Source organism: Pinus tabuliformis, chromosome 6, assembly GCF_031772625.1.
Source record: "Pinus tabuliformis cultivar Carrire ecotype Pingquan chromosome 6, CPIR1, whole genome shotgun sequence".
NCBI classification, from domain to species: domain Eukaryota; kingdom Viridiplantae; phylum Streptophyta; class Pinopsida; order Pinales; family Pinaceae; genus Pinus; species Pinus tabuliformis.
Genome location: NC_142292.1, coordinates 640,324,367 through 640,612,724, shown reverse-complemented (window position 1 = coordinate 640,612,724; position 288,358 = coordinate 640,324,367).

Sequence of the window (288,358 nt, the reverse complement as noted above, 5' to 3'; positions counted from 1 at the left end):
CATTGGGCGGAGAAACAAAGATGCCAACGGGTATGAAAGATGAAGAATGGAACCTTCTCGATAGAACAACACTCGAAACAATACGGTTGTGCCTTGCTGCGTCAGTCGCCTTCAACATTTCGAAGGAAACCATGACAGAGGGTTTGATGCAGACGTTGTCGAAACTATATGAAAAACCCTCGGCCTCAAACAAGGTATTTCTTATGAAAAGATTATTTAATATGAATATGTCAGAAGGTGGATCTGTTGCAAACCATTTAAATGATTTTAATACAGTTACAAGTCAGTTAAGTTCTGTAGGGGTAAACTTTGATGATGAAGTTAGAGCTCTGTTATTCTTGTGCTCATTACCAGAAAGTTGGAATGGTTTGGTAATGGCCATTAGTAACTCTGTTTCTGGATCTAGTAATTTAAAGTTTGATGATGTTGTCGGTGCTATCCTTAGCGAGGAAATGCGACGGAAAAGCTCCGGTGAGACATCGGGAAATGCTTTGAGTGCAGAGTCTAGAGGAAGAAAAATGGAAAGAGGAAAGAGCTCTGGATATCGCAGTAAATCAAGGAAAGGCAGATCCAAGTCCAGATCGGGGATAGTGTGCTGGAAATGTGGAAAGAAAGGACACCTAAAGAAAGACTGTAGATCTTGGAAGGGAAAAGAAGGAGATGCACAACAAGAAAACAATCATGAAGCAAATGTGACAGGTGAGGTGTTACAAGATGCTTTGATTCTTTCTTTCGAAAATATTACTGATTCCTGGGTGGTAGATTCAGGGGCTTCATTCCATGCCACACCTGATAAGAAATACTTTCATGACTATGTTCAAGGAGATTTTGGACAAGTTTGTCTGGGTGATGATAAACCCTGTAAAATCGTTGGAATGGGTAAGGTTCTTGTAAAACAACAGAATGGAAACCAATGGCTATTAAAGGAGGTAAGGCATGTTCCAGATCTAAAGAAAAATCTGATTTCAACAGGGCAGTTAGGTGGTGAAGGTTGTGTGACAACTTTCACAGATAAAGCTTGGAAGGTCACCAAAGGAGCCCTGGTAATAGCAAAAGGCGAAAAGGTTGGTACATTGTATTTATGCAATGGTATTTCTAACTCTGTTAATGCTTTAACTTCCAAAGGAGCAGATGCAACATTATGGCATCATAGGCTTAGACACATGAGTGAAAAGGGGATGAAGATTCTTCACTCAAGGAATTTGTTGACGGGTTTGAAGAATGTTGATTTGGACTTCTGTGAGAATTGCATTTATGGAAAACAGAAGAGAGTCAGATTTCTCAGAGTTGGGAAAGAAAAGAAGAATGAAAAATTAGAGCTTGTGCATACAGATGTATGGGGACCTGCTCAGGTATCATCTCTCGGTGGCTCTCATTATTATGTTACTTTTATTGATGATGCAACTAGAAAAACTTTGATTTATTGTATTAAGAATAAATCTGATGTATTTGATACTTTCAAGAAATGGAAAGCTTTGGTTGAGATTGAGACAGGAAATAAATTGAAGTGTCTTAGATCAGACAATGGAGGTGAATATTGCAGCAAAGAGTTTGATAGGTACTGTTTAGAGCATGGAATTCGCAGAGAGAAGACAGTTCCAAGAACACCACAAGAAAATGGTGTGTCAGAAAGGATGAACAGAAAAATCATGGAGCATGCAAGGTGCATGAGATTGCATGTAGGATTGCCTTTACAATTTTGGGCAGATGCTGTAGATACTACTGTTTATCTAATAAACAGAGGGCCTTCAAGTTCCTAGATGGTGGTGTTCAGAGGAAGCACAGACAGGTAAAAAGGTAAACTACTCTATTTTAAAGCCTTTTGGTTGTGAGGCCTTTGTCCATATTGATAAAGAAAATAGAACAAAGCTTGAGGCAAAGTCAAACAAATGTTCCTTTATTGGATATGGTGTTAATGATTTTTGTTATCGCTTATATGATTACGAAAACCACAAAATCATTAGGAGCAGAGATGTAATATTCAATGAAAAGGTCTTGTATAAGAATCAGTTGCAGGAAAAGAAACAGGAAAAGGAAAACAAGGAATACGCAGTTCTTGATGAAATCACTGAAAAAGGAAAGGTGCCTGAAAATAATAATAATCAACAACCACAACAACAACAACCACCACAACAACAACAGGCACCCCAAACACCTGAAAGTGGTGTTAGAAGATCTACCAGGATAAGTAGACCCACTGAACGATACTCTCCTTCATTATATTATTTATTGTTGACTGATTTCGGTGAACCCGAATGTTATGAAGAAGAAATACAGGTTGAAAGCAGGAAGAAGTGGGAGGTAGCCATGGAAGAAGAGATGGACTCCTTAATGCATAATCAGACTTGGGATTTAGTCAGATTGCCTGTAGGAAAAACTACATTGAAGAATAAATGGGTTTACAGGCTTAAGGAAGAAGATGGAGGAAAAGAGAGGTATAAAACTAGACTTGTGGTGAAGGGGTTTGCACAGAAGAAAGGTATTGAATTTTGATGAAATATTTTCTCCTGTTGTTAAAATGACTTCAATCAGAACCATTTTAAGTCTTGTAGCAGCTGAAGATTTGCATCTTGAGCAGTTAGATGTAAAGACAACCTTTCTCCATGGGGATTTGGAGGAAGAGATATATATGCAGCAGCCACAAGGATATGAGGTGAAAGGGAAGGAGAAACTAGCGTGCAGGTTGAAGAAGAGCTTGTATGGCTTAAAACAGGCTCCAAGGCAGTGGTATCTAAAATTTGACAAGTTTATGTCTGAACAAGGTTATACTAGATGTCACTCTGATCATTGTGTTTATTTGAAAAAGAAAAATGATGGCAGCTATATTATATTGTTATTTTATGTGAGATGACATGCTTGCAGGATCTAACATGCAAGAAATAAATGTCAAAAGAAAAAATTGGCAAATTCATTTGCAATGAAGGATTTGGAGCTGCAAAACAAATCCTTGGTATGAGAATAACTAGAGACAGGAAAAATCGTAAATTAACATTGTCTCAGAATGAGTACATACAAAAGGTGTTGAAAAGATTTAACATGCACAATGCAAAACCAGTTAGTACACCTTTTGCTAGCCATTTCAAACTTAGCAAGGAAATGTGCCCAAAGACACAAGAAGACATGGATTATATGTCTAAAGTTCCATATGCATCAGCAGTTGGAAGCTTAATGTATGCAATGGTCTGCACAAGGCCTGATATTGCAAATGCAGTGGGAGTTGTAAGCAGGTACATGAACAATCCAGGAAAGGAACATTGGATGGCAGTGAAATGGATTCTCAGATATTTGAAAGGTACCACAAATCAAGCATTATGCTTTGGTGGTTCAAACATCTCCCTACAAGGATATGTTGATGCAGATATGGCAGGTGACAGAGATAACACGAGGAGCACTACAGGATATGTATTTACTGTTGGAGGAACAACTGTCAGTTGGGTTTCAAAAATCCAAAGTGTTGTTGCACTTTCAACAATAGAAGCAGAGTATGTTGCTGCTACAGAGGCTAGTAAAGAAATGATTTGGTTACAAAGGTTTATGGGTGAATTGGGTAAGGAGCATGATATGGGCACGTTATACGGTGATAGCCAAAGTGCCATTCATCTTGCAAAGAATTCAACATTTCATTCCAGGACTAAACACATACAGCTTAAGTACCATTTCATACGATCAGTGTTGGAAGATGGAGAGTTGAAGCTGGAAAAGATACACACTAGCCAGAATCCTGCAGATATGCTAACAAAAGTTGTAACCAGGGAGAAACTGAGAATATGCTCAGTTTCAATTGGTCTTCAAGGATGACGATGAAGATGAGAAACAGCCAGGTCCAAAGAGGAGTCATTGTCCAGCAAATGGAGCAGCGGTGGAGTTGCTACAATCAGTCTCCAAGTGGGAGATTGTTGGGTGTGGAGCCTGATTATCTTCTATACAAATGTATCGCCACATTGGACCCCAGTTCGAAATGGGGGCGGCAACGCCGCCCGTAAAATATTCGCTACAGAGGGGGTCCCCTCGGCTGCGACCTTTGGGAGCCCCCCCTGGCGGGGGGTTTCGGGGGCAGCGCCCTCGAAGCTAAAAACAGTTGTAAAATTGCCTTGTAAAAGTATAGTAATTTCTAGTCAATCTGAGCCGTTCATTAGGCGGCTGATCTGATGGTAGAACTTATGTTTAGTTTAGGGTTTTTTGCCCTAGAAGGCAACCCCTCTCTATGTATGAGGGCATTGTATTTGAGGCTATGTGACAGATGTGTATTCCGTGAGAGAGAAACAGAGAGGTGAGACTGTGAGAGAAAACAAAGGATATTACAGCGGATTTGCTGTAGGTTGTGTCTCTTCATATTGCTGGATAACAGAAAGGAAGGACTGGCTGTTCGGGGTGGACATAGCCCAAACTGGGTGAACCACGTATATCTGTGTCTCTCTTGTTTTGTGCGTTTTCTGTGTTTATATTTCTGCAATATTTTATGTGTTCCATTGCTCAGTAATATATAATTTTCTAACAGTTACCTCTTCTCGTGCACAAAATTTCTCATACAACTCTCATTATGAAGAAGTTACACTTCCATCAATTTTATTACGGCATGCTAGATTTGGAAATTTGAACTATGATAGCCTCCACTTGTTGAAAAATAATGGTGTTACTGGTTTGCCTACAATTCCTAGAAACTTAAGCAATGTGATGCTTGCATTCTAAGAAAGAATAGAAAATAGTATTTTCATGATTCACATTCAAGATCACATAGAAAAATTGAACACATTCATTCAGATTTATGTGGTCCAATGCCTGTTCCTTCTGCAAATGGAAATAAATATATGATGACATTTATTGATGAGTACACTAGAATGTGTTTGGTTTATTTATTGAAGAAAAAATCTGATGCTTTTCAAACATTCAAGAACTTTCATACATGGATTGAAAATGATGCACAATCTCGTACTGGCTCTATTTGCACTGATAATGGAAAAGAATATACTTCAAATGAATTTGAAAGCTATCTTCGTCAACATGGGATCAAACATCAAACAATTGTGCCTTATAATCCCCAACAAAATGATGTAGCTGAAAAGAATGAATAGGACAATCTTAAATATGGTGCACTGCATGATGTTTTTCAAAAATGTAAAATTGATGTTTTGGGCTGATGCAGTTCTATGTGCTGTATATATAAAGAATATATGTCCATCTAATGCTAGAAGAAGCAAGACTCCCTATGAAATGTGGTATGGGCACATTCCTTTGGTAAAGCATCTCAGGGTCTTTGGTTCCACCTGTTATGCCTTGATACCATGTAGAAACAAACTTGGTGCAAGAAGTCGTAAGTGTATCTTTCTTGGGTATTCAAACACCTCCAAAGAATACCATCTCTATGATGAAGTTAATAAAAATTTTGTTGTATCTAGAGATGTAATATTTCTTGAAACATCTAAAGATGACAATGTTTTTGAGTATCAACTTGATTGCTTAGATAGATTCATAAATACAAAATCATTTCAAGAATTTGATAATCAGATTCCACATATTGAAGGGGGGATTCCTATACTAGATCAACTTGTGGAATCTTCTTCTGAAGCACTCTCTCCCCCGCATGAAACTCCAACAATGGATGATACTTTAAGTGATGTGAATGATAGAATTGGGAGACTCAATCTTGATTCAGTCCCAACTCAATCAATGGAGCCGCCTGGACCATTTGAGAAAGGTCCTCCAAAGTGGCTAACAAAGACACTCGAAAGTGTTCACCTTGATGAGGTTGGAAATATGGGTACTAGAAATTCAAACCGACAAAATAGGGGTGATGTAGATGACTCCGATTCACCTATTGATATGGATGTTTCTTATGATTGTGAATTGAATTTGTCTACATATTTTGTACCAACTTCCTTCAAAGAATATGCTTCTCATGATGAATGGAAAGAAGCAATGCAAAAGGAGTATGATGCCCTGATAAGGAATGGCACTTGGAAGCTGGTTGATCCTCCATTAGGAACCAAACCAATTCACTACAAGTGGGTCTATAAGAATAAGTATAAAGATGACGGATCACTTGACAAGCACAAATCCAGGCTTGTGGTAAAAGGTTTTAAGTAGAAGGGGTCAATTATGTGGAGACTTTCTCCCCCACAGCAAAATGGGCTACCATCTGGACACTCTTTTCCCTAGCAGCTCAGAACGGTTGGAAAGTCCATCAAATGGATGTAAAAATTTCTTTCTTGAATGGAGATCTAAAAGAGAATGTTTTATGTCCCAGCTTGAAGGATATACCATGAAAGGACATGAACATAATGTATGAGAACTTGTGAAATCCTTGTATGGCCTCAAACAAGCACCACAAGCCCGGTATGAAAAACTAACTGAGCATCTTCTGAAACTCAATTTCAAACATTATGATCTTGATGATGCAACTTTATTTGTCAAGAAAGTTCGAAAAACAATGGTATATCTTGTGGTATATGTAGATGATCTTCTCATGACAGGGAACAATGAAAGCTACATTGCATCTATAAAGAAGGAATTGAAGAAAGGTTCTGAAGTGACTAATTTGGGCTATGTTCATTACTATCTTGGTAATCGAGTAACTCAACATCCAAAATCTATATTCCTTTCTCAAAAGAAGTACATTGGAGATCTGTTGAACAGGTTTAGCATGATAGAATGCAATCCTCTTACTACTCCAATGGAACAAAACATAAATCTCACATCCATTCAAGGAAAATAATTTGAGTATGCAACAAAATATAGACAACTTGTAGGAAGTCTCAACTACCTAACTACTACCAAACCAAACATTTCATTTGCTATTGGAATCCTCTCTAGGTTTATGCAAAAGCCTTGTGAGGGACATTAGTCTACTGCAAAAGGAGTTCTAAGGTACTTGAAGGGAACTCAAGACTTTGGAATCAAGTATACACAGGTGGATGACACTAGCTTGATTGGATACTCTAATCCAGACTTCAATGGAGACAAAGAAACTAGGGTATCTACTTCAAGTTATGTTATGAGTCTTGGATCAAGAGCTATCTCCTGGAGATCAAAAAAATAATAAGTTCCAACATATTCCATAATAGAGGCAGAATATGTGGCAGCAGCTGAGGCAACAAAAGAAATTGTGTGGCTCATGAGAATTCTTGAAGATTTGCAGGTAAAACAAGTACAATCGACTCCACTCATGATTGAAAAGACCTCGGAAATAAAGTTGGCCAAGAACCCAAAGTTCCATGATCGAATGAAGCATATAAATACTAAATATCATCTGATTCAAATTCATGTTGAGGCCAAAACAATCCATCTCTACCATTGTTCCACTAATGAGCAAATTGCAGACACCTTCACCAAAGCACTTGGAAGATTCAGAATGATGCTTGGACTCACCAACATCCCTTAAGAATAAGGGGGGGGGAATGTTGACACCTAATCATTAGGATTGGGTGAATAACTGAAATTGATGTAAATAAATAATAGAAAATGGAATAGTCATCGGGAGATGAAATGAACAGTCTCTCCCTCATGTATATAATAAAGACCAACCTAACGAATATCAATGAATTGATTTGAGGATTTACCTCTTGGTCTGACAAAAACATAAGATAAATGCCTAATCCTAATGACCCTATCCATCACATTCAAACCAAATACAAATCTAAATTCCTAAGTTCAAACCTTGTTAACTCTCGGCCTTTGTAAACATTACAAACAAATCCAAAACATTACAAATATATAAATACATTCCCCTAACAATAGAGTTAACCACATCGGGAAACTACGTGCTATGTGAACAAGGTTCACCAGGTGGATATAAGCTTTAATCACAGCAGATAAGAAAACCACATCGGAACCTTAGCCTCATTCACATGTGAATGACTAAGGGGATAAGATGTCGGGGTTAACATGGCAAAGACTAACCGCAATGGAGAGTTATATCCAGCATGTGATCCCCTAGATTGTCACTACATTGCAAATGGTTGAAATCTCACCGTAACCATTAGAGGTAGCTGTCACATGCAGAGTTAGCAGTTGTTTTGAAACCGTTGGAACAAACCTTCAACCGTGTCCATTTCTGGTTTGACCACAGGCCTATTCACATGGAAACTGACTGTTTAGCACACCATTTAATAATCCCCAATGGTTCGAAGGATATACCATAGTATATTTTGGGTTTGTTGTTGTAGTTTTTCAAACAAACTAATTTGACAACCTTAGGAACCTGCCTATGTGTCCTCTTACAACTAGACCGAGGCTCTAAAACACATCCTGGAGAAACCATTTCATCTTGTAATCATCCCATGGAGGTTATCATGTACCTATAGGCCTTTTTAAGGCAGATTTGCTTCTCTGAAAGACATTAGAGTGGTTTTGATATTTTGTGTGCAGATTCTAGAGGTCATAGGCGGTTCTGTTTTCAGTGTTACGGGAGCATCCAGGGTTGGTTTGAGAAACCATAAGAAGTGTTCGAAATTTGGTCTAGAGGAATATCTAATGACAGTTATCAGAAGTGCCTTCGTGCACATTCCGACTTATAAAATTTCTATGTAATCAAGACCTTCTTCTCATTCCTAATAAAAACGGTCATGCATCTTGAAAGCGGACCCAGAGACGTAGTCCATCAGGGACGAACTCTGTCAGAAATTTTGTTGTCTGGTATAACTGTGTTTTTACCATTTTCACTTCTATTATGTATCATTTATATGTTTGATCAACTATCATAAATTGTTCTTCTCAAGAAGTTTACCTCGATTTCTATGCATTTAGTTATCATTCAAATCATTAATGGTTAATTAATTCTACGTCAATTTTAGTTTATGATCGTTTCAAACAATAGATAATAAAAAATGGTTTGTATATGTTTTTTCTGAATTGATTCTAAATTTAGTGGGGTTGAAGCTGAAGTATGTAACCCATGTTGTCTTGGAAGACATTGCAAGGTAGCAAAGACAAGAAAGTAAATGCTAGAGTAATAAAGTAAACAACAGAGGAAAAAGAAGAGATTAGACCTCATGGGAGGGGGGATCTCATTCATTTAAGTAGAAGAATTCATTAGAGAAGAATTTAGTAGATAACCATGTAGAACAACTAAAAAGAGAAGAGCAAGGACTTGTAAAGAGAATAGAAGACAATGGTAATCCCCCATACTTAAATAATTTAGTTGGTTTGACTTTCCCAAATATGTTCTCTCCTTAGTGAGGAAGACTTCTTCTCGAGTCCTTGTAAATCCAGAGGGTGGAGATCATTTACTTTGGATTCCCTTAATGGTGTGAGTGGATGATTGTGTCCTTGGATTCCTTAAGGAAGACTTCTATAGCCTTTCTTGCTCTGATTTTGTGGTGGGTAATAGATTCCTAAGAGTGGGTGGAACTATTGTGTTTACAGTAAAGACTTGCTTCTCGAGAATCACTTGACAGTATTAGGTGAAGGTGGTTGGAATCTAGATTCCTTGTGTGTGCTTGGGTGGACAATAAGCCTTCAGACTCCCTCTGTGTTTTGGGTGGAGGAAAAATCCCTTTGGATTCCCTAAATGTGTTTATTAGCCACCACTGGGTAGCTCGCGGGTGGAGCTAGTTGGCCTCTAGATTCCATGTATATTATTTGACTACTGAGTGGTTGTTTCATGGAGGAAGGAGGTCCCCTAGATTCCTCATTTTAACTAGCAATTGGTATTTTAATCCTTTGAGAAAGACCCTTAGTCTCTGGAATCTAACATGGTGGTGACAATTGTAAGTGAGTTTGGCTACAACTCTCTATCTTTGGTGGAGAGTCCTTGTCCCATACTTTGTTCCCATAAAAAATACAATATAAGTGCTCTCTTTGCATTTTCATAACTGATAATGCATGTATGTTTTTTCATGTTTGGGTCAAAATGGTGCTTATAACTGTAATGAGCATGTGTTCACATTTGTGGACTAAAATAGTTCTTATAAATGTGATGAACAAGACTATAATTCGTCTCTAGTTTGAAATGGTATACCTTATGCAACACATGATTTTGTTATTGATATGCATAACGTGTAATCAAATTTATAATGTTAAAGGTGTCTCTATGGTTCACAGTAAATATATTGAATGATGACATTATTGCAAATATCAATCCTTTCATTATATGTAAAATGGTTACATTGAAGAATTCTTGTTTGACAAGTTCTATGTATATATATACATACATATACATACATACATACATACATACATATATATATATATATATATATATATATATATATATATATATATATATATATATATATATATATATATATATATATATATATATATATATATATATATATATATATATATATATATATATACTAGTTAACAACCTATCAATTAGTTTATTTCGTATTCTGTTAGCATTGAGGAATTGATTCCTCTTTTAAAAATAATAATCTATGACCTTAGAGGACAACTTCTCAAGCATTGCATTTTTAGCAGTATACATGATTTCCCTAGGGATAGTAGTGTTTATGGCAGTGCATCCATACCAATAGACAACTGCCCTTCAAACTGTTGTGTGATGCCACAGAGCTTGTTTTAGGATTTCTTTGAGGGAGAAACACTCCTAGAATGTAGTAGGAGAGGTGGAAGCCCTTCAATATTTCACTACAAGTCCTTGGTGGAGGGTCACCAAAAGATGACTAGAGTGGGCATGCCTTGAATTCCCTATCCCTATATGGGGAATATCTAAAGGCAAAGAACTCATTGGAATTTCTGTAGGTTAATATTAGGAGGGGTAGCACCAGTAGGGTCTTAACAATCCATTGAGGCCCTCACATAACATCGACATAGATCTAGTCAGTTGTAAAACCTCCATAGTCAAACCATAAATGGAGCCATGAGTGAATGAGGATGTGCTACATAGATGGTCATTTTGGTGAGGATAAATGGGGACCTAACTATGGATTCCAAGGATTGACTACTGATATTACGCCTTATTATGATTTCGAAATGGAAGGGTGACATGAATTGGAGGCCACATCCTAGAAATTGTTTATCAGAAGCAATAAAAGCAAGTAGAATGACATCATCTTGGGAGAGTTGGAAGACACACAAGTCCAATGGTTCTACTATTGGTTGATAAACTAGGCCACTTAATGAGTTAGCCCACATAATCCACTCTGGGTGTTATTTTTGGCATTACAAGGTAACAAAAGGGAAGATTAGGTGTGAGAACATTTACGCTAGTAGATTAAATGAGTGGAGCATCCTCTTTGGAAATTAATGGAGCCAACCATACATCTCATCCCATAGGTCAAAACTCCCACAAGTTTTTAAAATAGGGAAGTGAAGTGGGATACATGATGACATGATGTTGAGACAAGTAAGGATCCATGTAGCTCTGACTGTAATAGGTCAGGAGGGAACCACCTGACATGTTTTCCCAGTGGATTGACCTTGAAGAATTGACAAAATTGCACAAGGAAGAGAGTGGGAAAAGTTGGCACATGATGTCATGGCAGTGCCATACTGTGCACCAATCAAGAGCAAGAGTTGTGTTGGGTTGTGGCCCACTGTTACAGGGAAAAGTGCCTACACAGAACTACTTATCCCACTAAGGTGTGGTAGCTACCTTAGAAACAAACAAAGTAAAGCTACTTTCATTTTTCCTTTATGAAATATAGATGAGAGAAGAACAAAGAAGACCAACCTCTGTCTTGCGCTTATCTCCTAGTTTGATTCTTCTCTCTCTTGATAGTCTTTCTCTACTTGCTCCCTTGTACGCCCAGCTTCATAGAGTACCTGTAGGATCACAGTAGCATAACACTATACAAGAACATGGATCTATAATCATAAACAATCTAGGATCAGATGTAAATTGACCATAGAAATGCATAAAACATAAATGACACAAGAGTATGGAGGAAAACTTAAATAGCTTTTATTGATAATCAAGAAAGAGCCAAGGGAGTTATAACCAGTTGTTCTGACCCAGCATCATCCTCTCAGCAAGTAAGCCCTTCTTCACCTCATACAAAGCTTAGATCACCCAACACTATGATGTTGTCTCAAGAAACCAACAACAATTCCTTACAAGATGCAAAATTCTAGCGTTCGGATCTTTGGGATGAGGGATCCATATATAGATATCTGTAAGAGAGATGAGTCAGCTTGTGATTTGATTAGTGTCTTCCCTCTGATAGTTCTTGCTTCCACTTGGATATTTATGATCTCTTACTCATCCTTGGTCGAATTCAGAGAGGCAAGTGTCACATCAGAAGTTTCTGGAAGATTCCATGCCTCTCCACCTCGCGGAATGACACTGCCATTTGTCACTTCTTGTCCATCGCACCCCATAGAAGGGCTTTTTGAAATGCAACACACCCAAATAGTATACTTAGGTGAGATGCAACGCACTTTCCCTATGGAGCAGCTGAAATGATCCTGTTTTGACCAGTTTTGAGCAGTTTTTCATGGAGAACTTTTGGGAGAAGTTGTAATCAGTTGACCTTGTTTCTTTAGGGGTTAGAACAACACTTTTAGGGAATTAGGAGCCCTTGGTTTATGGACATTTTATGCTTGGGGTTGCAGTGCCCAAAAATGTCTATAACAGTTGCCCCCTAAAGCATGAGGTTGTTAATCTTTTTTGATGTCGGGTGAAATGCTTTATCATGAGGATCCGAAGTTCTTTCAAGCTGGGAGGGGACCTGTAATAAGATATAATACAATACATTATCTTCATAATATTTTCATGATCTAGCTGAGGAAGGCATTCCCATGCTCAGCTTTATAAATTCATTTTCATGTAAATAGGACAGACAATCGTCTGAGTGTAGACTGATGATTCTGGTAAAGCCATCATCCCTTTGATTGGATGATTATCTGTGCAGCAACAATGTACATTTGATATCTTTATTTCCCTAAATATATATCACAACGCGGATGGATGGAACTAGATCCAGGGTCTTCATTCTCGTTTGATCTTCACTCGAAGTACAAGTCGATCCATGTGAGAGATGTTCTGGAGTCGAACATGGAAATACATCGCCTGATTACTAGCCAATAATGTAAGTTGTTAACATACGCGAGAGGAGTCACCGATAATGATAATGACCCTCAAGGTACTACAGTACAATTCACATGGTGTGAATAAAGGACTTGGCATCGAACACCACGCGAAATCTTTCGGTCGAAGGTCATTGATGTAAAGCTATCGCCGGAAGTGAGAAACTTGCCATTGAGGCATGCAAGCTTCAAAGTACTGAACGGGGTGTTCCTAGATCGACAGATTGGATAATGAGCTGATGTCAACAAGAAGCGATCCGGCATAGGAGGGCCTTAATGAATCCCACACCAATGACACAGAATGGAGCAAATGATTTTAATGGAGGTGAAAACGATCTAGTGATATAAGGTTCAGGGTGGCAGTCATGAAAGAATGGAGCGTAAATGTATTGTAGCGGGTGAGACACAGGTGAACTCTCTGAATGACTTCTCTTGAACATATCGGCAACACTGACACGATGGATTGGTAGCATTAACCCCAAATTTGGATGGTGTGATGGGACCATGGTGATGTGACCGGTGAATGAAACAACCCAACCCGACTTGGATGTGGAGTGAAAGTGTCATGTTCAAGAGCGACTTGCCACCAAAAAAGTTTCTTCAAGTTTTCAACCCAATTTTCCCCAGTCATTGCTGACCAGTACCTCTTTATTTTTGTCAAGCTTGAGGAGGATAACATATGTTTGATCTATAATTTTCCCTTCAGGCAAACCCATCGCTATGTTTTAATGAGCCTAGCGATAGTGAAACTCGTTCTTGTCTGCTATGAACAAGTTTGTCGCTATTAAGTTTTAACGAGTTTAACGACAAAGATAACTCGGTCCTTTTCAACTTTAGAGAGTCTAAAAAGGGACGTAAAGGAAACTCCACAATTCCTTTTTCGTCATCTAATCCCTTAAGTCTGAAAAAGTATAAAACAATACAGAAGGGATGAATTTTCGATACTTTTAACGAGCCGAAAAAAACAAGCGCTCGATCGTTTTGTGTAATAATCCCTTAGGTCCAAAAAAATTAAAATCAAAAGGAGGGATAGCACTTCCGGTCCCTTTAACAAGCTGGAGAGGCCAATGGCTCAGCAATCTTTTAATATTTTATGAGTCAGTTGAAAAGAGCTTGAAGGAGACTCGTCTTTTGAGGAATGAGTGATAAAATTGGGTAGCAGCTGATTCCAGCTAAGGTTTGGAATTTTCCAATCACGGTAGTGTTACAAGGATGGCTAGTGGGATCACTCTTCGCAGCTGTTCCTCAAAAGGGCCAAAAAATCAGATGGAGGTGAATGATCAGCCAATATAGAGTGGAGGTGATGATGAGAACACGACCAAGGCTTTAAAGGCTGAAGTACTACATTCACGATGGTTATTTACCAGGAAATAGTTCATTTTTTAATGAGCTTAAATGCGGGGAGAAAAATTTGCTAATGGCTTATGTTTATTTTTTAACGAGCTTGAACTGTGTGCTAAAACTGCTCGATACAACCGTCATTTCTTGACTTTACCATAAATAGCTTTTCTCTTTCAAAGATTGTGCTGCATTTTCAATTGCTTCATCAAACTAGTTAGAAATGAGAAATATATGTTTGAAAAATGAGTTAGAACACTAATATTTTACTCGAACCACGTAAAAAGTAATGTAAAAGTTCTTTTAACTCTCATTTTAGCATTTCATTTGAACTTTGGTTTGTTGGAGCTTTGGAGGTGCTTTTCCCCCCTTGATTTTCATCAACTGATTTCGGGAGATTCTGTGGACGATTCTCGGCGTTGTCTGGACCAGGTAGGAGCTGAACCTGAGCTCTTTCATTTCATGCTTTCCATTTTGCATTCTGAGCTTGATTCCTACTTTTTCTGAGCCCCTGGGGTTTGAAAAACTCGCCTTGGCTTCTGCGCACCCCTTGTGCATCGAAAGGTGTGTTGGATGTTAGCCTGTCTACTGGCTAACTGGGTGCGATGGGCGCAAGGAAGGAAGTTTGTGCACAATTTTTGATGGAAATTTTGCCTGTCTCTTACCAAAATCGGGATCTAACTCTTCTCTTGTTTGTTTTCAAATATTTTTGGAGCAAGATGACTATTACATGGCGAGAACGTGAGCATGAAGAAGAGGACATGCTATCTTTGCATGATCCGGTTACAGTAAATGCACTACGGAACTGTGGCTTGTTGAAATTTTTCCGCATTTCTAGCATGAGACAACAAATCAACTTGCTGCAGTATTTGCTCGATGCTTGGGATCCTACCAGCTAGGTGTTCCATATTAGGGGAAAATCTATCCCCTTGACTATAGTGGACATCTATTTCTTGACTGGCTTGTCGAGGCGGGGTGCCCCCATCTCTTTATCAGGTTCGGCCCGAGGAGGTGAATATGTGAGAGATTATGTTTGCCGGTATTGCAGAGAGGGATCTCAGCCGAGTAAATACGGCAAGATCATCATCCATGATGTCAATAATAGGTCCCTCAGGACTATTCTGTTCACTTTTGGTAGGATGGCTGGTGGTGTGGCTCTTCATGTAGCCAACTGATCTTATATGCAGTATGCCTTGGAATGTCTCCAACCGAAGTTGTTCAACTGGTACGACGTAGTACTTCTTGTGATGAAAGAACAGTTGACCAAGGTGAAGAGTGGGAGGTTGAAGAAATTTGGGTATGGTTCTATCTTGACCGCCTTTGCCTTGGAAAAGATACCACTGATGCATCCGCAGTATATTGCACTCGATTTACCTTCACCGACTGAACCACGTATGCAGAGATGGGTCGACCATATGTCTAGGCATGCTGGTCAGTCTCAGATTTCCTTTTATGATACCTTCTTCGGGTGGTTTGATCATCAGGAGATGGTTTATTCCGAGTATCCATATGCTGGTATGGACTTCCGGGGTTACCTAGATTTAGTACTGCCGGCTGGCGAACAGTGGGGTACAATTGGTAAATTCTTTGACCATATTCCTGTTTATCATTTTTCTTTTATAATGTCCTTGTGCTTTATTCTATCAATACTAATCAAACTCATGTGTTCATGCAGATGTCGGTCCCGTTCGGCCAGTAGTACGCCTGAGAGTGCCAGCTGACGCCCCAGCAGGAGAGGCTGTTGGAAGGGCTATCCTTTGCAACCTCGATGTGGCTGAGACTCTCACAGAATTACAGGACCAGTCGAGGGCCTCACTCTCGGTATTCCAGATGTGAGGACTGACGATCTGCCCTTGAGGTTGCAGCGGCATAATACTGGTGTGTCGAGACGATGGACTTAGCTTTTACGCATGATCGCACACGCTATGACTTGCTATCATGAGCACCATTAGACTAGGGTTCCCCCTAGCGTTTCGAGTTTTGGGTCATTTGACCAATTTTGTCTTGGTTACAGAACATTATGTGTAAACCATAAACAATTATATATATATATATATATATATATATATATATATATATATATATATATATATATATATATATATATATATATATATATATATATATATATATATATATATTATATATATATTTGATTTTCAAAGTTTTATTTTGGTTAAGTTACATGATCCAAATGCAAATATTGATGGTATGCTTCTTCTTATAAATGTTGCAAATGTCTATCTAACACATAATTTGCCAATGAGTCAGTTAATGTGTTTAAGCTTCTGGAAATATGTTGATATTGAATAAAATCAAATTGCCTTTCCAAAATTTCAACCCTTAGGAACATGCGATAAATAGTTGGATTTCGGACAGAGTAGATACGAGTGAATTGTAGTATGACAAGTTGTGAGTCTAGCCTGACAATCAGTCGGCGTATACCATGTGTGATGGCATCAGAGAGAAGTTCTATCAACGCGCTATATTCAGCGATGTTATTCGTTGATCGATGAATACATGCCCCTCTGAAACTTACTAACTCGCCGCTTGGATCAAAAATGGCCCAGGCCGCGGAAGATAGGTTCCGCGAACTATGACTCGCTCCGTCGGCATATCCAAAACATGACTCCAATAGGTTTGACATTTGCAATAAATGTAAAAAGTGGATTACTTGACCAAAAAAAATACTTTAGCGAAAACAAAAACATAACAAAATCATATAGGTTACTATAATGAATCACACATAGTAACGCTTGAGGTACAACCCGTTACGAGGTTGTGCCAGTGGAATCCCATCATAATCATTAACTCGTAGGATCCTTTTTCTAACACTCACTTAACAACATAGGGGCCCATCCATAAAGACTTGAATTTACCTGCCCCGAATTTCTCGGATTCTTGGTCATAAAGCAAGACCAGGTCACCTTCTGAGAAGACAAGGGGTTTGACATTCTTGTCGAACTGTGCCTTGACTCGTTTCTTATGGGCTTCGTTAGCCAAAGCGGCATCACAATGTGTTTGATCCAATTGGATTAGTTCTAAGAAACGAGCCTCCTCTTTTGAAGTCCCGGGGAGAAGGTCAATTGCGAGTTTGAGGGATGAGATTTCACATTGGATTGGTAAGACTACTTCTAGGCCATATACCAGTTGGAAAGGTGTAAACCCGGTTGCATTCCTTACCGATGTTCGGTAAGCCCACAAGGCTGAGTATAGGATTAGGTGCCAACTTCTTTTTTGAACTCCAATCATCCTTTGCAGCATGCGCTTCAGGACTTTGTTGATTGCTTCAACTTGTTCGTTGGACTGCGGATAATATGGAGTAGAGCTATTGTGAGACAACCCTAATTTGGCAGCTAATTCGACCATCATGTGATTTCAAAAATGCGATCCATGATCTGTGACTATAGCTTGTGGGACGCTGAATTTGGCGACTACATGATTGAAAAAAAAGAGGGCAGTTGTTTCACCAGTATTATCTAATGTAGGCATCGCCTCAGCCCATTTGCTAAAATAGTCAACTGCGACTATGATATACCCATGCCCCCCGGTCGATGTGGGGTTACATGTCATGAAATCAATGCCCCATTTGGCGAATGGCCCAACAACAACTATTGGCTGCAGAGGTGCAGGTGGTCTTCTGGTTTTTCTATCGAAAATTTGACAAGCATGGCAACTTCTGACTGCGGTTATGCAATCTTTAAACATTGTTGGCCAGAAGTATCATGCTCGTAAATTTTTTTGCGATGTGGCATAACTGGATTGATTCCCCCCACATGCGCCTGAATGGAAATCATTCAGGACTTTTTCGGCCTCCTCATGGGTGAGGCACCTTCTCAGAACTGTATCGATACCACGACGGTAAAGTGTATCACCGACGATCATGTAGTCTTTTGCTTGGTATCCGATACTTTTTTGTTCAGAGCGAGAGGTATTTGGCCTATATTTTTGGGTTTGGAGATAAATTATTATATCCCCGTACCACAAAATTCTTGAAGATATCAGAAACAAATTTTCGTCCATGATCGTTTCTTCAGATGTTTCATTGTTGGACGACGATGGGAGATCGCATAATAATTCTGCGAAAACCAGAGCTTTCTTTGACTTGGATTTTACAAATTCCAAATCAAACTCTTGTAGCATTGCTATCCATTTTGAATATTTTCCCCCCAACAACTGTCGCGACAATATATAAGTCATGGGGTTGCAATCCGACAGAATGGTAATTTTTCGAAAGAGGACATAGTGTCGAATCCCTGTATAGCTTGAACAGCTGCGAGCGCTAGCTTTTCAACATAAGAATATTTTCTTTCTGTATCATTTAAGTTCTTACTTAAATAATATATAGGATGTTCAATTCCGTCGTCTTCTTGAACTAAAACCATTGCGATGGTTGTATCCGCTGCAGCCAGATACAAGTTAAAGTCTTTTTGATAATCAAGAGCGTACATTAATGATGCTTTCATTAGGGATTCTTTTAAAGCATCAAAGGAAGCTTGCGCAACGTGATCCTAGATGAAGGGTACTTCCTTTATCAAAAGACACGTATAGCCTTTAGCAAGTTCAGCGTAATTCAGAATGAACCTCCTCAGAAAGTTTGCTTTCCTTTGGAGTTTCTAAATCTGAAGCAAATTCGAAGGTGGAGGCAAATTTATGATTGCCTGAACCTTACATGGGTCGAGACAAATCCTGTCTTTCGAGACTACAAAGCCAAGTAAACGACCAGAACTGACACAAAATACACATTTGTGTGGATTTATTCATATCTTGGAGTGTCGGCAATGTAGAAATATCGCTCTTAAATGCTACAGATGATCAGTCTGCTCTCGCGAATGAGCTGGAAGGTCATCGAGGTATGGTTGAACGATGTTTTTGATGTCATGGAAGGCATAATTCATTGCCCTCTGAAATGTTGCCCCTGCATTCTTTAAACCAAAGGGTAATTTTCGATATGCGAATGTGCCCCACAGACAAATAATGCAGTCTTTGACTGGTCCTGTGGGCGGATATTTATTTGATTATACCCAGAGAATCCATCCATAAATGAAAAGATTTCACATCTGGGGCATTCATCAATTATCTGGTCGATGAAGGGTGTAGGGTAGTTGTCTTTTGGACAAGTTTGATTTACATCCCTATAATCGATGCACACTCTAATTGTTCCTTGTTTTTTCATAACAGGGACAATATTCGATACCCAATCGGTTAGAGGAATCGGGTAAATGAAACCAACATAGAGAAGTTTTTCAACTTCTACCTTGATGGCAGCGGCTTTCTTGGGGTGCACCTGCCTATCCGTTGTCGTACTGGTTTGACATCTGGATACATCTTGATTTCGTGTTCAACGATACTCGAGTCAATGCCTGGCATTTCATTATATGACCAAGCAAAGACATCTCTGAATTCGCGAAAACGAGCGTTATATATTTCCAGTTCTGAAGGAGAAAAACATTTGCCAACATAAATATTCTCTACAACATCAGTTTTGGTTGAGATATTTATGGCGATAGTCTCTTCACTGTTGGACTAGTTTCACTCGGAATCCACCGTGTTTACAGTATTTGATAGAAAATCAAAAACTGAAGGATGAAAAAGGTCATCAGGAGTATTTTCTTCATAATCTGGAAGAAGGGAACGATGGTGGTAATCTTTCCATGGTGCCCCTTCAATTATCATTGATTGAACAATTCCCTCGTCGGTGACATGCAGTCGCGACCAAGGATCTAAAGGGGTGCCATATCCCTTAGACCTATCTATCCAAACGCTTGATGAGCGTTGATTTGGGTTTGCCTCCCATGCTAGGAACATTGATTGCTACAATATTTCTGTTGGGCTTGGAGGCAATACCTACGCATGATCCATGTTGATATCGTTTCTTGAGATCTTTTTAATTGAATATATCTTATTGCAGGTTCCTACCGACGCTACTTCCGCCAAATTGATTGGAGGTGGAAGGGCAAAAGTTCCCATTCATATAGGGTCTTTTAGTAGGCCTACTCTGATATTTTGAAGCGAATGGGAGATTCCATGGATCATTGGAATGCTTCCTGTAACTTGAGAACCATTGGGGAGGAAGTTTTTTTGATCGACGATTGTAATCCCTCCTTGAAAGGGAAATGCAATCTTTCTCAAATAGGTCGACACAATAGCAGCCATTGCATATATCCATGGTCTTCCCAGTAGGATGTTGTAATCGAGATTTTCGTCGATTACTTCAACATCTATTTCTACTGTTTTCCCTCCTAGTTCCACCTTCAAGTTACTTAGACTACCATATGGGGTATATGTTCATCCATCAAATACATTTAATGTCATCGAAGATCGTGACAAGGTTGGAGATCCTAAAGTTTTCCAGCAAGTCATCAACATAATACATGTAGATGCCCCCTCATCAATAATCGTTCGATGAACAGTTTTGTTGAGGGCTTTCACTTGAACGAGGAAAGCTAGATTGGCTGGTAACTGAGGATCGTATCCTTTATGATCAAAGGATACAAGATTGTAATCCTTTGGGTCTATCCCACCGATGGATGATAATAAAGCTTGCTTTTGGGATGGGCAATTTTGTAGTACCTCAAGAGTCAACATAGCAGATGGTGATTGGGCCAAATCTTCCACTATATTATAATGTTGTGCTGCTCTAGCACGAGGATTAAATAATGACTTGTGTACTACTCCCTTTGGCAATTTTATTGTCAACTCAGGAATGATGGATGGCGCAACTTCTGTCAAAGTTGTTGTCGTACTACTAGGTTGATCTTTATCCTTGTTGTTCGACAGCTGTGGATTCCCATAATATTTGTTCCTTGTCGATATCAAAGCATCATTTTGTTGTTTGGAAACCGACAACATCAGCACTTGAGACAGGGAAGCATTTCCACTGTCAACCATATTTGTTCCTGTATTTGGAAACAGATCAGTTAATACTACCGAGGTTTTTGAATTCTTGAAGAATTTTTTAAGCTCAGCTCTGTGTGGACAATCTGCGGTCCAAAGATCATCATCGCATATAAAGCATGGATTTCTTGGTTTCCTATTTCCAGGACGGTTTATAGAAGATTTTTCAGGTGATGATTCTTCCTGTTTCTTCTTCTTCCCTTTTCCTTTCTTCTTGCCCCCTGGTTGCTTGGTTTCTTTTCCTTTATCTGTTGATACGGCATTTACTTCCGAGGTAAGAAGTTCCTCTTTTTCATTTTGACCGGAAATCTTATGGGCCTTTTTAGATGTAGCCTTTTTCGATTTCGTGTCTGTTGCACCAATCATGCCAACGCCGACATGAGAGTCATTGTTTGATTTAGGAGGAGGAGGGACTGAGAATTCCGGTCTAGGAGTGTCAGGTATTTTATCGTAGAGTGTGCCAGACTGAGTGTAAATCAAGTCCAAATATTTCGCACGAGCGATAACTTGCTCTTCGGTGATGACTCCTCCTTTTGCCACATCTTCCGTGAAGGAAGGAAATAATGAATTAATAAACCATTTAGCTAAAAGCTGATCTGGAACATACGTTTTTACCATTCTACGATGACGTCGCCACTCATGTATATGATCAGATATTTGAGTGGCCATTGTTTGTTTGAAATTGGTAAGAAGTTCCATTCCCGTTTCGTACCTTATCGGTAACTGAAAATGGGTTAAAAATGTTGTGGCTAGGGTACTGAAGTTGTCAAATGAAGCTCTGGGCAATTCGATATACCATTTTGTTGTCGGACCAGTTAACGTCCTCTGAAAAAGGCGAAGCCTAATCGAATCATCATTTAGATTGTTTGATGAACACCACAGATGAAAGGTCATCACATGATTCGACGGATCTTCACCCGGATTTCCATTAAATTTAGGAATATCTGATGGAAGTTTATGCGGAATCGCTGGCCACCAAGGGGCATAAGTGATTGGATCATTTGTTAACCGATTTAAATCAGGTAACTCTAAAGTCGCCACAAAGGGTAACTGTTGATTCAGGTTAGGTGAAGCATACCCAGGGTAAGATGGGATTGCCTGAGTAGTTGGTCTTTGCATCCTAGCATAATGCATTTGATGCTGGTAACTTTGGTAAGGTTGGTGGGCATGACCATTGTAGAATGGTTGATCTTGACCGTTTTGAATATGCGGTTGCCAACTATTTGCAAATATTTGCTGCTCAGAACCTTGGTATACTTGTTGGAACTGTGGTTGTTGGTATTACACTAGCCACGGTTGTGACGCCATGTGCTGTTGCCCGATGCTAACTGTTTGACCAAGATGAGGGGTGATTTTACTCGTTTGAACCTGTGTCATTCCACCAGTTGGCGATTGTGGTTGAGTTGCAGGGTCAAGAGGCTGTTGCATTACAACCTGAGAAACCTGAGGTTGGCATACAACAGGTAGCGCTTGAACTTGCGACACCGTCACAATAGATGGCGTAGTTGGTATACTTGACATAGGTAAACATTGTTGCATCGAATATACAACTCTTGGTTGTTGAGATAGTATCGATACCCAACCACTTGACGTAATTCCAGCATAACCCGAATTTTGTTGTGAACTCCCGTATGGCTGTCCTCCTAGAGGGGACAATGAAAGGGTATACTACCCCCCATACGGCGGTAATCTGGTACTTAAGGGAATGGTTTTCCCTTGAGGGCCAGACTGCCCAAATTGACCTCCAAATGGATCAATTTTTTGAGACTCAACATAAGAGTTTCCGGATATTATTCCGGATGAACAAACAGGAATGGACCATACCGTCAAAATAGCCCCTGAGTGGGCTCCTTCTAGTGATTGAGAGCTAGTTGGGACAGATGGTATACCGGCGAACATTGTCGCAGTGATAGCAGGAAGTTCTACCATCGCTGTGTCACATGACACAGTCCTAGATGTTGACGGTTGTTCAGACATTTCTAGTCTATCCAAAAGATTACCTAGCGATTCTACAGGAGCTTCCGCTGGTGGTAGACTAATTTCTGATGAAGAAGGATACAGAGTCATGCCGACTCAAAATTGCGATGGAGTACTAGATGGAGGATCTTCCACAATCTCTTCTATAGCAATCAGACCAGGTGGAAGGGGTAGACCGTCAGGTCCATATAATATTTCTGGTGCCGAAGAAGGTATAGAATCTGCAGCGATAGATGTTTGGGGAACAACACTGTCTGAACTAGTTGTAGATGGAACTGGTTCAGTGATACAAGTATTTACCTTCAGACTAGGATTAGTACTACTGTCCTTCGGTGGCTGTTGAACTCCTTCTGTAAATGCAAGGATACCAGAAATGTTTGGAGTAACCGGAGTCTCTGATGTTGTTGGAACACTTTTTCTAACTTTACCAGGAGATTTGGAACCGGTTAAATGAGTTCGCTTTGTCCGTAATAGCTTCGATTCTGGAGACAAAGATGGTTGACTCGTAAGCCTCCGTGAACGATGGGGTTTCAATTGACTTTCTTCCACGATTGCGGATCACTCGATCAACTAAAAATAAAGATGATGTATGTTTCTGAATTAGATGAATTTTAGATGCTTTGACATAACTTGTTTTTTCAATTTCAAAGAGTCGAGAAAAAACAAATGATGACTCTAGTCGCCTTCGATTTTTAATGAGCCTGAAGTGACAAGTGCTCAGATGGACCTTTTCCGTTAAGGATTCTGAAAAGGAACGAAAGGGACTACTATGGAAATCTATGTAGAGGGATTACCAAACCAATTGCAAAACTGCAGAATACTTTTTACGGTACGGCAGTCAATCTTCCCGAATGTTGTGTTCAGTGCATTGCGATCGATAGGGCGGTAGACAGTGCCTCCTATGGATAAAGGATTAAGCCTATTGTGGTCTCCCAAAATATGCTCGATGGTACGTGGGAGCACAAGTCCGTACTGGCACTTATCGTCTCAAAGTGGAGGAATCACCCAACCATTACTGAGAACAACAGTTACCAGGCTTTACAACACCGGAATACGTCTCTAGCCTAGACTTCTATATGTCGTGTGTTAGGTTCCAAAGCGTTATTAGATTCATTAAATTTATTTTATAGTTGATCTTACTTAAGAAATTTTCCTTTCAGGTTCACCGCGAGATGTAGATGTACAATTCCTAAAATGCAATCTAAGTTGATAAACAGTCTTTTATCTTCTTTGTGCAATGAAAATCCTAGCTACTAAGGAAAGAGACAGTATTCTTTCACAAAGAGCAAAGAGCACACACTAAATGCATTGTCCTAAATCAAACCAATCAAACAGTCTAAATGCAAATGCACATGCATCTATTTGTTTTCGGCTTTCTTAGTATGTGAATGATAAAAAGAAAGCTAATGCGCAAATCTGAATTACTTTTCAAGTGACAATTAGTAACAAGTTTCCTTTCAAAATAAAAAATGGAGACAATCAGAACACTTTACGATTTGGAAATGAATACTTTCTTTCAACACTAGAAAAACTTCAAATTCAGACCAAATACAATAGCAACAGAATAATCGACTATCAAGAGAAACCAAACTCTCTCCTATGACTGAAAACGACACTTGCGACACTTTCAAATAAAGGAACGACAATATAATTACATTACTTTTTGCAAAGGAGAACTGAAAATGACTCAACAAATACACAAAAACATTTACAATTATTTTGCACAATGGAGGCAGAATATTAGCAAGGAAAGGGGTCTCAAATAGAGATATGTTGATTACAAACAACAAAAATCATGAATAGAACTGAAAAGAATGAACACAGAAACCAAAACTGAGGAACAATGCCTAGTCTGATCAGCGCACCTGTAACACAGGGAACTTGAAATGCAGCGCACCTACTACACTCGGGAAGTGCGTTGAATTTCATATTCAGAGAACAGAGCCTACGTTGGGCCAGAGACGCGACTTTGCTTGGGTTCTGGGTCACAGTTTGCAGTTCAGTTTAGGGGTTTTGGCCGAGCAAATGGTAATCAGTAAATCAATAATCACGGGTAGATCTAAGGAGGTTCGAAGAGCTACCACGAGGGCAATTAGAGATTTTGTGAATCAGTTGTTTAATTCATAAACAAATCCCAGAGATTGACTGAAGCAGAATTTATCTACTTTGCATTTGCATAGCAAATGCAGTTCGAAAGCTACCTAGCTCGACTTCAGGCTCTGTCTGTAAGTTTATAAAATAAACAACAAAGAAGATAAACAAACCACCTAGTCGCTCCCCAGTGGAGTCGCCATTTTAGGGAGAAGTGTCTACACAAAACTGTTTATCCCACTAAGGTGTGGTAGCTACCTTAGAAACAAACAAAGTAAAGCTGTTTTCCTTTTTCCTTTATGAAATATAGATGAGAGAAGAACAAAGAATACCAACCTCTGTCTTGCACTTATCTCCTAGTTCGATTCTTCTCTCTCTTGATAGTATTTCGCTACATGCTCCCTTGTATGCCCAGCTTCATAGAGTACCTGTAGGATCACAGTAGCATAACATTATACAAGAACATGGATCTATAATAATAAACAATCTAGGATCAGATGTAAATTGACCATACAAATGCATAAAACATAAATGACACAAGAGTATGGAGGAAAACTTAAATAGCTTTTATTGATAATAAAGAAAGAGCCAAGGGAGTTACAACTAGTTGTTCTGACCCAGCATCATCCTCTCAGCATGTAAGCCCTTCTTCACCTCATACAAAGCTTAGATCACCCAACACTATGATGTTGTCTCAAGAAATCAACAACAATTCCTTACAAGATGAAAAATTCCAGCCCCCGGATCTCTGGGATGAGGGATCCATATATAGATATCTGTAAGAGAGATGAGTCAGCTTATGATTTGATTAGTGTCTTCCCTCTTATAGTTCTTTCTTCCACTTGGAGATTGATTATCTCTTACTCATCGTTGGTCGAATTCAGAGAGGCAAGTGTCACAGGAGAAGTTTCTGGAAGATTCCATGCCTCTCCACCTCACAGAATGACACTTCCATTTGTCACTTCTCACCCATCGCACCCCATAGAAGGGCTTTTTGAAATCCAATGCACCAACATAGTGTACTTAGGTGAGATGCAACGCACTTTGCCTATGAAGCAGCTGAAAGGATCCTGTTTTGACTAGTTTTGAGAAGTTTTTCATGGAGAACTTCTGGGAGAAGCTGTAATCAGTTGTCCTTGTTCCTTTAGGGGTTAGAAAAACACTTTTAGGGACTTAGGAGCCCTTGGTTTATGTAAATTTTATGCTTGGGGCTGTAGCGCCCAAAAATGTCTATAACACCCACCGACCCGCATGTGATGGAGGCCCAATCCTTGAATTATAAGGGAGTGCATAAGAGGAGAGGGTCATGTAAAATTTGATTGAAATGCAACAAATGGAAATTAGTTTTATAATTGATAACACTATTAGTCAATTCCGTTTGTTATTGGAAATATAATAAACAATTCACATTGAAAAATATTCACAAATGAAATGTTCTAGAAAATAATTTGGAAACTAAAAAGATGTTAGCACACACAAAATAAAAATGACACATTTATTTTTGGACAAATGTCCCAAGAAAAAACCAATGCAAGAAAATCAATGCAAAAAATGAGGGTTTTATTATTAATATGTAGCAAAAAGTCTGAGTACCATTTGGATGCTTAATCAAGTAATCTAATTTGAGAGAAATTTTGGAAAAATATATGTGAGGCTAATACCTCAGCACCACAACTACTATTTCTCCAAAATTTGGCCAAACAACACTACATGACATGCCATTGTGTTATCCTTTGCGATGGCTAATTCACACTACCTATGGAACACGCTGGATCTTGCAGGTTTTCCTATCTCTTCCATGGGAAGTGACTCACTTAGACTCCTAGAATTTAGCCCAACCCTCAGTAACTGATTGACTGCTCATCTAACTGAATCAAACTCTCCTTTAAATCCCTCCTGCTCAATCCTTGCATAGCTTCGTAAGGAAAATTTGTCCTCCTCTCAATTAACTCTTCCGAACCTACAATAATCCTACAAAAACATGCTATTGATCTCCATCTAGATCATACTTCCTTCTGGCTCAATTTATTTTGGTTGAATGTTTCTCTCTAGAAAATTAATCTACTAATAAAACTCGTTCTTCTTTTGTATGTATTTCTCCAACATCGTCGACCTTTGTTTACAATATCTAGTTGGATCACCAAGGACCACGATTAAGTCATTATCGATGGTAGAGATTAATTCTGAGTTATCCATGTGGGTTTCTATAAAATTCCCACATTTCTAAAATAATTACCGTTAATTAATCCATTTCCCTAAGTTAGAATTAGCCATTTTTTAATTATCAATCAAGTAGTTTGATTAAGTTGTCTCTACGTTGAATTCACATAAATAATTTTAGGGTTCTAGAGATTTCATGTGTTCTAGTCTCTCCACAAAGTTTGAGACTAGAATAGCATCTGATGTGACAAAAACTAACACTCCCTCTTAGTAATGAAGATTTTATCTACTATAACATCTTCCATATATTCTAAGGATGATTGACATATGTGGCTACTACCACTTTCCACCAAACACTGTGCAACTCTGATTCGCCTACCATACTATAGTTGAATCAACTTTCTTACACGTTGCTTCTGAAGCTAAACTGTATACCCTAAATTGTTGCCAACATTTCCACTATGGTACAATTGATCTCATGTTATTGATGTTGCAATTACTACAACTGAAATCCAAAAATATGAAATCAATTTTATCTATGGATTGCAACTGTGCCCTAAGTTGCTAACTACTACCAGTCTCTGCACTACCTACTAAGTCTATCTACACTGTAAGTACATTATACTCCTCAGTGTATAACTAAAACTATTACTACAACTTTCCCTCAAGAATTGATTGTGCCATCTACTACTGAGATATTGTGGGCCCCTATAACAAGGGTAGTGATCCTAGAGAAAACACTTGTTCAATGCTTACCTTGATGGACCCTTCCCAGCTCTACAAAACTCTCAAATCTAGAGCTTCATGTCTCCCCACCTCTCTCCTTGAGGTATAACTACAGACAAAGAAAAATATTCATGTAACCTATAGGACAACTAATCTATACCATCGAAGTTTTTTCCTGCTCCCATTTCCCCTTATTTTCCTCTTCCTCTCAGGAGACTAAGTATTGTAGTGACTGAACTCAACACACCTAAATCACTTGACCTTCAATGGGTCCTGCTTCATATTTTCTCCTCCCTACGAGCCTTGTCCCTCACTAGGACCTTTCTTTTCCTCTCCCTTTGATGGAAGGGCTACATTCTCCTCCTCCTTCATAGTTTTTTTCCCTCTACCACTAACACTGAGACTACTCTTGACTAAAGGATGTCACATCTCCTCCTATGTGAAATTTGACCACAAACTATCACATTTAGGTAGCATATCTCATCCAATTATTCCTTTGACAAAATTAGTCCACTCCTAAAATAAACCATTGATAGCTACACGTACCAGTTCAACCTCTTGTGGTGTCTCACCTATGATAGATAACTCATTCTAGAGATCCTAAATTCCCATCAAATATGGATTAATCCCTTCTACCTTCTACATCTTTGTGGTTCTCAAATAATCCTTCATAAACAACTTATAATTGTTGGAAGGATTTTGATAGTGCTACAAGTCCATCCCATATTTATTTGGCTATATTATTAGACGCTAATTGTGAGACTATATGATCCCAAACTCCATCAAATATCAATTGCTTCTCCTTGTTAATTTCCTTTTTGTAATTCTCTACGTACTAGAGGTCTGTATGAACGACTATAAATCTCTCTAGATAATCCTCCATTCCATGCTCATCTATCAGAAAGGACATTTTGGCCTTCCAAACAACGTAGTTATAAGAACCATCCAATATGTCATGATCATGAAGTCCTATTGAGGGCATTTATGTACTCTCACAACTGGGTTATAAATAGGAATCTCCTTCTCTCATACTTGTCTCCTACCACTGCTAATAAAACTTCCCTATGGAATGAACATATCTTCTTACTACTTTCGCTACTAATAACATGGAAATTCATATGTACTCCAATGACTTGGATTTGGAAATGCTCTGAGAAAAGCCCTCTATGTGTGCGATTTCTCTTCCACCTAGCACTAATTTTCTATTTCAATCACTATGGAAATTTATCTATGCCTAAAACAAGAATTTTCTTTGAGAAAAAAATATGATCTACTTACATCTACCTATTTCAATCACTACCTAGACAAATTGACCCTTCCTACACTTGACAACTAAAAATTTGACTCGTGTCCAACAATTCACACTACCTAACTACAATTTGGGAAGACATGGAAATCAAAATACAATAATCCCTCTGAATTTGAATGAGTTCCTCCTTCTGCCTCTCATATTATTATCTAATCAAACTCGGTTTAATACCATGTGAAATTTTTCTTGCTATGCAACAACTTGAAATTATTTTTTCTAACTAATAAAATTATTATTTAGTTTATTTTGTTACTGAAAATATAACGAATAATTCACTCTAAAATTTCTTCACAAATAAAACACTATGGAAAATAAACTAGAGACTAAAAAAGTATAGCACACACAGAGTAAAAATAACATGGTTATTTTTCTACAATTATGCCTTGAAAAAACCAATGCAGCAAAATTGATGTGAATCCACTCTGAGAGAAATATTAGCAAAATATTTGTGAGGCTAATGCGTTAGCACCATAACTGATTCTGCTTTGAAATTAGACCAAACTAGGCTACACGAAATACCCCTACATCATCCTCTGCACTGTCTCTATGTAGGCTAATTCTCACTACCTCTAAAACATGTTCAATCTTGCAACTCTTCCTATCTCTTCCTTGAGAAGTGACTCAATTGGCCTCCTAGAATTTTTCTTAGACCATAGAAAATTGAATCGACTCCTCCTCTAGCTAAATCAAACTCTCTTATGAAACCTTCCATGTATGCCTTGTCCAACTTCTTGAGGAAAAATCGTCCTTCTCTCAACTAACTCCCCCAGACCTAGAATCCTCCTCCAAAAATATGCTATGATCTCCCTATAGATCCTTCTTCCTTCTGTCTCTATTTCTTTGATTTTATTGTTTCTCTCTGGAAAATTGGTTTGCTAAGGAAACTCAATCTTTTTGTGTATGTATCTCTCCAGCCCCACTTACGTCCTCTTATAATCTCTATTTGGATCACCAACAACCAAAATTATGTTCTTATTGATGGATAATATCACTTTTGAGTTGATTCATGTGATTTTATATAAAAAACTCACCATTATCAACTAATTCTGATTATAATTGATTTCCCTAAGTTAAACGTAAGATTTTTTTAATTTATGATCAATTAATTTAATTGAGTTGTCTCTAGGTGGAATTTTAATAAAATATTTCTCGGTCATAGATATCTCATGTGTTCTATCCTCTCCACAAAGTTTGAGACTAGAACACCATATTATGATACCAAAACTAACATGTGAGGGTCATAGTTTCATCATAAATTATCCTAATGGGACCCACTTTGCTTGATTAAAAAAAGGATAGCAACTGAAGGAGTGGTCAGGGTAGTGCACTAGGGTGAAATGTGAAGGCCGATGTGAAAATGTCAAACTTCAAATGGGGGATTATCAGTTAAAGACCCACATGTTTGCCATACACATGGGAGGGTGCGACATTGTCCTCGGTGCTGAATGGCTTCGCACCCTTGGGCCAATCACAATGGATTTCCAAGAGTTATATATGAGTTTTAAGTAGAACAACTCCACACATACCCTCCATGGACTCCAGGTGGGAGCTCCCTCTATCATCAGCTCGCATAGGATGGAAAAATTGCTAAAAAAGGGCCATCATGGAGTTATAGCTCAATTTAGTGCCATCCAGGCAATCGAAAGCAAGTCTCTACCGATTCATCCTGAGATGCAACAGATTTTAAATAACCATATGTCGCTCTTTGACAAGCCTCATGAGCTTCCACCCTCGAGAGGGGAACATGATCATAGCATCACCTTGGTTCCAGGGGTCCAACCCCAAAATGTGCACCCATACAAATATTCATTCACCCAAAAGAATGAAATGGAAAATATAATCAAGAAACTTTTGGAAGTAGGTGTCATTCGTCCCAGAATTAGTCCTTATTCATCACCGGTGGTCATGGTGCTCAAGAAAGATGGGGAGTGGCAGATGTGTCCAGACTTCAGGGCCCTCAATAAGTTGACAGTCAAAGATAAATTTCCCATCCCAGTGGTTGATGATTTGCTCGATGAACTCAATGGAGCTCAATTCTTCACTAAGCTGGATCTTCGCTCAGGCTACCACCAAATTTGCATGAAGGAAGTCGACATTCCAAAGACTGCTCTCTGAACTCATGAAGGCCATTATGAGTTCCTGGTCATGCCATTTGGTCTTTTTAATGCCCCATCTACCTTTCAGAGCCTTATGAACCACCTTCTCAAACCATATCTCAGGAAATTTGTCCTTGTCTTCTTCGATCACATCCTCATCTATAGTTTCACTTGGGTCACACATCTTCAGCATGTCGATCTACTCTTGCAACTACTTCGCAAGCATAAATTATTTGTTAAGATGTCCAAGTGTTCGTTTGGCATGGAAGAAGTTGAGTATCTGGGTCACATTGTGGGGCGTGAAGGTGTCAAGGTGGACCCCAAAAAGATCTAGGAAATGCAGGATTGGCCTCAACCTAAGACCTTGAAGAGCTTGAGAGGATTTTTGGGTCTCACAGGCTATTATCGTAAATTTGTCCGCAATTATGGTCGCATAGTGAAGCCCATCACTCAACTCCTGAAGAAAAGTTCATTCTTCTTGAATGAGGATGCACAATAGGCATTTACAGCTCCAAAAAATGCCATGTGTTCCACTCTAGTCTTAGCACTCCCTGACTTCACCAAATCTTTTGTCATTGAATGTGATGCTTCAGGTACGGGTATTGGGGTAGTCTTCATGCAGGAAGGGCGACCTTTGGCCTTCACAAGCCAACAACTAAGTGGGAAGAATCTGGGACAATCTACCTATGAGAAGGAAATGATGGCCATTTTACATGCAGTAGAGACTTGGAGACCTTACTTATTAGGGCGACGTTTCCAAATCCGCACAGACCATCATAGTATTAAATATTTTTTGGAGCAATGCCTATCCTCCCCACAACAAAATAAATGTCTCGCCCAAATGCTGGGATATGATTATGAGATCATTTACAAGAAAGGACTAGAAAATAGTGTAATAGATGCATTACCTCGCCAACTTGAGGAGGGAAGTACCATGTTAGCAATTTCCCTTCCCATTCCAGAATGGATTGAAGAGGCTCGCAGGGAATGGTTTTCACATTTTGGGCTCTCCCAACTCATTTCTCAATTGCAGGCGAATCCAGATTCCACCAAGGGATACTCGTGGCAAGATGAGATTCTTCGCTACGGGGACAAAGTCGTAATATCACCAACATCCACCCTCAAAAGTCGCATTTTGGTAGAATTTCACTCATCCCCCATTGCAGGACATTCAAGTTTTCAGAAGACGTATGCTCGCACCAGAAGATCATTTTTTTGGACAGGCATGAAAAATGACATCCTTAGTTTTGTAGTAGAATGCGATGTTTGTCAATGCCACAAAGGGGAGATCGTCAAAGCACCAACACATTACAACCGTTGCCTATCCCGACAGCAATATGGATGGAGGTTTCTATGGATTTCATTACAAGTCTTCCAAAGTCAGGAAACAAGCTAGTCATCATGGTGGTTGTGGACAGACTTTAGAAGTATGCTCATTTCTATGCCCTACCCCACCCATTTACACTGTCTTTAGTCGCTCAATCTTTCATGGATTAGATCTTCAAATTTCATGGCATGCCCACTTCTATTGTGTCCGATCGCGACCCGATCTTCACCAATAAATTTTGGTAGGAACTCTTCTGGCTACAAGGCACCCAACTAAAACTCAGTACTTCTTATCATCCACAAACAGATGGTCAAACTGAAGCCATCAACAAATGTCTGGAAACCTACCTTAGGTGTTTCACTTCAGAAAAGCAACATCTTTGGGTACAGTGGTGTTATCGGGAAAACTAGTGTCTATACAGAGCTGCTAGTCCCACTAAGGCTGGTAGCTACCTTAGAAACAAACACACTAAAAGCTACTTTCGTTTTCCTTTATGAGAAATAGATAAGAGAAGAATAAGGAGACCAACCACTGTCTTACGCTTGGTTCCTTGCTCGATTCCTGTCTCTTCTGGTAGGTCTTTGCCACTATCTCCCTTGTCTACCCAACTTCAAGGAGTACCTGTAGAATCAAAGCAGCATAAAACTATCTAAGAACATAGATCTATTATCATGAACAATATAGGATCAGATGTACATTGACCACACAGATGCATAAATCATCAATCATACAAGAATGTGGAAGAAAACTTGAATAGCTTTATTGATAATCAAGAAAGAGAAAAGAGGATTACAAACAATTGTTTTGACCCAACATCATCCTCTGAACAAGAAAGCCCTTCTTCACCTCATGAAAAGCTTAGGTCACCCAACACTATGATATTGCACCAAGAAACCAACAGCACTTCCTTACAAGATACAAAATTCCAGCCTCTGGATCTCTGGGATGAGGGATCCATATATAGATGTCGGCAAGGGAGGTGAGTTAGCTTTTGAGATTTGATTAGTGTCTTCTCTCTGATAGTTCTTGATTCCACTTGGAGATTGACGATCTCTTACTCATCCCTGGTCGAATTCAGAGAGGCAAGTGTCACAGGAGAGGTTTCTGGAAGATTCCATGCTCCTCCACCTTGCGGATTGACCCTGCCATTTGTCCCTTCTTGCCCATCGCACCACATAGAAGGGTTTTTTGATGTGCATCGCACCTACTGTGTGTATTCAGGTGGGATGCAATGCACTTTGCCTATGGAGCAGGTGAAATTGTCCAGTTTTGACCAGTTCTAAGTAGTTTTTCATGGAGAACTTCTAGGAGATGCTATAATCAGTTGACCTTGTTCTTTTATGGGTTGGAACAACACCTTTAGGGACTTAGGAGCCCTTGGTTTATTGAAATTTATGCTGGGGGTTGCAATGCCCAAAAATGTCTATAACAGTTGCCCCCTAAAGCATGAGGTCGTTAATCTTTTGATGTCGGGTGAAATGCTTTATCATGAGAATATGAAGTTTTTTCAAGATGGAAGACGACCTGTAATAAGATACAATACAATACATTATCTTCATATTATTCTCATGATCTAGCTGAGGCGGGCATTCCCATGCTCAACTTTATAAATTCATTTTCATGTACATAGGACAGACAATCGTCTGAGTGTAGACTGATGATTCTGGTAGAGCCATCATCCCTTAGATTGGATGATTATCTGTGCAAAAATGATGTACATTGGATGCCTTTATTTTCCTGAATATATATCGCAGCCCGAATGGATGAAACTAGATCCAGGGTCTTAAATCTCGTTCGATCTTCATTGAATGTACAAGTCGATCCATGTGAGAGATGTTCTAGAGTCGAACATGGAAAGACATCGCCTGATTACTAGCCAATGATGTCAGTTGTTAATAGGCACGAGAGGAATCACTGATAATGATGATGACCCTCAAGGAACTGCAGTATAATTCACGTGGTGTGAATAAGGGACTTGGCATCGAAAACCACGCAAAATCTTTTGGTTGAAGGCCATTGATGTAAACCTGTTGCCAGAAGTGAGAAACTTGCCATTGAGGCATGCAATCTTCAAAGTACTGAAAGGGTTGTTCCTAGATCGACTTCTTGGATAATGAGCTGATGTCGACAAGAAGTGATCTGTCATAGGAGGGCCTTAGTGAATCCCACATCAATGACACAGAAAAGAGCAAATCATTTTAATGGAGGTGAAAACGATATGGTGATATAAGGTTCAGGATGGTGGTCATGAAAGAATGGAGTTTAAATGTATTGCAGAGGATGAGACACAGGTGAATTCTTTGAGTGACTTCTCCTGAACATATCGGCAAAACTGACATGATGGATTGGTAGCATTAACCCCAAATGTGGATGGTGTGATGGAACCATGGTGATGTGACCAGTGAATAGAACAACCCAACCCGACTCGGATGCGGAGTGAAAGTGTCATGTTCAAGAGCGACTTGCTACCAACAAAGTTTCTTCAAGTTTTCTTCCCAATTTTTCCCCAGTCATTGTTGACCAGTACCTCTTTATTTTTGTCAAGCTTGAGGAGGATAACATATGCTTGTTCCATAATTTTCCCTTCGGGTAAACCCATCGCTATGTTTTAACGAGCCTAGCGATAGTGAAACTCGTTCTTGTATGTTATGGACAATTTTGTCGCTATTAGGTTTTAACGAGTTTAACGACAAAGATAACTCGGCCCTTTTCAATTTTAGAGAGTCTGGAAAGGGACGTAAAGGAAACTCCAAAAATCCTTTTTCGTCATCTAATCCCTTAAGTCCCAAAAAGTATAAAATAATACAAAAGGGATTAATTTTCGGTAATTTTAACTAGCTGAACAAAACAAGCGCTCGATCTTTTTGTGTAATAATCCCTCAGGTCCAAAAAGATTAAAATCTAAAGGAGGGATAGCACTTCTGATCACTTTAACGAGCTGGAGAGGCCAATGGCTCGACAATCTTTTCATATTTTACGAGTCAGTTGAAAAGAGCTTAAAGGAGACTCGTTTTTGAGGAACGAGTGATAGATTCAGGTAGCAGCTGATTCTAGGTACGGTTTGGAATTTTCCAATCACGACAGTGTCACAAGGATGGCTAACAAGATCACTCTTCGCAGCTGTTCCTCAAAAGGGGTAAACAATCAAGTGGAGGTTAATGATCGGCCAATACAGAGTGGAAGTGATGATGAGAACACGACAAAGGCTTCAAAGGCTGAAGTAATACATTCACGATGGTTATTTGCGGGAAATTGGTTCATTTTTTAATGAGCTTAAATGTTGGGGGAAACACTTGCTTATTGCTTATGTTTATTTTTTAACGAGCTTGAATTCCATGTTAAAACTGCTTGATATAACAGTCATTTCTTGACTTTACCATAAATGACTTTGTTCCTTCAAAGGTTGTGCTACATGCTCAATTGCTTCATCAAACTAGTTAGAAATGAAGAATACATGTTTGGAAAATGAGTTAAGACACTAATATTTTACTTTAATTATGTAAAAATTAATTTAAAAGTGCTTTTACCCCTCATTTTACCATTTCATTTGAACTTTGGTGTGTTGGAGCCTTGGTGGTGCTTTCCCCCTTGATTTTCACCAGTTGATTCTAGGAGATTCTGTGGACGATTTTTGGTGCCGTCTGCACCAAGTAAGAGCTAAACCTGACCTCTTTCATTTCATCCTTTCCATTTTGCATTCCGAGCTCGATTTCTGGTTTTTCTGAGCCTCTGGGGTTTGAAAAAATCGCTCTGGCTCCATTTTACCCTTTCTATATCGAAAGGTGCGTTTCATGTTGGCCTACCCACTGGACAGTTGGCATGCAACACACCCAGAACGCTGCTGGGGGTGCGATGGGCGCAAGGACGGAAATTTGCGCACAAGTTTCAATGGAAATTTTACCTATTTCTCACCAAATCAGGATCTAACTCTTCTCTTGTTTGTTTTCAGAGATTTATTGGAGCAAAATACCTATTACATGGCGAGAACGTGAGCATGAAGAAGAGGACATGCTTGCTTTACATGATCCAGTTACGGTAAATGCACTGCGGAACTGTGGCCTGTTCAAGTTTTTCCACATTTCTAGCATGAGGCAACAAATCAACTTGTTGTAGTATTTGCTTGATGCCTGGGACCCTACCAGCCAGGTGTTCTAGATTAGGGGAAAATCCATCCCATTGACTGTCGTGGACATCTATTTTTTGACTGGCTTATCAAGGCAAGGTGCCCTTATCTCCTTATCAGGTTCGGCCCGTGGGGGTGAATCTGTGAGATATTACATTCACAGGTATTGTAGAGAGGGATCTCAGCCAAGTAAAGATGGCAATATCATCATCTAAGATGTAACTGATAGGTCCCTAAGGACAATTCTGTTCATCTTTTGTAGGATGGCTGGTAGTGCGGCTCTTCACGTGGCCAACCAGTATTATATGCAGTATGCCTTAGAATGCCTCGAACCGAAGGTGTTCAACTAGTGTGATGCAGTACTCTTTGTGATGAAAGAACAATTGACCAAGGTGAAAAATAGAAGATTGAAAAACTTTGGATATGGTTCTATTTTGACCGCCTTTGCCTTGGAAAAGATCCCACTGATGTAGCTGCAGTATATTTCACTTGGTTTACCTCCACCGACTGAACCACGGATGCAGAGATGGGTTGACCATATGTCCAGACATGCTGGTTAGTCTCAGGTTTCCTTTTCTGATACCTTCTTTGAGTGGTTCCATCGTTAGGGGATGGTTTTTTCTGAGTATCGATATGCTGGTATGGACTTCCAGGGTGGCCCTGATTTGGTACTGCCGGCTGGCGAGCAATGGGGTGCCATTGGTAAATTCTTTGACCATATTTCTGTTTATCGTTTCTCTTTATAATGTCCTTGTGCTTTATTCTATCAAGACTAATCAGAACTCATGTGCTCATGCAGATATTGGTCCCGTTCATCCAGTAGTATGCCTAAGAGTGCCAGCTACCCCTCCAGTAGGAGAGGTTGTGGGCAGGGCTATCCTTCGCGACCTTGATGTGGCCGAGACTCTTTCAGCATTATCGGATTAGGTTGAGGACCTCACTCTCGGTATTCCAGATGTGAGGACTGACGAGATGCCTCTGAGGTTACAGCGACATACTACTAGTGTGCCAATTCGATGGACTAGGCTTTTACGCATGATTGCAAACGCGGTGACTTGTTATCACCAGCATCATTAGACTAGGGTGCCCCTTAGCGTTTTGAGTTTTGGGCCATTTGACCAATTTTGTTTTAGTTACAAAACATTATGTGTAAACCATAAATAGTTATATATATATATATATATATATATATATATATATTCAGTTTTTGGAGTTTTATTTTGGTTAAGTTACATGATCGGAATGGAAATGTTGATGAAATGCTTCTTTTTATAAATGTTATAAATGTCTATCTAACACATAATTTTCCATTGAGTCAGTTAATGTGTTTAAGCTTCTGGAAATATGCTGATAATGAATAAAATCAAATCGCCTTTCTAAAATCTTGACCCTTAGGAACATGCGATAGATAGTTGGATTTCGGACGAAGTAGATACCAGTGAGTTGTAGTATGACGAGCTGTGAGTCTAGCCTGACGACAATTTGGCGTATGCCACGTGTGATGGTATCAAAGAGAAGTTCTATCAACGCATTATATTCAGTGATGTTATTCATTGATCGACCAATACATACCCCTCTGAAACTTACTAACTCGTCGCTTGGATAAAAAATGGCCCAGGCCGCAGAAGACAGGTTCCGCGAACTACGACATGCTCCATCGGCATATCCAAAAAAAGATTCCAATAGGTTCGACATCTGCGACAAATGTAAAAGGTGGATTTACTTGACCAAAACGGTTACTCTTAGTGAAAACAAAAATGTAACAAAAGCATATAGGTTACCACACCGAATCATGCATAGTAACGCTTAAGGTACAACCCGTTACAGGGTTGCTCTAGTAGAATTTCGTCATAATCCATTAACTTGTAGGCTCCTTTTGCTAATACACATTTAACAATATAGGGGCCCATCCATAAAGACTTGAATTTACCTGCTCCCAATTTATCGGATTCTTGGTCGTAAAGTAAGACCAGGTCACCTTCTGAGAAGACACGGGGTTTGACATTCTTGTCGAACTCCACCTTGACTCATTTCTTATGGGCTTCGTTAGCCAAAGCGACATCAAGACGGGTTTCATCCAATTGGATTAGTTCCAAGAAACGAGCCTTCGCTTCTGAATTTTCGGGGAGAAGGTTGATTGCAAGTTTGAGGGACGAGATTTCACACTGAACTGGTAAGATTTCTTCTAGGCCATACACCAGTTGGAAGGGTGTAAACCCGGTTGCATTCCCTACCGATGTTCGGTATGCCCACAAAGCTGAGTATAGGATCAGGTGCCAACTTCTTTTGTGGACTCCAATCATCCTTTGCAACATGCACTTCAGGACTTTGTTAATTGCTTCAACTTGTCCGTTGGCTTGCGGGTAGTATGGAGTAGAGATGTCATGAGACAACCCTAATTTGGCAGCTAATTCGTCCATCATGTGATTGCGAAAATGCGATCCATGATCTGCAACTATAGCCTGTGGAACAGCGAATCTGGCGACTACATGATTGAAAAAGAAAAGGGAATTTGTTTCACCAGTGTTATCTAATGTAGGCATCGCCTCGGCCCATTTGGTAAAATAGTCCACTGCGACTATGATATACCCATGCCCCCCGGTTGAGGTGGGGTTACATGTCATGAAATTAATGCCCCATTTGGCGAATGGCCCAACAACAACTATTGGCTGCAGAGGTGTGGGTGGTCTTCTGGTTTTGCTATCGAAAATTTGACATGCATGGCAACTTTTGACTGCGGTTATGCAATATTTGAACATTGTTGGCCAGAAGTATCCTGCTCGTAACAATTTTTGTGCCGTAGCGTAACCATATTGATGTCCCCCGCACGCACCTGAATGGAAATCATTCAGGACTTTTTTAGCTTCCTCATGGGTGAGGCACCTCCTCAGAACTGTATTGACGCCACGATGGTAAAGTGTATCACCGACGATCATGTAGTCTTTTGATTGGTATCGAAAACATTTTTGTTCGGAGCGGGAGGTATTAGGCCTATATTTTTGGGTTTGGAGATAGATGATTATATCTCCATACCATGGATTGCTTGAAGATATTAGAAACAAAGATTCATCCATGATTGTTTCATCGTTGGACGAAAGTGGGAGATTGCATAGTAATTCTGCGAAAACCAGGGCTTTCTCTGATTTGGATTTTACAAATTCCAGATCAAACTCTTGTAGAATTGCTATCCATTTTGAATATTTGCCCCCGAGAAACTGTCATGACAATATATAAGTCATGGGGTTGCAATCTGATAGAATGGTAGTTTTTCGAAAGAGGACATAGTGTCGAAATCTCTGTATCGCTTGAACAGTTGCGAGCGCCAGCTTTTTAACATAGGAATATTTTCTTTCTGTATCATTTAAGTTCCTACTTAAATAATATATAGGATGTTCAATCCCGTTGTCTTCTTGAACTAAAACCATTGCGATGGTTGTATCTGCTGCAGCCAGATATAGGTTAAAGTCTTTTTGATAATCAGCAGCGTACATTAATGTTGCTTTCATTAGGGATTCTTCTAATACATCAAGGGAGGCTTGCACGACCTGATCCCAGACAAAGGGCACTTCCTTTTTCAATAGACATGTATAACCTTTAGCAAGTTCGGCATAATTTGGAATGAACCTCCTCAAAAAGTTTGCTTTCCCTTGGAGTTTCTGAATCTGAAGCAAATTTGAAGGTGGAGGCAAATTTATTATTGCCTTAACCTTACATGGGTTGAGACGAATCCCATCCTATGAGACTACAAAGCTAAGAAAATGACTAGAACTGACATAGAATACACATTTGTATGGATTGAGCCGTATTTTTAGTGTCGACAACGTAGAAATATCGCTCTCAAATGCTGCAGATGATCGGTCCGCTTACACGAATGAGCCAGAAGGTCATCGAGATATGGTTGAACGATGTTTTTGATGTCATGGAAGGCATAATTCATTGTGCTCTGAAATGTTGGCCCTGCCTTCTTTAAACCAAAGGGTAATTTGTGATATGCGAATGTGCCCCACGGACAAATAAATGCAGTCTTTGACTGGTCCTGTGGGTGAATATTTATTTGATTATACGCGGAGAATCCATCCATGAATGAAAATATTTCACATCCACCGCATTCATCAATTATCTAGTCAATAAAGGGTGTAGGCTAGTTGTCTTTTCGACAAGCTTGATTTACATCCCTATAATCGACGCACACTCTAATCATTCCTTGTTTTTCATTACAGGAACAATGTTCGATACCCAATCGGTTAGAGGAATCGAGTAAATGAAAACAACGTGGAGAAGCTTTTCAACTTCGACCTCGATGGTAGCGACTTTCTTGAGGTGCACCTGCCATAGCCATTATCGTACTGGTTTAACATCTCGATACATCTTGATTTCGTGTTCAACTATACTCGAGTCAATGCCTGGCATTTCATCATATGACCAAGCAAAGACATCTCTGAATTTGCGAAAAAGAGCGTTATATATTTCCAGTTCTGAAGGAGAACAACATTTGCAATCATAAATATTCTCTACAACATCTATTTTGGTCGAGATATTTATGGCATTAGTCTCTTCAATGTTGGACAAGTTTCGCTGGGAATCCACCGTGTTTACAGTATTTGATAGGAAATCAAAAACTGAAGGATGATGAGGGTCATTAAGAGTATCTTCTTTGCAATCCAGAAGATGGGAACGATGGTGGTAATCTTCCCATGTTGCCCCTTCAATTACCATTGATTGAACAATTCCTTCGTTGGTGTAATGCACTCGCGAGCAAGGATCTGAAGGGGTGCCATATTGCTTAGACCTATCTATCCAAATGCTTGATGAGCATTGGTTCGGGTCTACCTCCCATGCCAAAAACATTGATTGCTACAATATTTCTATTGGGCTTAGAGGAAATACCTGCATATGATCCATGTTTATATCATTTTCTGAGATCTTTTGACTCAAAGATATCATATTTCAAGTTCTTACCGACACTACTTCCGCCAGATTGATTGCAGGCACAAGGGAAAAATTCCTTGTTGTGGAGGTAAATCCCCTCTGTGGACAGAGGCGAGCCCTACTAGCCCAAATGGGGTCTAGCAACAATCAAACGATGCTAACACGCAGGTTCCTAATTGCAATCAAGGCCGATGATGAGGGCCTACCTGGATTCCAACACTAGTACCTGTAGAAGAGTCGTCACTACCGTTCCTTTGCTCCGGATGGTCACCATCCCCACGATCCTCATGAACGGACACCTGCGCATGCAAATAACGACACAAACACAAGCATAAAACCTAATAGATGCAACTATATATCAGACAGAAAAGATATAACTCAATCATCATTACGAAGACAATAAGAGTGGAACCATAATGATAGTCATCTATTATTGATAAACAACAAAGAACAATACAACCATAGTTCTGAGGTCAAATCCTCCTTTTGGTGGGTGATCAGCAGCACATGCCTTGCAAAGCTTGTTGGGAATGGGGAACAATCCTCTCTCCCCTTGCTTACTTGGACAAGAATCTCATCACTTTAGATTTAGCCTCATGCGAACGAAGAAGGCTTCTTGTAGCATGAGCATAGCAATTCTCAGAATTTGGGACTTAGAATTTGGAACTTGGAGACTAACTTGTCAAAGACAAAAGGACAAGCTTTTATAGATAGAGGAGAAGGAGTTAGGGTCATCCACAAAATTCATGGGATTGGCTTTATCACTAAGAAGCTTCCATGAGAGGTGGAGGACTACTTCCCTTCTATGGAGATTTGAAGCGCAACTGAACTAACTCAAGATGGAATCAGTTCATGAATAGGTTAGGAAGAGCCTTTGTAAGTTGGTTTGTTAAAAACTTTACCCAACTGGGCTGGCGCGAGTGCGACTCTGAGATAGAGCGCCAGCTGGAGTTCCCTCTTTGGAGGATTTCCCCTATTGGCGCGAGTGATACACAGTGGAACCGTGCCAATGGAAAAAGGGATATTTTTATGGGTATTTTGCAGAAGGTGTCTTCTGGGCATATGAAGTACATACTCAAGGGGATACAATGCAAGTGTTTTCAGGATATGTCACTTCTCACAGGTCCCGGAATCAGTCCTCCAATATGTAGGAGAAGGGGTAACAAGGACGATGACAAATTACTTTGTAACATGGAGGATTTTCATTGATTACTGAGGGTTAAACAAAGAAATAAATAAGGACCATTTCCCTCTACCTTTCATTGACCAAGTCTTAGATGGCCTCGAAAGAACAGTTGACCAAGGTGAAAAACAGAAGATTGAAAAAATTTGGATATGGTTCTATATTGACCGCCTTTGCCTTGGAAAAGATCCCACTGATGTAGCTGCAGTATATTTCACTTGGTTTACCTCCACCGACTGAACCACGGATGCAGAGATGGGTTGACCATATGTCCAGACATGCTGGTTAGTCTCAGTTTTCCTTTTCTGATACCTTCTTTGAGTGGTTCCATCGTTAGGGGATGGTTTTTTCTGAGTATCCATGTGCTGGTATGGACTTCCAGGGTGACTCGGATTTGGTACTGCCGGCTGGCGAGCAATGGGGTGCCATTGGTAAATTCTTTGACCATATTTCTGTTTATCGTTTCTCTTTATAATGTCCTTGTGCTTTATTCTATCATGACTAATCAGAACTCATGTGCTCATGCAGATGTTGGTCCTGTTCGGCCAGTAGTATGCCTAAGAGTGCCAGCTGCCGCTCCAGTAGGAGAGGTTGTGGGAAGGGCTATCTTTCGCGACCTTGATGTGGCCGAGACTCTTTCAGCATTATCGGATCAGGTTGAGGACCTCACTCTCGGTATTCCAGATGTGAGGACTGACGAGATGCCTCTGAGGTTACAGCGACATACTACTGGTGTGCCAATTCGATGGACTAGGCTTTTACGCATGATTGCACACGTGGTGACTTGTTATCACCAGCATCATTAGACTAGCGTGCCCCTTAGCGTTTTGAGTTTTGGGCCATTTGACCAATTTTGTCTTGGTTACAAAACATTATGTGTAAACCATAAATAGTTATATATCTATATATATATATATATATATATATATATATATATATATATATATATATATATATATATATATATATATATATAGATATATATTTTCGGTTTTCGGAGTTTTATTTTGGTTAAGTTACATGATCCGAATGGAAATGTTGATGAAATGCTTCTTTTTATAAATGTTATAAATGTTTATCTAACACATAATTTTCCAATGAGTCAGTTAATGTGTTTAAGCTTCTGGAAATATGTTGATAATGAATAAAATCAAATCGCCTTTCCAAAATCTTGACCCTTAGGAACATGCGATAGATAGTTGGATTTCGGACGAAGTAGATACCAGTGAGTTGTAGTATGATGAGCTGTGAGTCTAGCCTGACGACAATTTGGCGTATGCCATGTGTGATGGTATCAAAGAGAAGTTCTATCAACGCATTATATTCAGTGATGTTATTCATTGATCGACCAATACATACCCCTCTGAAACTTACTAACTCGTCGCTTGGATAAAAAATGGCCCAGGCCGCAGAAGACAGGTTTCACGGACTACGACTTGCTCCATCGACATATCCAACAAAAGATTCCAATAGGTTCAACATCTGCGACAAATGTACAACCCGTTACAGGGTTTCTCTAGTAGAATTCCGTCGTAATCCATTGACTTGTAGGCTCCTTTTGCTAATACACATTTAACAATATAGGGGCCCATCCATAAAGACTTGAATTTACCTGCTCCCAATTTATTGGATTCTTGGTCGTAAAGTAAGACCAGGTCACCTTCTGAGAAGACACGGGGTTTGACATTCTTGTCGAACTGCACCTTGACTCATTTCTTATGGGCTTCGTTAGCCAAAGCGACATCAAGACGGGTTTCATCCAATTGGATTAGTTCCAAGAAACGAGCCTTTGCTTCTGAAGTTTCGGGGAGAAGGTTGATTGCAAGTTTGAGGGACGAGACTTCACACTGAACTGGTAAGATTTCTTCTAGGCCATACACCAGTTGGAAGGGTGTAAACCCAGTTGCATTCCTTACCGATGTTCGGTATGCCCACAAGGCTGAGTATAGGATCAGGTGCCAACTTCTTTTGTGGACTCCAATCATCCTTTGCAACATGCGCTTCAGGACTTTGTTGATTGCTTCAACTTGTCCGTTGGCTTGCGGGTAGTATGGAGTAGAGATGTCATGAGACAACCCTAATTTGGCAGCTAATTCGGCCATCATGTGATTGCGAAAATGTGATCCATGATCTGCAACTATAGCTTGTGGAACGCCGAATCTGGCGACTACATGATTGAAAAAGAAAAGGGCAGTTGTTTCACCAGTGTTATCTAATGTAGGCATCGCCTCGGCCCATTTGGTAAAATAGTCTACTGCGACTATGATATACCCATGCCCCCTGGTTGAGGTGGGGTTACATGTCATGAAATTAATGCCCCATTTGGCGAATGGCCCAACAGCAACTATTGGCTGCAGAGGTGCGGGTGGTCTTCTGGTTTTGCTATCTAAAATTTGGCAGGCATGGCAACTTCTGACTGTGGTTATGCAATATTTGAACATTGTCGGCCAGAAGTATCCTGCTCGTAAAAATTTTTGTGCCGTAGCGTAACCATATTGATGTCCCCCGCACGCACCTGAATGGAAATCATTAAGGACTTTTTCGGCTTCCTCATGGGTGAGGCACCTCCTCAGAACTGTATTGACGCCATGACGGTAAAGTGTATCACCGACGATCATGTAGTCTTTTGATTGGTATCGAAAACATTTTTGTTCGGAGCAGGAGGTATTAGGCCTATATTTTTGGGTTTGGAGATAGATGATTATATCTCCATACCATGGATTGCTTGAAGATATTAGAAACAAAGATTCATCCATGATTGTTTCATCTGATGTTTCATCGTTGGACGAAAGTGGGAGATTGCATAGTAATTCTGCGAAAGCCAGGGCTTTCTCTGATTTCGATTTTAAAAATTCCAGATCAAACTCTTGTAGAATTGCTATCCATTTTGAATATTTTCCCCCGAGAAACTGTCACGACAATATATAAGTCATGGGGTTGCAATCTGATAGAATGGTAGTTTTTCGAAAGAGGACATAGTGTCAAAATCTCTGTATCGCTTGAACAGTTGCGAGTGCCAGCTTTTTAACATAGGAATATTTTCTTTCTGTATCATTTAAGTTCATACTTAAGTAATATATAGGATGTTCAATCCCGTTGTCTTCTTGAACTAAAACCATTGCGATGGTTGTATCTGCTGCAGCCAGATACAGGTTAAAGTATTTTTGATAATCAACAGCGTACATTAATGTTGCTTTCATTAGGGATTCTTTTAACACATCAAAGGAGGCTTGCACGACCTGATCCTGGACAAAGGGCACTTCCTTTTTCAATAGACGTGTATAACCTTTAGCAAGTTCGGCATAATTTGGAATGAACATCCTCAAAAAGTTTGCTTTCCCTTGGAGTTTCTGAATCTGAAGCAAATTTGAAGGTGGAGGCAAATTTATTATTGCCTGAACCTTACATGGGTCGAGACGAATCCCATCCTTTGAGACTACAAAGCCAAGAAAATGACTAGAACTGACACATAACACACATTTGTATGGATTGAGCCGTATTTTTAGTGTCGGCAACGTAGAAATATCGCTCTCAAATGCTGCAGATGATCGGTCCGCTTTCGCGAATGAGCCAGAAGGTCGTCGAGATATGGTTGAACAATGTTTTTGATGTCATGGAAGGCATAATTCATTGTGCTTTGAAATGTTGGACCTGCCTTCTTTAAACCAAAGGGTAATTTGTGATATGCGAATGTGCCCCACGGACAAATAAATGCAGTCTTTGTCTGGTCCTTTGGGTGAATATTTATTTGATTATACCCGGAGAATCCATCCATGAATGAAAATATTTCGCATCCAGCGCATTCATCAATTATCTAGTCAATAAATGGTGTAGGGTAGTTGTCTTTTGGACAAGCTTGATTTACATCCCTATAATCGACGCACACTCTAATTGTTCCTTGTTTTTCATTACAGGAACAATGTTCGATACCCAATCGGTTAGAGGAATCGGGTAAATGAAAACAACGTGGAGAAGCTTTTCAACTTCTACCTTGATGGTAGCGACTTTCTTGAGGTGCACCTGCCATAGCCATTATCGTACTGGTTTAACATCTGGATACATCTTGATTTCATGTTCAACTATACTCGAGTCAATGCCTGACATTTCATCATATGACCACGCAAAGACATCTCTGAATTCGCGAAAAAGAGCGTTATATATTTCTAGTTCTGAAGGAGAACAACATTTGCAATCATAAATATTCTCTACAACATCTATTTTGGTCGAGATATTTATGGCATTAGTCTCTTCAATGTTGGACAAGTTTCGCTGGGAATCCACCGTGTTTATAGTATTTGATAAGAAATCAAAAATTGAAGGATGATGAGGGTCATTAAGAGTATCTTCTTTTCATTCCAGAAGATGGGAACGATGGTGGAAATATTCCCATGGTGCCCCTTCAATTACCATTGATTGAACAATTCCTTCGTTGGTGTAATGGACTTGCGACCAAGGATCTGAAGGGGTGCCATATTCCTTATACCTATCTATCCAAACGCTTGATGAGCATTGATTCGGGTCTGCCTCCCATGCCAAAAACATTGATTGCTACAATATTTCTATTGGGCTTAGAGGAAATACCTGCATATGATCCATGTTTATATCGTTTTCTGAGATCTTTTGAATCAAAGATATCATATTTCAGGTTCTTACCGACGCTACTTCCGCCAGATTGATTGGAGGCAGAAGGGAAAAATTCCTTGTTGTGGAGGTAAATCCCCTCTATGGACAGAGGCGATCCCTACTAGCCCAAATGGGGTCTAGCTACAATCAAACGATGCTAACACGCAGGTTCCTAATTGCAATCAAGGACCGATGATGAGGGCCTACCTGGATTCCAACACTAGTACTTGTAGAAGAGTCGTCACTACCGTTCCTTTGCTCCGGCTGGTCACAATCCCCACGATCCTCATGAACGGACACCTGCACATGCAAATAACGACACAAACACAAGCATAAAATCTAATAGATGCAACTATATATCAGTCAGAAAGGATATAACTCAATCATCATTACGAAGACAATAAGAGTGGAACCATAATGATAGTCATCTATTATTGATAAACAACAAAGAACAATACAACCATAGTTCTGAGGTCAAATCCTCCTTTGGCTGGGTTATCATCAGCACATGCCTTGCAAAGCTTGTTGGGAATGGGGAACAATCCTCTCTCCCCTTGGTTACTTGGACAGGAATCTCATCACTTTAGATTTAGCCTCATGCGAACGAAGAAGGCTTCTTGTAGCATGAGCATAGCAATTCTTAGAATTTGGGACTTAGAATTTGGAACTTGGAGACTAACTTGTCAAAAACAAAAAGACAAGATTTTATAGATAGAGGAGAAGGAGTTAGGGTCATCCACAACATTCATGGGATTGCCTTTATCACTAAGAAGCTTCCATGAGAGGTGGAGAACTACTTCCCTTCTATGGAGATTTGAAGCCCAACTGAACTAACTCAAGATGGAATCAGTTCATGAATAGGTTAGGAAGAACCTTTGTAAGTTGGTTTGTTAAAAACTTTACCCAACTAATCTGGCACGAGTGCGACTCTGAGATAGAGCGCCAGCTGGCGTTCCCTCTTTGGAGGATTTCCCCTATTGGCGCGAGTGATACACAGTGGAACCGTGCCGATGGAAAAAGGGATATTTTTATGGGTATTTTGCAGAAGGTGTCTTCTGGGCATTTGAAGTACATACTCAAGGGGATACAATGCAAGTGTTTTCAGGATATGTCACTTCTCATAGGTCCCGGAATCAGTCCTCCAATGTGTAGGAGAAGGGGTAACAAGGACGATGACAAATTGCTTTGTAACATGGAGGATTTTGATTGATTACTGAGGGTTAAACAAAGAAATAAATAAGGACCATTTCCCTCTACCTTTCATTGACCAAGTCTTAGATGGCCTAGAAAGAACAGTTGACCAAGGTGTAAAACAAAAGATTGAAAAACTTTGGATATGGTTCTATTTTGACCACATTTGCCTTGGAAAAGGTCCCACTGATGTAGCTGCAGTATATTTCAATTGGTTTACCTCCACCGACTAAACCACGGATGCAGAGATGGGTTGACCATATGTCCAGACATGCTGGTTAGTCTCAGGTTTCCTTTTCTGATACCTTCTTTGAGTGGTTCCATCGTTAGGGGATGGTTTTTCCTGAGTATCCATATGCTGGTATGGACTTCCAGGGTGACCCGGATTTGGTACTGCCGGCTGGCGAGCAATGGGGTGCCATTGGTAAATTCTTTGACCATATTTCTGTTTATCGTTTCTCTTTATAATGTCCTTGTGCTTTATTCTATCAAGACTAATCAGAACTCATGTGCTCATGCAGATGTTGGTCCCGTTCGGCCAGTAGTATGCCTAAGAGTGCCAGCTGCCGCTCCAGTAGGAGAGGTTGTGGGAAGGGCTATCCTTTGCGACCTTGATGTGGCCGAGACTCTTTCAGCATTATCGGATCAGGTTGAGGACCTCACTCTTGGTATTCCAGATGTGACGACTGACGAGATGCCTCTGAGGTTACAGCGACATACTACTGGTGTGCCAATTCGATGGACTAGGCTTTTACGCATGATTGCACACGCGGTGACTTGTTATCACCAACATCATTAGACTAGGGTGCCCCTTAGCGTTTTGAGTTTTGGGCCATTTGACCAATTTTGTCTTGGTTACAAAACATTATGTGTAAATCATAAATAGTTATATATATATATATATATATATATATATTCGGTTTTCGTAGTTTTATTTTGGTTAAGTTACATGATCCGAATGGAAATGTTGATGAAATGCTTCTTTTTATAAATGTTATAAATGTCTATCTAACACATAATTTTCCAATGAGTCAGTTAATGTGTTTAAGCTTCTGGAAATATGCTGATAATGAATAAGATCAAATCGCCTTTCCAAAATCTTGACCCTTAGGAACATGCGATAGATAGTTGGATTTCGGACGAAGTAGATACCAGTGAGTTGTAGTATGACGAGCTGTCAGTCTAGCCTGACGACAATTTGGTGTATGCCATGTATGATGGTATCAAAGAGAAGTTCTATCAACGCATTATATTCAGTGATGTTATTCATTGATCGACCAATACATACCCCTCTGAAACTTACTAACTCGTCGCTTGGATAAAAAATGGCCCAGGCCGCAGAAGACAGGTTCCGCGAACTACGACTTGCTCCATCAGCATATCCAACAAAAGATTCCAATAGGTTCGACATCTGTGACAAATGTAAAAGGTGGATTTACTTGACCAAAATGGTTACTCTTAGTGAAAACAAAAATGTAACAAAAGCATATAGGTTACCACACCGAATCATGCATAGTAACACTTAAGGTACAACCCGTTACAGGGTTTCTCTAGTAGAATTCCGTCATAATCCATTAACTTGTAGGCTCCTTTTGCTAATACACATTTAACAATATAGGGGCCCATCCATAAAGACTTGAATTTACCTGCTCCCAATTTATCGGATTCTTGGTCGTAAAGTAAGACCAGGTCACCTTCTGAGAAGACACGGGGTTTGACATTCTTGTCGAACTGCACCTTGACTCATTTCTTATGGGCTTCGTTAGCCAAAGTGACATAAAGACGGGTTTCATCCAATTGGATTAGTTCCAAGAAACGGGCCTTCGCTTCTGAAGTTTCGGGGAGAAGGTTGATTGTAAGTTTGAAGGACGAGATTTCACACTAAACTGGTAAGATTTCTTCTAGGCCATACACCAGTTGGAAGGGTGTAAACCCGATTACATTCCTTACCGATGTTTGGTATGCCCACAAGGCTGAGTATAGGATCAGGTGCCAACTTCTTTTGTGGACTCCAATCATCCTTTGCAACATGCGCTTCAGGAATTTTTTTGATTGCTTCAACTTGTCCGTTGGCTTGCGGGTAGTATGGAGTAGAGATGTCATGAGACAACCCTAATTTGGAAGCTAATTCGGCCATCATGTGATTGCGAAAATGCGATCCATGATCTGCAACTATAGCCTATGGAACGCCGAATCCGGCGACTACATGATTGAAAAAGAAAAGGGCAGTTGTTTCACCAGTGTTATCTAATGTAGGCATCGCCTCGGCCCATTTGGTAAAATAGTCCACTGCGACTATGATATACCCATGCCCCCCAGTTGAGATGGGGTTACATGTCATGAAATTAATGCCCCATTTGGCGAATGGCCCAACAGCAACTATTGGCTGCAGAGGTGTGGGTGGTCTTCTGGTTTTGCTATCGAAAATTTGACAGGCATGGCAACTTCTGACTGCGGTTATGCAATATTTGAACATTGTTGGCCAGAAGTATCCTGCTCGTAAAATTTTTTGTGCCGTAGCGTAACCATATTGATGTCCCCCGCACGCACCTGAATGGAAATCATTCAGGACTTTTTCGGCTTCCCCATGGGTGAGGCACCTCCTCAGAACTATATTGACGCCACGATGGTAAAGTGTATCACCGACGATCATGTAGTCTTTTGATTGGTATCGAAAACATTTTTGTTCGGAGCGGGAGGTATTAGGTCTATATTTTTGGGTTTGGAGATAGATGATTATATCTCCATACCATGGATTGCTTGAAAATATTAGAAACAAAGATTCATCCATGATTGTTTCATCTAATGTTTCATCGTTGGACGAAAGTGGGAGATTGCATAGTAATTCTGCGAAAACCAGGGCTTTCTCTGATTTGGATTTTACAAATTCCAGATCAAACTCTTGTAGAATTGCTATCCATTTTGAATATTTTCCCCCGAGAATCTGTCACGACAATATATAAGTCATGGGGTTGCAATCTGATAGAATGGTAGTTTTTCGAAAGAGGACATAGTGTCGAAATCTCTGTATCGCTTGAACAGTTGCGAGCGCCAACTTTTTAACATAGGAATATTTTCTTTCTGTATCATTTAAGTTCCTACTTAAATAGTATATAGGATGTTCAATCCCGTTGTCTTCTTCAACTAAAACCATTGTGATGGTTGTATCTGCTTCTGCCAGATACAGGTTAAAGTATTTTTGATAATCATCAGCGTACATTAATGTTGCTTTCATTAGGGATTCTTTTAACGCATCAAAGGAGGCTTGCACGACCTGATCCCGGACAAAGGGCACTTCCTTTTTCAATAGACGTGTATAACCTTTAGCAAGTTCGGTATAATTTGGATTGAACCTCCTCAAAAAGTTTGATTTCCCTTGGAGTTTCTAAATCTGAAGCAAATTTGAAGGTGGAGGCAAATTTATTATTGCCTGAACCTTACATGGGTCGAGACGAATCCCATCCTTTGAGACTACAAAGCCAAGAAAATGACTAGAACTGACACAGAACACACATTTGTATGGATTGAGCCGTATTTTTAGTGTCGGCAACGTAGAAATATCGTTCTCAAATGCTGCAGATGATCGGTCCACTTTCGCGAATGAGCCAGAAGGTCGTCGAGATATGGTTGAACGATGTTTTTGATGTCATGGAAGGCATAATTCATTGTGCTCTGAAATGTTGGCCCTGCCTTCTTTAAACCAAAGGGTAATTCGTGATATGTGAATGTGCCCCACGGACAAATAAATGCAGTCTTTGACTGGTCCTGTGGGTGAATATTTATTTGATTATACCCGGAGAATCCATCCATGAATGAAAATATTTCGCAGCCAGCGCATTCATCAATTATCTAGTCAATAAATGGTGTAGGGTAGTTGTCTTTTGGACAAGCTTGATTTACATCCCTATAATCGACGCACACTCTAATCGTTCCTTGTTTTTCATTACAGGAACAATGTTCAATACCCAATCGGTTAGAGGAATCGGGTAAATGAAAACAACGTGGAGAAGCTTTTCAACTTCTACCTTGATGGTAGCAACTTTCTTGAGGTGCACCTGCCATAGCCATTATCGTACTGGTTTAACATCTCGATACATCTTGATTTCGTGTTCAACTATACTCGAGTCAATGCCTGGCATTTCATCATATGACCAAGCAAAGACATCTCTGAATTCGCGAAAAAGAGCGTTATATATTTCCAGTTCTGAAGGAGAACAACATTTGCAATCATAAATATTCTCTACAACATCTATTTTGGTCGAGATATTTATGGCATTAGTCTCTTCAATGTTGGACAAGTTTCGCTGGGAATCCACCGTGTTTACATTATTTGATAGGAAATCAAAAACTGAAGGATGATGAGGGTCATTAAGAGTATCTTCTTTGCAATCCAGAAGATGTGAACGATGGTGGTAATCTTCCCATGGTGCCCCTTCAATTACCATTGATTGAACAATTCCTTCGTTGGTGTAATGCACTTGCGACCAAGGATCTGAAGGGGTGCCATATTCCTTAGACCTATCTATCCAAACGCTTGATGAGCATTGATTCGGGTCTGCCTCCCATGCCAAAAACATTGATTGCTACAATATTTCTATTGGGCTTAGAGGAAATACCTGCGTATGATCCATGTTTATATCATTTTCTGAGATCTTTTGAATCAAAGATATCATATTTCAGGTTCTTACCGACGCTACTTCCGCCAGATTGATTGGAGGCAGAAGGGAAAAATTCCTTGTTGTGGAGGTAAATCCCCTCTGTGGATAGAGGCGATCCCTACTAGCCCAAATGGGGTCTAGCAACAATCAAACAATGCTAACACGCAGGTTCCAAATTGCAATCAAGGACCGATGATGAGGGCCTACCTGGATTCCAACACTAGTACTTGTAGAAGAGTCGTCACTACCATTCCTTTGCTCCGGCTAGTCACAATCCCCACGATCCTCATGAATGGACACCTGCACATGCAAATAATGACACAAACACAAGCATAAAATCTAATAGATGCAACTATATATCAGTTAGAAAGGATATAACTCAATCATCATTACGAAGACAATAAGAGTGGAACCATAATGATAGTCATCTATTATTGATAAACAACAAAGAACAATACAACCATAGTTCTGAGGTCAAAGCCTCCTTTGGCTGGGTGATCAGCAGCACATGCCTTGCAAAGCTTGTTGGGATGGGGAACGATCCTCTCTCCCCTTGGTTACTTGGACAAGAATCTCATCACTTTAGATTTAGCCTCATACGAACGAAGAAGGCTTCTTGTAGCATGAGCATAGCAATTCTCAGAATTTGGGACTTAGAATTTGGAACTTGGAGACTAAATTGTCAAAGACAAAAGGACAAGCTTTTATAGATAGAGGAGAAGGAGTTAGGGTCATCCACAAAATTCATGGGATTGGCTTTATCACTAAGAAGCTTCCATGAGAGGTGGAGAACTACTTCCCTTCTATGGAGATTTGAAGCCCAACTGAACTAACTCAAGATGGAATCAGTTCATGAATAGGTTAGGAAGAACCTTTGTAAGTTGGTTTGTTAAAAAATTTACCCAACTGGGCTGGTGTGAGTGTGACTCTGAGATAGAGCGCCAGCTGGCGTTCCCTCTTTGGAGGATTTCCCGTATTGGCTCGAGTGATACACAGTGGAACCGTGCCAATGGAAAAAGAGATATTTTTATGGGTATTTTGCAGAAGGTGTCTTCTGGGCATATGAAGTACATACTCAAGGGGATACAATGCAAGTGTTTTCAGGATATGTCACTTCTTACAGGTCCCGGAATCAATCCTCCAATGTGTAGGAGAAGGGGTAACAAGGACAATGACAAATTACTTTGTAACATGGAGGATTTTCATTGATTACTGAGGGTTAAACAAAGAAATAAATAAGTACCATTTCCCTCTACCTTTCATTGACCAAGTCTTAGATGACCTGGAAGGGAAAAAGTTTTTCTCTTTCTTAGATGGGTTTAGTGGGTACAATCAAATCCATATTATCCCAGAGGACTAGGATAAAACCACCTTCACCTGTCCTTGCGATACTTTATCCTATAGGGTCCTTCCTTTTTGCCTATGTAATTCCCTTGCCACTTTCTAGAGGGTAGTTCTGAGTATCTTTGTTGAGCTAATCCATGATGTAGTGGAAATTTATATGCATGATTTTACACCCTATGGGTGTGAATTCCAAGAGACTCTCTAATTTGGGTAAGGTCATGAACAAATTCATTGAATTGAAATTGTCCCTTATCCATAAAAAACGTGAGTTCTTGATGACTACAGGGACTATTCTAGGTCATTCAATATCCCATAAAGGATTGCAGGTGGACCCAAATAAGATAGCCATCATCTAGAGGGTTCCACCTTCATAAAAATAGAGGGATGCCAAAGGTTTTCTACACTTAGCTGGATACTATAGGAGATCTATAAAATACTTTAGCAAGTTAGCTTCTCCTTTATTTGGGTTATTGGCCAAAGACTCTGAATTTTTATTGTCATAAGGTTGTCAACAGGCCTTGGACACCATAAAGGACAAGTTGACTACTACACCTATTCTTTAAGGCCCAAATTGGGCTCTTCCTTTCCACATACACGTTGTTGCCTCTCACAATGCCATAGGAATAGCTCTAGGCTAGATAGATGAAAAGCTACCTTATGCCATTTACTTCATCAGTAAGAGCCTATCAAAAGCTGAATTGAAGTACACTGTGACTGAAAAAGAGCTCCTAGATGTTGTGCATTCATTGAACAAATTTAGGTATTACATTGTAGGTTACCAAACATTTCTACATACTGACCATGTTGCAATTAAATACTTGATGAATAAACCTGATGGAAATGCCCATATTATTGGATGGTTACTTTTATTGCAATAGTTTAATCTAACTATTATTGATAAGCCTGGAAAGGAGAATGTTGTTGCATATTTTTTGTCCAGATTGACTTTGCCTGTAGGGGAGGAAGGAATGGTTGATGATCAGTTACTAGATGAACACCTATTCGCCATTTCAGTTCTCTCTCCATGGTTTGCTGACATAGAAAATTACTTGGTGTCCACATAGTTTCCACCAAATTTGTCCTCCAAGGAAAAGAGAAAGATTGTGAGGAAGAGCACCCTATTCAATTGGATTGGGGGAAACCTCTTGAAACTAGGCCTGCACGAAATTCTAAGAAGATGTGTCGCGGAGGAGGAAGTCTTTGACATCCTTATGACCTTTCATGGTAGGCCTTGTAGAGGTTACTTTGTAGCCAAAAAGACATCATTCAAGGCACTACAAGCTGGTTGTTATTGGCCCACTCTTCACCAGGATGTGAGGAGGTATACTAGTCTGTGTGATTGGTATGAAAGGATGGGGAAACCTACCCCAAAGAATGAAATTCTTCTGTAACCTCAAGTGACTTTCGAGCCATTTGACAAGTGGGGCATGGATTTCAATGGACCCATTGACCCTCCATCCAAGAAAAAGTAGTAGATCATCGTGTGCACTAGCTATTTAACCAAGTGGGCTAAAGCCAAGGCCATGAAAGCAACAAAAAAAGAGAAAGTGGTTGAGTTCTTAAGGAAAAATGTATTTTTATAATTTTAGGTACCCTAAACAACTGGTCACTGATTAAGGCAGTAAATTTACATCTCACATGATATAAAATTTGTTAGGCCAACACAAAATCAAGCATAGAACATCCACTCCTTGCCAGCCACAAGCTAATGGGTAAGTGGGGGGAACCAATAGAGTGTTGGAAGGAATTCTCACCAAAGTGATTAGCAAGAACAAAAATGATTGGGTAGATAGATTAGTTGAGGCCACTTGGGTCTACAACACCACCTAGAATACCACCATAGGATTCACTCCTTATGAGATGGTCTATGTGAAGAAGGCCCTATTGTCAATTGAATTTGGATACAACGCCTTAAGAATGGAAAAACAACTAGATCTAGATCTCACCAGGGCACAATAAGAAAGATTTCTCCAACTGAATGGGTTATATGAATTTAGAATATAGGCCCTCCTACACACAGAGGTGAATCAAGTTTAGAGGAATATTTTTCATGACAAGAACTTAAAGGACGAGCAATTTCAATAAGGTGATCGGGCTTTGTTGTATGATACTAGATATAAGGATTTTAATGGAAAATTAAGGACTAGATGGTTAGGGCCTTATATCATATAAAAATGTCATGACAATGGTTTACTATAGATAAGAACCATTGATGCAGAGGCTATCCCTTTACCTTTTAATGGGTACAGATTGAAGGTCTACAAGAAGCCCTTGTCAAAGCAAGAATTCATGAATGGCATCAGCAAGATAGTGATGGTGGTGGAGTAAGTCTCAACTTCTACCCCATCAAGTCTCTGAAAAGAAAAAAAATTAGAAGTAATAATGAAAAAAGAGAAAAATAAAGAGACTGAGGTGAAAACCTCCATGAGGCACCTGAGTCCCGTTGTTGGGTTGAAAACCTCTCCAGCCAGCCTAATCATGTTGAAAAGAAAAGAAAAAAAATAAAATATCTCTAAGTGAAAACCTATTTTGAGGCACCAAGCACAAGCAGCTAGGATGAAAACCTCTTGGAGGTAGACTATTTGTTTTCGAAAAACAAAAAAAAAATATAAAAAGAAGGAAAATCAAGAGTTTGAAAATGTTGTTTTTGGGTCAGCAAGAGGATGATCAACACAACTTTAGAGGAACAGAAAGACCTACACAATCTAGATTTTCATTCCGCCATCCCATATTCTTCATTATCCCATCAATCCATCCATTTGTGAACTCTTCTAGCTTAGTTTACATAGGCTATATGTTTTCTACATGATTCGTTGTAATCCTACAGGATTACCTGAAAACCTACAAGATTTTCCTGTAAGAATTACAGTGGCTTTGGAATCCCAATAAAAGTGACCTTAGACCAAGGGGATGACAAACTTGTGTCAAAAGATAAATAATCACTCTGCCACATCATCACCATGCCTTTCATCACCTTGTTACCCCTGCATCCATCCAATAAGTCAAATTCAATTAAAAAAAAACTATATAGCTTTCAAAAAAGAAAAAAAGAAGAAGAAGAGGGTGAGAACAGAGGACAAATGGACAATACATGAGGGCTATACCTATCACCTACCATTCACAGCAACCCTAATCTACTCTTGTCAACAATCCTCATGCTCCAGAATTGAAAGAAGGTCTTAAAGTTTAGGGGAGAGGCAGCTACAGGACATAACATAGGTTTCTCGTAGGAAATCTTGTAGCAACCTATCCCACCAAGGAAATTTCATAGGGTTGCAACCATATTCAACATATACATTCCAAGGTTAAGGAATCTCCTCTAGAGCTCAGCAACAGCAGCAAGATCATCAACATCACTCTCCAATACCTTCACATCCAAGGAAACAAGCATCAAAAGAGGCCAATAATAAAAAATATGCAACAAATACACAACATAGGGACATCATTCTCCAAGGAGCATCATCATCAAGGCATCTTAGCCACATGTATGTCATCTTACTCATGCTCTCTCATTAGCACGATATGATAAAAAATGTAGGATTATGTAAGAGTTGGTTTTATAAGCAAACGTGGCTAGTTAACTTGGCCACCTTTGGCTAGTGGATGAGGAAAAAAAAATTAGACCACTCCACACATGGTAGTAGTCAAATTAGGAAAAAAATGAGATAATGCCAAAAATGGTTAAGTTACAAAGGAATGAAGAGGGAGATGAATACGAGATGAGTGAAATGATGGACTGATAGTGGGACAAATGATCCAAAAGGAGGTGCTCGTACTTAGACAGCCAGCACACCATCCCACACGATCATCCATAGAAGGAAATAAAACACTGATTCCCACACTAAAAGAGAATTAACAATCTTTATAATTCATCGAAGAGAGGATTTCCTCGGCCTTCTTGAAGGAGCATCTACAGGAGAGAGTGATCATTTTGCAGTGCAGAGGCACCTATATAATCCTACACGAAAACCTACAAGATCCTATGGGAAGACCTACAGGATACAAAGAAGTCATCTACAGGATTATCAATGGGAATTAAGGGAGGAGAGATAAAAGGTTGTCCTCATTAGATAGTAACTAGTGAGGTAGGAGCTATACCTTTCCATGTTTTCTAGTTTGAAAAAGAAGAAAACTCCTCCATTTAGTTGAGGAAGTTGTAGTATAGGAGAATTATATTGCAGAGTTATCATTTAAATATCTCACCCACTATAATTCTTGGATTATATCCATACAAGCCTCCACAATTACCAGGGAAAGATAACAGGGGTTTTTAACAAAAGGGAGCCTAGAAACATAGTAAAAATTCATCATCACCCTGTTGTAGTAGAAACTTTCACAAGGCATAATTAGATGAGTTTCTTTGAAATAATGAGAGGATACGATGACGAGGTGGCTAGAGACTTTTCTCTCTCACTCATTCCCCTCACTAGGACCCATCACACTATTGTGGTGAAACAACTATCAGTAGAAATCACCCCTAAAGTTATAAGAAGAATCACCACACTGCCTTTAGGGTTACCTTGGAGAAAACAAGATAAGGGAAACATCACCCTTGTAAAGAAATTCTTTTTGGAAGGGGGGCAGGCAATGGAGGACAAAAACAGGGTTAGAAGAGAAAGCCTTCCATACCCTTGGAATGAAGTTAGTGACCACCTTGTTAAATATATATCATTTGAAGGGAGATACAGTGTGGTGTATGGATACCATTTAAGACTCCTCAAAGAACTAATATTTGAAGTAGGCACGCCTCCTAAAAATAGGTTAAGTATACCCTAATTTCTTCTTCAATCACTAATAGATATTAGCATCAAAGTGCAGGAGGGAAAACATCAGCAACTAGCCCATCATGAGTTGATCAAACTAATCCTAGAAGATGCCCTATAAAACCTAAGACTCCTTATTACATGGAAAACTTTCAGAGACATGCAAGTAGAGGGAGAAATTCAAGCTCTTGAATATGACAAAATCCCCACTGCTAGTGAGAAGAATGAAGAAATAGAAGGAGAAAATGGAGAGGAAACAGAGGAGGAGAAAGATGAAGAAAAGGAAGAGGAAAATGAATAAGAGACACAAGAAAAAACAAAATAGGAGACAAGTGAGTAGATTGAGGAACAAGATGAAGAAGAGAAAGAGAGAGACAAGGATGAGAAGGAGAATGGGAAAGAGGATATAGAACAAAAGGAATAATAGAGGTCTATAGTACAAGGTAAAGAAGGGGAATAATCACCAAGGGTATCTCTAGGACCCACATTGAAGGAGGCAACAAGTGCTCTTACTGCCCCACGTACACCTACTGTTGGATACCTATAGTAATAGGTTTCATATTTCATGATTGGCAAGAGAAAAGCCAAATATGCTCTGCTTTGGTATCCCAAAGATCCCATATTTCTTAGAGAGCAAGAGCTGGGTAAAGTGTTTCTAGTATTGAGGACCTTGTTTCAATTTTTGTGGATGATTCAACAGTTTAATCTGGATCATGCCATGTTTCAATTTTGAGTTGTAGAATAGAGAAAAAAGGTCTGTCCAAACAGCTTAATCTTGGCAGACAAGTAGTTCAGGTAGAGAAACAAAGGTTTCCAAAAGTTTAATCTGGGACCTTGGAAGACATAAGGGTAGAAGCAGATAGAGAGAAAAGAGGAAAAAAGCCAAAGAAAAGAAAAGGCAATTGAGGGTTGCAAGTTCAAGTGCCCCTCCAAGAAGAAACAAAAAATGCTAGGCAAAATAGTTGGGTAGGCAGTTGTGGTTGCAGAAAAAATATGATCACCATTACACAAGTATCAATAGGTCTCTTGCCAAGGCAATTGATCTATCAGCAAACAAAGTGGTGAATTCCAGGAAATTACAGCAAAGAGCATCACTAACTTCTTCTCTTTCCCTCTCTAAACCATCACTAACACCCCTTTCTAAATCCCCCTTCTTCATTCATATTAACTCCTAATTCTACTATATAACATCCCTTATCTTACCCCACCCCTAATACTATTAACACTAAAGTGTATAAAACCCCAAATCTTATGTACATTCCCTCCCCTAGGCATAATAGCCGTGTATTTTTCAAAAAAGGGACCAAATGGCATCTGGCCACTTTGGTGAACCTATTCCACCCATTTCCCCTCTACTGCAAGTCGATTTACCTTCAAATCACCCCTACACTGCTAAAACCCACTCTCTGAAATCCATTTTGCCTGTAAAACCTTTGCAAAGGTCAAATTCCCGCCTCTGGCACATTCCCCGATCCTACCGCATTGTGGTTTAAACAAACATTTGAAAAAACCCACACAAACCCACAAATTTTGATTTTTCCGCCCGTAATATTGAAGGCGCATGTTATCCCTCCGCCAGCCGTCGGATCAAGCCCACCAGATCCGACGGCCTACAGCAATATCGGAGCGCCTCCCGTGACCGCACGTTAACTTCCGGGGAAGTGACGTTGCGCCTTGTCACGCCTCCTCCATGCGTCGGGCGTTAAACTATCTCGGAGCCCGCTCTGACATCCATCGCGCCGTACCTTAACCGCCCCGGGAGACTGCAACGGTTAAGCCCTTAACCGTGACCGCTGCACGTTAACCGCAACTTGCCCGTCGTTAATTCATCGCCACGTCGTTGCCTGCCCGTACCCGCTTATATTATTGGCCCACCTCACTGCTGACTGGGCCGCCACCTCGCCTAAACCGTTGACCAGTCGCCCACCGCCACGTCGCCTGATGACGTCAGCTGACGCCACCTCACCATGACCCACCAATGACGTCATGCTGACGTCAGCAGAAAAAAGCGCCAAATGGTAAAATGAGCCATATTTACCAAATTTTCCCGTATTTTTACCATTTACACTGTGTTTTTACTGTGCGCTTTGCTTGACCGTTTGAGCTCGAATTTTCGCCAGCCAGTTGATTTGCCCGGGCGACCTTCTCAAAAAGCACCTGTGTACCTGTGTTTCAACCTCTGCTCGTCGGATTACAGGTATTTAGACCATTTCGCCCTCCATACGACCTTCATTTAGCTCAAAATTGCTCACAGGGATAATGGGACCATAAAGACTAGATTTACACCGTTCATTCCCTTTCATTCATCCAGCATTGTCACTGTGAGGGCCAAGAAACGCTGGCAGAGCTCTAAAAACCTGCAATTCTCATTAAAAACCTCTGTAATTCTGCGTTTTCCCGGCAGAAATTGCTAATAGACATATTCCACCCTGTTAGAGAGTTCAGTCACACCACAGAGAGATTCTATCACTAGAATCCAGTAGTATTTCAATTGCTACTGAGAGAATTCCCCTTGAATACTCAAAACCTCAACCGTTTCCACAGAAGACTGTCTCCAGACTGTGTTTTCACCATTCCACCTGTCTATTTGCAATTCTAGTAACTTGAACAGCTATGGAGACCCCTATTGCACTGAACATCAAGCCCATCAATGCTCCTCACCAAGAACTGGCATGGAAAGCCCTGGGAGACATGGACTACCAAATGCTGGATTGGTTTCCTATGGGAACCAAGTATAATGTGTTAATGCTGAATGAACTAAGAGCCCAGCACCATAGTGGAGCAGATATCTTGGGGATTTGGGAGTCAAATTTGCCCATATACAACCTTCCCCAAGTCAATCCAATGCCAGAGCTCATTTACAGCTGCCAGGAATGCTATGACCCCAGCCAAAGGGCAGTCATAAGCCCCACAGGCCTAGTCCTGTTCCAGATCACCCCAGAGAGCATAAACCAGATGCTGCACTTCAATACAGCCAAGAAATTGACCCCTCTGTCCATGCAGAATCTAATTAACACAGGGATCAAGCTGTCCAGTGACCAGATTATCAAAATCAACCAACTGTTCGTCATATCAGGCTCTGAAACAGTCAGAACCCCTCCTATTGGGTACCATTGTCTGAATGAGTTGGGCAGAATGCTGGTGGACCTAATTAGCTATGTCCTAGGGTTCAGGGGGCTGGAAGATGTAGATGAAAGTATAATGGCAATGCTGTCCATGTTTGCCCCTGGTAAGCCTCCAGCTGTGCAATATGATTATGCAACTTACATAGCAGAGAAAATCCATGATCAGTTCATGAATTTGAAAAGGGAGAGGCTGTTTAGGTACTCCTCATATATCTATCATTTATTTCTTTTCTATCAGCCAGCTACCTTCTCAGTTCCTTTGAGGCCACTCAATGCCCAAGGAAGCCCAAGATCAGTTGTTTTCTGGACCTCTGTGTTTCATTTTACCTCAGTATCACCCTATACATACTGTGAGTTCATTGATCTATTTGTTCATCCGGCCCTAACAGTTCTGCAAGGTACTCCTCCTCCTAGATTAACCGATGAAATGAGGAGGATTCTACATCTGAACAAATCCTACAACATTGGCAACTGGTACTTCTACCAGAACCACACAGTCATTAGGATATATGGCTGTGAATTGAACCCATTTAGATTGCCAAGGTATGTCCCCATGAGGCTTTTTGCCCTGGAGTATTTCAGGCAGTTTGGGAACTCAGATTACCTTCACTTTCAGAGTAGAAACAAGAAGTCACAATTGAAGGTGAGAAGTCAGCTAGGTTCCTTCCTGTATAACAAGAAAGAGGAAGGATGGAAAGAGGCACACAGCATGCTGGAAGGCCTCAGATTGCAGACCAGTTTTGAGTGGATTCCTTATGACCCCAATCATAGTATCTCCCTCAGGAGAATTAGATACAGACTGGGCAACTATGCACATAAAAGACAACCGGAAATAGAAAAGTATGCCAATGCACTAGATTGGGAAGAGGGTACACTAATAGAACAACTCACTGAGGTAGAACTGCTTGAGAAAGAAGCCAGGAATGTACAAAAGGAAACTGACTTGGAAACTTGTGCACAGGTGCCCTACTCCTACAGAAAGCAAAGTGGAACAGCTGCTGGATCTTCAGCAGCACAGCAGCAAACCACTGAGAAGACATCCCAGGCAGCAAGCAAAGACAAAGGTAAACAGGTGGAACAGCCACCTGTATTGACAGAGGAACAAGTGGACACCTTGCTACAGCAGCAAGAGGAAATGGAACAGCAAGAGCTGGGACAGCAACAAGAAAAAGCACAGTCCAGTGAGCAGCCCTTACAGCAGGAAAAGGGGACAGATCAACCTGGCAGTACCGAGCAGCAGCCTCAAACAAATGTGCCTCCCAGGACAGACACCAATGTTGACACATCAGTCCTCCAAACACCACAAAAGGAGGATGTGACAAGGAAAAGGGAGAGAGAGACCCCCCACACCTCATCTTTCATCAGGGGAGAGAAGAGACAAAGACTGAATGACTCCCAAGAGGAGGACATTGCAGTAAGGCAAGCCATGGGTATGGGCCCACCCAGTGGAGAACTTTCGGCCAGCTCATCCCAGCGAGGACATGACATGACAATGGGAGGAGAGGTCAGCTCCTCCAGTGAAACAAGAAAAGGACAGTCAAGTATAAAACAGCAATTCATTGACATAAAAAGGAGGAGTGATCCAATAAAAGTGCAGCTATATGATCACTTGTTGAACCTAGCTCCTAGCAACCAGCAGAGACTCATGTCTGCTTTCGATGTGAGCGAAGGCAAAATGATAATGAGCCACTTCATGCCTACAGCTTTGCAGCCTCAGTCCACCTCGGACTATCTGAGAACCAACATGGAGGTTCTTGCCAAAGACATACACCCCATGGACAAGATTGAACTGCATAAGCAGACTGGTGAAATGGTGTATGCCTCCTTGGCAGATGAGACATTAGAAAATTATAAATTAAAGAGCAGTCTAGACAACACAGCTTCTCAGCTGGAGTTAGAAAGAGCTTCATCACAAGCCAAGGACAATAGGATCAAGTCCTTGGAAGAGGTAATCATAGAGATAGGGCATGACCCTAAAGATGTCAAAGGCATTCAAGAGCTCCTGAAGATAAGGGATGCAGACATGGCAGCCCTAAGAAAGAAGATCAAACTCCCGGCCACCCTCCATCCACAGACCGATGAAGTCGCCCAGCAAAGGCAAGAGAAGGATGCTACAGATCTGTTGGTGTCCTTATATAAAGAGCTGGTCAGGACTCAGGACCAGCTAGGACAGACTGAAGCTGCAAAGGCAGCACTACAGGAGACACTGAAGCAAAGAGAAGAGGGCCAACCCTCCCAGCCTCCTCCTATCATAATAAACCTTGAGGAAACCCCTCCCAAGATTACTCCTCCTCTTCAGCAAACAGAAACCACGGCACCATCCACAGCAGCAACAACTACAAAATCAGAACAGGCTGCTAGCTTAGACATGCAAAAGCTGCAAGCTGAGATCCAAGCCATGGAATCTCAAATGAAAGAGCTGGATGAGCTTAAGAAAACCTTGACTAAGGTAAATGAAAGGTTTGACAGGAGCAAACAGAATGAGGCAACCAAAGACAGAGAGGTGAAAGCTCTTAAAAAGAGGATTGCTGAACTAGAGAAGGAGCTTGCACTAGAAAGGGTGACAGCTGAAATGAAAGCAGTATTATGGAGCAACATTGGAAGGTCCATTGCCAAACAGTGGCAATATATTGAGACCATGGATGAGCAAATGGTGCTCATCACTAAAGCAAATAAAGAAATACAGAGAGCCAGGGCGAGCCTTGGACACATGCCAGAAGCTGCTACAAGGATAATCAACACTCTGAACTATAAGACTAGCTCTCAATTAGCTGTCATGGGAATCACTAACAGGACAGAAGCAATTGCTGTAGCAAAGAGAGTCGTTACATTAAGGAACTTAGTTGGAACATTGGAGAGGAGGACCCAGGATATGCAAACTGAGATCAATAGATTCCTGGAAAAATTCGTGACTCTGCAGAACAGAGGCCTCCCCAGCATCTTAAGCAGTGTAGGAAGACTGCTCACCCTGGACAATTATAACAAGAGGATTGATGCCCATGCAGTGGCAGAAATTGCACAACCACCCAGCACTTCAGCAGAGCCAGGGCCAGCCACAGGGCAAAGTATGTATGACAGAGTGGAAAACCTGTTTTTCCTAATGAATGAAGTGGACCATCTGTTTGACACACCACCTAACTTTTTCAAATTTACAGAAGCAGATGAAACTCTGGGTGCAATCCTAGCACACCAACTGCCCACTCAGGATGCCTGGAGAAATTTGACACAAACAGTTCTGTCAGGCCAGAATCAGTAGCGCTGTTCCTACAGGCAAATAAGCATCATGCGCAGGCACAGTTTTGAGGAAAAATATCTACAGGAAAGAGGCAGAGGCTGAGCCAACTCAGCAGGACCATTGAGCTCAACACAAGCAACAGTCACAATCACAGGTGACAAGTCCAAGACACAGCGTACAAAGCATTAAAGACAGATTTTCCAGCATTTACTCAGAAAATCTCGACCGACTTAGCTGTCTCCAAAGGCTAAAATATCTTCTGACAGAGCATTAAAATGCCTGTACTCTGTAATCAATGCTGCATTAAATTGTGCCCATAATATCTTAAATAGTTGGTAAGGAAGTAAAATCTGAGATAACTCAGGACTCAGATATTTTGTAAATGACCACAAGTATATATTCACCCTTCACAGCAGTGAAAGGGGTTGGTTGGTGGTTGTTATTTTCTTTTGAAGAGCTCTAGCTCGTTGTAACATTTTCAGAAAATTAATACAAAGGAAGAATGGAATTTCCAAGGCTCGGTGTTCTTTGATGTATTGTGGTGAAAGATGAATGTTACAGGATTCCAGGGTGTTGCATAAAACAGCAAGTATTCTCAAATCTCTTTGTCATGTGTTTTTGAGTCTTTTGTTCTCTTAGTTGTTCTAATGTTTTACACTTGATAGCAAGGTGAAAGGATAGTACCAGGATTTAACCATGTTTACCCTGGACTCAAACCGAGCTATTATATATGTTTTCCTCATATACAGTGACAGAATTGTAATTCTTAATTGCTACAATTCAAAACTGTGTTTTTATTGTAACAGTCATTCTCAGGGATTCAACTTTTGCCCCTAAGACCTCTGTTTTCTCCTCTTAAAGCTGTCTGTTAGGAACATATAGATAACAAGTGAAAATTCTTAAATGCTTTCACTGTTGTATTACCTGTTTCCAGTAATTTAATCAAAAAACCTGTTCTATTAAGCACTCTAATGGCCCTGTAAGTTCCATCTTTCATCTCAAAGTTTCAAACACTTATAGCCACAGACTCCATTGCCCAATGGTATTCAACCTCTCTGAAAACTACATCAATAGAATCTAAAAGGAGTTTCATCAACCAAACATAAACAAAAAATCAGTACATAAAAGCTAGCCTAAAACCCTATTACAAACAGTTGCAAATCATAAAGAGAGAGCCCTCTCTGATCACAGTTTGGCTAGGAACAGTGATCCAAAGATTGGTTAGTGGTTACCCCGGCCGTATTCCCTTGGGAGTCATAGGGAACAACCTGGGTGTTAACATAAATGGCGACTCCACTGGGGACTTAGAATTTTTCAATTACTATCTATTTCCAAAAGCTACCATCAAGCCTGAAACTAGCCAAGAGGCCTTAGGACTGTTTCTGTAAACACAGGGACAGCTTTAGGGAAGAGCTAACTAGGGAAACTTCATACTAGCTTTGAGAAATATATAGTCATTCCAGAATTCTTACCTAGTCCTTGAACATACAAAACTTTCTGTATAAAGTTCTAAAGAATACTTAGAAGCTGGCTCCCAAAAGAAACCCAAGGCACACTAGGGCAAACCCTGACCCTAATCAACCCATCATCGTCGATAACCCAAATATCATACCAAAGAACATAAGGAGACAGCAAAAGCAGGAGAAGCTTGCTGATTCAGATATAAGTTTACACCAACCTATCCTCATTCCAACTCCTTGTAAAGTCCTTTTCCGTTCCACACCTAATTCCCCTAGCTCATCATCAACACCTCACAGCCCTTCTCTCCCATCTTCACCATCTGCACACACTCCCTCAACCAGTTCCCCACTTATTACCCATCCTCTTAACCCGGTTACACCTGTAATCCCTGTTGTCCCATTTGTTCCTATTAACCCTATAAATCCCATAAACATGGCTAACAGATATGCACCGCTGCAGATACCAGCCAATGCTCCAGCTCTACCCCAAGACTACCAAACTAGACTCTCATTTTTTGACTCCCATGGCCCTTTGACAGCCATCCAGCATGCTAAAAAGATGCAAGACCACTTTGAGACCTATGAAATAGATGATGACAGTGTTAGGATGAGAATTTTTGTTCAAAGCTTAACTGGGGATGTTAGAACTTGGTTTAGATCCTTAAATGCAAATTCCATTGCAACCCCTGAAGTTCTATACCAGGAATTCACCAACAGATGGGAGAAAAAGAGAGATCCGCACCATATACTTGGTGAATATAACACTATTAAAAGAGGTCCCCAAGAAACGGTGTTGGAGTATTGTGCTAGGTTTAACAACATATACAATGCTATTCCCCAGAACTTAAGGCCCCCTCCTGATTTGGCCCTTTATAACTTCCCTGATGGTTTTGATTCTGATATGGCCTATCAGTTGAGAGAAAGAGACCCTCCAACCCTTGCAGAAGCCCAAAGAGTTGCAGTCACTGTAGAGGCCAACCTAATTGCCAAAAGAAACAGGGCAAAGCTGGAAAAGAAGGTTGGTTTCAAAGAAGAGCCCTCGGGCTTTGATCAGAAGTTGGATGCAATACTAAACAGCATGAAAAGACTAGGTGAGAGAGTGGAATCAGTAGAAAGAAAGTCATCATGGGAAGCACCACAAAACAATACTCCTAGAAACCCAAATTTTAGGAGAACACAGAACCCCAATATAGGGAAGACAGGCGCTGACCAAGATATCAGACCCCCTTTTCAAGAAAATTATGCAGAAACTTCTTCAGCTAATCAGCTCAATGAAGATCCTGACATCAACTTAATAGGTCTGGATGGTAAAAGCCATGTTTTCTTAACACAAGAAGACCATGAGGAGGATGAAAACAAAACATTCCAAACACAATCAGGAGAGTCTTTTGACTTTAAACAAGGGTATGATACTGCTGTCTATGAAGTCCATAAACAATACAAACTAAGAAGTCGGACTGTAAATGCAAATCAGCCTGAGAAGATAAAGGAGAAACAGCAATCTAAAGAAACCTTAGTCACTGAACCTAATGACAAAACAAACTTACCTACAAAAGAAGTAGTGGTTGAGGAGGTCACTGAAATACCGTCCACACCACAACAACCCTTGGCAACCTCATCATCCCACCCAAGTCCGAACATCACCCCTCAAGACATCAACATGAGGGGCAGGCTCCAAAATCAAGATGAAATCCAACAAGAAGATTCAATGAACAGAGAAAGGACTGCTATCCGTGACTCTAAAATTCAGGTGGATAAACCTTTTGACCTAGGAACAGAAATTGGAAAGTTAAAGATAGCAATTCCCCTTTCAGAGCTAGCCAAGCATGACATATATAAGCAACAGATCAAAAAATCCCTTCAGCTCACCAACAACAAAGATGATGTAAATGTGCTAGATGACACTCCAGAATTACTGTTTGGCCCAGAGGTAGATGGAAAAACAGTAGTCACAGGAGTTTTGCCTTTTTATGTCAGCTTGCATGTTCATGATAAAATACTGCATAATGCAATGTTTGACTCAGGTGCATCTCACAACCTTATGCCAAAAGCAGTCATGGAAAGATTAAACTTGGATATAACAAGACCATACAAAGACCTGTTTTCTTTTGATTCTAGTCAAGTCAAATGCTTGGGCCTAATTAAGGATTTATGTGTGTCCCTGGTTCAATTCCCCAACAAAACCATTCTAATGGATGTTGTTGTTGCTGATATCCCACCCAAATATGGAATGCTCCTATCAAGATCATGGGGAGCCAAGCTCCAAGGCTCCCTGCAATTAGACATGTCATATGCAACCATCTCTGTCTTTGGACAACCCAAGAGACTTTATAGGGAAACACTCATGAAATATATGGTCAGCAGTGAAGAAAAGCCTCAAAATTTTCCAATATATGCTGTCCACTCGGACATAGACTCCTTCATCCTTTTCAATGACAGCACAAATTCCTTAAGCAATGACATTAAGACCGAAACACCCATACAAGAAAAAAACATCCATCAAACAAGTGGCACCTGCCAAAATTTAATCAGCCCAACAATACCCATTCACCCTCCTTTAGTTGTCAAAAATTGTCAAACAAATGATGAAATTATCCTAGGAGACAAATGGGAAAAGAAACCTCAACTCATGCTCACATGGCCATCCCATGAAAAGAATTTAAAATCTCTTGACCAGCAAGATAGTCTGTGGGTCCTAGAGTTTGATGGCTCAGTTAACAAGTTAGGGGCAGGAGCTGGAGTATGGATACATAACAAAGAGAAAGCCTGTGCACAAGGCCGGGCTTATAGATTGAACTTTAAATGCACTAACAATATGGCAGAATATGAAGCTCTGCTACTAGGCCTCAAGATTGCAAAATCATTACAAGCACATAGCCTCTCAATCATGGGGGACTCTGATCTAGTAATTCAACAAGTAAAAGGGGATTTTGTCACCAATGACAAAAGATTAAGGTCCTATAGGTCTGCTGTAATTGAAATACTAGAAACTTTCTCCGAGTTTGTTCTCACAAAGATTCCTAGGGGCCACAATCTCCATGCTCACAGCTTGGCAACATTTGCCAGCACCTTCAAATTCCCACTACAACCCAACAATTGTTTCACAGCAGAAGTCAAATATAGGCCTTCTATTCCAAACAATGTCAAAGAATGGCAAGTATTTGAGAATGATAGGCAAATAAACAACTTTTTAACTTTGCAACAAGAGTTTACAGGATTAAATATTGACCTTGAGACAGCAAGTCAATCTCAAACAGTTGATGGGGCAAGTCAATCACAATTACAGTTTCAACAGTCTGCCCACCCAATGTCACCTAGGACAGCAAAACAACTACTTAGTCCAACCATTTTCGACAAAGAAAACATTCAGCAAATTCACCAAATTGACTGTGAAGAGCTGAGCAACGCTGAAGATGAAATCATACAACTCAAAGACAATCTTCTTCCAGCAGGCCTTACCCCACTAGAGGACATTTTTGACTCAAATGATGTCCCCAGGAAACCAAAGATGCAACCATTAGATGCAACAATTGAAGAATGTAACATTGGTACCACTGACAAGCCTAAAATAATAAAGCTGTCTGCTGCTTTGCCCCCTGATCAAAAACCCAAATATGTTGATCTCTTTAAAGAATTCCAAGATGTCTTTGCCTGGGGTTATGAAGACTTGAAGTCTTATGATACCTCTGTTATCCAGCACACCATTCCCCTCAAGCCTGATCAAAAACCATTCAAACAGAAATTGAGAAGAATTAATCCTGTGCTTCTTCCTTCCATTGAAAAGGAATTACAAAAAATGTTCAAAGCTGGGATCATAGCACCAATCAGGTTTTCTGAGTGGATTTCAAATTTGGTCCCTACAAGAAAGAAAACTGGTGAGATTAGACTTTGTGTAGACTTAAGAAATTTGAACCTAGTGTCACTCAAAGACAATTATCCCTTACCCAAAATGGACCACATCCTTCAAAGAGTAGTAGGAGCCTCAAGAATATCATTGTTGGATGGCTTCTCAGGTTTCAATCAAATCCTGGTACACCCTGATGATCAAGACAAGACTGCATTTACTACCCCATGGGGTACTTTCAAGTATGTGAAGATGCCCTTTGGATTGAAAAATGCAGGGGCAACATTTCAGAGAGCAATGGACATTGCTTTTGCAAAGGAAATTCATGATTTCTTGGTCATTTACTTAGATGATCTTACACCCTTTTCAAAATCTGACCAAGAACACTTGAAACATCTGAGACAAATCTTCATAACATGCAGGAAATATGGTATTTCCTTAAACCCCAAGAAGTCTTTATTTGGTTTAGAAGAAGGGAAACTTCTAGGACACATCATTTCGAAAGATGGCATAAGAATTGATCCAGATAGGATACAAGCTATCCTACAAATGCCTCACCCAAGGAATGTCAAAGAGCTGCAAGGATTCTTGGGAAAAATCAACTTTTTGAGAAGGTTTATCCCAAATTTAGCAGAGTTAATCAGATTATTAAACAATATGCTAAAGAAAGATTCAAAGGTCAAATGGACTGTTGAAGCAAAACAAGCTTTTGAAAGTATAAAATTGGCCTTGACTCAAACCCCAGTGTTAACTAACCCTCAGTTTGACAGAGACTTCGTCATTTTCTCCTTTGCCTCCCAACACACTATTGCTGCTGTTTTATTGCAGAAAGATGACCAAGGGAATGAAAAGCCCATTGCTTTTTTCAGCAGAGCTCTTAGGGATGCCCCCCTAAAGTACCAAATAATGGAGAAACAAGCCTATGCCTTGATCAAAGCCATCAAAGACTTTAGGATTTACATCCTTTACTCCCATGTTGTAGCTTATGTACCAAGTCCTATTGTCAAAGACATTCTCACACAAGAAAACTTAGAGGGAAGGAGAGGAAAATGGATTGCAAACATACTTGAATTTGACATTGAAATAAAGCCTACAAAGCTGATAAAAGGGCAAGGTTTGGCCAAGTTAATGACAGAAGCAAATTTCCGAGCTTTAGATATCAACCAAATGGACAGTGAAACAGAGCTGGCGACTCCAAAGATCAATGTAGCCTTTGAACAATCTCCCTGGTACTCTGATATCTGTTATGTGTTACAAAACCTGTGTGCTCCCCCAGGACTGTCCAGAACTAAGTCTAGGTTCCTAAAAATGAAAACATCTAAATTTTGTGTGATAGATGAGAATCTACTCTGGAAAAACCACGAAGGTATTTTGCTGCACTGTCTTCTTGAGAATGAAACTGACAATATTATGCAAGAATTCCATGCTGGAGACTGTGGTGGACATTTGTACTGGAAGTCCACTGTGGACAAGATATTAAGGGCTGGTTATTACTGGCCCACTATGTTCTCAGATATGAAGAAATTCACAACATCATGCCACAAGTGCCAACTGTTTGAAGGCAAAAGACAATTGCTGCCACTCCCTTTGAGGCCCATTGCAACAGAGAGACCTTTTCAACAATGGGGCTTGGATTTCATCGGAGAAATTCACCCCTCATCTTCAGGACAACACAGATGGATTCTAACAGCAACAGACTACTTCACCAAGTGGATTGAAGCTGCCCCATGCAGACAAGCAAATGATTCAGTAATCATTCAATTTTTGGAGAACAATATACTGGCTAGATTTGGCTGCCCAGACAAGATAATAACAGACAATGCTGCTGCCTTCAGATCCAAGAAGATGGTAAACTTTTGCCATAAATTTCACATTACTTTGGGCCATTCTACAGCTTACTATCCTCAAGGAAATGGTCTCGCTGAATCATCAAACAAAAGCCTGATAAACATCATAAAGAAAGTGCTGGAAGAGAACAAAAAGAACTGGCATAAGAAACTAGTAAATGCTTTATGGGCAGACAGATTAACCACCAAAAGATCAATTGGGACCAGCCCATATGAGTTAGTCTATGGATTAGAGGCCAGATTTCCTTCATCACTAGGAGTGCCAGTTATGAAACTTCTACAAGAAAGCCAAGCAGAGCCTAATGACATGCAAAGAAGGATTAACCAGATAATTTGTCTACAGCAGACCAGAGAACAAGTTTTCAGCAGAGTGCAGATACTACAAGAGAAACTGAAAAAGGCCTTTGACAGAAGAACTAAAGCTGAAGATTTCAATGTGGGGGACAAAGTTTTAAAGTGGGATGCAAGAAGAGAAGAGAAAGGAAAACATGGGAAGTTTGATTCTTTATGGAAAGGACCATTTGCTGTCCAAGCAGTACAAGGTAATAACACCTACTTCCTAAAAAGCTTGACTATAACTGAGCTGGATGAAGGTCCTGTCAATGGCAGGATGCTGAAGCACTATTTTGACTGTTCACTATGATAGAAATTCAGAGGTTCATTGTATATATGCAATTGTACATATTCTCTTGTGATTTAAATTGTATAAAGAGGTTTTCCCAAATGCTGCACCTAGCAGCAACAGGCAGATAGAATCAGAGGCTCTCCAAGAAAGAAGCACACTAATTTTGACAGATTATATGCAGCAGATTTTAAAGACAAAGATGGGCAGTCATGCAACAAGGCAATCTGACCTGCTGTTCTTGGTCTTTCAAAAGAAAAACCATCCCCATGTGGAGCCACTGTTGGATACCTATAGTAATAGGTTTCATATTTCATGATTGGCAAGAGAAAAGCCAAATATGCTCTGCTTTGGTATCCCAAAGATCCCATATTTCTTAGAGAGCAAGAGCTGGGTAAAGTGTTTCTAGTATTGAGGACCTTGTTTCAATTTTTGTGGATGATTCAACAGTTTAATCTGGATCATGCCATGTTTCAATTTTGAGTTGTAGAATAGAGAAAAAAGGTCTGTCCAAACAGCTTAATCTTGGCAGACAAGTAGTTCAGGTAGAGAAACAAAGGTTTCCAAAAGTTTAATCTGGGACCTTGGAAGACATAAGGGTAGAAGCAGATAGAGAGAAAAGAGGAAAAAAGCCAAAGAAAAGAAAAGGCAATTGAGGGTTGCAAGTTCAAGTGCCCCTCCAAGAAGAAACAAAAAATGCTAGGCAAAATAGTTGGGTAGGCAGTTGTGGTTGCAGAAAAAATATGATCACCATTACACAAGTATCAATAGGTCTCTTGCCAAGGCAATTGATCTATCAGCAAACAAAGTGGTGAATTCCAGGAAATTACAGCAAAGAGCATCACTAACTTCTTCTCTTTCCCTCTCTAAACCATCACTAACACCCCTTTCTAAATCCCCCTTCTTCATTCATATTAACTCCTAATTCTACTATATAACATCCCTTATCTTACCCCACCCCTAATACTATTAACACTAAAGTGTATAAAACCCCAAATCTTATGTATATTCCCTCCCCTAGGCATAATAGCCGTGTATTTTTCAAAAAAGGGACCAAATGGCATCTGGCCACTTTGGTGAACCTATTCCACCCATTTCCCCTCTACTGCAAGTCGATTTACCTTCAAATCACCCTTGCACTGCTAAAACCCACTCTCTGAAATCCATTTTGCCTGTAAAACCTTTGCAAAGGTCAAATTCCCGCCTCTGGCACATTCCCCGATCCTACCGCATTGTGGTTTAAACAAACATTTGAAAAAACCCACACAAACCCACAAATTTTGATTTTTCCGCCCGTAATATTGAAGGCGCATGTTATCCCTCCGCCAGCCGTCGGATCAAGCCCACCAGATCCGACGGCCTACAGCAATATCGGAGCGCCTCCCGTGACCGCACGTTAACTTCCGGGGAAGTGACGTTGCGCCTTGTCACGCCTCCTCCACGCGTCGGGCGTTAAACTATCTCGGAGCCCGCTCTGACATCCATCGCGCCGTACCTTAACCGCCCCGGGAGACTGCAACGGTTAAGCCCTTAACCGTGACCGCTGCACGTTAACCGCAACTTGCCCGTCGTTAATTCATCGCCACGTCGTTGCCTGCCCGTACCCGCTTATATTATTGGCCCACCTCACTGCTGACTGGGCTGCCACCTCGACTAAACCGTTGACCAGTCGCCCACCGCCACGTCGCCTGATGACGTCAGCTGACGCCACCTCACCATGACCCACCAATGACGTCATGCTGACGTCAGCAGAAAAAAGCGCCAAATGGTAAAATGAGCCATATTTACCAAATTTTCCCGTATTTTTACCATTTACACTGTGTTTTTACTGTGCGCTTTGCTTGACCGTTTGAGCTCGAATTTTCGCCAGCCAGTTGATTTGCCCGGGCGACCTTCTCAAAAAGCACCTGTGTACCTGTGTTTCAACCTCTGCTCGTCGGATTACAGGTATTTAGACCATTTCGCCCTCCATACGACCTTCATTTAGCTCAAAATTGCTCACAGGGATAATGGGACCATAAAGACTAGATTTACACCGTTCATTCCCTTTCATTCATCCAGCATTGTCACTGTGAGGGCCAAGAAACGCTGGCAGAGCTCTAAAAACCTGCAATTCTCATTAAAAACCTCTGTAATTCTGCGTTTTCCCGGCAGAAATTGCTAATAGACATATTCCACCCTGTTAGAGAGTTCAGTCACACCACAGAGAGATTCTATCACTAGAATCCAGTAGTATTTCAATTGCTACTGAGAGAATTCCCCTTGAATACTCAAAACCTCAACCGTTTCCACAGAAGACTGTCTCCAGACTGTGTTTTCACCATTCCACCTGTCTATTTGCAATTCTAGTAACTTGAACAGCTATGGAGACCCCTATTGCACTGAACATCAAGCCCATCAATGCTCCTCACCAAGAACTGGCATGGAAAGCCCTGGGAGACATGGACTACCAAATGCTGGATTGGTTTCCTATGGGAACCAAGTATAATGTGTTAATGCTGAATGAACTAAGAGCCCAGCACCATAGTGGAGCAGATATCTTGGGGATTTGGGAGTCAAATTTGCCCATATACAACCTTCCCCAAGTCAATCCAATGCCAGAGCTCATTTACAGCTGCCAGGAATGCTATGACCCCAGCCAAAGGGCAGTCATAAGCCCCACAGGCCTAGTCCTGTTCCAGATCACCCCAGAGAGCATAAACCAGATGCTGCACTTCAATACAGCCAAGAAATTGACCCCTCTGTCCATGCAGAATCTAATTAACACAGGGATCAAGCTGTCCAGTGACCAGATTATCAAAATCAACCAACTGTTCGTCATATCAGGCTCTGAAACAGTCAGAACCCCTCCTATTGGGTACCATTGTCTGAATGAGTTGGGCAGAATGCTGGTGGACCTAATTAGCTATGTCCTAGGGTTCATTGGGCTGGAAGATGTAGATGAAAGTATAATGGCAATGCTGTCCATGTTTGCCCCTGGTAAGCCTCCAGCTGTGCAATATGATTATGCAACTTACATAGCAGAGAAAATCCATGATCAGTTCATGAATTTGAAAAGGGAGAGGTTGTTTAGGTACTCCTCATATATCTATCATTTATTTCTTTTCTATCAGCCAGCTACCCTCTCAGTTCCTTTGAGGCCACTCAATGCCCAAGGAAGCCCAAGATCAGTTGTTTTCTGGACCTCTGTGTTTCATTTTACCTCAGTATCACCCTATACATACTGTGAGTTCATTGATCTATTTGTTCATCCGGCCCTAACAGTTCTGCAAGGTACTCCTCCTCCTAGATTAACCGATGAAATGAGGAGGATTCTACATCTGAACAAATCCTACAACATTGGCAACTGGTACTTCTACCAGAACCACACAGTCATTAGGATATATGGCTGTGAATTGAACCCATTTAGATTGCCAAGGTATGTCCCCATGAGGCTTTTTGCCCTGGAGTATTTCAGGCAGTTTGGGAACTCAGATTACCTTCACTTTCAGAGTAGAAACAAGAAGTCACAATTGAAGGTGAGAAGTCAGCTAGGTTCCTTCCTGTATAACAAGAAAGAGGAAGGATGGAAAGAGGCACACAGCATGCTGGAAGGCCTCAGATTGCAGACCAGTTTTGAGTGGATTCCTTATGACCCCAATCATAGTATCTCCCTCAGGAGAATTAGATACAGACTGGGCAACTATGCACATAAAAGACAACCGGAAATAGAAAAGTATGCCAATGCACTAGATTGGGAAGAGGGTACACTAATAGAACAACTCACTGAGGTAGAACTGCTTGAGAAAGAAGCCAGGAATGTACAAAAGGAAACTGACTTGGAAACTTGTGCACAGGTGCCCTACTCCTACAGAAAGCAAAGTGGAACAGCTGCTGGATCTTCAGCAGCACAGCAGCAAACCACTGAGAAGACATCCCAGGCAGCAAGCAAAGACAAAGGTAAACAGGTGGAACAGCCACCTGTATTGACAGAGGAACAAGTGGACACCTTGCTACAGCAGCAAGAGGAAATGGAACAGCAAGAGCTGGGACAGCAACAAGAAAAAGCACAGTCCAGTGAGCAGCCCTTACAGCAGGAAAAGGGGACAGATCAACCTGGCAGTACCGAGCAGCAGCCTCAAACAAATGTGCCTCCCAGGACAGACACCAATGTTGACACATCAGTCCTCCAAACACCACAAAAGGAGGATGTGACAAGGAAAAGGGAGAGAAAGACCCCCCACACCTCATCTTTCATCAGGGGAGAGAAGAGACAAAGACTGAATGACTCCCAAGAGGAGGACATTGCAGTAAGGCAAGCCATGGGTATGGGCCCACCCAGTGGAGAACTTTCGGCCAGCTCATCCCAGCGAGGACATGACATGACAATGGGAGGAGAGGTCAGCTCCTCCAGTGAAACAAGAAAAGGACAGTCAAGTATAAAACAGCAATTCATTGACATAAAAAGGAGGAGTGATCCAATAAAAGTGCAGCTATATGATCACTTGTTGAACCTAGCTCCTAGCAACCAGCAGAGACTCAGGTCTGCTTTCGATGTGAGCGAAGGCAAAATGATAATGAGCCACTTCATGCCTACAGCTTTGCAGCCTCAGTCCACCTCGGACTATCTGAGAACCAACATGGAGGTTCTTGCCAAAGACATACACCCCATGGACAAGATTGAACTGCATAAGCAGACTGGTGAAATGGTGTATGCCTCCTTGGCAGATGAGACATTAGAAAATTATAAATTAAAGAGCAGTCTAGACAACACAGCTTCTCAGCTGGAGTTAGAAAGAGCTTCATCACAAGCCAAGGACAATAGGATCAAGTCCTTGGAAGAGGTAATCATAGAGATAGGGCATGACCCTAAAGATGTCAAAGGCATTCAAGAGCTCCTGAAGATAAGGGATGCAGACATGGCAGCCCTAAGAAAGAAGATCAAACTCCCGGCCACCCTCCATCCACAGACCGATGAAGTCGCCCAGCAAAGGCAAGAGAAGGATGCTACAGATCTGTTGGTGTCCTTATATAAAGAGCTGGTCAGGACTCAGGACCAGCTAGGACAGACTGAAGCTGCAAAGGCAGCACTACAGGAGACACTGAAGCAGAGAGAAGAGGGCCAACCCTCCCAGCCTCCTCCTATCATAATAAACCTTGAGGAAACCCCTCCCAAGATTACTCCTCCTCTTCAGCAAACAGAAACCACGGCACCATCCACAGCAGCAACAACTACAAAATCAGAACAGGCTGCTAGCTTAGACATGCAAAAGCTGCAAGCTGAGATCCAAGCCATGGAATCTCAAATGAAAGAGCTGGATGAGCTTAAGAAAACCTTGACTAAGGTAAATGAAAGGTTTGACAGGAGCAAACAGAATGAGGCAACCAAAGACAGAGAGGTGAAAGCTCTTAAAAAGAGGATTGCTGAACTAGAGAAGGAGCTTGCACTAGAAAGGGTGACAGCTGAAATGAAAGCAGTATTATGGAGCAACATTGGAAGGTCCATTGCCAAATAGTGGCAATATATTGAGACCATGGATGAGCAAATGGTGCTCATCACTAAAGCAAATAAAGAAATACAGAGAGCCAGGGCGAGCCTTGGACACATGCCAGAAGCTGCTACAAGGATAATCAACACTCTGAACTATAAGACTAGCTCTCAATTAGCTGTCATGGGAATCACTAACAGGACAGAAGCAATTGCTGTAGCAAAGAGAGTCGTTACATTAAGGAACTTAGTTGGAACATTGGAGAGGAGGACCCAGGATATGCAAACTGAGATCAATAGATTCCTGGAAAAATTCGTGACTCTGCAGAACAGAGGCCTCCCCAGCATCTTAAGCAGTGTAGGAAGACTGCTCACCCTGGACAATTATAACAAGAGGATTGATGCCCATGCAGTGGCAGAAATTGCACAACCACCCAGCACTTCAGCAGAGCCAGGGCCAGCCACAGGGCAAAGTATGTATGACAGAGTGGAAAACCTGTTTTTCCTAATGAATGAAGTGGACCATCTGTTTGACACACCACCTAACTTTTTCAAATTTACAGAAGCAGATGAAACTCTGGGTGCAATCCTAGCACACCAACTGCCCACTCAGGATGCCTGGAGAAATTTGACACAAACAGTTCTGTCAGGCCAGAATCAGTAGCGCTGTTCCTACAGGCAAATAAGCATCATGCGCAGTCACAGTTTTGAGGAAAAATATCTACAGGAAAGAGGCAGAGGCTGAGCCAACTCAGCAGGACCATTGAGCTCAACACAAGCAACAGTCACAATCACAGGTGACAAGTCCAAGACACAGCGTACAAAGCATTAAAGACAGATTTTCCAGCATTTACTCAGAAAATCTCGACCGACTTAGCTGTCTCCAAAGGCTAAAATATCTTCTGACAGAGCATTAAAATGCCTGTACTCTGTAATCAATGCTGCATTAAATTGTGCCCATAATATCTTAAATAGTTGGTAAGGAAGTAAAATCTGAGATAACTCAGGACTCAGATATTTTGTAAATGACCACAAGTATATATTCACCCTTCACAGCAGTGAAAGGGGTTGGTTGGTGGTTGTTATTTTCTTTTGAAGAGCTCTAGCTCGTTGTAACATTTTCAGAAAATTAATACAAAGGAAGAATGGAATTTCCAAGGCTCGGTGTTCTTTGATGTATTGTGGTGAAAGATGAATGTTACAGGATTCCAGGGTGTTGCATAAAACAGCAAGTATTCTCAAATCTCTTTGTCATGTGTTTTTGAGTCTTTTGTTCTCTTAGTTGTTCTAATGTTTTACACTTGATAGCAAGGTGAAAGGATAGTACCAGGATTTAACCATGTTTACCCTGGACTCAAACCGAGCTATTATATATGTTTTCCTCATATACAGTGACAGAATTGTAATTCTTAATTGCTACAATTCAAAACTGTGTTTTTATTGTAACAATCATTCTCAGGGATTCAACTTTTGCCCCTAAGACCTCTGTTTTCTCCTCTTAAAGCTGTCTGTTAGGAACATATAGATAACAAGTGAAAATTCTTAAATGCTTTCACTGTTGTATTACCTGTTTCCAGTAATTTAATCAAAAAACCTGTTCTATTAAGCACTCTAATGGCCCTGTAAGTTCCATCTTTCATCTCAAAGTTTCAAACACTTATAGCCACAGACTCCATTGCCCAATGGTATTCAACCTCTCTGAAAACTACATCAATAGAATCTAAAAGGAGTTTCATCAACCAAACATAAACAAAAAATCAGTACATAAAAGCTAGCCTAAAACCCTATTACAAACAGTTGCAAATCATAAAGAGAGAGCCCTCTCTGATCACAGTTTGGCTAGGAACAGTGATCCAAAGATTGGTTAGTGGTTACCCCGGCCGTATTCCCTTGGGAGTCATAGGGAACAACCTGGGTGTTAACACCTACCAAGTCAAAAGGAAAAAGACAAAGGCAAAGCCCACTATACTTTAGGACAAGAAAGAGTGCAAGGGTTAGTCAAGGAAGACCCCAAAGACCCTCAAAAACTCCTATTGTTATTGAAGACTCACCAAAGCAATAAGAAAATATATCTCCTCTTGAGAAAAATGAAGGAGAAGGATGATCAGTACAAGCCTCTTCCAAATATCTCATTACATATGTTAGGAGGCTTGTCACAAGGTCTTCCTCATCAAATGGAAAAGGTCTCATACAAGAGACATAAAAATACCTACATGAAGTAGAGGCCATCCTACTGGAAACTCTGTTAAACCTATAGGAAACTCAGAAAATGGACCAAGAAGGTATCACTCAGCAAGAAACAAAGAAGGAAGACCTAGATCTGGGTGAGCCTAAGCCACAACCCAACCTTAGCTCTTACTACAGGGTCATTGAAGTGGGTAGGGTCATCCCACAAAAGTTTTCCATCCCCTTATTATTTGAACTTGAGAAAGAAAGGGCAAGAACACATAGGTGGATGCAAATTGCCAAATCAAAAGGAGTGTAGGATGTAGGCCGCATGGAGGAAAAATTGAAGGAGATGGGTAGAGAACTGGGCAACGTAAGGGACAAAGAATAAATTATGAAAGCTCCATTAGAAGTAGAGAATGCATGGCTAAGGGAACAGTTACAAGAAAGGGAAAGCCAGTTGGTGGCCATGACCAATTTATGCTTAGGGGAAATCTAGTGTAGGATGCTAGCAAAGTCTTATTCCTTGTATCTCTAGGAACAATGCATACAATTCCAAATTAAGGCTTTAGCACAAAGAGGCACTATGCCCTTCCAAGACTATAGACAATTCATTGATCTCTGTGATCAAAGCACCTTGGAAGATAGAGCAAAGATATATGAGTTTTACCTACACAATTTGGGCTTGACAGATTTGAATGTGTGAGAACCAAATTCAAAGCTAGGAGACTTGTAATTTATGCCCTTAGCACCTTGGATGAATCATAAGGAGGCGAGAGCTACAAAGATGAAAAAGGTAATGGCAAGCGAAGAGACAAAACCACTTATGATTAGAGTTGAACAATCCAATCCAATGGTTGTCATCAACACCCACAACCTAATTTCAAATGATCATAAGCTTGCACCTAGGTACCTTGCTACAAAAGTGCAAGTAGTCACGCACTTTGAATACATGTTTAGGTTGCTAGGAGATGAAAACATGTAATATTTCCAAGGACGATGGAACACCTTGCCTTAAAACCTGAAAAACAGAGAATGGGAGAGGCACTAAACAAAAAACCCATGTACAAGAAATCTCTACAAAGACTTAAAGTCAATTGGATTGGCTTGAGACTCAGTCCACCACTTATTTTACGAATGTTGGAAGGAAGGAAAGAAGAATAATAAAGAAAGAAATGGGAAGAGATAGACAGCAAGGCAATATTTTATTCACAAGAAGAAGAAATTATAGCAGAAGCATGGGATGTCAAGGATGCCGCTAGAGAAATGGAGGACACGGATATATATTAAGTTTCTTAGAGGATGAACAACACTTTCAGTAGGGGGTTGATGATGAGCCACATCATTAGGTAACTAGATGGACCTTAATACACCACCAAGCTTATTAAAATCAACTCTTCTCATAATTCCTTACATGTTTTAATTATATTTTGCTTAATGAGATGAGTAAAAGTAAGATGTATGTCTAGTGGTCTAACGTGCATTGATTGCAGGTTTCTAAGAGAAAATAATGGAAATTTTGGCAAATTAAGGGCAGGAACTCGAATGAGATGAGGAGGAGAGTGTAGGTTTTAACCCCATATAGAAATTACCTTCATACGAATTATAAAACATAGAAAATAAACAATTGTGAGAGCATAACACATAAAACAAATATACACAGATATTTTCCCTCAGATCCCCAAATCGGGACTACCAGATTGATCTTTCATTATGTTCCTTTGAATGTTACAATACATATATATACATTCCAAAACATCGAATACCATGGACCAAAAACCATCACGCCCAAAAACATGTGTAAAAACCATCAACAAAACCATAGGCAGGTCTGCCAACCTAATATAGGGTCCAAACAAATTTTCCCTCGGGCACTACCCCGAACCCCGTAGAGGGGGCTAACCACCCATTATTGCACGGTCGGTATATTGAAGGGGGGGAATCACCCCCCCCTGTCCCCCCAGTCATGGAAAGAATATAACACAACCTAATGTTCTCCTACTTGTTGTTTACTTTCCACAGGGGGCCACAAGAGAGCTTAGTCATTTATCCAACCCTCCAACACCCATTGTTTCTCTACACCGAGAGAACTTCTAAGAGCTCATAGATTTTTGTCAATGCAACTGCAATATTCTTCAAAGTGTCCACCTTTACCAACAACACCTTTTTTTGTTCTATCATATATCCCTCACAAAGTGATACTAAACATCAATATGTTTTGTCTCTGAATGATAAGCAGGGTTCTGTGCGAAGAAAATTGCACTTTTTCTATCACAGCATATCCTTATAGCTCCCTATACTAACCCCATACTTTCACACAATCTCTGCAACCAAACTGCTTCTTTGCTTGCATGAGTGGCTTCCATGTATTTTTCCTCTCTAGTTGATAGTGCCACTATAGATTGTTTCTTACTCATCCAACTAACTCCACCTCCAAATACGTCAAACACATACCCTCTTGTAGATATTCTCTAATCCAAATCTCCAACATAGTCTGCATCAACAAATCCATGAATATCCAACACTGTATCCAATCCTAGTATTCTTTGGCAGCACAAACCATTATCACTAGTGCCACGCAAATACCTAAAAACTCGCTTCATTTTTGTCCAGTGCTCCTTCTCTGGTTTTGACATAAACCTGCTCAATACTCCCACTGCATGTGTAATGTCTGGTGTAGTACATACCATCGCATAGATCAGGCTACTGACTGCACTTTCATATGGAACATGGGACATGTCCTCTTCATCTTCTTGTGTCTTGGTACAGTATTTAGTAGATAACTTCACACCTACAGGAATAGGAACCTTCACCAATTTTCTATCTTCCATATTAAAACTCTGTAGTATTGTCTTGACATACTTCCTCTAGTTTAAACAGATCTTCCTCTTTACCTGATCTCTTTTAATTTCCATGCCCAAAATATAGTTTACAGCACCAAGATATTTCATGTCATATTTGGAGGACAATTGGGTCTTCAAGTCATGGATAATTTATTTTTCATTTCCAACCAGCAACATATCATCCACATACAAGACCAAATAAATAACATGGTCACCAATTAATTTAAAATACACATAGTGATATGCTTTGCTTCCAGTGAAGCCAAGTCCCCATGTAAATGTATAAAATTTCTGATATCACATCTTTGGAGACTGTTTTAACCCATACAAAGACTTTTTTAACTTTCATAACAGTTCTTTCTTGCCCTTCACCGCAAAGCCTTCAAGTTGCTGCATGTAGATCTCCTCTTCTAGATCCCCGTGAAGAAATGTTGTCTTCACATCCATCTATTCTACCTCAAAATAAAAAGAAAAAACAATGTATAAAAGCAGTCTAATAGAAGATACCTTGGCAACATGAGAAAAAATATCACCAAAATCAATTCCCGGCTCATGGGGATAACCTCTTTATACCAACCGAGATTTTTATTTCTCCACCTTTCCTTATGCATTTGTCTTCTTCTTGAACACCCATTTGCTGCCAATGGGTTTCCTTCCATATGGAAACTCCACCAGATCCCAAGCCTCATTTGTGTGCAAAGATGCCATTTCATCAATCATGGCCTCTTTCCAAAGTTTTCCATCCTATGAATCTACTACTTCTTTCAAAGTTATGGGATCATCATCAGTAATAGATAAAGAAAAGTTTGAATAGAAAAAAGATGGATTATACCTTTTTGGTTGCCTTTTTTCTTGAACTGATCTTCTCACAACTAGAGTTTGTGGATGTTCATCTTCTGATTCCTCTTCTGTTGTAGAGTTCGATTCTTCCTTCTTTTAGCTCAAACTCTATCTTCTCATGTTCCTTTGGTTGGACTTCATGTTTAATAACATCTTTCACCTCTCTGGACACAACATCTCAGTTGTACACAACCTTCCTTGTTACTGGGTTCTAAATTTTATAAGCCTTTAAACCATCCTTATACCTAAGAAAGATGCGCTTTTCATATTTACTATCGAGCTTTGTTCTTTTCACCTTTGGAACATGTACACATGCATCACATCCAAATACCCTCAGATGTGAAAGAGAGTTTCTTAATAGTCCATACATCTTGTGGATTCTTATCCTCCAACACTGATGAAGGTGATTTGATGATCAGGTAACATGCAGTGTCCATTGCCTCTACCTAGAATTATTGTCCTAACCTGGCACCATTAAGTGTGCTTCTTTCCCTTTCGATCAACGTCTTTTTCATTCTCTCTGCTACTCCATTTTTCTCATGTATGTGTGCTATACCACAGTTCTTACAAAATTCTTCAAATTCCTTCTTGCAAAACTCTCCACAATTACCTATCCTCAACACGTTTATCTTCTTATCTACCTGGGTTTCCAATAGAGCCTTAGATTCTTTAAACCTGTCAAAGACTTCAGGTTTCTACTTAAGGAAATATATCCATGTATTCCTTGAGAAGTCATCTACAAATGATACATAGTACATAGACTTAGCCAGTGATGGAACCTTCACAGTTTCAAACACATCAATGTGCACAAGCTCTGGTATCTGTTTCGCCCTCTTACCACCAAAGGGGAGAATCACCTGATTCTGCTTCCCATATAAACAATTTTCATAGAAATCAAAATCAAGAGAGCTATTATTCATACCTTCTACCATACCTTTACCATGAAGTATTCGAAGGCCATTCTCTCCAATATAACTAGGCCTTTGATGCCATAGCATGGTATTTTCTCCAAAGACCACTAGATTTTATGCTCCACTTTTAAGAACCACATAGTTGTTGCACCCATAAAAAACAGTTCTACCTTGGAGATTGTATATAGCTCCAATGCAAACTCCCCGCATCAATATGAGTGCTCCCTAAACCATCCTGTAGGTATCCTTCTCGAACACTATGTTTACACCTGCATCATACATCTTGCTTATAGAAATTAGATTTCTGGCCAATGGAGGAATATGCAGAACACATAGAAGTGTTCTAATCCTTCCACCTTGCAAAGTAAACTTAAATTTTTCGTGACCAAAAATTTTAGCCTTCTTGTCATCCCCCAGGAAGACATCACCACCATCATATTTATCATACTCGTAGAACCACTCTCTATGGGAAGCGACGTGAAAGGATGTCCTTGAGTCAATCAACCATGCCTTGTGATCTACATGTGTACTTGAAGAAGCCAAGTACACATCCCCACCTTCATCTGAGGTGGTTTTCGCCTCCGTAGAAGGAGCATCACAAGATCCCTTTCCGTTTTCAGGAGATTTAGATTTATAATACCTTTTGTAGTGGCCTTCCTTTCCACATTTCCAACACACATTTACAGGTTTTCATGGAGATTTACATCTCACTATAGATTTAGATCTCCCACTCGATGACTTATTTTTGTTTCTATTCTGGGACCTTCTTCATACAGATAAGGCATCACCATTATGGCTCTCCATATTTTTTTGTCTCATCTACTCCATCAGTAAATATGAGACTATTTCATCAAACTTGAAGGCAGTTGCATTGCTAGCTATTGCAATAATGAGACTATCGCATGAATCTAATAGAGAACACAACAAATGGATGCACTTATCTTCATCTAAAATTTTAATATCAACAAATAATAACTGACTTACCATAGTATTAAATGCATTAAAATTCTCTGTCAATGAGTCTCCATATTTCATCCTAAGGTTATACAACTATTTCCATAGGAATAATATATTCACTAAAGACATGGATTGGTACAAAGTCCCTAACTTGTCCCACAAAGCCTTAGCCGTAGCTTCCTCTTATACATTCAACAATACTTAATCTGAGACACACAATTGTATTGTGCTCTTTGACTTCCAATCCAACTTCTTCCATTCTTCATTGGACACTCTCATTGGTTTAGTACCCAGATCTACTGTGATCCACTAATATTTGTCTACTAATAGATCCTCCATATTGAGTTTCCATAACTCAAAACTTAGACCATTAAATTTCTTGATCTCTATCTTTCCACTGCTCGCCATATTCTTTCATCACTAGAATTGATCCCACATATCTCCATGAACATGACCTACCACAAGCCTGAGCGAAAGACTTCAGCAACAAAGGCATCCCATTGAAGCTAAAACAGCTCAAATACCAAATGTAGGTTTTAACCCCATACAGAAATTACCTGTATATGAATTCTAAAACACAAAAAATAAACAATAGCGAGAGCATGACACATAAAACAAATTATTGGGAATGGGTTCCCCCAAGAGTAGTTTTTGGGCTAAAAGCCCATGTTTTGGGACAATTTTGTAATAAAGTTGTAAAGTCTTTGCATTTTGTAGTCGTGGAGTGCGAAGGCGTCAAGAGTCATAAGGGGTTGTCTACCCTTATTTTGTAAAGTGTAAAATCAGCTATAAAGATCCACCCATGGTCCACGGACCATGTGATTGTATAAAAAGGAGCTAAGTAAGTAACCTCTAAGGAGGGAAGAAATGAAGAAAGTAGTGAAGTAGATTAGAGAAGTCTAATTGTTCTCAGGTTTTAATATAAAGGCTCTACAGTTGAGTGCACAGAGGCCTAGGGTGGAAGTCTATAGCTGAGTGCACAAACCCCTGCAGCTATGTGCACAGGACGGATAGAGTCTGTAATAAACTAGAAGATATCAATAAATAGAAGTATTCTATAATTACTATGTATTTAGTTCCTTTTAATGCATCTGATTATATTGCATTTTGGGTTTAATTTCGAATTTTTATTTGATGTGCGAATATACGTGATTGTATCGGTTAATTTAATGCATGTAAGGATATCAGTTTACATAGTGCCAACTGTAATTGAGTAGTAAGATAAATAAAACAATTAGGATAACTTGGGAACCTATACAATACATTGTCCTAGCTATGAAAAATTACCTGGACCATGGGTTAGGGTTGCGCGAAGGTTACTCGTACACCTTCGTGTTGGTAATAAAGGGCAGAATAAAGGGTAGACTGTCAGAGCCCTAAAGCTTAGAGACCTACACTAGGTGGATAGGGTCTAAACCAACATCATGCCTGTCTCAGGGTGTGGAAACTTGGTTCCAACATCCCCCCCATACTGCTTCGGGTGAGACTTCGGTCGACGCTTCGCAGGCTGATGCCGAAAGGTCTAGTAGTGTAGGGATTTGTTTGGCAAACTAACGCTAAACCTGGGTCAGGGCCCACAAAGGCAGCAAATGGTTTTGTTTCCAGGACTAGAATCTGCATGAGAGATTTATGATGTTGTACCACTGGAATCCAACTAAGAAAGACGTCGAAGACTGGTTGGATAAGAAGATCCATGAATTCTTGGTGTAGAAGAATAGAAATCCATGGATGACAAAGGAACAATGGCTAAACAAGTACCTGTATATAGAAATCCATGAGATCTTTTTATGTTCCTTTCCAATTGAGTTATACGAGTGGATCACAAAGTTAGCGATAACCAAGGAAGGTGGAGGGATGATAGTCCTATTGTTTGGACCCTGGAGTTAGTACAAAGACTGGAAACTTATAAGGATAAGATCACCTATGTTGTCGATCATTGGCTCGATCGTATCATAGGGGGTTTGTGACAAAATTCGTGGTCGATACCTTAGTCAGTTACAGCGAGGTGGAGCGGTGCTATTCGAAAGGTCCACGAGGTAAGTACTTGAAGTCATTAAATACTTGGATTAAGATGTTATTGTGTGAAAAATGGCTTATGCAACTACCTTGATGTTCGGAGCTACATGAAGTGGAAAGATTTACAAGAACAAAGAAAGAAAGGGTCTCGAATATAGCCCACAAATTTCACCTCCTTTGAGTGATGGAGAGGGAGTAGTGCAAGATTCTACGTGAAGTGCAGATCAGTTGATAAAATGAGGGTTCTATTATGAAACCAGCTCAAGAAAAGATAGAAAAGATAGATCAACGCCTTAGAATTCAGCCTCTTTGAGGGGGCAACCTCCCTTACATTACATAAATGAACAATTCTTGGATGATTCAAATGACAAAACCTCCTTTCTATATATAGGAGTCTAAGGAGTCACAATATAATCCAGCCGACCTAACAGTAATAATATAAAGCCACAAAAATAACAATAGAGGGACTCTATGGGGCACATTAATAACAATATGGGGGCAATAGGGGCACAACAATATTAATAAGGGGTATAACTACAATAGTAATGGGTAATCACTAGTATTATAGGGACCCAACAGGCCCCTCTCCTTCAAAAAAGTGTTGTCCTCAATGCTTGAGTAGTTTTGGATACTTCTGCATAAAATTCTCATCCTCCCATGTGGAATCTTCAGCAGATAAGTTCTTCCACTTGATAAGATACTCTGAAATTGAACGATTTCGTAGCTGTCGAGTTCTTGTTTCTGTGACTGCTTCCGGTTCCAATATAATTTTTCCTTCCTCGTCAAGTTCTGGAAATATTGTTTGAACTGGGAGCTTTTCGCCTATAACCTTCTTTAAACATGAAACATGAAAAATTGGGTGCAATCGAGAAGCTGCAGGAAGCTCCAATTTGTATGCCATAGTACCAATCTTTTGCAACACCTTGTACGGACCATAATACTTTGGTGATAATTTATTATCCTTCTTAGCTTGCTTGAGGGACATTTGCTTATATGGTTGTAGCCATAGGAATACCCAATCACCTACATCAAAACTTCTTTCACTACGATGTTGATCTGCCTGTTGTTTCATTCTATTCTGTGCCAACACGAGGTTATCCTTTAAGAGTTGGAGGACTTGTTGTTGATGTTCGATGTGATGTTCCACTGCCTGAACCTTAGAATTTTCTCTTAAATATGATGCGATGGATGGTGGTTGATACCCATAAAGTGCCATAAATGGGGTCATTTTTGTTGCTGTATGGAAGGAAGTGTTATACCACCATTTAGCCAAAGGTAACCATTTGACTCATTGTGTCTGTTTATCAGATACAAAGCAATGAAGATATCCTTCCAAACATTTGTTTACTATCTCATTTTTCCCATCAGATTGAGGATGATAATATGAGATATGAGCTAACTGAGTACCAAGACAAGAAAATAATTTTGTCCAAAAATTTCCAGTGAAAATGGGATCTCTGTCACTTACAATAATCTTTGGTTTCCATGTAGCTTTTGAATTGTTTCCATAAATGCAGTAGAAATTGTACTGGCTTTAAATGGATGTGATAATGCACAAAATTGTGCATACTTGGTAAGTTTGTCAACTACCACCATGATGACACTCTTTCCCTTAGACTTGGGTAAACCTGTGATAAAATCCATTGAAACCTGCTCCCAACATTTGCTTGGAATGGATAAAGGTTGTAATAGACCCGGTGTCTTAATTGTTTCAACTTTATTTTGTTGGTAAACCAAACATTCAGCCACAAACTTTTGAATATCTGATTTAAGGCCATCCCAAAAAAATTCCTTCTTAACCGTGTGGTAAGTTTTTAAAGATCCTGAGTGCCCTCCTAAGGGAGAAGTGTTCAATTCCATAAGAATATTTTGTTTTAGCTGGGAATTCTTACAGGGGTATAAGCGATCTTTGTACCATAACGAATCATTTTGCCAACTAAATGTACCAGACATACTGGAATCTTTTTGTAACTTCCGAATAAGTGCCCACACTTCTTCATCATTCTTCCATTCCTCCCTTGCTTTGTTTATCCAATCTGGTTGGATAATAGAAATGGCGCACAAAAATGCTTCCACATCCTCATCCTTTCTTGAGAGTGCATCTGCCACCACATTTTGCTTCCCTTTTTTGTAGATGATTTCAAAGTCATAACCCAACATCCTTGTGACCCACTTTTGTTTCTCTTCAGAGGATAATCTTTGTCCTAAAAAGTATTTAAGGCTATCATGATCCTTTTTTACCTTGAAGTGTCTACCCATTAGGTAGGGTCGCCATTTCTTAAGTGCATGGAGTATTGCAAACATTTCCTTCTCATAAATAGCTTTGCTTAAAAACTTTCCCTTGATTGGACGCATTTCAAAAGCAATGGGTCTTTCATCTTGCATTAGAACAACACCAATTCCATTTCCTGAAGCATCACATTCCACAATAAAGGTTTTTATGAAGTCTGGTGTAGCTAAGACCGGTGCTTGGCACATTGCCTCTTTGAGATGTTCAAAGGCCTTTGTTTCTTCCAGAGTCCATGAAAATGCATCTTTCTTCAATAATGTTGTTAGTGGTGCTGCTATTCTCCCATAATTCTTAACAAACTTACGATAATACCCTGTCAACCTGAGAAATCCTCGCAAATGCTTTATGGATGTGGGGATTTTCCATTCCTTAATGGCTTTAATTTTGCTAGGGTCTACCTTAGCTCCTTCATGAGATACAATATGACCCAAATATTCCACATCCTAGACTCCAAAGAAACATTTGGACCTTTTTGCATATAATTGTTTCTCCTTCAATAGTTGTAGCACCTTGTCAACATGTTCAACATGATCCTTCCAAGACTTGATGTAGATTAGTATATCAAAAAATAATAACAAAATTTTCTAAGGAATGGTTTGAAAATTGAATTCATCAAACCTTGAAATGTTGAAGGTGCATTGGTAAGGCCAAAAGGCATGACCAAAAATTGATAATGACCCTCATGAGTTCTAAATGTTGTTTCTAGAATGTCTTCAGTCTTCATTCTGATTTGATGATATCTTGAACAAAGATCCAACTTGGTGAAGTAAATTCATCCATGCAATTCATCCAGTAATTCATTAATGACAGGAATGGGGAACTTATCTCTAATAGTGAGCTTGTTGAGCTCCCTATAATCCGGACACATGTGCCATGATCCATCCTTCTTGTGCACCAATACTACTGGAGCAGAGAAAGAACTTTGACTCGGTTGAATTATACCAGCCTCTAGCATTTCTGCAACCATACGTTCAATTTCACTCTTTTGGACATAGGGATATCTGTACGGCCTGATGTTTGGAGGAACACTTCCTGGAATCAGATGAATAGCATGATCATGATAACGCATATGTGGCAGACCTTTGGGAGTCTCAAATACCTTGGAATGATTCTCCAGGACTTTTTGGAGATCTGGAGAAATAGATGATTCCGATGTCGAAACATCTAGCGAGCATAATTGTGCAATTACACCTCTTTGCTCCTTTTTTAGAAGCTTTGTCATACTATTAGAGCTGATTACCTTTCCTAGTTTCCCTGCAATACCCCTTAATTCAACTTCCTTTCCTTCCGTAGAAAATTTGATGAAAAGTTCTCGAAAATTAAAAGCTATTGTACACAAGGATTGTAGCCATTGGACTCCTAGTACAACATCAACACCTCCCATTGGAATGGAAAGCATTGGGCTAGTCAATACATATTCTCCCATGGATAGCTTGATATTATGGCACTTTCTAGAGAAATTTATTATTCCTCCATTTGCAATCATCACTTGACACTCTGGTGCTGGATATAGGAAGCAATTCAATTCTTTTGCTACCTTACAATGAATAAAATTGTGGGTGCTTCCTCAATCAATCAACCCTATTACCTTTTTCTTCTTGATTTGTCCTTCTATCTTGATGGTTTGAGGAGTGGTAATTCCCACCAATGCATTACAAGATATGGTCGGATTTATTTGTTCTTCATCTAGGCTTTGTTCCTGGAGTATATCCTCTTCTTTTGACCTTTCTTGCTCCTTTTCTTCTTCCTCTTCACAATCTATGTAGAATAATTTCTTCTCAGCACACTTATGACCTTTAGTGTATTTTCTATCACAACTGTAACAAAGCCCTTTTTCTCTTTTTTCTTCCAACTGTTGTGGTGTCAACCTTATAGGTTGTGGAAGACTAGGGGAAAAAACACTTCCGTCTTTATAGTTGTAAGTGGTATGCTTCTTGGTTGCCATAACTTTTCTTTCCATTTTTCTTGCTAACCTGAATGCCTTCTCTAACGAATCAGGTTCCCAAAGGCGAACATCATGTTGGATATTATCCTTTAAAGACCCTATGAAAACATCAATCCTATGCTCCTCTGGAATATCTTTTACCCTCATGTTCAATTTTTGGAACTCCTCAATGTGCTCCATTATTGAACCCTTTTGTTTGAGACTTATCAATTGGCTAAAAAAAGTGTTGCTTTTTGTATCCTCATAATGTGCTACCAATTCTTCCATAAAAATTTCCCAAGTGATAAATGGTTTATGAGAGCAAAGCCATTGATACCATACAAACTGATTTGGTTCCAAATATAAAGTTTCCATACATACCTTTTGTGTGTTTTGCACATTATTGAGATTGAAGAATTGCTCCATCTGTAATATCCATGTGTTAGGATCCTTGCCATCAAACTTGCTCATATCGATTTTTGGAAAATGGTGAGTCTTCGATCCAACATTAGCATCTATGGAATCATGATTAACATTTCTTTTTTTGTCATCATGAGTTTCCTTTAGTACCCTTTCACCCCGCGGGACCATTTCTTGTAGCAACTTATTCATATTTATCTTCAATTCGTCCATGTCTGTCTTCAAATCTATATTCAAATCATCCATCTTAGCTTCCACGTCAATCATCTTAGCTTCTACGCCTTTCTTTAAATAGTCCATCTTAGCTTCTACACCTTTCTTTAAACCATCCATCTTAGCTTCTACATCTTTCTTTAAACCATCCATCTTAGATTTTGTTCCTTTTTGTCCAAGGGATAGTTGTTGCACTTGGTCTTGTAATTTTGATATATCATGTTGCATTTCTTCCCCTTCTTCATGAGTCATTCTAGAGCTTTCAGGTTCCTTACTAGGTGTTTGCATTTTCGTTCCTCGGGGCATAAGTTACCGATAATAATGCTCTACTATGTCCTTTGAATTCCTTCAAAATAAATTTTCAAACCAAGCTTAAGCAAAAATTTAAGAAAATGTATACACCTTTTTTCACTTTGTAGGAGCTCGATATTGCCTCTGATGTATCTTTGTACTTTCCAATCATCTAGTTCGAATTTGTGAGCTATAGTATCCCTCTATGTCTTCCTTCCAATGCCACAATTCTGACCCAAATTAGATTCGCCAAGGAAGCGTTATGTGAAATCTCCCACAGTGACTTTCTTATAGACTAGTTCAGTAGAGCGAACTTGTACGACGTGCCATGAGTCACTGTTTCGACCTCTGGATCCAAAACATGCATACAAGAAACTACAGTCCATCCTCTTTCTGTACTTCTTATGAAATTTCAATCCGATCCCCAGAGAGAAAGTTATGACGATTTTCCCCAGGTCACCTGTTTTGAATGTAATTCAGGAGTCTGCAAAATGACAAACTTCCTCGATCATATCTCTGCAAATATCGCGTGAAAAGATATGAAATTTGGACCCAAGGTTCAGCATGATTTCCTCTCAAATGGGTTTTTTTGTGACTTCTGAAACGTCATAGAAAAAAAGTTATAGCGAAAATGCCACAATGACCTGTTTGGAGTAGCGAAACCCTAGAATCCGAAGCTCTGATTTCAAATATGAAACCAGCTCAAGAAAAGATAGAAAAGATAGAACAACGCCTTAGAATTCAGCCTCTTTGAGGGGGAAACCTCCTTTACATTACGTAAATGAACAATTCTTGGATGATTCAAATGACAAAACCTTCTTTCTATATATAAGAGTCTAAGGAGTCACAATATAATCCAGCCGACCTAACAATAATAATATAAAGCCACAAAGATAACAATAGAGGGATTCTATGGGGCACAGTAATAACAATGTGGGGGAAATAGGGTCACAAAAATATTAATAAGGGGCATAAATACAATAGTAATGGGGTAATCACTAGTGTTATAGGGACCCAATAGGTTCTCGCGACTACCACCTCCACCTTCACCATCATCACCCCCTGCAACTTTGCTGACACCAACGCCACCTCCACCACAGTTCAACATGGCGAGTTCAGTGAAGCTTCCTTTTTTTAAGGGATTGGGAAATGAGGACCCTCACCAATTCTGGTTCATTGCAAAAGTTGTATTGGAAGCCTAGGGCGTCATATATGATCACATGAATAAGGTAACATTGGTTAGTGCTTTACGGGATTATGCACTAACTTGGTACATCAAGTACTCTAATGATAACCCAAACGCTGGCTTGGCAGAGATCCATACCATGTTGAATAAAGAGTTCAGTAGGCCTAAATCGGAGGCACAATCAATTGTGGGGTTCAAGGAAATTGCGATGAAACTAGGTGAGACACCTTGGGAATTGGATCAGAGATTGAAGTGTAAACTCCGTGAAGCTAATATGAACTTAACATATGAACAGCACCACAAGTGGTTCGTCGGTTTGCTCCTGCCTCACCTAAGGGTTCCACTATCACAACAGAAGATTACGACTCAGGCAGAGGCCTTGGAGATTTCAATACGACTACATGAAGCACCGAAGCAAGATCTGAATCTGGGGGTTCTGCAGATCCATGCGCATTTTCAAAATCTTTGCCTCAAAATGAAAAGTTTGAAGTAGGACATAATAGTTCAACTAGGGGCACACTAAGAGATATGGTGCTTGAAATGTAAACGTTAGGGGCATGAAAAATACCACTACTCGGTCTTTCTGAACTATATTAGAAGAGGAGGACCAATGCCTTTAAGGCTAGAAGCCCAAGAAGGACCGAGCGCGGGGCCTTCTTATGCTGTGCTATATGTCAGGTTGTAGGGAAGCATATGACTAACAACTATCATTTGCTACAAAGGTTTGTAAAAACACCGTAGCAACTGTTATGCAACTTCTGCAGGTCGGTAGGGCATGACGAGCGCAACTGCTGAAGTTATGAATTGATGATGGAAAGAACACCCACCTATAGGGCTCATAAAGAAATGTGCCCCCTGACTAGAACACTGGGATGGCGTGAACAGGCTTTCAGGGGTGTGGATGACACTGAGGTAGAGGAGGACTTGGCAGAGGTCGGGGACAACTGATTTGTTACAATCGTGGAGTACCAGGACACTATACCCCTGAATTCACTAACCCAATGCATCTGTCGAGCAAATATTTTACTCAGTTTGATCATGAGATGGAGGACTGTCCTACACTAATAGCGAGAATATGTGACAAAGGTGTGCTATCATCATAGCCAACTTTGAACCTGTAGATGATGAGGGCTGAGCCTCACAAAGAGGATCCAAATGTGAATATAGTGTTCTGAAGTGAAATTGCAATGGGAAATGATAAGGGGAAACAGCTTGAAGGAAACAGATGGGTTCAGAAAGATCTGGCTAAGGAGGCATAATTTGATTTAGAGTGCACACGTGAAATGTTCATGGAAGAAGAAAAGAGCTTCACTAAGGCCTCTACCTTAGGGAGCCAGGATAAGCTTGTTCAAGAAATGGACCCTTCTATGCTTACGACCTTTCTAGATACCTACATGAAGCTATTGCGCAATAGCAAGGCTACGAAGGGGTTACATGAACTTGTAAACAGATGTGCCAGAAAGGCTCTAGGTGAACTACGCTTGATACAGAAGATTGGTAAGCATAAAGCAAGGAAAGGGCATGAGATGAGACTCATCATGAAGATAAGAGAATATGAAATGGATCTAGGGTCAGATGTGAACATTGTGCGAAGTACACTTGGGAACGGATGGGGAGACCTGGACTATAGTGGTCCCCAATTCAGTTAAGGATGGCATATCAACGGAAGATAATCCCCATGGGACTGTTGTAAGGAATAACTATAGATATTGAAGGTGTGAGTGCAATGGCTGATTTTGAAGTAATAGAAATTGTGGATGACAACAAGCCTTACCCTCTGCTTCTTGGCATTGATTGGGATACTCACATGAATGGGGTAATCAACCTAAAGAAGTAAAATATTATATTTGAAAAGAAATCACTTCGTGTAATAGTACCCCTAGATCCTGCTGAAGGATTGGGCTATACAGAACCAGTTCGCGATTATGAAATAGATGAAAATTTGGATTGCATATATAAGATAATAGTGTGAGACTAATATTGGATGAATCCCAAAAGAGATGGATGAATTACAGGGGATTGCGAGATTTCCTACAACTCAGACTCACATGAAGAATTAGAGCGCTGGCAAAGTCGGCTACATGAAGTAACCACGCTGAGCTGTAACATGATGACCCGGTTGCTGCACTATGTCATCAAAGGTAAGAAATCTACCCACTTATGATGGCTTGAATGATGTGGATGTGTTTTTGAATCCATTTGAGAGAGAAGTACTAGAGAAGCAATACTTCCAGGCTTTGGATTTGGCACTACATGCTATACCTGCGAGATGGTGGGGCATGCACTGGGGTAGTTTTGATGATTGGCACGAGTGTAAGAGGATGATGAGAACATGCTTTGGGAATCCAAAGGTATGAGTGACAGAAAAGAATGATGGGAAGGATGATTTGTGTTCACACTTGGACAAATGGCGTAAGGGCTATGAAGCAAAGCCCCAACCTGAATGGGTGCACTTGTTCTATCACACCTTGGATGTCATCTCGATGAACTGGTACTTGGAGATAAAGCTCTGCCATGGCACAGGAAAATGGGATATTTTGCGCAAAGGGTGCAAATTACATTCAACTTCAAATATGGGTTTGATTGGATTGACGAAGCTCTACAAGAAGTTAAAGCAACAATATCTAGGATACTGCAGGATCTTTTGGTTCTCGTTCAACATGATTGGACTACTCAGCCAAGCCACGTGCTAGAATGCTATAGTGTGACTATTGAAGAAGAATACAAGGACCCATAAAAGATTAATATCCCTAAAAACAAGGGTCTCTGTGAGGCCAAGGGACCACAGATCGAGAATCCCGATATAACCACGCCACTGAAAATGAAAGAGGTAAATATTGGTACGGAGGCACAACCCAAATTCATGAAGATTCAATATCACTCGGGTGATGCAATGGTAGATAGGTTTCCGAATCGCCCCACAAATGCTAGGATTTGTTCCCTACCAATTTTATGGAATTAAAGGGGGTAATAGGAGACTTCTGCATTATGAAGATCATGTTAAAACCCAACGTGAAGCTAGTTAAGCAAAGACCTTACCATCTCAATCGAAAGTATAAGGAGAAGGTTCACTTAGTGTTATATAAGATGCTTGTGGTAGGCATCATTAAGCACATAGAAGAATCTAATTGAGTAAGCTCAATGGTTGTACAAGAAAAGAAGCAGAAGGATGAAATAAGGGTATGTGTAGATCTCAGGGTGTTGAATGATGCTTGCGTGCATGATTCTTTCCCAACTCCATACACTGATGAGCTATTGGATAATGTAGGTGGCCAAGAATCGTACTCCTTCACTGATGGGTTTTTTGGGTACCATCAGATCAAAATTGCACCTGAAGATAGAAGGAAGATGACCTTCGCGACTAATTAGGAATTTTTTCAGTACACTGTAATGCCTTTCATATTATATAATGCAACTTCAATTTTTCACACGTTGTCATTGTTACATTCAAATAATCCATTCATAAGTTTCTAGAGGCATACTTTGATGACTGGACAGTGTTTGGGCTGGTAAAACACCATGTGGGAAGTTTGAATTTAATGCTAGATACTTGTCGAAGGTACCAGACTGCACTCAATCTAAAGAAATGTTTGTTTTGTGTTCCTTTTGAGACTCTGCTGGGTCATGTGGTTTGTAGACAAGGACTGATGGTATATCCCATGAAGATCATAGTGATACTTAACTTGGAGGCATCGAGGAGTGTGAAACAGCTACACACAACCTTAGGACATACTAGGTACTATAGGAAGTTTATCAAGGGCTACGCCCAGATCACAATGCCTATGGAGAAGTTGTTGAAAAAGGATGTCACGTTCTATTGGAACGAGGACTCTCAGAAAATATTGGATGTATTGGAAGGAAAAATGGTCATCGCACGAGTTTTAGTCTTCCTGGATTGGAAGAAGGAGTTTCATGTACATGTAGACACGTCATGTATAGCACTAGGAGTAGTACTGACATAGGCCAAAGGAGGATAATTGGACCATCCTATAGAATTTGCAAGAAGGAGGTTATCCAAGGCCGACAAGAAGTATTCCACCACCGAGCATGAAGGATTAGCCATGGTATACACACTCCAGAAGTTTAGACACTATTTTCTAGGTGAAAATTTTAATATGTATATGGAGCATTCTGCATTGAAATACCTAGTCAATAAGCTTATGTTGTGCAGGAGAATCTTTAGGTGGTTTTATTTGTTCCACGAGTGAGATTTTGAAGTTATTGTGAAGCCTAGACAACTGAACATGGGATGAGACCATCTATCGGGCATCGAAATGGGGGAAGGGCCCACTAAATTGGAGGAGGGATTTTATGACGTGCAACTATTTGCAGTGTGTGTCAGAGATGGTCAATTCAAAGACATCATACACTTCCTAACAATCGGAACTGCCATAGAAGGATACACCACCCAACAGAAAAAGGCGTTAGTGGTACACGTGGTAGAGTTTTCTGTCATTTCCAGACATCTATAAAAAATGGGGTCTGATGAAGTATTACGACAATATGTACTGGAGTTTGAAAGCAGCAATATCCTTGAGAACACTCATGGGGGTGCCGCGAGAGGAAATTACATAGAAAGGGAGACCGCACAGAATATTCTACGCGCAGGGTTTAGGTGGCCGGCCCTCCATCAAGATTCAAAAGCTTACTGCAATGTGTGTGATGTCTGTCAAAGGACTGGCAGGCCATCACAAAGAGATGAGCTACCTCTGAACCCACAAATGGCATTACAAACTTTAAAGAAATGGGTGATAGATTTTGTGGGACTGATTTAGCCCCAAGGGAAGAGGACAAGAGCATGATACGTTATCACCGTGATTGAGTATTTGACTTGATGGGTGGAAACACAACTTGTGAAGGAATGCAAAGGCACAACCACTATGAAGTTTCTATTTTAGTATGTACTGACATGGTTTGGGTGTCCAAAGATTTTGATGAGTGATCCTCGTATGCACTTTCTGAATGAAACGATCAGTGTGCTGACAAAGGAATTTCAGATATATCACTACAAAACAATGCCTTATCACCCACAGGCTAATGGGATGGTGGAAGCATTTAATAAGGTACTAGAGAATGTGTTGACCACAGTTTGCAACACTGAATGAAGTGATTGGGACCTACGAGTACCCCCATACTATGGGCCTATTGAACGACATGCAAAAAATTGACTGGAAAGACACCCTTTAGGCTCGTATATCATGTTGAAGTAGTGATGCCCATGGAATACATTGTGCCTAGTCTTCGGATAGCGACATTCATGGGTATGACTGATTGTGAAGCACTCGAATAGAGCCTCGTGCAACTTGTTGAGCTTAAGGAAGAAAGATTTCTGGCTAGATTTTACCAACAGGTCCAAAAGTAGTGTGAAAAAGCATGGAATGATTGGCACATTATGTTGCGACCTTTAAAGTAAATTATCTAGTTTTATTATATGACAACAAGTTTGATAAATTTCCAGGGAAATTCAGAATGCGCTAGCTAGTTCCCTATATCATTAAGGATATTTTCGATGGTGGAGTAGTTCAGTTGGTTAAATTGAACGAAGATCCCTTCCCAAGAAAGGTGAGTCGCAGCCAATTGAAGCCATACACTGATGATCTACTAGGTAATGATATGAGGGTAGTGTAGTCTTACCGCTAGAGGAAACTGGAAGGAGGTGCGAGACTATAAACTACACTGCCTGGATGGGGGAACTGTGTGATTGGAGGATTGTGTGGAAGAATGAAATGTCACAGGGTTTAAAACAATGCGAAGAGGGCTATGCCACAGAGGGAAAAATCGCACAGGTCAGCTAGAAAGTGATCATGAAATTCACTTTTCATTGTCTGATGATAAGAATGCGGAGGCAGATGAACAAGTCTACAAGCTTGCTACAGGGGTGCATGATGCTTGCACAAAGTTTGATAAGGTTTAGCTAGAGATGAACCTACATATTTCAAATTTACCACTGAAGGCCCAGCCTTCAACTCCACTGGAAATAAAGGAGCAATGTGCAACCACTGTCATATAGGCGATCGTGACGATAGGTAGTGCAGTAGCAGACTACACATGGATTTTTGAACAATCGTTTGAGGTCCCGTCGAGTCTGCAGGAGGATCCTAATGTACAGCTACTGGAGAGAGAGGCGTGAAAACTGTAGCAGTGCTATGACAGAGTAAAAGGTACAACACACACTGTCTCTCTCACACACAAACTGGCGAAGCTACAGGAGGCCAAAACATTGAAGGAATAGGTCAATGCAGTGCAACACAAAGAGGTAGTCCTAAAGGCATGCTTCAAGCCCCAGTTGGACGAAGCTTATTTGGTCACAACCTCCATTGAAGCCAAGATTTCTAATCTGCAAGCAACTTAGTAGAAGATTCAAACTAATAGTTCAGACCAACGACAGAGAAGTTGGTGGAAGAAGTGAAGCAGGCAGCCGCACAGTGCACTGCCAAGGATGCCATCATATATGTTGAGATGGGAGGTCTTCATGCCAAGATCTCAATGCGTATAGAGTGACTCAAAGGTGAGTAATTATGTTTGTGTTAGGGGCCTATTGGGAATGGGTTTCCCCAAAGGTAGTTTTGGGGCTAAAAGCCCATGTTTTGGGACAATTTTATAATAAATTCGTAAAGTCTTTACATTTTGTGGTTGCGGAGTGCGAAGGTGTCAAGAGTCATAAAGGGTTATCCACCGTTATTTCATAATGTGTAAATTTGGTTATAAAGATCCACCCATGGTCCGCGGACCATGGGATTATATAAAAAGGAGCTAAGTAATCTCGAAGGAGGGAAGAAAGGAAGAAAGTAGTGAAGTAGAGCAGAGAAGTCTAAGTGTTATAGGGTCTTAGCTCAAGTAGAGGCTCTCTAGCTAAGTGCGCAGAGGCCTAGGTTTGAAGTCTGCAGCTGAGTGTGCGAACCACTGCAACTGTCTGCGCAAGGAGGATAGAGTCTATAATAAACTTGAAGATATCAATAAAGAGAAGTATTCTACAATTCCTGTGTATTTAGTTCCTATTAATGCATCTGATTATATTGTGTTTTGGGTTCAATTTACAATGTTTATTTTATGTGAGAATATATGTGATTTTATCAGTTAACTAAATGCAATTAAGGATATCAGTTTACATGGCACCAACTTTGATTGAGTAGTAAGATAAGTAAAACACTTGGAATAACTTGGTAACCTATGCAATACATTATCATAGATGCGTGAAAGTACCTGGACCATGGGTTAGGGCTACATGAAGGTTAATCATACACCTTTGCGGAGGTACTAAAGGGAAAAATAAAGGGTATACTAACATATCCCTAAGGCTCAGTGACCTGCTTGAAAGTAGGGGCAGACGGTATAAACCGACATCATGACCATCTCAGGGTGTAGAAACTTGCTTCCAACATCCCCCCATACTGCTTCATATGAGACTTCGATCCACGCTCCGCGGGCTAATGCCGAAAGGGCCAGTGGTGTAGGGATTTGTTTGGATAACTAACTTTGAACTTGGGTCAGGGCTCTCAAATCCAATACAAATATACATAGATATTTTCCCTTGGATACCAAAACTGGATCTACTAGATTGATTGTTCATTATGTTCCTTTCAATGTTACAATACATATATATACATGTCGAAGTATTCAATAGCATTGATCAAAAAACATCTCGCCCAAAACCATGTGTGAAAACCATGCACAAAACCATAGGTAGATCCACCCATGTAATAGAGGGTCCAAAAAAAATTTCCCCTAGGCGCTACCCTAGACCCTGTAGAGGGGGGCTAACCACCCCCCTCAAACCCCCCGCTGCGTAGTCGGTGAAATGAAGGGGGGCCTTCGCCCCCCCTCTAACCTCCCAGTCATGGAAAGAACATAACACAACCCGACAAAGATATTATAGGAGATAGATACTCCTCATGAAAGTCCTCACTGATTCGAATATTCCTCAATCAAATCACACTAGCTCGAAGTTGCAAGCAATCGAGTTATGGAGATCATGGATAGCGAGCCAGTGACAGTTAAGAGAAAGTTCATCTTGCGTTTCAGAGACAATCCTCCCTAGATTTATGGAAGTTGTTGGAGACTTCAATTGTATCAATAAGGAGGCCTAGATCCGCATTAGGATTCAGATTTTTTATGTAAGAGCACTAAGAAATTTTGAGTTGAAGCTTTGTGGCAAAACATTGTTATGTAATTTTTCTGATATGATAATGAGAATGAGAATTTCTTTAATCTAGCACTGAGTTGACTCAGAGGGCTGAAGCTCTTGGGTTAGGGCCCAACCCTAGCAACAAAGGCTCCTCTTCTTGTACTTATATGTTTAGGTTATTTTGTAGATTAAGTGTTGAATTGGTTTTGGCATTGTTTCATCGCAAGTAGTGGTATATTTCATTAGTTTGCTTCTGTTTGTGCATATATTCATAAGTATTTTAGAGAGGTAAAGGAATACTGAAAAGGCTTATACCAAGTGGATTCACCGTCACTCCTCCCTTCAAGGACCATGGTTTGAGGAAAAAATCCTATCCAGCCCCAAAAAGACAGAATTTTGATTTCTTATGGAATTTAGGGTTTCATGCTACTTAGACTACCATCTTTTCAGTTTTCAAAGATAGGTTTCAATTGTGATTTATGATATATTCAACTTTGTGTTGTATTTCATGGTGTTTCATAATATTTTTCAAGTATTTCCATGTATGAACTAGGCAAATAAATAATTAAATTATGTTTTCATAAGTTGATTTGAAATCTTCCTTGTTTGATATGTTTCATGGATAAATGTTAGTAATGTATGTATTTCCAGGAGTCTCAATAGTGCAGGAAGATCTCATGCTAGAAACCCCAGCCTAACCTCATCCATCCATGGTCACCAAAACCCACCAAGTCCCTCAACCAATTCATCATTCCATAAGAACCACTTTCCAGGTTTGTTGAGCAAATCCGACCATCTTAAAAACTCTGTTTTGAGCTTTGAAGAAGTCCTAGCCACTCCCTTGCCATATTTCTTCAATCATTGACCTTCCCTAATATTTATACCACCTTCCTAATCATTCCTATTGTTCTCAATTAGATCCTGTAGGAATATAGGGGATCCTATAGGAGCATTAGGACATCCTGTAGGAAGCATTAGGATGTCCTGTAGGATGACCTGTAGTGGCCTGTTTTGAGACCGATTTGTGAAAAAACAATCTAGGAAGATAACAGAAGACCCATACTTGCCTCCCAAACCATCTGAACTTCCATCACCATCTCTAATCCACCTGCCACATCACCAAGAATATTTAGCATTCACATTTTGGCAAAAAAATGACAAAAAGGAAAAATGATTTATTATGTTCATTCATGTGCACGATAGTAGAATGTTTGGTTAATTTAGATTGCATGCCTAGGACAATTAGGATTACATACATGTTAGCTTAGAATTCTTCTGAAGAAAGATCTATTTTATAAATTATTTTGATGAGTTGTGTCTTTAAAGTATTGATTTCAGTCTTTCCTTAATGCGGTAGACAATATTTCAACTCCCCCAATTAGTGCGAAATTCCCATTCCTTCATTGGTAATAAAAATTATTCTGAATCAATAGAAGGTTGGTTTGAGAAACCATAGTGGTATATTGTCAAGTCAGCAGTGACAAAGAGTGGACCCATCACATCTACTTGTGTATACAACACTGTCACCTCCAAGTTTGTATGAACCTCAGGTTGATAAAGTAAAATTGGTAGCCCCAAGAGTTGTAGCATTCTTATTGCAATACTAGTGCTCATCAGTTATCCATCATCCCATCCCTTTTTCACTCGAAGGCTTCCTCATTCTACATTTTGAAAGGATCTCATACCCCCTCATATTTATTTTACTTCACCATAGGAGGTCATCAGGTTTTGCAAGGTTGATCCTGAAATGGTTCAAGCACATTGAGCCTTAACTCCTTATACGCTAACCTCGTTGGGGACATGCAACAAAAAATAGGGAAAGAGTGGACCACTCTAATACCATTGATCCAGATTTAAACAGGAATGAAACAACTTACATATATAATCATAAACATAGAGATTTAGCAGAAAAACACTTCATTTCATTAATAGAAAAATATTGAACTATGCTTACAAAGAGAATGGAAATAAGATAGCTCAGGTGATGGTAGTTATGTATCCAAAGATGTGTGGTTGATACATGCCTCCGAACTAAGTTACAATGAGGATCAAGGGCTTTTTTATTGTTGAAAAATAAGATAAAACCCTAAGCAACCAAAACCCTAACATGAGGAGATGTAACACTAAGGGTTTATGGGCCCGATTGGGGTTAGTTTGGAAGCCAACTTCTCGGGGTCATAACCTGGGGATACTATCTCTGTTTGACCTGTATAATACCTCATTAGAAATATCTCTTTGAGAAGTACATCCACTGATGTTATTTCGTTTACAATTGTTGAAGAAATTTTGCCAAAAAACATCTTTAGGGCCTCAAAATGTCTTCAGAAGTTTAGGACTTGAAAAATTGTCAAAAATAGTAAATTGTGCTACATTTAAGGAAACCGATGAAGCTGACTGGGTGCTCTAGGTCAAATAGGTGGGTGGCCACCAATGTCCACCTAGATCACTGTGTATGGATGTAAATACCATAATGAGTTGTATTATAAAGATCCACTATGCGGTATGGGTGTCATGTCATTATGGTTATGTTATCATGTTATTATGTTATCATGCGGTTATGTCATCATGATGTTATGAGGTCATGTGGATTGGTATCCATCAGGATGATCATTGTAAATACCATAATGAGTTATTTTATAAAGCTCCACTATGTGGTATGTTGTCATGTTGTCATGATGTTCTTCTCTTGAACAAATCATTCATTCTAAATACTACATGGAGCTGTGTTATAAAGCTCCATAAGTAGTATTCCTTCTTTCTGTAGGTTACTAAAGTATATGAGTGACTGAAGACTGAGGGCATTTTCCACCAAGGGGGAGGGTTTTGTCATAGCCTTGGTGAAAATTTCATGTAATAAAAGTAAAAAAAATAATGATGGATGAATGGAACAGTTATTCGAAGTTGAATGTTGGGAAAGACATCCTAGGGGGTGTTCATTTGGTTGTTCATGGCTAAGGAAATTAGCAAAGGAAATGTTTAAGGATTTGGAAAGGAAAAATTACATTTTTGGCATAATTATTTATAAAAATGATGGAAATTAGGAGAAAAAGGAGGTGAAATTTCACAACTTGCACGTGAGGGGGGAAATGAGGAAAATAACGGAAAATGAAGAAAATGGTGGCCTCATTCATAAAAAGGCTTCTGAGGATCAGTTGGTAACCCCTTTCTCAGTTTATCTTTGGAGCTCTTCCATTATTTTCTCTCTCTCTCTTATACTCTTGGACACTTATAGTTTTATTGGAGCACTTTGGCATTGGAGCAAGAGAGGCAAAGAAGGCAAGAGGAAGCAAATATCAAGCAGGGAAAGGAAGGATCCAACATCTACAACATGCTTCATTGTAGGTATCGACTTGCATGTGTATTTTCCTTGCTATATTTGGGATGCACAGGATTGCATGTGCTTATTTTCTATAATGGCATGGGTTTTTCTAGGTGCTAAAGTATTTTCAGCCTAGCCTTGTCATTTCATAATATCTTTGATCAAATGGGTTCTCTCATTTAGTTTATGTGGGATGGCTAGATTGGATTGAAAGATAAGTGGGGCGGATCTTTGAATTGACACGTACATGGTGTAGTGGTCCCTAAACCAGGCTGAGGATGCATGAAGCTGTTGGCCTAGTAACCCCTGAACTAGACTATGAGTTGTGGTAAAGAGAAATTGTATGCCTCAGTGGGCCTATTTTAAATGACTACATGTTCTCAATGTTCTCTCAAATGTAATTTAAAATAATTTTTTTGAATAAATAAATGGATTATTTTGAATGTGTAAATCTTAGAGATCAAACTAGAGATTCCAAGAAATTGTTGGACAAACTTAATTGGAAAAAATGCTTGAAAGCATTTAAAACATAAAAAAAATAGACTACATCTATGTAATGATCCTCTAACAACCTTGGTTTAAAATTCATGTAAAAATATATAACACCATCGTCATGGGACATATATACCAATGTGAATGGTGGGAAAGACATCCTAGTGGTTGTTTATTTATGATATTATGGCTACGGAAATTTGCAAAGGCAATGGAAAAGGCTTTGGAAAGGAAAAATGGAATTTTGGAACATTTTTTTATCAAAATAATGAAAATTAATAGAAAAGGGAGGTGAAAGGTCACAAGTTGCATGTGAGGAGGAAATTGAAAGAAAATAATGGAAAATGAAGAAAAGGGAGGCATCATAGATAAAAACACTTATGTGGATCAATGGGAAAACTTGGTCAGTGTAAGCTTTTGATAGGTTTTGTTGGAGATCTCTTATATTCTCTCTCTCTCTCTCTCATACTCTTGGACACTTGGATTTTCTTGGAGAACTCTTGGAGGAGTGTGGCATGCTTGGATTCTTGGAGAAAGAATTCAAGGCAAGATGGGGAAAGCATAAGAATATATCTAGATCAACAACCACAATGGGTTTTTCTTACAGACACCAACGTGATACCGAGTTGGATATATGTTCCCTCACTAGTTCTTGCATGCATGACATATGCATGTGGTTTATTGGTCATAATATCTCACTGGCATGGATGATTGTCTGGATTGAGAGTGGATTTGCATGGCCTTTCCATTTCCTAGATAGCCATGATGCTGTGGTTTTTTATTTTGGTTCTCATGTTTCCTTTAGCTTAGGTTGAGTTACTAGTTCCTAGAAGCCCTCGTTGGAAAAATGCTCTTGAAGCCCTATAACAACTTGGGTTGAGTTACTAGTGTTGTAACCCTTGGTTGGAAAAATGCTATAGAAACACTTGGTCTTTTGATTTATTAGTCTTGGAAACCCTGGTTGGACAAGCACTCTGAAAGCCTAGAGTAAGCTGTGGGTTGAGTTACTAGTCTTGAAATTCATGGTTGGAACAAACACTCTCAAGCCCTGGAAGGTTTGAGTAGAGACCAATCTAGTGATGGTTTGTCATGTCCAACCATGAGGTGGAATCATTGTTTGAATGGTTGAGGTAGTTTGGCCTCTAGAAAGTTTTGGGTGATGTGTTCTATGAATTCCCACATTGATGTTTGGAATATAGCATGGAGGTGATTGACTGAAGAGAGATTTGGTTAAGCTATTTCTACGGTTGGGTGCTACGCGGAAGTCCCATACTTGGTTGCATTTTTCATATGTTTATAAGAGCTCTTTCCTCTTGTAAATTATGGGTAAGTGTAATTGTAATTATGTGATGTTGATGGTTGTAATATCATTTTTATGTTATTTGTTATATGCTGGCTATAAGCATGTTTTATGACAGTGATGATGTATGGCTCTCATCATATTTTTATTTGTAAATGAATGAACAATGTACGTAGGGCCTAATAGATTAAGTCAAAGCTAATGATGTAAGGGAATGATACTTCTTAGTGATTCTCATATAAGTATGAGACCCTTATGCTTAGATCTGTTGTTTACACCTGTAGCTTGCATATTTGTGATATGTTTGATGAAATGCCTGTCATGGCTACTAGGGGTCGAGTCAAGGGATTTTTTAAGTAATTGAATTGGTATCATCATTCCATTGTTATATTTATATTCTAAAGGTATCATAGAATTTTGGGTAGTGACATGGGATCTCGGCCTAGGACATGGCTCAAATCGCAGGGATTTGATCACATCATTGAGCAGAAAAATCCCTAGACTACTAGCATACCATGATGTGGGAACATCCAGAGTCCTCTGAATGCATGCATTCCCATATCATGGCCACGTCTTGAGGTTAACTGGTCTAAGGACTCAGTGGGACTGATGGGTTACTTACTTGATAGGTTGGGATCATTCCTAATAGTCATGTTACTAATGTGGAAGGTTCATATGGTTTGTTTTCATTGATTTTGCTTCCTTAATGTGAATTAGGAGGTTGAATCATATCATAGTAACTTCTCATGATCTGAAAATGGAATGTACTTGAAAAATGGTCCAAGGTATCCATTTTTGTTTACGTAAATGAGTGCACAAATACTCCAAGTTTAAATATGAAAATATGTGAACTTCTTATTTCTAATATAGAGATAGACTGTAGGGGCATTTACCGGATATGTCACCTCTAAAGAGAGGATGAGATTCAAAAGCTACCTAGCCCTTTACAGACTCTACCTAAAGAAATAAAAGAAGTAAACAGTAAGATTCAATTAAAAAAAGACCTTGCTTGAACAAGATTATCACTTGATTTGTGTATTGTTGGCTGCTTGATCATATGATGGCTATAAAGACATTTGGGTGAAAAAGCTTTGTCATTTGTTTTGAAAAGCTTTAATAACATTGTTCATTGATATCATAATCACAACTTCTTCAAGTGAATTTTCCTCCTTCACAAGGTTCTTCGATGAGGTATGGTTGTACATTAGCAAGGAAAGGATGCAAGGAGAAGGTAAAAAGCTAAAGCCTCTCCATTATGGTCCATTCAAAATCCTCAAGAAGGTTGGAAATAATGCTTTTCAATTAGATTTTCCTTCCTACATGAAAATGTATAATGTTGTCAATGTGGAGAATTTACGTTTGTATGAACCTCATTTAGTTGTTGATCATGAAAGTGTTGTTCAACTGCCATCTATAGAATATTTCTCACCAGAATTCTTAGGTGAGCTGAAACAAGATACAATCCTTGACAGAAGGACATGCATTTCAAGGAGGGGCAATGTAGATTATGTTCGGGTTGGTCTCAAAGGAAACAAACGGAACAAGGAAAGGTGGACGGAAGTGGACAGAGTGAGGGAGCTTAACCCTCACCTCTTTAACAGATAATTAAAGGCTTTTGGAGTCCAAAAGCTTCACAATGGGGAGCCATGATCAAGTGCTCATCTCCCAAAGTGTTGTAAAATGCTCAAAAATGAAAGTGCTCAGAACTGGTTTGAACCTGAAGGACCGGATATAGCTCATCCTCATGATTTCGGTGCCGTGAATGGTTCGAAAAATGGTCTCCGTATGTAGAAGTTATTCCAAAAAGAAAAATTGCCCAATAACACTGAAATTTCGAACTTTTTTCAAAAAAAAATCCAAATAGAATATTCTAGGGAATATTCTATTTTCAGTGGCCAATAGGAGGTTGTGCAACTAAGGTCAATAGAGGGCAATGAACATATGTTAAAATTTTGGCAAGGCTGTAGATTGAATCGGCGACCTGCAACCCACAAGCGGAGGGCTTTACCGTTAGGACAACTGACAGAACTTGTTATGATGGCAGTGAAAACTATATTTAATGTGTACCAAGGGTTAGGGTGGGGCCCAAAGGGGGCCAGCCCCCACACAACGTGACCATTATGATATAACCCTAGGGCTTCAACCTACACTGTAGGTGGAAAACCGTTTAATGGTTAACACATATGTGGTCACATATGCCAATAATGTAGGTCCAACAACAGTTCAAATGGAGGGTTAACTACAGTTCCGTGTGCAATCCGAGGTAACTGCCAGTTTAAACAAACCGCTCAAAATTCATTCTTATGCGCACTTATAACATTTATTTAACTAATAATCGAACTAGTGGTGAATTTGATTGAGATGCCAAATTTGGGTGGTCCTGCCATATTTGGCGGGCCTAACTTGCACTCCAACTTTAGTTAGCTGGAGTCATTTTAGGGCAGACTGGCAGAAACTTTAATGAGCCATAACTTTGGCTAGGGAAGTCCTCTTTGGACGATTTTTTTTTGTATTTTCACTATTCAGATGATTTTGGAGCCATTGGCACATGTTAGAGAGAAATTAGAGGTTTTTAGTAGGTGTTTTTGCTCCATGGAAGTTCTACGAGCCACCAGGGCCCAGTATTGTGGGAGATGTATAGGGTTGCAGGTATCCATTGGATGAGAACTAGTAGTCATTCCTAAAGGATTTGAGTGTTCTGAATCCTTTTTTATGGTCCATTTAACTTATTAAGGCTTGTATTCAGCTTTATATTCATTTTGAGATTTTAATCAAAATGAGGACATGCCCATTTGGGAGCCTTGGACCTAGTAGATGTAGCCCAGGAGGGGTGAACTGCTTCATCAACTTCTTTTGCATCTATGGTTGAGTTATTGTTTAGAACAAATCTATTTTAGTATGTTAAACAGAGAAAGGAAATAATTCTACTATACTTAAATGGGTCATAAACAACGAAAATTTTCATTTGTTTTTAACTGAAAGACAACTACATCATGTTAACATGTATATTTACTAAATGAAATACCTTGCTAAGAATTTATAAGTACTTTCACATTCAGATCATCTCATCATGCGTTTACCCTAGTTGGTTGGTTTCTTGGGTATATGTGGGAGGTGGGTGTTATAGAGTGGTATGAGAGCGTGGTTCACCCCTTGGACTAGATGGGTGGTGTGTTGGTCAGGCATTGATGGAAGTTGCATATATGTTTCTTATTATTGTATTCCATGTGCTTATTGCAGTTGGATGGTGTTGATCATGGTTGTTGTGATGTCGACATGCGAACGTTTATGGTTTAGTTGTGGGATGTGTCATCTTGAATGTATAGTTGTATATGCATTTGTTATGCATGTTCGTGTCTATATGTTGTTATGCATTCATTTTTGAGGTTATGGTTATGCATGTATGGTAGGTTGGACATGCATTGTGAGGTTTTTGTATGCAATTAGGTCATCATGATGATATGGGTATGCTATGATGCTAATTTGTTGGGTGAGATAGACAAGGAGATGTAGATCATCAAAGTGAAGTTGCAGCATTAGACCTCGAGGAAAGAGCATGTCGTGCTACAGGTTGTATGTTGGGCATGAAGGTATGTGGGTTAAGGATTGTTATATTCATTATGGTTATGTGTACGCCTTTCATTCTATTGATGATATGGTTACATACATGATAAATGCTAGTTGATTAGTGTAGTCATATGCAAATGTGTTAGGTAGTAATGAATGATAGTAACATGCGGTTGTATGCATTGCTATTGTTGTTTTATGTTAGATAACTTGATGATTATATTATATGTTGTTGATGAGTGTTATATATAACTTGTTGTTGTTATATGCTAGTAAGTTGATGATTAGGGTTATTACATTAATATATTTATGTTATATGTATCATAATAATTTGGATTAGTCTATGCAAATGGTTAAGGTTATGAAATTCAGGTATGAGTTAATATGTTGTGATATTATATCATAGTAATCTATAGTAATCTATACTTATCATACATATGTGATTGTTATGCATGAACGACAAATGTTTATGAGCTTATGATGTTAACATGTTAGTTAGTTATTGTTATGGATATCATGATTTTATCTGTGCTTGAGCTGACATGTTGTAAAGTTATATCGTGCTAACTAAATTGATTGTCGAGACAAGATAGCTTCCTCTGATATACATTAAGGTATGTATTTTCTTATGTCATATATTTGGCACTTGATTATTTGATTATGTCATATAGTTGATTAATTTAACTTGGTATGTTTGCAAGTCAGTTGGATGTTTGATGAATTGCATAATATGAGTATTTGTTCAAATGATCTTGTTTTAAGATGATTGTACTAACACCTATGTGTTGAGATAGTTGATATGTAGTTGAGTGTAGTAGGCAACAATTGTAGCATTATGTCTAATGACTATGAGCTAACAATGGATTATCACATGATTTTTAGTCTTGGTAAAGATTGATTTAAAATCGATAGATATGTTTGTCTTGATATTTGGAACATGTAGTTGACATGTGTAAACAATTGTAGGAAACAATTTTGGAATTAGCGTGACGAGGTAACTATTGATGTGTTTATATGAGTAACAATTTGGGTGATGTGACAATACATAGTAAGCCTCAATTACAACAAGGTAAAAAGATAAACAAATGTTATTGGGCAAGAATTCCATTTGCTATGTTTGGAAACACTATTTCCAAATGAATGAGTGCTTTGAATATGGGAAGACTTCTTAACCTTGATTTCATCTAACATTATGTGGGTATGTGTTATATTCACGGAAATGTATTTGATAGGTATAACAACTAGTGTCTAGTTATAGTTAGATATGTCAAAAGGCTCAAAGTCCCTTGAGATATGGTGTGGATGTGTTTAGTTGCAAGATAGTATTCTTCACAAAGCAAGGTAAGTTAATGATTGCATTGTTATTTATATTTATGCACTCACAATTATGTGTTGATGATATATGATGTAATGGATTTCATGGAAAAGAGACTGCCATAAATCTCACAAAAGGCCCACGTTGAGCTTTTCCTTGGAAGCACTAGGAACCATGGGGATTGAGTAATGGCATCCCTTGTCAGTCTTGTGATTTTCATATTTTGGTAATTTGTTGTGCTTAATTGTGGTTTTGTTTGCATGTTGTGCATGGCCATGCCACTTTTTTTGGGGTATATTATTGTTTTTTGTTTTCCATGGTTTTATTCTAGTTTTCTTTGCGGTCTTACCTTTATCATTTTGATACTATTGGGAATTGTTTAGGGAAGGAGGAAGTTAGTGGAGCTCGGGGAGAGATGTGTGGTACCTGACATGTAAGGTAAGACCTAGATGAAGCTCGGTGCATGTATAAGGGTAGTTGAAGGCAAGAATATGACAATCAATTATACTGGTTAGGACCATTGGTTGAAATGGACGATGGCAGGATATCCATGGGAAATATAATCAAGAGAGGTAAGGTGAATGGATTTGAAGGATCATATGCCTTGGCTATGTTGGGGACTATTGTTCTCAATGTTGCGCATGCGTTGCATGCATAAAGGGAGTCCTCTTAACATGTACCTTATGATATTTAGTAATTATTTTGTGATCATGATTATGTTGATGTCTATATGTGTATACATGTATGTATACGTATGTATGTCATGTCTAAAAAGGTCATCATGGGTCATTATTATTAATGCTAATATTTATATATCAATATATGTGTGTATGTATGTCGTTGTCTCACACGATCATGATTGTTTTATGCTAGTTTTTATGTATATGTATGTATGTATCCATATATCTATGTCACTATCCAACAGGGTTGTCAGGGATCATTCTTGTGGAGGAATGATTGCTTATGCATTTGAATGGCATGAAGAGGTTCCCGGTCTTATGTGGAATCATGTTGGGAGAGTAATCATGGAAAATATACGAGGTCGTTATCATGTGGTTATGAATTGATATTGTATTCTTGTATTATGCCTATGTTTATGTTATGATGGGTAAATATCAGGGATACATCAGCTAAATGAAACGAGTGTGGTCTGCGGCATGTTGGGACATGCATGGATAAGACACTAGAAGAAAGGATTATTGGTAGAGAGTGTGGTTTTGGATGTGTGGTACTATTGTTGTGCACATGTTGTATATGTTGTACATGTTGCATCTATGATGTCGTGTGCATGCAATGTTGTTTATATATAGTGTTTATACATTTTTTTTATGAAATGTTATGTACATGGTGGTGCTGATAGTATCGTGTGAATGTTTCACATGTCCTTCTCGGTATCAATGGTGCTATGTACATGATTTATATGTGGTGTTGCGTACATATTGTACTATGTGCATGATGTATATGCGGTGTTGTCTACATATAGTGTTGTGCGCATGTTGGATATGAAATGTTATGTACATAGGGTGTTATATACATGTTGTATATGTAGTGCTATGTACATTTGGTGTTATGTGCATGTTGTACATGTGGTTATATGTACATATGGTGTGGTGTCCATGACTATACAAGTGGTGTTGTGGCATATGGTGCCATGTAAATGTTCTACATATGGTGTTGTGTGCACGTGGTGCTATGCACATGTAGTTTATATGGTGTTGTGTACATGTGGTTTCATGTACATGTCGTGCACATGGTGCTATGTACGTCTCGAGTTGTGTACAGATTGTACTGGTGGTACAATGTACATGTGGAATTGTGTACACATTGTGTAGGTGGTGCCATGTACATCTAACGATGTGCACACTTTGTGTAGGTGGTGTTGTGTACAAGTGTTATTTTGTACATGTTGTACATATGGTACTGATGTACATGTGGTATTGTGTGCATGTCATACATGATGTGTTGTGGGCATGCAATACTATGTATTTTCATTGTGTAGTGGTGGTATCATGACATGTGTACTCATTGTGGTGTACATTGTGTACATATATGTATTGTGTTGTACATCGAATGTGATTGTATGTACTGTGTGGTGGTGTACACCAGATGTAGGCGTATGTACTGTGTTGTGTTGTAAAATGGGCATAGGTGCATGTGTCGTATGTCAGGTGTATGTGCATGTATTGCATGGAATTGTATGTGGTTGAAGAGAAGCAATGAGCTATTTGTGGGTGTGGAAATCAATTTGGCTGCATACAGAAAGGACCAACACAAGGGTAGAGGAAAATGACCAATTAAAGGATAAGTGTTAATATTTTATTTCAGTTTTATTATGCATATGACCGATGATTATGATTTATGATGGGTATATGTGATATGTGATTATTGTTTATGATGGTTACATGTGATTTGCAATTTTGATCTATGATGGTTGTGTTTTGAGCTAACATGGTGCGATATGTTTATACATGATGATTTGGTTGAAGATGCTATATTGACTTGTTGTGATAGGAAGAGAACATAATTGAAAGTATACCTTATTGACGGGCCACCAACGAGGTATGATTTGAACTGATTTCAATTTATTTTGAATCTAATGGAAATTATGTGCTTGGTACACGAAAGCATGTATTGCCTAGATGGGTGGTTGAAACTAACTAATAGAATTAACAAAAACAACAAAAGAAACTAGAATAGGCAACAATATGTTGGTAAAGCACCCAAGAGCATGACCATTGTGGGGCACTGGTACCCAATAGTGTCCATTTATTTCCATGAGAATTCTATGACTTGTATGATAGTTTTAAGGCATTGATATGTCTTGGTTTTTGTTTCTTCCGATGTGAGGAAGCCTTGCTAAGGGATCGACTGCCTCATATGGGTGTTCTAGTAGAACTTGGAAGGTGTGTTACTGCAAAAAAGGGGGTGACTAAATTTCCCAATAGATTATGTAATAGAGAAGGGAAGATCAAGGATGGATTGGTTTTTTTCATTAGCATTTCCAAATAGAATCAGATGCACATTTGGAGTGTGCCATGGAACATTGAAGTATTAATTGTTCACTGATAGGACAAGTGGCGTAGGATTATAGTGTTGGACGTTGGATGCAGATTTGACCTTGCAGTGGATTATGGACTTCTTCAAAAGGAGGTGAATCTTGGTATTACTTTGTGGGTTGAGGTGTGAGCCTCTAGACTCCCTTGTTGTTGATGTAGGTATCATATCCTTTTATTTTCTAGCTGAGAAAATGTGCATATGTGTATATGACTATATTGTACTAGATATTGTATCAATCTCGATTTATAAATCTCCATATGGCATACATGGTACGATTATTTGTTGGGCGAAGAAAATGTGTATGTGTGTATATTTGGTTATTATTTTAAATATTGTAATGAAATGTGTTATAAATCTCATGTAAACAATACAATTGTCATGTTTCAACAATGTTCATTGTAAATACTGCAACGAATTATGTTATAAATATCCATGGGAAGTATGTTTTGTTTTCAGTGATATTATGGTTTGTAGGTGTCATTGAACACCGAGGGTAGTGTTCCCCCAAGGGGGGTGGTTCTGTAACCACCCTGGTTAAAAATTAATGCAAAAATATATAATACCACGGTCATGGGACACATATTTTGAGTTGAATGGTGGGGAAAAAATCCTCGTGGGTGTTCATTTTGGTTATTATGGTTAAGGAGATTGGCAAAGGCAATGGAAAAGGCTTTGGAAAGGCAAAATGGCATTTTGGCACATTTATTCATGAAAATAATGGAAATTAGGGGAAAAGGAAGGTGAAAGGTCACAGGTTGCATGTGAGGAGGAAATTGAAGGCAAATAATGGAAAATGAACAAAAGGGAGGCCTCATTTATAAAAAGGCTTATGAGGATGAGTGGGAAAGCTTGGTGAGCATAAGATTTTGATAGGTTTTGGTGGAGCACTCTTTTATTCTCTCTCTCTCTCTCTCTCTCATACTCTTGGACACTTAGAGTTTTCTTAGAGAACTCTTGGAGGAGTGTGGCATACTCAGATTTTTGGAGAAAGAAGGCAAAGAAACAGAAAGAAGGTGCAAGGGGATATCAGGATCAACAACTACAATGATTTTTTTTATAGATATCGAGTTTCATGCAATATGTTCCTTCGCTATTTTTGGCATGCATGGCATATGCGTGTCATGTATTTCTCCTAATCTATCACTAGCATGGAGGATTCCCTAGATTGATAGTGGATTTGCCTAGTCTTACCATTTCCTAGACAACCATGGTGGTGTGGGTTTAATTCACTATTTTCTTGGTTGGTTCTCATGTTTCCTTTGGCTTTGCTTAAGATACCAGTTCTTGGAAGCCCTTATTGGAAAAAATCTCTAAAATCCCAATAGCAACTAGCATTGACTTAGTAGTCCTCGAAGCCTTGGTTGGAAAAATGCTCTGTAGGCCCTTGGTGGGTTGCATTACCAATCATAAAAGCCCTGGTTGGATGAAAACTATGGAAGCTTAGAGTATGTTATGGCTTGAATTACTAGTCCTCTAAGCCTTAGTTCAAACAAATGTTCTTGAGCTCTGGAAGGCTTGGGTAGGGACCAATCTAGTGATGGTTTAGGATTTCCAACCGTGAGGTGGAATCATTATTTTATGGATTGGGGTGGTTTGGCCTTTTGAAGCCCCAGATGGTTTTGGTTGATGTGTTGTATGAAATACAAAATTCGTGCTTGAAATATGATAGAGGAGTGACTGGTTGAAGAGAGATTTGGCTCAACCATTTGTATGGTCAGGTGGTATGTGGAAGTCCAAGACCTTATTGCATTTTTCATATGTTAATAAGATTTTTTTTCCTCTTCTAAATGACGGGTAAGTGTACTTATTATTAAGTGATCTTGATGGTTGTATTATCATTGTTATGATGCTACTTATATGCTGGCTATGAGCATTTTTATGACAGTGATGGTGTATGGCTCTCATCATGTTTTGGTTTGTAAATGAATTAACAATGTACCTATGGACTAATGGATGAAATTCTAGCTAATTATATAAGGGAACAATTCTTCTTAGTGATTCTCAAATAAGTATGAGACCCCTATGTTTAGATCTGTTGTTTACACCTATAGATTGCATATTTTTGATATGTTTGATTAAATACCTATCATGGCTAGTAGGTTTCTAATCAAGGTATTATTTAAGTAATTATATTTGTATCATAATTTCATTGTTATATTTCTGTTCTGAAGGTATCAAAGAATTTTGGGCAGTGACCTCGGATTTGGGCATGAAAAGTGGCTCAAATCTCGGGGATGTTGGCACACCACTAACTAAAAAAGTCCCTCGACATTGGCATACCATGTTGTGGAAGTGTCAAGAGCCTTATTGGCACAACATGCCCATATCATGGGAGCATCCGAGGGTTAATTGGTCTAAAAACTTAGTGGGGCCCACGAAGTAGTTACTTGAGAGATTGGGATGGTTCCTGAGAGTCATGTTGTTGTTGTGGAATGTTTGTATGGTGTGTTCCTATTGATTTCACTTCATTAACTTGACTTAGGAGGTTGATTCATATCATAGTAACATCTCATCACATGTTTACCCTAGTTGGCCAATTACTTGGGTAGATGTGGGAGGAGGGTCATACAAATCCATACCCATACAATAATGGGATTCAATATTCCATGCCTTGAAGATATAGAAATATCTCTATTTATTATATAGTAGCCTAGATCCATCTTAACCCTGGATTTATTAAGTGCTGAGAGGGATCAAATCTCTCAAGGTTCAAACCTCTTTTTTGAGTGCAAAAATTGAGGAAAAGTTTACACCTCGAGAGACTTGATCATTCTCTATGCTTGATAGATATGGGGTTAAGATGGATCTAGGTTTGATCTATAATACTATATAATATCTATATTGTATGTATGTGTCTCTTTATTATTCCCTCTCTCTATCTCAACCCCCAAACATACACTCTCTCTCTGTATCTATATATCTCTCTCCCTCTCGCTTCCTCTACCTCTCTCTATCTCCCTTTCCCTACTCTCCCTAACCCTCTCCTCCCCATCTTCCCTCCTACTCTCCTCTCTCCCTCACTCTCTCCCTTATCACTCCCTCCCTCTTTCTACCTTTCTCCCTCTTTGTCTTTCTTCTACCCTCCCTCTCTCTCCCCCTCCAACTCCATCTATCTCTCCCTTTTTGTCTCTCTCTCCTCTCTATTGAGTACTCTTTATATTCCTTCCTCTCTGTCATTCTCTCCCACCTCCCTATGTCTCTCACCCCCATCACTCTCTCTCCCTCTATTCCCCTTCTCTCCCTATCTCTCCCCTCTCCTCTTCTCTCTCTTTCCTCCTCTCTCCCTCATTCTCTCCCCATCTCTCCCTTGTCACCCCCTCTCTTTATCCAACTCTATATCTATATGTCTTTTTTCTTTCCTCTTTCTCCCTCCCTCCAACTCCTTCTCTCTCTCTCTCTCTCCATCTCTACTTCTCTCCCACCACTCCTCTCTATATTCCTTCCTCTCTCTCCCTCTCTCTCCTTCCCTACCTTTCTCTCTCTCCCTCTTTTCCGTCCCCTTCTCTCACTATCTCCTTCCCACTCCCCCCTCTTCCTCCCATGTCTCTCTTGAATTTGATTCCATGATATTGTGTTTAAGAATGTACCTAAATTTAAAAAACTCAATTGGTTGTAAAATATTAAACTCGTGCTTTGGATCAACCATGTTAAAGAAAATACCATAATGAAAATATTAGAAGAATCATGCACTATCTTTCTTCTATTATTGTTAGTCAATTTGTTTATTCTTATTGCTTGGATCCTTAGTTAAGATGAAACTATGTTGGGTCTTAGTAATAAATATTTCACATATTTATATATAAAAATATTCTCATTTTTTATTTTATTAAAACCTTGATTTAATTTATAAGGGAGTATTTTTAGTAGTCTTGAGGATAGAGGGTTTAGATATATTCATAAGCCATCGTATTGTTGATGCTATGGTAAGAAAGCCTATTCACAAGTTAATAACAAAATGAAAATATAACAAATTGATGTTAACTTTAATTTTTTTTATTATTAATTGAGACAACATTTAAATGTTTATGTTCTTTATATTACTTTTAACATTTTATTTCATAGTTTTAACATTTTCTTTATTACTTCTAATTTTTTATTTAATAAATGTTAAACATTTACATATTAGACATTTACCCTTCACATCTACTCGATACTAGATTGAACATTTACTTTTCAAACATCATATATATATATATATATATATATATATATATATATATATATACACACACACACACACATATATTGTTAGGTAATGTGAGCATTGAGATTCCTAACGAGTAACTCATAGACATCTAAGTTGTCAAGATATTAGAGACAACACTAGACTTGGGTCACAAGAGCCATTAGCATGGCTTGATTTTTGGCAGTAAATGTGACCATTTCACTATGGAGCAACTTAACAATACACCTTGTCATAGTTTATTCTAAGCATTGTATGCTTATAATTAATTATATATTAAAAATAAAAATTTATAATTAATATATTAATAATAAAGTGTTATTGATGATAAAAAACTCGTGGATTACATTACAACTAATTATTCCTTACTTTATATATATATATATATATAAACTTTTAATTTTTATTTTCAATGCTTTCCTAAAATATATTTAATAATTTGTACTATGTTTCAACGAAATTTAGAAAATCTCTTTATTAGCTCTCATTAAGTTATAATTTTATTATACACATAGTAACAAAAAAATTAATATTAATTTGAATATACTCATTATAATAATAATATATTATATTTTATTAATAAAACTCTCTTAATTATTATTTAACTATAAAATCAAAACATTTAAATTAGTTTATAACCCACATAATTTCTCACCTACCTTGAATCACTCTTTCATAATTATAAATAATCCCACAAATTACATAAATAAAAATATTAACAAAATAATAATTATAAATTTCTATATTTTAATAATTAATTAATATTTAATTATAAATAATTAAAAATGAAAAGCAAATCCATTTTTTTATAACATATATTAATCAAACAAATTGAGTTACTTCAATAAATCACTGATACATTAATGAACTTCCAAAAATACGATGTATATAAATATAAATATCAATAATAATTATAATTTATTATATATTAAAAATAAAAATATTAATTATTCTTTGATTACCAAACCCATTGTAATCCTTTCTGCCCATCCAGGTAATACAAAGAAAGTTGAACTCGCCTTCAACTCATACTTTAACCTTTGGCTTTGAGAATTTAAACATACACATCAGGTCTCAAAATGCTTGTTACCGGTATTAAACTAAATTCAACCTGCCATATCTCTACTAAATAAAATTTAAGTCTCCGTACCTTCAGCATCGAGACTCGAACCCTTTATCCCGTTGTTTAAATCCTTGTTCTCATTGAGGTCACATCGGAAGGTGTCACAGGGAGAGAAAAAAGGTGGCTCCTCGCTCTGCCAAGAAGGCCGCCGCAGGCGGCAGCAAACCTTACTCGCAAGGAGAAAGCTGGTGGTGGTAAGTCGAAGCAGACAACGCCAAAGGCTGATTCAGTGCAGGCTGTTACTGTTGGAGCCGAAGAGCCGAAGCAGTCACCGGCCAAACCTAATGGAGCAGAAGCGACACCTGACGCTGACACAGAGGAGGGGTCGCGTTATTCGTGCACAGGAAAAGGAAGCAGGTTCCTTTTTCTCATTGCCCTCCATTTTATCCGGATGTTTGACTTTAAAAAAACCCAAAGTGACAACGTGTGAAACAAGTAACAGACAATTAGGCCGCTAACCCCATTATATATATATAATTACATGTAAGATAACCTCCGACCATAGATTCTACACACTTCTGTTTCACATAAAAGTTGAAATGTATTCTTGTGAATTGTGCATTGTCTGAATCTTCCACCTCGTCACCAGATAGCCTGTTGATTCTTGGTTATTCCGCATAATTTATACGCTGCACAACCGTGGGAGAACTAGCCCAGCAATTCGAACATGGAACTTGGAGCTATGCCGCACAATGCTTTCAGCTTTTCTGGTGGAGATATGCCGCACAGTGCGTTCAACTGTTCAGGTGGAGATATGTCGCAGGGTGCTTTCAATTTTTCTTGTGGAGAGTGATAACGGTGTGGATTAGTCTGATCTGAGGAGGTGTTTTTTTTCATTGAGATGATTGTCATCAGACATTCTTAAATCTCTAGTGGCTAAGGTGTCGATAACATCAAGTTTTTCAGTTAGTAAATGATGATGTGCTCCTCCCACCCTTCCTTACTGGCCAGAGTATGCCCTAGTCACTTGTCAGAGCATGGAATATGAGATAGCTCTAGTCTAATTAGGCTGAGGAGTTGCCTTACAAAATATTTAGAAATTCTTTTGACCAGATTCCAACTATTTTGAAAAATTCAGCAATTCTTCCAGGTAGAAAATGAACAAAAGGGAGGTCTCATAAATAAAAAGGCTTATAATGGAAAATGAACAAAAGGGAGGCCTCATTCATAAAAAGGCTTATGAGGATCAGTGAGAAAGCTTGGTGAGCATAATATTTTGATAGGTTTTGGTGGGGCATTATTTTTTTCTCTCTCTCATACTCTTGGACACTTAGAATTTTCTTAGAGAACTCTTGGAGAAATATGGCATACTCAATTTTTTGGAGAAAGAAAGCAAAGAAACAGAAAGAAGGTGCAAGGGGATATGAGGATCAACAACTAAAACGATTTTTTCTTAGAGATATCGAGTTTCATGCAATATGTTCCTTACGCTGACATAGAGGAGGGGTCGCGTTATTGGTGCACAGGAAAAGGAAGCAGGTTAACCTCCGACCATAGATTCTACACACTTCTATTTCACATAGAAGTTGAAATGTATTCTTGTGAATTGTGCATTGTCTGAATCTTCCACCTCGTCACCAGATAGCCTGTTGATTCTTGGTTATTCCGCATAATTTATGCGCTGCACAACCGTGGGTGAACTAGCCCAGCAATTCGAACATGGAACTTGGAGCTATGCCGCACAACGCTTTCAGCTTTTCTGGTGGAGATATGCCGCACAGTGCGTTCAACTGTTCAGGTGGAGATATGTCGCAGGGTGCTTTCAATTTTTCTTGTGGAGATAAGCAGGACAGTGATAACGGTGTGGATTAGTCTGATCTGAGGAGGTGTTTTTTTTCATTGAGATGATTGTCATCAGACATTCTTAAATCTCTAGTGGCTAAGGTGTCGATAACATCAAGTTTTTCAGTTAGTAAATGATGATGTCCTCCTCCCACCCTTCCTTACTGGCCAGAGTATGCCCTAGTCACTTGTCATAGCATGGAATATGAGAGTATGCCCTAGTCACTTGTCATAGCATGGAATATGAGATAGCTCTAGTCTAATTAGGCTGAGGAGTTGCTTTACAAAATATTTAGAAATTCTTTTGACCGGATTCCGACCATTTTTAAAAATCCAGCAATTCCTTTGCATAGATAGACTACTCCTATAAGATATTAATGAAATATCAACTGAAGCACTCCCCGGAGTGTGTCCTCACACCCGTCCCAGGAGCCAATACCCACCCAGACTATCTCTGGAAATAACAATGGTTGGGGCAACGGAACCCTTGCTGAAAAAAAAGTGAGGCAACTAATGTAGGACATCAACCAAACTGGAAAACTCTATGTAGTATATATAATGAGTTGCAAAAGGTTTTTGAGTTGATTTGATTCCCATATTAATTGGAAAGCCATGTCTAAAATAACAGTTGATTATGGGAGTGTTTTCTTGTTTGGAAAGAAAAACAAAAAGTATAGGTTAGTTCAATATCACTTTGCTGTAACTAATATATGTGTTTATTATTATTTATATATTTAAGATTATATCATATTTTACTATTTAGAATAGATATTTAAGTTCTCGGTTAATAATTAAATTAAGTTCTCGGTTAATAATTAAATTTATGTTTTTATTAGTGTTACGTATAATTTGTTTTTTATTTTTATGTTAAAAGAACAGTAAGAACATTGTCTACCTTCTGACTGGGGTGTATATTTTAAATTTTCTTTCCTTGAAAGGGTTGTTTACGTCCTCGTTATTATAGGCTAGTCTTGTCAAGGTTGTTGCTGTCCTCGTTCTTATAAGTTAGTCTTGTTTGAGAGAAGAGTTGGAGAAGATGCCGTTTTCCTTCTGAAAAGGAATAACATTGATAGGTTAGTCTTGTTTTATAGATAGGTTAGTGTTATTTTAGAGAAGAGTTAGAGCAGATACATTTTTCCTTCTTAAAAAAGGAAAGGAATAACATTGATGGTATATTATTTTGTCAAGATATATGCAAGTACTTTTTGAGTATATATATTATTATTACTATTATTATTTTAATGAGTAGGCTAATACTACCTACTAGTATTTGCAATTAATGTTGTAAAGTAAAAGGAGTAAGGCATAGTGTGTGAAGAATATCGAAATGACAATAGGTTTTTGTGGGCAAGGGTTTATGATTATGAGTTTTAATTTGAGGACGCCATGCGAAAACAGCTAAAATGGAATGCAAGTAGCCGTAAATATCCATTAAACTTGTTTAGAGACTTTTGTTTGTAGTTGGTTAAAATTGTGGAGTTAAAGGTGAACATAAATGAATGAATCCACATATAGATTTGGATAGACTTATTTAAGAAATCATTATTCAAAGCTGAAATTAAATTAATATGAATATATATTGAAAACATGTATTATATTCATTAAAATCAATTGATTTTCTTAACAAAATATGTTAAAACCCATTGACAATGAATTGGTTGTGAGGACATAAACTATCAAAATGGTATTTGATCTTGAAACATCCTTTTTTAATTTTGAAATGGAAAACACAAATAGTTGTGAGGACATAAATGGTATTTGATCTTGAAACATCATTTTTTAAGTTTGAAATGGAAAACACAAATAGTTGTGAGGACATAAACCATCAAAATCGTATTTGATCTTGAAACATCATTTTTTAAGTTTGAAATGGAAAATACAAATAGTGAATTGTAACATCTTCTTTAAGTTTGAAATGGAAAATACAAATAGTTGTTACGACATAAACCATCAAAATGGTATTTGACGTTGAAACATCCTTTTTTTAAGTTTGGAATGGAAAATACAAATAGTGAATTGTAATACAAGAGGTTCAAGGAGGAATATAACATTCTAAAGAACATTGTGCTTGTCATTCCATATTTGAAGCATATTTGAAGTTGTATCAAAACATGTTGAAGGCCTCTAAGACATGAAGAGGACCTGCAAAATGTACATTTTGTTAGAATTAGTAATATGTAAATTAATTGTGGAAATTTATTAGTAATACTTTGCAGGTGAGTTGTGTTGAAATGAATTTGGAATGAATGGAAATGAAGTTACCTTTGCTATGGGGATTTATATATTGTTACTTGAAGATGCATGGTGAATAACGTCATATTGAACACCATTGGAGGTCTATGAGTAGTTGGAGATGCATACTTTTTGCTTGCCATTCTACTTGTAGTTGCTTAGGTATGCTATTTCTGAGTCCATGTGTCATGTTGCAAAAGAAAGAAAATGTTACAATTAGATGTATAGATAATATAAAGACATTCTAATATTTGGTTAATTATTAGTATTGATTAAATTTGGTTGTTGTTGAAAGATATGAAAAGTATGTTATGAAATAGAATGAGTTAAATAAATAGAGGAAACCTTTTGGTGATGTTAAAGTATTGGTTGGAGCAGATTATCTAGAGGCGGCGTCATTGAACACATAATTTCTTCAGCGTGTTTTCTGCGAGCAATGTTTTTTTTGTCCTTCATTTTAATGTAATGATCAAAACTCAATGCATCCCGAGATCTAGTAGCGAAGGTACTCTTGAAATTTCTGTGAATGTGAGACCTTGACGTTCTGTTTTTCCAATGTCAATTGTTGCTTTTGGAAGTGTCATACCTTGAGATTTATCTATGGTTAAAGCCCAATCCATCTTCAGTGGAATTTGTGCACGTCCATTTCTTTTTACTACTCGAATAGGCAAGTGAGTGGGGTTTCTTTTATCCCAAGGAGGCTCGATGTATTTGGGAAAATCTATGACAACAAATGTTGGAATTTGTGGTGGTGCAGTTGATTCTTTGTAAAAGATGGTTACAATTTCTCTGAGGGAACCATTAACAAGTCCGGCTGAAACCCAAAGGCTGGAAGTCAACATAACTTTTTCACCATTGCATAGTAATACAATTCGCTCAAGTTGCTCTTCTTAGGAAATGTTGGAATATGTGCTGTCATCTTCACCAATGGATCTTGCGATAGGAGTGTTTAGAGATTTCATCATTTGCTTATTATGGACCATTATTTGAGCATTTGTTGGGAATAGATGCATGGAATCACAGAATGAACATATTACTTCTTCTAATAAAAAGGAATCTGTGTGCAACATGAGCACGTAGTCGTCGATTGTTGGATTTGCATCTCTAATGTTCTGGAGAATGTTGACGATATATTGTGTCTAATGTGATGATTGTGTTGAAGGTGTTCCATAGTGCGCTTCCGTGGCTCGTCCGTACATATAGAGGTATGTCTTTCACGGGTGGTAGGTGACTGATATCACCAACCAATATAATGGAATAGCCACCTAAACGAGTGTTTCTTTGATGTGGAAATGCCTCTCAAAGATGTTCATCAATATGGCCTAGAAGCTTTGGCCCAATGAAGCTCATTTCATGGATTAATATGTATCTTATATACCTGAGTTCTTCTTGGAATTTTGCAAGAGCATTACCTTCTAACGGCATAAGATCCTTTATAGGAAGGTGCACAGTAGAATGTATTGTCGATGCTTGTATATTAATTGGAAAGTCATGTCTAAAATAACAGTTTTCTTGTTTTGAAAGAAAAACAAAAAGTATAGGTTAGTTCAATATCACTTTGCTGTAACTGATATATGTGTTTATTATTATTTATATATTTAAGATTATATCATATTTTACTATTTAGAATAGATATTTAAGTTCTCGGTTAATAATTAAATTTATGTTTTTATTAGTGTTACGTATAATTTGTTTTTTATTTTTATTTTAAAAGAAGAGTAAGAACATTGTCTACCTTCTGACCAGGGTGTATATTTTAAATTTTCTTTCCTTGAAAGGGTTGTTTACGTCCTCGTTATTATAGGCTAGTCTTGTCAAGGTTGTTGATGTCCTCGTTCTTATAAGTTAGTCTTGTCTTGTTTGAGAGAAGAGTTGGAGAAGATGCCGTTTTCCTTCTAAAAAGGAATAAGATTGATAGGTTAGTCTTGTTTTATAGATAGGTTACTGTTATTTTAGAGAAGAGTTAGAGCAGATACCTCTTTCCTTCTTAAAAAAGGAATAACATTGATGGTATATTATTTTGTCAAGATATATGCAAGTACTTTTTGAGTATATATATTATTATTATTATTATTTTTTGATGAGTATGGTAATATTAGCTACTAGTATTTGCAAGTAATATTGTAAAGGAAACGTAGTAAGGCATAGTGTGTGAAGAATACTGAAATGAGAATAGGCTTTTGTAAGCTTTTTTAAAAGCAAGGGTTTATGATTATGAGTTTTAATTTGAGGAAGCCATGCCAAAACCGCTAAAATGGAATGCAAGTAGCCATAAATATCCATTAAACTTGTTTAGAGACCTTTGTTTGTGGTTGGCTAAAATTGTGGAGTTAAAGGTGAAGATAAATGAATGAATCCACATATTGATTTGGATAGAGTTATTTTAGAAATCATTATTCAAAGCTGAAATTAAATTAATATGAACATATATTGAAAACATGTATTATATTCATTAAAATCAATTGATTTTGTTAACAAAATATGTTAAAACCCATTGACAATGAATTGGTTGTGAGGACATAAACTATCGAAATGGTATTTGATCTTGAAACATCCTTTTTTAAGTTTTAAATGGAAAACAAAAATAGTTGTGAGGACATAAACCATCAAAATCGTATTTGATCTTGAAACATCATTTTTGAAGTTTGAAATGGAAAATATAAATAGTGAATTGTAACATCCTTTTTTAAGTTTGAAATGTAAAATACAAATAGTTGTGACGACATAAACCATCAAAATGGTATTTGATCTTGAAACATCCTTTTTTAAGTTTCAAATGGAAAATACAAATAGTGAATTGTAATACAAGAGGTTCAAGGAGGAATATAATATTCTAAAGAACATTGTGCTTGTCATTCCATATTTGAAGTTGTATCAAAACATGTTGAAGGCATCTAAGACCTGAAGAGGACCTGCAAAATGTATATTTTGTTAGAATTAGTAATATGTAAATCAATTGTGGAAATTTATTAGTAATACTTTGCAGGTGAGTTGTGTTAAAATGACTTTGGAATGAATGGAAATGAAGATACCTTTGCTATGGGGATTTATATATTGTTAGTGGAAGATGCATGGTGAATAACGACATATTGAACACCATTGGAGGTCTATGAGTAGTTGGAGATGCATACTTTTTGCTTGCCATTCTACTTGTAGTTGCTTAGGTATGCTATTTCTGAGTCCATGTGTCATGTTGCAAAAGAAAGAAAATGTTAGAATGAGATGTATAGATAATATAAAGACATTATAATATTTGGTTAATTTTTAGTATTGATTAAAGTTGGTTGTTGTTGAAAGATATGGAAAGTATGTTATGAAATAGAATGAGGTAAATAAATAGAGGAAACCTTTTGGTGATGTTAAAGTATGGGTTGGAGCAGATTATCTAGAGGCGGCGGCATTGAACAGCGTGCTTTCTGTGAGCAATGTTTTTGTTGTCCTTCATTTTACTGTAACGATCAAAACTGAATGCATCCGGAGATCTCGTAGCGAAGGTACTCTTGAAATTTCTGTGAATGTGAGACCTTGACGTTCTATTTTTCCAATGTCAATTGTTGTTTTTGGAAGTGTCATACCTTGAGATTTATCTATGGTTAAAGCCCAAGCCATCTTCAGTGGAATTTGTGCACGTCCATTTCTTTTTACTGCTCAAATAGGCAAGTGAGTGGGGTTTCTTTTATCCCAAAGAGGCTCGATGTATTTGGGAAAATCTATGACAACAAATGTTGGAATTTGTGGTGGTGCAGTTGATTCTTTGCAAAAGATGGTTACAATTTCTCTGAGGGAACCATTAACAAGTCCGGCTGAAACCCAAAGGTTGGAAGTCAACATAACATTTTCACCATTGCATAGTAATACAATTCGCTCAAGTTTCTCTTCTTCTGAGGAAATGTTGGAATATGTGTTGTCATCTTCACCAATGGATCTTGTGATAGGAGTGTTTAGAGATTTCATCATTTGCTTATTATGGAACATTGTTTGAGCATTTGTTGGGAATAGATGCATGGAATCACAGAATGAACATATTTCTTCTTCTAATAAAAAGGAATCTGTGTGCAACATGAGCACGCTGTAGTCGTCGATTGTTGGATTTGCATCTCTAATGTTCTGGAGAATGTTGACGAAATATTGTGTCTAATGTGATGTCTGTGTTGAAGGTGTTCCACAGTGTGCTTCTATGGCTCGTCTGTTGGGTCCCTATAATACTAGTGATTCCCCCATTACTATTGTAGTTATACCCCTTATTTATATTGATGTACCCATGTAGTGCCCATATTGTTACTATTGTGCCACATAGAAGCCCACTATTGTTATTATTGTGCCCTACAATATTATTGTTATGTAGGCTTTGATTGTATTGGGACCACTTAGACTCCTATATATAGAAAGGAGGTATTTTCATTTGTATCATCCAAGAATTGTTCATTTATGTAATGTAAAGGAGGTTGCCCCCTCGAAGAGGCTGAATTCTAAGGCGTGGATCTCTCTTTTCTATCTTTTTGTGAGCTGGTTTCATAACATTTGGTATCAGAGCTTTGGATTATAGGGTTTCGCTGTTCCCAACAGGTCATCGTGGCATTTTCGCTATAACTTTTTTTCTGTGACGTTTCAGAAGTCGCAAAAAAAAACCCATTTGAGAAGAATTGGCGCTGAACCTTGGGTCCGAATTTCAGAGCTTTTCTCGCGATATTTTCGGAGATATGATCTAAGGAAGTTGGTCTTTTTGCAGACTCCTGAATTACATTCAAAACAGGTGACCTGGGGAAAATCGTCATAACTCTCTCTCTGAGGATCGGATTGAAACTTCGTAAAAAGGTACAGAAATAGGACGGACTGTAGTTTCTTGTGTGTGTGTTTCAGATTCAAAGGTTGAAATAGTGACTCGTGGTACGTCGTACAAGTTCGCTCTACTGAACCACTCTAAAAGCAAGTCACTGTGGGAGATTTCACATAACTCTTCCTTGGAGAATCCAATTTGGCTCAGACTTGTGGAATTGGAAAGAGGATGCAGAAGGCTACTACAGGTAGAAATTTCAGAATTGGAGGATCCGAAATTACAGAGATACATCAGATTCAATATCAGGCTTCTATAAAGTGAAAAAAGAAAATGCAAACACCTAGTAAGGAACCTGAAAGCTCTAGCATGACTGATGAAGAAGAGGAAGAAATGCTACATGATATATCAAAATTACAAGAACAAGGGCAACAAATGTCACGCTCACAAAAGCTAACAGAAGCTAAGATAAGTGGCGTGGAATCTAAGGTAAATGGCGTGGAATCTAAGATAAAGGGAATGGAAGCTAAGATGGATGGCATGGAAGCTAAGATTGACGCTAAATTTGATGGCATGGATGATAAGATGGATGAATTGAAGAAGTTGCTACAAGAAAGTGTCACTAATGGGGAAAAGGTAGTAAAGGAAACTCATGATGAGAACAAAAGAAATGTTAATCATGATACCATAGACGCTAATGTTGGATCGAAGACTCATCATGTTCCAAAAATCGATATGAGGAAGTTTGATGGCAAGGATCCGCCACATGGATATTACAGATGGAGCAATTCTTCGATCTCAATAATGTGCAAAACACACAAAAGGTACGTATGGCAACTTTATATTTGGAACCAAATCAGTTTGTATGGTATCAATGGCTTTGTTCTCGTAAACAATTTATCACTTGGGCAATTTTTACGGAAGAATTGATAGCACATTATGAGGATACAAAAAGCAACACTTTTTTTAGCCAATTGATAATCTCAAACAAAAGGGTTCAATAATGGAGCACATTGAGGAGTTCCAAAAATTGAACATAAGGATAAAAGATATTCCAGAGGAGCATAGGATTGATGTGTTCATAGGGTCTTTAAAGGATAATATCCAACATGATGTGCGCCTTTGGGAACCTGATTCATTAGAGAAGGCATTCAGGTTAGCAAGAAAAATGGAAAGCAAAATTATGGCAACTAGGAAGCATACCATTCACAACTATAAAGATGGAAGTGTTGTTGCCCATAGTCTTCCACAACCTACAAGGTTGACACCACAACAATTGGAAGAAAAAAGAGCAAAAGGGCTTTGTTACAATTGTGATAGCAAATACACAAAAGGTCATAAGTGTGCTGAGAAGAAATTATTCTACATAGATTGTGAAGAGGAAGAAGAAAAGGAGCAAGAAAGGTCAAAAGAAGAGGATATATTCCAGGAACAAAGCCTAGATGAAGAACAAATAAATCCGACCATATCTTGTAATGCATTGGCGGGAATTACCACTCCTCAAACCATCAAGATAGAAGGACAAATCAAGAAGAAAAAGGTGATAGTGTTGATTGATTCAGGAAGCACCCACAATTTTATTCATTGTAGGGTAGCAAAAGAATTGAATTGCTTCCTATATCCAGCACCAGAGTGTCAAGTGATGATTGCAAATGGAGGAACAATAAATTGCTCTGGAAAGTGCCATAATATCAAGCTATCCATGGGAGAATATGTATTGACTAGCCCAATGCTTTCCATTCCAATGGGAGGTGCTGATGTTGTACTAGGAGTCCAATGGCTACAATCCTTGGGTACAATAGCTTTTAATTTTCAAGAACTTTTCATGAAATTTTCTGTGGAAGGAAAGGAAGTTGAATTAAGGGGTATTGCAAGGAAACCAGGAAAGATAATCAGCTCTAATGGTATGACAAAGCTTCTAAAAAAGGAGCAAAGGGTGTAATTGCACAATTATGTTCGCTAGATGTTTCCACATTAGAATCATCTATTTCTCCAGATCTCCAAAAAGTCCTGGACAATCATTCCAAGGTATTTGAGACTCCCAAAGGTCTCCCACCTATGCGTGATCATGATCATGCTATTCATCTGATTCCAGGAAGTGTTCCTCCAAACATCAGGCCGTACAGATATCCCTATGTCCAAAAAAGTGAAATTGAACGTATGGTTGCAGAAATGCTAGAGGCTGGTATAATTCAACCGAGTCAAAGTTCTTTCTCTGCTCCAGTAGTATTGGTGCACAAGAAGGATGGATCATGGCGCATGTGTCCGGATTATAGGGAGCTCAACAAGCTCACTATTAAAGATAAGTTCCCCATTCCTGTCATTGATGAATTACTGGATGAATTGCATGGATCAATTTACTTCACCAAGTTGGATCTTCGTTCAGGATATCATCAAATCAGAATGAAGATTGAAGACATTCCAAAAACGGCATTTAGAACTCATGAGGGTCATTATGAATTTTTGGTCATGCCTTTTGGCCTTACCAATGCACCTTCAACATTTCAAGGTTTGATGAATTCAATTTTCAAACCATTCCTTAGAAAATTTGTGTTAGTATTTTTTGATGATATACTTATCTACAGCAAGTCTTGGAAGGATCATGTTGAACATGTTGACAGGGTGCTACAACTATTGGAAGAGAAACAATTATATGCCAAAAGATCCAAATGTTTCTTTGGAGTCCAGGAGGTGGAATATTTGGGTCATATTGTATCTCATGAAGGAGTTAAGGTAGACCCTAGCAAAATTAAAGCCATTAAGGAATGGAAAATCCCCACATCCATAAAGCATTTGCGCGGATTTCTTGGGTTGACAGGGTATTATCGCAAGTTTGTTAAGAATTATGGGAGAATAGCAGCACCTCTAACAACATTATTGAAGAAAGATGCATTTTCATGGACTCCGGAAGCAACAAAGGCCTTTGAACATCTTAAAGAGGCAATGTGCCAAGCACCGGTCTTAGCTACACCGGACTTCACAAAAACCTTTATTGTGGAATGTGATGCTTCAGGAAATGGAATTGGTGCTGTTCTAATGCAAGATGAAAGACCCATTGCTTTTGAAAGTCGTCCAATCAAGGGAAAGTTTTTAAGAAAAGCTATTTATGAGAAGGAAATGTTGGCAATACTCCATGCACTTAAGAAATGGCGACCCTACCTAATGGGAAGACACTTCAAGGTAAAAACAGATCATGATAGCCTTAAATACTTTTTAGAACAAAGATTATCCTCTGAAGAGCAACAAAAGTGGGTCACAAAGATGTTGGGTTATGACTTTGAAATCATCTACAAAAAGGGAAGCAAAATGTGGTGGCAGATGCACTCTCAAGGAAGGATGAGGATGTGGAAGCATTGTTGTGCGCTATTTCTATCATCCAACCAGATTGGATAAATGAAGCAAGGGAGGAATGGAAGAATGACGAAGAAGTGTGGGCACTTATTCGAAAGCTACAACAAGATTCCAGTACGTCTGATACATTTAGCTGGAAAAATGATTCGTTATGGTACAAAGATCGCTTATACCTCTGTAAGAATTCCCAGCTAAAACAAAAGATTCTTATGGAATTGCACACTTCTCCCTTAGGAGGGCACTCAGGATTTTTAAAAACTTACCACAGGGTGAAGAAGGATTTTTTTTGGGATGGCCTTAAATCAGATATTCAAAAGTTTGTGGCAGAATGTTTGGTTTGCCAGGAAAATAAAGTTGAAACAATTAAGACACCGGGTCTATTACAACCTTTATCCATTCCAAGCCAACGTTGGGAGGAGGTATCAATGGATTTTATCACAGGTTTACCCAAGTTTGAGGGAAAGAGTGTCATCATGGTGGTAGTTGACAGACTTACCAAGTATGCACACTTTTGTGCATTATCACATCCATTTAAAGCCAGTACAGTTTCTACTGCATTTATGGAAACAATTCAAAAGCTACATGGAAACCCAAAGATTATTGTAAGTGACAGAGATCCCATTTTCACTGGAAATTTTTGGACAGAATTATTTTCTTGTCTTGGTACTCAGTTAGCTCATAGCTCATCTTATCATCCTCAATCTGATGGGCAAACTGAGATAGTAAACAAATGTTTGGAAGGATATCTTCGTTGCTTTGTATCTGATAAACAGACACAATGGGTCAAATGGTTGCCTCTGGCTGAATGGTGGTATAACACTTCCTTTCATACAGCAACAAAAATGACCCCATTTATGGCACTTTATGGGTATCAACCACCATCCATCACATCATATTTAAGAGAAAATTCTAAGTTTCAGGCAGTGGAACATCACATCGAACATCAACAACAAGTCCTCCAACTCTTAAAGGATAACCTTGTGTTGGCACAGAATAGAATGAAACAACAGGCAGATCAACATCGCAGTGAAAGAAGTTTTGATGTAGGTGATTGGGTATTCCTACGGCTACAACCATATAAGCAAATGTCCCTCAAGCAAGCTAAGAAGGATAATAAATTATCACCAAAGTATTATGGTCCGTACAAGGTGTTGCAAAAGATTGGTACTATGGCATACAAATTGGAGCTTCCTGCAGCTTCTCGATTGCACCCAGTTTTCCATGTTTCATGCTTAAAGAAGGTTATAGGCGACAAGCTCCCAGTTCAAACAATATTGCCAAAACTTGACGAAGAAGGAAAAATTATATTGGAACCGGAAGCAGTTATAGAAACAAGAACTCGACAGCTACGAAATCGATCAATTTCAGAGTACCTTATCAAGTGGAAGAACTTATCCGCTGAAGATTCCACATGGGAGGACAAGAATTTTATGCAGAAGTATCCTGAACTACTCAAGCGTTGAGGACAACACTTTTTTGAAGGAGAGGGGCATGTTGGGTCCCTATAATACTAGTGATTCCCCCATTACTATTGTAGTTATACCCCTTATTTATATTGATGTACCCATGTAGTGCCCATATTGTTACTATTGTGCCACATAGAAGCCCACTATTGTTATTATTGTGCCCTACAATATTATTGTTATGTAGGCTTTGATTGTATTGGGACCACTTAGACTCCTATATATAGAAAGGAGGTATTTTCATTTGTATCATCCAAGAATTGTTCATTTATGTAATGTAAAGGAGGTTGCCCCCTCGAAGAGGCTGAATTCTAAGGCGTGGATCTCTCTTTTCTATCTTTTTGTGAGCTAGTTTCATAACATCGTCCCTGCATATAGAGGTATGTCTTTCACGGGTGGTAGCTGACTGATATCACCAACCAATATAATGGAATAGCCACCGAAAGGAGTGTTTCTTTGATGTGGAAATGCCTCTCAAAGATGTTCATCAATATGGCCGAGAAGCTTTGGCCCAATGAAGCTCATTTCATCGATTAGTATGTATCTTATATGCCTGAGTTCTTCTTGGAATTTTGCAAGAGCATTACCTTCTAAGGGCATAAGATCCTTTATAGGAAGGTGCACAGTAGAATGGATTGCCGATGCTTGTATGTTAAAGGAAGCAACCCCTGTAGGGGCGAGGAGCATGATCAATGAAGGCTCTGGGCTTGCAAGGCTTATGAGCATATCTTTGATGCAATTGATAAGGAGGGATTTTCCTGTACGAGTAGTTCCTTGGAGATAATGTAGTAAGGGTCGCGAGGATATGTCGATGTGTTTGAAGAATGCGGTGGATGGAGCTGCTATTCTCAATGAATTGTATGGAATTATTTTGTAGATCTAATGGGATAGTGGTATGATTCGAGTTATGGGTGTCATCAAAGCCACGAAGACCAAGCATGTCAAGGTCATTTATGAGAAGCTCATTTGTAGGGTGTAATTGGGAAAGTAATTCCCATTCATTTATTTCCATGGTGTTTGGAGGATTGGTTTCATGAATAGTTGAGGTATCATGTGCGACAGATTCAATATGAGATAGTATGCGGTGTTGATGCCAAGGTTTGTAGAATGGACGAAATCTTTGCCAATTTGTGATGAATTCTACAGTAGAATCTCCTATATATTGTACGATATGGCAAAAATGCTTGTATAGCATAAGTTCAACTCTATAAAAGTCAACGCAGCAAGGTTTAGTTGTGGATGGTATGGAGGAGTAACGTGGTCTAACCCAAACAATTTTTTTTGTAGGTCTTTGTTTCCATTTGTTTGTTTTGTGACGAGGATCATATGACCAGGATCTTGCCAATTCTAATAGTGACCTGGATTCTAGGGTAGAAGGGCACTGGATATATGTATCTATGATGTGTGGGGATGTAGTGGAGGTGGTGTTCGTTTGTGGAAGGTGGATAAGAATTTTTTGGCTTACATTTAAAGAAATGAATGGTCGACTACATAATGTTCATGGTAATTTTTGCAGCATATGGCAGGTCTCTTGTGCTCCAATGTCACGATCAACAAGGGTTTCTGCAAGAAATTTTCGAAATGCAGATGTTGCTGGGTCAACAACGGGTGAAGCGAGGACAATTCTATGTAGCATGTGGTGGAAGGTTTCCGATTTTTTTCTGCTTTGGATGCATATTTAGCGATATATTTTTGTACAGCATGTATGGAGAGTACTCGTTGGCAATCAACATTTGCACGCCAAATAGATAGGATGGTAGGGTTATGGCTATTGAGTTGATCGTCGTTTCAAGCAGGGGTGTATGTTTTTTGGCCATTGGAATCAATGAATAAGGCTAATTTTGGATGTAATTCCCATGGTGCTTTATAACGACATTGGAGTGAGGATCCATTTTTTCTTAGGCATGTGCTTTCTGAGCATTTTGTGTGACGTTCAACACGATTGATGAGCTGTTCATAGTCATTGAAAGGATTGGTTCTGAATATTTGCGGTGTGGACAATAGACAAAGGGTCTGTAGGATTTGTCCAAGCAATTGGTTAGTTTGAAGTCGAAGGAGTATGAGGGTTCCAAGCGGAAATATATTTGTCGAAGAACTGCCTTGTACTATAAAATGCTTCTGTGTCTTCCCAGTTGATGTTTTCCATATCAGGTGCATTTTCTATCCAAAGGAAACCATGGATGTGTGCAGATCCCCTATGTTGCCATTCATACCTGTCAAGTATACGTTGTAAGATAATTTTGTAATAGGTGAGGAATGTTGTTTCGAGTTTTTGGAAAAAGAAATGCGCTAGAATGCATACCTTTACCAGTAATATTTTGTCTTCAAGTGTTTCTCTAAGATAATCTCACGAAATGTTGTGAATCTATGGTGCATATATAGTGATGTTAAATGTGGGTTAGAGATAATGTTATCATTTCTCCACTTTTGTTGTTTTGCAATATTAGAAGGAAGACATCCGGGCATGATTGCATGAAGATCAGGCCATTTTGTATCAGCCACACTTAATGTGAAGAAGAACGTCGGACAACCGAGTTGAGATATCATGTCCGTTAGTTCATTTTTAGCTTTGTGACAAAATGATCTTGTTCCACGTAAAGAGCTACTGAATCGCATGACTTTCTGTGCCAATTGCTCATCTGGAAATTGTTCTAATTGTATGTTCAGATCTTGAATAGATATTGGGAAGTTATCTGTGACGTTCGTTTTCACAAAAATCGATGCTGTTGCTTGACTGCGATGTCGCATCATGAGATTATATATGTAATAACGAAAGCGTGGGTGCCTTCCAAATCTATTATCATAGTAACGTATGAGATGAAGTGCATATTCATGTAACTGCACTCCTTTCATTCTTGGCTGATTTGGCATTGTAGCTCCTATCGGAAAAAGGGTGGGGAAAGCCATAGAGAGTAGACCTTCAGTGTTGTATTCATTGATTGGCGATAAACCAATTGTTGGCCACTCAATTGTAGTCTCAGATTGGTGGTTGTAAGCATGTAAATAATGGCGGATTTCTTGGATTTCTATATTTGTATTAGGTATGATGGGTATGAATGATGATGTTTGGTTTACGAATGGGTCTGCGGAATCTTCGGTGAGCTCATGTGGTGGTTCAAGTGAAAGGTGGACAGTGGTTTCTGTAGTATTGGAATGGTGGAGGGATGAGGAGACATCGGTGGGGATTGCTGGTAAGGATGCCAATGTGTTGTTATCAATACGAACATTCTTATAGTATGGGTCATGTGCCAATTTGTATTCTAATGCAGCGAGAATGCGATGTCTACTGACAATGAAATCATAAGCCTTATGTTCATTACTATGACAAGTGACAATTAGGATGTCCAAGTTTTCAACACGTCATGGCAACATGTTTGCAATTTTTGTAATGTCTTGAGGAAAACAAATTGTGTGGCCACTGTATTTATATTGGCCACCACGTGCATGTGTTACTTGCAACATAGGGTTAAGCCTAGCAATGAGCATTTCTTCTATTTGTGAAAGAGATGTAAGGATAGCTGGTTGAGGACCAGGGTCCATGTTATTCGATAATGAGAAGCAATGACCCTTTGTTTGAGAGATGCATCTGGAGCAACAATACATGTGGTTGGAATTGGGGATATGTATTTCAGGATATGGTTCAAGACAAATGGAGCATGGGCATTTAGGTGGAATTTTATCAATCTTTGCACGGAAATCTCGATGTGCTTGATTAGTATAAATGTTGCTAAAAGCATGTGCGAAGGAGGGGTTATGGCAATGAGGTATGGATGTATTTGTTGGAGAGGTTTGCTGAGAAGATAAAGAGTTTGATAACTGCAAGGGAGGATTGTTTTTGGGTTGGGCCATTTCAGACGAGGAATGTTGGTTTTCCTTCTGTTTTTTGTGTTTTTGACATTCTCTCATGTCTTTTTTGCTTGATAAAACTCATAGCGACGTGAATTTATTCGTTCTTTATTTCTTGCATAGTATCTTCAAGCACATTCATTATTAGAAGAAGAAGTTGTTTGCGAAATTTATGGTACCTATAAGCATGAGAGGGGAAAAGAAGAATGTTATTTGGAGACAACAACCATGTTATTGTATGAAAGAAAAAGAAGGGTAAAAAATTTAAGTGAAAGTGAAAGAAGGGAAAAAAATTGAAGTTTTGAATAGTTTTATGTGAATTTGTTTACTTGAATAATGTGTTTGAAAGAACATATTCGTATTTTTTCTTTATACATGCAGATAGTTTCATGTGCAATGTAGCAAGTTATTTCATTTTTTAAAAGGAAGAATATGATAAAAGAAAAAAAGAATGTGAATTTGTCTACTCACATAATGCTAGATACAATGGAGGATGAATACTTATTTCAATGGTATACAAGAAAATTTTGTAATAAGGAATGCAACAGTATATTGTGTAAAGTTGTATTTATAAAATTGGACAATAGGAATTGTCAAAAAGCAAGGAATACATTTTGTGATATTTATCTACAATATCAAGATGTTTTGAATTTCTCGAAGGATGTTGTTGCATTCTGTCGTGAAATGCAACTTTTCTTCTTTTATGATAACGCATTTCAATCGTGGCACTTCTTTAAAAGTTTATGTCTTCACTGATAGTGTGAAGATATGATCTGTCCATAGAGCTTTAGAGACAATTTCCTTGACCAGTTCTGGATTTGAAGGTAATAAATAGAAGTCTTTGCCATTATTTCCAAGAATTGTAGAGCCCGCGTCTTCTAAAGCAACAGTTGAAGCTAGTTCACCAGTGCGATCTTCTATGTCGATTTTCAATAAGTATATGTAGTCACAGTCACTTACTTCAACGTTGCATTTTGCGCAGAACCACATCCCTGTATTTTGTGGAATAAGTTTTTTCATGCATATTTTCCCACCAACGATCGATGAGCAAGAAATGTAGTAAAAACTATCCATCCCAATTTTTGTTATTGTGCCCTTTAATTGGAAAAATGTTGGTTTCTCTAAGGAATCCATACTGTAAATATCAGCAATTGTTATTTTTTTTTGTTGATGGCCAAAAGGAGATCTTGTTGTCAAAGATGTAGAAGCTGCAGTCAAACCTTCTTTTTTAAACCATGACTTTAGCGTATGGGCCTCTTCAATGTCAGGATCTACAAGAATAATGGATCTCATTATAGTGCCGATATTTTTTCCATTAAATTCTCCAACACACGCAGATTTGATTACAACAATGGGGTTATTTCTTATAGCACATAGCGAGGAGATTTCCTGTGACACAGCATTAAAATTATCTCCCCAAAAGATTGCATCTATGTTATACCCTGACATGTCTTGAAATTGTACTGTTTGTTTATTAACTTCACAGCCGTCTTTTCTACATATAGTGCATACACTGGAAATGTCTATGACAATACCAAGAATATCAACAATGGAGTTGACGTTTGTTGTTCTGATATCATTAATGGATTTTCTATTGAATTGCAGTGTCGAATTATGTTTTTTTTTGTTGGCAACATGTTCTATGGTAGATGTTGCATTCAACAAAATTTCCCAGTCATTGTTCAAGTGGTTGTATTGCTTATTACCCATTTTTACATTCCCTTTAGAGACAATGTAGATGTTTACATTTTGGATTTTGTCGAAAAAACAATATGCAACATTGTTGAAAAATGTAATATGTATTTCTCCACCCTCTGTATCGAACAGGTCAAAACCAAACACTTTATCGGGTCCGTATTGATTCTGAAACTATCGAAGAGCTTTTTCCTTTGGACATATCCTTTTATGCACCAATTTGAGTGATAAGGGTTTAACGATTTGATGGGAATTTGAACTCGCAGAATGGATGGAGTTGGAGTAGTTGGAACAGGGCATTGTCTTTTTGATAAAGGATTTGGGTTCGATGAGGATGAGTGTTTTCATCAGATGTGATCGGGATACTCACAGTTTTTGGATTGCAAATTAAGGGTGCAAATGAAGTAGATATTTCAAAGTCTATTAGCTTTATAGACCTACATGAAAAATGAGAGCCATAGGAATAACTATTAGAAGCAGATGTGTTATAAATAAAAATGTTAAATTTGAAATAAGAAATTTATAACAAACTTACGTTGATGGACCGATAGCTGAGGTAGTCCAACTTTTAACATTTATAACAGAACCCTTTTGTAGCAAGCCTGTTGTTATGAGATCATTGAAATCTTTTGGAAGCATGATGTGTTTCTTATGTGTTCCGTCTGAAATTGCAGTACGATATCATGGAGTTGAATTTCACATTGATTGTATTGGTTCAAGTTCAACAATTTGTAGGTATGGTTGAATATGAGTTGATCCAGATAACATTGAGGAAATTGCATTTTGAGTAAGGTTTGTTGTCATTTTCTGATACAAAGCAAAACACAAAAATGTTGTTTTCTTCGCGTAAGATTTGTAATATTCATTACATTCCTATAACATTACTTGAAAATATATGAATTAAATGGAAAAGGGCAAGAAGCATGTTCAATTTGTTTCTAAATGAGTGGGTATCTAAGCTTGTAAACATAATAAAGAAAGATATTTATTACAACAACTTTTATATGATCATTATTTTTGAAACATAGTTAAAATTGTAAATTAACAATTTCAGAAATGTACACATGTTAGAAGCAATCAGATAGGGCATGATGATTGAGTTTCCCGTGCCAAATAATATATACATTTTTTAGGGAATTTGGTAGTAGCAACATCAAAGCTACATTGGAGCTACATTGTGGGTTTTGCATTGGGCAAATTTGTATTGTGGAATTTGGGCTTTGCATGAGTATTTTTATTTCTAGAGAAAATGAATGTCGTACATAATGGTGGAGAGAAGTTGTACAATTGCACATAATGCAATGATAGGTGGCTAAGCTCAACATAGGTCCAATGACCAAGCACTGAAACTATTTAATGCAATGCCTATGATAGATGAGGTTACATAAAATTATGTAATTTCAAGATTTGTAATTTGATGATATGCACAGAATGGGTAATGCCATGAGGCCCTAAATGTTTTTGCTCAAATAAGCAGAGTGTTTCTAAGCCAGAAAACTTCAGCTTTGGCATCATTGTCAAGGCCTGCATTGGGTAATGCCATGAGGCCCGAAATGTTTTAGGTCAAATGAGGAGAGTGCTTTTAAGCCAAACAACTTCACCTTTGGCACCATTCTAGAACATCTAAAAGCTTTGAACATCTTACCTGCCTGGTACTTAGTATGTTGTATAGGCTTGGAATTAGATGTTTTTAATCCTTAGGATCAGTTGGCATTTTTTTAGTTGACATATTCAAAAACAAAGAAAGGACAGGTCTTGTGAAAGCTAGATGAGGGGATAAAATGATGTCATTCAAAAGAGTAAAGGAATATGTAATAGCCAAAAGTAGTGCTATAAAGGAACATCAAGCGCAGAGACCAGTCCCTTAAGATCTGTGGGATGTAAGGAAAATATCGATAATTGTGATCTCCTTTGAAAATGACACATGGAGATTTAGGTTTGGATGTTGCATTGTGTGGATTTTTGTCAGATGATGCATGGTTGCCCCCTTTCATCATTGGCTTCTTCTTCTTCTTCTCCTTCCTTTTCTTCTTCTTCTCAATTACTTGGTTTTTAGTTTGACTAGTTTCACCAAGCGAAGAGGAAGAAGGAGAGGGAGAAACAAATGAAGTAGAAGGTTTGGGCGTAACACTACTATCATCTGGTTGCTGATTTGACTGCTTAAGAATCTTGGTGTTTTGAATGACAGAGGTCGAGAAAAGCCATACCGGCGGGATAATTGCAAGCTCTCGAAGGGACAATGCAGCCATATGAGGTGTGCCAACATCTCCCCTAGAGGAAAAGGGAGTAGGATTCCCGCAAGGGGAAATCCTTGATTGGTGGACTCCATTTTCTCAACCAAAGACCATTAAGGGAGCAATGATGTTATTCTGATTTAAATAAATTTTATGACGCTTTGACACAACTTGCTTTTTCAATTTTTAAGAGTGGAGAAAAAGCTAAAGATGACTCTAGTCACCTTCGATTTGGGTAACTCTAGTATCATTTGGGTGCTAATTTGATTTCTCAAGAATCACAATTTTTTGAATGATAGAGGTCGAGAAAATCCATACTGGTGGTGTTATCAGGAAATCTAATGTCCACTCAGATCTGCTAGTCCCACTAAGACTGGTAGCTATCTTAAAAACAAACAAACTAAAACCACCTTCGTTTTCCTTAATGAAAAGTAGATAATAGTGGAATGAAGGACACCAACCTCAGCCTTGTGCTTGGTTCCTTACTCGATTCCTCTCCCTTCTGACATTTCCTTGCCGCTTCTCCTTCGTCTACCCAGCTTCAAAAAGCACCTGTGGAATCAAAGCAGCATAATACTATCGAAGAACAGGGATCTACAATCATAAACAATATAGGACCAGATGTATATTGACCACACAAATCCATATACCATCAAACATACAAGAATGTGGAGGAAAAATTGAATAGATTTATTAATAATCAAGAATAGCAAAGAGGATTACAACCAATTTTTCTGACCCAGCGTCATCATCTAGCATGAAAGCCCTTCTTTCACCTCATGAAAAAATTAGATCACCCAACACTATGATATTCCAACAAGAAACCAGCAGCACTTCCTTACAAGTTACAAAATTCCAGCGCCTTGATCTCTGGGATGAGGGATCCACATATAGATGATTGTAGCGGGTGAGTCAGCTTTTGGGATTTGATTAGTGTCCTCTTTCTGATAGTTCTTGATTCCACTTGGAAATTGATGATCTCTTACTCATCCCTGGGCGAATTCAGAGAGGCAAGTGTCACAAGAGAAGTTTCTGGAAGATTCCATGATCATCCACCTCGTAAACTGTCTCTGCCATTTGTCCACTCTCTCCCATCACACCCCATAGAGGGGCTTTTCAGTATGCATCACACCTCCCATGTGCATTTAGGTGGGATGCATTGCACTTTGACCATGGAGCAGGTGAGATGGTCCAGTTCTGACCAATTCTGAGTAGTTTTTCATTGAGAACTTCTGGGAGATGATGTAATCAGCTGACCTTGTTATTTTAGGGGATGGAACAACACTTTTAGGGACACAGGAGCCCTTGGTTTATGGGAATGTTTGATTGGGGTTGCAGTGCCCAAAAATGTCTATAATTGTTGACCCCTAAAGCATGAGGTCGTTAATCTTTTGATGTCGAGTGAAATGCTTTATTATGAGGATCCAAAGTTTTATCGAGCTGGAAGGAAACCTGTAATAAGATACAATACAATACATTATCTTCATAATATTTTTCATGATCTAGCTGAGGCGGGAATTCCCATGCTTAGCTTTATAATTCATTTTCATGTACATAAGACAGATAACCACTTGCACGGGAGACTGATGATTTTGATAGAGTCATCATCCTTTGATTTGGATGATCATCTATGTAGCAATAATGTACATTTGATGTCTTTATTTTCCTGAATATATCGCAACCCAGATGGATGAAACTAGATCTGGGGTCTTCAAACTCGTTCAATCTTCACTCGGAGTACAAGTCGATGCATGTGAAAGATGTTCTGGAGTCGAGCATGGAAAGACATTGCCTGATTACTAGCCAATGACGTAAGTTGTTAACAGGCACGAGAGGAATCACCGATAATGATGATGACCTTCAAGGTACTACAATACAGTTTGTGGGGTGTGAATAAGGGACTTGACGTCGAACACCATGCAAAATCTTTTGGTCGAAGGCCATTGATGTAAATTTGTCACCGGAAGTGAGAAACTTGCCATCGAGGCATGCAAGCTTCAAAGTACTGAAAGGGTTGTTCCTAAGTCGACTTCTTGGATAATGAGTTGATGTCGACGAGAAGTAACCCGCCATAGGAGGGCCTTAATGAATCGCACATCTACGACACGGAACAGAGTAAATGATTTTGGAGGTGAAAACGGTCTGATAATATAGGGTTGAGGATGGCGGTCATGAAAGAATGGAGCATGAATGTATTGCAGCGGATGAGACACAGGTGAATTCTCTGAGTGACTTCTCTTGAACATACTGGTGACACTAACATGATGGATTGGTAGTGCTAACCCAAAATGTGGATGGTGTGATGGACCAATGGTGATATGACCAGCAAACGGAACAACCCAAATTGACTCGGATGCGGAGTGAAAGTGCCATGTTCAAGAGTGACTTGCTACCAATAAAGTTTCTTCAAGTTTTTTTTCCAAATTTTCCCCAGTCATTACTGACCAGTACCTCTTTATTTTTTTCAGGCTTGAGGAGGATAACATATGCTTGTTCTATAATTTGACCTTCGGGAAAACCCGTCGCTATATTTTAACGAGCCTAGTGACAGTGAAACTCGTTCTTGTCTGTATGGACAAGTTTGTCGCTATTTGGTTTTAACGAGTTTAATGACAAAGATAACTCAGTCCTTTTCAATTTTAGAGAGTCTGAAAATGGATGTAAAGGAAACTCCAATGATCCTTTTTCGTCATATAATCCCTTAAGTCAGAAAAAGTATAAAATAATATGAAAGGGGTGAATTTTTGGTAATTTTAACGAGTCGAACAAGAAAAGCACTCGTTCTTTTTGTGTAATAATCCCTCAGGTCCAAAAAGATTAAAATCTAGAGGAGGGATAACACTTCCGGTCAGTTTAATGAGCTAGAGAGGCCAATCGCTCGACAATCTTTTCATATTTTATGACTCAGGTCAAAAGAGCTTAAAGGAGACTCGTTTTTGAGGAATGAGTGATAACTTCAGGTAGTAGCTGATTCCAGGTAAGGTTTGGAATTTTCCAGTCATGGCAGTGTCACGAGGATGGCTAACAGGATCACTCTTCGCAACTGTTCCTCAAAAGGGGTAAACAATCAAATGGAGGTGAATGATCAACTAAAATAGAATGGAGGTGATGATGAGAACATGACCAAGGATCAAAAGCTGATGATAATATGTTCACAATGGTTATTTACCAAAAATTGGTTCATTTTTTAATGAGCTTAAACTCTCGGGAATGTTTGCTCATTGATTATGTTTATTTTTTAACGAGCTTGAATTCCGCGTTAAAATTGCTTGTGCGAGTCGTATAATAAGGATGTCTCATCTAAGATGCCATTTTTTATGGAGCTTGCACTTTACAAAGCTTTTCCCCAGATCCTTTCTTTATGCAAGTTAGGAACGACCAATCGTGTGAGTTTAAAGGGTTGAGAAACTACAAACTATGAAAATCAATGGTCGTTCTTCACTTGCATGCCCCTAGGTATAGCGAAAAATTCCTAGGTTACCATATGAAAGCTCTCCATTGTAGACAAAATGATTCCTTGGCGATGTCTACCGAAATTGACAAAGGTGAGTGGCACAGTCGCCTCCACTCACATAAATTTGATGAGGGAATCTTATTCCAGCCTAATCCCATTTTCCTAAATGGACGGGTGTGTTAGACTAGTCATATATCCTCCGTTGAAACCTACTCTATACCTAAGGTTTTCCTGTCGAAACATACAAGGGTGCATGCCCCCTGGGTTTTAGTCATGTCCCCCCCCATCACTCGCGCTCATCGGGTGGATGGACTGGAGATTAATGAGACATTTCTTGCATGAAAAGACCATTTAGGGATGGTATTTGACTATTTTATATGTGTGAGCTGGGGAATGACAGCTGGTCTATGAGGTTGACCACTCTTCTTTCGTTCGGAAAACACATTACTCTAAAGAGTGAGGAGAAAATGGCTCCCATGCAATAAATATAGTCACGTCCAAGGAGTAGATTATAATCCAGAGGCCCTGGGACTACCATTATGTTCATATGAACGGTTTTCTTTCTCAATTTTATTAGCACATTGGGAAGGATCCCTAACGGTCGACTAGTTCCTTTGTCGAAGCCTATCAGATTTGTCATCTCAGGTAAAATTGATGGTGAACCAAGCGCTTTCCAAGCAGTTGAGGAAAGGATACTCATAGAAGCCCCTTCATCTATGACGGTATCGACCATGACCATTCTGTATATTTGTGCAATGATCCAGAATGGTACACTAGCCAGTAAACAGGGTCTTCCTAGTAGGTTCCAATTGAAGGAAACAATTAGGTTGCTTGGAGGTGGGACCGAATAGATGGCCGGATATGACTTTGACAAACTTCCTTCCTGCGGTAAAGGAACGGGTAGACTGCCCTCATGTTCATCGGAGTCTGTGTTTAGGAAAATAATTTGGACGGTGTCATTCTCATTCTCTTGGGTGATTATGTCATCTGAAGATGGACCTTCCGAAGACAAGACCGGGTCAATTGTAGCCTCAACCTTTTGAATTTCGTCTGGTATGGGTTAAGTGGGTTTATCTTCAATGAAAGATGCTTCGACTGAACACAATGGCGTGCCAGTCAGATTTTCAACCAGTGATGGACTTGGCAAGAGTTTCTTATATCCAGGAGGAAGCCATAACGATGAAACCAGACGGTCATCCAAAACGCATTTAGCTTCGTCCAGGAGGGGACAATGGTGGAGGGCATGATTTCCTTCACACAATCTACAAGGAAATTTACATTTTCCCTTTTGTCTAGGTGCTTCGCTTTCACTAGTTGATGGTGTACTTTCAACATGGTCCTAAGAGGTTGATGACATTGGTTTGTGCAAACAAGGAGACCAGTCCCTTAAGATCCGAGGGATGCAGGGACAATCTCAGTGGTAATGGTCTCCTTTACAAATGACACATGGCGATTTAGGCCCAGATGGTACAGTGTGTGGATTTTCGCTAGACGATGCATGGTTGCCCCCTTTTGCCTTTCGCTCCTTCCTCTTCTTCTCTTTCTTCTTCTTCTCCTTCTTCTTCTTAGTTACTTGGTTTTTGGCGTTACCGGCTTTATCAAGTGAAGATGAAGGAGGAGAGGGAGAATTAGATGAAGTAGAAGGTTTGGGGGTAACTTTAGTATCATCTAGTTGCTAAATCGATTGTTCAGGAATCATGATATTCTGAATGACGGAGGTCGAGAAGAGCCAGCCATACAGTCAAGCCAATTGTCAATCCTGGAAGTGACAATGTGGCCATATGAGGTGTACCAACATCTCCCCAATAGGAGAAGGGACTAGGATTTCCTCAAAGGGGAACTCCTTGGTTGGTGGACTACATTTTCCTCAACCTAAGAAGAATGTAGGAAAGGTGGTGTTATTCTGATTAAAGTAAATTTTAGATGCTTTGACACAACTTGTTTTTTCAATTTTTAAGAGTCGAGAAAAAACAAAAGATGACTCTAGTCGCCTTCGATTTTTAATGAGCCTGAAGTGACAATTGCTCAGATGGACCTTTTCCTTTAAGGAGTCTGAAAAGGAATGAAATAGTCTACTCTGTAAATCTAGACAAAGGGATTACCAAACCAATCGCAAAACTGCAGAATACTTTTTACGGTACGGCATTCATTCTTCCCGAATACTGTGTTCAGTGCATTACGATCGATAGGACAGTAGACACGACTTCCTATGGATAAAGGATACAACCTATTATGGTCTCCCAATATATACTCGGTGGTACGTGGGAGCACAAGTCCGTACTAGCACTTGTCGTCTCAAAGAGGAGGAATCACCCAACCAACAGTGAAAGCAATAGTTACCAGGCTTTATGACGCCGGAATACGTCTCTAGCCTAGACTTCTAGATGTTGTATGTTAGGATCCAAAGCGTTTTTAGGTTCATTAGATTTATTTTACATTTGATCTTTCTTAAGAAATTTACCTTTCAGGTTCACCGCGTGATGTAGATGTACAATTCCTAAAATGCAATCTAAGATGATAAACAATCATTTAATCTTCTTTTCACAATGAAAATCCTAGCTACTAAAGAAAGAGAGATGGTATTCTTTCAACATAGATCAGAGAGCACACACTAGATGCACTGTCCTAAATCAAACCAACAAGCAGTATAAATGAAAATGCATGTGCATGTATTTGTTTTCAACTTTCTTAATGTGTGAATGACAAGAAGAATGCTAAGTACAAATCTGAATTATCTTTTCTAAGTGACAGTACTAACAGATTTCTCTTCAAAAAACGAAAGGAAGATAATGACGACAGTTTACTATTTCTAATTGAAAATTGCTTTCGACAATTGAAAGACTACTAATTCAAATCAAATACAAGAGTAACTGTATAATTGACCATCAAGAACAATAGAATTCCTTTCTTTGACTGAAAACGACACTTGCGACACTTTCAAATCAAAAGACGACAGTTTGATTATGCTACTACTTTGTAAAAGAGAACTGAAAATGGTAGAAAAATACATAAAACATTCACAGTTCTTTGCATAATAGAGGCAGAATGATGGAAAGGAAGGGGGTTTCCACAGTGCTATACTTATCACAGACAACAAAATTCTAGAATAGAGCTAAAAAGAGTGAAGAAAAACCAAAACTTGGAGGCAAAATTATCCTTTTCTGATCATCGCACCTGTAACACAGGGAAACAGGTATGCATCCCACCTACTACACACGGGACGTGTGATGCATCCAAATTTCATTGAAGAGAGGGTGCGATGGTACCAGGACGAGACTTTACTTGACTCTTGGTCACAGTTTGCAACTCAGTTCAAGGATTTAGGGCGAGCAAATGATATACAGTAAATAGAAATCACCAGGGCTGATCTAATGAGGTTACTAGAGCCACCACTAGGGCAATTAGAAGGTCTACAAATCAATTTTTCTGTTTATAAACAAAACCCGGAGATAGACTGAAGTAGCATTGATCTACTTTGCACTTGCATAGCAAATGCAGTTTGAAGGCTAGTTGGCTTGACTTCAGGCTCTGTCTGTAAGTTTATAGAACAAACAAATATAGACAAACAAACAATCTATTCACTCCCCATTGGAGTCGACATTTTGTTATCGGGAAATCTAGTGTCCACTCGGATCTGCTAGTCCCACTAAGACTGGTAGCTATCTTAGAAACAAACAAACTAAAACCACTTTCATTTTCCTTTATGAATAGTAGATAAGAGTGGAATGAAGGACACCAACCTCAGTCTTGCGCTTGGTTCCTTACTTGATTCCTCTCCCTTCTGACAGATCCTTGTCGCTTCTCCTTCGTCTACCCAGCTTCAAAGATCACCTGTGGAATCAGAGTAGCACAATACTATCGAAGAACATATATATACAATCATAAACAATATAGGACCAAATGTATATTGACCACACAAATGCATATATCATCAACCATACAAGAATGTGGAGGAAAACTTGAATAGCTTTATTAATAATCAAGAATAGAAAAGAGGATTACAACCAATTTACTAACACAACATCATCCTCCAGCATGAAATCCCTTCTTTCACCTCATGAAAAGCTTATATCACCCAACACTATGATATTCCAACAAGAAACCAGCAACACTTCCTTACAAGATATAAAATTCCAGCCCCTCGATCTCTTGGATGAGCGATCCATATATAGATGATTGCAGGGGGGTGAGTCAGCTTCTGGGATTTGATTAGTCTCCTCTCTCTAATAGTTCTTGATTCCACTTGGAGTTTGATGATCTCTTACTCATCCCTGGGTGAATTCAAAGAGTCAAGTGTCACAGGAGAAGCTTCTGCAAGATTCCATGATCATCCACCTCGCAATTTGTCTTTTCCATTTGTCCACTCTTTCACATCAAACCCCATAGAAAGGATTTTTAGTATGCATCAGACCTCCCGTGTGCATTTAGGTTGTATGCATCGCACTTTGACCATGGAGCAGGTGAGATGGTCTAGTACTGACCAGTTCTGAGTAGTTTTTCATGGAGAACTTCTAGGAGATGATGTAATCAGGTGACATTATTCTTTTAGGGGATGGAATGACACTTTTAGGGACATAGGAGCCCTTGGTTTATGGACATATTTGATTGGGGTTGCAATGCCAGAAAATGTCTATAATAGGCGGGCCAATTGCAAGCCCTGGAAGGGACAATGTAGCCATATGAGGTGCACCAACATATACCCTAGAGGAAAAGGGAGCAGGATTCCCCCGAGGGGAACTCCTTGATTGGTGGACTCCATTTTCTCAACCTAAGACCAACGAGGGAACAATGATGTTATTCCGATTTAAATAAATTTTCTGACGCTTTGACACAACTTGCTTTTTCAATTTTTAAGAGTTGAGAAAAAGCTAAAGATGACTCTAGCCGCCTTCAATTTTTAATGAACTTGAGGTGACAAGTGCTTAGATGGACCTTTTCTTTTAAGGAGTCTGAAAAGGAATGAAACTGACTAATCTGGAAATCTAGACAAGGGGATTACCAAATGAATTGCAAAACTGAAAAATACTTTTTATGGTACGGCAGTCAATCTTCCAGAATGCTGTGTTCAGTGCATTTTGATCAATAGGGCGGTAGACACGGCTTCCTAAGGATAAAGGATAAAGCCTATTGTGGTCTCCCAATATATACTCGATGGTATGTGGGAGCACAAGTCCATACTGGAACTTGTCATCTCAAAGAGGAGGAATCACCCAACCTACAATGAAAGTGATAGTTACCAGGTTTTACGACGCCGGAATACATCTCTAGCCTAGACTTCTAAATGTTATGCGTTGGGTTCCAAAGCATTTTTATGTTTATTGAAATTTATTTTACAGTTGATCTTTCTTAAGAAGTTTTCCTTTAAGGTTGACCGCGTGATGTAGATTTACAATTCCTAAATATGCAATCTAAGATGATAAACAACCGTTTAATTTCTTTTTGCAATGAAAATCCTAGCTACTAAGGAAAGAGAAGTGAAATTGTTTCAACATAGAGCAAGGAGCACACACGAAGATGCACTGTCCTAAATCAATTTCTGCATGCATTCTAAATGCAAATGCACATGCATGTATTTGTTTTCCACTTTTTTAATGTGTGAATGACAAAAAGAATGTTAAGTACAGATCTCAACTATTTTTCTTTCAAAGCGACAGTAGTGATCACAAAATGTAAAATTGTAGATGAAATGGAAGAAAAATTAACAGCCTGACAGGGATACAAGAGAGAGGTTAATGTAAAATTGTAGATGAAATGGAAGAAAAATTAACAGCCTGACAGGGATACAAGAGAGAGGTTATGAACTGTACAAACCCTTCTTCTAGATGGGCATTTCCGATTATTCTATAAATAAATAACTGAAATTTTTATATGATGGTCAAATCCCTTTGTTTATGAATGATGTTGTTTCAGACTACGTAATTAGACAGATAACAGTGGGTTGTATCAAGTATTCTTACAGATTAGCATTTCCAGTTTTTCAATAACTTGTTAATTGAAATCTAAAACTCCAACATGGCCCCCGAATAGTCTTGAATTTTCAAGGAAAATAAGCATTTGAATGACTTGCAATAATTGTTTTTAAAGTGCCTCCAGAATTCTAAGTCTAATTTTGTTATGGTGTTAATCCTTGGCATTTACTGAGAGGTTGACCCTCCAGTTTAGAATGAATAAATGCAACACCATAATACCCACTTACTATTAAGCATACAATCTAAACAGTAATCAAAGAATAGATAGGAATCAATATACTATACAATAAAAAGAAAAAGAAGGGAGTATGGGATAATGGCAATAGAGCCTTAGGCAATCCTAATGTATATGTAGGGAAACAAACCCAAGTTCTACTCCAAAGTCCCTAACAAGACCCTAAATTCAACATATCCATGTGGATATGAGGTGTGATGACTATGTACAAGATTCCAGGAAAAAGATGTTTGGAAATTGACTATATTTTGTTTCTAATTTGTATGTTTCGTTAATTTATTTAACAGACTCTCTTTGCAAAAAAACTTAAAACAGAGTAGGTGTTATAGACATTTTTGTGCCTTACGACTCCAAGCATGAAATGTCCATAAACCAAGGGCTCCTAAGTCCCTAAAAGTGTTGTTCTAACCCCTAAAGGAACAAGGTCAATAGATTACAGCTTCTCCCAGAAGTTCTCCACCAGAAACTGCTCAGAATTGGTCAAAACAGGATCATTGCAGCTGCTCCACTGGCTAGGTGCGTTGCATCTCACCCAAATGCACTGTGAGGGAGCGTTGCATTTCAAAACTCCCTTCTGTAGGGTGCGATGGGTGAGAAATGACAAATGGAAGTGTAATTCCGCGAGGTGGAGAGGCAATGGAAGCTTCCAGAATCTTCTCCTGTGACACTTGCCTCACTGAATTCGACCAAGGATGAGTAAGAGGCCCTTAGTCTCCAAGTGGAAGCAAGAACTGACAGAGAGAAGACACTAATAAAATCACAAGCTGCCTCATCCTCCTTACAGATATCTATATATGGATCCCCCATCCCAGAGATCCAGAGGCGGGAATTTTGCATATTGTAAGGAATTGTTGTTGGTTTCTAGAGACAAACATCAGATTGTTGGGTGATTTATGCTTTATTTGAGGTGAAGAGGGGTTTCTTTGCTGGGAGGTTGATGCTGGGTCAGAATCACTGGTTGTAACTCCTCCTCGATCTTTTCTTGTTTATCAATAAAAACTATTTGAGTTCTCCTCCATGCTTTTGTATCATTGATGCTTGTTACATTCGTATGGTTAACTTAAATCTAATCCTAAGTTGTTTATGAATATAGATCCATGTCTTTGTATAGTGTTCTGCTTCTGTGATCTTACAGGTACTTTGTGAAGCTGGGCGTGCAAGGGAGCAGGTAGCTGGAGACTATCAAAGAAGAGAGGGATTGGATCAAAGGATTAGCGCAAGACACAGGTTGGTTCTTTCTATTCCTCTCTATCTATAATTCATAAAGGAAATACAAAAGTAGTTTTTCTCTGTTTGTTTCTAAGGTAACTGTCACATCATAGTGGGATAGAGCAGTTCTAAATAGACACTTTTCCCTGTAACAAAATGGTGACTCCACTGGGGAATGTCTAATTAGTTTGTTTGTGTATCATTCTTTGTTATTTGTTTCATAAACTTATAAGTAGCTTTCGAACTGCATTTGCCATAACAAATGCAAAATAGATAAATACTGATTCAATCCATTCACTGGATTTGTTTATGATTTAAACAGCTGATTCACAAAGTATCTGATTGCCCTTGTGATAGCTCTTAGATCCTCCTTAGATCTACCCCTGATTGTTGCATTACAGATTGCTTTTTACTTGGACAAAAGCCAAGGACTGAACTGCAAACTGTGACCCGGAACCCGGACAGAGTCTCATTTCTGGCCCAGTGCAGGTACTGTTTAGAGATCTTGAATTTCAGCGCACTTCCTGAAGGGGAAACCTGCGTTGCATTTCATATTCTCTGTGTTGTAGGTACGCTTATCAGACTAACTTTGTGCAGCTGTGGTTCCTGTGCTTCATTCTTTCCAGTTCTATCCCTGAATTTTGCTGCCTGTGATCAGTATATGTCTGTTTGAAACCTATTTTCCTTGCTGTTATTCAACCTCCTTTGTACAAAAGAACTGTAGATGTTTTTGTGTGTTTGTTGAGTCATTTACAGTTTTCCTTTGCAAAAGTAGCATAGTCGTACTGTCGTCCTTTGATTTGAATCTATCGCAAGTGTCGATTTCGATCATAGGAGAAAGTTTGATTGCTGTTGATGGTCGATTATCTTGTTACTATTACCTTTGGTCTAAATTCATAATTTTCTAGTGTCAATAATGAGTGTTAATTTCAAAATCGTAAGGTGTCGTAATCATCTTTGTTTTTTATTTCGAAAAAGATCTTGTTTATATTTGTCGCTTGAAAAGAAATTCAGATTTGTACATCAACTTTCTCTTTAGCATCAATACTAAGAAAGTCGAAAACAAATACATGCATGTGCATTTGCATATAGACAGTCTGTTTGGATTGATTTAGGAAAGTTCATTTACAGTATGCTCTTTGCTCTTTGTGAAAAGATTATGTCTTTCTTTTCCCCTAGTAGCTAGGATTTTCATTGCACAAAAGAGATAAAAGTTTTTTTATCATCTTTAGATTGCATTTTAGGAATTACATCTACATCTCATGGTGAACCCGAAAGGCAAACTTCATAAACAAGATCAAATTAAAATAAATTCAATTAATCTAACAATGCTTTGGAACTTAACGCATAACATTTAGAGGTCTAGGCTAGAGACGTATTCTGGCGTCGTAAAACCTGGTAACTGTTGTCCTCACTGATGGTTGGGTGATTCCTCCACTTTGAGATGATAAGTGCCAGTATGGACTTGTGATCCCACATACCGTCGAGTATATTTTGGGCGACCCCTATAGGCTTAAATCCTTTATCCTTACGAAGCTGTGTCTGCCACCCTATCGATCGCAATGCACTGAACATAGCATTCGGGAAGATTGGCTGCCGTGCCGTAAAAAGTATTCTGCAGTTTTGCGATTGGTTTGGTACTCCCTCTACCTAGATCTCCAGAGCAGTCCCTTTTGTTCCTTTTTAGACTCCTTAACAGGAAAGGTCCATCTGAGCACTTGTCACTACAGGCTCATTAAAAATCGAAGGAGACTAGAGTCATCTTTTGTTTTTTCTCGACTCTTAAAAACTGAAAAAACAAGTTGTGTCGAAGCGTCTAAAATTCATTTAATTCAGAAACATACTTCCCCTTTCTTTTAGTTGATCGAGTAATCCGCAATCGTGGAAGAAAGTCAATTGAAACCCTGTCGTTCGCGAAGGCTTACGAGTCAACCGTCTTTGTCTCCGGAATTGAAGCAAGTATGGACAAATCGAACTCGTTTAACCGGTTCCAAATCTCCTATTAAAGTTAGAACAAGTGTTCCAATGACATTAGAGACTCGGGTTACTCCAAACATTTCTGGAATCCCTGCCTATACAGAAGAAGTTCAGCAGCCATAGAAGGATAGTGATACTGATCCTAGTCTGAGAGTAAACACTTGTGTTACCGAACCAGTTCCATCTACAACCGGTTCAGAGAGTCTTGCTCTTCAAACATCTGTCGCTGCCGATTTCACCCCTTCTTCGGCACCAGAAATATTTTACGGACCTGATGGTCTTCCCCTTCCACCTGGTCTGATTGCCATAGAAGAAATTGTAGAAGATCCTCAAACAAGTACTCCAACGCAATTTGTAGTCGGGATCACTCTATATCCTTCTCCGTCAGAAGTTAGTCTACCACCAGCCGAAGCTCCTATAGAATTGCTAGGTAATATTTTGGATAGACTACAAATGTCTGAACAACTGTCAACATCTAGGACTGTGTCGTCTGACACAGCGACGATAGAACTCCCTGCTATCACTCCAACAATGTTCGCTGGTATACCATCTTTCCCGACTAGCTCTCAACTGCTAGAAGGAACCCACTCAAGGGCTATTTCGACAGTATGGTTCGTTCCTATTTGTTCATCCGGAATAATATCCGGAAACTCTTATGTTGAGTCTCAACAAATTTATCCATTTGGAAGTCAATTTGGGCAGTCCGGCCCCCAAGGGCAAACAATTCCCTTGAGTTCTGGATTACCACCGTATGGGGGGCAGTATACCCTTTCATTATCCCCTCCGGGAGGATATCCATACGGGAGTTCACAACAACATTTAGGTTATACTAGAATTACCTCAAGTGGTTGGGTACCTGTACTACCTCAACATCCAAGAGTTGTATACTCAATGCAACAATGCGTACCTATGTCGAATATCCTGACTACGCCAGCTATTGTGACGGTGTCGCAAGTTCAAGCGCTGCCTGTTGTATGCCATCCTCAGATTTCTCAAGTTGTAATGCAACAGTCCCTTGACCCTGCGACTCAACCACAATCACCGAATAGTGGAACGACACAGGTTCAAACGGGAAAAATTACCCCTCATCTTGGTCAAACTGTTAGTATCGGGCAACAACACATGGCTTCACAACCATGGCTGGTGCAATACCAACAACCGCAATTCCAACAAGTATACCAAGGTTCTGAGCAACAAATATTTACTAATAGTGGATAGCCGTACATTCAAAATGGTCAAAATCAACCATTTTAAAATGGTCATGTCTACCAACCTTACCAGACATACCAGCATTAAATGCATTATGCCGGTATGCAAAGACCAACTGCTCAGGCAATCCCATCTTACCCCGGGTATGCTTCACCTAACCTGAATCAACAGTTACCATTTGTGGCAACTTTGGAGTTACCTGATTTAAACCGGTTAACCAACGATCCAATTTCTTACGCCCCTTGGTGACCAGCGATTCCACATAAACTTCCATAAGATATTCCTAAATTTAATGGAAATCCGGGTGAAGATCCATCGAATCACGTGATGACCTTTCATCTATGGTGTTCGTCAAACACCTTGAATGATGATTCAATAAGACTTCGCCTCTTTTAGAGGACGTTAATGGGTCTGGCGGCAAAATAGTACATCGAATTGCCTAGAGCTTCGTTCGACAACTTCAGTACCTTAGCCACAACCTTTTTAACCCATTTTCAGTTACCAATAAGGTACGAATCGGGAACAGAACTTCTTACCAATTTCAAACAGACAATGGCCACTCACATATCTGATCATATACATGAGTGGCGACGTCCTCGCAGAATGGTAAAAACATATGTCCCCGACCAGCTATTAGCTGAATGGTTTATCATGTCATTACTGCCTTCCATCACGGAAGATGTGGCAATGGGGGGAGTCGTAACAGAAGAGCAAGTTATCGCTCGTGCGCAATATCTGGATTTGATTTACACTCAGTCCGGCATGCTCTACGATAAAATACCTAACGCCCCTAGACCGGAATTCTCAATTCCTCCTCCTCCTAAATCGGACAATGACTCTCATGTCGGTGATGGCATGATTGGCACAAGAGACACGAAATCAACAAAGGTTACATCCAAAAAGGCTCGTAAGGTTTCAGGTCAAAATGCAAAAGATGAACTTCTTGCCTCGGAAGTAAATGCCTTATCGACAGATAAAGGCAAAGAAACCAAATAACCAGGGAGCAAGAAAAAAAGGCAAAGGGAAGAAGAAGAAACAGGAGGAATCATCACTTGAAAAATCTTCTTCAAACCCTCCTGGAGATAGGAAACAAAAAAATACATGCTTTATATGTGATGAGGATCATTGGACCGCGAATTGTCCACACAGGGTTGAGCTTAAGAAATTCTTCAAGGATTCGAAAACCTCTGCAGTGTTAACTGATCCGTTTCCAAATCCAGGAACAAATCTGGTTGAATGTGGAAATGCTTCCCCATCTCAAGTGCTAATGTTGTCGGTTTCAAAATAGAAAAATGATGCTTTGATATCGACAAGGAACAAGGATTATGGGAATCCACAACTGTCGAATAACAAGGATAAAGATCAACCAAGTAGTTCGACAACAACTTCGACAGAAGTTGTGCCACCTACCATTCATGAATTGACGATAAAACTGCCAAAGGGAGTAGTACACAAGTCAAAATTTAATCCCCGCACTAGAGAGGCACAACATTATAATATAGTGGAAGATTTGGCCCAATCGCCATCCGCTATGTCGACTCTTGAAGTACTACAAAATTGCCCATCCCAAAGGAAGACTTTATTATCAGCCATTGGTGGGGTAGACCCAAAGGATTCCAATCTAGTATCCTTCGACCATAAAAGATATGATCCTCAATTGCCAGCTCAACTAGCTTTCCTTGTTCAAGTGAAAGCCCTCAACAAAACTGTTCATCAAACGATTATTGATGAGGGGGCATCTACATGCATTATGTCGATGAGTTGCTGGAAAACTTTAGGATCTCCAACCTTGTCGCGATCTTCGACGACATTAAAAGCATTCGATGGAAGGACATATACCCCATATGGTATGCTAAGTAACTTCAAAGTTGAACTAGGAGGGAAAATGGTAGAAATAGATGTTGAAGTCATCGATGGGATCTTGATTACAACGTCCTGATAGGAAGACCATGGATATATGCCATAGCAGCTGTTGTGTCGACCTATTTTAGAAAGATTGCATTTCCCTTTCAAGGAGGGATTACAATCGTCGATCAACAAAACTTCCTCCCCAATGGTTCTCAAGTTACTGGAAGCATTCCCATGATCCATGGAAGCCCCATTCGCTTCAGAATATCGGAGTAGGCCTACTAAAAGATCCTATACTAATGGGAACTTTCACTCTTCCTCCTCTAATCAATCTGGCGGAAGTAGCGTCGATAGGAACCTGAAACATGATATCTTCTAAAAAGATCTCAGAAAACGGTATCGACATGGATCATGCAGTGGTTTTGACCCCAAGCCCAACGGAAATATTGTAGCAATCAATGTTCCTAGGATGGGAGGCAAACCCAAATCAACGCTCATCAAGCGTTTGGATAGATAGGTCTAGAGAATATGGTACCCCTTCAGATCCTTGGTCGCGAGTGCATGTCACCGACGAAGGAATTGTCCAATCTATGGTAATTGAAGGGACACCATGGAATGATTCCCACCATTGTTCCCTTCTTCCGGATTGTGGAGAAGATAATCAAGATGACCTGTATCATCCTTCAGTTTTTGAATTCCTATCAAATACTATAAACACGGTGGATTCCGAGCGAAACTTGTCCAATATTGAAGAGACTATCACCATAAATATCTCGACCAAAACAGATGTTGTAGAGAATATTTATGTTGACAAATGTTGTTCTCCTTTAGAACTAGAGATATATAACGCTCTTTTTCGCGAATTCAGAGATGTCTTTGCTTGGTCATATGATGAAATGCCAGGCATTGACTCGAGTATCGTTGAACACGAAATTAAGATGTATCCAGATGTCAAACCAGTACGAAAACGGCTACGGCAGGTGCACCCCAAGAAAGCCGCTGCCATTAAGGCAGAAGTTGAAAAACTTCTCCATGCTGGTTTCATCTACCCGGTTCCTTTAACTGATTGGGTATCGAATATTGTCCCTGTTATGAAAAAACAAGGAACAATTAGAGTGTGTGTCGATTATAGGGATGTAAATCAAGCTTGTCCAAAGGACAACTACCGTACACCCTTCATTGACTAGATAATTGATGAATGCGCCAGATGCGAAATCTTTTCATTCATGGATGGATTCTTCGGGTATAATCAAATAAATATCCGCCCACAGGACCAGTCAAAGACTGCATTTATTTGTCCGTGGGGCACATTTGCATATCGAAAATTACCCTTTGGTTTAAAGAACGTAGGGGCGACGTTTCAGAGGGCAATGAATTATGCCTTCCATGACATCAAAAACATCGTTCAACCATACCTCGATGACCTTCCGGCTCATTCGCGAAAACGGACTGATCATCTGCAGCATTTAAGAGCGATATTTCTACGTTGCCGACACTACAAGATACGAATCAATCCACACAAATGTGTATTTTGCATCAGTTCTGGTCGTTTACTTGGCTTTGCAGTCTCGAAGGACAGGATTGCTCTCGACCCATGTAAGGTCCGGGAAATCATAAATTTGCCTCCACCTTCGTATTTGCTTCAGATTCAGAAACTCCAAGGGAAAGCAAACTTTCTGAGGAGGTTCATTCCAAATTACACCGAACTTGCTAAAGGTTATACACGTCTTTTGAAAAAGGAAGTACCCTTTGTCTGGGATCAGGTTGCGCAAGCTTCCTTTGATGCTTTAAAATATTCCCTAATGAAAGCATCATTAATGTACACCCCTGATTATCAAAAATATTTTAACCTGTATCTGGCTGCAGCAGATACGACCATCGCAATGGTTTTAGTTCAAGAAGTCGATGGAATTGAACATCCTATATATTATTTAAGTAAAAAATTAAATGATACAGAACGAAAATATTCTTACGTTGAAAACCTAGCACTCGCAGTTGTTCAAGCGATACAAAGATTTCGACACTATGTCCTCTTTCGGAAAGCTACCATTATGTCAGATTGCAACCCCATGACTTATATATTGTCGCGACAGTTGTTGGGGGGCAAATATTCAAAATGGATAGCAATCCTACAAGAGTTTGATATGGAATTTGTAAAATCCAAGTCAAAGAAAGCTCTTGTTTTCGCAGAATTATTGTGCGATCTCCCATCGTCGTCCAAAAATGACACATCCTAAGAAACAATCGTGGATGAAAGTTTGTTTCTGATATCTGCAAGCAATAAGTGGTATGGAGATATAATCATTTATCTCCAAACTCAAAAATACAGGCCAAACACCTCCCACTCCGAACAAAAACGTATTCGATACCAAGCAAAAGACTACACGATTGTCGGTGATACACATTACCGTCGTGGTATCGATATAGTTATGAGAAGGTGCCTCACCCATGAGGAGGCCGAAAAAGTCCTGAATTATTGTCATTCGGGCGCGTGTGGGGGGCATCAATCTGGATATGCTACGACACAAAAAATCTTACGAGCAGGATACTTCTGGCCAACAATTTCAAAGATTGCATAACCGCAGTCAGAAGTTGCCATGCCTGTCAAATTTTCGATAGCAAAACCAGAAGAACACCTGCACCTCTGCAACCAATAGTTGTTGTTGTGCCATTCGCCAAATGGGGCATCGATTTCATGAGATGTAACCCCACCTCGACTAGGGGGCATGGGTACATCATAGTCGCAGTTGACTATTTTACCAAATGGGCCGAGGCGATACCTACATTAGATAATACTGGTGAAACAACTGCCCCGAGGCGATACCTACATTAGATAATACTGGTGAAACAACTGCCCTCTTCTTTTTCAATCATGTAGTCGCCAGATTCGGCGTGCCGCAGGCTATAGTCACAGATCATGGATCGCATTTTCGAAATCACATGATGGTCGAATTAGCTGCCAAACTAGGTTTGTCTCACAACAGCTCTACTCCATATTATCCGCAAGCCAACAGACAAGTTGAAGCAATCAACAAGGTCCTCAAACGCATGCTGCAAAGGATGATTGGAGTTCACAAAAGAAGGTGGCACCTAATCATGTACTCAGCTTTGTGGGCTTACCGAACATCGGTAAGGAATGCAACCGGGTTCACACCTTTCCAACTGGTATATGGCCTGGAAGCAGTCTTACCAATCCAATGTGAAATCTTGTCTCTCAAACTTGCAATTGATCTCCTCCCCGGAACTTCAGAAGAAGAAGCTCGTTTCTTGGAATTAATCCAATTGGATGAAACCCGTCGTGATGCCGCTTTGGCTAATGAAGCCCATAAGAAATGAGTCAAGGCGTAGTTCGACAAAAATGTCAAACCCTATGTCTTCTCAGAAGGTGACTTAGTCCTGCTTTACGACCAAGAATCTGATAAATTGGGAGCAGGTAAATTAAGTCTCTATGGATGGGCCCCTATATTGTTAAACGAGTGTTAGCAAAAGGAGCCTACGAGTAAATGGATTATGACAGAATTCTGCTGGCGCAACCTCGTAATGGGTTGTACCTCAAGCATTACTATGCATAATGGTAACCTGCGTGCTTTTGTTATATTTTTGTTTTCGCTAAAGTGTTTATTTTGGTCAAGTAATCCACTTTTTACATTTGTTCCAGATGTCAAACCTATTGGAGTCATGTGTTGGATATGCCGACGGAGCAAGTCGTCGTTCACAGAACCTATCCTCCGCAGCCTGGGCCATTTTTGATCCAAGCGGCAAGTTAGTAAGTTTCAGAGGTGTATGTATTGGTCGATCAATGAATAACATCGTTGAATATATCGCGTTGATAGAACTTCTCTCTAAAGCCATCACACATGGTATACGCAGACTAATTGTCAGGCTAGACTCACAACCCGTAATACTACAACTCAATGGTATATATTCTGTCCGAAACCCAGCTATTTATTGCATGTTCCTAAGGGTTAAGATTTTGGAAAGACAATTCGATCTTATTCAATATCAACATACTTCCAGATAATTAAACACATTAACTGACTCATTAGAAAACTATGTGTTAGATAGACATTTACAACATTTGTAAAAAGAAGCACACCATCAAAGTTTTGCATGTGGATCATGTAGCTCAACCAAAATAAAACTCTGAAAATAAAAAATATATATAACTGTTTATGGTTTACACATAATGTTCTGTAATCAAGACAAAATCGGTCAAATGACCCAAAAACTCAAAATTCTAGGGGCACCCTAGTCTAATGATGCTCGTGATAGCAAGTCACAGCCTGTGCGATCATGCGTAAGAGACGAGTCCATCGTCTGGGCACACCAGTAGTATGCCACTGTAAGCGCAAAGGTAGCTCGTCAGTCCTCACATCTGGAATACCGAGAGTGAGGCCCTCAACCTACTCCTGTAATGCTGTGAGAGTCTCGGCCACATCGAGGTCACGAAGAATAGCCCTTCCGACGGCCTCTCCTGCTGGGGCAGCAACTGGTACTCTCAGGCGAACTACTGGATGAACGAGACCAACATATGCATGTACACATGAGTTTGATTAAATTCTTGATAGAATAAAGCACAAGGACATTATAAACAAAAAACGATAAATAGGAATATGGTCAAAGATTTTACCAATGGCACCCCATTGCTCACCATCCGGCAGTACTAAATCTGGATCACCCTGGAAGTCCATGCCAGCGTATGGATACTCAGAATAAACCATCTCCTGATGATCAAACCACCTGAAGAAGGTATCAGAAAATGAAATCTGAGACTGGCCAGCATGCCTAGACATATGGTCAACCCATCTCTGCATACGTGGTTTAGTAGGAGAAGGTAAATCGAGTGCAATGTACTGCGGCTGCATCAGTGGTATCTTCTCCAAGGAAAAGGCAGTCAAAATAGAACCATACCCAAAGTTCTTCAACCTCCCGCTCTTTATCTTGGTCAACTGCTCTTTCATCACAAGAAGTACTGCGTCGCACCAGTTGAACACCTTTGGTTGGAGGCATTCCAAGGCATGCTGCATGTAAGATCGGTTGGCTACATGAAGAGCCGCACCACCAGCCATCCTACCAAAAGTAAACAGAATAGTCCTGAGGGACCTGTCAGTGACATCACGGATGATGATCTTGCCATCTTTACTCGGCTGAGATCCTTCTCTGCAGTACCGGTGGACATAATCTCTCACAGAATCGCCTCCTCGAGCCGAAACTGACAAAGAGATTGGGGCACCCCACCTCAACAAGCCAGTCAAGAAATAGATGTCTACTACAGTCAAGGGGATAGATTTGCCCCTGATCTAGAAAACTTGATTTGTAGGATCCCAAGCATCGAGCAAATACTGCAGTAAGTTGATTTGCTGTCTCATGCTAGAAATGCGGAAGAACTTCAGCAAGGCACAGTTCCACAGCGCGTTCACTGTAACTGGATCATGTAAGGCAAGCATGTCCTCTTCTTCATGCTCACGTTCTCGCCATGTAATGGTCATCTTACTCCAAAGATCTCTGAAAAACAAACAAGAGAGGAGTTAGGTCCTGATTTTGGTAAGAAACAGGCAAAAATTCCATCAAAAATTGTGCATCAAATTCCTTTTTTGCGCCCAACCTACCTGCAGCAGTGTTCCAGGTGCGTTGAATGTGAGATAGCCTTTAGACAGGCCAACATTCAACGCAGTTTTTGATACACTGAGGGTGCACTAATGGCAGAACGAGTTCTTTAAATCCCAAGGACTTAGAAAATCTAGGAATCAAGCTCAAAATGCAAAATGGAAACTATGAAATGAAAGAGCTCAGGTTTAGCCCCTACTTGGTCCAGATGGCGCCAAGAATCATCCACAGAATCTCCCAAAATCAGCTGATGAAAATCGAGGGGGAAAATCACCTCCAAAGCTCCAACAAACCAAGTTCAAATGAAATGGTAAAATGAGAGGTAAAAACACTTTTTCATTACTTTTACATAGTTCAAGGTAAAATATTAGTGTTCCAACTCGTTTTCAAGCATATATTGTTCATTTCTTACTAGCTTGATGAAGCAGTTGAAAATACAGTACAATCTTTGAAAGGAAAAAGCTATTTATGGTAAAATCAAAACAAGGCCATCTAATTGAGCAGTTTTAGCACATAGTTCAAGCTCGTTAAAAAATAAACATAAGACATGAGCAAATGTTTCCACCCGCGTTTAAGCTCATTAAAAAATGAACTATTCCCCAGTAAATAACCATCGTGAGTGTAGTACTTCAGCTGTTAAAGTCGTGTTTGCACCGTCACCTCCACTTTTCATTGGCCGATCATTCACCTCCATTGGATTGTTTACCCATTTTGAGGAACAACTGCGAAGAGTGATTTCACTAGCCATCCTTGTGACACTGCCGTGATTGGAAAATTCCAAACCTTACCTGGAATCAGTTGCTACCCATTTTATCACTCGTTCCTCAAAAGACGAGTCTCCTTTAAGCTCTTTTCAACTGAATCATAAAATATGAAAAGATTGCCGAGCCATTGGCCTCTCCAGCTCATTAAAGGAATAGGAAGTGCTATCCCTCATCTAGATTTTAATATTTTTGGACCTGAGGGATTATTACACAAAAAGATCGAGCGCTTGTTTTGTTCGGCTCATTAAAACTATCGAAAATTTATCCCTTCTGTATTGTTTTATACTTTTTCGGACTTAAGGGATTAGATGAAGAAAAAGGAATTTTGGAGTTACCTTTACATTCCTTTTCAAACTCTCTAAAATTGAAAAGGACCGAGTTATCTTTGTCGTTAAACTCATTAAAAAGATTAATAGCGACAAACTTGTCTTTAGACGAGAACGAGTTTCACTATCGCTAGACTCGTTAAAACATAGCGATGGGTTTGCCCGAAGGGAAAATTATAGAACAAGCATATGTTATCCTCCTCAAGCTTGACAAAAATAAAGAGGTACTGGTCAACAATGACTGGGGAAAAATTGGGAAGAAAACTCAAAGAAACTTTGTTGGTAGCAAGTCGCTCTTGAACATGACACTTCCACTCCGTGTCTGAGTCGGGTTGGGTTGTTTCATTCACCGGTCAAATCACCATGGTCACGCCATACCATCCACATTTGGGGTTAATGCTACAAATCCATCACATTAGTGTCGCCGATATGTTCAAGAGAATTCATCCAGAGAAGTCACATGTGTCTCACCCACTACCATACATTATACTCCATTCTTTCATGACCGCCACCCTGAACCTTATATCACCAGATCGTTTTCACCTCCATCAAAATCCCTTGCTCCGTTCCATGTCATTAATGTGGGATTCATTAAGGCCCTCGTGTGATGGATCAATTCTTGTTGACATCAGCTCATTATCCAAGAAGTTGATCTAGGAACACCCCATTCAATACTTTGAAGCTTGCATGCCTCAATGGCAAGTTTGTCACTTCCGGCGACAGGTTTACATCAATGGCCTTCGACCGAAAGATTTTGCGTGGTGTTCGATGCCAAGTCCTTTATTCACACCACGTGAATTGTACTGCAATACCTTGAGGATCATTATCATTATCGGTGATTCCTCTCGCGCTTGTTAACAGTTTACATCATTGACTGGTAATCAAGCGAGGTCTTTCCATGTTCGACTTCAGAACATTTCTCACATGGATCGACTTGTACTTCTAGTGAAGATCGGACGAGATTGAAGACCCCGGATCTAGTTTCATCCATCCGGGCTGCGATATATATTCAGGGAAATAAAGACATAAAATGTACATCATTGCAGCACAGATAATCATCCTACCAAAAGGATGATGGCTCTATCAGAATCATCAGTCTACACTCAGACGATTGTCTGTCCTATGTACATGAAAATGAATTTATAAAGCTGAGCATGGGAATGCCCACCTCAGCTAGATCATGAAAACAACATGAACATAATTTATTGTACTGTATCTTATTACAGGTCTCCTCCTAGCATTGAAAGAACTTCGGATCCTCATAATAAAGCATTTCACCCGACACCAAAAGGTTAACGGCCTCATACTTTAGGGGGCAACTGTTATAGACATTTTTGTGCACTACGAATCCAAGCATGAAATGTCCATAAACCAAGGGCTCCTAAGTCCCTAAAAGTGTTGTTCTAACCCCTAAAGGAACAAGGTCAATAGATTACAGCTTCTCCCAAAAGTTCTCCACTAGAAACTGCTCAGAATTGGTCAAAACAGGATCATTGCAACTGCTCCACTTGCTAGGTGCGTTGCATCTCACCCAAATTCACTGTGAGAGTGTGTTGCATTTCAAAACTCCCTTCTGTAGGGTGTGATGGGCGAGAAATGACAAATGGCAGTGTCATTCCGCGTGGTGGAGAGGCAATGGAAGCTTCCAGAATCTTCTCCTGTGACACTTGCCTCACTGAATTCGACCAAGGATGAGTAAGAGACCCTCAGTCTCCAAGTGGAAGCAAGAACTGACAGAGAGAAGACACTAATCAAATCACAAGCTGACTCATCCTCCTTACAGATATCTATATATGGATCCCTCATCCCAGAGATCCAGAGGCGGGAATTTTGCATATTGTAAGGAATTGTTGTTGGTTTCTAGAGACAAACATCAGATTATTGGGTGATTTATGCTTTGTTTGAGGTGAAGAGTGGCTTCTTTGCTGGGAGGTTGATGCTGGGTCAGAATCACTGGTTGTAACTCCTCCTCGATCTTTTCTTGTTTATCAATAAAAACTATTTGAGTTCTCCTCCATGCTTTTGTATCATTGATGCTTGTTACATTCGTATGGTTAACTTAAATCTGATCCTAAGTTGTTTATGAATATAGATCCATGTCTTTGTATAGTGTTCTGCTTCTGTGATCTTACAGGTACTTTGTGAAGCTGGGCGTGCAAGGGAGCAGGTAGCTGGAGACTATCAAAGAAGAGAGGGATTGGATCAAAGGATTAGCGCAAGACACAGGTTGGTTCTTTCTATTCCTCTCTATCTATAATTCATAAAGGAAATACAAAAGTAGTTTTTCTCTGTTTGTTTCTAAGCTAACTGTCACACCTTAGTGGGATAGAGAAGTTCTAAATAGACACTTTTCCCTGCAACAGTAGGCCAACGCTTTTTTTAGAAAGTGATGCAAAGTATCTGTATTTAACATTTTTATGTGAGTAACCAACATAATCTGTACAATGCTATGGAAATTAATAGTCTCTGCGGGAAAAAGCCTAATATAATCCACACAATCTAATTTAAAGGTTTTCTTATGTTATAAAATCCTAAGCTAATGTGGGTGTCCTAGCAAATAAGCATATAACCTCTTCCCTAATAGTTAACAAACGCCATGAAGCAAAACATGTTGCAAGGTACAAACACTTGGAAACCTAGGTAGGGACCAACCAGTCTCAATTTGTCTAATTTGTCTATTATATTGAATAACGATATATTGCTACTTTAAGAATCATCCAAAATAAAGAAAAGATATACCAGAGTTTATATTTCTCTGAAAGACATTGATACACCTGTGATCTTTTAAGGCTACAAGAGGCCATGATCTAATGGAAGAAAAAATATGACAACAGTGTTTATATTCCTCTGAAAGACATTGATACACCTGTGATCTTTTAAGGCTATATGAGGCCATGATCTAATGGAAGACATTCTGATACACCTGTGATCTTTTAAAGCTATAACAGGCCATGCTCTAATGGATCTAGGCAACAAAACATTCTGATACACCTGTGATCTTTGATTTATTAATGTGCATTCAAGCATAATAAAACTCAGGTTTGAACACCACAAAACCCAAAGTAGTTGAATAGCTCAATTGAATATTTGGCTTTGATTTATTAATGCATTCAAGCATAATAAAACTTAGGTTTGAACACAAGAAAACCTTGCATATTAAACATTACTTCCTAGAACAAGATAAAGGAGGAAACACTTCATTACTCTTACCTCATCGTAATTGATTTCCTCTGCTTAGGGCCCCATGGGCAATTCAATTGTATGAGCATATGCATTCAGGTGAAGCCACATAAGCATTCAATGAATAAAAAAGGGAAAACAAGATCAAAATTGGTAAACTTCAGAGAAATTGTCTACCTTGTATGAACAAGAAGGGCTTTTAGAAGATGACAAAGATATCAATGATGTGGACTAAGAACCCCCTGAAGATAAGTTTGTACAGATAAAATTTTGTACCTAAGTCTCAACAACAGAAAAAGAAGGTTTGAAGACAGAGCTTCTAGTTTCCTCAAGTGACATCTATATTTCACTTTGAGTTCAAGGATGATGAATTCTAAGGGAGGAAAAAAGGAAGTCTCATGAACTAAGTAAAATATGAATTAAGCCTGATATAACAAAGATATCAATCTCAGCAAGGACCATTCTCTCAAAAGGACAAGGGCAGCTAAAAGACAAGAAAAATTAGATAATGCCAGCTCTGATGATACACCATTTTTAGGATTCATTAGAAAAAAATAATCTCATTTTCATAATAATATTACTACTCATTTGTTTTTAACTTTTTTGCATTTTTTTTCTACTCATTTTCACAGTTTCAAAGCAAGATATTAATAGTTTTGTAAAAAAATTAACAAGCAAATCACCTTGTGACTATTTTATTCCAATTCAGCAGATGCGCGTGTTGATGCCATTGTTGAGATGTCCAGCTAAATGTACAAATGCACCAGACGACAACAATGTTTGTTAAGGCCTCCAAAACAGAGAGGAAGCAAAAAGATACAATACAGACAGGGGGAGTAACTAATAGAACATCCTCTAGGTTGGAGGATCATTGAATTACATGTTCTAAACTGTTGCATTGTAAAGGAACTAAACCCTTCGTAGGACACCCAGTTGAATACTTCAATTGAATATTTGGATTTGATTTATTAATGCAGTCAAGCATAATGAAACTCAGGTTTGAATACCAAAAAACCTTGCATATTAGTGACAAACACTTATATTTGTGGAGTATCAAGCTCCCTAGAAATTAAACATTACTTCCCAGAACAAGACAAAGGAAGAAACACTTCATTACTCTTCCTCATCATAATTGATTTCCTCTACCTAGGGCTCCATTGGCAATTCAATTGTATGAGCATATGCATTCAGGTGAAGCCACTGAAGCATTCAATTAATAAAAAAAAGAAAACAAGATCAAAATTGGTAAACTACAGAGAAATTTTATGCCTTGTATGAACAAGAAGGGCTTTTAGAAGATGACGAAGATACCAAAGATGTGGACTAAGACCCTCTTGAAGATATGTTTGTACAAATAAAATTTTGTACCAAAGTCTCAACAACAGGAAAAGAAGGCTTGAAGACAGAGATTCTAGTTTCCTCAAGTGAAATCTATATTCCACTTTGACTTCAAGGATGATGAATTCTAAGGGAGGAAAAAAACCAATTAAAATATGAATTAAGCCTGATATAAAAAAGATATCAAGCTCAGCAAGAACCATTCTCTCAAAGGGACAAGGGCAACTGAAGGACAAGCAAAATAAGATAATGCCATCTCTGATGATAAACAATTTTTACGATTCATTAGAAAATTTAATCTCATTTTGAAAATAATATTACTACTCATTTGTTTTTTACTTTTTTGCATTTTTTTCTTCTCATTTTCACAGTTTCAAAGCAAGATATTAACAATTCTATAAAAAAAGTTAACAGGAAAATCAACCTGTGACTTTTTATTCCAATTCAGCAGATGCATGTGTTGATGCCATTGTTGATATGTCCACCCAAATATACAAATGCACCAGACGACAACAATGTTTGTTAAGGCCTCCAAAACAAAGAGGAATAAAAAAGAGATAATACAGATAGGGGGAGTGGGGGGAGTAACTAACAGAATATCCTCTAGGTTGGAGGATCATTGAATTACATGATCTAAACTGTTGCATTGTAAAGGAAGTAAACCCACCCAAAGTAGTTGAATATCTCAATTGAATATTTGGCTTTGATTTAATAATGCATTCAAGCTTAATAAAACTTATGTTTGAACACCACAAAACCTTGCATATTAGTGACATAAACACTTATATTTGTGGAGTATCCAGCTCCCTACAAATTTAACATTACTTCCCAGAACAAGATAAAGGAGAAAACACTTCATTACTCTTACCTCATCATAATTGATTTCCTCCTCTTAGGGCCACATGGGAAATTCAGTTGTATGAGCATATGCATTTGTTACATACTGGAACCCATTATTTTTGTTCCATACTTGAACCCATTATTGACATGCAAAAAAATGGACTGATAAATCTACGAACATTCCATTCTAAGATTTGTCCCCTGCTTGATATCAATCACAAAGTTGTAGTAAACAATAGATTTAACATAAGAAGTGAATAAATCTAACACTCTAGCATCTCCACCCATATATACTGTGAAGTCTATGGGAATAATCTTGGAGGAATTGGCATCAGAGAAGAAATCTGGATTCTGAGAAGCAGGAATGAAAGGAAATGGTTGAACTGTTAGGGTTGTAGAAAGATACTCTATTTCCTTTGCCACTATCAGTCCCCCCGAAACTAAATTGACTATTTTATTCCAATTCAGTAGATGCGTGTTAGGATATTCTGACACATAGGAAATAGTTAAGTACAACTTGGTCTAAAATAGAGTTAGGTATAGAGTTGGGTAAAGTTTGTTTCTTTACCTTGTACATTTTGTAACTTACAATCCGACGGTCACGATATGTAGTGATCCGACGGTTCATTCTCTCCTTGGTATTACCGACACTTGATCCGTGGCTTGACACCCGATTGGTCCATGATTTCTATTTAAAGCGCATGGAGGGTCATTTGTAGGGTAATCCATCTATGAGAGAAGCATATGTAAATTTTCAAATTCTTTTATTAATAAATTGCCTGAAGTGGCCGCGTTGGCTCAGGCCGTGGACTGTTTCCCTCTTTGAGGGTTTTAACCACGTCAAAAATATTGGTGTATTGATCTGCAATCTGGTTGTGAGTGGTGTCCTTTGGTGTTCTGTCTAAGGAACTTACCTTGCAAATTCCTACATGGTATCAGAGCTATTTGAGGGCCACGTCCGTTGGTGATCCAAATCCGAAGCCGGTAGAACTGCATCCGACTGCCGTTTCCTAGATCTATTGTTTCTGACTGATTTCAGGCCGAGAGGACTGCTCTGTTGTGTTGGGAGCATCTGTTCCAATGAGGAACCCCTTTCGTTTCACACGAAAAGGTTTCCGGTAGCCCTAGCTGCGTCATTTTTAAGATCTGGAGGTATACAGTGTTTATTTCCAGTTTACAGTTATTTTCTCTCGGTTTATTTCGGTTTCAGTTTATTTAGCTTTTTTTATTACCGGATCTATACCTTTCATTTCTGCGTATGCTCTTTGCCCTGCGACTCTGCGTGATCTGGGAAAATCAGAAACAGAAAGGAAGGATTTTTCTCATGCGTATGCTCTTTTCCCTGCGCCTTAGAGTGATCTCGGAAAATCAGAAACATTGAGGAAAATATTTAGTTTCTGGCTAAAGCTAACTTTGAGCCGCAAGGTTCATTTTTGAAAATATTTGGTTTTTCGGCTAAAGCTAACTTCGAGCCGTAAGGTTCGTTTTGTTTGCATGTCCGTGTTGGGTTTTGAGTTTTTTGTTTTGTAGGGAAAAAGAGGTTTCTCAAAGCAAGCACACAACCCAAAGCATCAACCCCCCCCGCTCTCTCTCTCTATCTCTCTCTCTCTCAAATTTTTTGTATAGCTCAATTGGTTCAAAGCTATTTTAAGAGAGTAGAGGTCTTGGGTTCAAATCTCCATTTTTTGGGGGCGGATTTTTCATTTCCACACATTCCCGCACTTCGTCAGCGACTTCATCAATTTGTTTTCAAAAAGCCATAACTTCTTCATCCGGAAGCCGTTTTCAGAACCATTTTTTTTAAACAGCCTAATTTTTCGAGATCTATCAATTGGAACACTCAATTTCAGCATATTTAGCTTCATTTTCCATTGAAATGGAAATTCAATACCAAGTTACCCTTGACAGCACCAACTACTTCCAATGGTTGTCCTACATTGAGGATTTACTTAGAAGTAAAGGTCTCTACAGAATAGCCTCAGGCCAAGAAAAGAAACCGAAGGATCAAGATAAGGCTACTAAATGGGAAAATAGGCAAGATCAAGCACGTGGATTGATAGGGATGTCTATTTCTCCAGATCTTAGATTCCATATTGCAGAACTTGATACTCTTGATGAAGCAATGAAACAAATCAAAAAAGTTTTTGGGATTAAAAATGAACTTAGAGCCCATCAACTTGAAAATGAGTTGCTTACATTGGACCCTAATAATTTTTCTTGCATTGAAGATTTCTTGTCCAAGTTCAAGACCCTTAGATATCTCTTGGAAGGTGTTAAGGTTAAGAAAGAAGATAGTAACCTTATCTATTCCATTCTTACTAAGTTGGGACCAGCGTACTCTGTGTTTGTTTCCACCTTCCATTCTATAAGAGAAGCCTTCATTTCTCAAGGAATAGGCTACAAGTCCCCTTCCTTTGACTCTTTTTGTGATTCTTTAATAAGAGAACAAGAAAAACTCTTACACCTTGGTCTTCTTAATCTTGGAAACTCTTCCAAGAAAGCGTTAGCCGCCCAGCAACAACCAAATTCAAAGAATCCTAAGAAGTCGTATCGTAAAAAGAATGGTCCTAAACCAAACCAGGGTCCTAAGCAATCTTAGCCTCAAAATGAAAAATCATTTCAACAAAATGATAAGACAAATAAAAACAAATTGAAGAAGACTGATAGACATTGCAACTTTTGTAATCGAGATGGCCACTTAGAATCGAAATGCTTTAAGAAGATAGAAGCCTTGGAAGCAGCGATGAAGAAACATAACATCCATTTGGAGCATTCTTCACCTTCAACTTCATCTTCAAGAATGGCACTTTCTACATGTGGTTGTCAATCATCTCGGTCTGGTTATGCATTAAATGTATCTTCTTCTTCTCATTCTCATGAGTGGCTCATTGATTCTGGAGCTTCTTATCACATGGCCAAAAACAAAGCCATGTTTTCTTCTTTAAATGATTGTAACACCAAAAACATATATTTTGGTGATGATAGATCTCTTAATGTTGTGGGGACTGGAACTGTTCATCTAGACAATCGTCAATTTAATGATGTATTATGTGTTCGAACCTTATCCTGCAACCTTATATCTGTATATCAGATAACTCATTCAGGTGAAGGTAAAATCATTGAATTTTGACCTCATGATGTTGTAATCAAGGACCTAAGAGATCCTAAACATATTTTAGCTACTGGCATTGCTGATGATTCTACAAGGTTGTATAAGTTTCACAACTTTGGGTCATCAAATCTTCCCTCAGTATTTGTTGCTCATAACGATGAAGTGAGCAAACTTTGGCATGAGCGATTTGGTCACTTAAACTATCGCTCCCTTCAACATCTATGTAAATAAAATATGGTGACAGGTCTTCCTATGGTATCTTGCAGAGATGGTGTTTGTTCCGAATGTGTACTCGGAAAACATCATCGGGACAGTTTTGAAAAATGTGCCTCTTGGCACGCCTCATCCCCTTTACAGCTTATGCATAGTGATTTATGTGGTCCACTTCTAGTTGTTTCATTCTCTGGCTGCAAGTATTTCTTAACTTTCATTGATGATTTCTCCAGACGCACTTGGGTATACTTCTTAAAACTAAAGAGTGAAGTATTTAACACATTTTTGGCCTTCAAGGCCTTTGTTGAAAAACAATCTGGACATCAAATTCTTAAGCTAAGATCTGATAATGGCGGAGAATATGTTAAAAACACATTCATCAACTTTTGCACTGAGAATGGAATTCAAATGCAACATATTGTTCCACATACTCCACAACAAAATGGTGTAGCTGAAAGGAAGAATAACACCTTAAGGGAAATGGCTAATTGTATGCTACAATCTAAAGGACTTGGTCTTAGTTTTTGGGCAGAAGCAATTAACTGTGCAAATTACATAATAAATCGCACTCCTACTAAGGCTTTAAAGAATATCACTCCAGAAGAAGCATGGAGCTCAATCAAACCAGATGTAAGTCACTTTCGTGTTTTTGGAAGTGAAACATGGGCCCATATTCCAGATGAAAAGCATAAAGCTTTAGAACCTAAGAGTGAAAAATGTACTTTTGTTGGATATTCTGAAGATGTTAAAGGCTATAGACTTATTCCATTTAAGTCCAAAAATGTTATCATTAGAAGAGATGTAAAATTTGATGAAAATATATCGGCCTACGAGCCTAGTCCGGCGGATGTGCCACTTCTCCCTATCTCTTCTACTTTTGAAAACATTTCTTCTTCAGATGATGAAAGTGAGGATGAAAATCCTCCCCCACCATCTCAGGATCCTCCTTCAGCTCCTCAGCTTCCAAAATGGGTTCGTGCTACTCGAGATGCAGTAGGTGATCTTGTCGATGATCCTACAGATCAGCGACGCACACGTTCTCAGTTTGACAGAGCCTCTTCTTTACTGGCTCAAGCTCCAGTAAATTATGATCCTGACACCTTTGCAGAAGCTTCAGGCCATCCAGATTGGGAAGCAGCTATGAATGAAGAATATCATTCAGTGTTGGCAAATGATACATGGGATCTTGTTCCTCCACCAAAGGGACGAAAACTTGTTAGATGCAAATGGGTTTACAGAACCAAGTATGGACCAGATGGGAAAGTTGATAAACATAAAGCTCGTCTTGTTGCTAAAGGTTTTTCACAGGTTGAAGGCATTGACTACACTGAAACCTTCTCCCCTATTGCCAAAATGAACTCTATCCGCCTTGTTCTTTCCCTTGCTGCCTCATTCAAATGGGAAGTCCATCAGATGGATGTTGAATCTGCATTCTTGCATGAAGAAATATATATGGAACAACCTATTGGCTTTATAAAAACAGACTCCAGCCTTGTATGTCGGCTTAAGAAATCCCTTTATGGTCTCAAGCAAGCTCCTCGAGCTTGGTATGCCAAAATGGATAACTTTCTTTTAGAATCTGGCTTTTCTAGGTGTCATTCTGACAATATTGTCTACACCAAGAAAGTGGGCAAGTCTCTTATCATTCTTGTTCTTTATGCTGATGATCTTATCCTCACTGGTAGTGATCCAAAACTTATAAACCATGTGAAGTCTAGCCTTAAAAGGAAGTTTGAAATGACAGACTTAGGACACTTACATTATTTTCTCGGTCTTCAAGTCTTGCAATCCCAAGAATGTATTTCCCTTTCTCAGTCGAAGTATGCCTGTGATATTCTACGCCACTTTCACATGGAAGACTGTAAGCCACCCCCTTCTCCCTTTCATTCTGGAGTCAAACTTTCAGTCACTTGTACTTCTCCTGAAGTTGATGCTACCTTATACCGTCAACTTGTAGGAAAACTTTTGTATCTAACCCATACTCGTCCTGACCTTTCCTTTGTTGTTGGCCTTGTTGCTCGGTTTATGCAAAACCCACGTGAAAGTCATTGGAAAGCAGCTAAAATAATACTTCGTTATGTTCGAGGTACAGTTCAGTTTGGGATTCATTACAGTGCCGAAGCAACTCCTCTATTGGTTGGTTTCACTGATTCTGATTGTGCTGGTGACCCTGATGATCGGAAGTCTACTGCCGGTTATGTGTTCACTCTTGGTTCAGGACCTATTACATGGGCTTGCAAGAAACAAGGTGCCATTTCTCTTTCATCAGCAGAAGTAGAGTATCGTGGTGCCGTAGAAGCTAGTAAGTAAGCCTTGTGGCTTCGTCAGATCCTGTCAGAGTGTGGCTTTCAGTAGCAACATCCGACTACACTTTGGTGTGATAATCAAAGTGCCATTCAACTATGCAAAGATCCAGTCCAACATCAGCGCAACAAACACATTGAACTGCACATGCACTTCATCAGAAAGCTCATTCATGAACATGTTCTTGAAGTGCAATATTTTTCAACGGATGATCAAGTTGCAGACATCTTCACAAAGGCTCTCACAGAGGCGAAGTTCACTAAACTTCGATTTATGGTTGGAGTTCAGGAAGTTGTCACTAAGGGGGGATAGGCTCTAGTGCCTCCTTCCTTCTCCTATTGTGTCATATTTCTAAATCCTTCAATCCTATTCCAAGTTGTTCTTAAGGGGGGATGTTAGGATATTCCGACACATAGGAAATAGTTAAGTACAACTTGGTCTAGTATAGAGTTAGGTAAAGTGTGTTTCTTTACCTTGTACATTTTGTAACTTACAATCCGATGGTCACGATATGTAGTGATCCGACAGTTCATTCTCTCCTCAGTATTACTGACACTTGATCCATGGCTTGACACCCGATTGGTCCATGATTTCTATTTAAAGTGCATGGAGGGTCATTTGTAGGGTAATCCGTCTATGAGAGAAGCATATGTAAATTTTCATTCTTTTATTAGTAAATTGCCTGAAGTGGCCATGTTGGCTCAGGCCGTGGACTATTTCCCTCTTTGAGGGTTTTAACCACGTCAAAAATATGGTTGTATTGATCTTCGATCTGGTTGTGAGAGATGTCCTTTGGTGTTCTATCTGAGGAACTTACCCTGTAAATTCCTACAATGCGCATGTTGATGCCATTGTTGAGATGTCCAGCTACATGTACAAATGCACCAGACGACAACAATGTTCTTCAAGGCCTCCAAAAAAGAAAGGAAGCAAAAATATACAATACAGATAGGGGGAGTAACTAAAAGAACATCCTCTAGGTTGGAGGATCATTGAATTACATGATCTAAACTGTTGCAATGTAAAGGAAGAAAACCCTTCATAGGACAACCAGTTGAATAGTTCAATCGAATATTTGGATTTGATTTATTAATGCAGTCAAGCATAGTAAAACTCACGTTTGAACACCACAAAACCTTGCATATTAGTGACAAACACTTATATTTGTGGAGTATCAAGCTCCCTAGAAATTAAACATTACTTCCCATAACGAGATAAAGGAAGAAACACTTCATTACTCTTCCTCATTGTAATTGATTTCCTCTACATAGGGCTCCATTGGCAATTCAATTGTATGAGCATATGCATTCAGGTGAAGCCATAGAAGCATTCAATGAATAAAAAAAAGTGAACAAGATTGAAATTAGTAAACTTCAGAGAAATTTGTTTCCTTGTATGAACAACAAGGGCTTTTAGAAGATGACGCATATACAAATGATGTGGACTGAGAACCTCTTGAAGATATGTTTGTACAGATAAAATTTTGTACCTAATTCTCAACAAAAGAAAAAGAAGGCTTGAAGATAGAGCTCTAGTTTCCTCAAGTGAAATCTATATTCCACTTTGACTTCAAGGATGATGAATTCTAAGGGAGGAAAAAAACCAAGTAAAATATGAATTAAGCCTGATATAACAAAGATATCAAGTTCAGCAAGGACCATTCTCTCAAAATGACAAGGGAAACTGAAAGACAAGAAAAATAATATAATGTCAGCTCTGATGATAAACCATTTTTATGATTCATTAGAAAATATAATTTCATTTTCAAAATAATATTACTACTGATTTGTTTTTTTACTTTTTTGCATTTTTTTCTACTCATTTTCACAGTTTCAAAGCAAGATATTAATAGTTCTGTAGACAACTTAACAAGCAAATCACCTTGTGACATTTTATTCCAATTTAGTAGATGCATGTGGTGATGCCATTGTTGAGATGTCCAGCTAAATATACAAATGCACCAGACGACAATAATGCTTGTTAAGGCCTCCAAAATAGAGAGGAAGCAAAAAGAGATAATATAGATAGTGGGAGTAGGGGGAGTAACTAACAAAACATCCTCTAGTTTGGAGGATCATTGAATTACATGATCTAAATTGTTGCATTGTAAAGGATGTAAACCCCTCATAGGACACCCAAAGTAGTTGAATAGCTCAATTGAATATTTGGATTTGATTTATTAATGCATTCAAGCATAATAAAACTTAGGTTTGAACACCACAAAACCTTTCATATTAGTGACATAAACACTTATATTTGTGGAGTATCAAGCTCCCTAGAAATTAAACATTACTTCCCAGAACAAGATAAAAGAGGAAACACTTCATTACTCTTACCTCATCGTAATTGATTTCCTCTGCTTAGGGCCCCATGGGCAATTCAATTGTATGAGCATATGCATTTGTTACATACTAGAACCCATTATTTTTGTTCCATACTCAAACCCATTATTGACATGAAAAAAATGGACTGATAAATCTACGAACATTCCACTCTAAGATTTGTCCCCTGCTTCATATCAATCACAAAGTTGCAGTAAACAATAAATTTAACATAACAAGTGAAGAAATATAACACTCTGGCATCTCCACCCATGTATACTGTGAATTCTATCGAAATAATCTTGGAGGAATTGGCATCAAACAAGAAATCTGGATTCTATGAAGTAGGAATGAAAGGAAAAAGTTGAACTGTTAGGGTTGCAGAAAGATACTCTGTTTCATCTTCCACTATCCGTCCTCCTAGAGCTGATTTAACCATTTTATTCTAATTCAGCAGATGTCCATGTTTATGGCTAAATGTACAAAATGCACTAGACGACAACAATGTTTGTCAAGGCCTCCAAAATAGAGAGGAAGCAATAAGATACAATATAGACAGGGGAGTAACTAATATAACATCCTCTAGGTTGGAGGATCATTGAATTACATGATCTAAAATGTTGCATTGTAAAGGAAGTAAACCCTTCGCAATACACCCAGTTGAATACTTGGATTTGATTTATTAATGCAGTCAAGCATAATAAAACTCAGTTTTGAACACCACAAGACCTTGCATATTAGTGACAAACACTTATATTTGTGGAGTATCAAGCTCCCTAGAAATTAAACATTACTTCCCAGAACAAGATAAAGGAAGAAACACTTCATTACTCTTCCTCATTGTAATTGATTTCCTCTGCATAGGGATCCATTTGAAATTCAATTGTATGAGCATATGAATTCAGGTGAAGCCACGAAAGCATTCAATGAATAAAAGAAAGTGAACAAGATTGAAATTAGTAAACTTCAGAGAAATTTTATGCCTTGTATGAACACGAAGGGATTTTAGAAGATGACGAAGATACAAATGATCTTGACTGAGAACCTCTTGAAGATATGTTTGTGCAGATAAAATTTTGTACCTAAGTCTCAAAAACAGAAAAAGAAGGCTTGAAGACAGAGCTTCTAGTTTCCTCAAGTGAAATCTATATTCCACTTTGACTTCAAGGATCATGAATTCTAAGGGAGGAAAAAAACCAAGTAAAATATGAATTAAGTTTGATATAACAAAGATATCAAGCTCAGCGAGGACCATTCTCTCAAAAGGACAAGGGCAACTGAAAGACAAGAAAAACAAGGTAATGCCAACTCTGATGATAAACCATTTTTACGATTCATTAGAAAATATAATCTCATTTTCAAAATAATATTACTATTCATTTGTTTTTTACTTTTTTGCACTTTTTTCTAATCATTTTCATAGTTTCAAAGCAAGATATTAACAGTTCTGTAAATAACTTAACAAGAAAATCACCCTGTGACTTTTTATTCCAATTTATCAGATGCATGTGTTGATGCCATTGTGGAGATGTCCAACTAAATATACAAATGCACCAGACGACAACAATGTTTGTTAAGGCCTCCAAAATAGAGAGGAAGCAAAAAGAGATAATACAGACAGGGGGAGTGGGGGGAGTAACTAATAGAACATCCTTTAGGTTGGAGGATCATTGAATTACATGATCTAAACCATTGCATTGTAAAGGACGTAAACCCTTCGTAGGACACCCAAAGTAGTTAAATAGCTCAATTGAATATTTGGCTTTGATTTATTAATGCATTCAAGCATAATAAAGCTTAGGTTTGAACACCACAAAACCTTGCATATTAGTGACATAAACACTTATATTTTTGGATTATCAAGCTCCCTAGAAATTAAACATTACTTCCAAGAACAAGATAAAAGAGGAAACACTTCATTACTCCTACCTCATCGTAATTGATTTCCTCTGCTTAGGGCCCCATGGGAAATTCAATTGTATGAGCATATGCATTTGTTACATATTGTAACCAATTATTTTTGTTCCATACTCGAACCCATTATTGACATGCAAAAAAATGGACTGATAAATCTACGAACATTCCATTCTAAGATTTGTCCCCTGCTTGATATCAATCACAAAGTTGCAGTAAACAATAGATTTAACATAAGAAGTGAAGAAATATAACACTCTGGCATCTCCACCCATGTATACTGTGAAGTCTATGGGAATAATCTTGGAGGAATTGGCATCAGAGAAGAAATCTGGATTCTGAGAAGCAGGAATGAAAGGAAACGGTTGAACTGTTAGGGTTGCAGAAAGATACTCTATTTCCTCTGCCACTATCCATCCTCCCAGAACTGAATTGACTATTTTATTCCAATTCAGCAGATGCGCGTGTTGATGCCATTGTTGAGATGTCCAGCTAAATGTACAAATGCACCAGACGAGAACAATGTTTGTCAAGGCCTCCAAAACAGAGAGGAAGCAAAAAGATACAACATGGAGTAGCTAATAGAACATCCTCTAGGTTGGAGGATCATTGAATTACATGATCTAAATTGTTGCATTGTAAAGGAAGTAAACCCTTCGCAGGACACCCAGTTGAATACTTCAATTGAATATTTGGATTTGATTTATTAATGCAGTCAAGCATAATAAAACTCAGGTTTGAACACCACAAAACCTTGCATATTAGTGACAAACACTTATATTTGTGGAGTATCAAGCTCCCTAGAAATTAAACATTACTTCCCAGAAAAAGATAAAGGAAGAAACACTTCATTACTCTTCCTCATCGTAATTGATTTCCTCTGCCTAGGGCTCCATTGGAAATTCAATTGTATGAGCATATGCATTCAGGTGAAGCCACGGAAGCATTCAATGAATAAAAAAAAGTGAACAAGATTGAAATTAGTAAACTTCAGAGAAATTGTCTGCCTTGTATGAACAAGAAGGGCTTTTAGAAGATGACGAAGATACCAATGATGTGGACTGAGAACTTCTTGAAGATATCTTTGTACAGATAAAATTTTGTACCTAAGTCTCAACAATGGAGAAATAAGGCTTGAAGACAGAGCTTCTAGTTTCCCCAATTGAAATCTATATTCCACTTTGACTTCAAGGATGATGAATTCTAAGGGAGGAAAAAAACCAAGTAAAATATGAATTAAGCCTGATATAACAAAGATATCAAGCTCAACAAGGACCATTCTCTCAAAAGGACAAGGGCAACTGAAAGACAAGCAAAATAAGATAATGCCAACTCTGATGATAAACCATTTTTACGATTCATTAGAAAATATAATCTCATTTTCAAAATAATATTACTACTCATTTGTTTTTTACTTTTTTGCATTTTTTTCTACTCATTTTCACAGTTTCAAAGCAAGATATTAACAGTTCTGTAAAAAAATTAACAAGCAAATCACCCTGTGACTTTTTATTCCAATTTAGCAGATGCATGTGTTGATGCCATTGTTGAGATGTCCAGCTAAATATACAAATGCACCAGACGACAACAATGTTTGTTAAGGCCTCCAAAATAGAGAGGAAGCAAAAAGAGATAATACAGACAGGGGGAGTGGGGGGAGTAACTAACAAAACATCCTCTAGGTTGGAGGATCATTGAATTACATGATCTAAATTGTTGCATTGTAAAGGAAGTAAACCCTTCGTAGGACACCCAAAGTAGTTGAATAGCTCAATTGAATATTTGGCTTTGATTTATGAATGCATTCAAGCATAATAAAACTCAGATTTGAACACCACAAAACCTTGCATATTAGTGACATAAACACTTATATTTTTGGAGTATCAAGCTCCCTAGAAATTAAACATTACTTCCTAGAACAAGATAAAAGACGAAACACTTCATTACTCTTACCTCATCGTAATTGATTTCCTATACTTAGAGCCCCATGGGCAATTTAATTGTATGAGCATATGCATTTGTTAGATATTCGAACCCATTATTTTTGATCCATACTCGAACCCATTATTGACATGAAAAAAATGGACTAATAAATCTACGAACATTCCATTCTAAGATTTGTCCCTTGCTTGATATCAATCACAAAGTTGCAGTAAACAATAGATTTAACATAAGAAGTGAAGAAATATAACACTATGGCATCTCCACCCATGTATACTGTGAAGTCTATGGGAATAATCTTGGAGGAATTGGCATCAGAGAAGAAATATGGATTCTGAGAAGCAGGAATGAAAGGAAACGGTTGAACTGTTAGGGTTGCAGAAATATACTCTGTTTCCTCTGCCACTATCCATCCTCTCGGAAGTGAGTTGACTATTTTATTCCAATTCAGCAGATGCGCGTGTTGATGGCATTGTTGAGATGTCCAGCTAAATGTAAAAATTCACCAAACGACAACAATGTTTGTCAAGGCCTTCAAAACAAAGAGGAAGAAAAAAGATACAATACAGACAGGGAGAGTAACTAATAGAACATCCTCTAGGTTGGAGGATCATTGAATTACATGATCTAAACTATTGCATTGTAAAGGAAGTAAACCCTTCGTAGGACATCCAGTTGAATACTTCAATTGAATATTTTGATTTGATTTATTAATGTAGTCAAGCATAATAAACCTCATGTTTGAACACCACAAAACCTTGAATATTAGTGACAAACACTTATATTTGTGGAGTATCAAGCTCCCTAGAAATTAAACATTACTTCCCAGAACAAGATAAAGGAAGAAACACTTCATTACTCTTCCTCATCGTAATTGATTTCCTCTCCCTAGGGCTCCATTGGCAATTCAATTGTATGAGAATATGCATTCAGGTGAAGCCACGGAAGCATCCAATGAATAAAAAAAGTGAACAAGATTGAAATTAGTAAACTTCAGAGAAATTGTCTGCCTTGTATGAACGACAACAATGTTTGTTAAGGCCTCCAAAAGAGAGACGAAGCAAAAAGATACAATACAGACAGGGGGAGTAATTAATAGAAAATCCTCTAGGTTGGAGGATCATTGAGTTACATGATCTAAATTGTTGCATTATAAAGGAAGTAAACCATTTGCAGGACACCCAGTTGAATACTTCAATTGAATATTTGGATTTGATTTATTAATGCAGTCAAGCATAATAAAGCTCAGGTTTGAATTGCTCTTACGTTAACAGAAAACAAAGAATTACCTATTCTTGTGTGGAGCTGGTTACCCAGCGAATTTCTATTCTGCTTATATCCCAAATCAAAGGTACCTCTGGATGAAAATATGTGCGTATTTACGCCAGATTGTATGCCTATATAAACTTCTAGTAGGAAGCACAAGGCTACGCAGGCTACGCGGCCCTCATGGAGGGAAGAAAGACACGAAACCAGGGAAGAAAGACATGTTTCGTGCGGCCCTCATTGTTTCAGTCATTGCCAAGAATCTCATCACCGGATCCTCCCTCTCTGTCTTCTATCCGGTGGGAAAAAAGACATTTTTTCATGAAAAAGGACATATTAAACCAATGGCAGAAAACACCCCAATCATCTAACACAGAATCAATGGCTCAGGATCGCACACATCACATTTTAGGGATGTCTTTCTCAGAGGGAACACCTTATGGCATAATTAAAATAATATTACTAGTCTTATTATATATATATTAGTTTTAATAATTAGTTTGTATAGTTTAAAATTAGAATTAAAGTTTTTTTATATTATTGTTAGTTATTGTTTTAGGAAAGGGTCATGTAATCATGGTCAATTATTTATCTTCTTAATATTTAGGAAATGTAGGGAAAGGCTCTCAAGTTTCAATGCTTTCATTCTAAGTATTATTTTTTTGTGTGAAAAAAAAAGTCTGTATATTATTAATTGATATATATTTTCTTTGTATATTGTGACAATCTTAATATGTATTTGAAGGTTGGTATTTTATTTTTATAGTTTTATATTTGTTAATTTCTATTTTTTCCATTGTTGATTATGGATGTTATGGTTTGTAATTATTTTTAAAATTGATATTTTACTTTTTCTTTTTTCTTTTTCTTCTCTTTTTTCATTAATTTATGCAAGCATCTTAAGCTATAAAATTTTTCAAAAACATGTACAAATACATAAAAATTCACATGTATTTCTATAATTTGTAAAAGTATGTCCATCTAGAGTATTTTTCTAATAGTTGTATTCACTTTATTACTTCTATATGGTTTCCAGTTATTTTTCTTTTACAGAAATTATATTTTTTTTGGTTAAAGATGAAAATGAAATGGATCCTTCACTTCAACATTAAAGTTGTATTAACATAAAGAAAGAAAAAAAACTAGGAGTCAATAGACAACTAATGCTCATCATGTTGGGAAAAAATCTCTTTACATATACAAAATTAAATACAAATTCTAAACTATTACACTTAACAACTCATTTTGAACATACAATCTATATTGTAATATGTCTATGTGAGATATTTCTAAAAAATATACAAATTTTTGGAAAAAATCCATTGGTTTCTTTGTTCCACTCTTAGTGTCTTGAAAGAATAAAATTAACTTTTTGAGATGTCATTGAGTGATATGATTGGTTGATAACATTTAACAAGTCATTCATGCAACTCATTGATAGCAATGGATCTCTAATAACCCATATTCAAGAAACATGAAACTTCAAAGAAAAATTCAATAAATAAAGTGCACTCACTCAAATTTTTTATAGGAGGACCACATTTTTCTTTGAATTCCTACACATGAGAATCTAACACATGAGATATAAAGAAAGAACCCAAGTCCTATCATCATGTTATGATATCAACATTTACCATAAAAACACCTATAATGGAATGATGTGGCTTTAATGGATTTTCCATTAAGAATCATTACAAAAATACCAAATTTGCATTGATGATAAAATGGAGGGTAGTGCTTTTCTTTTAATGTCAAGTGGATTCTTGTAATCTATATTTCAAAGTTAAAAGGGGAGAACCCCATGAGTATTCCTTGTCATCTTTGCTAATACCAAAAAATAATATTTCATTTAACATCACAACCCTACCATAAAGACTATTGACTTATAAATTTCTCTAGAACTAGGATAGTTGAAGTGAAAATTTCATTGCTTATTAAGACAAATAGTTGTTGAAAATTCATTGCTCATTATATTCCTCACTTGATCTAGACAAAAGGAGAACTCTCATCCCATAAATTTGTCTCTCAATATTTCATTACAAAGTAATGCCTTCCCATTTAGAATTACTGAAATCAATACTTAGTTTAGACTGGCCATCCTCCATATTTTCCTTCACCATCATTTGAAATCTAATTCTTACTACTAAAGTATGCCCACTCCATAGTTTCCTTCACCACCATTTTAAATCTAATTTTTACTAATCAAATATGACTTATCTTCACTTTTTCAAACAATTTTCAGCTTGCCTAGAAGTTTTTATTAGATAATCTAATATCTTGCTCGCCTAGAAAAATAACTATAGTATTGAGAAAAAAAATAACTGGATCACAGCTTTTGATTGCATACCTCCCAAATTTGTGTTAAAATAATAATTTGAAGCTATTCTATAAACTTCAATTTGCACTATTATCTTATGTAAATATACAATTCATATATATTATAATTAGGGATAGAACTAAATAAAGCTTTTTTTATTGGTAATATATTATATGAAGATGGCTTGGAGATGCTACAATATAAGTGCATGAGTGTAAAAATTTCTAGAAGGCACACACATTCTCATAAATGTCAATTTTTTTTAATAGTTTCAATTATATAATATATTGAATACAACCCCAATGCATATTTCAAATATTAATTTCCTTTATTAACTTATACTTAATAGATATTTAAACTCTAGAGCATTGAGCTGGATCAAAATCCTTAATTTATATCTTTTTAGCCATTTAATTACATGCACCTTATAGATTTCTTCATCTTAAACGAAATAACACATTAATGTAATTAATCCCTTTGGATGTCTAACCATCCCTTCCACATTTACAGAGCTTCACCTACCTTCACCAGCAAACATGAGAGGAAGAGCTACATAGACATGACCTCACCTCCAAGGTTCACTTATGGAAGTGGAGTTGACGCCTTAACCTAAAAAACACAATCTAAAATCCTATAGGACTTATATGACACTGAGAGGCTAGAAAATCATTCTGAGTGCCCAAATCCTAAGCTAGATAGTTATTTCACTAACCTAGACTCCAACTCATAGGCATAACACTCCATCCATGCAACTATAGGCCTCTAGTCACATGCATAACACAACATCCATGACATCAGTTCTATGCCCATGAACTCACAATGAGTGTCTCATTTTCATGTCTTGTCTTGAGACCACTCCCCGGAACTTAATGCGACTTTATAAGATAATAAATAACATTAAGAAAAGGGGATTCATACAAAACTTGATTGAATACCTGACATAACTTGGCCTAACCATGACAGTCATTTTTTCAAACATACAACCGACATGTAATATACAAGTCATGAATGCATATCTAAACATAGTGGTTTGATTCTTATGTGAAAGAAGGTCTAATTCTCTCTCATAATAGTTGCAATAAAATCTATTAGCTCATTCATTCATTAACCATTCATAAATAATCAAAACACATCATGAGGCATAACCAATATACATCTTATAAACAACATATAACCAACAAATTATTAATATATACACCATTATAGAGCAAAAATCAAAGCCACATAATATAAAGTATAATTACCCCTATAAATACAAGGGGAGAAGAGCTCTTATAACATATGAAAATCTAACCAAGTCACGGACTTCCATGTGCCACCCACTGTAGATCAGCGTGAACCAAATCTATCTTTCTTCCAATGAACCCCATGCCATATTCCAAGCATGAATTTGGGATCTCATAAAATAAACCAACCAAAAAAAAAACAAGGCTACCAAGGCCAAACCACATCAAACCTGAATGAGTGATTCCATGTCATGGTTGGAAATCACTAACACCAAAGAGATTATTCTCTAACTAAGTTGTTTAGTGTTTGAGAGCATTGTTTCAACAACTTCTACAAGAACTAATAACTCAACCCATAACCTTCCAAGGCTTTACAACATATTTCTAACAAAGGTTAGAGGACTAGTGTTGGCTTGATGGGGCATGAGAAAGGTTCAACATTGATTGTGCCAACCAAGAAGACCCTAACATATTGGCCCTTTCAGTAACAACTTTTGTAGCACAAGCTCCAGCCTCACCTGAAGCAGTATTGGGGGATGAGAAAACTAGGTTTTTGCATCCAAAGGTCTGTGTAGTGTTCCTTCATCTTCTAGGGGTTAGTTCGATCTTCGTGAATCATAACCCTTCCATATTAGTCAATAACAGTAGATATTATAACAACAATTATACCTTCGTGAGCTCGGGTTTGACCTAATCTATTTCTATGCACAATACTCCATCTGGAAACTGAATCACATAGTGGTCCAAGGTCTACTCTGTGTCCAACATTGTCATGCTTGCTTACTGCACACTCACCTAAATTTTGTTCGCTTATAGTGGGCATGTCTAGATCTGTAGATTGCACAGTTCCTTCTACACAGTTCAGAGCATTGTCTATTGGTATTGCTTCTCAAACTCAGTTCATAATTATGTTGTAGTGTTCTGAACCTTGTTGTTGATTCTATCTAAGTCCCCTTTAGTTAGGACTAAACAATCAACATGAGTGCATTTGTCTCACTTTTTCTTCTTTTGTGTGCTCGAGGTTGTATGCTTTATTCTTTTCATAACAAAAAGGGGGTTTCCTGCTCTGTGCCCCTACCTTCTTTGCCCTCATACCCTTCTTGGTCCGGTGTGTGATGAGAGTTAGACTCCTCAACATTGATTGTGGCTTCTTTGGCTACTTGCTCTTTGTCATCAGCTTCCTTCAAAACAACATCCTTAGTAGTAGCTTCCCTAGCTACAACCTCATTCCGCTGCTGAGATTTCTCCTAAGCTGCAACCTTCTGAGCTCAATTTTTTTCTCTGTTGCTGATCTCTTTACAGTGGTACCTTCTTCTTCCTTTCTTTTTCCTGTGCCTACATCTGATGAGCAAAGCCACTCCTTTGGCCATTTAGCTACAACTTTTGCAACATCCTCATCACCAACAAGATAAGGAAGCTTGTGCCATATCTTCTTAGGATCCCTTCACGCATGCACATATAGATTATGGAAGTTAGCCTTGAAGTCAATGTAAGGCTCCTATTGATCATGTAAGGTAGGTGACGACGTCGACCCCTCGCTCATCACCATTTGCAAATCAATTTCCAATAGTAGCCAAAAAATCTTGGTCTCTGTGACCTACATAGGGTCCTTCATCGCCTAGAGCGAAGCGATCTTTGCTCCCTCCGACATGTTTGATTTTGAGTAGGAAACTAGCTATCCTCAAGCATCCTCCATGCTACTAGTGTAATAAATAGTAACAACGAGGCATAATGAAATGCCTTTCCCTCATCCTGGGTCTCCTGAGAGCTTTCAAAGAACTCCTTGCACAACTACAGAGATCATGGGTGTGAGAACCTCATCATGTGACACTTTCACATGACCTTTCAGCCAATATTTGTGTGGTGAACTACATTGTGGAGTATGAAAGGGAGCGGATGGAATATCTACACACCTTCTTAATCAACCCAAACTTGCTCTTCACGTGATCAACAAGTTTCTTCTTTTATGTTTTCCCCCCAAATGCTTCTGTTGGATCCACACCTTGATAGGGTAGCACGGCAATCCAGTGGATCAACATATCAATAATTGCCATTGGTTCTCTTAACCAAAGACACCTATCATGCACCAAAGTCAATAATTTCTGGACACATACTATGTTAATGAAGGTGCGAATGAAGTGTAGAACCTAGAGCATGTTCAAGAGGCCGACGACCTCAACACAAATGATTCACTTCATAGGTTCCAATCGTGTAACCCTGGTCTTCTCATAATATATATTTCACATGTATTTGGTTGTCCCAAGTTTTGGGAACTTTTCATGATCTTCCAAATCCCAATCATTCAACTTGAGCATTAGAATGTGGCCCAACATCGTGCCTTCAAACACCACCTTCTCTAGAAAGAATGGTGTATAAACTATAAATTTAGCATTGTCCGGGTCCTTAGGCACATTTTTTGTGCCCTTTTGCGACACGATATACTTTGGGATCTCAGTCATAGTCTCATCCTCCTCAGCATCCATCTCCTCGATGCCTTCATGCAATTATTCTTCATCTAAATCAAGGGGTTCAATTAGTTGTTGTGTTGTGTCCACCTTCCCCTTCTAGTAAATTTTCGAGGGTATTTTTCGGGGTTAGTGCCTCACTGGAACCTACTATGGCTTATTTTGTTTCTTGCTAGTTACATATGCCTTAGGTCTACGAGACCTATGCTTCGTAGTCAGACATCCAGTAGGAATAGAAGATGTTGCTTCAACTGAGGGAGATTCTTGAGATGGCGCACATTCTGTTGTGGGAAAAGTTGCGGTCATTCTCTCAAACAATATCTCATGGTGCTAATGAGGCAAATTGTTGATCTATGGCTATGCTAAAATTTCCTCCCAAACCTTCTCAGACATACAATACTCATTCTCATAGAAAATGTTAAGGAAAACTTGTTGGAGGTAAAGGGTTCAAATGTGGGGAAGCATGCTATATTTATAAGCGAATTAGGATCTGAATCCAACCATTCCCTCCAAATTCCCATCATTAATCAATCATTTGCGATAGATTTCCAAAGATTTTCCCCATAGATGCATCATCCCCGCTCCTCGCAATGAAAATTTTGTCATACAATCATATACAATGCTTCCAATGACTACTTTTTGACCAGTGTGCATGGAACCAACCTTTGTGTTGTAGCTCCCCTCAGGGCCCTACTTTCTTCCATCACGCGGCCCTCTTACATTGTCTATCGCATTTTTGGGCAGTGTAGTTTATATTCCTGTACTTCCTTGCAGCTACAATGAGTACTAAGGCTAGCCTATCATCATATAGTCATTGTGACAAAGATGAATCACCCTTGTACAAATTCAATCAATTACCATTAACTCTACATGGAAACAATTCTCCATTCAGCTTCGCGAGATGAATTGTGGAACCATGTGTAATTTCTTTTACCTAATACGGTCCCAGCCAATGCAATTCAAACTTGCTAGGAAATTTTGTAAATGTGTTGTCATATAATAATGCCAAATCAATAGCATTGAAGGTACTCTACTTTATATGTCAATCATCCCATTCCTTTTCATGCTCCTTTTTCACCTATTGGGGAAATCCTGCTAAAAACGGATCTTGCTCCAATTCCATGAGTTATGTGAGATGCTCCTCCATAGTATCATGATGAGCCATATCGGTTAGTGCTGCAATCCACAAACTTGACACAATATATTCCATGGGCATCATGGTCTCCTAATCATCGACCAACCTGAAAGGGGTTTGACCTGTCATCCTTTTACAAGTGGTTCTATAGGCCCATGGGACTATTGGTTTGAACACATCATAGTCATTTCGCTTCGCATTGCAAACCTTTGTTAAGGTCCTCTCTAGGATTTTATTGAAAGCTTCTATGGTACCATTAGCTTAAGGGTGATAAGGCATACTTTTCTGATGACAGACCTAGAATTCTTCAAGCATCGTAACAATTGTCTTGTTTAAGAAGTGTGTGCCCCTATCAATCATTAATATCTTAGGGTAGCCAAATCAAGACAAGATAAACTAGAAAATAAACTTCGTAGCGATATTTGCGCTACAGTACTTTACCAGTTGCACTTTTACCCACCATGTCAAGTATTTGGTTGCAGTAATAATGTATGGCGCTTTAGTCTTTTTCCCTGGTGATTTGATCAAACCTAAAAAATCAATCCCCCACTTGCCAAACACCTACAAAGTTATTTGTGGATTTAAGGGAAATTCATTCCTCCGTGATAGTTTCCCCATCCTCTAAAAAGCATCATATGCCCTACAATAATCTTTTGAATCCTTATGCACCGTAGGCCACCAAAGTCCTCCACGCAAGATCTTCTGCGCAGTCGCTCTGCCTGCATAGTATCCTCCCGCCACTGCTCCATGTGCTTGTGCAAGGATGCTTGGTTGTTCAAACTCTGTGACATACTGGCGTAGTATTTCATAGGAGCCCATTTTATATAAGTGTCTAGCAATCATAGAAATATGAGTTGTGCAAACCACCAACTCCTTCTTCTACTATACAGAATACCCCTATGGGGCTATGTCAGTTGTTAAGAACTATATTATATCAGGAAACTGATCATCTGCGACATGAAAAACAAAGAGTTGTGCATTAGGAAAACCTTCTTGCAAACTAGTGGTCTCATCACCAATATTAATCTGGGATAGATGATCGGGACTAGCATTCAAGTGTGGGCTTCACAGTCACCTCAAAGTCATACTCCTGAAAGAGCAACAACCATCTGCAGATCTTCCCCGCCAACGTTCGTTTATTGACTAGGTATTTTAGAGCATAATGATATGTATACATATTAAAGTGGGTGCCTAAAATATAATGACTTAATATTTGTAGCGCATACACCATCTCCAGCCCTTCGCACTCTGTAGTTGAGTAGTTCTTCTCCACTTTTGACAATTTCGTACTCGTAAATGCTATAGGATGATCAATATCGCCTTCATCTAGTTGGGCAGCACCACACCTAGCGCAATATAAGAAGCATCCACATGAACATGAAACTCCATTTTCCAATCTAAGAACACCAGAACATGCACAACAACCATTTTCTCCTTCAAAATGTTTAAATTTTTGTAACAATCATCATCCTAGAAGAATGTCACATCCTTCTTCAATAACTTCTCCATTAACGGAGCGAATTGCGTATATGCCTTGATAAACTTCCTATAGTACCCCAAGTGGCCCAATGTTGCACGCAACTCTTTTACATTATTTGGGGCCTCCAAATTGACAATGACGGCTACCTTTGCAGGGTCTACCATGAATCCCTACTTACAAATCACATGATCGAGAAATATTCGATAAGGAACACATAAGATGTACTTCTTCAGATTCAGGGAAATCTAGTTTCTACAACAGGTATCCAACATAACATGTAGACTTGCAACATGGCACTTTACCAACCCAAATATAGTCCAATCATTAAAGTAGATTTCTAAGAGCTTATGAATTGATTCCTTAAAATGTACAATTACTACCCTTGAGAAGATCATAGGTGCATTCTTTAGTCCAAATGGCATCATTGTGTATTGAAAACACCCCCATTCTATCACAAAGGTGGTCTTGCTACTATCCTCTGGCAGGACCTTCATTTGATGGTAACCCAAGAACCCATAAGTGAGTGAGTAGGCTACCATGCCTCCATCATTCTCCAAGACTTCATGTCTAAACAACATTGGAAATGGGTCATGGATGCACACATCATTTAGCTTCCTTAGATCAAGATATATCCAGATTTCATCTCGTTTCTTCTTTCCCTGAACTAGCATAAGACTCACCTAGTTTAATCCCTCCACAGGCTCAATGATCCTAACCTCTAGCATTTTGTCCAACTCTTTGTGCACCCTTTCATTGTATTTGGGATTCAAACTGTAGGGTCATTATTTTATAGGCTTCGCATCTGGCTTTAGAGTAATATTCATCATGACCAGATCTTGTACTATCCCCTTCAGATCTAAGAACTTGATGGGAAACAAGTCCTGGTATTCACATAATAGTTGCACGACCTTATCAACTATGTACTCATCCCAATAATCACCTATTTTCATAAACTTCGGTTGCACATCGTGTTGTGGAGGTAAATCCTCTCTGTGGACAGAGACGATCCCTACTAGCCTAGACCGGGTCTAGCAACAATCACACAATGCTATCACGCAAGTTCCTAACTGCAAATACAAAGTAGATGTTGAGAACCTACTTGGATTCCAACGCTAGTGTTCGTCGAAGAGATGTCGCCTTCGTTCCTTTTCTTTGGCTGGTCACGATCCGCACGATCTCCGTGATAGGATACCTGCACATGCAAAGAACAACATGAAAACAAGCGTAAAATCTAGTAGATGCAATTATATATCGGTCAGAAAAGGTATAACTCAACATCGAACATAAAACAGTGAGAGTGGAACCATAATGATAGTCATCTATTATTAATGAATAACAAAGAAGAATACAACCATTGTTTTGACGTCAAATCCTCCTTTGGCTGGGTAGTCAGCTACACAAGTCTTGCAAAGCTTGTTGGGATGAGGGAGAAGCCTCTCTCTCTTTGGATGACAAGAATCTCCTTACTTAGATTTGGCCTTATGAGTGCAAAGAAGGCTCTTGCAGCTTCAAACTCTTAAACTCCTGGAATTATGAGTATTATGACTATAACTAGCTTGCTCAAGGCATAGAGGCAAGCTTTTATAGATAGAGAGGGAAAGAGATAGGATCAACCACATTATTCATGGGATTGGCTTTATCACTTGGAAACTTCCATGAAAGGTGGAAAACCACTTTCCCTTCTATGGAGATTCGAAGCCAAACCATCCTAGCTCAACATAGATTCAGTTGGTGACTGGGTTGAAGAGAACCTTCGGGAGTTTGGTCGTTGAAAACTTTACTCAATTCGGTTGGCACGAGTGTGACTCTGGGACAAAACGCCAATGGCGCGCCCTTTATAGAGGATTTCCCTCATTGGCGCGGGCAGTGAACTATGAACCCGCGCTACTGTAAAAAGAGTTGTTTTCATGAGGATTTTGCAGGAGATGTCTTCAGGGCAAATAAAGCTCATACTAAGAGGAATATGATGCAAGTGGTTTCAGGTCATGTCACTTCTCACAGGTCCCGGAATGAGTCCTCCAGTGTACAGGTGAGGGGTAACAGGGACGGTGACAAACGGTGACAAATTGATGTGTAACAGATGCCCCCTAAAGCATGGGGCCCGAGAGAGAGAGGGGTGAAATGCTTTACAAGAACCTATGTGACTAAAAACACGGCCGGCGGAGAACCTCCGTAAAGAAGTACAACTGATATCTCAAGTACATGATATATGTGGTATGGGCGCAGCGATCCATAACAGAGTACATAATAATCTAGATCCAAGGCATGGACGCAGCCATCCGGAGAGGATCAATGAATAGACTCAGGCATGGTCACAGCCATCCAGTAAATGAGTCATGTAATAATCATAATAATCCACAAATAGCAGCCTGGATCTCAATAGACAAAATCCAGGGTCTTGTGCTCCATCTCGACCCATACAGAGTACAAGTTCAAGCATGCGAATGTATGAGTTGAAGTCGAACATGCATGAACATCGTCTGATTACCAGTCAATAATGGAAACTGTTAACAGACGCGAGAGGTACCACCAATAATGACAATGGCCCTCAAGGTACTATAGGTACAATCTACGGCGTGTGAATCAATGAGCTGGCGTCGAACACCCGTAGAATCATTCGATCGGAGGCCAATGATAAAAACCTCTCGTCGAATACGAAGAACCTACCATTGAGGCATGCAGGCTCCAAGGCGCCCAAGGGAGTCTCTAGATCAGCTTCCTGGATAATGAGCTGAAGTCGACAGGAAGTGATCTTGATCAAGGGTGGGCCATAATGTTTCCCACATCATTGACACGAGACAGAGAAAATATGTTGTGGTGATGCAAAATTATGTGAGGTATCAGAGGAGGTTATATTGCTGCAGAGGTCAACTTATCTTGAACATATCGGCGGCAGGACAGTGGATTTGGCAGTATTTGACATCAAATGAGAAAAGGTCATGGTGACAAGGCAATGAGCAGATGAGTGGTCAAATAGGATAACCCAAACCCACGGCGGCTAGTGTAAAACAAGATGAGATGTTCCCACCCCAACATGAATGCAGAGTAGTGCCATGTTCAAGAGTGACATACTACCGACACGATGACAATCATGGATCCATTTTCCCCACCATTTATAACGAGTACCCGAGTTATTTTTAACAAGCTTGACGGGGATAGCATGTGCTTGTGAGCGTCATTACGACGGAATCCGATATCATTAAGTTTTAACGAGCCTGACAAAGGAAAAACTCGGCGTCTTTTCCTATTTAGAGAGTTTGAAAAGACAGCAAAAAGAAAACTCCAGGGGGGTCCTTTTTCGTAAAGTTGTGTCTCTCGAGCCCGAAAAAGTATAAAACAATGCTCGTAAGAACCGCCCGACCGTTATGATCGACGAGTACTTTTCAATTATAGTGACATTGATCCGAAAAAGTAGAAAAGTGATCAACATCACGTCGCTTCGTAACCATTTACGAACCGGAAAAGGGTTTAAAGACAACTACCTTTTATTTCCATTTAACGAGTCAAGAGGAAAAACTCGGCAATCTTTTCATCTTTAAACGGTCAGAAAAGAGCTGAAAGCAGACCTCCATTTTTATTCTATTTAACGAGTCAAAAATGGAAAATACTTGACAACCTTTTCGTTTTTTACGAGTCAGAAAAGAGCTTAAAGGTGACTCTTCCTGGAGGAACGAGTGGTATAAAGGGCAGCAACTGGTTCTGGAAATGGTGGAACTACTTAAAACATGTAATGGTCAAGAGGTTGGCTAATAAAACCACTCATCGCCGCGGTTCCTCAGGAAAGGAAAAAAAACCAAGTGAAATCATATGATCAGCCAAAGAGATGGTGGCAATGGAATGAAAGCAACCAAGGCTCATCTAGAAGAATTCAATGGATAAAAATGGCAATCACGAGATGTAAATCAGGTATGGGTTCATTTTTACACAAGCTTGAACCATGAAGAACTCTGCTTGGATTTGGTTTCATGTTTACACAAGCTTGAAACAAAAAACTATGCTTGTTATAAGTTCACATGCCCCCAGCATAATGACGCAAATTGAGGTACATGCCCCCCAAGCTTCATTGCATTCAAAAAAGTAGATGGAATGAAGGTTCACGCTCGAGATCTATGAAAGACTCGACTTGTATTTTATGAGATCTTAATCAAAGACTCGATTTGGAAAAGGAGGAGTTGTTTCATTTTGTAATGAGGTTGACACAGTAAAAGAACTATCCTCATAACCCTTGTTTCATTTTTTTTAACGAGCTTGACACAAGATCAGGAACTATGCTCGACCAAGCCTAGTTTCATTTTTTAAGGAGCTTGACATAGGAAAACGAACTATGCTCCGACCAAACCTGGTTTCATTTTTTAAGGAGCTTGACACCGGAAAGGAACTTAGTATGCTCTACCCGAACTTCATCATAATGAATAGAAAGTCGGGGCTTCCAAGATTGCCACTCCCGGTGGAAGGGAAACATCTTGGAAGTCAGGGCCCAATTCCCCAGGACACTATGCACGATGGCGGCATCATTGGATCCAGGCACGGGATAGGTGGCCACGTAGTTGATCTGTGGTGGGGGAGATGCAACTGGTGGATGAAAACTAGGAGGGGACGACAACGAAGCAGGATGCATCGGAGGACTAGCGAATGACACTTGATCGATAGTCACAATTCTTCCATCGTGCGGAAAGCAAACCACAGGGAAAAGCAAAGAAATGAGGGCCCCCATGGCGTAAACATAGTCGCGACCAAGGAGAAGACTAAAGTCTAAAACACCTTGGGTAACCAAGACGTCTATATAGACGGTTTTGCCTCCCAAAGTAATAGGGAACTTCGGGAGAACTCCTAGAGATGGACAGGTTCCTCCGTCGAAGGCCAACAGATTCTGAGTGATTGGCCCAAGCTGCGGGGAACCTAAAGCTTGCCAGGTAGTGTACGACATAAGACTGACAGACGCCCCTTCATCCAAAATAGTGCTAGGTACTGCCTTAGCACAGGCATGTACTGTGATCTGAAAAGGCATATGGGATGGAAGGCGACCAGCGATTAGGCGACTCCAATCAAAGGAAGCGACCAGACTTCTTGGTGGGGGAATCGTAGGATTGCCCCCATGTGCTAAAGGAACCGAAGGAGAACCTTTGGGAGCAGCTGGGTTAGGAGAGTCATTTCGGGACTCAGGAGAATCTGAAGAGACGACAAGAACATGGGTGTGATTCTCTTCCGAAACAGAGTGAGCGAGCGGCGGACTCGAGTCGACACTCTTTTTGACCAATGTTTGGTCTGGAACAGGCTGGGGGCAGCCAGGTTCAGGAAGAGGGGCCTGGATAAGAGAAGAATTTGAAGCAATCTCTTTGTCAGCAGGGGGACGATCTGCAGCTGCAGAAAGACATTGATAACCAATGGGAAGTTGGGGTGAAGGAGTTGTAAGACTTTCCAAGACAACGGAGGCTTTATCCATGAGTGGACAAAGGTGAAGGGGATGATTGCCTTCACAAAGTCTACAGGGGATTCGAATCTTCCCTTTTTCCTTACCATTTCCAACTGATAAGGTAGCATTGTCATGAGCTTCAGAGGAAGATGAGGGGCGGGCCGGATCATAAGGCCATACTTCTAAGACCCTAGGAATGCTAGGACAATCGCGAAGAAGATGGTCCTCCTTAGATAATCGACAAGGAAACTTGACCTTCTGCGGAGGAGCGGAAGGGGGCCCGACCTTAGGTGTACTCGAGGGAGTAGCTGCGCTTGTAACCTCTCCTTTGGGAACCTTCTTCTTCTTCGTCTTCTTCTTCTTCTTCTTAGCCACCCGGTTACTCGAATCAAGACTTTCGCCAAGTGAAGTAGAAGATGAGGACATAGGAGTAGGCGTAGAAGGGGGGAGGTCCACCTTAGAATCAACATGATGTTGTTCAGGTGGAGGGACTGATTGACCAGTAGTTGATACGGTAGGGACCAAAGAGGTTGAGAACAACCAAACAGGCAACCCAATAGTTAACCCTGGAAGGGATAATGTTTCCATATAAGGAGCACCAACATTCCCAAAAGGAGTGAAATGACCAGGGTTCCCGTGAGAGGGGATCCCTGGGTTGGTGAACCCCGGAAAAGTTGCCATCGAAAAAGAAACCTACTCAAGCTAACGCAAATGAGATCTAACCAGGTAATTTTTATCGTGGCCAAATGAATTTTAAGACGCAAGGACACAACTTGACCTTTTCATGCTTTAAGAGTCGAGAAAAGGACAAAAAGGTGACTCTAGTCGCCTTCGAATGTTTTGTGAGCCTGAAGTGACAAACTGCTCAAGTGAGCCTTGTATTTTAAGGAGTCTGAAAAGGATCAAAAGTGACTACTCTGGAGAGACTAGGCAAAGGGTTTACCAAACAAATCCATAAAATTGCATATACACCTTGGCAGTCATATGAAAACCAAGGACTTCCCGTACGGCAGTCAATCTTCCTGAATGTTGTGTTCGGTGCGTTACGGCTTGTAAGGCGGCAGACACAGCTTCCTGTGGATAAAGGATGATAACCTAGTGAGGTCTCCCCTATATACGCGATGGTACGCGGGAGCTCAAGTCCGTGCCAGAGCACTATCGAGTCACAAAAGGAGGAATCACCCAACCGTAGTGTGAAACAATAGTGACTAGGTTTAACGACGCCGGAGCACGTCTCTAGCCTAGACCTTTACTTAGTGAGCGTTATGTTCCAATGCGTTTTTAAGTTCATTCAGTTCATTTTATGGTTGATCTTTGATTAATTTTCAGTTTCAGGTCCTACCGTATGTAATCTCTCACAATTTCCTGAATCCAAACTACATGCCAAAGAATATCATTTCGTTCGATGAATGCTAACTACAAGAGAGTTAAGGATCTTTCAAACAAAATGACCACAAACAAGCACGAATCACCTTGATGCAGCTAATGACAAATAAAAGAAACTTTTCTTTTGTTTTAAATCACTAAATCAATGAAAAGCTTCTACTTTCAATTAACTAATGTAACGCAACAAAGATTATTCGTTTTCCTTTTCAATGGCAAATTGCACAAAATGAATTTTGAGAGACAGTAACACCGAGCAAAAGACCAATTCCACTCAATGAGAGCACAAACAGATCCCAAAAACACCAAAACAGTCCTTCAAACCAAAAAGAAAATACGAAGACCTCTTATGAACTATGTGATCCAAGCTCAAACGAAGCCAAGTGAAACTCAAGCGATAAAGAAACAAATCACTTGAATAACCAAAAAAAATTTGACAACTACTGAGAGAATGCAAAGGAATAACCACAATGTTGACCGGACGATCAGAGAACACAAAACACCTCTAGGAGGCTCAACGCACAAAGCCACTAGATGCCCTAGGGCTAAGATGTGAAATCGATAGAAAGAGGCAAACACCCGAATGATGAACGTCTAAAACCATTCAAATCAGGATAAAACACACTCCAGTAATTGAAAAAAAGATAGCTAGACACAAATCCAAGCTCAGAGGGCTTAAGGACAAGCGAACTTGAAAAGTTGACAGGCCTGGCGCGACTGTCAGGCTGCAACTCGCGCCTTTATAGGATTGGCGCGGGTTGTCTTTGAGCAACATGTGCCAATAGCGCGACTGTTTGGCTAAAAAGCGCGCTAATCAAGTTAACTTAAATCAAAACAAAAGAAGGTGACCCAGGGCTTGGGAACAGTATCTAGGCAAACCAGGAAGCAAGAAACAACAAGAAATTCGACCCAGAAAGCTATCTAAGAAATCAAAACAAGAAAAACCAAAGAGACAAGACAAACTCCAAGTTGTTCAATTCGTAAACCAAACCGGAGATTGACTGAAGTGGCGTTGATCTACTTCGCTAATGCAAAGCAATAGCATTTCGAAGGCTACCTGGCCGTGCTTCAGGCTCCGTCTAAAGTTTACAAATCAAACAACAAGATCTCCCTAGCGGAGTCACCAAATTGTTGTGGAGGTAAATCCTCTCCGCGGACAGAGACGATCCCTACTAGCCCAGACCGGGTCTAGCAACAATCACACAATGCTATCACGCAAGTTCCTAACTGCAAATACAAAGTAGATGGTGAGAACCTACTTGGATTCCAATGCTAGTGTTCATCGGAGAGATTTCGCCTTCATTCCTTTGCTTTGGACGGTCACGATCCGCACGATCTCCATGATAGGATACCTGCACATGCAAAGAACAACACGAAAACAAGCGTAAAATCTAGTAGATGCAATTATATATCGGTCAGAAAAGATATAACTCAAAATCGAACATAAAACAATGAGAGTGGAACCATAATGATAGTCATCTATTATTAATGAATAAGAAAGAAGAATACAACCATTGTTCTGACGTTAAATCTTCCTTTGGCTGGGTAGTCAGCTACACAAGTCTTGCAAAGCTTGTTGGGATGAGGGACAAGCCTCTCTCTCTTTGGATGACAAGAATCTCCTTACTTAGATTTGGCCTTATGAGTGCAAAGAAGGCTCTTGTAGCTTCAAACTCTTAAACTCCTGGAATTATGAGTATTATGACTGTAACTAGCTTGCTCAAGGCATAGAGGCAAGCTTTTATAGATAGAGAGGGAAAGAGATAGGATCAAACACATTATTCATGGGATTGGCTTTATCACTTGGAAACTTCCATGAAAGGTGGCAAATCACTTTCCCTTCTATGGAGATTCGAAGCCAAACCATCCTAGCTCAACATAGATTCAGTTGGTGAATGGGTTGAAGAGAACCTTCGGGAGTTTGGTCGTTGAAAAATTTACTCAATTCGGTTGGCACGAGTGCGACTCTGGGACAGAGCGCCAATGGCGCGCCCTTTATAGAGGATTTCCCTCATTGGCGTGGGCAGTGAATTGTGAACTCGCGCTAATGTAAAAAGAGTTGTTTTCATGAGGATTTTGTAGGAGATGTCTTCAGGGAAAATAAAGCTCATACTAAGAGGAATATGATGCAAGTGGTTTCAGGTCATGTCACTTCTCACAGGTCGTGGAATGAGTCCTCCAGTGTGCAGGTGAGGGGTAACAGGGATGGTGACAAGCGGTGACAAATTGCTGTGTAACACATCCAATCCAATGTTTACTTTTCTAGTCTTCAAAGGCTTTGATATGTCAGGGATTGCTCTTTTGAGTCCTTCAACTTCGCATTGTCTCTAGGACTCTGGAATGTTGATATTTCTAGGGTCATCTTCTTCTTCTTCTGTGGTCACATTAGAGCATTCCAATGCACAGCACAACTGCGTGTTCAAGTCTGGTTGAACCCATTCTACCGGTTCCTCACGCATTCTAAAGATTGCAACCTTAATTTCTTGGAGCACCTCATCAATACATTCAAATCCATCCTCAAAGCTAAAGGTCAACATGAAAATTTCTCTGAGGATATCCCACTCAACTCTCCCATGGCGTAGTTCAGTTTCTAGGTACCAGTTCATTGGAGTGGTATCCAAAGTGGGACAAAAAAAGTGCACCCATTCAGTTTGAGGTTCCTCTAACCATGCTTTAGTCCACCGTGCCAGATGCTCACATAGATCATCTTTTCTAGTGTATTTCTCTCTTATACGGGTATTGGCGTACCTGAAACTCAGCTTCATCATTCGCCTATATTCCTTCCAATCAATGAAACTCTCCTGATGTGTACCCCACCAACAAGAACACGTAGAGTGGAGCACTAGATCTAGTGCATGGAATTGATGCTCTTCTAACAAATCTCTTTCAAACTTATACAAAAAAAACTTAACAAAATCTAAACCATCATAATGAGGTAGATTTCATACCTTTATGGATATGCAACGAAGTGATTTTGTGAACATGTTGCAGTGCAGTGAGGATACTTTTTGTAATCTATTCTACCAATGCTCAAGTTCTTCATCAGAATATGAGGTGTAGGAGCTATCTCTATCCCACGTAACTCATCCATCTATTGTGGGATTGATCTAGTCCTCATCACATGTAGTGATCTTATATATCTGATCCAGATCTTCGTCTTCTTCATAATTGCAGATTGGTCCCATGTATTGCACACTTTCAGTTGGATGCAATTGAATAATAACTCAGAGCGCCTTCCTCTCAAATTACATCATGTGCTTCTTAAGATTAATGATTGTATCCATACCAAAAGCCCAATGAATGCCTAATAATGCAGGGTAAGGATTACTATCATCCACTATATTGATCACTTCAAAGTCTGCCACAGCACTCGGTCCTTCAATATCCACTATAACTACATACAGGCATTGCATAGGAATGACCTTCTGCTGATTTTCCATGCGTAGCTTAATAGGAGACCACTACAAGGCAGGCATCCCATTCTTTCCCAAGTCTTCTTTGGTAGCACATTCACATCAGACTATAGATCAAGAATTACATGATCCCTTTTATATTCTATGATATGCATAATTAGCCTCATTTCTCTAACTACTTGTTTCTTCCTTTTGCTAATTTATTTCACAACGTGTTGTTCTGGAGATGCTATAGGATAAAATACATGGTGTATGGAGAATGGAGATACCCTCAAAGGTCTTCCCAAGACCTTAGGCAGACTGTAAGATTATCTGCGGCTCTCACAAAGTTACATAAATGTCCATAAACATTAACTAACTCTCAAAGCAAAACAAGTGGATTACCTCAAGCCTCCATGTAGATTTGTTGGAGAGCACAATGCAGCTAGGTGGAAGTCCCCCGAGCTGGCTCTAGATCAAGTCTTGCACATAACGGAGATAAGCATAATCACAACATACAACCTTGATAACTAATACATGAATACATCAAAGACATCTAGTTACACATATCTAAGCTACTCATGCTAAAAGGTATTGGACAAACAAATAAATGAATGATAGTACCAACACCATGGAGTATACAGTACAACTATAGTACTATATTAATGTTAGAAGAGTGATTACAACCATCTGTTGCGTCAACCTTCCCTTACCCCTCTTGCTTCTCTCTCTCTCTCCCTTCTTACCAACTTCTTATTCTTAGATTTGAGGCTATACTGAACAATCAATTAAGCTATGCTTTCAAATGATCTTACCCCTATCACCATAGCCCTAGATTTGCTTATGTAGCAATTGAGTTAGGGTTACCAAGTTCCTCCAAGAGTTCCTTAGGGTAAAAGCAATGAAGTTTCCATTCTTTTCATGTCTTTCCCATTTCCCTCCTTCATTAGGATTAGAAATACCCCAAATAGGTCGAACATGAGATGTTTCCTTGCTTTTCTTGAGTATATTTAGGAGCAAATATCTAGATATTTATGAGTCAATTCACTGCATTGACCTTTAGAACTTCATTAGGATCCACTAACGTTGTTCCCAAACTACCAACTAGAGTTAGTAGGGTCACTAACGCACCATTAGGCTTATTGAGAAGATTTATAAAGTAGGTTGTCAGTGTATAGCCAATGTTAGTGTGGAGACAAGGCATGTGATCTTGGTATTTGCTTCAACTATCATGACTTTCCCCTCTAAGCTAATGATAGGGGTCATTTTGTTGTATAACAGATGCCCCCTAAAGTGTGATATCAGAGGCTATGACGATCGCTGAAATACTTTACTTAACTGTAATTTTCCTTCTTCGACAAAAGGAGGGAGAGGATCGGAGCTTCGGGTGGTACAGGAAAGTTGATACAACACACATATATAAAACTACTAAAATCATGTCCTGAGTCGAGCATTCCCATGCTCAGTAGTTATGTCAGAGTGATTTTCTCATAAAAGAGATATGATGATGTTGGTGATGGATAAGCACAATGTGGATTTGGTGTCATAATAGGATCATTATCATGAGCTATCTCCAAAAAAAAATATACACAACTTGGGAGAGGAAGCAAGGCGGATTGATGCGAGACTCTACCCAAGGCCTCGATTTCCACTTCACCGAAAGGCATAGATTGATACATGGGAATATATGCCTTGATGTCCAACATGCACAAAATCATCTAATTCCAGTCAATAATAGAGATCGTTAACAAATGCGAGGAAGGCTACCAATAATGGTGATGGTCTCCAAGATGCACAGTACAATCCAATGTGTGAAATATGTTTTTGTCATCGAACACCCATAGAATTTCTTAACTAGGAGCCAATAATGAGAAATCCTGATCAAACACAAGGGAACTTGCCACTAATGTCTGTAAGTACCAAGGCACTAAATATGTTTCTAGGTTGTCTTCCTAGATAGAGTGTTGAAGTCGTTAGGAAGATACCTGTTGAAAGGTAGGCAATAATGTGTCCTACATCAATTGACACAAAACATGACAAGAATGATTTGTTTTTAAGGAATCTTTGAGCATTGGGTCTAAACAACAGAGGGCATGACGAAAGGATGTGCTTGATGGGTTGATGGAGGAAAAAAAAGGTTAACCATTGAACAATAGAAGGCATGACAATGGTTTTAACCATCCAGCACTAGACTCATGAACACCAAAGAGTGTTAGGATACAAAGATGCAAGGACATCGGGGTATTTATGGTAAACTCATAGGATGGTAGGATTCATATTGAGAGGTCGTCACAAGGAAGGTTTATTTGAGGGAGTGCCATGTTCAAGGGAACAATCGCTGCCAAACCACACTTTCTAATACTCAATGCAGTTGTATTGTCTACTTCCCCTGTTTGATTAGTTTAGTGAGTCCATATGGGTAAACTCGTTGATCTTTTCATATTTTAAGAGTCGGAAAAGGACCAAAAGAAGAGTGACTCTATGCACTATTTGATCAGTTTAATGAGTCCAGACAGGCAAACTCATCTATCTTTTCATGTTTTGAGAGCCTGAAAGCGATCATAAAAGGAGTGACTCTATATCTTGTCTATGTAATTTAATGAGTCCAGACAAGACAACTTGGTGGTATTTTCATATTTATAGAGTCTGAAAAGATTGTAAAGAATGACTCTATGGTGGTCGCTTTGTCATAGTTGTTAACTGGGTGCGACAAAAGGTTAACAGTATACCCAGATTGGTTACTTTTCTGTGAGTTAATCTATTGAATCTGGATAAATAGAAACCTAAGTTCAATAGATGTTGACCTCATTTTGTTACGAGTATGAGGAGACAGACTAGACTCGTTTTTCATCATGAATTTTTAATGAGTCACGTGACGACAAACTCAATACCTTCATAAAATTTTAACAAGGTATCTTTTTCCATTTATTGAGCAAGGAAAATGAGGTAAAAGAATTCCTCATTCATTCTTTGTAGATTTAACGAGCCCGAAGAAGGGAAAAAACTAGTGGATTTTTTTATTTAAGAGTGAGAAATGGTCCCAAAAAAGCAAGTGCTCTTGTTGCTGTCGTAGATTTTTAATGAGCCCAGTGACAAAAAATCTGGATTTTTAGTTTAGAAAATGAGAAAAGTACCTAAAAGAATGCCTGGGTTATCTTCATAAATTTTTAATGAGCCTAAAGAAAAAACTCGGTATTTTTTCATTTTTATGAGCGAGAAAAAAGCGCCTAAAAAAAATGCTCTAATGAACTTTTTAAGTTCAATGAGGTAGAAATAGAGCAAAAAAGAGTTGCTCGAACCGTCGTCGTATGTGTTTAACAAGCCCAATGATAAAAAACTCGTGGATTTTTCAATTCGAGAGCAAGAAAAAGTCTAAAAAAAGAACATGCTCATATCTTCTTTGTAGTAGTTTAACGAGCCCAAAGAAGGAGACTCGAGGTTTTTCAGATTAATGAGCAAGAAAAATACCATAAAAAGAATGATTTGTCTTCTTCATGGTAGTTTAATGAGCCCAAAGAAGGAGACTCGAGGTTTTTTTGGATTAATGAAAAAGAAAAATACCATAAAAAGAATGCTCGATCTTCTTCATGGTAGTTTAATGAGCCCAAAGAAGGAGACTCAATATTTTTTAGGATTAACGAGCAAGAAAAATACTATAAAAAGATTTCTCGGCACTTCTTGATCTTATGAATGAAAATAGGAGGGTCTATGTCGTGCATTTCCTCATAAAACCAAGGAAAAACATTGCGTAAATCCTTAAATGGGAAGGAGAAGATCACAATTTCCTTAGAATTGCGATTGGCTCTAATCTGTATGTTTTCCACGATGCCTGTAGTGACAGAAATATCAATGAGCAATGTTTTTTAAATATTGCACATGTTTCCTTCCGATTCCAAAGTTTGGATAGTCATATATGGCGAGGAAATGATTTCTAGTATGTCAGGGGACAAGATTTGAAGAGGAATCATGTATGAATCAGATATTGAAACATGGTGGTGCGAGTCCTTCTAAGGTCGCTCTTCTAAACTCATGATTTCTCTAATAGCTTCATTCGTAGGTAGGAATTGATTGAGTGGATCAAAAGGAGGAGCAGTTATGGGAGGGGCAGTGGTACTGTTGGCTATAACCAAAGTGACTGGAGATGCAGATGCAGATTGAATGGCTTGGTAGGCCAATTTAGCTGGTGACAATGGAAATTGTTCTCAATAAGTGTCAATGTCTAAAGGAGCCGGTAGGATCCATGGATCGGTATGTTCATGAGGAATGGATGAAAGCATGCTGACCATCTATGAAACCTTGGGCAATTGAAGAGGAAAACAACCCATTAGGGAAGAAGCCTTCAGTAGAACGGTACCGATACTGATGTAAGATTCAGGTACACGACCCACTAAGGGTACAAAGTTGTTAGGTAATGGAGGGTAATCTAGGGTTGAGAAGGATAGTTGGTCCACTGTGACTATATTTCCATCCAAGGGAAAGATGATGATATAGAAGACCGCAGACACAACAACCTTCATGGAATAAGTCCCAGTACAACCCAAAAGTAGATTATAGTCAAGTTTATGATCCACAACTTCAATATCTACTATTACCATTTTCCCACTCAAGTTGATGGGATAGTTAGTTAGGAAACCTTTTGGGATGAAAGTGTGGCTATTGAAAGCTTTAAGGGAATTTGACGGTGGGGATAGGGTTGGAGAACCCATAGAAAGCCAACATGAAGCTGACATGATGCAGGTAGAAGCAACTTGGTTGATGAAAGTTTGTGTATACCTTTACCTTTTTGAAACAAATTGCACTTGAAATGCAAGCTGGTGGGAAAGGGGAGGTTTACACTTTTCCATTTCAAAAATTCCAAGCATGGAATCCTGTGGGTTAGTACCACCAATAGCTGAAAGCAAAGCTTTCCGTTATGCTGGACATGTTTGTAATACTTCGAGCGCCGACATAGTTGACAGTGCTTGTGCCAAGTCTTCTACAATGCTATATTTTTGGGCGAAACGTGAAAATTTATTGTGGGTTGTTATTGAAGTGCCCCTTTTTGGGGGTGAATTACAAGGTCAACATCCGGTCGTTCAGTATGAAAATTGTTGGGCGGCAGTGGACTTTGACTTGAAGAAGGTTCCTCTACGTGCAATAGAAGCTCCATAGCATTTGGCTCTTGTTTGTAGATCTACCATTTCAAATGTGTAAATGGCAGAAGATCCTTCACCAGCTCAAGGATGTTTTGAACCACCATTGCCCCCTTACGGGGGTTGGGGTTTGTTTGCAATAAGGTGTTGTTATTGCTGAGTGGGGAAATGATTATTTAGGATAGCGGGGGTCCTACCAATATCCTTTTTAGCTTTGGAATATGTGCATTCCTGAAGATGCGGACACAGATATGTCATGTGGTCTTGCACAAAGATTTTGCAAGGGAATCACGCTGGTGTATCCTTTTCATCATCAAGAGGTGGAGCAACCTTCTGCTTTGGGTTTTGCTGGTTTATTGACTTCTCCTCAAAAGGATCAGTCTTTTTCTTATTCTTCTTTTTCTTACCACCAGGTTTTTTCCGTAGACTGTAGAGAGTTTATCGCGGTGGTATGAAGAGCAGTTGATTTGGTAGAGGGGTCCACTGACATCTGGGCGATGTGTCGGCTAAGTTGTTTTATAGTAGCCCCAGAGGTTGTGCTGATAATCCCATCAGCATGCACTCCAGGATGGTGAGTAGTGGAAACATTGGATTTACGAGGGGCATTGGGGATTACATCCTAAAGAGTGCCAGACAATGAATATATTAGATCTAAGTCTTGGGCACAACATATGGATTGGTCTTTTGTGACTGCACCACCTAAAGTGACATCTTACATATTTGTAGGAGTAGGGACTTGCAGAACCAGTCCACTAAGAGATAGTCTTGGATGGGAGTTTTGACTAGCCTCCACCTACGTCTTCATTCATGTATATGATTAGATATGTGGGTGGAAGTATCATGACGTAATGAAGTGAAGAGCTTTGTCCCAGTCTCATAGCAGATGTGTAGCTAGAAGTGCTTTAAGAATTCCATCACTAGAGCATCAAAGGTATTTACTAATGCATGTGGTAACTCAATGTACCACTTAGCTGCGTTGCCAGTGAGGATATAGGGAAAAAGATGTCAATGGACACTATCGTCCGCTATGGAGTTGGAAACACAACAAATATGGTAGGTGGTGATATGGGTGACCAGATCCTCCCCTTGTTCCCCTTCAAACTTGGGGATGACTATTGTTATTTTATGTTGGATCAGTGGCCAAAGTAAGTTATGATAGATGGGGTCAATTGTAAGTTTGTACAAGTCAGTGATATCCAACATTGCTAAGAAAGGAAAGGTGTGTAGTGCCCCCGACTCAAACCAAGGCAATGACATAAGACTTGAGGAACATTGTAGCCCTCCCATCGTTTGAGTCCCAATATTATACATAGGATGCATGGTATAGTAGTTTCCTTGGGGTATGGAATTGTAGTGTTGATTTCCATGGGCCATGTGATGTTGTGGTATAGAATTTCCCCTAGGAAAAGCAGTGACCCCTTCAATCATTTGAATTTGTCAGTAAGTTTCTGTTTAGTCAATTTAGTGTTTCTAAATTGATGTCATTAATTGTCAACCCGGGGCTCGTAAGCTGATGAAGTGAAGGTGTACTATATGTACTTAAGCAACCTCTTAGATCTTTTTGTCGTTTGGGGGTGTTGTTTGTGGTCAATTTATCTTCCTAAGATGGAATGGAGATTTTATAAACAGATGAGTGAGTGTGTGTGTAAGGTGATTTCTAAATGAGTGAGTGTGTGTTACAAGTGATTTCTAACTACCTTCTAAACTTGCAAAGAAAAAGCTTGAAAGAAATAACTTGAAATGAACTGAAAGCAAAGAACCACTTTCTAATGGCACTAGACACTATTCATGCTGCTGCAAATAAAAAGGTAAGAAAACCACTTTAAAAACCAATGATAATGTTTATCTCTTCCTAACTCTCTGCTTCCAAAATATGGTACTATGTAAAAAACGATTAGGAAGTAGTTAGAGATGAGTTTAAAAAGTGATAAAGCTCTAAATGACGAATTATAACACCACTGTGCCTTTCTCCAGCATTCTGCTTCCAACATACATTGTTATGTGTAACAAGCAAAGAAAGAGTTAGTGATATAAGCCAAAAGCTACTCAAAGCAAGCTGTAATTTATTAGTAATCTGATCTCTTAAAGATGAACAATTTATGATAAGGAGATCATCAATGTGTTAGCATACAGCTTGAGGAACTAAGCTAGAAGTAAGCTAGAAAATCAAAGTAAAGGCAGCAACTACGAATATGTCAACTGAAAATACCATCAGATATAAAGCAAATACACAAAGACAAAAACAATCCCGGGTTAAAAACCTGCAAAAGAACAATACTGATCAGTTTAAAATAAATGCTGGAAATGAAATGACATGAGATCAAATGGTACACTATTATACATGATGAAAGAAATAGAAATTGCTTAAAGCAGGAAAATGAAATCAAACACTATGTACACGGGCTGTCATAGATGGGGGCCCTCCATCCACGCAACCAACTTAAAAGATCAGCTACGAAAAGGTGAACAGAACAGTCTTCTTTTTATAAAACCAGCATGTCAAAATACAGTGAAAAGTGCTGTAGGAACAGCCTTCTAAAACAGAGTTTTTATAACAGAATCAGCGCAGCAATTACAATATTCAAAAAGCTAATCTATAAGCGTTGGCACACGCTTTATTTATAAGCACAGAGGCAACTACTCTCTGCGTGAACTAAGCAACTACAGCCTAACTTATTAACTACGCAGCAACACGCAGTCTTAGCTAATTAACTTGTGCAGCAAACACGTAGGCAACTCTGTGCACTTTTGAGGGAAACGGTCATCATGGAAGAAAAATCTATGTTTGGATCCTGTCTTTAGCTGTCTTCGTGGCGTGGAGGAGGTGCCAGCTATAGTTCCGTGTCCCAACTGCTCACGGCTCCCGTGCCACCGTTTAGAACTTGACCGTTTGACCAAGGGAATACCTGCATTGACCAAAGGCATACGTGACTGGTTTGGCTCAACCAATAGCATACAATCCATGTGTACATCCAACCTAACATGCCCATGTCGACCATTCCTTGAGAAGACACGTGGAGTATATCAAACAACAAAAAGGCTACGGAATCTCTGAACAGCTGCGGAATTGCTGAACAACTGCGGAATTGCTGAACAGCTGCGGAAACTCTGTTTATATGTCAAAAATCTAAACCAACAGTACAACATAAGCAAAGTTAACTAATTATGCTTAAAGACATCAAATGTAATGATCTGGGCAAGTTTATGCGGAAAATAGAGCAAAAGAGAGGGATAAGTGAGGAAAAGTTGTAGGTAATGATGGATAATCAAGTGCAAGTTAGAGGCTCTACATACCCCCACTACGAGGGTGTTGCATGTCCTCATGCAACAAAAACATTGTTCAATTCACCTGCTGAGATGCCTCTACTAAGACATCTAGTCTTCTCCTCTTCCTCTGTGTGGCCACATTGACTCTTGGTCTTTTCATCAAACATCTGAATTTTAAATTGATCAAAGCTCTGCTTAATTTCCTGCATTTCTTCTTGAGCTTCTTGTTTTCATTTTGCCAAAGGCCCATATGAAGCATGGTATTATCTTGGACCATCTTGTCCACATTTCTCTGTTCCTTCAGTTTTTCATTTTCTTGTTTGATGTGGCGATTTAGTACCTCTATCTCAAATACTTCTTGCTTCAGTGATTGAACTTGCTGTTCAAGAGGTAGAATAGTGCTTGGACCAGGAACAGCTTGTTCTAATGTTTCCAAGTAGTTATATACTATCTGCTGGTCTGGGTCAATCTCTGGTGACCTCTTTGGACTAGGCTCATGCTCAAATTCAGGTTCATGTTCAAATTCAGGCTCATGCTCAAAAGGAATTTCCTCACGTGGAGGGCTAGTCTCAACCTGCTCAACATGTGGAGAGATTTTCTCAAAGTCAAGTCTTGTAGCAACCTTTTTAGGTGTGCTCAAGTCAATAAAGAATGACTCTTTGTTCTTTGTGGCCCCCATTTTGCTTTGTAACCTGCTGCTCCTTCTCACGGTGGTGATGCTCTGTTTTTCTTTTTGTTGCTTCTATTTTTGTTTTTGCATCTTCTTGGAAAGGGCAGCCTCATGAAGTTGGGCCAACCTATGTGCCAATAGCTGAGTGTCCTCTTCACTGGAATTCTCAGGAGTAAGGTAGGTTTCTTGGGCTATGGCTTTTCCTTTATCTTTCTTTTGTTTCTTCCTACTCTCCTTTTTCTTTTGAGCAGCTTCTTGTACAATTTCTTGCAGGGTTTCTGTAATGATTCCTTGGGCTGTTTGATCAATGTCTACAGCAGGTTCAGGGTCAATTTCATGTTCAGAATGATGGGCAACATTTTCTTCTTCAATAAGGTCTTGGACAGTTTCTTCTTGGACAACAGTTTCTGGGGTAACCTCTTCTCTTTTTCTTCTACTCTTTCTAGGCACAGAGGCTTCTCCTGCCTCTTCGAAGTGGTTTCTCACAAGAAATCTTTCCCAGGTATCCCTTTTGGCCTTTAATTTTTCTTCAACTAGTATTTTGACAAGCCCATGATGGTATAAATGTGGCTCAATGTTTCTTGGGTTTCTTTGGACTATTGAGCACATTTTTCTAAGGCTTGAGAGTAAAAAGTATGGAAGGTTAATGTCATGCTCTCCTAAGAAATGCATCATAATTTTGGCATGATAAACATATAGAACTCCAAACCTTCCCTCACATGTAAAGAATTTTTGTACTAGTAGAAGCAGAGCTGTCCATTCTTCTTTGACAAGATTAACAGGGATTCCTTTTGTAAAGATGCTAGTGTCCATACCTGGATTCTTCAGAATTTGCTTCCATTGCTGGTCTTGTACTGATCGGTTTTTGAACCATCTCTCCCCAATTTGTGGTAGTGAAGTGGCCTGTGCCAAACTGCTCTCGGTGACTGTGAATTTCAGATCTCCTATCTCCACTTGATTGTCTTTCTCTTTGAAAGAACGTGAAAAAGTCTTTGTGACCTCTCTATGATAACCCTTGAATTTTTGAATGCACTGGAGCCAATTTGCCTTTTGCAAAGGGTCTTTGACTTGGGGATATCCTTCCAGAAATTTGGAGCCCTCTGGCTCTGCCCTCAGAAGTTTACCCATCGATTCTCTGGCTCTGTTTTACGGCTCTGTTTTAATACTCTTGAGGAAGGGTTATACGGTTTCAACAGTGGTTTCCACACAGTAGACTTACGGCTTCAACACAACAGCCGTAATACATTCACAACAGTGGTCAAAGTTTAGCAGAGAAGAGAAACGAAACAGAGTATGGTTATGATGACAGAGTGGTGAATAAGGCAGAGCAGTGGAAAGCAAGGAAAATGCGGAAGTGAAACAACTGCGTGAATGAGATAATACATGCGTAGGAGGGTTATGAATGATGGGAAGAAATGGTTGAGTCCTTAGACTTCAGTCATGAGTGTACATTTGGCTGCGGAATCATAACGCAGAGAGTCGTAGTACAATTGTCTACGTCACTTAGGTACGAAAATTTAAATGGAAATGCAGCCGTGTGTGGGCTTTTAAATCGTGATGAATGGTGGCTGTTAAGGCTGAGAGATACGGGGATTTCGGTCGAGTAATGGAGAGGATGGCAATCATTACATTGAATGGCAAAAAACACAACCCGTAAACTATGCAAAATGTTATAACCATAGGTTTAGAAATTAGATCATACCTTAGGTGTCCGCGTTTTGATTCCTTTTGCTTATCTGACATCAACCTTTCATTGTTTGTTGCTGCTACGTGACCTTTCAATTTTTGCTGATGACCTTTGGACTGCAGATTCCTTCTTTAAACAGACTGTGTTTTTTTTATGCAGGTGCAGAAAGTGTATTGGCTGCGGAATTGGGATATTGGCTGCGGAATTGCTCCTTAGCTGCAGAAACTGCAAAAATACCCTTCTGACTGCACAAAACAACTTTAGCTGTGTAAAAATAAATCTGACAATGACTTTATTGGTGGAATGGAATGTAATGGATGGATGAATGGAAAGAAATGAGGTGGAGTGAGAGTGGTTGAATGAATAAGATGGTGAATGAAGTGGATGAAATGGCGAAATGAGATGGAAGAGAGAGAGATTTTTTTTTTTTGGAAAACATGAGGTGTCAGGTGACCCTGATTTTCACCTCAGCTTTTCTGCATAAGACTGCCAATCAGAGATTGGTTTTCAGGCTTATACATTTATTCTTTTTTTTTTTTCTTTTTTTCTTTTTTTTTCTTTTTTCAAAAACCAAAGATTAGGCTGATGGAGGAGAATAATCCTTCTCCAGCAACCTGATTGCAGAATCTTCTTTAAACAACTTGATAAATTTTTCTTTTGAGAGTGGCCTCTGGTAGATTTTCAGGTGATGGCCATTCACAATAAGACGAGTATGAAATTCATCAATAGTTTTCACTCAAACTGCTCCATTACTAAAGACTTCATCAACCTCATATGGCCCAAGCCAATGAGTTTGAAATTTTCCTTTGAAGTCCTTAAACTTTGAATCAAACAATAGAGCCCAATCTCCTTTCTGAAACTTTCTTTCTTTGATATGACGATCATGCCATTTAGATCTTTGGTGCTGAACTAGATCGGTCCTTAGAATTGCATCTTGTCTTATTTCATCTAGCTCATTTAGCTGGTCCATTCTGTGTTTTTGGGCTTCTGAGAGGCTCATTCCCAATTGGACTGCCATCTTGAAGGTCTTGATTTGGAACTCAATGGGAAGCAGGACTTCCTTCCCATAAACAAGTTCATAGGGAGAATGTCCTATTGTGTTCCTCCATGTGGTTTGATAGGCCCATAAGGCTTCAGGAAGCCTTTCCGCCCAATCTCTTCTATGAAGATGAATAGTCTTGGTGATGATGCCTTCAAGAACTTTATTGGTAGATTCCACTTGGCCATTGGATTGCGGATGGTAGGGAGTAGATGTTATGTGCTTGATCTTATATTCCTCCATCAGCTTCTCCATCAATTTAGATGTAAATTGGCTGCCCTGATCTGTTACAATTTCCCTTGGGACACCAAAACGAGTGAAAATATCCTCAAAAAGAAATTGAACAACTGAATTTTCAGTGACAGAAGGCAATGCGTTGGCTTCTACCCACTTAGTAACATAATCAGTATAAACCAGTATATACTTCTTTTGCTTTGATGGTGGATTAAATGGTCCAACGAAATCTAGAGCCCATTTCTCAAAGGGTTCGATGCATACCTGAGGCTGTAGTGGCATTTCATTTGAAGGAGTTGGTCTCCCAATTCTTTGGCATCTGTCACACCTTCTAACATACTGTTTTGCATCTTTAAAGAGAGAAGGCCAATAATATCCTAGAGAAAGGATTTTATAGGCTGTCCTCTTGTCAGCAAAGTGCCCGCCGCATGGTTCATCATGACATGCCTTAAGGATGTCAGGCATTTCGTCTTCCCGAACACACCTTCTGATTATACAATCTGGCCCTGTTTTGAACAATTCATTAGAAATCCAAGAATAATGTGAACTCTCCTGAATGATTTTCCTTTTCTCATTAGGAAATAAGTGTAGAGGTAGCTTCCCTGTAACTAGATAATTAGCCATATCTGCATACCAAGGAGTCTTGGTAGTTACTACAAACAAGTATTCATCTGGAAACTTATCTTCTACTGGAGAATCTTCATTAGTGTTTTGGATTCTAGACAAGAAATAAGCTACTATGTTTTGTTTTCCAGGTCTATCAAACACAGTAATGTTGAATTTTTGTAAGAGTAAAAGCCATCTTGTAACTCTACCATTAGTAACAGGTTTGTTCATTAGATATCTTATGGCAGAGTGATCAGTATGGACAAAGGTTTCATAGCCGGTTATGTAGTGTCTAAACTTATTGATCGCATGTACCACAGCTAAGAACTCTTTTTCTGTAACAGTATAATTTAACTCAGTGGGAGTCAAATTTTTACTGGTGTAATAAATGGCATAAGGGATCAAATCCTTTTGTCCCAAAACAACTCCTAGAGCTGTATCTGAAGCATCAGTAGAAATGTGGAAAGGGAGTTTCCAATTTGACCCCCTTAAGATGGGTGCTTCAGATATTCTAGTCTTTAAAGCTTCAAAGGCAGATTGACACTCAGGATCCCATTTGAACTCACAGTCTTTGGTAAGCAATTTGAAAAGAGGAGATGCTATCTTAGTGAAGTTTTCAATAAATCTTCTGTAATATCCAGTAAACCCAAGAAAACTTCTAACATCTTTCTGGCAATTTGGAACAGGTAACTTAGAGATGACCTCAACTTTGGATCTATCAACCTTAATCCCATCTCCTGAAATATGATGTCCTAAAACAATCCCTTCAGTAAACATCATAAAACACTTTTCATGACTTAAAGAAAGATTTGTTTCCTTACATCTTATCAGTACTTTTTCCAAATTTTCCAAAGCTTCTTCAAATGTATTACCATAAACTGTGAAATCGTCCATGTATACCTCTACACAATCATGAATCAGATCTGAAAAGATTCCTAGTACAGCCCTTTGAAATGTAGCGGGTGCATTGCACAATCCAAAAGGGAGTACTCGGTAGGCAAAAGTTCCCCAAGGACAAGTAAATGTGGTTTTGTCTTGATCTTCAGGTGCTACCTGAATTTGATTATACCCACTAAAACCATCCAGAAATGAGAAATACTTTTTACCTGCTAAAGTGTCTAGTACCTGATCAATAAAAGATAGAGGGAAATGATCCTTTAAGGTTGCCTTGTTCAATTCTCGATAATCAATGCAAACTCTCCATTTACCATTCTTTTTGGGCACTATAACCAAGGGAGAAACCCATTGGCTATCTGAAATGGGGTAAATGAAGTTTACCTTGAGCAATTTCTAGAGTTCTTCTTTCACGATTTCCCTAAGGTTTGGATTCATCCTTCTTTGTGGTTGCCTAATAGGTCTGTTGTTTTCTTCAATATAGATGTGATGAATACAAGTCTTAGGATTGATTCCTTTCATGTCAGTGTATTCCCATGCAAATGCAGTGGAATGTTTTTGCAAAATTTTAGTTAATTCTTCTTGTTGTGGTCTTTCCAAGTTTTTGTTAATGTTCAATGTTTTTCCTGGAAGGATTTCAACTGTAGAACTACCAAACTCTTCCATTGAGAAGAGAGACATCTGTCTAGAGGAGAGATATTCAATGTCTGCATCTAACTGAAACTGTGTAGAGTCATATTCTAAAGGTATTTCAAAATTTTCTAATGTATTTAGAATTTGACTATCCTCACTAATCTCAGAGATGGTTAGAATAGGTTGAATAGTATCCTCATCATCAACCCACTCACCTTCTCCTATTTCTGTTATTGCCTTTGCTGGAGGATACAAGTTGAATTTCTTGGTGGAATTACCATCTGATATATACATGTCCCCAGACCTACAACTGATAAAAGCATCAGCTGTTGCTAACCAAGGTCTTCCTAAGATAAGAGGATGTCCTCCTAGATTGTTCTTGGGAGTTAAAATCATAAAATCAACTGGATATTCCCAAGAGTCTAGGGAGACTGGAATGTCTTCCAATACACCATCAGGTTTAATGATTGATCTATCTGCAAGCTGCAGTAAAGTAGGTGTAAAGAGAAGGTTAGGAAGCTTTAACTGATCCATGGTCTGTCTACTCATGATGTTGATAGCGGCTCCTAAATCAATCAAAGTATTTGGGATTTCAACCCCATTAATATGAGTCTTGACAATAGGGCTACCGGGATCCACATACTTTTGCATTGTAATCTTACCCATCATAATGTCTGCAATTTTTCCAACTAGATGTATCCTTTTGGTATCTCTGGTTCTCTTTCCTATTTTCTTCAAACTCAACTCCTTTATTGTCTTTTCTGGAATGGGAATTTCCTTAATGGCTTCTAACAAGGGGATCTTGATACAGACATTCTTCAATTCATCTAGAAAACTATAGTCAGGCACCCATATTTGCTTTTCCACTCCTTTGTCAATTTGTAATCTTTCAGGAAAAGGAGGTGTAGCTAAAGGTGTAGGTTGCTCAACTATGGGAGTTGTAGAGGTTGATTATTTTTCTTTTTCTTTTTGGATATTTTGGTTTTGAAGTGATACTTCAGAACCCTTATTGACTTTGAGAGATTCTTCCTCAGAAATGCTTGGTTGTTGAACACTTGTAGAAGGTTGATCTAAGATTCTACCTGATCTGAGTTGTACTTCATTGAGAGGAACAAACATATAGGTAGGGAATGGTTGACCTTCCATCATGTAAGCATTTTGAGGGTTCCTATTATTTGGATTTGGTAATGGCTGAGAGGGAAGTTGATTTGATTTCTGCTGGGATTGAAGGAGGTTGAGAATTTTGATTTTGTGGAGGAGGTTGTTGTTGTTGAGGGTATGGCAATGATAGTTGTTGACCTTGATTTGGAAGTTGTGGAGCCTGCTGATTCTGAAATGATGGAGGATATTGATAGAATTGAGCAAATCTCCCATAAGGATTTTGCATGCTTTGCATCCATGCTTGAAAAGCATTTTGAAGTTGAGGCCAAGGTTGTTGCCAAGGATTCCAATTTGGTTGGGATTGAGAATTCATAGAGTTGTTAAAACCTTGATTCTGTTGCCCTTGCCAAGGTCTCCTTGCAATAAAACAGAGAGATTCAAGTGTATTTGGATCCTCTTGAAAGACTGCTTTGAGGCCAGGTATTGAAGGACAATCCTTAGTCTCATGAGTTTCTGAGCAAATTACACATGTTTCTACAACATGTGTGTCCAAGGGACATTCCCTTAAAGCATGTTTCTTTCTACATTTCGGGCAAAAAATGGCCAAAGCCTCAGCTTCTGCTTTTTGTTTATTGTGAATCTTAAGGGTATCTAGTTGTTCACTAAGACTCCCTAAGATGTCAGTTTTGAATTCATCAAGCATATTGCCGATTTCAGCCCTACTTACTGATCCTGTTGAAGATTGATTTGCTCTAAGGAGAGAAGGATCTCTAGGCCCTTTTTGAGTTTTTGATTTGCCTCTTGAGAGATGGATACAAAGTTCTGCTATATCATTGAGTGAAAGTTGAGAAATATCGCCTTTCCCCATCATGTTTAAGATATCTATCCATTCATCCCTAATGGCTTTTAATAAGAGGGCTTTTAAGGTCTCTTCATCCAAGCTACTCATTTTTGCTCTTTTCAAGTTATATTGAAATCTTTCAAGTAAATCTTTTAAGCTCTCATCTTCTCTTTGTATCATTTTAAAAACCTCGTCCTTGTGATTAGTAGGCATACAATAGTCCAAATACCTATCCAAAAATGTCTGTTTCATTTCATCCCAAGACCTAATGGATTGAGTGAGTAACCCCATGAACCATTTCAAGGCTTGATCCTTCAGTGTTGATGGGAACAATTTGAGTTTCTGAGAGTCATCCAGGTAGTCATAATTTCGACACACCACTTCAAACTCAAATAAAAATGTTTCAGGGTCCTCAGTTCTTAACCCATGGAAATTTGGGAGGACAGATGGTGATATGTTTTTCATAGTGGCTCGGGAATCCTCATTAACAATGGGAAACCCAAATGAATTATCCCCATCTCTATTTCCTCCTCCAAGCGGACCTCTACCTCCATTATTGTTGTTGTTTCCTCCTCCTCCTCTACCTCTACCTCTACCTGTACCACCTCCTTCTTCCTCTGCCATGATGGTTCTCCTAGGGATTTCAAAATCTTCTGGTTCCTCTACAAAAGGTGAATGAGAAGAGATTTCTCCTTCTTCTTCAGATGATTCCACTTCCTCAATTACAATTGGTCTTTCTGTAGGAGAAAGAGAAGAGTCTCTTCCTGGTTCAAATTCAATAGAAGGTGTAGGAGAGTCAACTCTTGGCTCTTGAATTCCAGGAATTCTAGGACTAGGAGTGTCGGTTGGAGATAAGGGAGGTGTCTCTTGTCTATCCCTTGAAGCAGATGGACTTGTAAAAATTGAACTTCGAGCTCTAGCTAAAAACCTTCCCCTAGAATCTCTAGCTCTATGCATGTCATTTTTTATTATTTTTCTTCAAGTCAAGTTAATAGTTCTTTTTCTGATCTTCCAGTTCACTCTAGGTGCAAGAAGAGAGCATACTCAAGAAACTACCAAATCAATAACTTTCTCTTTTCTGATCCTCTAGATCACCTTGAAGTGCAAGAGGAGAGCATACTTTGATAGGTTATCAACTTCTTTCCTTGAAATTTTTATGTTTTTTTTTCTAAGAATATGGCTACTTAATTTCACTTCCCCGGCAACGGCGCCAAAATGTTTAGTCAATTTAGTGTTTCTAAATTGATGTCATTAATTGTCAACCCGGGGCTCGTAAGCTGATGAAGTGAAGGTGTACTATATGTACTTAAGCAACCTCTTAGATCTTTTTGTTGTTTGGGGGTGTTGTTTGTGGTCAATTTATCTTCCTAAGATGGAATGGAGATTTTATAAACAGATGAGTGAGTGTGTGTGTAAGGTGATTTCTAAATGAGTGAGCGTGTGTTACAGGTGATTTCTAACTACCTTCTAAACTTGCAAAGAAAAAGCTTGAAAGAAATAACTTGAAATGAACTGAAAGCAAAGAACCACTTTCTAATGGCACTAGACACTATTCATGTTGCTGCAAATAAAAAGGTAAGAAAACCACTTTAAAAACCAATGATAATGTTTATCTCTTCCTAACTCTCTGCTTCCAACATATGGTACTATGTAAAACACGATTAGGAAGTAGTTAGAGATGAGTTTAAAAAGTGATAAAGCTCTAAATGACGAATTATAACACCACTGTGCCTTTCTCCAGCATTCTGCTTCCAACATACATTGTTATGTGTAACAAGCAAAGAAAGAGTTAGTGATATAAGCCAAAAGCTACTCAAAGAAAGCTGTAATTTATTAGTAATCTGATCTCTTAAAGATGAACAATTTATGATAAGGAGATCATCAATGTGTTAGCATACAGCTTGAGGAACTAAGCTAGAAGTAAGCTAGAAAATCAAAGTATAGGTAGCAACTACGAATATGTCAACTGAAAATACCATCAGATGTAAAGCAAATACACAAAGACAAAAACAATCCCGGGTTAAAAAAACCTGCAAAAGAACAATACTGATCAGTTTAAAATAAATGCTGGAAATGAAATGACATGAGATCAAATGGTACACTATTATACATGATGAAAGAAATAGAAATTGCTTAAAGCGGGAAAATGAAATCAAACACTATGTACACGGGCTGTCATAGATGGGGGCCCTCCATCCACGCAACCAACTTAAAAGATCAGCTACGAAAATTTGAACAGAACAGTCTTCTTTTTATAAAACCAGCATGTCAAAATACAGTGAAAAGTGTTGTAGGAACAGCCTTCTAAAACAGAGTTTTTATAACAGAATCAGCGCAGCAATTACAATATTCAAAAAGCTAATCTATAAGCGTTGGCACACGCTTTATTTATAAGCACAGAGGCAACTACTCTCTGCGTGAACTAAGCAACTACAGCCTAACTTATTAACTACGCAGCAACACGCAATTTTAGCTAATTAACTTGTGCAGCAAACACGTAGGCAACTCCGTGCACTTTTGAGGGAAACGGTCATCATGGAAGATAAATCTATGTTTGGATCCTGTCTTTAGCTGTCTTCGCGGCGTGGAGGAGGTGCCAGCTATAGTTCCGTGTCCCAACTGCTCACGGCTCCCATGCCACCGTTTAGAACTTGACCGTTTGACCGAGGGAATACCTGCGTTGACCAAAGGCATACGTGACTGGTTTGGCTCAACCAATAGCATACGATCCATGTGTACATCCAACCTAACATGCCCATGTGGACCATTCCTTGAGAAGACACGTGGAGTATATCAAACAACAAAAAGGCTGCGGAATCTCTGAACAGCTGCGGAATTGCTGAACAGCTGCGGAATTGCTGAACAGTTGCGAAAACTCTGTTTATATGTCAAAAATCTAAACCAACAGTACAACATAAGCAAAGTTAACTAATTATGCTTAAAGAAATCAAATATAATGATCTGGGCAAGTTTATGCGGAAAATAGAGCAAAAGAGAGGGATAAGTGAGGAAAAGCTGTAGGTAATGATGGATAATCAAGTGCAAGTTAGAGGCTCTACAGTTTCCCCCATGGATTGGTTGGGACCTCCCTAAGGATTCCCGCCCACCACAGAAGTAACCATATGTCATTGATTGACATAAGAAATGCTCATGTCAATCAATGACTGACCATGCATGCCTAAGAATGGAGGAGGAACTGTTACCTTCTCGACTGGTATCTGCATATTGGGAATGCCCCAAATACTTGAATATGGGGGTTTGAACTATACAATGGTTTTCGACCATATTGTTGGTGGATAGGAACCGTGCTAATAATGTTATATTGAGCGTTATAAGGAGCATTGTATGTTGCACTTGTCGAAGGTATACAGTTTGACACTAAAGGAGTTGAACTTCGCATCGGCTGGGTTCCACTCGTGGAGGGTGTCATGTGAGTGGTTGTACCTAGGACAAATGGGATAGTGGGGTTCGCCATCAATGGTGTGGTGGTGACTATTGACTAGGGAAGTGGTGGAGGACCAAAAGTGTCCACAAATTTCCACGACCCGTTATTCATCAACGAGATGGATGGAAATATTCCAACTAAAGAGATGGGGAGTACACATGCCATGGGAACCAAGAGTAGGTCCAACGGATTCATGAGCGGAGGGTTAAAGGAAGGAAGAAATCCTTCTGTAAAGAAATCCTCTAGTAAACTTGAATCGTCAGTCGTCCAAACGGATTTTGTGTGAGATCTAGGAGACCGAGTCCCCGAAGATGGGGAATCTGGTTCACTGGAGCTCGAAGGATCTTCCACAATGAGTGGAGGAAGTCCTAACAATCATCTAGATTGACGATGAGGGTTGGATGTAGCCACGGTGATTGTTAATTTTTATCAAAAAATTTCATTGTGATATTTGTTAAAGTATCAATGATAGCGCACGGGTACCTAAGAAAATATAATAATACACTAAGTTGATCAATCAACAAACAAAGGGACATCACCCTGTCTGATAAGCATCGATCACTAGAGATGAAACCCAGTATGACAATGAATAACAGAGAGGGTTGGCTAAATGTATAGTTATGGTTACTCTAGAGCTTCTCCCAAACCTCAGATTGAGGGGCCAAGTACTCTCGTGAAGATGAGAACCTTCCCAAAAACTGAAGACAGAGTAGGTCCATCTGTGTTAGGTACTAGGGTAGCCCACCCCAATCACCTTATGTAAGTCCCTAAAAGCTTGGCCACTAAGGATACCTCAGGGCATAGACACTAACTAGGGGACATAGTCATAGATAGTACGCTATGTGGGCAGGATACCTAAGTCCTCGACTTAGCTTTGAAATCCCTGAAGGGATCCCCAATACAAAAAATACACAGTGTTGCAAGAGAAGGCATGCTACCTTCACCTACAGTCCGATGTTGTCTTGTCTTTAGCTCTTCTTTGACTGGAGTGGTTATGGTAGTATGAGTGCAGAAGGAGTCTTCTCTCTTTTAATGACACTAGTTTTGATTTATGATCTTGGTAAATTTACTCACACTGCCTATCCCAAGATCCTAGCCTGAACTAATTTCTGTTTTCTCAATAAAGAGTTACTGATTGATTTTAGGTGAATTTTATGTGTACTTTTTTACTATCTTCGGTAGGGGAGTTGATGTATGAAATGTGATGGGACTCTGACTTGAAAATCGTGCACAATGCAATGCTTTAAAAAATATTCAATTCAATGAAAACAAGTTGTATTCTACTGGTGAGAGTCTTTCACATATTCATATTTGTTCCATGCATCCTAGTCATTATAAAACATGCATAACCAACATAAATCTTTCCAATGCTTTCGTAACAACTATTTGAAACCAAAATAAAGTATCTTTTAACTAGCTAAATAGAAGAATGAATAAAAAATGTGGATATTTGTTTCAGAAAAAATGTTTTAAGAAACAAAAAAAAACTTACTTCCTAAAAAATAAATAAATAAATAAATCTTTCAGGACACCGATCTTGCTAACAAAATGCAGTTGTAGACCCTCTTTCAGTCCATGAGCAGGCTTCCTATCCCCTTGAGTTTGCAGACACAACTGTATATCAAGATTTTAAGGGACTAAAACTCTGTAGCAGTGGCCACAGAGAGTTACTGGGTCTACTAACGCTCTGTTTGTGCATACACAGAGCTTTATAAAGCACTTTTTAGTCTGCTAACCTGTGTTAGTGTGGGAAAACAACTCAAAACAAAGCCTTTTGGATGAGATTCAAGGCTGAATGTGTGAAGGCAGAATGTAGCAAGGTTTTGGTGGGTCAGAAAGGGAATGAAAAAGTATAGGGAGGTCTTAGAAGGAGGAGGAAACTGAGTACTATTCAGGTAAACTGGGAACTAGATGTATAGTCCCCAATGGAGTCATCAATTCTGTTATAGGATAAAATGCACAGTATATGGAGAATGGAGATACCCTCAAAGGTCTTCCTGGGACCTTTGGCAGACTATAAGATTTTCTGTAGCCATCACAAAGTTATATGCATTTCCATAAACATTAACTAACTATCAAAGCAAAATAGGTGGATTACCTTAAGCGTCCATGTAGATTTGCTGGAGAGCATAATGCGGCTAGGTGGAAGTCTCTTGAGATTAAAAATCCATGTGAAATCATGCCAGCTGCGACTGAATCTAGTGTACTTCTATATTCTTATCCAACACTAGTGAAGCTTATAATCTCATGGCGATCTCGAAAGTTTCTACTTGTATTCCTATTTTCTGTTGCGACAATGGTAATCTTAGATGAGGTCAGAGCAAAGTAATGTACCAGCCTGTATGTTGAGTATCTATAATGGTCATATTAGCTTTTTGAATCATTTACTTTGATATTTGATCAAATTCCCACATGGAATTGCTTACCCTCTACTGAATCTCTTTAAGCTTTGTCACAAACTAGGCCTAATTTTTGGGCTCCTTAAACTCACTATTCAACACTTGTTGTGTTTCTAGCATACTCGCATTAGGTTTATCCATGTCAAATTTGATGTACCAACTCAACGCTTTGTCCTGCAGTGTTGTGACTAGTTATGATTTCCTTATATTTTCATTAGTGATATATTGTGCCTTCCATATGACATTTGTGACAAACCAAAATTTTTTGGGGTCTTGAGTTCCAAAACCCTTAAATACCAACATGTGCATTATGTTCACTTTGTTAAATGTTTTAAGTGGAGGTGGAGGTGGAGTGGATGGATGAAGTATCCCTATGATACCATGACTTACTATCTGTAGTGCACTTTGCAGTGTTCTTAGAATATTACCTTTTTCATCACTATCAGAAAATCCCAACAACAAACTATATTAAGAGCCTGATTCTTCATTTCTTCTGAATGATCTCCTGCTTCATGTAGTCCCAATCATAAATTTAAAATCATAACCCTATTTTCGCACAAAAGCATCTTAATCCATATCTTCAAGGATTTCAAGTATTAACCTCTTTGTCACTTGAAGAACCTTCTCTCTGCTTCACTATAGTTTGTGGACGTATGGATTACGAACTTAGTGATGAATCTTCCTAGAATACAATCCATCTAATTATCGATGACCTGTACGATGTTATTTTTTGAAGCCTCCAAGTGCTTCACCAGTTATGGGATCGAGATAATAGGTCCATCAAGATTCCACGTACCCTCACTATCTGTCAAATTTTGGATAGCCACTCGTGTAATTGACAAGGTAAATATCAGAAGAATATTTTGTGCTCATCTGTGAATAGATATATATTCAACTACTCTTCCTTTGACAAGCACAAATTTATGTTCTCCTCAACTACAAATGCATGCAGCTTTTTATCGATCCACTTTTCAATCTCTTTCTTAGTTGGGAACCGCTTATTACATATCCCTTAATAAGATCCCAGTCCAAGCAATGGAACCATTTGTTAGCTTGATGGGGCCTGACCCAGGTTCAATTTTAGCTATTCCAACCAAAAAAACCCTAAATTATTGGCCCTTTTGCAAACAACCCGTGTAGCACAGGCTACGGTCTCATCCGAAGAAGTATTGGCGGATGATAGAACTAGGTTTCTTCATCTAGAGGTATGTGTGAAGGGTTCCTATAGATTCCAGAGCTTAGTTATGTCTTCACGAACCCTAACCCTTTCGTAAAAATTAATAATAGTAAATACTATAGCAACAATTATATATTTGTGAAGGTTATTAATTATTCATAACGTGCATAATTTATATTGATCCACCAATTTCACACACCAAATAGACCTTTATTCATACCATTCTGATTACAGAGTGAAAATACATAAAATAAATAAATAAATAAAGGTAAGGAGATACGCAATGTATGGATCAAAATTGTGTTTATTAGATTTGATCTTCAAAGTACAAACTCTTCCACCCTGCGCACATAGCTACCAGGGCCCGTGCACTCAACTTCTAGACTTTCCAAGGTCTTTGTGCACTCACCTACAAGAGCCTTTCCCTTCGCCTATGTATAGGAAACATACTTTCCTATCTTATCTTACTCGCCCATACGATGATATTATTTATTAAGTTACTTACCTAGATTCACTATGAATCTTCTATTTATAGCCTTTCCTTTTACAATACCATGGTCTGCGGACCATGGGCGACTCTCAAAACCTTCCTAAAACCGAACCTAAGTGACTACAGCCCCTTTGAATTTTATTGTCTTTTCGCTTCGCTTCAAAAAATCATTGATACTTTACATTATACAAAAAGGAAATACAAAATCTAACCCCACAGACCCCATTCGAACAACTAGTAACTCAACCCACGAAAGGCTTCAGAGTGTTTTTCCAACCAAGGCTCAAGGACTAATAACTCAACCGAATTTGTTCCAAGTCTCTAGAGAATTTGTTCCAACCAATAAGTCCATGAACCAGTAACTCAACCCACATTGATAAGGAACCCAAGCACCAATACGAAACAAGAAGTGGAGAAAACCACAACACCATGGTTATCTAGAAAATGGTAAGGCTAGGCAAAACCAATGTCAATCTAGGCAATCATCCATGCCAACCATAGATTGTATCCAAATAACCAAATTCATGTACAATGCATGCCAAAACTAGCAAGGAAAGCATACATTCAACTCGATACCTTGAAGTAATGTTGGCATACTTACTCATCCCATTCTCCCCTTATGCTTTTGTTCTTTTCCTTTGCCTTATTTCTCCAAAACTGATGTAAACTATAGTTCTCCAAGCACGTTCCAACAATGCTTCAAGATTTCTCTAAGTGTACATGATCTGGAATTGATACAAGACAAACAATTTAAGGTATTACAGACTCATGTGCATGGATGTGCCTATGTTACTTTATGCAACGGATCGATAAGATTGTGAAATACACAGACACTGAAACATCTAGAGAAAACATAACAAGCAAACATATAAACACAACAAGTTTAATAATGTGTTCACCCAACACTCCTGGTCTACGTCTCCTAGTCCAGCCTTCAGTGGTGGCCTCTCTATTATGTTTTCAAAGTAGACTTTTTACAGCAGCGAGCTCAATTTTAGTCTCACTCAACAGATATAAATTAGCAAGAATTTACCTAGATTCACAAAGTCTCTAGAGTACACAGCCTCTCCTTGTTGAAACTTGACCTCTACTGGTCACAGTAGTGTGAGCCTAATCTGAGACTCATACACGACAAGCATGTACAAAGGAGTTCGCTTGAACCTCTCAAGCCTTCCCTGGAGTACACAGAATCTTTGACTCTCTCTGGCTCTGTCTCGATGCTGCCTTTGCTTTTGCATGTCAGCTCAACTTCTTCTCTCTATTCTCTGCTCTCAGTTGTCTTAACTCAATTTTCTCACTACTTTCTTTGTCTCTGTCAGTTCATGGCTTTAAAGCCAATCTGCTTTCTGACTGTTCATTTCTGCTTCCCGACTTTCTGGTTCCCCTACTTTTGTCTATTTGAATTTCTCTATTTTGCATCATCATCACTGTGTAACACCTCACACAGAGGTGGCCACATGTTTCATAATGAATAGAGTGTCATTTCTCTTAGAAATGTTTGGATGACTATTATTTTCGTTTGCTCCTAGATTACCCATGAAACACGAATTTTTTCCAACTCATCATCCATGTCGGACTTCAAATACCATGTGATCTTCCCTTATAACCTTCACAAATCTGGTCATTCATCAGAACACGTCTCTTCCATTGATCTAGGGATCCCAAATCCTATTTCTTTCATGCACGTCGGGTGGTTAAGTAGCTTGACGGTTACCCATCTGATGTACGTGGTTTTCTCTCACTGGATGCGTGTCACTTGCTATGTGGCATCGGGTGGGACTTGGTTGAAACCACTTACCACCTCAAAGCCCTTCCGATATCCTGCCAGTTTTGTGGAATCCTGCTCTGATGGAATCAATTTGATATCCATTACATTTTATAACTTTTCAGGTCTAGGTCTCTCAAGGCTTTTTCTTCTTTGAGAGGTTTGCCCAACGATATGCGATTAGTGACTTGTCGCTAATCGCATATCAGACACCTCCCCTGTTTCTTGAAAATACCTCCCATTTTTCCAATTTGTGACAACGCACATTACCATGGGCTAACGGTCTGCGCGCTTGACCGAGGGTCCTCATTGCTCTGTGATGTTCACAAATTACAACTGTTTCAAGGATATTTCTGATAAGGTCGATCTTTCTAAGACTTGAAAGTTTGGTATGATTTTTACAGAGTTCATGAAAACTTAGAGAGTGATTTAGGATCCAATTCGAATCACAACCTTCCAACTGAAAAAGCTTTTGGACCACCAAAATTGGTTTTTAAGAATCAATCAAGTGAGGATATAGATTCCTTGCTTGCCCAATTTCTATCCATTTTGCAGTGCTTGGTTTTGAAACTTTGAGCCCAATCTACTCGTAATCCTCACCTTCCTATCTAGGACTGTATCTTCCTGCAACTCATTGAGATATTCAAGCAAAAGAGCATCAATAGAAAGTAATTGACTTTGCTCTTTGGGATATTCAATTAATGAAGGTTCAAATAGTCTCAAGCTGTTTGCAATAACAACTGAGTAGATGTGCATATAAGCTGGTAAATTAAGGCGAAAAGCATTCTCACCAATCTTCTCAAGTATCTTGAAAGTTCCATACCTTATTGGCTTCAACTTCTTACCTTCACCTTGCATTTTGTCTTCACTGATATACAGCAAAACCTCATCACCAACTTGGAAACGATGCTCAATCTGATGCTTATCATGCCTTGCCTTATACTTGGCTTGGATCTTTTCCAACTATTCCTGTACTACCTGGTGAATCTCTTGGATTTGTTCAATTAACTTGGCTTCCTTGTCCACATCACCATGTCCATCAATTGCTATGTATTTACCAAAGACAAAATCCAAGGGAGAACTTGATGTGATACCAAAACAGGTCTCAAAAGGAGATCTCTGTGTAGAATAATGTTTAGCTTGGTTATAAGCATGTTTCACATAACACAACTGTTCATACCAAAGCTTGGGATGCTTGTTGTAATAGCCTCTGAGCAACTAAATCACTGTGTTGTTGACCACTTCTATTTGGCCATCTGTTTGCAGATGAAAAGTTGTGCTCTTCTTTAGTCTGATGTCCATCAATTCCCACAAACTCGACCAAAGTTTCCCAACAAATCAAGAATCTCAATCAGATACAATGGAAGTGGGTAATCCAAAATGAAGCCATACATGATGAAAGAACAACTTGGTAGTTTGTTTAGTTGTAATATGTTTGTTACAAGGTATTAAAATACACATTTTGTTGAACCTATCCACAATAACATATAAATAGTCATGACCTTTTCTAGATTTAGGCAGTACCCCAATGAAGTCCATGGAAACACTTTCCCAAGGATGAGAAGGAATTGGTAGTGGAGTGTACAATTCTAGCTTTCTATTGTTGGGCTTGCTTTTAGCACACATGGTACACCCTCTTACCTGTCTAGAAACGGTTTGATTCATTTTTGGCAAATAACAAAATCTTTGCAGCTGTGTAACTGTTTTAGTTACACCAAAGTGACATAATATTAGAGAACTATGTGCCTCTTGAATTATTTTTACTCTTTCAGTTTGTGGAATGCATAACTTTCCAAAATGATACAAGTGTTGGTCTTTAACATGATTATCCAATTCTTCTACTTGTTTTCCATGACTTAAAGTTGCATATACATCTTTTAAATCTATATCTTGAGCATATTGTTCAATGTAGCTTTCATGCAATATTGAATTATGCTTAAGTATAATAGATGGATTTATGATTGGTCTAGACAACATATCTGCAACTTTATTGTGTATGCCCTTTTTATATGTAATGACAAGATGAAACTGTTGTAGAAAACCCATCCACCTATAGTGTCTTGATTACTGCAACTTAGTTTTGTTGGGTTGTGTTATATTCTTTCCACGTAGTTAACAGGGGATTTGAAGGGCACCCGTAACCCCACTTTATGGGGTCCTCGGCAGTGCCATGGAAAATTTTGGTTTTCGACCCTATGTTAGGTTGGGCAGACCCACCTATGGTTTTGTGCATGATTTTCACACATGTTTTTTCGATGCGATGGTTTTTTGGTCCATGGTGTTGGACACAACGGTTTTTGGTCCATGGTATTGGACGCGATGGTTTTTCGGTCCATGGTATTGGATGCTTTAGCATGTATAAATATGTATTATAACAGTGAAAGGAATAAATATAAAAATAATCAGCAACAACCATAAACACATAAAAACACATGTTTATCCAAGAAAACCCAAAATCTGGGGAAAAAACCAACCTAATAAGATCTTATTAGCATTGGCCAAAACCCTAGCCAATCCGACAAAGTAAGTCTTCACCACTGACCTCCAGGTCTCTCTTACATTACAATGAAGTCCTTATAAGCTCCATTACATATAATACCATGGGCAGAACACTATGGGTGCACAATACCATGTGCCCTAAAATCATCACTGTTTAACCTGGTCAACTTTGAATCTATCCCGAGTCAAGTTTACCTAACAATTCCCCCCTTAAACTTGACTTGGTGTTCCTTGACTAACTCTAGCCAAACCTACTAAGTGAGACAATCCTGCTCACTCTATCCCTTACCCCCCTCAGAGTTTTTACCCAGGGTATTGTTAACCTGACATCCCCTTATCACCTAGGTCTAACTCGCCTCCGATGTGTTATCGACGCCTCATGCCAGACTCTCGGTAGTCAATATTGAGATCCACACTAGATCTTACCAACTCTAACTCCTTCACAACGAGAACTGTGTTTCCTCCGCCGCCTGTGACTTCGGATTTGTCAACACACTTTAATCCATAGTCTGTTGTAGAATCTCAGACCTTGTCACTTGATCCATGGCCTTAACCATTACTACTCATTGCCATCGACTAGCAGACCATTTAGGGGAAACCTCACTCTAAACATGAGATCTACACCATATTTGATTCAGTGGTTGCGTTCTTCCATGAAATCAAATATGGTGTAGATCTCAAGTTTAGAGTGAGGTTTCCCCTAAATGTCTTGCTAGTTAATGGCAACGAGTAGTAATGGTTAAGGCCTTGGACCAAGTGACAAGGTGTAAGATTCTACAGCAGACTATGGATTGAAGTGCATTGAGAAATCTAGAGTCACAGGCAGCAGAGGAAGCATTGGTTCTCGTTGTGAAGGAGCTAGAGCTGGTAAGATCTAGTGTGGATCTCAATATCGATTTTTGAGAGTCTGGCATGAGACGTCGATAACGCATTGGAGGCGGGTTAGACCTAGGTGATAGGGGGATGTTGAGTTAACAATACCTTGGGTAAAAACTCTGAGGGGGGTAAGGGCTAGAGTGAGTGGGATTGTTTCACTTAGCAGTTTTGGCTGGAGTTAGTTAAGGAACCCCAAGTCAAGTTTAAGGGGGGAATTGTTAGGTTAAATTGACTCGAGATAGAGTCAAAGTTGACCAGGTTAAAAAATGATGGTTTTGGGGCACATGGTATTGTGCACCCATAGTATTATGCCCGTGGTATTATATATAATGGAGCTTATAAAAGGCTGGAAGTACTTCATTGTAATGCAAGAGAGACCTGGAGGTGAGCGGTGAAGGCTCACTTGGTCGGATTGACTAGGGTTTTGTCCAATGCTAATAAGATCTTATTAGGTTGGGTTTTTCACTAGATTCGGGGTTTTCTCAGATAAACATGTGTGTTTATGTGTTTATGGTTGTTGCTAGTTATTTATATATTGAAGTGGTTGATGATCAATATGTATAACTGTCTCTTTTCCCATTAGATAACGTTTCCACATTTTCACACTCTATACTAATGCATACAATTCTTTTTCATATGTGGGATAATTTGCTACTGTAAAATTAGATGTCTCAGAATGATAACATATATGTTTAACATGCTGCATCAACACTATTCCCATGGCATAGTCACTCGCATCCGTTTCAATATCAAATGGTTTTTGAAGATCGGGCAATGCTACTACTAGTGTTGTAGTAAACTTTTCTTTCAAGGTGTCCAAGGATTTCTGCTATTTGCCTCCCCACTGAAACACCTTATTCAATCTTGTTAAAGCATGTAAGGGAGCTACCATTAAGGAAAATTTAGAAATAAACTTTCTCCAATACTATGCTCCTCCTAGGAAGCTTCTAAATTCTGTAGCATATTTGGGTTTAGGCCAATTTACAATGATTGCAACCTTAGGGGGATCTATCTTCAATTCACCACCCCCTACAATATGACCAAAATAATTCAAAGATGTTTTACCAAATTCACATTTTTAAAGCTTAACATAAAGGTTTTCTCTTTTCAAAACATCTAGAGTTTGTTTTGCATGCTTCAAATATTCTTCCCATGTCTTACTAAATATAAGAATGTCATCTAAATATACAATGAAAAAATCATTAATAAAAGGTTTGAGTACATTATTCATTACTCTCATGAAAGTAGCAAGAGCTTTAGCTAAGCCAAAAGGTATAACCAACCACTCATACAATCCCTGCATTGTTTTGAAAGAAGTCTTCCTTGCATCTTGCTCTACAACTCTGACCTGATGATAGCCACTATGCAAATCCAACTTGGAAAAATAAAGAGCTTCTTTCAATTGATCCAATAGATCATCTATGCTAGGAAGGGGATAACGATTTTTTATCGTTATCTTATTCAGTGCTCAATAATCAATGGACATTCTCCATGAGCCATCCTTCTTTCTCACGAAGACAATTGGAGACCCACATAGCGTTGTGCTATGTCTTATGAACCCTTTCTTGAGCAACTCTTGTACTTAGTTTTTGGTTTCTGCATTCTCTAAAGAGGACAACCTTTTATACCTGTGGCTACGATCGTTGTTTCATCCCCTATGTCTAACCCCAAATCTTTTGGATAGCTGCATAAATCTTCTTCTTTTTTCCATCGTACTTCTTGCGTTTCAGCTCTGGATGCAGAATCCGACAGTGTTCATCATCATGCCCATCTTTCTTGCAGTGAGTGCATGAAGACTTGGTCTTTTGTACAGTATTTGTCTTCCTCTCTTTCCATTTATGTTTTCTGTTTTCCTTATCCTTTCTTGCAGTGTGTTTTGATGATCCCCCAACTTTTGGGTTTATATTCTTGCCTCTAGCCTCTAGATGTGTAGCCTAAATAGATACCTCATCTATGCTAGTGGGATTAAACATGAGAATGGTGTGCTTTAAATCACTGTGTTGAACACCTATATACTTCAACAGAGTTTTAGGTGATTCTAAAGAAATTCATAGAATCAAAGCTCCTTTCCTAAATTCTTGAGTGTAGCCTTGTACACTTTTCCCTTTCAGTTGGCGAAGAGTTTGCCAGCTCATCATGGCTTGCTACATATAGGCTAGCAGATAGAATTTATTTTTAATTGCAGAAACAAATTCACTCTGGACAGGAAGAATTTTACCATGCTTCTCTATGTCAGCTTGTGTCGTGCCTTCCCACCATACAAAGGCAGTGCCTCCAAGGCATAGGCTGGCCAGATGAATCTTACTTTTGTCTAAATCAATGCTCTGCACCCTGCAATATACATCAATCTGTCTAATCTGATTATCCAGCTTCCTTGCATTTAACTCTCCATATATCGACAAATCAAATTTAACATCTAATTTAATCAAAGATGTCTTATTTTTATTTTTAGGGCTAATAGGAGGTGTGGGAAGTTTTTCTTCTTCCCCTTTGCCTTTAGAGTGGTCATGGAGGAGAGATCCTTCTACTCCTTTATCTTATTTGGAGTTTGATGAATCTTAATCTCTACCTTTCTGAAATTCTCTATACATTTCTTCTACCATGGCTTTCATGGTCATAAAACTATCCATGAACTGGGAGTTTGATTCCAAGGGACTTTCTTTAGCCATTTTCCTATTAGGATAGACTCTTCCAATTTCTGGGTTAGCTTCAACCAACTCTCCTTCCCCGAATTTAAGAGTTCATCTAGCTAGCATTCAACAACAAAAGCTAGCACGAGCTTGTCTAACCTCAGTAACCTAGAGCCCTGATACCACTTGATCTGGAATTGATCCAAGACAAACAATTTAAGGTATTACAGACTCATGTGCATGGATGTGCCTATGTTACTTTATGCAAGGGATCGATAAGATTGTGAAATACATGGACACTTAAGCAGCTAGAGAAAACATAACGGGATAATATATAAACACAACAATTTTAATAAGGTGTTCATCGAACACTCTTGGGCTACATCTCCGGGTCTAGCCTCCAATGGTGACCTCTCTATTATGTTTCCAAAACAGACTTTCTACAACAGTGAGCTCAATTTGAGTCTCACTCAACAGATATAAATTAGCAAGACTGTAATTGGATTCACAAAGTCTCTAGAGTACAAAGACTCTCCTTACTGAAACATGACCTCTACTGGTTACAGTAGTATGAGCCCAATATGAGACTCATACATTATAGGCATGTACAAAGGCGTTCGCTAAAACCTCTCAAGCCTTCCCTAGAGTACAGAAACTCTCTGACTCTCTCTGGCTCTGTCTCGATGCTTCCTTTGCTTCTGTAGGTCAGCTCAAATTCTTCTCTCTATTCTCTACTCTTAGCTTTCTTAACTTGCTTTTCTCACTACTTACTTTGTCTTTGTCATTTCGTGGCTTTAAATCCAATCTATTTTCTAACTATTCATTCCCACTTCCTAGATTTCTAGTTCCCCTGCCTCTATCCATTTGAATTCCTCTGTTCTGCATCATCATCACTACGTAATGCCTCACAAGGAGGTGGCCACCTGGTCCATAACGAACTAAGTGCCAGTTCTCTTGGAAATGTTTGAATGGCTGTTATTTCAATTTTCTCCTAGATTGCCCATGAATCATGAATTTTTGCTAGCTCATCGTCCATGCTGGACTTCAAATCCCATGTGATCTTGCCCTATAACCTTGAAAAATTTGTTCATTCATCAAGATGCGTCTCCACCCATTGATCAGGGGCTCCCAAATCCTACAGTTGTCATGCATATCGGGCGGTTAAGTAGCTCGATGTTTACCCGTCCAATGTGCACAATTTTCTCTCTCTTCCACTTGGCCCGTGTCACTCACTGTGTGGCATCGGGTGGGACTTGGTTGAAACCAATTACCTCTTGGAAGCCTTTCCGATATCTTCCTAGTTTTGTGGACTCTAGCTCTGATGAAATTGGCCCGATATCTGTTACATTTTATAACTTTTTGGGTCTGGGTCACTCGGGGCTTTTCCTTCTTTGAGGGGTTTTCCCGGCAATATGCATTTAGTGACTTGTCACTAATCGCATATCAAAAACCTCGTCTGTTTCTCGAAAAGACCTCCGGTTTTGCCAATTCATGACAGTGTGCATTACCATGGGCCAATGGTCTCCACGCTTGACCGAGGGTCCTTGTTGCTCTATGATGTTCACAAATTACAATTGTTTCAAGGATATTTCTGATAAGCTTGATCTCTGTAAGACTTGAAACTTTGGTATGAATTTTACAGAGTTCATGAAAACTTAGAGAGTTTTTTAGGATCCAATTTGGATCAGTGCAAGAGCATGAGAGAGCGAATAGAGAGAGTGATCCAAATCTAAAATAACAAAAGGTTAAATTGACAAAATCTAAACCAGCAAAAGATGTGAATTGATCCTCAAAAGCCTTTTTATCATTGAGGTCTCTATTTTCTTCATTTTCCTTCAATTTTCCTCTCATGAAAACCTATTACCTTTCACCTTTATTTTTGCTTATTTATCACTATTTCATAAATAAAATTCCATCTAATGCCACTCTTCCTTTGTCAATTCCTTTGTCAATTTACATAGGCATTTAGTAAGCACCAATGATCCCTATCACTATGTTTTTTTCCAACATTCAGCTTGGAATGCATGTCTTGTAAACATGGATATTATTTTCATTTATTTATATAGTAAATCAACTAGGGGGTATTAAAAACCCCTCCACCTTCGAGGAACACCCTCCTCTATTTTCAATGAAACTTATAAACCAATATAGACATGCCTCCTATGGAGCTTCATAACATAGCTCAATGTGGTATCTACAACATAGATATGCATATATATATATATATATATATATATATATATATAGAGAGAGAGAGAGAGAGAGAGAGAGATACACACACACACACACATAACCAAACACAACATCAAAATGTATATCAAAATACATCCACTCAACCGACCAAAAGAGAAGGATACATAGGCTACATCTGATAATCCATCTCCCATGTAGCTTCATCAAGCCCAAACTGATTCCAATCCACTTTAACTTGCTTTATTTCTCAATTCCAAAGCATGAGCATATTCCATTAAAAAATGCACTGAGGTTCTTGCTAGAATTCTCCTTCTCGTTCCACCTACAATATAGATAAGACAATCACATGATCACCATATTTGACATAATTATTAAATAATGACATATGTAAAACATCATGGAATTTCACTATTGAACACGGTCTAGGTCAGTAGGCTGGTAGGGTACTATTCCAATCCTCTCAAGAATCTTGAAAGTCCCATAATAACGAGGTGCAAGTTCAGCACATGATCGAATAATGAAGGATCTCTTCTTGGGATTTTTCCTTAAGTACACCTATTCCCCAACCTGAAACTCCTTAAACACCTTGTTTTGATATGCATAACTCTTATTCCTATCCTATACTAGCTTTAAATTATTCTTGATAACGTACTTTTCATGTTACATCTCAACCAACATGTTTGGTCTAATCATTATCATGTTTAGTGGATCACTCAAACTAATAGGAGTATTACAACTCCACCAATAGAGTACCTCAAAAGGACTAATCCTCAAATATTCATGATACCCATTGCTGTAAGTAAATTCCACCAGTGGAAGATACTCTTCCCACTTTCGCTTCTCATGGATAACAAATATTCTCAAAATGTCCTCTAGAATCTTGTTGAACCTCTATGTTTATCCATCTCTCAATGGATTATAAGTTCTACTTAAGGCCAAATTTGTATTGAGACCTACAAATAAATATTTCCAAAACCTATAAGTGAACTTAGCATCTCTGTCTGACATAATAATCTGAGCGATACCATGCAATCTCACTATCTCCCAGATAGAGACCTGTGCTACCTCACTAGCTGAATCCATATACTTCACTCAAATGAAGTGAACTACCTTTTTCAATAGGTCCATGAAAACCATAGTAAAATCATGTTGTCTATATGTCCTCGACAAACATGTAATGAAGTCCATGGAAATTACCTCCAATTTCCACTCTCAAATCAAAATCATCTATAATAAACGACTGGGATTCTTACATTATGTTTTTATCTATTGACAATCCAAACATCTCACAACAAACTCTACCACCTCTTTCTTGGAATTTATCCAATGGTAGAAATTATTCACTATTTTCAATGTCTTCTGATATCTTGTGTGACCTCAATATGAGTTAAAACTAAATTCCCTCAATATAAGCTTCTTGATCTCACTTTTGTTTGACACATAGATCTTTTCATTAAATCTAACCAAAAAATATGTCGTGAGATGATAGTCGACATCCTGTTCACGTGTACCCTCCTACTCTAGCTTTTGCTTCAGTTGTTGGTACTTATCATCCTATTGTCCTACCTGTAACATCTGATCCCATAAATCTATCTGAGATGAACTCATATATACTATTTGATTTACCTACACTCTTCTGTTAAGAGCATCTACAACCTTATTCTTTTTTCTCTTAATGTACCTTATATAGATGTCAAACTCACTCATTGTAGCCAACCACCTAGGTTTCCTAGAATTTAGATTCAGTTCATCAAACAAGTATGTCAACCCATTGTGATCCCTCATCAATATGAAACTCCTCCAAAGAAGATAATGTCTCCACATCTTCAATCCATGGATGATAACTCCCAATTCAAGATTGTGCAACATATAATTCTCCTTGCACTCATTTGGTTTCCTTCCCTCATAGCATACTAAATATCATTTCTACATGAGAAACCCATGAAGCCCTCCCTTATAAGCATCTATGCATACCAAAAACGCTTTATCTTGATCTGCAATCTTTAGAACTCGAACATTCATAAGGAATTGTTGCACACACTTAAAACACATTGCACATTCCTCTCCATTTAGATTTCTTTACTTTTCGCTGCAATGATGTAATAAGATAGGAAATCGATAAGAAGTTTCTAGTGAACCACCTATAGTACATGCTAACCGCATAAGATATCTAACGTCATCCGCATTCCTAGGAGTTTCCCATTCTATGGTAGCTCTGATCGTTTCTAGATCCACTACTATACCTTCTGTTGAAGCCACATGCCCTAAGTAACAAAATTTTTTCTCAGAGAAACTACATCTTCTAAGTTTGAAATACAATTGATGCTCTTTGAGTAGTATTAACACTATTGTTAAGTGTTTGACACATTCTTCCTCATTCTTAGAAGATATCAATATGTCATTAAAGATTATAATCCAAAACTTGTCTAGATACGGATGCAACACACTATTCATAAGACACATGAAATTAGTTGGAGAATTAACCAAACTAAAAGGAACCACAACAAAATCAGAATGCCCATACCTGGTACAAAAAATAGTCTCATAGCTATTCTCTTCTATGATGTGTACCTGATAATATCCTTATCTCAAATCGATCTTTGAGAACATTGGTGTTGTTGGAAAGTTGGCATTGTCTATATGGCTATTGGTTATGAGAAATTTTTCATTGATGTCAACCATATTGGCATGGAATTTAGGATTCTAGGAGTAATCCTATTGTAGTTGCAGGCTTCTAGTAGAGAATCATCATAGTACCAGTCTTATTAGAAAATCCATAAAATGATAACTATGGTGATAGGGAGTTTAGGAGGAATACCTTGTTTGTTTCACTGCTATGTAAGGAATCATCATAGTAGTAGGATTGATAGATGAGAAATAAAGAAATTACTAAGGTGGTTGGGAGTTTACGATTCCTAGACATAAGAAGAAGATTCAACGAGTAAAGAATGATAAAGAGTTTACAACCATTTTATATGTAGCACATGGGCTCAAAGCCTACATCGGACCTTGATGAGCCTCATCATTCGGAAAATATATGAACCTTAATTCACCTCCTAGCTCATTCGAATCTACTCTTCTTGCAATGTATTACATGTTTTGATTATATTTTGTTTAATGAGATGAGTTAAAGTGATATATTTTGCCTAGTTGACTAATGTCCATTGAATGCAGGTTTTGAAGAGAAAATTTGGGAATTTTGGCAAGATTAAGTGCTGAAACTTGAATGGGACAAGGAAGGGAGATTGTAGGAGGTAAATCCTCCTCATTTACTCCTCCCTCATTCGAATATTCCCCCATTAATCACACCAACTCCGAGAAGAAGCAGCCAAGTCATGAAGATAAAAAGGCAGTTGAGCAAGTTGTAAAAGAGTTAGTTCATCTCGATTTGGGAACCAAGCCTTCATAGATTTAAGGAAGTCATTGGGGATTCCGTTGTATACATAAAAAGGCCTAGAACCTCATTAGGATTCAAATTTTTGTTGTAAAAAAACTAGTTGTTTTTAAGCTCCGGACATGTGGAAGACATCACTACGTAATTTTTTGTGTTGATAATGACAATGAAATTTTTCGCGATCCATTAATGAGTTAACTCAGAGGGCTGAAGATATTGGGTTAGGGCTCAACCCTAACAACAAAGGCTCCTATTCTTGTATCTGTATGCTTAGATTAGTTTCATAGATTCATGGTTAAATTGTTCTTAGAAGTATTTTATTGCATGTAGTGTAGATTTAATTAGTTTGTTTATTAGTTTGCTTCCATTTGTGATTTACTTCAGCAGTAGGTTAGAAGGCGTAAGAGGAGAACCAAAAATATTTCATTAGGTGTTTTGGCCTCACTTCTTTCTTCACGGATCATGATTGGAGAAAAGGATCCCTATGCAGCCCCAAAAAGACATAATTCTACTTTCTCATAGAATTTGGAGTTTCCTGTGCTTAAGCCAGCATTTGATCAGTGTGGAACTATAGCAATTAGCCATAATTTCTTCCATCTTCAGTCTTACAATATATCTCATCAATGGCTTCATCTTATTCTGCAAATTTTCTTCATGCATGAAGTAGACAACTAGCTCATTAAACTCTATTTCTCTACTCAATGAAATTCTTTTTGTTTACATGATTTTTGGGAAAATATTATTGTTTGATGCAGTGCAAGTGTTTCATAAGTAGAGAAATATTTCATAGCATGCAACATCCTTCCAACTTCATCCATCCATGATCATTCCTCACTTTTACTAAGACCCTCACCCACTTCATCATTCTTCAAGGGAATTTCTTCAAGCATGTTGAGCAAATCCAACCATCTCCCAACATTGCTTTTGAGTTCTGAGTGATCCTAGGAATTTTCTCACTCCTTTCCATCCACTAACCACCTTCGTTAACCCTTCAATCATCTTCAGCACTCATCGTTTTGCTCTTGGTTGTATCCTGTAGAAATACAGGGAATCCTATAGGTTTTTAGGACATCATGTAGGTTTTGTTGTAGTGGCCTCGTTTGAGGCTGAATTGAGGGAAAACATATAGGAAACCACATAAGGTCACCTAAAGGCCTCCCAAACCTTCCAACCATCCACCAACATCCCTAAGCCATCTGCCACATCACCAAAAGAGATTAGATTTCACTTGTTTTTCTAAAAAATATAAAAATAAAAAACAGATTTGTTGTATCTATTTACATGCACAGTATTAGAATGTTGATGCTTTGAATTTACATGCTTAAGATAGTTGAATCTAATCCATGTTAATCTATCATTCTTTCTAAAACATAGTCTCTTAGCAGTTAGGTAGGAATTGGTGTTTTTTAGCATTGGATTTCAGTATTTTTCCTTACTGCATTTTACAAGATTTCTCTTAGAGTAGATTTATCTTTCCCTCATTAGTAAGTAAGATTCTTCTAAATCCATAGTAGTCTGGCTTGAAAACCATAGTGGTCACTCACCAACTGAACAGTGAGAAAATGTAGAACCATCACTTTTACTTGTGTATACAACACTGTCACCTCCAAGTTTGTAAAGCTAGTAACGCTAGGAGTTGCAGCATTTTTGTTGCAATACTAGTGCTCATCACTTTCTGGCATTTTTCTAGGGAGGTGTCTGAGTAATATGTGAGTATATATTTCTTTCTTCCATTTCTTGTTTCTAATATTTTGATAGTAGTTTCATTTCTGCAAAAACAATTTAGTTTGCTTCCTTTTCCATTCTGCATTCTTTCCTTTCCTTTCCATTCTGCAAGTAAGATTGCAATCAAGCAATTAATTTTTCATTCAGTAAATATTTTTCATTAAGCCTACCATTTCAATTCTGCAATTACTTTCAAAGCTTAAATTAAGGAAATTTTTTCCAAATACACCCACTACATCAAACAACCAACCTTCCTTCTTCTTTGGTGGCTATGAACTGGACGAAACCTTAGGTGAGAAACTAAAAATATTTGAAGAACCTATAAGGGAAGATGAAGAAGAAGAACCCATTCCTACTGAACCAATCACTGAAAACAGAAATGATAGCGTAAATAGGGAAAGAGTTGAGGGTGCCTTCCCCATCAGGGAAACCAATGGGGATACCAAGATGAAAAATATAAGCCCCTGTTTACTTCCTCATTTCCATGCAATGACCTCAGAAGATCCAAACACTTTCTTATTTGAGTTTCTTGTCATATGTTGAACCTATGACTACAACAACGATCAACAGAAGTTGAAACTATTTCCATCCACTCTCAAGGATGCAACTTTGTGCTAGTTCATGGGTTTACTCAGAGATAGCATCACAACTTTGGCTCAGATGCAGAAAGACTTCAACAAAAAGTATTGAGACTACTGTAGGTATAAAGACACTAAAGAGGAAATTTTTAGGATGACCTTAGGTAATGATGAATCCCCATAATATTATGAAGAAAGATTCCATCTTAGCTATAAAAGGGCGAGGTGTACACTTGACCCTAAGTCACTAAAGCTAGTCCTTCTTAGAGGAATTGGGGAAGATCTTTTGGATACCCTAAACTTGTTAGTAGGAGGGGACATCTACCAGTTACACTATGAAGATACCAAGACTATCTTTAGAAACCATTCTAGGGTAGCTAGGAAAAAGGATAGTGGTGGTCGACCTATGGTGAGTCCTTCCTTTTCCAATTCATCCATAAAACCTAAAATTGGAAACATACTGGAGGATTTCAAGAGTGAGACGCTGCAAAACCTTGCCCTATAGATGGACACTATGTACATTAAGAGAAAATAGGAGGAAGCAGAGAGAGCATTAGCCATTTTCTACCCTAGATGCACCAGGAGGCACCGTAGGAATGAATGTCCATTGAATTCTATTGGAATCTACTCATTCTATGAAGAAAACCACTCCAGAGACAAGTTCCCTTCTTCACCTGGACTAAAATTTGTATATAAAGGAGTTGAAGGGGTATCTGAACATCTTTGCTACATAAACCAAAGGAGACCTCATGGGCCTAGGCCATACTAGTAGGTCATACAAAGGTCATCCTATGCATATTAAAACCCCATCCAGACCACATCCATAACTTCTTGGGCCCCCCCTACTCATCCTTCCTAGTCTACACCTCCTTCTTGGTCCTTTTCACCACAGTATCATTTCCACACAACCAACTAGTCATTTCAACCTTATACTCTGCCACAACCTAAGTGGAACGCACAGCCCTAGGGGTGGAGGTGGCCGTACAACAATTCTCTAGCTTTATTGCCTCTCCACCTTTACTCAACCACATTTGTTACAATATACTCCACCTAAAGAATCCCAGATAACTGCCCAACGAAATTCGAACCCAAAGAACAGATAGGCACAACAAGTATACAATGGAGAGAGATCTGATCCAGCTTATGTTGTGGAAATTTAGGAAATCAACATAAGATCTAGGAGAGTAGTCCCAGACAACCAACCTCTACCTCCACCTAGGGAGGTTGAGGAATAAAGAGAGGAAATCATGCTTAAAGTAAATCCACCTACCTTTCCTGAGAGATTAACCCAACCACTCCAGCCTATCCCAAAAGAGATAAACTTCTAGGAGAATTGAAAAACCTATGTCTCAAAATTCCACTTCTCCAATCTATTAAAGATGTACCTATTTACAACAAGTTGATTAAGGAGAATTCCTTCAAGCTTCCAAGGAGGTGGAGAAGTGATGCCCCTTCCATTAATGTCATTGGACAACCATCTGACTTAATGCTGGGGAAGTTAATTTGTCCAAATTATTTGGACCCTGGAATACCTATAGTATATGTGCACATCAACAGAACCATTTTCCCACACACTTTGATCCATCTTGGGGCTACCATTAATGTGATGACCAAGGACACCATGCTCAAGCTCAACCTCCAAGGTTGATTGAGAAAGACCACAATAGTTCTGCAACTTGCAAACCACTCCATAGTGACCCCTGAGGGGATTTTGGAGGATGTGATGGTCCCCGTTGACTCTTGGGAATACCCTTCATATATCCTAGTTCTCCAACCTTAGGCTAAACTTAATATTTACCCTCTCATCCTTGACAGGCCCTAGTTAACCACTGTCGATGCCTAGATTAGATGCAGGGCTAGAAATACGACCATCAAGAATGGGTATGTTAGTCATATACCCTCCTGCTCACCCATCTCTAGAACATGACTTACGTTTGTGGCTAGAAGAGGAGGAAGAAGATGAAGTTTATCCCTTCAAAATCTATACCTTAGAAACAATCATGGGAGTGGGATAGCAGGATGAAGATGATTTTATTGAACACACACTCCAAAATCCAACACCATAGAATTCGGGCCTGAGAGAGCTTGGAAAATGAACCCATCTGTCTCTGTTCACCAAGAATAAAAGTTGTGCAACCTGCTAGAGGAACATCTTGATGCCTTTGCTTGAATTTATGAAGAAATGAAGGGAGCACACCCCTCAGTGTGTACTCACCACATTTATATCAAAGAAGGTTGCAAGTAGTTTGACAACCCCAAAGAAAAATGAATCCAACTATTAAAAATATAGTAAAATAAGAACTGCAAATGCTACTAGATGGAGGATTCATTTATCCTATCTCAGACACTAAGTAGGTCTCTTCTTTGGTGTTCGTTCCAAAGAAAAATGGTAGGTGGAGGATTTGTTTCGATTATAGGAAGTTAAACAAAGCCACAAAGAAGGAGCATTTCCCTCTACCTTTCATCGACCAAGTGCTAAATCGTTTGGAATGGAAAAGGTTTTTTCTCTTTCCTAGATGGATTTAGCAGGTACAATCAAGTCCAAATGAGCCTAAAAGACTGGGATAAAATCACCTACATTTGTCCTTGGGGTACTTTTCCTATAGGGTCCTTCCTTTTGGCTTATGCAATGCTCCTACCACTTTCCAAAGAGAAGTCCTAAGTATCTTTTCGAAGTTAGTCCATGATGCGGTAGAGATTCATATGGATCATTTTACACCTTATGGATGCATCCAAGAAGCTCTATCCAACTTATGTAAGGTGTTGCACAAATGAATTGAAATGAACCTGTCTCTTCGTCCCAAAAAATGTGAATTCTTAATGACTACAGGGATTGTTCTAGATCATTCAATATCCCTACAAGGACTACAGGTGGACCCAAACAAAATAGATATCATCCAATGGGTCCCACCTCCACAAAAGCAGAGAGATGTCAAAATTTTCCTAGGGTTAGATGCACACTACCAAAGGTGTTAGTGTCAGTCTTTGAAACCTTCCACCAATGATCAAATATGATCTTACAAAGTGGTCTTAGGGTGTCAAAGTCAAATTTTATTATTTCAGTGAGTCTTCAAGTAAAATTTGGTCACTAGGTATTAGGTCTCGGATTTGTTTTCACTCTTGCCAAAACTTTCCAAATGTCGGTCCATGTCACCATTCAGCTGAGTGTACCATCATTCAAAGAGTTGTCATCATCATTTCAGGTTCCAATGGGTCATTTTCAACCTTGTTCATGCTTCAGTTGTACTTGGGTAAGGCTCATTTACCTTTCCTAAGGTAGATCTAGGCACTAACATAGTGGCGACCATACTAGGGAACGCACTTTTATGTTCCTCAGCAAAATGTAATCAAGTTCAGATCTAATTGTTGAAGATGAACAACAATCAGACACAACAAGGCTGAAATCATTCACCTGACGACTCCAAATCAGTTTCAAGATCAGATCCAAGAACTCCACTGGAGGATGAACTCGACCAGTAGAAACATGAGAGGACGATATGGAAAGATCAAGTATTCAAGTTGGAATTTCATCCAAGACATTATGTTCTTTGTTATGAATTACTTCTTCTCTTTTCCTGAGATTGTCAAGAAGGTTTTACAAAGTATATTGTGTTTGAGAAAAGATCCAAGACCTGCATTTGATTCTTTCCCTTTGAAGATTGTGAAATATTAGCATGCCTTTGATCTTGATCAAGACCTTTCTTCTAAATTTTGTGATGACCATATTCAAACTAATGAGACTAAAGAGACCAAGACTGATTCTACAGCTTCTGTACATACCCCACTACCTTGTAAAATTCCAGATAGATACAAGCCTCTGATTTTACCTCCTATATCCCATGCTTTCCCTAAAAATCATTACCTCTATCTACCAAGATTTGATGGTGACTGTGACGACATTACTGTTGAGAGACATGTATTGAATTTTGAGTCTTTTCTTGACCTTTCTGAAGTTGATGAAGAGGATGTCAGTATTAGGCTTTTTTCTCTTTCTTTGCAAGGAAAAGTCAAGAGTTGGTTCAAAACCCTGCCTGATGCGAGCATCTCAGATTTCCAGCAGTTCGTCAAAGTTTTCCTCGACAGGTAGGTGGTCAGACAACACCCTTTCTTGATTCTAGAAGAGTAAAACTAGATGAAAAGATAGCCAAGGGAGATGGTGCAACAATTTTCTGCCAAGTTTAACCATGTCTATTTTTCGATGCCGGTTAATATAAAGCCTCCTACTGGATCCACTCTCTTGCACTACATGGAAGTCGTTGATCCGGAAATGGAGTTTCATCTGAGAGAAAGGAACCTTGCAACACTTGAGGAGACGAAAAACAATGTAGTATATGTAGAGGCTAATTCGCTGATCAGAAGGGCAAAGTTGAAGGAAGAAGAGATGAAGAACATAGACCCAGAGGAATTGATATCTTTAGAGGTAAAGCTCGACCTTTTGGTAAGTGGAGTGGAAGAGATGATGTATAAGATCACTACAACAAATGAGTATGATGTTCAAGACCATGGCTCACTGATTGAAGAGGAACAAGTTGTTGATCCAAAACATTTTCTTTCCTATCCTAGTTGTCATAGACCTAATAATGATCTTTTTATAGATCATCTGGGAGAAGAGAGATATATTGATCTGACATGTATGCTTGATGATGTGTTTTATACTGATGATTTGCCTAAGTTTGATCAGTATGATGATGATGATTATGTTCTCCAAATGGAAGCTAGTCTTGCAGACAAATCAACAGCTAGTTTGTGGGGGGAGGAAGTTCACTTTCATCTTGAATACAGTGATCAGCCATTGTATATCAGGTATGGAAATGAGGAGGAAAGTGCATAAAATTTTGAAGTAAGTGAAGGATCTTTGCCTTTTTGTTTTGCTTCGTTTCAAATCATCAGAGACAACTTTCATGCAATCAGAAATCAACCGTCGATAAGTTTCGATCTTGACCATCTTGAGGGCAATGAAATCCTTGTTCAAGACTTGTCATATCCATATTTGTAACCCCTGAATGCCATTGAATGTCAGGTTGCAAATGAAGACTTGGAAGCTGGCACATATGATCAAATGATGCAAGATGATTCCGTACCATTCTGTTTTGAATCATTTCAGTTTTTGAAGGGAAATTTGCATAGTATATCTTCAAATGAGCAACTTTTAGGAAATCATGCAATCTCATTAGAATCAATAGAAAATGGGTTACAACAGTCTTTTCAAGTTTTTCATAATCCAATAGCTAATGTGTTGGATGATGTTTGCAGTCAAAGTCCTTCTCTAGTAGCTAACTGTGAGATTGAAATAAGAAATGATACAAACATGATCTGGTAGTTGGTTTATTTGTCATTTTCAGCATGAGTCTCATCACAAAGCTTAGATGAAAGTTTGCATTCATGGTACGAGGAGAAGAAAAGTAATCCATTGGATCAGCTAACTCCTAGTGTGCATGAATTTAAAGATCCTTATGTAGTGTTTTTGGAGTCAAATAGAGAATCCATATTATTCAACGCATCTGTTTACAAGTTTTCATGGGAGTTTCCTTTCAGTTGTTCTTGTAGGATGTAAAAGTGAAATAATGAAGAAAAATAGAAACTCAACAGCCAAGACACAAAACTGAATAAGAAACTGAATTGGAATTAACAATGAATCTCCGCATTACATTTCATGTGCATTTCATAGCTTTATATCACCAACTATCGTTACATAACTAATTATTCGGTATAAAACTGACTATTTACATTTTACCTAAAATTACTAATTCGTTGTCAAACTAACAAACTCCACCTTGACAACAATTTTCCCATTCATCATCTTTCCTGCAAGCCAAGAGAAGCTAAACACCACCACATCTTCTCTACTGTAACTGGCTTTGTGAATATGTCTGCACAATTTTCTTGTGTATGGACCAATTCAAGAGATACTTTTCCGCCATCGATCATATGTCTCAGAAAATGATACCTTACATCAATGTGCTTGGTTCTTCTATGATAGGCAGGGTTTGTAGCCAAGTGAATAGCACTTTGAGTGTCACAAAGTACATTCACTTTCTCCTGCGTTCTTCCAATTTCATCGAGCAGACCCTTTAACCGGATTGCTCCTTTACTAGCATCTGAAGCAGCAATATATTCGGCTTCGACAGTGGACAATGCAACTATTTCTTGAAGCTTTGACATCCAACTAATTGCTCCACCTGCAAGAGTAAAGACATAACCTGTAGTAGATCTTCTTTTTTCCAAATCACCTGCATAGTTAGCTTCTACATATCCGCAGACTAATCCTTCACTACCGTTAAAGACGATGCAATGGTCACTTGTGCTTCTTAGATATCGAAGCACCCATTTCACTACTTGCCAATGTTCTTTACCTGGATTTGCCATGAACCTGCTGACAACTCCAACATTTTTTCTCTCTCTGTATATCTCCATGCCCAAGATATGTTTTGCTGCTCTAAGATCCTTGATATCAAACATCCTAGAGAGTTGAGCCTTTAACCTATTGATTTCTTCCATGCTTTTGCTTGCAATAAGCATACTGTCAACATACAAAGCTAAGATAATGAATATGCCATTGAAACTTTTGAAGTACACACAATGATCAAACTCACTTCTTATAAAGTTCTGGCCCACCATGAAGGAATCAAACTTCTTCTACCATTGTCTCGGAGACTGCCTCAGACCATACAATGATTTCCTGAGCTTGCAAACTAATCTTCTGCTGCGACCTCGTACAAAACCTTCCGGTTGTTCCATATATATCTCTTCGTTCAAATCACCATGTAGAAAAGTTGTTCTAACTCAAGATTAAGCAACGTAGTTAGTGCCAACACAGTACGTATAGAAACAAGTTTTACAACTGGAGAAAAAATCTCATGAAAGTCTATACCTTCAACCTGAGAATACCCTTTCGCTACCAGTCGTGCCTTATACCTTTCAATACTACCATCAACTTTCTGTTTCAGCTTGAAGACCCATTTACATCCAACAACACTTCTTCCTTTAGGAAGCTCTACAAGATCCCAGGTATTGTTCTTGGCTAAGGAGTCCATTTCTTCTTCCATAGCCATTTTCCATTTCTCGCTATCTGTATCGTCTACTGCTTCCTGATAACAAGAAGGTTCCCCACTTCAGTAATCAAAGCAAAAGATGAAGCAGAATCTTCATACCTTTTGGGAGTTTTCCTTTCCCTTGTAGACCTTCTCAGAGCGACTGGTTGTTGAACTGGTTCAGAAACTTGCACTGGTTCAGAAGCTTCAACGGCTTCCTTTGTGTCTTCAACACCTTTCTCTCCAAAAGTCTCTCCTTCCTTTCGACTGTCACCAAAAGGTCTAGCCTCCAACTGAACTTGTTGACTCGGCGATACCTATTCCTATTAAATTATTTCAACATTTGATTTTAACAAAGAGGATTCATCAAATGTTACATCTCTACTAATGACTATCTTTCGCAATGTAGGAACCCACAACCTATATCCTTTCACTACATAGTCATACCCAACAAAGACATAACATTTCGACTTTGGATCTAATTTTGAACGCTGATTTTTGGGAATAAGAGAATAAGCATCATAACCAAATATCCTCAAATGTGAATAGTCACAAGACTGACCTGTCCAAACTTCTTCAGGAATTTTACAATCAATTGCTACTGAAGGTGACCTGTTAACTAAATAACAAGCAGTAGATATTGCTTCTGCCCACAACTCTTTTTGCAAGTTAGCATTGCTGATCATGCTTTTGGCTCTTTCCATAAGAGTCTGATTCATACGCTCAGCAACACCATTTTGTTGAGGAGTATAAACAGTAGTTTTGTGTCTAACAATGCCCTCATCCTTACGATATTGTTCAAATTCAACAGAAATGAACTCACCACCATTTTCAGTTCTTAGACATTTAATAGATTTGCCTGTTCTTTTCTCTACCATTACTCTAAATTGTTTAAATACATTTAATACATCAGCTTTCCTTTTTATCATATAGATCCAAAATTTACGGGAGTAATCATCAATGAATGTTAAAAAATACAATGCACCTCCATATGACATAATAGGGCAAGGCCCCCACAGATCAGAATGAATGTAGTCTAAAACATCTTTACTATTATGATTTCCAACTTTAAATCTCTGTTTACACTGTTTTCCATACACACAATGTTTACAGAAATCTAAATTCAAGGATTTCAGACCTGGAAGAGATTTACGTTTCATCAGTATATGAAGACCTTTCTCGCTCATATGACCCAAACGCTGATGCCACAGATGAGTAACTGCTTCTTCCTTTTCTGACGCAACCGCTGCTTCACTGATCTGAGTACTTCATTATAACCTGTAAAGATTTCTGACCTTTTCTGCCTTCATAACCACAAGGGCTCCTTTAAAGACTTTTAAGATGCCATCCTGACCTGTAAACTTATAACCATCTGAATCCAACACTCCCAAAGAGATTAATTTTTTCTTCAAATCAGGTACATGTCTAACACTAGTTAATGTCCTAACTATGTTATCATACATCTTAATCCTGATATCTCCCATCCCAACAGTCTAACATGACACATTGTTACCCATAAACACAGAACTACCGTTTACATTTTCATACGAGGTAAACCAATTTCTATGTGGGCACATGTGATGCGAAGCACCAGATTCTAACAGCCAGCTATTAAAACTCTGAGAGACATTACATTCAGGTGAAGTTTCATCTATCATACATAATTCTTCAGCAGATAAAACTTCATCTATCATACCTGAATCGACCTGATTTGCTTCGTTCTCCAGGTTTTCGGATTCCTTCCGTGTCCAACAATCCTTCTTCAAGTGTCCAACTTTAGTGCAGTTCCAACATTTTGCCTTACACTTCTTGCCCTTCGATTTCGACCTGGAAGACCCCCTTAGTTTTTCTCCTCTTTCCTTTGAGCGTCCTTTAGCGACCATGGATTCTGATCCAACTGTTTTAGTGCTGGATTTCCTTCGTACTTCTTCAGACAGAAGAGCTCCCACGACTGATTCAAATTTCAAAGAATCAGCAGAGCTGAAGCTGATTGAAGTTACGAAGTGATCCCATGATTTAGGCAGAGAACACAGCAAGGTTATGGCTTTATCTTCTTCCTGTATCTTGACTTTCATATCTGTTAATTTACAAATTAGTGTATTAAAAACATTCAAATGTTCTGCAATGTTTGAACCTTCTTTCATTCGAAGACTGTATAACTGCCATTTCACATAAATTCTCTTGGTTAATGATTTTGTCATATAGAGGTTTTCAAGTTTTTCCCACAATCTTGACATCGTAGTCTCTTCAACAATGTTGAAGAGAACTTCATCCACTAGGCATAATCGGATGGTACTGAGAGCTCGGGCATCTAAGTCCTCCCAGTCTGAAGTAGTCATGGTTGTAGGTTTCTTAGTTACCCCATCCAATGCCTTCTGCAACCCTTGTTGCACAAGCAGATCCTTAACCTTCAATTTCCAAAGAGAAAAATTGCTTTTTCCCGTGAATTTCTCCACCTTGAATCTTGCATTTGACATCTTGGCCATTTTTCCTCCTTCCTAGGGTTTCAGTCTTTCTAGGGTTTTATATTTTTTTTTTTTTTTTTAAGTTTTCCTTCAACTAAAGAGTATATCTCCTTATTTCTCCAAATAGAAAGAACCCTAAGGAGTATATCTCCTTATTTCTCCAAATAGAAAAAACCCTAAGGAGTATATCTCCTTATTTCTCCAAATAGAAAGAACCCCTAAAATTTTTCTTTTCTTCAATAAAAAAACTGCCTTCTTTTCCTTCTATTTCACTCACACATTCCTTTTATTAAAAAAAAAAAATCTGAAACTATTGCTGAATACAAGCCCAGAATTTATTTAGCAATGGCTGAAAGGAAAAAATGATACCCGGTCTTTCACGCAGCTTTAATCAGCACAGTTCTTCTCTGGTACGTAACAGTGCCACAGTTCCGGCACCCTTTAGAACCTCCACGCAACAGCATGCAGGCAAGGAAATCAATGCAGCGGTCTTTCCTCACCCATCCTCAAGAAGGCAAATTACTGGCCTCACGCAGGCTCTCACGCAGTTGGTCTCCACGCTGACCTCGTCTCACGCAGCTTCTGCTAGTCTTTACGCAGGTTCTGAAACATGCAGGCCGGTTCTGGAACTCTAACCTCCTCTCACACAGCTTCTGCTGGTCTTTACATAGGTTCTGAAACGTGCAGGCCAGTTCTGGAACGCTAACCTCCTCTCACACAGCTTCTGCTGCTCTTTACGCAGGTTCTGAAACGTGTAGGTCGGTTCTGGACTCTCGTTGGATGCCTGACAGAGATAACTCTCACGGGATTTCCTTTTCTTCAACGTGCAGGCCGGTTCTGGACTCTCGCTGGATGCGGGTTCACTTTCTTTCACACTCAGGCTCTGATACCACTTGTAGGATGTAAAAGTGAAATAATGAAGAAAACAAGAAACTCAACAGCCAAGACACGAAACTGAATAAGAAACTGAATTGGAATTAACAATGAATCTCCGCATTACATTTCATGTGCATTTGATAGTTTTATATCACCAACTATTGTTACATAACTAATTATTCGGTATACAACTGTCTATTTACATTTTACCTAAAATTACTAATTCGTTGTCAAACTAACAGTTCTTTCTTGTTTTTCATAAGAAAGCACTTGCAGAGAATTAAAACAGCAACCATAATTCTTACTTGGTTGCATTGGTTATTTCATTTCACTTGATCAGGTGATGAACAGAACAACTAGAGTAGGTTTTATTGAATAAGCTCCATTTTGAGCATATTTTTAGTTTGTTAGTTGTGTTTTAGTATTGATTCAATTTCAAGTCAGTTTGTGTCTTTGAGTCATCAGTATTCATTTGTGTAATTTCAGCTTGAGTCTATTAACTCCATATTGCCCAATTGATAAGGCACTGGTCTACTCTCCCAAAGATCTATGTTTCTTGGTACCTCCAAGGAGTTACCATCCCCATTGGAGCCAATGTTAGTGTCAGCCTTTGAAACCTTCCACCAGTGATCAAATATGGTCTGACAAAGTGGTATTACGGTGTCTAAGTCAAATTTTGTCATTTCAGTGAGTCTTCAAGTAAAATTTGGTCACTAGGTATTATGTCTAGGATTTGTTTTCACTCCTTCCAAAACTTTCCAAGTGTCATTCCATGTCACCATTCAGCTGAGTGTACCATGATTAAGAGAGTTTTCATCATCATTTCAGGTTCCAATGGGTAATTTTACACCTTGTTCATGCTTCAGTTGTACTTGGGTAAGGCTCATTTCCCTCTCATAGGGTTTTGAAGGTAATTTCTCTTGGATGGTCAAATCATAAACAATATTGTATCTTGATGCTCATACAACTTCCCCTATCCTTAATGTGCCTTCTTAAGGACTTCCCATCACTGATATCCTTCAGATTCATCATTTTCCCACAAACCCTAGCTTCTTGCTACAACTTGACAATTTTCTAGGCTAGGCCTGTGTTTTGCCCTTTTGGACCTCTTCCGGTCACCCAATATTTGAAATTCCACTTTCCCTTACTTCCTGACATCCTTCCCTACTTCCCAAAATTTTCTCAAGATTTTAGAAGCCTCTTAGCCCCTTCATTAACCTTCATTTCTACAAATCGCATGTTCCACACATCAGGATAGATTTTACTCAAATGATGTTTCTGAGCAAGAAAAAATTAATTTGGAAAAAGTAAGAGAGGTTTTTGTCCATAAAAGTCCAAGGAAGAAAAAATCCTTCATTTTCTAAATAGGTGTCATGGTTTTAGAGAAATGTCAAAAATACAGTTGCCTCAGGAGAATTGATGCACTTCTGGAGTGACTTTGGGAAAATCAATATTTCTCCTAGATTAAATGTCCAAATGACTTGCTTGATGAGTCAAATGATATCTAGACAAAGAGAAATTTCCAATGAGCTATCATGAGCTCAATTTGAGTTTGAGAAAGTCCTTCAAAAGTTGACTGGAACAACACTCTGCATTTAGGCAGCCTCATTTTTCACATTTTGACCAGTCTTGGGAGATTTTACTTTTGACAGTAAAAATGACATCCAAATTGGAGAATTCAGGATGTTCTGGATGTTGGCATTTTGGCACACGTATGGCACTATGGTAGAGGTGTTGTGGAGATTGTTGGCGTTTTGGCACAAGTATGGCACTATGGTACAGGTGTTGTCCTTGATGGCAACTCACTTTGGTGACAGATCTCAGTTCAGATGCTCAAAATGAAGGAAATCTTGCATACACGGGTACACCTTGCATAAGATGCGTATACACGCGGTTTATACGTTCATAAGTCGCGTATGCGTATACACGCACTTTTATGCACATAAAAGCGCGTACATGGTGGGAAACTTACTTTTGGTCCGTGGTTGTTAGTCCTTGGAATTCGAACCCATGATTGTGGACCATTGTATCTTGTCAGAAGAGTTGACCCCAGGTTTTGGGCCCTCGGTATTGTTTATTATGGTTTTGGCCTGTGGTATTGTGCAAGGCCTATAACTATAAAAGAGGAAGGAGATCATGTGGCAAGGCATCATCTAATTTATTGAATATATGATATCGTGCTAGATCTGGAATAGGTGTGATTGGGTTATGGTGCAGATCTAGATCTGAAAAGGAGGAACCTAAGCGCAAGAAGGATAAGGGCTATTGATGGATCAAAATCTCAATGCTTGAACATTGGTATCTCTGTATAATTTTGATCTATTTGGCGCTCTCTTGATCTATAAATCTGGGTTAACTAATATCTGAATACTTAAAAGAATAAATTATCCTTTATAGATCTATACGCAGGTTCAGTGAATTGCAGGTGCGTATACACGCCTTTTCTGTGAATGAAAGGAGCGTATACGCATGTTGGTTGTGGTACAGACGCGTATACTCGCAGGTTGATGAAAAGTGAAGTAGTGTATATATCTTGATTTATGTTCTAGCTGCCTCTGTTTTATTACTACAGTGCTCCGGGTTCAGAATTGGTGTTTGATTACAGTTACTGTGTTCTGGGTACAATGGTCAGAGAAGTGCTTATTTGTTTCGGATTTTGATTGATGAAAAGGAGTTTTGGGTTATGCAGAAATTCTTGATGTTTTATTAATGTTACTTGTGGATCCAGTTTGAAAATTAATGAAATGAGGTCCCTGAAAGCAAAGAGAAGGTTGCAGCCTTCTGCAGGTAGGAGCCCGCGTACTAATATCTCAAGCTAGTACAAGAACTAAGGGGGTTGGAGCTCCCTTCCAAGAAAGCTGAAAAACGAGAGAGAGTTGTAGCTCTCTACGAGTTGCAGCCTGCGTACTAGTAAAGTCTGCTCTAGTAAAAGACATTGTAAAGAGAAGTTTCTAATTAATAGAAGATAGAGAGGAATTGCAGCAGGAGATTTTCACCCACATTGGGTTTCCTCCTTATATGTTGTGTTCTTGTGTGTGACTGTCTTCTGCTCTGTTTCACTGTTTCTGGTACTTTTTATGTGCATCTGAATCACAGATTAATAACTGCCATCTGAAAGATAATTCAAATTATAAGTCTGCTTTATATACGCGAGTTTCTTTATCTGTAGTTGCGTATATATGTTGTTCTTATTAACTGAAGTAGCGTATATCATCTGGAATTTAAAAAGGAAATAATTGGCTTGATAATACTGATTCACCCCCCCTCTCAGTATTATTTCCAACAATTGGTATCAGAGTAGGTCCTTCAGAGAAGCTTGATCGCTTGAAGGAAGATCATTCATCATGAGAAACTACGAGAGGGAAGCATCAATTAGGCCACCAATTTTTGATGGGACAAACATCAATTATTGGAAGGTAAGAGTTACTGCCTATCTTCAATCTCTTGGTACAGAAGTTTGGGATATCATAGATACGGGCTACACTTTTCCTTCAGCTACTCCTACAGATCCGGCCGAGAAGAAGAAATATGAAACAAATGCTAAAGCAGTCAATACCCTGTTGGGATGCTTATGTCAAATAGAATTCCTGAAGGTTATTCAATATAAATCTGCAAAAGAAATATGGGACAAGATTGTCTTGAGCTACGAAGGAGATGAACAGGTAAAGCGTGCTAAACTTCAAACCCTCAGGATTCAGTATGAGAATCTCAGAATGTATAATGATGAAAGTGTGGCTAACTATTTCCTTCGGGTAGACGAGATTGTTAATTGCATGAAAAACTTGGGTGAAGAAATAAAAGAGGCTATTGTGGTTGAAAAAGTTCTAAGATCATTGTCCCCCAAGTTTGAATCTAAAGTATCTGCAATAGAAGAAAAGGAAAATCTACGAACTCTTACTATGTCTCAGCTACACGGAATTCTAACTGCTTATGAAATGAGAAAAGGAGGTCCTTCAGACAGGAGAGAAGCTGCTTTCAAGGCTTCAGGCCAAGGAGACTACTATGAAGAAAGTCACGTGCCAGAAGAAGAAGAAGAATCAAATTTTGTCAGAAATCTTCAACGGGGTACTGGAAGGTTCATAGGTAAGTTACCTTTTAAATGTTTTGCTTGTGGAAGAGTAGGTCATTATGCTGCCAAATGTCCTCATAAGGATAAGATTGACAAATGAAAGGAATCTGCTAAATGGAACAAGAAACAGAGTGCAAATAAGAAAAGCTACTACACTGATGAAGACAGTGATGGTCTATCAAATAGTGATGAAGATGAACGAGGTAATGACTATAAACTTTTAATGGCCTGTGAAGATGATGATTACATGGATGCTATAGATGTGGATAGCTTTTATGAAGAAATCTCTAGACTCAAGACATGTATAGAAGAAAAGAATATGATCATTGATACTTTACAATTTCAAATAGATGAAAAAGAAAAATATCTTGAAAAGTTAGAAGGTGAAATTGTTGGCTTTAGGAAAGAGATTGAGAAAACAAAGGTTATTAATCTTAATTTTGTCAAAGGATCTGAAACTCTGGATGAGATCATCCATGTACAGCATTATCCACTAAACAAGATAGGTCTGGGGTATAATGGAGAAGCTTCTCAAGCATCCACCTCAAGAAGTTATCTTGATGCAACAAGAAGGAATGAGAAAAATCACAATGAAGATCACCAGGTAAAGCAGGGATGAACTACATCAAGAACAAACAAAGACTATCAGGGGCAATATGTCTTAAGGGTGAACAAAAGCTACAACCAGCCACAGGTAAAATCCTCTCAATTTGCTTCAAGAATGGATGACAATAGAAATTACAATCATTTGGCCGATAGATTTGATAACCGCAGAAGTTTCTTCAGTGGACAATGTTTCTCTTGCCATAACTTTGGTCACAAAGCAGCTCAATGTGTTGCATATAAAACAATCATGACTAGAGAAGCTCAAAATCAAAGAAGTATGACTGGGATTACAAAAAGGACCTATAACAACTTTTCGGCTCTTGAAAATGAAGTTGAATGTTCTATTTGCAATAAATTTGGTCATGAAGATTCTGAATGCAGGTGCAGGTTTCAGCAGAAAAAGGAACAAGCCTCAAACACTAGAACTTGGAGAATAAAGGAACCACAAACAGAAAGATGTGGGATAGCCTTTTATGCAGAGGGACAGGAAAATCTATGGTACATTGACAGTGGATGCTCGAAGCATATGACAGGTGATAAGGAAAAACTTGAATCATATTCTTCTTTAGAAAAGGGAAAGAAAGTTTCTTTTGGAAATGATACTCCTGCAGCTATAAAAGGGAAAGGCACTACTCAGTTGAAAGAAAAAGTCAAAGCTGGAAATGTTTTGTATGTTGATGGATTGAAGCATAATCTTCTGAGTGTCAGCGAGATGTGTGATCAAGGAACCGAGGTAATATTTATATCAAATGGATGTCGTGTTCGTGATCTTGATACAAGTGAAACAGTGATCAAAGGTAGAAGAACTCCAAATAATCTATACATATTTGAAGAAGGACAACAACAATGCTACTTGAGCAAGGATGATGAACACTGGTTATGGCATCGGAGGTTGGGGCATCTAAGATTTTCACAAATAAGGAAAGCATGCAAATACCAGGCAGTTCGTGGTCTTCCAGATATCAAAATTCCAGACAACACCATATGCAAATCATGTCAGTTTGGAAAGAAAACCAGAACTAACTTTCCGGAGAAGGATCAGCTAGCATGCCTCTTGAGCTAGTCCATACAGATGTATGTGGTCCATTTAGGAAAAGGACACCTCGAGGAGAAGAGTACTTGATATTATTCATGACGATTTCTCCAGGTTTGTTTGGTTAGGATTTATGAAGCACAAAGACGAAGCATTCAAAAAATTAAAATCCTTCAAAGCCTTGGTTGAAAATGAATCAGGTTACAAAATTAAGTGCCTCAGGTCCGACAGAGGTGGGGAGTTTACCTCAAATGATTTTTTCGATTTCTATGAAGAACATGGGATAAGAAGAGAATTCTCTACAGCTAGAACTCCTCAGCAAAAGGGAGTGGTGGAAAGGATGAACAGAACAGTCCAACAAATGGCTCGTGCTATGCTTGATGAGTCTAGAACTCCCGCAAATTTCTAGGGTGAAGCTACATATGATGCGGTTGTTATTCTCAACAAAACAAATGTCCGGGTGAACAGAACTCAAACTCCTCATGAGCTCTGGTATGGTGAGACTCCTTCGGTAAGCATTTCAAAATCTTTGGGAGAAAATGCTATATTAAGAATATTGATGAGCAACTTGGCAAACATGAACCTAGAGTAGATGAAGGCATTCTTCTTGGTTATTCTCCACATAGCAAAGCATATAAGTGCTACAATAAAATACTTGGAAGAATTGTTGACAACATTGATGTAGTGGTTGACAAAAAGGGATACATTCCTAGGCAAGTAAATCATGAAAATATCAAAGAAGATGAAGACTACCCTCAAAGATAGAATGATGAAGAAGAAGAACCTCAAGAAGCACCAGAGGAACATATAAGGATAGAAGAGAAGACTCCATCCAGGTACGTTCAGAAGAATCATCCAGAATCTCAGATTTTGGGACAGAAAGAAGCAGGTGTACAAACAAGAAGAACAATTGCAGAAGCTTCAAGCTATTTGGCATTACTCTCCTCCACTGAACCACAAAATGTAAAAGAGGCATGCAAAGATGAATGTTGGGTCAAAGCAATGGATGAAGAACTTGAGCAGATCGAAAAGAACAACACTTTGGAGTTGGTTCCTAGACCAAAGGATAAGAATGTTATAGGGACAAAATGGGTCTTCAAAAATAAGTTGAATGAAAATGGGGAAGTAATTAGAAACAAGGCAAGACTTGTTTGTAAAGGGTATGCGCAGCAAGAAGGAATAGATTTTGAGGAAACTTTTGCTCCTGTTGCAAGACTTGAGGCCATCCAAATGTTCCTTGCTCTCTCAAGCTTTCAAAAGTTCAAAGTATTTCAAATGGACGTGAAATCAGCCTTTCTGAATGGAGACTTAGAAGAAGAAGTATACATTGAGCAGCCAGATGGTTTCATTCTTGGAAATGATCCAAATCTTGTATGCAGACTGAAAAAGGCTCTCTATGGTCTCAAGCAAGCTCCAAGGGCTTGGTACTATCGGTTGGACAAATACCTTCATCAACAACGTTTTTCAAAAGGATCAACATATAGCAATCTCTATATAAAAATTGAAAATAACAAATTGCTAATAATTGTTGTGTATGTAGATGATATTATCTTTGGAAGCAATGAAGAATCTATGAGTCAAAGCTTTGCCTTGGTAATGCAGAAAGAATTCGAAATGTCCTTACTTGGAGAATTGACATATTTTCTTGGATTGCAAATCCAACAAAATGAAGGCGGTATTTTCTTGTCTCAAACCAAGTACCTCAAGCAGATCTTGAAGAAGTATGGCATGTAAGATTCGAAACCAGTATGTACCCCCATGGTTACAGGATGCAGCCTTAGTGCAAATGATGAATCGGCAGCAGTGCATCAACCAACCTATAGATCCATGATTGGGAGTTTGCTTTATTTGACAGGTACCTGACCAGATATTATGCATGCAGTGGGAATAGTTGGAAGGTTTTAGGCAAATCCAAAAGAAACTCATCTTCAGGCAGTAAAGAGAATCTTCAAGTACCTTCAAGGAACTCAAAACTATGGCTTATGGTATCCTAGAGATACAGATCTCACACTTCATGCTTACACAGATGCAGATCGGGCCGGAAGCATGGATGACAGGAAGAGCACAAGTGGTGGTGCATTCTTTATGGGTTCCAGATTAGTATCTTGGTTCAGCAAGAAACAGAGTTCGATTGCTTTATCTACAGCAGAAGCGGAATATGTGGCTGTTGCATCTTGTTGCACACAACTCCTTTGGATGATGCAAACCTTGCAGGATTTTCAAATCATGTGTACTCCACCTGTCTCTATCTTATGTGATAATACAAGTGCAATAACCATTTCAAAGAACCCAGTCATGCATTCAAAGACCAAGCACATACCGATCAAGTATCACTTTCTCCGGGAACAAGTGTTGGAACAAAAGGTCAAATTGGAGTATGTTCCTTCTAAGGAACAAGTTGCTGATATTCTCACCAAACCACTACCCAGGGAAACTTTTGAATATCTCAGACAGAAGCTGGGAGTCATTAATGCTTCAGCCTGTTGTTGAAGCTTGTGTGTTCCAAAGAAAAGTTGGTGTACGCGAGTTGGATGAGGGTAATCCACGTACATACGCCGATTTATGCAGGTGCAGTCGTGTATATGGAGTTCTGAAGAAAATCAGCAAGGGCAGACTCTGGTTGAAGAGTGTCTGATATGGTTCTGTCAGCGATCATCAGGCACAGGTTCAGGGGGAGCAGTTAATCTTCTAATAATGCATTTTTGGCATTAACTTAGAAGTTCTTGGTTTTAGTACTCAAGCTGTTTTGGTTCAGGTGGAACAACTGCAAAAAGGAGATCAGAAGGAGATCATGATTGCTGATATCTATAGTGATTGTCAGATGCTGCTGATAATTGTTATTGATGATTTGCATAGTCTTGATATTTCATCTCTATGTCATGTATACCTTCTTTTTTATTATGAAGGTCATGTAACGGCCTATTTTGGTTTCCCCACTATGCCTCGGATGATTAATGCAATTGGTTTTCATATGTGAATTTCTGATGAATCCCCACTTGGATGGGTTATGGTTGTATGTATTGAGTCTCTTGGTGATAGGAAGGTCTTTTTTGATGTATAAGTCATATTTCTTCATTGAAGAACACCTTTCTGTAGATCTTGCCTACAGTCAGGGGGAGCATGTTCAGCATAGTAGAGCAGAGATATCAGCATGTACTCAGGGGGAGCACAGCCCTTTGCCCTTGATGACAAAGGGGGAGAATGACTTTGAGGATCTTGGGGTTGCCATCAAGTCCAAAGGGGGAGATTGTTGGCATTTTGGCACACGTATGGCGCTATGGTACAGGTGTTGTGGAGATTGTTGGCATTTTCGCACAAGTATGGTGCTATGGTACAGGTGTTGTCCTTGATGGCAACTCACTTTGGTGACAGACCTCAGTTCAGATGCTCAAAATGAAGGAAATCTTGTATACACAGGTACACCTTGCATAAGACGCGTATACACGTGGTTTATACATTCATAAGTCGCGTATGCGTATACACGCACTTTTATGCACATAAAAGCGCAGTGCGTACATGGTGGGAAACTTACTTTTGGCCTGTGGTTGTTAGTCCTTCGAATTTGAACCCATGATTGTGGACCATTTTATCTCGTCAGAAGAGTTGACCCCAGGTTTTGGGCCCTTGGTATTGTTTATTATGGTTTTGGCCCGTGGTATTGTGCAAGGCTTATAACTATAAAAGAGGAAGGAGATCATGTGGCAAGGCATCATCTGATTTATTGAATATCTGATATCGTGCTAGATCTGGAATAGGTGTGATTGGGTTATGGTGCAGATCTAGATCTGAAAAGGAGCAACAAAAGCGCAAGAAGGATAAGGGCTATTTATGGATCAAAATCTCAAGGCTTGAACATTGGTATCTCTGTATAATTTTGATCTATTTGGCGCTCTCTTGATCTGTAAATCTGGGTTAACTAATATCTGAATACTTAAAAGAATAAATTATCCTTTATAGATCTATACGCAGGTTCAGTGAATTGCAGGTGCGTATACACACCTTTTCTGTGACTGAAAGGAGCGTATACACAGGTTGGTTGTGGTACAGTCGCATATACTCCCAGGTTGATGAACAGTGAAGTAGCGTATATATCTTGATTTATGTTCTAGCTGCCTCTGTTTTATTACTGTAGTGCTCTGGGTTCAGAATTGGTGTTTGGTTACAGTTACTGTGTTTTGGGTACAGTGGTCAGAGAAGTGCTTATTTGTTTCGGATTTTGATTGATGAAAAGGAGTTTTGGGTTATGCAGAAATTCTTGATGTTTGATTAATGTTACTTGTGGATCCAGTTTGAAAATTAATGAAACGAGGTCCCTGAAAGCAAAGAGAAGGTTGCAACCTTCTGCAGGTAGGAGCCTGCGTACTAATATCTCAAGCTAGTACAACAACTAAGGGGGTTGGAGCTCCCTTCCAGGAAAGCTGGAAAACGAGAGAGTTGTAGCTCTCTGCGGGTTGCAGCCTGCGTACTGGTAAATTCTGCTGCAGTACAAGACATTGTAAAGAGAAGTTTCTAATTAAAGGAAGATAGAGACGAACTGTAGCAGGAGGTTTTCACCCACATTGGGTTTCCTCCTTATATCTTGTGTTCTTGTGTGTGACTGTCTTCTGCTTTGTTTCACTATTTCTGGTACTATTTATGTGCATCTGAATCACAGATTAATAACTGCCATCTGAAAGATAATTCAAATTATAAGTCTGCTTTATGTACGCGAGTTTCTTTATCTATAATTGCGTATATACACGGTTCTTATTAACTGAAGTAGCGTATATCATCTGGAATTTAAAAAGGAAATAATTGGCTTGATAATACTAATTCACCCCCCCTCTCAGTATTATTTCCAACACTGGAAAATAGGCTAAATCAGCTTTCGAAAGAGCTATCGCACGCCCAATTTGGACAATAGAAAGGCCTCCAAAAGTGGTCTTCAAACATGCATTATACATTAAATTGGTGTTGCGCAAGTTAGCGCAACTGTAGCAGGTTTCCAGTCCAAATTTGTTCAGGCGTTGCGCATTAAATTGGCATTCCGCACCTGTATGAAACACCTCAAAATTGCTATCAAAACAACTCGAAGTCTGTTTAATGCTTGTACCAAGTAATTTTACCATTCCTCCTTATTAAGAAAGAAGTGTGCTTGATTTCTTGAGTGTGTCTCGCATCATTTTGTAGCAAACCCTATCAACATTGAAAATTTCTCTCATAAACCCTAAATAAGATAAAACTACCTCTCATAAGCCACCAAGGGTGATTTGATTCTCTTCTCCTTCATTTACACTTAGTTTACCAATTCTTTTTACCAATTCATTTTCATGATCCATTAGTCATCAAGCTTCATTTCGCTAAACCCTGCTTTCTACATCAAACCCTAGCCCTAATACACTATTCACTTACCCTAATTCCCAATTCTTACTTTCCTGCTATTCCCCATTCCCTTATCAAAATCTATACCTTAACTCCCTCAAGTATTCACATCCCCATACATCTCACTTACCTTATAAAACAAATCTCTTCACACTCATCTTGTTATCACTACAAACCTTCATTTCACATCACGAGAAAAACCCATGGAGAGAGACATAGACTATGAGAGGGAGGAGGAAACTTTCAGTGACACTTCCAGAGAAGCACATGTGCCAAGAAAGCTACAAAAAGGGGAAACATCATCAAGAAGCAAATTATTAGTCTCATAGAGTTGCTTTCTTGTCCTCTTTCTATATCTTGTTTTAGACATCATTCTTGCTATGAGTTTTGTGAAATGGTGGACAAGGTAAAGTTTAATCATGAGCTTGCTCGGTTGTTTGTCACTGATCTGCATAATGGCCAAGTGAACCTTGCTGGTGTCTCCCTCACCTTTTCACCTAACACCATCTCAAAAGCGACAGGTATTCCAAATGTTGGTGAACAATGGAACAAAGGACAGTATGTTGACAGTATGATGAAGAGGCTCAAGGCTAAGTTGGAAAAGGCCTTAAGAAGAAAAAGGATCACGATAAAATCAAAATATTGGCTGAAACTTCATTAGCTCAAAGCACCTAACAAGGATCCCTCATGCCAAATTTCAAGAAATTGGAGAAAATTTTGTCATTTTTGAATTTTTGAACTGGAAAAATAGGTTTTTCCATTAGGTGGAGTTGCACTTTTGTTGGGGGCATCATCTTGCAAAATGGTTTATATATTTGGAGTCAACATGGAAAAATAAGAAAGCTCAAAAATAGTGGGGAATTTTGGACAATTTCTAGGTCTCCAAAAGGGCAATAAACACCCAAAAAGTGCCCTCTTTGCCACTTTTTTGCCACAGAGGAAGTAGTATTGGGAGAATCAATTTTTGGAGGGGCAAATGGACTCGAAATTCAGAAATTCAAGTTGTTCTAGAAAGCAGATTCAATAGGATTTCAAATGAGATACCCTTCACCTGATTTGTACTCCAGAAAGGATTCTAAAATTGGCCTAGAAAATGTGTTGCGCATTAAAATTTTGGCGCTGCGCATTAAATGGATTTTTCCAATTTTGCCTGATTTTCCAAATTTTTCCTAGTTTTCTTGGGTGATCACTTTTCCCTAATTTCTTGGTAAATGTAAGCATGGTAAATGATTAATTTGATGTAAATATGGTTGAAAATCACTTCATAAGCTAGATACATCAAGTTCCAAGTGGTTTTAAGCTGTAATGAGTTGGTTTCCTTGGTTTTAGAGGCAAGCTGTTCCACTACCTATATTCTTGTTATTAGTTTAGATATGGTTGAAACCACCCCTCTTCTCATGGATTCAACCTTGATAGCTAGCTTGAGTAGTTTCCTTGCCTATATCATGTACTTTTTGATTCATTTGTAAACGTTGGACTTCGGTAGAAGTGGTGGCACTCAGTAAACATTTGTATCAGTAGTTTGGTAAGGAATAAAAATAGGTTTCATAGCTATTTTTATCGAATTCTTATGACAGTGAGTTTATTTATTATTCCTTCTTTGTAATGAGTTTCTTCTAATTTTTTATATGTCTCCACATCTCTCTCTATTCTAAACTAAATGAATCAAGGTGAATAGACAAAATACACTAATTTACAGTGCTTTGTCTTGGGAATGCATTTAGTTCTCAATGTTTTCAATTGGTTGAAGAGGATTCATATTTTATTTATCACCCTCCTCAACTCCTCAACTATCTTAATCTACCATCTTAATCCTTTTCTAGTACATAAACACTTGTCTACCTCACCCCACAGAACATGACTGTATCCCTGAGTTTATTTTCTAGACCCAATCTGCCTTCTCCAATTGATCCAGCAACCAAAACCTAAAATCAAACTAGAAACATTAATCTACTATACCTAGGCTAAAACTAGCATTCATTTTAGTCATCTCAAGCCCTAGTTGCCAATATTCTAATGATCTGGCAACCAAAACCTAAAAACAAACTGGAAACCCTAATCTAGTATACCTAGGCTAAAATTAGCATTTATTTCAGTCATCTCAAACCCTAGTTTCCAATATTCTAATTGAGATTGACAAGTAGAGAGCCCTCTCCTGACCTAGTAGGGCTAGCTACTAGGTTAAACGTGGTTTGATATTACCCTATACCTACCTTCCTTCAGCCTGAGGTAGATCTAGGATCTAATAGGAGGTTTATAAAAGAATTTAGCAAGTTGGATTCTCCTTTATTTTGGTTGTTGGCCAAAGAATCTGAGTTTATATGGTCAAAAAGTTGTTAAGAGGCGTTGGGCACTGTTACACAGTAATTTGTCACCATTGGTCACCGTCCCTATCGCCCCGTTTCCATACATTGGAGGACGCATTTCGGGACCTGTGAGCAGTGACATAACCCAAAAACACTTGCATTATGTTCCCCTGAGTATGTACTTCATGTTCCCTGAAGACACCTTCTGCAAATTATCCCTGGAAAGTACTCTTTTTTCATTGGCGCAGGTCCACATTATCTTACCCGCGCCAATCACTGAGATCCTCAAAAGAGGGCACGACCATTGGCGCTCTGTCACAGAACAACACCCGCGCCAGCCCAGTTTGGAAATGATTTTTGACAAACGCACGCCCATCTTCTTTTTCCCTTCGGATCACGAGGTCTTTTGAGGGTAAAATCCATCTGATAGAGGTCTAGAGTCATCATCTATCCTTGACATCTATCCACAGTGGCTTTTCAGAGATAATGCCAATCCACAATGGGTGTCCTGGTTCATCGAATCTTTCTCCCTTCTCCATCTATAAATATCTGTCCTCATGCATTAGACAAGCTAGTTTTGAGTCTTTAGAGTTTTGGAGGAATGCTAGTTGTGGTTACGCTTGTTGTGAGTGATAGTGAAGCATAGAGAGGTTATGCTGCCGGAGAGGAGGTACATTGCAAGACACACATAGTTGCTCGCCCAGCCAGAGGAGAGGTTCAACGTCAGAACCTTGGTTGTAACTTTTCCTGTCTATTATCTATTAATGAACGACTGCTGTTATGGTTCCAATCTCATTGTCTATTATACTGATGTTTGATTTATTTCCTTTCTGACTGAAATATAGTTGTGCCTTGGTGGATTTTATGCTTGTATCTGTCTCTTCCTTTGCATGTGCAGGTGTCCGTTTGCAAGGATCGCAAGGATTGTGACCTGCCGGAGTGAGGGAGCGGGAATACCAACTCTGCTTCGACTATAGCGTTGGATTCCAGGTTGGTCTTCTTAATTCACCTTTAATGTACGACTAGGAACTTGCGTGGCAGCGTGAATCGATTGTGGCTAGTTTTGTTTTAAGCTAGTGGGATCACCTCTGTCCGTAGAGGGGATTTACCTATCCAACAATTTGGCGACTCCGCTGGGGAAAAGCTATTTGGAGTTTGTCTTGCATGTTAATTTTCTCTTGCTTGCCTGAGTGAATTCGCTTTCTGGGTCAGTTTTCTTTACTGTTTGATCCATTTGAACACTGTCGGCCCGACCTGGGGTCGTGTTATTTATTTTTTTAGCCGGCAAGCTTAGTTGGCGCGGTTTTTACTCTGACAGTCGCGCCAGTTGGCACATGTTGCCCAACAGCAACCCGCGCCAATCCTTTGGTAGCGCAAGTTGCAGGTTGACAGTCACGCCAGCCCTGTGAATTTTGCCTGTGTGTTGGTTGGAAGCTCTTTCAACTCAGATTTTTATCTTTTTATATCTCTTACAGCCTCTGGAAGTGTGTTGAACCTCTGTTTGACTGGTTTTGCCTTTATCCTTCAGTTGTTTGCTTATTTCTATTGATTTTCGTCCTAGCCCTAGAACATCTAGTGGCTTCGCGTGTCTAGCCTTCTGTGGGAAGTTTCGGTCTTTTGATTTTCCAGTCAACTTGTTGGTTGTGTTCTGCACCTATCTAGTGGTTTGTTAAAGCTTGGTCTTCTATGCTTTGAGTAATTCACTTCTAGCTTGTTGGATTTTACTTGATTTCATTTGAACTTAGATTACATGGTTCATTGAAAGTCTTTGTGTTTTTCCTTGCTTGCATAGTTCATTTTGGTGTTTCAGAATTGGTTCTATTTCATTGAGTAAACTTGGATTGTGTACATTTGTGAATATCTCTTAAGATTTGTTTAAATACATCATGCCATCTTAAAGGAAAGAAAAAAAAAAGATCTTTTGCATCATATTAGCTAGTGTTTATTGTTATTTGTTGCTATTAAAAAGAAAAAGAAAAATTTTCATTTCTTGTTATTAGCTGCATTAGGATCTTTGCTGTTTGTTGAGTGATCATTTCGTTTGTGTAAAGATCTCAACTCTCCTGTAGATAGAATTCATTGAATGAAATGGTACAGTTTTGGCATGTAGTTTGCATCTAAGAAGCTTTTGAGATATCACATACGGTAGGACCAAAAAACTGAAACATAATTGAAGATAAACTTTAAAATAAACTCAATGAACATAACAACGCGTTGGAACATAACGCAAACATTCTAGAGGTCTAGGTTAGAGACGTGTTCCGGCGTCTTTAAACCTGGTAGCTTACCGTTGAGTGGTTGGGTGATTCCTCCACGGTGAAATGATAGGTGCCAATACGGACTGAGCTCCCACGTACCGTCGTGTATATACGGGAGACCCCACTAGGCTATCATCCTTTATCCATAGGAAGCCGAGTCTGCCGCCTTACAAGCCGTAATGCACTGAACACAGAATTCGGGAAGATTGACTGCAGTACGAGAAGTCCTTGGTTTTCATCTAATTACCAAGGTGTATAAGCAGTTTTACGGATTGTTTGGTAAACCTTTTGCCTAGAGTCTCCAGAGTAGTCACTTTTGATCCTTTTCGGACTCCGTAAAAGAAAAGGTGCCTGTGAGCGTCTTGTCACTTCGTGCTCATTAAACATTCGAAGGAGACTAGAGTCATCTTTTGTCCTTTTCTCGACTCTTAAAACATGAAAAGGTCAAGTCATGTCTTTGCGTTTTAAAATTTATTTGGCTACGATAACATCTACCCAATTAGATTTTGTTTGCGTTAGCTTGAGTAGGATTCTTTCTCGCTCAATGGAATCCTTCCCTGAGTCCACTGGCCAAGGTGTTCCCCATGATGGAAACCCTAGTCCATTTCCTTCCGTTGGAAATGTCGGTGCTCAGTATATGGCAACTTTGTCTTTGCCTAGGTTAACCATCGGTTTGCCCGTATGGTTGTTTTCAACCTCGGTGGTCCTGAGTGTGATGACTCCTGTTCCACCGTCTACTCCACCTGAACAACATCATGTTGATTCCAAGGTGGACCCCTCCCCTTCTTCGCCTATTGTTGCATCCTCATCTTCTACTTCGCCTAGTGAAACTCTGGATTCAAGTAACCAGGTGGCTAAGAAGAAGAAGAAGAAGAAAACAAAGAAGAAGAAGCCTCATAAACCAGAGGTTAAAGGTATAACCCAAGTCGAGCCACCTTGTGCTCCTCCGCGGAAGGTCAAATTTCCTTGTAAGTTGTGCAAGGAAGACCACCTTCTCCGCGATTGTCCTGGCATTCCCAGGGTTTTAGAAGTATGGTCTCATGATCCGGACCGCCCTGCATCATCCTCTGTAGATCATAGCGATCTTACCTTATCACCTGGAAACGGTAAGGGAAAAGAGAAGATTCGAATCCCTTGTAAACTTTGTGAAGGAAATCATCCCCTTCACCTTTTTCCATTCATGGATAGAGCCTCTATTGTATTGGAAAGTCTTACAGCTCCCTCAACCCAACTTCCTACTGGTTATCAACGTCTTTCTGCAATTGCAGAACGTTCCCCTGCTGACAAAGAAATCAACCAAGATTCCTCTCTTGTCCAGCCTCCTCTTCCTGAATCTGGCTCTGCCAAGCCTGTTCCAGACCAACCATTGGTCGAAAAGAGTGTCGACTCCAGTTCACCTCCCGCCGACCACTCTATTTCGGAAGAGCATCATTCTCATGTTCTTCTCGTCTCCTCAGCTTCTCCTACATCTGAGAGTCCTACTGCGCTCTCTCCCGAGCAGGGGGGCAATCATACGATTCCCCCACCAAGTAGTTCAGTCGCTTCCTTCGACTGGAGACGTTTGACTACCTTCCGCCTCCCATCTCATGTGCCTTTTTGGGTCACGGTACATGCCTATGACAAGGCAATACCTGGCACTATTTTGGATGAGGATGCATCTGTTAGTCTTATGTCTGCCACTACTTGGCAAGCTTTGGGTTCCCCATGGCTTGTGCCCGTAGCATCGAATCTGACTGCTTTTGACGGAGGAACTAGCCAACCATTAGGGCTCCTTCCAAAGTTCCCAATTACTTTGGGAGGCAAGACCGTCTATGTAGACGTATGGGTTACCCAAGGTGCTTTGGACTTCAATCTTCTCCTTGGTCGTGACTATGTTTATGCCATGGGGGCCCTCATTTCTTCACTTTTCCGTGTGGTTTGCTTTCCACACAATGGAAGAATTGTGACTATCGATCAATTATCGTTCGTTCGTCCACGGGCCCCCCCTACGCAGTTGTCGTCCCCTTCTGGTTGTCATCCACCAGTTGCATCTACCCCATCGCAGGTCAGCTACGTGGCCACCTATCCCATGCCTGTATCGAGCGATGCCGCCGTCGTGCATAGTGTCCTGGGGGCATTATGTTCTGACTTCCGAGACGTTGACCTCCCACTGGGAGAGCCACTCTTGGAAGCCCCGACTTCCTATTCATTATGATGAAGTTCGGGTGGAGCCTAGTTCCTTTCCTATGTCAAGCTCCTTAAAAAATGAAACTAGGTCTACACAGAGCATAGTTCGTTTTCCTATGTCAAGCTCATTAAAAAATGAAACTAGGTGTCCGAGGATAGTTTTGATTTGTGTCGACCTCGTTAAAAAATGAAACAAGGGTTATGAGGATAGTTCTTTTACTACGTCAACCTCATTAAAAAATGAAACAACTCCCTTTCCAAATCGAGTCTTTTGATTAAGATCTCGTAAAATACAAGTCGAGTCTTTCACAGATCTCGAGAGTGAACCTTCACTCCATTTTCAATGGAGTGAAGCTTGGGGGGCATGTACCTCGATTTGCATTATCATGCTGGGGGCATGCAAACTTATAACAAGCATAGTTTTTCGTTTCAAGCTTGTGTAAACATGAAACCGAATCCAAGCAGAGTTCTTCATGGTTCAAGCTTGTGTAAAAATGAACCCATATCTGATTTACATCTCGTGACTGCTGCCTATCTGCTAAATTCTGCTAGATGAGCCTTGGTTGTTTCATTCCATCGCGACCATCTCTTTGGCCGATCATATGCTTTCACTTGGTTGTTTTTCCTTACCTGAGGAACCACAGCGATGAGTGGTTTTATTAGCCAGCCTCTTGACCATTACATGTTTTGAGTAGTTCCACCATTGCTAGAACCAATTGCTACCCTTTATACCACTCATTCCTCTAGGACGAGTCACCTTTAAGCTCTTTTCTGACTCGTAAAATATGAAAATATTTCCGAGTATTTTTCCCTTTTCGACTCGTTAAAGAGAATAAAAATGGAGGTCTGCTTTCAGCTCTTTTTCTGACCATTTAAAGAGGAAAAGATTGCCAAGTCGCTCCTCTTGACTCGTTAAACGTTAATAAGGGGCAGTCGTTTTAAGTTCTTTTTGTCGACCGTTAAAACATAAAAAGATTACCGGGTTTTTGTCGTTTCAAACTCGTTAATGGTTATGAAACGACGTGGTTTTGATCGCTTTTTTACTTTTTCAGGTCGAAATCACTATTTATGAAAAGTACTCCTCGATCGTAATGATCGGGCGGTTCTTTCGGGCATTATTTTATACTTTTTCGGGCCCGAGAGACACAACTTTACGAAAAAGGACACCCCTGGAGTTTCCTTTTCTGTTGTCTTTTCAAACTCTCTAAACATGAAAAGACGCCGAGTTCTTCCTTTGTCAGACTCGTTAAAACCTGATGACATCGGATTTTGTCGAAATGACACACCACAAGCATATGCTATCCCCATCAAGCTTGTTGAAAATAATTGGGGTACTTGCCAGAAATGGCGGGGGAAAAAAGGAACCATAATTACTATCGTGTCGGCAGTATGTCGCTCTTGAACATGGCACTTTTCTGCTTTCATGTCCACGATGGGGATATCTCATCTCATTTTTCACTTGCTTCCATGGACTTGGGTACCCTATTTGACCTCTCATCTACTCATTGCCTCGTCATCATGACCTTTGATACATTGATGTCAAATACTGCCAATTCCATTAATGTGCCGCCGATATGTTCAAGAGAAGTTGACCTTTGCAAAGAAACAACCTCCCTTTGCTAGCTCGTACAATCTTGATTCACAACATTATCTCTCTGTCTTGTGTCGATGATGTGGGAAACATTATGGCCCACCTTCGATCAAACTTACTTCCTGTCGACTTCAGCTCATTATCCGGGAAGTTGATCTAGAGACTCCCTTCTGGTGCCTTGGAGCCTGCATGCCTCAATGGCAGGTTCTTCGTGTTCGACGTGAGGTTTTCACCATTGGCCTCCGATCGAATGATTCTACGGGTGTTCGATGCCAACTCATTAATTCACACGCCATAGATTGTACCTATAGTACCTTGAGGGCCATTGTCATTATTGATGGTACCTCTCGCGTCTGTTAACAGTTTCCAATATTGACTGGTAATCAGATGATGTTCATGCATGTTCGACTTCATCTTACATGTTCACATGCTTGAACTTGTACTCTTGTTCGGGTCGAGATGGAGCGCAAGACCCTGGATTGTGTCTGTTGAAATCCAGGCATGATTCTTGATACATGACTCATTCACTGGATGGCTGCGACCATACCTGAGTCAATTCGTTGATCCTAACCAGATGGATGCGTCCATACTATGGATCTAGATTATTTATGTAATCTCTTATGGATGGCTACGACCATACCACGTACATCATGTAATTGAACTATCAGTCCTGTCTCTCAATGCAGATCCTCGGCGGCAGCTATATGTGTTCTTGTAAAGCATTTCACCCCTCTCTCTCCCTCTCGGACTTCATGCTTTAGGGGGCATCTGTTACACAGTAATTTGTCACCATTGGTCACCGTCCCTATCGCCCCATTTCCATACATTGGAGGATGCATTCCGGGACCTGTGAGCAGTGACATAACCCAAAAACACTTGCATTATGTTCCCCTGAGTATGTACTTCATGTTCCCTGAAGACACCTTCTGCAAATTATCCCTGGAAAGTACTCTTTTTTCATTGGCGCAGGTCCACATTATCTTACCCGCACCAATCACTGAGATCCTCAAAAGAGGGCGCGACCATTGGTGCTCTGTCATAGAACAACACCCGCGCTAGCCCAGTTTGGAAATGATTTTTGACAAACGCACGCCCATCTGCTTTTTCCCTTCAGATCACGAAGTCTTTTGAGGGTAAAATCCATCTAATAGAGGTCAAGAGTCATCATCTATCCTTGACATCTATCCACAGTGGCTTTTCAGAGATAATGCCAATCCACAATGGGTGTCCTGATTCATCGAATCTTTCTCCCTTCTCCATCTATAAATATCTGTCCTCTAGCATTAGACAAGCTAGTTTTGAGTCTTTAGAGTTTTGGAGGTATGCTAGTTGTGGTTACGCTTGTTGTGAGTGATAGTGCAGCATAGAGAGGTTATGCTGTCGGAGAGGAGGTACATTGCAAGACACACATAGTTGCTCGCCCAGCCAGAGGAGAGGTTCAACGTCAGGACCTTGGTTGTAACTTTTCCTGTCTATTATCTATTAATGAACGACTGCTGTTATGGTTCCAATCTCATTGTCTATTATAATGATGTTTGATTTATTTCCTTTCTGACTGAAATATAGTTGTGCCTTGGTGGATTTTATGCTTGTATCTATCTCTTCCTTTGCATGTGCAGGTGTCCGTTTGCAAGGATCGCAAGGATTGTGACCTGCCGGAGTGAGGGAGCGGGAATACCAACTCTGCTTCGACTATAGCGTTGGATTCCAGGTTGGTCTTCTTAATTCACCTTTAATGCACAACTAGGAACTTGCGTGGCAGCGTGAATCGATTGTGGCTAGTTTTGTTTTAAGCTAGTGGGATCGCCTCTGTCCGCAGAGGGGATTTGCCTATCCAACAGGCACCATGAAGAACAAATTAACCACTATATCAATTTTTCGAGGCCCAAATTGGGCCCTTCCTTTTCATGTACATGTTGATGCCTCACACAATGCCATAGGAGAAGCCCTAGGTTAGATAGATGAAAAATTGTCTTGTGCCATTTAGTTTATTAGTAAGAATTTGTCAAAGGGTGAACTGAACTACACGGTGACTAAAAAGGAGCTCCTGGTTGTTGTGTATTCATTGAAAAACTTTAGGCATTATATCATAGGCTATCAAACATTTGTACACACTGACCATGTTGCAATGAAATATTTAATAAATAAACCTGATGTGAATGCCCAGATTATTAGATGGTTACTTTTGTTACAACAGTTTGATCTAAGTATTGTTGATAAGCCTGGGAAGAAAAATGTTGTTGTAGATTTTTTGTCTACAAGAGAGGAAGGAATGGTTGATGATCAATTAATGGATGAATACTTATTCACCATTTTATTTCTCTCTCCATGGTTTGCTGACATAGCAAACTATTTCGTCTCTGCACAGTTCCCACCGAATTTTTCCTCTAAAGAGAAAAGAAAGATTGTGAGGAAGAGCACCCCATTCGCTTGGATTAGGGGCAACCTCTTAAAACTAGGCCCGGATCAAATTCTGAGAAGATGTGTGAGGGAGGAGGAATTCTTTGATATCCTTACGACCTGTCATGATGGGCCTTGTGGAGGTCACTTTACATCAAAGAGGATAGCATTTAAAGTGTTACGAGTTGACTATTATTGGCCCACTCTTCATTAGGTGTTGTGGGGAAAAATGCCTATGCAGGACGATCCTATCCACCTAAGGCATAATAGTGCCTTAGCAACAAATGAATGCAGCTACTTCGGTTTCTTCCTTTATGAAATATGAAAGAGAGGAGATTGGTAGACTTACCGTTATCTTTCGGTTGTCCCTCGATCTGGATCCTCTCCTCTTTGGGTGTCCACAGCTACTTGCCTCCTTGCTTTTGGTCCCACGAGATCGCAAGAGAACAACTACCTATGACAAGAGAACAGCTACATGCAACAAGAGAAGGACAAAACACAAAGGGAAATATACATATTCATAAATGATTCAGGATTAGAAGTAAATCAAATACACTAATGCAAATCATACAATAAACACCAGCATATAGGAAAGAACCGAGAAGCTTTATTGATTGATAAACAAGGTTCAGGAAGAGATGCAACCCGTAGGGTTCCAACCCAGCATCTCCTTCCCAGCAGAATGGAATTCCTTCTTCAGCCCCTTTCAAAGCATAAACACCCAATGATCCAACCACAAACCAACAACAATTCTTTGCAATTACAATCCAGCCTCCTTAGACCTCATGAGAGAGATCTATATATAGGAGTTTTGGAGAAAGGATGAGTCAGCTTGAGGCTTGCATGGAGCTGACTAGTGTCCTCTCCCACTTCAGTTCTTGAGTCCACTTGGAGGTTCTTGCTTCCACTTGGAGATTTGGAACCTCTTACTCATCAACAGTCGAATTCTCTGATCCAAGTGTCATTTTGGAAGGTTCCTGGGCATTGACACCTTGAGAAATGAGTCTGCCACTTGTCCAGTTACGCTCAGCGCAGGTAGCCTTCTTTGCAGTTGACATTCAGCGTAGGTAGATAGTGGAGCAATTGACATTCAGCGCAAATGCTTAGTGGAGAAGTTGACATGATCCAGAATTGCCTTGTTTTTGAGTGTTTTCAGGTGGAGAACTTTTGTAAACTGCTGTGGTTTGTTGGCCTTGTTCCTCTAGGGATAGGAACAACATGTTTAGGGACTTTGGATCCCTTAATTATTGACATTTCATGCTCAGTGATGCAAGGCACAAAAATGTCTATAACAGTTGCCCCCTAAAGTATGAGGCCATTTATCGGGTGAAATGCTTTATCCAGGGGAGTCCGCAGTTCATCCATTTGTTGGGAGCAGACCTGTAATAAGATAAAATACAATACATTATGATTCATTCTGCTTTCATGATCTAGCTGAGGCGGGCATTCCCATGCTCAGATTTATAAATACATTTTGGTACATAGAATAGACGATCGTTTGATGGTAGACTGATAATTCTGGCGAAACTATCATCCTTTGAGTAGGATGATCATCTTTTGCAATGATGTACATGTCAAATGTCTTTATTTTCCTGAATATATATCGCAGCCCAGATGGATGAAACTAGATCCAGGGTATTCAATACTCGTTCGATCTTCACTCTAAGTACAAGTCGATCCATGTGAGAATTGCGCTGAAATCGAACATGGAAAGACATCGCCTGATTACCGGTCAATAATGTAAACCGTTAACAAGCGCGAGAGGAATCACCGATAACGATAATGACCCTCAAGGTACTGCAGTACAATTCACGTGGTGTGAATAAAGGAATTGGCGTCGAACACCACGCAAAATCTTCTGGTCGAAGGTCATTGATGTATACCTGTCGCCGGAAGTGAGAAACTTGCCATTGAGGCATGCAAGCTTCAAAGTACTGAAGGGGTTGCTCCTAGATCAACTTCTTGGATAATGAGCTGATGTCGACAAGAAGCAACCCGTCAAAGGAGGGCCTTAATGAATCCCACATCAGTGACACGGAACGGAGCTAATGATTTTAGTGGAGGTGAAAACAATCTGTGACATATGATTGAGGGTGGCGGTCATGAATGGATGAAGGATAATGTATGGCAGTGGATGGGACCTGGTTGACTCTTTCTGAACGACTTCTCTTGAACATATGGCGACACTGATGCGATGGATCGGTAGCATTACCCCAAGTATGGATGGTGTGGCAAAGACCATGGTGATGTGACCGGTGAATGAAACAACCCAACCCGATGTGGTACAGAGGAAAAGTGTCATGTTCAAGAGCGACCTGCTACCATCAAAGACTTCTTGATTTTTCCCAATTTTTCCCCAGTCATTGCTGACCAGTACCTCTTTATTTTTGTCAAGCTTGAGGAGGATAACATATGTTTGTTCTATAACCTGCCCTTCGGGCAAGCCCATTGCTATGTTTTAACGAGCCTAGCGATAGGGAAACGCGTTCTCGTCTAAAGACAAGTTTGTCGCTATTTAGTGATTTTAACGAGTCTAACGACAAGGAAAACTCGGCCCTTTTCATTTTTAGAGAGTCTGAAAAGGTACATAAAGTTAACTCCAAAATTCCTTTTTCATCATCTAATCCCTTAAGTCCGAAAAAGTATAAAACAATACAGAAGGGATGAGTTTTCGGTACTTTTAACGAGCTGAACAAAACAAGCACTCGATCTTTTTGTGCAATAATCCCTCAGGTCCAAAAAGATTAAAATCTAGAGGAGGGATAGCTCTTCCGGTCGTTTAACGAGCTGGAAGGCCAAAACTTGGCAATCTTTTCATATTTTACGAGTCAATTGAAAAAAGCTTAAAGAAGACTCGTCTTCTGAGGAACGAGTGATGAGCAGGGATAGCAGCTGATTCCAGGTACAGGTTGGAATTTTCCAATCACGGAAGTGTCACAAGGATGGTTAGGTGAAATCACTCTTCGCAGCTATTCCTCAAAATGGGTAAACAATCATATGGAGGTAAACAATCGGCTAAATGAACGGTGGAAGTGACGGGGCACAAACACGACCAAGGTCTTTTTATGGTTGATCAGGTTACACACTTCAATGGTTATTTACCGGGATGGGTTTATTTTTTAACGAGCTTGAATGTGCCGCTAAAACTGCTCAAAGCTTATGTTTATTTTTTAACGAGCATGAACTATGCTGCTAAAATTGCTCAAAGCTTATGTTTATTTTTTAACGAGCATGAACTATGCTGCTAAAACTGCTCGAATATATGGTCAAATTTTGATTTTTTACCATTACTAGCTTTCCTCTTTTCAAGGATAGTACTACATTTTCAATTGCTGCATCAAAATTAGTTAGGAATACATAATCATGAGATGAAAACCCTAATATTTTGCTTTGAACTACGTAAAAATCCATTAAAAAGTGTTTTTACCGCTTATTTTACCATTTCATTTGCACTTGGTTTGTTGGAGCTTTGGAGGTGCCTCTTCCCCCTTGATTTTCAACAGCTGATTTCGGGAGATTCTGTGGACGATTCTCGGTGCCGTCTGGACCAGGTAGGAGCTAAACCCTAGCTCTTTCTTTTCATGGTTTCCTTTTTCCATTCTGTGCCTGTTTTCTAGCCTTTCTGAGCCTCAGGGGTTTTGCCAGGGCGCCCTCACATCAGCGCAGGTTCTCCATTCGAAACCTGCGTTGAATGTCAAGCTGCCTTAAGGCAGCCTGACCTTCAACGCAGGTAGGACACTGCCTGCCTGCGTTGGGCTCAGAAAACTGAGTTTTTAGCACAATTTTTGATAAAATTTCGCCAGTTTTTCATCAAATCCAGGATCTTACTCATTCTCTTGTTTGTTTTGCAGGAACCTTTGAGCAAAATGTCCCTTACATGGCGAGAACGAGAACATGAAGAAGAAGATATGATTGCTCTCCATGACCCAGTCACGGTGAACACGCTGCGGAACTGTGGCCTGCTGAAGTTTTTCCGTATCTTTAGTATGAGAGCACAGATTTCTTTGCTACAGTACATGCTTGATGCTTGGGATCCCATCAACCAAGTATTCCAGATTAGGGGAAGAGCCATCCCCTTGACCATAGTAGAAATTTACTTCTTGACTGGGTTGTCAAGGCGGGGTGCCCCCATTTCTTTGTCAGGTTCGACCTGGGGGAATGACTCTGCGAGGGACTATGTTCGCCAGTACTGCAGGGAAGGTTCCCAGCCAAGCAGAGATGGCAAGGTTGTTATCTGTGAGATTGCTGATAGGTCTCTTAGGTCCATTCTGTATACTATTGGTAGGATGGCCGGTAGCGCATCTCTACATGTTGCCAACAGGTCTTATGTGCAGCACGCCTTGGAGTGTCTCCAAACGAAAGTATTCAACTGGTGTGATGCAGTACTTGTTCAGATGAAAAGTCAATTGACCAAGGTAAAGGATGGGAAGCTGAAGAACTTTGGATTTGGTTCTATTCTGACTGCCTTCGCCTTGGAGAAAATCCCATTGATGCAGCCTCAGTATATTGTACTCGACTTGCCTTCTCCGACCGAGCCACGCATGCAGAGGTGGGTCGATCACATGTCTAGGCATGCTGGTCAACATTAGATTACTTTTACTGATGCCTTCTTCAGGTGGTTCGAGCACCAGGAGATGGTCTTTTCCGAGTATCCATATGTGGGTATGGATTTTCGAGGTGATCTAGATTTGGTGTTACTGGATGGTGAACAGTGGGGCGCTATTGGTAAAATCTTTGACCATATCACTGTTTACTATTTTTATTCATAATGTTGTTGTGCTTTATTCTATCAAGACTTTTAATCAAACTCTTGGGTGCATGCAGATGTTGGTCCTGTTCGTCCAGCAGTTCGTCCGCGACCGCCAGTTGCTGCCCCGGCAGTGGAGCCTGCTGGGAGAGTTATTCTTCGCGACCTTGACGACGCTGAGACCCTTACAGCTATGCAGGAGCAGGTTGGGAGCCTTACTCTCGGTATTCCGGATGTACGGATTGATGAGTTACCTTTACAGTTGCAGCGGCATAGTACTGGTGTGCCTAGATGATGGACTCGTCTCTTGCGCATGATCGCACAGGCCGTGACGTGCTATCATGAGCACCACCAGGCTAGGGTGTCCCCTAGCACTTTTGAGTTTTTGGGTCACATGACCAATTTTTGTCTTGGTTACAGAACATTATGTATAAACGATAAACAACTTTTATATATTTTGATTTTCGAGGTTTATTCTGGTTGATTTACGTGATCCACTTGCATAACACTGATGCATTTCTTTTTATAAATGTCATAAATGTCTATCTAATACATAGTTTGCTAATGAATCGGTTAATGTGTTTAAGTTCTTGGAAATATGCTGGTATTGAATTGAATCAAACTGTCTTTCCAAAATCTTAACCCTTAGAAACTTTCGATAAATAGCTGGATTGCGGACAGAATATATACCATTGAGTTGTAGTATCACAAGTTATGAGTCTAGCCTGACGATTAGTCGGCGTATACCATGGGCGATGACATCAGAGAGGAGTTATATCAACGCGCTATACTCAGCGATGTTATTCGTTGATTGCCCAATACACACACCTCTGAAACTCACTAACTCGCCGCTTGGATCAAAAATGGCCCAGGCTGCGGAGGATAAATTCCGCGAACTACAAATCGCTCCGTCGGCATATCCCACATATGTCTCAGAAAAGTTCGACATCTGCAACAAATGAAAAAGGTGGATTACTCGACCGAAACAAACACTTTAGCGAAAAAAAAATACAACAAAAGCACTCAGGTTACTATTTAGGCATAGTAACGCTTGAGGTACAACCCGTTGCGGGGTTGTGCCAGTGGGATTCCGTCATAATCCATTAACTCGTAGGCTCCTTTTGCTAACACTCGTTTAACAATATAGGGACCCATCCATAAAGAATTAAATTTTCCTGCTCCCAATTTGTCGGATTCTTGGTCGTAAAGTAAGACCAAGTCACCTTCGGAGAAGACACGGGGTTTGACATTTTTGTCGAACTGCGCCTTGACTCGTTTCTTATGGGCTTCGTTAGCCAAAGCGGCGTCATGACGGGTTTCATCCAATTGGATTAATTCCAAGAAACGGGCCTCTTCTTCTGAAGTTCCGGGGAGGAGGTCAATTGCAAGTTTAAGAGACGAAATTTCACACTGGATTGGTAAGACTGCCTCCAGGCCATACACCAGTTGGAACGGTGTGAACCCAGTGGCATTTTTTACCGATGTTCAGTAAGCCCACAAGGCTGAGTACAGGATTAGGTGCCATCTTTTTTTGTGAACCCCGATCATCCTTTGCAACATACGCTTCAGGACTTTGTTGATTGCTTCAACTTGTCCGTTTGCTTGCGGATAATATGGGGTAGATCTGTCGTGAGATAGCCCTAGTTTGGCAGCTAATTCAACCATCATGTGATTGCGAAAATGTGATCCATGATCTGTAACTATAGCCTGCGGTACGCCGAACCTGGCGACTACATGATTGAAAAAGAAAAGGGCAGCTGTTTTACCAGTGTTATCCAATGTAGAAAATCGCCTCGGCCCATTTGGTAAAGTAGTCAACGGCGACTATAATATACCCATGCCCCCCGGTCGAGGTGGGGTTACATTGCATGAAATCGATGCCCCATTTGGTGAAAGGCCCAACAGCAGCTATTGGCTGTAAAGGTGCCGGTGGTCTTCTGGTTTTGCTATCAAAAATCTGACATGCATGGCAACTTCTGACTGCGATTATGCAATCTTTGAACATGGTTGGCCAGAAATATCCTGCTCGTAAGATTTTTTGTGCTGTTGCATATCCAGATTGATGTCCCCCACACGCGCCTGAACGACAATCATTCAGGGCTTTCTCGGCCTCCTCATGGGTAAGGCACCTCCTCATAACTGTATCGATACCACGACGGTAAAGCGTATCACCGACGATCATGTAGTCTTTAGCTTGGTATCGTATACGTTTCTGTTCAGAGTGAGAGGTGTTAGGCCTGAACTTTTGGGTTTGGAGATAAACTATGATATCTCCATACCACTCATCGCTTGTAGATATCAGAAACAAATTTTCATCCACGATTGACTCTTCCGATGTTTCATCGTTGGACGACGATGGGAGATCGCACAATAATTCTGCGAAAACTAGAGCTTTCTTTGATTTGGATTTTACAAATTCCAGATCAAACTCTTGAAGGATCGCTATCCATTTTGAATATTTGCCCCCAGCAACTGTCGCAACAGTATATAAGTCATGGGGTTGCAATCTGATAAAATGGTAGTTTTCTGAAAGAGGACATAATGTCGAAACCTTTGAATCGCTTGAACAGCTGCAAGCGCTAGTTTTTCAACATAAGAATATTTTCTCTCTGTATCATTTAAGTTTTTACTTAAATAATATATAGGATGTTCAATTCCATCGACTTCTTGTACTAAAACCATCGCAATGGTCGTATCTGTTGCAGCCAGATACAGGTTAAAATCTCTTTGATAGTCCGGGGTATACATTAATGATGCTCTTACTAGAGAATATTTCAGAGCATCAAAGGAAGCTTGCGTGACCTGATCCCAGACAAAAGGTACATCCTTTTTCAAAAGACGAGTGTAACCTTTAGCAAGTTCTGCGTAATTTGGAATGAACCTCCTCAGAAAGTTTGCTTTCCCTTGGAGTTTCTGAATCTGAAGCACATTTGAAGGTGGAGGCAAATTAATGATTGCCTGAACCTTGCAGGGATCGAGACGAATCCCATCCTTAGAGACTACAAAGCCAAGTAAACGACCAGAACCGACACAAAACACACACTTGTGCGGATTGAGTCTTATCTTGTAGTGTCGGCAACGTAGAAATATCGCTCTTAAATGCTGCGGATGATCAGTCCGCTTTCGCGAATGAGCCGGAAGGTCGTCGAGATATGGTTGAATGATGTTCTTGATGTCATGGAAGGCATAATTCATTGCCCTCTGAAACGTCGCCCCTGCGTTCTTTAAACCAAAGGGTAATTTTCGATAAGTGAATGTGCCCCACGGACAAATAAATGTAGTCTTTGACTGGTCCTGTGGGCGGATATTTATTTGATTATACCCGGAAAATCCATCCATAAATGAAAAGATTTCACATCCGGCGCATTCATCAATTATCTAGTCGATGAAGGGTGTAGGGTAGTTGTCCTTTGGACAAGCTTGGTTTACATCCCTATAGTCGACACACACTCTGATCGTCCCTTGTTTCTTCATAACAGGGACAATATTCGATACCCAATCGGTTAGAGGAACCGGGTAGATGAAACCAGCATGGAGCAGTTTTTCAACTTCTGCTTTAATGGCAGCGGCTTTCTTAGGGTGTACCTGTCGAAGCCGTTGTCTTACTGGTTTGACATCAGGATACATTTTAATCTCATGTTCAACAATACTCGAGTCAATGCCTGGAATTTCATCATATGACCAAGCAAAGACATCTCTGAACTCGCGAAAAAGAGCGTTATATATTTCCAGTTCTGAAGGGGAACAACTTTTGCTGACATAAATATTCTCTACAACATCTGGTTTAGTTGAGATATTTATGGCTATAGTCTCTTCAATATTGGATAAGTTTCGCTCAGAATCCACCGTATTTACAGTATTTGATAGGAATTCAAAAACTGAAGGGTGGTAAAGGTCCTGTTGAGTATCTTCTTCACACTCTGGAAGAAGGGAATGATGGTGGTGATCATTCCACGGTGCCCCCTCAATAAACATTGATTGTAAGATTCCTTCGTCAGTCCCATGTACTTTCGACCAAGGATATAATGGGGTACCATATTCTCTAGACTTATCTACCCAAACGCTTGACAAGCTTTGACTTGGGTTCGCCTCCCATGCCTGAAATATTGATTGCTACAATATATCTATAGGGCTTGGGGGCAAAACCATTGCATGATCCATGACGACTTTGTCTTCTGCGACCTTCAAGGAAGATATCATGTTGCATGTTGCTACAAATGGTATATTTCCTATGTAGATAGGAGGTGGCAGCGCGAAAGTTCCCATCATGGTGGGGTCTTTCAGTATGCCTACTCCGATATCTTGAATTGGATGGTCGCTCCCATGGATCATGGGAATGCTTCCTGTAACTTGTGAACCATTAGGGAGGAAGTTCTCTTGGTCGACGACCGTAATCCCTCCTTCAAACGGGAATGTGATCTTCCTAAAATAAGTCGACACTACAGCTGCCATGGCATATATCCATGGTCTTCCCAGTAGGATGTTATAGTCAAGATTGCCATCGATGACTTCAACATCAATTTCCACTGTTTTTCCTCCTAGTTCAACCTTCAAGTTATTTAGGATGCCGTACGGGGTGTACGTCCTTCCGTCGAATGCTTTTAGTGTCATCGAAGATCGCGACAAGGTTGGAGATCCGAGAGTTTTCCAGCAACTCATCGACATGATACATGTAGATGCCCCCTCATCAATAATTGTTTGGTGAACAGTTTTGTTGAGGGCTTTCACTTGAATAAGGAAAGCTAGTTGAGATGGTAACTGAGGATCATATCCTTTGTGATCAAAGGATACAAGATTGGAATCCTTAGGATCCACTCCACCAATGGCCGATAACAACGCCGCCCTTTGGGATGGGCAATTTTGCAGCACCTCAAGAGTCGACATAGCGGATGGCGATTGGGCCAAATCTTCCACTATGTTATAATTCTGCACCGCCCTGGCGCGAGGATTAAATGTCGACTTGTGTACTACTCCCTTTGGCGGTTTTATTGTTAACTCATGCATGATGGGGGGTACAACTTCTGCCGAAGTTGTTGTCGAACCACTAGGTTGATCTTTACCTTTGTCGTTCGACACCTGTGGATTCCCGTAATCTTTACTCCTTGTCGAAATCAAAGCATCATTTTGTTGCTTTGAGATCGATAACATTAGCACTTGCGACGAGGAAGCATTTCCACTATCAACCATATTTTGACCTGGCTTAGGAAATGGATCAGTCAATACAGCTGAGGTTTTAGAACTCGTAAAGAATTTCTTTAGCTCAGCTTTTAACGGACAATCTGTTGTCCGATGATCCTCCTCATCCCATATCTGACAAGGGAATTTCCTATTTCCAGGAGGGTTTGAAGAAGTTTTTTGAGGGGATGACTCACCCTGTTTCTTCTTCTTCCCTTTGTTTTGCTTTTTCTTGCTTCCTGGTTGATTGGAATTTTTGGCTTTATCTGCTGATATGGTATTTATTTCTGAAGCAAGAATCTCTTGATTTGCCTTTTGATTCGGAGTCTTACGGGCTTTCTTATTCGAATCCCTTGTCGACTTTGTGTTTGTAGTGCCAATCACACCATCGCTGGCATGAGAGTCACTATTTGATCCAGGAGGAGGAGGAATTGAAAATTCCGGTCTGGGGGCGTCAGGTATCTTGTCATAGAGCGTGCCAGACTGAGTATATACTAAGTCTAAATACTGGGCACGAGCGATAACCTGCTCCTCTGTTACAACCCCTCCCTTGGCCACATCTTCTGTTATAGCAGGAAGAAGCGACTTTACAAACCACTCAGCTAATAGCTGATCTGGAACATAAGTCTTTACCACTCTGTGACGATGACGCCACTCATGTATATGATCAGATATATGTGTGGCTGTTGTTTGCTTGAAATTGGTTAAGATTTCTGTTCTAGTTTCGTACCTTATCGGTAACTGAAAGTGGGTTAAGAAAGTCGTGGCTAAGGAACTAAAATTTTTGAAAGAGGCTCTAGGTAATTCAATATACCATTTAGCCGCTGGACCTGTCAATGTCCTCTGAAAAAGGTGAAGCCTTATCGAATCATCATTCAAGGTGTTCGACGAACACCACAGATGAAAAGTCATCACATGATTCGACGGGTCTTCGCCAGGATTTCCATTGAATTTAGGAATGTCCGATGGAAGCTTGTGAGGAATCGTTGGCCACCAATGGGCATAAGCAATTGGATCGTTCGTCAATCGGTGTAAATCTGGTAATTCTAAAGTTGCCACGAATGGTAACTGTTGATTCAGGTTTGGCGAGGCGTACCCAGGATACGATGGAATCGCCTGAGCAGTAGGCCTTTGCATACCAGCATAATGCAATTGATGTTGGTATGACTGATACGGCTGGTGGACTTGACCACTGTAAAGCGGTTGATTTAACCCATTTTGAATATACGGTTGTCCACTATTCGCAAAGATCTGTTGCTCATATCCTTGGTACACCTGCTGGAATTGTGGTTGTTGGTATTGCACCATCCACGGCTGTGAAGCCATGTTCTGCTGTGCTATACTAACCGACAGACCAAGATGTGGGGTAATTGTACCCGTTTGGACCTGTGTCGTCCCGGCAGTTGGCGATTGTGGTTGTGTCACAGGGTCAAGGGGCTGTTGCATTACAACCTGAGGTTGACACACAACAGGCATCGTTTGAACTTGCGACACTGTTACAATAGCTGGCGTCGTCGGGATGCTCGACATAGGTACACATTGTTGCATAGAATACACAACTCTTGGCTGTTGGGGTAACATAGGTACCCAACCACTTGTCGTAACTCCAGTAAAACCTGAATACGGTTGAGAACTGTCGTATGGGTATCCTCCCGGAGGGGGTAATGAAAGGGCATATTGCCCCCCATACGGTAGCAACCCGGAACTCAAGGGTATGGTTGGCCCTTGGGTACTGGATGGCCCAAATTGACCTCCATAGGGATCAATTTGTCTAGTTTCAACATAAGAATTACCGGATATTATTCCGGAAGAACAAACTGGAACAGACCACACTGTCGAAATAGTCCCTGGGTGGACTCCTTCTAGCTGTTGAGGGCTAGTTGGGACAGATGGTACGCCGGCAAACATCGTCGGAGTGGCGGCGGGGAGCTCTGTCGTTGCTGTATCATTTGACACAGTCCTAGATGTCGACGGTTGCTCAGACATTTTAAGTCTATCCAATAAACTGCCTAGCGATTCTACAGGAACTTCCACTGGTGATGGACAAACTTCTGATTTAGAAGGAAAAAGAGTGACACCTACTCCAAAATGAGTTGGAGTACTTGCTTGCGGATCCTCTACAATTTCCTCTATCGCAATCAAACCAGGTGGAAGAGGAAGACCGTCAGGTCCGTAAAAGATTTCTGGTGCCGAAGAAGGGGTTGTTTCGACAGCGATAGTTTTTTGAGGAACAATACTCTCTGGACCGGTTACAGATGGAACTGGTTCAGTAATGCAAGTACTTGTTCTCAGACTAGGATCAGTGCTATTGTCCCTCTATGGTTGTTGAACTTCTTCAATAGAGGCAGGGGTTCCAGAAATTCTTGGGGTAACCGGGATCTCAGATGTTGTTGGAACAGTTGTTCTAACTTTCATGGGAGATTTTGAACCGGTTAAGCGAGTTCGCTTTGTCCGTACTACTTTCGATTCCGGGGACAAAGATGGTTGACTCACAAGCCTCCACGAACGACGGGGTTTCAATTGACTTTCTTCCACGGTGGCAGATTACTCGATGAACTAAAATACAAAAGGGGAATTATGTTTCCGAATTGAATGAATTTTATTAGACGCTTTTAGACACAACTTGCTTTTTTAGTTTTAAAGAGTCGAGAAAAAGCTAAAGATGACTCTAGTCTCCTTCGATGTTTTAACGAGCCCGAAGTGACAAATGCTCGATTGGACTTTTTCTGTTATAGAGTCTGAAAAAGGCCAAAAGAAACTGCTCTGGAGATCTAGGCAGAGGGTGTGCCAAACTTTTCGCAAAACCACATAATACGTTTTACAGTACGGGTGGTCGATATTCATGAATGCTGTGTTCACTGCATTGCGATCAGTAGGGCAGCCGACACGGTTTCCTAAGGATAAAGGATATATGCCTATAGGGGTCTCCCAATATATACGTGACGGTACGTGGCAGCACAAGTCCGTATTAGTGCTATCGTCCCTCAGGAGGAATCACCCACCTTCTTAGAGATCGACAGTCACTACGTTTAACGACGCCGGAACACGTCTCTACCTAGACCTCTACGATGAGCGTTATGTTGCAAAGCGTTGTTAGGTTCATTCAATATATTTTAAGTTCATATTTTTAAAGTTTGTCTTTCAGGATCACCACGAGATGTATTGGTACAAATTCCTAAATGTAGTCTAAGATGATAAGCAAGCTTTATAATCTTTTAACTTTGAAAATCCTAGCTACTAAGGGAAAAGAGAGCGACTATCTTTTCTCAAAGAGCAATCAAAACACTCTAATGCACTCTTCCTAAATCCAACATGCAAACTTATCAAAATGCAAATGCACAATGCAGGTGTTTTTTTTCACTTTCTTAGTATAAATGCCTACAAAGAAAGCTTTTTGCACAACTTCGAATTTGCTTTTAAATGACTGAAAATAAACAAGTTTACTTTTTCCCAAATCAGCAAGGGTAGAAGAGATTACAATCACTTTGTGATTTTTCGAAAGAAATACTTGTTTCGACACTTAAAAGTGACAAATTCAAACCAATAAGCAAAAGCAAACGATAATCAAACTGCAAACAGCCAATGAACTCTCTCCTAAGATCACAATCAATCACACAATCAGATCTGAATCAAGGCTACAGGATGACTATTTCGCTCATGCAAAGGAAAACTGTAAATGACACCACAAACACATAAAAACACTTACAGTCTTTTTGTACAAAAATGAGGCAGAATACAAGCAAAGAAAAGGGGTATCAGAGGTTGTACCTATGCTGGTTAAAGGCTGCAAAAACAAAGATCAAAACAGGGCAAAAGACAGCAAGGAACCCCAGCTGCACAAGGCCACACTGGATCAGCGCAGGTACAACACTGTCAGTTTGACATTCAGCGCAGGTAGCCTTCACGGGACCTGCGTTGAAATGC